The sequence below is a fragment of the Mixophyes fleayi genome, chromosome 12 (genome assembly GCF_038048845.1).
Source record: "Mixophyes fleayi isolate aMixFle1 chromosome 12, aMixFle1.hap1, whole genome shotgun sequence".
Lineage (NCBI taxonomy): Eukaryota > Metazoa > Chordata > Amphibia > Anura > Limnodynastidae > Mixophyes > Mixophyes fleayi.
The window spans coordinates 29,724,325-30,012,682 of record NC_134413.1 but is presented as its reverse complement, the minus strand read 5'-3'; the positions used below and the strand labels follow the sequence as shown (position 1 = coordinate 30,012,682).

The window sequence follows — 288,358 nt, the reverse complement described above, 5'->3', positions numbered from 1 at the left end:
GAACTTTCTCTTAAAGGGTTACAAATTAATAATTGTAGTTGATTATGCTACCAGATGCCCATAGGCGTTTCTGCTACAAACTGCCAAGGCCATACAATTACCAAAAAATAGGAAGAATTTATTAGGTCTTCTGAAGGTTAGGGTCACAGACCAAGGTACAAATTTTATCTCCTCTAGTGTAAGAAGTCCTGAGACCACTGAAAGCCTGCTTGGTTAGGATGTCCATCTACCATCCATAGACTGATGGCCTAGTCGAGCTGTTTAAACATACATTGAAGGGAACAATTAGAAAGTTTATTCAATTCCAAAGAAAACTAGAACTCCTCCTCTTTACTGTGAATGAGGTGTACCAGGCTTGGAGGCATTTTGCTATTTCAGCTGTGATATGGTAGGAAACTGTTGAAGGAGCAAGCTGTTAGAGAATAGAATGTTTTACAGTGTGTTTTGAATATGTGCACCACCTGGATTTGCTTGGTCCGTAGTATCGGTCTATCTAAGAAACAGACATGATTGGTTTTATAACCATAATACAGTACATGTTCTCATGTCTTTGCCGTGGGAGTTCTACTGCTGTTACCCATGCAGGGAAGCAAGCTGTTGGCTAAATGGCGGGGTCATTTTGAGGTCCTACATAGCATTGAAGTAGACTGAACTTTTCCACTAAGCTTTGTTTGTACACCAACTTAGCGGTGACATTAATTTTGGACCTTAGGCTACCTTAGACCTAAGTGAGAGCAAAGGGGCCCTTATGAGATGTCCCTAACCTCTGAGCAGGAGGAGTCTTTTCAGAAGTTTTGGTTGCAAAATTTGCACATGTGTTTTATGACACTTAGGGAAGAATCAATCTGATAAAGCACCAAATCATTAAACTGACAAAAGTCCTTACTTGCCAGACACCATATAGGCTGCCACATGGGAAAAAGGACGGCAAAGAGTAATGACGTTCAAGATATGCTGAGTCTGGGAGTCACTTAATAATTCATAAAGGAATGTAGTAATTCAATTGTGCCGGACTAAAATTGGATGGAAGTGATGACTTTTGCATGGACTTTTACCAAGTAAATAGTTTTTTTCGCAATTTATTCCTATCCCATGCCATGGGTGGACGAACTCTTTGATTGTCTCAGATCTGCCAAGTTTATTTCCATCCTCATTCTCGCCAAGGAATATTGGCAGGTTGAGGCGGTGGCCAAGGAGTTAAAGCACAAAACCACTTTGCCAACCACATAGGACTATACCGACTCTTAATTATGGACTCCATGACTCTTATTTTCAGCTCATGGATCAGGTACTCTGCCCTGATAAAAATAATACATCATTATGCCTTGGCAACATGGTTAATTTCCACTGGTGGGCCTATATAAATAGACTTCTTGCAGTTCTCCAGTTCCTGCTTACCACACAGGCCTTTACTGCCTGATGGGGGGGCATGGCAGGGTGGTAATATGCCAGAAGCATGGGAAAGCACTCCTTCCACACACTTATTAAGCTTATGTCCTATCTAAGACATAATGGCTTTCTTCATACTGGGCTTGCTAAGAGGCCGGAGCATACAAATTGCTTTTCTCTGTGCTGCCTTCTGCCAGTGTACAGATTGTTTGTTTATTTTGCATATAACCCCCTTCACTCCCATCCATCAACCTCCTTACTTCTGTTCCAGTGTTGATATGTTTGGTGTTCCTTCACTAATAAATCCTGATACAGTTAATGGAATGTTCATAGCACCATAGAGTATTATGTATATGGGTTTTGCAGGGAAGCAGTGACTTGTACACTCATGGGATGTTGGTGAGGAGAGGGCTGTATGTGACAGGGTCATGTCATATGAGGAGGGGAATGGAAGCTACATGCAAGTCACATACTGAGATATACACCAACAGCAAAGAGTAGTAATGTGAGTTGTCAGTCAAACTAATGCAAGAAAACTCACCTTTATATGAAACAAAATAGTCCTGGACGTATATATGCATATACATTAGTAGATGTGTCTCTTGCAGATGCCGGAGGGCAGGTACTAGATGCAATGATGACGATCAGCAGCGCTAGCTAGCCGCTTCTGTTTGGCTGATGGTGGATTGACTCCTTCCACAGATATTCATAAGTGAAACACGTCCGGCTGAACATATGCATGCCATGTACATGCTCTTTTTCATGTGTTTTTTTTGTTTTTTTTTTCTCTCTACTTTGTTTTGGGGCGCAAATGGAAGCAAATCTACATAAACTCTGTTTTTCTCTGAAAACAATTGCATGCATGAACTTTGGGGGTACACTTGCCTGAGCGATGAGTCGAGGAACGTTTACACTTTGTATAACGGGCAGCCACATTTTCCAATAAATTCAAGTGTTCTTTTAATCTTCAAAATGAAAATAAAAATAAAAAATCCATGGTGCAGTATTTCTTTAAAACCTCGAACTAAAGAAAGACATTCACAATTTTTTATTTGCTACATCATCGTAATATAACGATTCCAGTTTTTAGAGTTGTAGAATCCTTTATATATCGTTTCAAACTGTGACGCTACTCTGGTTTCTGTTGTTCTGGATTGTTAGGAATCCAGACATTACAAAGCCACCACTTCTATGCGCTTTGCAGGAAAGCGCTTTGCAGGAAAGCATCTTGCTTCATTAGGTGATATAAGGCTTTATTACTCCTTGTAGTAGTGAGATTTGTATTGTGCATGTAAGAAGAAAAGACTAGTGATCTTTACAACCGAATTCAGCACCTTCTATAGATGACTGCTTCTAACTCTGCACATTGCCACACTGTTTGTGTGAGCAACACACACTATATTTTTCTTAATTTTGGATCCCTCCTGCAAGTCAAAGTATCAAATGCATGTGACAGCGGCTGTCAAGGTGTGAGATAGGGAATGGAGACAAGTGGAGAAACCACACACCAAGAGTTAGATAGTGGAAGAAGCTGGGTTCCTCCAACTTAAACATTTCCTGCATCGTTCACATGCTTATTTACAGGTAGTTGAGAAGACACTTCATCATCATCATCGTCATCACCATTTATTTATATAGCGCCACTGATTCCGCAGCGCTGTACATAGACCTCATTCACATCAGTCCCTGCCCCATTGGAGCTTACAGTCTAAATTCCCTAACATACACACAGACACACAGAGAGAGAGAGAGAGACTAGGGTCAATTTTGATAGCAGCCAATTAACCTACTAGTATATTTTTGGAGTGTGGGAGGAAACCGGAGCACCCGGAGGAAACCCACGCAAACACGGGGAGAACATACAAACACTTTGTTAAAACCAAGGACAAAGTACAAGTTTTGTCCTCTCTTTTAACAGTCATTGTCACAACAATAGCGTGTACAGGGCCTCGGGCAAAAGAATGGACTTTGGCTATGGTGATTCAGAGGGCAGGGGAATTGTGCAGGATCCTGCAAAACAGTCTTGTAAAAAATACAGCCTACTCGTTCCTCTTTGACTGTGTGTAACTGCCTGATTTTCAGCCTTCCCTGCTTGATAGAAGTGATGTGATGATGGAAAAGCTGAAGGTATACACACTGACATGTGTTTCTACATGGTACTTTCGGTTTAAGTAATTAGTAATTCTTTGTTGCATTGCTATATTTCAGTAAAATTTAAAATAATGATAAATTGCCTTTTTACTACGCAATACGATTGGTGCTATATAAACAACTATGAGTGATGAGCTTTATGAAAGGAATTATTTGCATGCATTTAGACAGCATTGTTGACTAAGCCAATAACAGCTGTTTACTATGGAAGTATAGGAAAGAATGAGTCCCTTGTCTTGTCAAAGGTATGTTATGTAAGGCAAATTACTAGAGGCCTTGAAATGCATTAATCACAGACTATTTTTCAGTACAAATATATATATACTATAATGGACTAGTCATCGAAACCAATTTAACTGTGTGTTAGAAATGGGAAGGAAGCTTTGTAATTGTTTTTCTTATTCCTCTTCCATAGCCACAAAGGCAGGGCTCATGTCTTTTGAAATTGGTGTGCAACATTGCATTACCTTGTCAGTTCATTAGAGACCAGTGACCTTGGGTATGAGGCTTCAGCGGGACCATCCAATCAGGTGCCTTCTTCACTACACACCTCCCAGCCATGGCACGTTTATTTATTATTTATATATTTTTAAATTAAGCAGCTACTTTTAATGAGTATCCTTGTTTTAATCTGTCCAGTTCGGTCTACAACACATACTCTGGTGCATAATTGCACTTCATCAGTATGCATAGGTGACAAAAACTGGAAATATTTTTTTTATAGAAATGTTCACTGAAACAGTCTGCACAGAGAACTTATTATTATGCTTATTTATATTCAATAGTATAGGTGGAAACAGCCTCCTTACTCTACAGCCTGCTGTGCTATAGTAAAAATAAGCATAGTAGACCTGAGTCACTAAGGAAAGTGAGGCAAAAAAAGGAGTAAATGTTCCAGGACAAACAATGTTGCAATAATACAAGGGGTGCAAATTAGTTATTATTTTGCAGGTAAGCAAAATATTGGCTGTTTTTTCATCTAGTACACAAATACTTGATAGCTTTATTTTTACACTGAAATTTAAAGTTGATCTAGGACATGCCCTACCACAATTATAAATCTGTCCCCACATTTTAAAATTGCCTGCCCCTCCAATGCAACATGGTTTTGCCCAGGTGTAAAGTTACTCCTTTCTTATGCTTTGCTCTCCTTATTGACTGAGACCCAGTATCGGCAAACGTGGTAATAAAACGGTGGCACCCAAGTAGACACAGTAACTCTGCTTTAGGAAACTGGTATACTATAGTGTGTCTCAGATTTTTGTGGAAATCAGTAAATTTTCATTGTGTGATCTACAGGGCAACAAAGTTAATTTACTGTAATTGATAATCCAGTTTTTTGGCATCCATGTACTAGCAGTGAAGTAGCTGATGAATAACTGCAGATTCACACTCGGGCCACTTTAGAAGACTCCCCTCTAGCAGCTTTTCACTGATATTTGTAAATCTTCACAAGTTCAAATTCTGCTACCCGTCATGAGCCTTATACACTGATGCAGCTGGCTCCTCCCCCGCTGAACCCAAATTCTCCTCTGAAGAGCCTTTCTGCGGCAAGCTTTGATTAGGAGAAGCAGAAGCATGGGAGCCATCACTGGAGGGTCTCTGCTGGAAATTGAGTGACGGAGATTCACTGGTTCAGTGGCTGCTATTGTCAGCATCTTCAAGTTACTGTTTGTTGTGTTGGGTTACACATCCTGCAGACTAAGTCAGTCCAAAGCTTAATGGGTGCTGGATTCTCAACTTCCTTTTCCCTTTTCTCCTGGGGGTAAATGCATCAAGCTGCGAGTTTCTGTCAGATTTGAAAAGTAGAGATGTTGCCTATAGCAACCAATGAGATTCTAGCTGTCATTTTGTAGAATGTTCTAAATAAATAACTACAATCTGATTGGTTGCTATAGGTAACATCTCTACTTTTCAAACCCGCTGGAAACTTGCAGCTTGATACATTTATCCCCTGAACTTATTTTCTATCTGTACAGCCTCTCGAGCAGGTAGACGACATAACCAAGCAATGTACAAGGAGACCTCTGAGTCTGCTTATCAACTTGCGCTCTAGGACTATTTTGTTCACCAGGGATTTGAGGCCCCTCAGGAGGTCCATATTTTCCCTGCATGTCCATGCAAGGGGAAGGGAGCCGAGCACCTAGGATCTCGCACTTCATTATCCTGGACCGTTTGTAATATGAGGGTGGTGAACCCTGAAGGTGTACTGCCTAAGCAATGGTGGTGTCCGTAATGTACATCTGCTATTAATAATAGTCCATGCAATAGATCTTTTCTTTTTTTTCTTTGCATTTATTATTACCATATTGTTAATGATTATATAGGCGGGTTTAAAAGAAACAGTTTAACAGATATCAAATGTAGACGGCAAGCTTGACTGTTGAGTTTAGTGACTTGATTTTTGGTGATTTTGGTAGATAAGGAAATATTTTAAACCTAATTGTTACATCACTTGCTGGACAAACTAGTGACTAAGCCCCACATTTCCAGTTACCCATAGGACTAGCTGTAATGGTTTGCATGCAACATTGATCCAGAAACGAGTGACCTTGGAAAGCAGTACAACCCATGTTAGCAGCTGTCAGAGGGAGTCCTCAGCATTGCTGATATCAGCCGTAGAAGCTTAATTATGTGCAAGAAGCGTAGATTACTTTTAGTCAGTTATGATTTCTGCTACATGAGTTCCGTACAGAAACCTAAAAGTCAGTTCGCTAAAGGTCGTTAAAACATGAGCTAATCTAGTTATCTTTTCAAAATAGTCTGCTTCTTCTAACAATAACATGTACTTTGTATAAGAACTACTTACTTGTTCCCAACTAGCCTGGCCTCTCCCAGTGATGCAGTTCTTGTATGAATGTACCCTGCACACTACTGTCCCCATTCCACAGTACTAGGTGGAGTTAATAAAGCACACTTACGCACCATTCAAAATTTGTCTGCTCTTGCCAAAGCTGGGTACACACTACAGAAATTTTGACCAACGTTTTATGCCGAGCGATTTTACATGCGATCGGTGTTCCGAAAACGCTAAGTCCATGCACTGCATACACACTAGCCTTGTTTAGGACGATAAAGGGAAGAGCGGACGTCCCTTTAGCGGCTTTTTACAGCCATGTTGTCGTGAGCAATGACTGTAATTTCGTACTCACTGTTGTGGATCGGTCGGAAGTTTATACACACTACACAGCGGAAACGAGATTGGAATAATATTAAACGGTACGACCAACCAAATGAGGCGACAATCGTCCATTTGGGCAGACTTTCGACCATCGTGTCACTGCACACACTGACCCAACTTTTGAACGAGCGGTCGTATGTCGGCTGTTTGAGACGATTATTGGACGGAAATCGTGTAGTGTGTACCCAGCTTAAGCCATAGGAGGTCTGCTATTTGTAGAGGAGTGCATTGCTGGAAGCTGGCTAAATAGGTAATTGTATTACAAAACACTATTGTAGTGAATGTAGCCTAATTGTATACATTTACATTAGTGGTAGCATTAAAATCTGTAAGACAAACCTTATTCAATACTGTTAACACTTTAAATATGTATATTTTACTTTCCCTTTGAGATTATTCAGTACATGGAAGAAACACTATGGGCCTCCTTTAGTGTTTTACGTATTTGCGCACCAAATGTATGTATGAAAAGACACACTAAAAAATAAAGGCATATTTGTGTTTGTGTATACATGTTGAGTCTGATGTGCCCCATTATACCGTACTTTGATAGCGTTCATAGTAAATTCTGAAGTCTTATTACTTTATTTGACTCAGTATAATTATATAATGAAAGTGTAATATACTTGAGATAATATTGTCTTGGCAGTTATTAATAAAATATATAAAATGTAATTAAATACAAACTCTATATCTATTTACCTTTTTAAAAATCAAATGGGATTATTTTTTTTTACTGCAGTTGTCAAAATAGAAATATTAATACTAATAGATGTCCGTCACTTGATATACCATAGCCACGACACTAACGCTTTAGGTACTATCAGCTGGAGGATTCAATACGCTATCAGCCAATCAGAAGCTGGTAGATAGTGCTGCAGATTGTGTATCGTCCCCCAGCTAGAGGGTATGCTCCTGTTGCAATCACATAAACATGCACTAACAGTACTCTATGCTTACCTGCCACTAGTCTGCCTCAAGGAATTGAGGTACTCAATTCAGTGTACTCTACAGAAATGCATATCTGGTACACAAAAAATCGGCCCCTATGTTTTATAAGGTGATGGGAAGTTATTTGGGTAATTTAAAACATTTAATTTTAGTGAATTATACAAAATTTATTTTTTTGTTTTAAAATAAAAGCTATGATGTAGTATATGTATACTAGCCAACATTGCAGTTTTTGGCATTGAACTGGGGTTGTGGTCACCACACAGTGGAGGAGTGGTTGTGCCATGAGGGGATGTGGACTTGTTGTTATGTTGGCTTGCACACACATCCGGGGCTATGTTTCGCTTTCTAACTGTAGGGATGGGAGAGTCCCTCGGCATTGTGACTGTCCCACCTAAATAAGGACAATTGCAAGGTATGCTATATGTTAAAGCAGGCCTGTCCAACCTGCGGCCCTCCAGGTGTTGTGAAACTACAAACCCCAGCATGCTTTGCCAGTAGACAACCTGTTGATAGCTGGAAGGGCATGCTGGGACTTGTAGTTTCACAACATCTGGAGGGCCGCAGGTTGGACAGGCCTGTGTTAAAGCATTGGCAAGTAACATTTTTATTGTTTCTGCATCTAATATGACTCTTGGTCCTAAAAGGGGGCCTCACATTATAGTGGCAGAGAAATGTCAACAACAAATACCAGTATAAAGTATTCACACTGCCTAAACAGCAGACTGACTTACCTTGTGACATCAAAATCACTGAAAACAGGACAAAGTGAGCAAAGTACTATGGTCATCAGGACCACATGTGATCATTGTCAGTTGCCCATCACTGTCATATCCCCCTATTATCCTGGTCGTAATTGGGACAAATTTAACATGCTCTCACTTTGCGACAGCATGCAGACGAAAGGGAGCATGATTGCACCAAGTTATTGGGTGTGCCACGTGCCCCTGGGGGTATGCCCAGTGATAGGCCAACCCCAACCACACACCCCTTGGAGCATCCTTGAATTGCACCATCTCACCATGGTGGCTATGACATACATCCCAATGTCCTGTGAGTCGGGACAAATGTAATGTCTTGCGGAATAACAGGACCGTTCCATCACATCTGGCCTATCTTGCTGAAATTGGAACCGTGAAAAGCGTGACGGTCTTCAAAACATAGAGGCAGCCATTTTGTGAGTTGAACCAGTAATGACTATATCCGTTTTCTAGGAACTGGCATCACTGATTAATAACATCTCAACTGTATACAGTTAACAGGTACACACAGTGGTTGAAGTGGTGGTATGAAAAATGTAATGGGAATGTAATTGAATGGAATTTGATAGTTTTACAATGCAGACAGTAAGAGAAGTGGCGACATGGCATACTATTGTATACACCCCCACTTCCACCACTGGGTACACTTTAATATATCAAAAAACGTTATTTATAACACATTTGCTATTTCAGACATAATTTTATGCAGTATTGGATAAAGGGCTAAAAACATAATTTTACACATTTTCATTAATTTTACCTGATCAACATCATGGTTAATTCTTACATAAAGCATTGCTATTACATGTTTATTGATCCATTATCTTATGGGGCTTTGTTTGTGTTTATAACTATCCACTAACATGGCTATAAGAAATACCTTTTATATTCTATGGTAGCATTTGTAGTGCTGAGGTCAGCTACACAATAAATCCTTCATTTTCACCATGTTACAGTCTCTGAAGTAATTTGGGACTGTGTTATCCTAGGCTGAGCCTTGCTGGAGGCATTTAGGACATTCCTCAGTTACAGGCAACAATATATATATATATCTTTTGTCTGCTTGTTCAGATACTTTGTGTCTTCATTGTATCACACTAGTGTGTGTGTGTATTTATATATATATATATATATATATATATATATATATATATATATATATATATATATATATATATATATATATATATATGTGTGTATATGTATATATATATTTTGGTTCAAAAGTCGCAGTACACCCTTTCATTTCAAAGACTCTACAGGAAATTGGGAAACCTGAACACTCCAGTAAGGTATGGGTGACGTGGTCTATCTTTTACGGTATGTACCAAACATGGGCGCCATCTTGAAATCGGCCAATCGCCCCAATTCCTGTAGAGTTTTTGAAATAAAAGGGTGTACTGCGACTTTTGAATCACCCTGTATATATATATTTGTATTGTGTTTTTTGTGTTTCGTCTTAGTTTTTTAAAAACTTTTATTTTGGTTTGCAATTTTCAAGGTACATCAATACACAAAATGACAACCATTAGGGCTACACAAAGAAATAACCTACTTGTAGTTTGTCTTTATTTTTCATGGGTGCACAATTCTAAGAAATTGCGTGACCGTATACTGGCATTTAGGTAGAAACAGTGTATATTTATTTAGCAGTTGATAGCACATCTTGCATGCTCATGTCGTTTGTATTCTTTTCTGTGTGTTAGGGGGTTTTTATTTTATTTTTTTGTAATATTTAATTTTTTATTTAATTTTTTTTTTTTTTTTGTTATACTGAACGATTGGTGTGTTGGTCAAATTTAAAAGCCAGATGCTTGGACTGTCAGACCCCATGATCTCTTTGGGTGCGGAGATCACCTCTTTCCAGAATGGACATATTTTTGGACCCTCCCACCATAATAATAGTGGGGTCCCATTTGCGGTGCCACACCTCCAACATAAGTTGGGAACCCCTGGATACATTCTAGCAAGAAGGCTGGGGCATCTATACCATCCAGACGGTACTTTAAACTGATTATTTATTACTGCCATAATCCTGGAGTAAGCCTGAGAGAATGGAAAAATCTTGATCCATTTGTGTTCCTTAATAAGTCCCCTCAAATTCTTCTCCCATCCCTTGTGTTTGGGAATGAGCTAAAAATGTTTTCTTTTAAGGAAGTTGTAAATAATAGACACTATGGGGCTGATGCAGAGTGAGTACTGTACTAATTGATGTAGTGTGCCCTGCGTGATTTCGCGCTGAGTATGCCAAAAACACATATGCGAATGTGCGAGATTTTGCCACTTTGCCAACCCACCAACAAGTTTTCAAAAGGCCTGCTTGACCTTATTGTATGGGCACTACAAATGCTACCAGTTGGGTATAAAATGACCAGTCTACAAGCAAGCAGGCCTGGCAACCCTTCATAGGAAATAGCTAAAGCCATATAATAAGGATGTTATACGTTCATCATCATCATAAACATTCCCATTACACAAATGCAGAGGTAAAATGTAAAACAAAACTTAGTTAGAATGCCTTATATGCTGAGTGTGACATCAGATGATTACTTGGCCTTCAGGTCATTGTGTGTGCATATGAGCAGTACATCATTGTTGAACACTATGGCAGGAGCCTTATATGCCAGAATGTTCTTTTTTTTTTATTTATTTTTTTAAGCAATGTGAAGTGTTGACAGAAGTAAGTGTGGATCCAAGATGGACCGAAGAGAAAAGTTTTAATGGCTTTTATTTATACTATAAGTTGTGTATTTTGACAAGCTGTGACCCGGTTTGTGCAAATGGACCATATGTCGTTGCTTGACCCCTAAAATCAGGGCTGGACGTCGTCGGACCAGATTACTAAGGATTTAACAGAGTAATTGCCTGTTTGTCCATTAAATGAGCTGTTATATGCGTAACTTCTCAGGTTTGTATGTTGCATAGAGTGTGTATGATACACACACATATCTACTATACTGCGGTGTCATGACCACAGTACACAAATACTAATACTGAAGCTAGACTGAACTGGTGTTCTCTGTCATAGGCTGCTGTCATGTGTTCTTTCTAATGTAATTTTGTTTATGAACTGGAGCTAGTCTTCTCTTAGAGCAGAAAACTTTTTTTTCGTAAAGAAATGCCACCTTTTATTTTAAGTAATTGTGCCATTACAATGATTACTAATTTAGTGAAATGTTGACAGATCTCATTGGAATGAGATTCATTTATGCATTCAATCTGCCCAACTTCACTCATAGGTCAGTGTAAACTACTTATTTTATGCAAATGCCACAATCTCCCTCCAAACCACCTTTCTCCGCACATTGGCAGAAATCTATGTGCACCTGTCCAAACCTGAACACACAGGGCTAGATTTACTAAGCTGCGGGTTTGAAAAAGTGGGGATGTTGCCTATAGCAACCAATCAGATTCTAGCTGTCATTTATGTAGTACTTTCTACAAAATGACAGCTAGAATCTGATTGGTTGCTATAGGCAACATCCCCACTTTTTCAAACCCGCAGCTTAGTAAATCTAGACCACAGTTCCATCAGAGTGTTTTGAGCTGCACCTGTGCCTTTTTTGCATTTTGATGCCCGTTATGTTGATGCCAACACAAAAAGCTGTGCTAAATGAGTGTGGGTGTATAAAGGTGAACATAGGTCATGGCAGTCTAAATTATGTCTGCCATATTCTTGTGGAAACCTAAACCAGTCCTCTGCCCACACAAATGCTTGTCTCGAAATAGAACAAAGAGCAACCAGGGTTTACGTACACACTGATCTGTACACATGCAAATAAGCAGCTATGAAGACATCTTTGTAGCATCTTTTAAGTGATCACTGACCTTGAAATTGAGGGTCTTGTCTTTAATTATTGTGAGTTTTGTCGCCAGTCATAATTCTAGTGATCACTAATGAAGGTAATCATCTCTTTCTCTGCAGCCTCTGGGTAAATGGAAGTTTCCTATGGGAGCCAGATGATCTCCAGGGACGTGAGTTGTGCTTAGCAGCTCCAGCACCAAGTGCAATGAGCGGGGGAGTGGAGCAGCCAGATATCCTCAGTGTGGGAGTTCTGGTGAAGGAAAGATGGAAAGTGGTAAGTAAATGGTGCACTGTGCTTTCTTGTACTCCATTTGTTGTTCTATACAGTATTTAGCCACATCACATTCAGTGTTCAGTATTACAACACTACACGTCTCTAGGGAAGTAGTGTGATTTCAATGATTTGGGTATGAGCAATGAAATTCTTTTTTTTTTTTAATAAAGTTTTTAAATTGGTTTTGGGTTCCCTAAGAACCACAAATTTCAACAGCAGTGCCCTCTTATGTAAACATTACAGTGTTCTTGCGTGTAGATATCGCAATGTCCTCAATGTAACAGCACCTTTGCACTGCATTAGTTCCTTACGAACACAACAAGACTCATTTACTAACATTGCAGTTTGGTGCAATATGTGCACTTAAACCATAGGAAATTAGCAAATATTGGTTTGGTTGCTAACTTGCACTACATAGATGAAAGCTGAGTGCTTGCTATGGTTCAATTAATATTTTTTTGTTGTTGTACCTCAATGCAGTGTTGGTAAACAAGTTCTACTGTGATTACTAACCAAAAGCAGCAGGCTGATCCATGACTGACATAATGTTGGACAGGGTGTGTGGGTGAAGACTTTAGGCTTTTTAGACTAAGGGCTAGATTTACTAAGCTGCGGGTTTGAAAAAGTGGGGATGTTGCCTATAGCAACCAATCAGATTCTAGCTGTCATTTTGTAGAAAGTACTAAATTAATGAAATCTAGAATCTGGTTGCTATAGGCAACATCCCCACTTTTTCAAACCCGCAGCTTAGTAAATCTAGCCCTAAGGCTTGCTTGACCTAAAGGGGGAAAGGGGCCCTCTCTTTTTATCAAATCTTGTTTCTCTCTAACAAGCCGGTCATTTTGTATCTTAACATTACCAGCACACAAAAATATCTAACTTTTATATTTTTGTTTTGCGAGAAGAAAAAATGGACACACATTAGACAGTTACAATGTGTGAAAAAAGTATATATACAGAATCTGGTCAAAAGAAAGAAATACATGTCAATAATATGAACAATTTTTAAATGAATTCATCTTGGTAGGACCATCCACATTTATTCATAGGGGGGATTTACATTACTGGCTCCATAGTCTTCCATCATTAGATCTGATAGTAACGAGAGACATGATAAACATGAGACCTGAGTGCAAAGTGTATAGTGTTGGGTAAAAAGTGCTATATAAAGTACATAGTGAAATTGAGACCTTCTAGATGAGGGATAGCAAAGAAATATGTAGTGCAAAAATTGTAAGTAGCCATACGAGTATAATAAAACCTAAAACATCACTAAAGTACTTACAAAGCAAGTATTGTACATAGAGAGTATTAAAGTGTACCTGTCACATGGGACTGAGAAATCTAATGTACAGTTCTTAAAAAAAAAAAAAAGTCCAACCAAAACGGAAATACTCATATTGTTTGGAAATCCATATGTTAAACATTAATACAGAATATTACTTAGCTATATATAACTCTGATCCAGCAGGACCCAAGTGTCTGCCATAATTCGGTGAAGCTTTTCTAGCACATCACCATCATCATCATTTATTTATATAGTACCACTAATTCCGCAGCGCTGTACAGAGAACTCACTCACATCAGTCCCTGCCCCATTGGGGCTTACAGTCTAAATTCCCGAACACAGACACACAGACTAGGGTCAATTTGTCAGCAGCCAATTAACCTACCAGTATGTTTTTGGAGTGTGGGAGGGAACTGGAGCCCCCGGAGGAAACCCACACAAACACGAGGAGAACATACAAACTCCTCACAGATAAGGCCATGGTTGGGAATTGAACTCATGGCCCCAGTGCTGTGAGGCAGAAGTGCTAAACACGTAGCCACCGTGCTGCCCATAATCAGCAATAGGAGAGTATCCCTGGCCCACGAGGGTCTCTCCTCGCTCCCACAGGCAGCATGTTTTAGTTCATTTTAGTTTTTTCATTTTTTTTTTCCACTTTGGGAGTATTTTCTTTTCAACACCAATTTCTTGAGGAAAAATGAGTTGTAAAATGTCACCCCTACCTACCTGTGTCATAAATACTTTAGACATTACTTCAGTTAGCGTTCCTTCAGCACATGTGTACGGACAGCTGGCAGTATGATGTCAGAGGACGCTTCTCAGAGGGGCAGTGAGCATGCATCTTCCAGTTCAGAGAGTGTACAAATTTTAAATAAATCTGTAAATATATATTACTGCCCAGAAGTACTTGTTGGAGTGTAAGAAGGTGACTTTAGAAGACACCAGACGCCTTTAACATATCATAAATAAAACATTTGTTTATTTTTTGTTTCCTTAATGTACACTTGTGTGTAAGTGACTAGTGCTTTTTAAGTGAATAATAAGTAGACTTGCTTTATTTTTTGTATGTTTATTATACCCTTATCCTTTGTCTAATTATTTTTCTAGATCCACTCTAGGATCTAGCATTTTCTACACTCTCCATCTTTAGGGAGCCGGTCTTCAGTCCTCTATGTCCACCCAGCCCCCTCTTTGTGTAGCTGATATCATAGGCTTGAACTGAGTAGCGCTATGCCCAGCCCTCATCGGCAGGTTACTAACCAAACGCCATTTGGTTTCAATAGAGTAGCAGAAATAGCATTTCATGCTACTTTGATCTAAAAGCTGAATGTGGAGTGTGCATGAAAGGTAAGTGCTAGATACGCTCTACTAGAGTGTATCTGGCAATCAATTAGGCACAGCATTTGGGCTATATATGCCACACAGACCCTTTATGTCCTTTAGGGTCTACTTTAGCTCCCCATACTCTCCTTGACTTGGTGGTAAAGACGGCATCTGTTCTCTTAAACTCTGTGCTAACCTGCTTCCCAGCCTGATCATCAAACACAATCCAGATTTATTTTCCTTGCTGTAGGCTTCAAAACAAAGGAGGACATTTTTGATGGTCCTCATAGGACAATGTTGTGACCTCATCCAGAGAGCTCTAGCACAGTCCAGAGTTGTCATTTGGACACATTTCATCTGATCTAATCTCTAATATTACAGAACCACTGTATTCACTCCTACAATACAGCTCATGCTTTTCAAGTCACAGTATAATGGGATATTACTTTCTCCTCCATAAAACATACAAAAATACTGTGAGAAACTGAATTAATTAACTAAAACAAATAATGAAGTTGAGACCATTTTATGCTTTATTCATTTGCTCAATTTCCTTTCATGCTGGGGAAAGATACAATCCCTCCTCCTTCTCCTGTCAGCTGAGATTATGCAGCTGCTGTGGTTTGTGGCAGCTGTTGTTCCATTACTAGGGTTGTGTCCAGAGTTACTTTATTGTGGTACACGGTGTATACTTCTCTAATGCACTGTGTAAAAACATTGTCTACCCAACCATACGAAATGACACATTGTGTGGTATATTTGAATTGCTATATGGCTGCACAGTCCCTTTACCTAGTGTTGATTTCATGGGACAATGTAGCTAGTACATCCCCTGTGACTTGAGTCCCACACTGTACAGTCGCTTGCTTGGATAGTTAAAGGGACACTCTGCTCAAAAGAGCTTAATATCTGCAACACGTTCGTTTCATGGCATGTGAGCTGGCAGGTTTCTGCCACATGCCTCCCACCCATGGCCTAGTCGTGCCTATGTCGCATGCCTCCTACCTGTGGTCTAGTCGTGCCTCTGCCGTATGCCTCCAACCTGTGGTCTAGTCGTGCCTCTGCCGCATGCCTCCCACCCATGGCCTAGTCGTGCCTATGTCGCATGCCTCCAACCTGTGGTCTAGTCGTGCCTCTGCCACATGCCTCCAACCTGTGGTCTAGTCGTGCCTCTGCCGTATGCCTCCAACCTGTGGTCTAGTCGGGCCTCTGCCACATGCCTCCCACCCGTGGTCTTCCTATATGCTTAAGGCAGCCCTACTTACCCCTTGCCAGTTTATTTAAAATATCTTACAATGTAAATGGAAATACTGATTACTTTGTATTTAGAGTAAGAGGCATCTTTATGCCTAACCTACAGCATTTTGGAACACCCTTAATCTGTCCATTATCTAGTGCAGAATGCATTTTTTTATTTTGCCACATAGCTGCATGCATAACTCCATGCACTATCATGGTAGCTCTCCTGTTGCTCTGGCCACCTGGCAGGCACTCCTTCCACCTCTATCATAATCTGCCACTAAGTGGGATCATCTTGTCTAAAATGTGGCCAGTATTTTTATCATAAAAGCTGTCTATTTATGGAGTTCTTTACATATCACATCCAGTTTTGTGCATTGCTGAGCTGTGTTAATAGTAACTGTATCCTCCTTACTGTAGGAGAGAATAAAGTCTCCCCAGACTAGAAATCTCTGGGTTTTAGAACAAAGTTCTAATTAAAAAAACAATGTGAGAAATAAGGCATTAAATGTATGTTGTGGTTGATGGAAAAACTATGAGCGGAAGGAAGTGTTGGGGATAGAGAGAAGAGATGGGATTGAAGATGGGCTGGTAGCACATAGATGCTTATTATCTGTTATTTCTAAAGCTCTGACATATTGTGCAGCACTGTACACTGTGCGGATCATGATACAGACTTATTACATACAGTGACCTGGATCAGTAGATAAAGATGGCGCTGCCCTGCTGAACTTAGAATATAAGAGGTCTGGTAAACACTTGATACATAAGGTAGTGAGATAACGTTTTCTCAGCTGGTGAGGCTATTGTACGCTTGGAAGCAGGGCCCTCTTACCTCTCTGTCTATATGTATTACCCAGTATTGTTTTATTACTGTTTGTTCCCAATTGGAAAGCGCTGCGGAATTTGCTGGCGCTATATAAATGTTGATGATAATATTGCAGCTGCTAGTAATAAAGCAGCCATTGGTGATTGGCCAGTGGTGGGGCATCACTGTTGGAACGAGGAGAGACAGCGAAAGGTGGAGAGTTGCTGTAGAAATCTTAAAACAGTCATCTGCTAAAAAACAAATACAGATGACAATAGATATCAACTGAACAAAGTAGTGTGTGAGGCACTCCTGTCCGAGAGGGTATATCAATATAAAATCAACTTTATTGATGGTTACTTAAAAATGCGACATAGACAAATAGCTAAATCCCACCTGGATCGGTGAATTTAAAATATACAAGTGAATAGAATTGAAATATAGTGTAAAGAGAATTAAAAAATGACCCAAAAAGGGGAGCCGGTCAATGTTATCAAATAGAAAACTCGTATAGTGCCGTGGTTGTTAGTGGTAACTAGGGTCTGGTCCTCTAATTATGTAATTATAGTATGACAATTCATAGGACCATTAAGACCTATTGTAAAGTGTCTCTCCAGAAAGAGCCTTTAGGCATAGGCAATTCACTCTATAGCTAACATAGAATAATATAAATCTCGCACAGATTGAGACATGGGCGTGTATTTATATATAAAACGCTTCCATATAGTATTTATGTATCTCTCATCATGTGTAGAAAAAGGGGGGCAATACCAGATACATTATAAAAAATATATGATATTAGTAGCAAGCAGTTGATTAGTACACCATCAAAAAGGTCATTACATCATTACATATAATGAAGTACCTATAAGTGTAGATGGTTACTTCACATATATACCCAGTCTAGATGTAAATAACCGGACAATTTGATTTATGTCCTATGTTAATACACGTGCCACAGTATAATACACCTTTATTGTGAAGATAAATTCGATCTAATCTATTATACCATTATTGTTAGTATTCTCTATGTTCTAGCACTCTCTATGTTCAGACACACACACACAGACTAGGGTACATAGAGAACATAGAGAGTGTGTTCAGAGACCTCGGGTATTTCCCCTTCCTCAGTTTAACCATTCAGTTTTCTTTTTGTAGCACTTTCTATTTTATTTTTATTCCATATTAACCTTTACATCTATATTCCCATGACTACTGGCCACTGTACTAATATACATATAATACAAATAAATTAAACAAAAAACTTTTTTAGAACCAATCTGAGTACCAACTAAACTATTAGGAATTGATATAAAGCTTTTAGGTCATATAGATACATTATTTTGCCTGCTAATCCTCTTATGGAACAACTTAAAATCTTGTGGCAAGGAATGACATCCTTTAGGAACCATGTTATCCTCTTTTTACATGGGCCGATATATGATTGGCTTAGACAAACATCAATCACGGTAAACGTGAGATGATTGGAATAGGACTGAGTCTTTTATGTCCCCATCAGCCAAACGAGTAATTTCCCATGACTAAGCCTAATTGGTGAAACGTACGTCGGGCACGTGACGCATGACGTCACAGACCCGGAAATAGGGAGCCGATCAGCAGGACCTCCCGCGATTGTGTCTCGCAAATCCAGATTAATATTTCATTGCTAAATAGTAGGCAATATCTCTATAGAAGACTAACTTTAGGTTTCATATTAGGGGTAACACCAGTTTTATCGGGCATCGCCGATAATCACAACTGGTAGCGCAGGCTGTCTCATTAGGAGGTACACATCACGAGTGGGACCTTTAACAAGCAGCTCACACATATCCCTGTATATTCACACATGCCCAGAAAGTGCACTGCGTTTTATATCTTCTATACCACAAACCTTTGTTGTTGTTAGTTTGTAGGGAAGTTATTACAACCCAGCCATACATTTGGTAATACTATTACATAAAGGGACATATCTGAGGATACATCGATAGCACTCAGGTTAAGAATCACCCTGTAATGCAATCTAGTAAGAACTATTTGGAATTTTCCAATATTGGATACACACTTTGCAATACTAATGCATGAAGGGATATATTTAAGAACTAATATATCGTTAGTATTCTGGCAGATAATGACCCCATAATGCAATCTAACAATAATGGTATAATAGATTAGATCGAATTTATCTTCACAATAAAGTTGTATTATACTGTGGCACGTGTATTAACATAGGACATAAATCAAATTGTCCGGTTATTTACATCTAGACTGGGTATATATGTGAAGTAACCATCTACACTTATAGGTACTTCATTATATGTAATGATGTAATGACCTTTTTGATGGTGTACTAATCAACTGCTTGCTACTAATATCATATATTTTTTATAATGTATCTGGTATTGCCCCCCTTTTTCTACACATGATGAGAGATACATAAATACTATATGGAAGCGTTTTATATATAAATACACGCCCATGTCTCAATCTGTGCGAGATTTATATTATTCTATGTTAGCTATAGAGTGAATTGCCTATGCCTAAAGGCTCTTTCTGGAGAGACACTTTACAATAGGTCTTAATGGCCCTATGAATTGTCATACTATAATTACATAATTAGAGGACCAGACCCTAGTTACCACTAACAACCACGGCACTATACGAGTTTTCTATTTGATAACATTGACCGGCTCCCCTTTTTGGGTCATTTTTTAATTCTCTTTACACTATATTTCAATTCTATTCACTTGTATATTTTAAATTCACCGATCCAGGTGGGATTTAGCTATTTGTCTATGTCGCATTTTTAAGTGACCATCAATAAAGTTGATTTTATATTGATATACCCTCTCGGACAGGAGTGCCTCACACACTACTTTGTTCAGTTGATATCTATTGTCATCTGTATTTGTTATTTCCTAGATAATTCTAGTTATGAGAGCACCCCCTCGGATAATTTATTATAATTAAACATATCTAATTGAGGTTTGTCCAGACCTTGGAGCGGATTGGTCCATTCCCAACAGTCATCTGCTGTCAACCATGACTGTCCTCCGATATTTAGCTAAACTGAACCTCCTTCCTCTTCTGACTCTAGAGAAGGCTTTCGCTTTCTTGCTGCAGGGGGGTACTCTTGTGGCTCCGTGCCAGCTTGTGTGTAGCTGCCAGAAAGAAAGCCAGGACACCATGTTAGGCAGCTACTGTCACCAAGGCGGCAGTGGAGATCACCAAATGAGGAACCGCAATGACCATTGAACTCACTGGGTCCAGCAGTTGAACTGAGATGGTATTCAGGAGATATTTAAACAACCTTGTCCTTGGTGTGATAACACTCGGATGCCTTACCTTGTAAATTCCCACTGCCGTAAACATTTTTAACGGTTTCATATTTGTGGGAAAATGATTGTGTGGAAGGTTGCAGCCATCAGGTAGTACCAGCAGCATGCCAGGTTTACAGTAAAAAAGGCTTGGGAGAGAGCATGTGAGCCCATGCCTTGTACACATTTAGGGATGTGAAGAGGTACTTGGCCTGTTGATCTGTAGAGTTTTATATGTGCATATGGCAGATTAAAATGAGTTGTTTTCAGCAGAAATCATTTGTCTCGTTAATGAGGTGCCTAAACCCTTTTTTTTTTTTTTTAAACGCACTTCCTTTATGAAATTTATTTAATGCTAAATATAGAAAGTGGTGATTATCTAACGAGGGGGAAGACATATATTTGGTCAGCAGGGGGTAGGATGTGCTTCATTTTGGTAATTTTATTAACATGATTTGAAGAGTGTTTTTATTTTGAATTTTTTCTATGAACAAAATGTTTGTGTGCCCAGATTCTCTAGAGGGATAACAGATATGATGCACACCATAGTTAAATTGTATAGATATGTAACCTACATGTAGGCTTGGTAATAAAATGGTTTCAATTTAGATCATTATTACTAGTGTATGCTCCCCATCCTCCTCTCAATCACTGGTCAGGAGAACCACCATTGAACTGTCTAAGGACTGCATTACCCCTGGGCAGGCTGTTGCCCACCGTTCTGTGGGGGCCTGTTCTTCCACATCAAACCATGTCTTTGTAGTCCTTGCTTTGTGCACTGGGGCACAGTCATTTTGGAATAGAAAGGGTCTTCCTCAAACTGTTGCCACAAAGTTATAAGCATATCATTGTCTAAAATGACTTGGTATGCTGAAGCATTAAGATTTCCCTTCAGTGGGGATAAGGGGCTAAGGCCGAACCCTGAAAAACAACCCCATACCATTATTCCTCCATCAAACTTCACATTTGGCATAGTGAAGTCAGCAAGGTAATGTTCTTCTGGCATCCGCCAAACCCAAACTCGGCCATCTGACTGCCAAACAGAGAAGCGTGATTCGTCACTCCACAGAGCACGTTTCCACTGCTCCACAGTCCAGTGTTGGTGTGCTTTACACCACTCCATCTGACAATTGGCATTGGTATTGGTGATGTGAGGTTTGCATGCAGCTGCTCGCCATGGAAACCCATTCCATTAAGCTCCCACCGCACCGTTTTTGTGCTCACATTAATGCCAGTGGAAGTTCAGAACGCTTCAGCTATGGAATCGGCAGAGCATTGGCGACTTTTTGCACCATGCTCCTTAGCAGTCGCTCACCTCACTCTTTTTGGTTTTACGTGGTTCCGCTTCATGGCTGTGTTGCTGTTGTACCTAAACGCTTCCACTTTCTAATAATATCACTTACAGTTGACTGTGGAATATCCAGCAGGGATGAAATTTCAAGAACAGTCTTATTGCGAAGGTGGCATCCTATCTCAGTACAACACTTGAAGTCACAGAGTTCTTCAGAACGTACTATTTTGTGTCACACATGTTTGCAAATGGAGACTGCGTTGCTAGGTGCTTGATTTTATACACCTCTGGCAACGGGTCTGATTGAAACACCACGATTCAATAATTGACAGGCGTGGCCACATACTTTTTGTCCGTGTGTGTATTGTGATAGAATGGACCTTCTATGTCACCCTGTCTGTTGTGTTGCTGGGGATCGGCTGGGCTTGCCTTGCCACTGTCCCCTTTCTTTCTGCCAAATGCGCCCTCTAACCGCAGTAGGAGGGGCTTTTGCTTCTGCCACCACTAGGCTCATTCACCGGCATTTATGAACGCTTCCTGCCGGGTAACTTGTTGGTACTGGATGCAGGGTTCCAACCTCAGAACAGCCGGATAACAGATTTGATTGGTCTATTCTATAGGTCACAGGATTTACAGAAGGCAAGTAGGCGTCAAAGCAGGTTTCTTAAGCAGAGATGTTTGTTAGCTCGGGAAGTCCTAAAAAGGACAGTTACACACTAGTTTGAGGTACTAGTGATATCCATAAAGTATAGATGGAATAATACTACATGGTCAAACAGAGCTCCTTTTTTATACAAATTCTGACACAACTGCTGGCTGGGGGTAAACCAGCCCCCTTATCCGACCAGGCACCGTAGCGTCTGATACCACATCAGATGATTTAACGTGATTTAATATATATAATATAAAATAAATTCTAATATATTATAATATATATATCCATGCATATAGATTTGTTTTTTTTGACACTTGGGGTTTTGGCTAATTTTCATGTTACGCTGCAGACCGTTCTGTTTGTTTTTAGAAGCTGTAAGAGTGCAGGGTCTTGTACATTTCAGCATATCACATATAGCTAAATGCACATTTCATGGATTTCTCCAGGGTGATATCCATCGTCCGCTGTGTTTTTCTGTATTCTCTTGATTAGTGCATGCGATGCATTATGCAATCTCTTGAGTACACTGAGGCAGATGCGGCTATGGTAGTAAAAGCTCTTGTTACTCAAATTTCCAAGTAATACTATGACTAGCCCACACCTGTACTTAATACACAAATAAATGGGACATTTTCATTATCTACACATCTCTGAAGAAAAGATCCAGAAAAAATAAACTACAACATGATCAAATCTTACATAATTGTCTTCAATTCCTTTTTTGTTTTGTTTTTTTAATTTTATCCCCCACCACAAATCCTAATGTGTTGTTAAAATTATATATGCAACCTTAAATAACCAGTGTCCTAACCATAAAACTGTCAAATAAAATATACCCTTGTCTCAGTCTATAGCTCACCACCAGTTGTAAAAGAGAAAATTTCTTTATCTGCATGGACCATCTGGTTTAAAAATTGTACATAGCGTGGTCCCTTTTAATATATAGGTTGTTCATGGTAGAACTTGAGCAACAGCAATTTATATAATAGAGCGTAAATAAAAGACCATCGACAGTCTAAAAAAGGTAAATTCAGGAGCAGGGGGTCGAGAGATTGCCCATTAAGCTCAAGAACCTTTAAAGTGTAGCTAAGAGATTATAGGCCATGATTCATTAAGGAACGCAAAATAAATATGAATTGTGTTTTTTGGTGTGTGTGTGTGTTTCTTTTATTTATATTTTTTTACGCACATAAAGCGGGCATACACATGTCCATATTCAACAACATCTGAAAAAATGACTCTTGTTGAATACAGGTCCAGGTACGCTCTGCTCTGACAAACAATTAGCTAATGCATCCAATATGTATGTGAAATTTTGAGTACCAGAAGAATGCAAAAAAGCTGGTGTGTGTGTGTGGGTTTTTTTTTTTTTTTTCATTACTTTCCTTAATGAATCTGATCTCTTGTACTGTTGACGTGGCTCAAATATGCAAGTAATCCACTCTCTGTATGAAGGAGTACTGACTTCTGATTATGCAGATGCTTTAGTCATTGGCAGTCCGTGAATGTCGCAGACCTGTGCTCCGTTGGTGCAACATTGAGACACTGGGCCACTATGTTAATGGATAAATCCGCTCTCTAGAAATGCAGTGGCTTATTCACATACTTGTCCCTAACCTTTAGTTTCAGTGAAGGTTGTACATTGTAGCATTTCATCCAGCATACAGTAAGCACCTGTCCTATATTCTACTCTGACTCTGCACTAACATGCAGGGTATGCCGATTTTAAATCAATTTTATTTTAATGATGATTTAAATCACATTATTATTTTTTTAAAAATCACTGATTTAAATCACCATTAAAAAATCCAGGGTTCTAATGGTAATTGGCATACTGTGCAATATGGACCATAGTCCTTTGACCTTTGATTAGTTGCTCTAATAATAACAGGTCTGTATCTATGGCTATTGCTGACCTAATTTAATTATGACTCATGTGATACAAAGAGGCACAGGCAAGAGATAAGTCCAGACAAGAAACAGATAATTCCAGAATCCAGAGAGAATGACCAACACCACTCCACACCAGTGTTTCAAGTTCAGAGAGAGAGAACAGTTGAAAGAAATAACTTATCACTGCTAAAGCAACCCCGTTTTAATGACCTCTTGTTTAACCATGATGTTGTGTCAACAGTGACACCTATAGACTGGTGGAAAATGGACATTGGTCCATAAACCGTAGCTGGTAATGAAAATATCATGGTAGCAGTAGAGCAATTGCTAATAGCTGCAGCATCATCCGTTTCAGTAGAAAGAATATTTTCCACATTTGGTTTGGTGCAGTCAAAACTGAGAAACCACTTGGGTACTGACAAAGCTGTAAAACTTGTGTTTCTTTTTAAGGCGTTCAGTAAACTTAATGTGTAGGCGCATTCAGATTTACCAATCGGGCAAGGCAATTGCTAACTATTGTAACTTTTAACATCATTGCTGTTTCTTTCCTTTTGCAGTTTGTGTTGTGATTGGTGACACTGTCAAGTCATTTAAATTGAATATATTAAAGATGCCGTATTTTAAAAGAACTTTGTATTATTGTTTTGTTTACTTGATAATTTTTTTAAAAACTAAAAAATATTGATATAAATAAAATCTGATTAAAAAAAAAAGTGTCCCCCCCCCCCCCCCACACACACTCTGCTAACATGTGTCGTCACCCTGGCATCACTAGCAGTCATGTTTCGAAGACGCTGACATAGACAGCGTTATGTTATGAAATAACTTTGTAAGCCATGGCCCTTAATGCACTCTGGTGGATAAATTTATTATGACTGCACAAAGATATCGGCAAAATTCAATAAGGTCAGAGATGTCTGCGTGGCAGGATGTAGATGAGAATTTTAGTAGCCTGTCTCCGATAATTCGGATGGTGAGATAACGTTAACATGATCCAGCTGAGATCTGGACTGTATCGAACACCACACTGATTTGTTATATACCAAAACTGGTCCTTGTGTGTGTGTGCTCAATTTATGGCTTTCCAACATATTAAAGACCACTCGTGGTCTGCTTGTTGTTGATGGGCTCTGCTTGGCATTTGATGTCTGTAGTTGTTGTGTTATCTTGTAAAATATTCTACTTTCATCATTGTTAAAATAGAAATTAATTATCCATCAAAGGCTAACTAACTATATTCTAATCTTTTGAACTTTTCTGAGCGTTTTCTGCTTTGTTTGAACTTGGTGAATAGTAATTATTTCACTTTGTTAGTTACACCCTCCAAATATAATTTTGCTCCATCATTTTAAAATGATTTGTGTTTTCTTATGTCACTGTGTACATACTCCGAGAAAACTGATGGTGTTTATTAGAGATGTTTCGGTTTAGAAACTGGTGTCTTTGTGTTTCGGCTTTGCTACCGGTTTTGGTGAACAAACGCAAAAGTTTTTTGTATCTAGATTTAATTAAAAATTGTGAAAAATTGGTAAAATGTCATTTTGAGCTGTTTGTGCTCCTTTATTACTATTTATAGGTCTAGCAGTCATTTGCAGTCTATTTTCTAATGATCCCTTCACAACTGTCCCAATTTTCACCAATTTTGGCCAAAGTCTGCAGTGAGCTGTCTTAATTAAGGATTTTGTAACTTTGCCATCATGGCATTTGCTTTCTCTGATTCAATTAAAAAAATAAGCTACATAATGTTTATCTCCATTTCATTGCACCCCAACCTCTTTCGCATGTTCAGACTTACTATTACTATAATTAAATAACTAACCATACAGACACCAATGGTAATTTGGCAAATGGTCACACTTTCTATTTAAACAAAAATGGTGGCGTAGATAGTGAGTCATTTAACAACTACTAGCAAAACCAAACCGTGTAAGGTCAGATTGCTGTTACACCACTGGTCCCCGGATATCCTTTACAATGTTACAGCTTCCTAGTAACTGTCATAAGCTTTTAGAATCAGCAGAAGAGGTGTTCACCTATAGCAGCCGCCTTTCCCGTAGAGCTAGACGCACTCAAAGGTACTCTGATGCCCCCAGGGCTTAACTCAAGTTAGTAAAAGCTTATAAACAAGAACCGGTAGCACAGAGATGGGAGAAATGGGGCCAAGAGCACCCCCCCCCCCCCCCCCCACGCACACATTCACTCAGGAGGCAGAGGCAGCACTAATTTAATTACAGCCGCTTGTCCTGGTTACCCCGGCATCGGAGTGAGTGCACCCCTTCTAGGGGACCACCACTGCTGCATGTGTCGGGCAGGCCCCTTTACCCTGGGGTTGGATGAAGCTAACCCCGGGGCAATGTTTTTTTCTGTCCTCCTCCCACATAGATATCTAAGAGTCCCCTGGTTTGTTTCAAAATGGCAGCATTACAGCACAGATCTACCTCTTCACGGACAATGTCATCTTGAACTCCACCATTTAACATTGTGCCCCTCTCATCATTGTTTAAATGTCTACTAATGCGGCTGTGTATAGTTGTCCACTGTTGTCTTAATGAAGGACTTTGTAAATCTGCCACCGGTGCATTTTCTTTCTCCAATTCAATTAAAAAAATTACCATACTTTACGGTTCTCTTACTCCATCAAATAACAGAAATCATCATCCATCATATCTCCATCTATACATGTATTCTGTCCAAAATCTGTCCTGTTCATTTCTCGGAATGCATTGTCGAAACATGTTTTGGGCAACCAAATCTGCATTATTGTAAGTATTATACATACTTGCATGTGTGGGAAGAACGACTATTTGCCTATCTGAACTGTCTGTCTTACATAATTCCCACACGTCACTAATAGAACATATTAATATAATCTATATACATTCCATATTTATATACATGGATCTTGGGGACCACCTCCGTTGTAAGTCTCGTGCAGTCCCCTTTAACCCGGGGTTGGGCGAAGCTTACTCCGGTGGAATGATTTTTTCCTCAAGCATTTGCTAATCTAATCAATGAATTGACATATTAGTTATACAGGTTAAAAATATAGTAACACTGTAGGTAAATGGTTAACTTTAGGATATAAACAATTTATTAATGAAAGAACTGACAAAATAGCAGTTGTTTCAACACAGAGATTTGAAACCTATATAGCTGTGTCAGTGGATAAACTAACAAAGATGGTGATGGACACGCTGGATAGAGGAATGTCGCTTTCACTTCATCGATGTTTTCATCTTTCACCAGAGCAGTTGCATGTAATGTCAGCAAGTGGTAGCTTTTCTTGGGATGTTGTCACGATCTGTTCCGATGAATTTTGTGATCAGGAAAACGTCTTCACAAAGATTTTTATTGTGGGTGCTGCATGTTGAAAGCATGGAATCTCAGGGTCCCAGGAATTGTTGTTGCATTTTTGAAGTGATCATCTAGAAATATTGCGATCTCAATATGTTTTCTTGTGTTGAAAAAGTTAAATTTATTCCTCTGCCCAATCAAAAAGTTGTTGTGGTGTAAGAATCATGGGCCTGATTCATTAAGGATCTTAACTTGAGAAACTTCTTCTTTCAGTCTCCTGGACAAAACCATGTTACAATGCAAGGGGTGCAAATTAGTATTCTGTTTTGCACATAAGTTAAATACTGTCTTTCCGACTGCCTCTGCTATCTCCTCCTGGATGTCTTCACGTTTTCTCTCAACATTGCCAAAACTGAACTCATTGTTTTCCCTCCTTCTAAATCTTCTAATCATCATGAACTTTCCATCACCATTAATAACACTACCATCTCTGCTGTTCCTCAACTCCGCTGCCTGGGTGTCACCCTCAACTTCTCTCTCTCTTTTGTCCCCCACATTCAATCTCTTGCCCAATCCTGTCGCTTCCAACTATGGAATATTGCCCCCATTTGGCCCTTCCTCTCTCAGGAGGCTGCTAAAACCATCATCCAAGCTCTCATTATTTCCCGCCTCGATTACTGCAACCTTCTCCTCACCGGCCTTCCCCATTCCCATCTCGCCCTTTTTCGCTCTGTGTTTAACATGGCTACGAGACTTGCCTTTCTCTCATGCTGCTCTTCCTCTGCCTCCCCTCTCTGTCTTGCCCTTCATTGGCTCTCTTTCTCCTTCAGAATCCTCTTTTAAACTCCTCATGTCACCTACAAGGCCCTCTCACCACTGCCCCTTATATCTCTAACCTCCTCTCCAGCCACACTCCCGCCTGTTTCCTGCGTTTGGCCATTGACCGTCGCCTTTCCTCTGCACTGATCACTTCATCCCATTGCAGAATTCAAGACTTCTCCCGTGCTGCCCCCTCTTCACTGGAACAACCTCCCTCCCTCCATCCGCCTGTCCCCTAATCTTGGCTCCTTCAAATGGGCTCTCAAAACCCATCTGTTCCTTAAGGTCTACCAACCATCCACATAACCTTATTGTTCTCATCACCTCCCACTTTCCTGTCTCCTCTTGTACTTGATCCCGTCTGCTGACTCCCCTTGTGTCTGCTGTCTGTTTCCCTTCCCCTTAGTATGTAAGCTCTTATGAGCAGGGCATTCTTCCCTTCTTTCTCAATACCATTTCTTCTACTCCTACAGCACTCTACTTGCTATGCTTGGAGATATTGAAGTCTTGGCTATACTTGTTCTACTCTGTACTGGTGTACCCTTGTATACTGTCTGTACTGTATTTTTGTATTTTGTAAGGTGCTGCGGACACCTTGTGGCACCATTTAAAGAATAATGATAATACATTGTACAATGGCAGAACAGCCAAGGAAACTAGTGTCTTCAAGCTACCAAAGTTTTGTGAATTTAATATCTAATGGTGACGGCACACTGAAATGTTGTTGGTATTGCTTATTAAACTTTTAACAATAATGGCAATAGTGGTGCTATCCTTGTATAAAGGGCCATTAATGTATACAATTTAATGCTATGTTAAATAGGGAAAAAAAAGCAGTTCTGTGGTGTTACAGCACATCTCTTATTGTGTTGGGTAGTTCATGTGGATGTCTCTGTTACAGTACTATATAAATATTATTATTGGACTAAAATGTTTCCTACATACTAAATAGCTAGTATCCTAACATCAATTTATTGTGCATTTTCAAAATATAATTTATAAATATAAGTTCTAAATGATACATGATATATTGGAGAATTGGATGATAATTGTGGAAGCATCTATTTTGTGCTGAAGCTAGAATAATAACACCTATGCTTTCATTGGGAAACTGTGACACATATTGCATGGGTTGTGCTGCTTGTTCCTGGAGAACGACGGCTGTATGCTTAGGAATATTTGCTTAGTCCACAAAATTGCTGCTTCCACTTCTCTTTAAATGTTATCAACATGTCCATCTTTCTCCAAACCAAACCCGTTCAGTTTCTCGTTTTGTTTCGTATGAAGGTCCGTTTATTATAGGGTGATTGCAGAACATTGCGGTCTTAATGATGAGCTGTCCTTGCATTTAATACTCTGATGTAGAGGGAGGATCAGGTTTCATATGACAGATTTTCCAATGTGACCTTTAATAATATAACCTCTGTTCTAAAAGCTTAGCTTGCTGGTTTCCCGTGTCAGGCACGATTCTGGCTCCTGGATTCTGGTCTAATGGTTATTTATCCTAAAGGGAATGGCATCTAATCTTCTCTAATGACACCAAGTTCAGTACGAAATATCCACTTTCTTTTGCAATGATCCTTTTTCAGGAATAGTAAAAGCACGTATATAAAGATTAAAGGCTTAAGAGACACTCAGTTTAAATTTAGAGCCGCATGTATGCTCTTGCTATGCATTCCTTTCTTTCACACATGTAAAACAACATTCAGTCATAAAACCAAGTGATCTAAATTTCCAGATGATCAACCAGGTAAGATGGGTCAGAGAGCCACGTGTAGAATCTAGACAGGTTGTGCAGAAAGAGGAGTTGATTTACGAGACATTCTTATCCCGCTTATATAGCAGCAAAATATAACATTCTTTTGGCTCTGCTAAGATGTCTTTTAAAAATATGTATTTGTCATTATATTCATTCATAAACTAATTGTGCATTATGTTATAACATGTACAAGACTGTAGATGAAATTAGTCTAAATCATATTTACCAAATTTAATTTAACTCTTTATGACTGTGTAATGCCGAAGAATGAAACAAGTTAAACTTCCTTTAGTAAAGCGATTTTTATGCGATTAACTCATTTTGTCCTTTTTGGCAGTTTATATGTTATCCTCTCAAAAACACACTGCTGTCTATAGGACCTCATAAGTTTGTATTGTGCTAAAATCAGAATAGCCACTTAACTGACAGACCATTTCTATATAAACTACTAGAATGCCTGCTGAATTTGTCTTTTGCATTTTGATCTAGAACGATGGTGGCATAATGTAGGGGGCTTTTAGCATAGAGGGTAATTATCAGAGGTCAACAGAGTACCTGACAATCAAACATTTCTTTCTGATAGTGTCAGCATGTATTGAATATACTTAATAATGCCTTATGATCTGATTTCTAGCTCAGAAAAATTGGCGGTGGTGGCTTTGGGGAGATTTACGATGCTCTGGACCTGTTAACAAGAGAAAATGTGGCACTGAAAGTGGAGTCTGCCCAGCAGCCAAAGCAGGTTCTGAAGATGGAAGTGGCAGTTCTCAAGAAACTACAAGGTAAGGTCCCCTCTCTTCATAATATCACTTCCTTTGCTTTGCATCTGGTACTTTTCTATGGTACATATAAACCACAATTTGATTAACCATATGCTTGGGTAAAAAAAAATATATGGTCAGTTGTCTTTAAAATAGGCTCATCAACTCTCATTATTTTAAAAATGGAAGTTTATCATTTACCCTCACTTTTTTTTATTGCATTTATCTCTTGCACACTCATGTGTCCCCTCCTTTTGAAGTAGCGGGTGTACCTAGAATAACCTAGACAAGGGTGGCACAGTATTTGTCATTGCTGTCTTACATTTCTGGGGCCACAGGTTCAATTCCGTCCAGGGCCCTATCAGTGTGGAGTCTTATGTTTTCGCTATTTTAGCATAGGTTTCAGTCGGGTACACTGGTTTCCTGGGACGCTCCAAAAATATACTGCAAGCTTAACTGGCTGCTGGCTGATTTGACCCTAATGTGTTTCAAGATGCTAGTACAGGCTAGAGATCCACTGTAAATTTTAAATCTAGTTCTGGTTACAAGAGTAGGTTGGAAAAGCCCAACAAGGGTCTCTTTGGTTTATTTAGAACAGCTCATTGACCCAATCGCACCAAATTTGAGTATATTTGTGGGATTTATTATTTAAATATGCAAAGGTCTTCTCCACGGATGCCAGGTGCTAAGTTTTATTAAGTGATTAACTACATCCTAATCACTGCAGGGAAAATATAACTTTTTAGACTATTTATTTTTTCTGCAGTCATGGAGATTGATTCGCAACTGGAAACAGACAATGTTTGATAGGGTAGTTACTGTCTGGGTGCAGTGTTTCTAGCTATCAAATTTCAGCTGATACAGACTTCAGAATTGATATGTGAATCCACTTTCTACTTAATGTATTTTTTGTTGCTGTTATTTTTTATGGTTTTTGTTTAAAGAGGGAAATAAGTTTTATATCACAGAATCCGTACACACTACAGGTTCCTTGTACAGGGACAACTCTAACGTTTTGAGATACATCCGCCGTCCCGTGACTTGTCAGATTGTTCAATAAATACCTTCCATCCTTTTGGAATTAATTAGGTTTATTTAATGAAATTAAATAAAACCTGGTGCGCAAGACGGATGTGACCACATTGTGTGAACAAAAAGACATTTATCATTTGCATTCTCCAAAAATATTAATGCTAATATAGCCATTTCAACCTACCCTTTATTAAAGCAGGGAATGAATGGAGCCATATTGAAATATATGTGAAGCTGATCAACTCTTGGGCATTTGTTATTTTAATATAGAGCCCCATCTGAAGTCTCTATAATAGCATTAATCTTGTATTTGGCAAGTGTTAAGGAGGTACCTGCTCGTTAATGCAAATGTTTAATCCACCAATTGTGTGGCAGCAACTGAATGGCTACAAGGCTGCAGATATGGTCAAGAGGTTGTTGTGCCGATCAAACACCAGAATAAGGAAGAAAAGTGATCTAAGTGTCTTTGACAATGGAATGATTGTTTGGCCAGACATGGTGGTTTTAATAACTCAGAAGTTGCTGATCTCCTGGGATTGTCTGTAGAGTTTACAGAGAATGATGCACAAAACAAAAAACACGCAGCGGGCGGCAGTTCTGTTGGCAAAAATGCATTGTTAATGTGTGAGGTCAGAAGAGATGGCAAGACTGGTTCAAGCTGTAACTCAAACAGCAACGCCTTACAACAATGGTATGCAGAACAGTGTCTCAGAACACACAGCACTTCAGACTTTGAAGTGAATGGACTACTGCAGTAGAATACCCACTGAATATATCCACTAAGAACAGGAAAATTAGTCTACAGTGGGCACAAACTCACCAAGACCTAACTGTTGAAGATTGGAAAAAATGTCACCTGGTCTGACGAAACTCTTTTTGCTGCGAAATGCAGATGGTATGGCCAGAATTTGGCGTAAACATGAATCCATGGATCCATCTCTACCTTGTGTCAACAGTGCAGGCTGGTGGTGTAATGGTGTTGGGAATGTATTTTTTGTTTGTTTTGTTTGGCACACGTTAGGCCCCTTTAATATCAATTCAGCATTATTTAAATGCCATAGTTTACCTGAGTATTGATGCTGACCTTCTGGATCCCTTAATGGTCTTGACCCATCTTCTAATGACTACTTCCTGCTGAGTAACTCGCCATGTCATGAGCACACGTCATCTCAAGCTGGTTCCATGAACATGACAGTGAGCTCCGTGTACTCCAATGCCCACCACGGTCACCAGATCTCATTCCAATAGATCACTTTTAGGATGTGCTGGTATGAGAGTTTCGCAGCATGAATGTGCAGCTGACAAATCTGCAGCAACTGCGTGATGCTATCATGTCAACATGGACCAGAATCTCTAAGGAATGTTTTTACAGCACTTTGTTGAATCCGTGCCAGAAGGAATTTATACTGTTTTGGGAGCAAAGGGGGGTCCTACTCAGCACTAGGAAGGGGCAGCCATTAAGTGTATATCTCATGCACACTATGGGCAGCATGGTGGCTAAGTGGTTAGCACTTCTGCCTCACAGTGCTGGGGTCATGAGTTCAATTCCCAACCATGGCCTGATCTGTGAGGAGTTTGTATGTTCTCCCTGTGTTTTGTGTGGGTTTCCTCCGGGTGATCCGGTTTCCTCCCACACTCCAAAAACATACTAGTATCAAAATTGACCCTAGTCTCTCTCTCTGCATGTGTGTGTATGTTAGGGAATTTAGACTGTAAGCTCCAATGGGGCAGGGACTGATGTGAGTGAGTTCTCTGTACAGTGTTATGGAATCAGTGGCGCTATATAAATAAATGGTGATGATGAAACTATAACTTGTCTTTCAAACATTTTTAAAATAGATTATGAGGTAGCATGTGAATATTCACATTTTAGTCATTGTTTGTGCTAAAAAGAAATTATAAATGTTATAGCGTGTGTGAGTGAGTTCTAATTATTTTTAAACTAATGGATGCTTTTATGCCATTTTGGAATGTGAACTTCAGGCTCTTGTTCTCCTTGAAATGAAGATTAATTGGCAGTTTATTGATTTGTTCATGACCACAGATTCGCTTAGGTTACATTTTCATCCATTTTGTTCCAGTCTATATTTTTTTTGTTCAGTGTACAGAACAAATTTCTTTCCTTCATCCCAATAAAGAAACATTTAAATCTAAAATGTTATTTTTATTTAGCATTTAAAGGCATATTGTAATATTTACTAAAAAATCCTGTGTCTCAACCTTCCCCTTAATCAATGCCTTCTTTCAAATACATTTTCTTTTTAGTTTGAGCTTCTAAATTTGTGTGTGTATATAGCATAGTATTAATAACGACACGTATATAATTTATTTGGGCATATTGGCCATTAAACCGATTTTTAGTTAAGTGATCCATTTATAGTGAGAGCCAGCAGTCCCTTTTTCTATAGTAATAGTATTTTGAGCGGGCTAAGTTTGACAGTAATCATCATCATAATCACCATTTATTTATACTGTTGTGCAGAGGAAATGAAATGCCTCTCCTATGAAGAAAACCTTACTATTTATTTTCAATTCCAAAAAAGTAATTAAAACTTTTTATATGTATAGTTTTCAAATGGCAAACAACTTGAGCAGTATTAAATGTTATCACAAGTCGAGAGACATATTGCAGATTAGGTGGAGTTTGCCAATGGGGCTGGTAAACTGGATCACAAGAGGTCTAAACAATGTAATTGGCCAGTAAGCACATTAAGTTTGCATAATTCCATGGCCAAATTTTCAGGCCAGTTCAAACAAAATGCTGACATTCCTAATCACATTGTGAGGCATGTCTAGTATTTTTTGTAACTTTTTATTTGGTCACATTCGGACATTCAAACATAGCAACAAAGGAGAAATTAAATTCCATTCAGAGTCTGTATTTTGTATCTGTTATTAACAAAACATTGGCTTATAACATTCCAGTTTTTACCACTGATTTTAATTTAAGGGGCAGTGACAAACGAAGAAACTAAAAACAGAAAGAAAAAAAAAGGGGGGGAATGGGTGGGTTGGTGAGTTGTGGAGGATGTCAATTTATTTAAGATTGGGAGATTTTGAGCCTTGTATTAACAAAATAAAGGTGTAACTGCAATTTAAATTGTGTGTGTGTGTGTGGTAATTTTCTCCTCTTGCACTCTTTAAGGGTACTTTGGGCTTGTTCTTCTGCAAGTAACCATGGGAACCGAACTAATGTTGAGTAGTTTTCTCTGTTGTGAAGATGGCATTTAATATTTTCCTTGTGGGACATGGAAGGTGGTTTCTGTTGCTTTTTCTCCGCTGCTATTATATGTGAAAGTAGCTTGGCCAAGTGTTTATCAGCATTTTGTCGCATTAGGTCCAGGAAGTCCCAAGACTAAGTTTAAGAGGGGTATGTACAGTCTTCCAAAAATGCACTTTCACATTTGGGAGGGGGGGGGGGGGGGGTATGGCATTCCCCCCACACCCCTTTATAGTTTTATTTTAAATACATATACTGAATATATAACATCCATTATTTATTGGGCTGTATGCCAGAAGCCTTTAATTTTAGAAAATAAAGATTCTTATTAAATGGGATGCAACTATGTTTTGTTTTTTTTTTTTTTTACCTTGCAGGATGGTAACACATATAGAATGCGACATAGTATTCTACATATTTACAACCAAATAAGTTTATGAAATAGAACAATGTAAACATAATATGAAGATCATGCAATATTAGGTTGCATCTAGTCTTTTCTATACTTGTTTTTTTTTTTTATTATTTTTTTTTTTTTTTTATTCAAAGCATCCCACATAATAAATCACAATCTCCCCTATTTAGTTTTACCCTTCAAGAGTATCAAGCTGTTGAGTTTTTCATCACTCATTGTGGTTCTCTGTACATGGTTTTCAAACGTCAACTGACTGAACATCCTCTCGTTAGTTGAAACTCCATATTCTGCTGTCGGGTTTCAAATGCACAACTTGAAAACTTAATTCTAACAGTCTTTATATTTACCGGTATGTGTTAAAACTTTGCTCAGTGAATTAGCATAACATCTATACACACATCACACATTACTTCCATTTGACTCTGCATGTATTGTACATCAGGTTTCTGAGATTCAGGGGGGGGACATATTCATCCCTTTTTCTAAATGTTGTATGCTCAAATATTGTGATAAATAACTGAAGAAATGCTTTGTAGTGTTGCTTTCATAACCAGCAATTTTAATGACATTAAAATAAACACTCTAATTAATAAAAACAAAATGGACAAGCACTTGCCATATAAATGATAGAAGCAAACAGAGTGTCTGTATCAAAAGATGCTAAAAGCTCCTTTGCCAAATATGCCATTGATTGAATTAAACACTGTATGGAACGTTGTACATTTATGATTCTGGATCGATTTGTAAAAACACATATTCCTGCCCTTATAAAATGTCTAAAAATTGGCACAGTATTGTACCATCTCTGTCAACAACACACTTCGATATTTTTTTTTTTTTTTTTTTTTTTAAACCCAGCTTAGAAATTGGGAGCTTTCATCAATGTCTTTTGCTTCTTTTGACATAAGGAGAATGTTCCCAACTCCTGCACTCTATGGAAGACATTGTGGTGGGGGAGTTACCACTTACTCCTTACTCCCCCCTTAGTGGCGCTTCTGGCCAAGGCTTCTATAGTCAGTGGTGATAATGAGCATCCCTGTTTGGCTGTACTCAGTAGGTACTGGGAGTACCATTGATCATGACCCTAGGAGATGGTTGTGAGTACAGAGCTTGTATGCTCTAGCGAACATAGTCAGAGAAGTCAAAATGCTGTTATGTTCTGAGCATAAAATGCCAGGAAATTGTCACGTTTTTTTCAGCATTCAGAGGCTTAATAGTGAGAGTGTTTGCCTAAGAAGGCCTATAGGACTTTGTCTTGACTGTTATTAAGGACAAGGAGATATTTGGTGGCTTTTTGTTTTAATAATAAATGACCAGGTAAGGCCAGTGCACTTTAGTCCTCGAGCTGCTGTAGGGTGGTACACAGGATGGGTATATAGATTTTACCAGCCCAACTATATGGAGCAGGGGATCTCTGCTCTTTACTCTATGTTTTAAATCAAGATAGTGGAGCAAGGCAGGGTTTGCCAGTGAGGTTTGTCTTTCAACTCTGTTATGGGCAAAATAGCCCAAGGCTTCAAGGGTGGAAGTAGGTCGCTGGAAGAAGCAGTTATCTCTTGTCCAGGTGCATACAAATCCTTAACATCCACGTGAATAAACTGCAGATAAAATGCCGATTATAGTATAATGCTAGCACAAGCGTAATTTGCATGAACACCACTTAAAATAATAATTAAGTGCTACTTTGCATTATTAGCAGTACATTTTATGGTTTGAAGCAATGTTTGTGCACATTATTCATGAGAATACAGACTATTCATTTTTTTAGTAGCTTATAGACGTCACTAAGGCAGAAAGGCAGTTTATGTGGTCGGTCAGTATTAATAAGGATGCAGTTTATCCATTCACCAGAAAGATGACCCATTGCTGAGTCATCAAGTGATGATTCTTTGTCACCAAGAGACTTTGTACTTGCATCATGATGTTCATAGACAAACGTTATGCTGCATTGTAATAGTGAGAGATAGAGGAATCAAACTGTGTTTGAAAAACTCTGTAATCCTCTAGCTGTCCTGAAACTATTATTGATCTGCTCTCAATCATCCTGGGCATTTATTGTGCTTAACCGGATCATACACCTTAATCCCGATTCTCTGATCTGCCAGTTAAATATAGTATCGTGGTAGCTTTGTTTACATAAGGAGCTTACCAGTCATATAGAGTAACTTGCTTGGTATATAGCGTGATTTTCATGTGTTAACTGAAGAACAGGAAAACATTTTGAAATAAAAGAAACGTATGAGTTTTGCAGGAATTGCCTTACATTGTGTTGTACTAGAAACAACTCGGCCAAAGCAGTATCACACTTAACACTGCTTCTATTGTAATGTTTTTTTGCTATACACATTTTGGTTTATTCCTTTTGTTTGTTTTTTGCGTGTCGGGGATCATGTCGCTACAGTAAATTGAAAAATGAGGAGATCCTCTATTTTTCAAGCTTGTACCTGGCACCTTTTAAGGAAACGCTCCAGATATTTGTGTTTCAAGTGAACGGAGATGTGTTTTGGTTGAAACACTTCATATAGGTATAAAAAAAACAAAAATCCATCAGTCATCTGCTTTCCTCAACAACAAAACAAAATATAAAGTCATGGCTCAATTAATGTCATGCGGTAGAGGGGGGCAACGTCCATGTGGGCCCTGTGAAAGTATTTTGACATAAGGAGGTGAACAGATTTCCCCTTGTGGACTGAGCTTTTTTCCCCCACATAAATACAGTTTCCAAGTGCTATTATATTGGACATGTGATGTTTTTAATAGTTGTGCATAGCATTTCAACCCTTGTTTGGGCACGGTGTAGGACAAGTCATATTGTTGTGTGCCCAATATGATAAACCATTTACCAGGACCATCACACTCTTCTTTTTATCTTTTAGTAAGGAGCTATTAAAGTAATTTTATCGTTTTCCAATAAGCATTGTTTAAGCGATTTATTTAGCAGATGTAAAAGTTAGCAGTTCAATACATAATTATAATACAGTACAGCCGATACCAAAGCTACATACATAATGCTGCGCTCCGCTGGTACCAACTTACAGTACTTCACTCCAGAGAATGACTGAAGCCAGTGCCAGCAAAGCTGTATTATATACACTCAGTGTTAGAGTAAACAATGCAGATGATGTGGCTTGCTTCTATTGGTCCAGGCTTCAGGAAGATCTAGTGTACTGCAGGTCATAGGCCAGTTCAAACCAAAATATCCAAAGGTGGGGGTCATCTCTCCAGGGGATGTGCTCCGACTTTTCCGCCAAGAATCCAGTTTCAACTAATCTATTTGCATTTTACAGTCTGTATCACTTTAAACTTTAATTACCTAACAGCGCTAACTAGAGTATGCAATGTGCCATCTCTTCGGCGAATGAACCGGACAATTGCTGATGAATAGGGGATTAAAATGATACTAAACATGAAATGGTTCCTGCAACCTGAACCTTAAATATCACTAAAGTGTACATATAACCTTAAAATATATATAACTATAACTTAAATACCATCTGCTCATAAATCACTGGGGAATGAAACCATTATAATATGAAATATATAAAAAACTAAATGTGAGAGTGTGTGCGTGCGTATTTTACAGCGTGCTCGCGTGTTACGTGGCATACTGATCGCAATCGCACGGTAAAATAATATTAACCAATATACTTTCGTTTATCCAATTATACGACTTCGACAGAGCACAATGTGGTTCCAAGGTGTGACCGCCTGGCATCTTTCTCTAATAATGAACATTCATAATCAAGGTGGATATTGTTTCTGAAACTCTGCTACCCTTGAGCAAGCTTAAAAATAAATTGTGCCAAAGTGGTTTATGAGCAAGCTAGTTATCACCTGTGTGGATACCTAGCTGAGTTTTTCTATATTTGACCTTCATGGTAATACCATAGGTTGGTCTACAAATCGAGTCACTGGTGTTTTATGCTAATTAGTGAAGATGCCCCTCCCTCTCCTCCCCTTTCTAAATGAATCTATACATAATGATAATGACACCGAGACATACAGCAAGGGATATAATCTAGATAAAAAAGCATAACCACCATAATGCATAATGGCAGCTTTCTGAATGAGTAATGTATCTTAAATATTTTAATACTCTGTTTCTGCCTGTATTTAATTGCATGTAAAATTAGATTTTCTCCATTTTAAATATTTTACTACAAAAGGTGTGCAGAATTAATAGAAAGATAAAAATGAAGCCTCCAATATTTTAATAGTCCCCTTAAACCCATTTTAGAAAAATCATTAACTCCGGAAGAATACTATCAAATTTAGTGTCCCCAAAAATGTAAATCCCCCCCCAAACCTATGGTGATGTTTTATATATAGATGTTGAAATAATTTGGACACTTAGATCTTTGACCACTAATGGTCTCTCCTAATAATAGCTGCTATTTTTCTTTTTTTGAGATACATAGTACTAAATATTAATAAAGATGTATATGCCTAAATTGTAAGTTATGCCTGTACAGTCCTCCTGCAACTCGCTACACGTATACAAGCTCACGGTATTCTTGATTTTTCACCTCCCAGTACAGCCCCACCAGCAGCTAATTTTGCATTTTGCAGATTGGATGGTAACACCAGACAGAGAAAGAAGGGACTATTTTGCTGATGATTATTATTTGTTCTCCAGAATGACATCTGGTTAAATTGCAATTAGATTCTAAACACTCTTTACTACTAGTTTTTTTCAGATCTGCCTGACCTGTTGTCATACTCCAATATGAAAAGGAAGTTGCCTTTATCTGTTTTTAGTTTCCCCATTCATCACCATGGCACTCACCTGTTCAATAATATTACTGCCTTCTTATTTAACAGATCTGTTTTATGTTCTTAGGCTTACTCGCATAGATCCCACAACATGTGTAGCTGAATTTACACCTAAAGAAAGGATCAGTGTTACATGCTGTATGGACATCATTGACCACAATGACATTCTTTATTGATGTGTTTTGTTCCTTGATAGATTATGCTGCCTGTATGTTATGGCTAACAGGGCATGTAGAGACCTGTGCTTGAATGGTTGGAGGACAATGGTTTGCTTAAAGCTGGCCCTTACCTGTTAGAGCCGAATGCTCATCGATTAGGGTCAGATCTTGTTTCCAGTTTTTCCATACGCCTCCTATGGATTGCTCCCTTACTGGGGCTGGCTGATAGTGGTCACAAGCTGACTGCATTTGCAGCCTGTAATGATTAAAGCTAAATGGATTTTAATCATTCTTGGCCATCTTTGGTAGCCTGTTGAACCCCACACTATGTGGTTTTGTGTCAGTTTGGCCTATAAAATGCCATGTGTGGCCATCTTAAGTCTGCTTTATGCAGCTGGGGTTACTGGTTCTGCTCAGAATTGCAGAGGTCCATATTTGTTTTATCCAACTAATGATACAAGTATACTGTCGAAGTCAGCAAATTGGATAAAGTCATCTCAATTAATATCGAGCAAACTTGGTTGTCTTTGTCTGAAATTATGCGTAAAGCACGCTGCAGCGTGGAAGGGCATATCCAGCTGCAACACGTGGCAATAACAGGTTTTACACTTTTGCTCACTTTCACACGAACACACACATTTGTAATTAGTATTAATTGTAGTTGCAACACATAGTTATTTATGTCAAAATATAGCAGTATTTATGTTTAGTATTATAAGTTATATCCATATTCGTGAAATCACAGGTTCAGGTTGCAGGAACTATGTCATGTTTAATGTCCTTTTAATCCCCTATTCATCAGCAGTTGTCCGGTTCATTCACCGAAGGGATTGCATACTCTAGTTAGTGATGTTAGGGAATAAATACTTAAAAGTGATACTGACTGTAATGTGTAAATAGACTAGATTAAACTGGTTTCTGGGTGGGAAAGTCGGAGCCCATCCCCTGGAGAGATGACCCCCACCTTTTGGATATTTTGGTTTGAACTGGCCTATGACCTGCATTACACTGGACCCTCCTGAAGCCTGGACCAATAGAAGCAAGCCACATCATCTGCATTGTTTTACTGTATTCACTGACTGCATATTAGCAGGTGCTCTGGACCTAGTGACCAGTCTTCTTTGACCACCGCCTTAAGACGTGAATGACTGTTCACTGGATCCAGAGCGCCTGCGATAAGTACTTGTTTTATTTCGCATTGTTATTCTGCTACTTTTGGATATTAAATTACTTTCTGCTTTGGAAACCCAAATCGAGATTCGACAATCGTTATTGGATATCGACAAAACGTGCATAACAATACACTATTGGGATGAATTAACTGTGTGTCTGGAGAGTTGCTGTAACTTTGAACTACTGCTGGGTGGCATATTGCTGTGTCTTTTTATACTCTTAGTTACATTAAAGAGTATTGCTTTTTATAGTAATGAACTTGGGTAGCTGAAGTTGGAGCTAGAAGGGATTTAAATGGTAACTTTTATGTTCTTGGGTCTGGAAGCATTTTGCATGTAAACATTATACAGTACATTGTAAAATGATAGATTTCATGTAGACATTCAGTGGTGTCTAAACCTTTTTTATGAAATGCAATATAATTTACTTTTTATAGTTTCCCAGATTGCCTGCAGAATTGGTTATTTGTGCAATCAAGTTAATTTTGTGTCTTTAACACTGCATATTTTTGGTAAAGCCAGTAGTGTTGTATCTTGAAAACAATCTCTTTTGACTACAGGAAACTAACTCAATAGTAATTTGTAGGAGTTGTGTGACGTTGTTTATGCAAAATTTCTGTCCCATCTCTTAGTTTTAAAAAGGTCTCGTGATTGATTATTAAGATTTTCTGTGTAAGCCCGTTTCTGGAGATCTGAATGTAAAAACTCATGCACATACCTCTAAGCATCATCATCATCATCATCATCATTTATTTATATAGCGCCACTAATTCCGCAGCGCTGTACAGAGAACTCATTCACATCAGTCCCTGCCCCATTGGAGCTTACAGTCTAAATTCCCTACTATAGACACACACTCACACACAGAGACAGACAGACAGAGAGGGAGAGACTAGGGTCAATTTTTTGATTGCAGCCAATTACCCTACCAGTATGTTTTTGGAGTGTGGGAGGAAACCGGAGCACCCGGAGGAAACCCACGCAAACACAGGGAGAACATACAAACTCCACACAGATAAGGCCATGGTCGGGAATCGAACTCATGACCCCAGTGCTGTGAGGCAGACGTGCTAACCACTAGGCCACTGTGCTGCCCATGGCATAGACTAGTGATTTATCAGAAATACATTGATCAACATTCGGTGGGATAATTCTATGACATCCCTTGCACTATTTTCTTTTCATTATTGGATTGTACTAGGAATAAAAAAAAGAGTTCATCAATATTTTTATTTCTGTTGTCATTTACGTGCTAAGAAGTAAGAAATATGCAGACTATTTTTAACCTCCACCTTAGTGACTTTTTGCTCTGTCTGGCATCATATAATTATAGGAGCCATAAATCTGTTTTCCTGATGCCATAATCCCTACATAGTGTTTTAGTTTTTTTCATAGGGGTTTGGAGTGTGCCTCTTCTGCTACAAAAAAACATGGAGAAAAAAGAAATGACCTGGTCAGTAATTGTATCCACCCTACGTATTGACTGTATAGGGATGTCAAACGTAATAACCTTTAAATAGGGTTTGTGACTGTCTTACTCCATTTATCCTAGTGAACTGAACAACATGCTTTCCACATTGATTCATTGAAACCAAAAACATATGGGATGTATGGGTAATCTGGTGTACCCTTTGTTCTTTTTGTTAGGTAAAGATCATGTATGCCGCTTCATTGGATGTGGGAGAAATGATCGATTTAATTATGTCGTCATGCAATTACAGGTCAGTGTGAGCAATAAATGAAAATGTTCAACATGTTTTTTTTTTTTTTTTTTTTTGTATTATTATTATTAGCGTTAAGGTTATGGATACTTTAATGTATTACAGTACTCATCACTAGAAAATATTGAGGACATGTTATTAAAGATATACTACTTTTGGGTATGATTTTGCCAGTGACTATGGGAACAAGCTACTGTGTTCTCTCCCTGTCCGAATGTACAATACACACGCAGTCCTGGATTTGGGAAGGGCTACCTAGGCATGTGCCTAGGAGAGCAGAATTGCAGGGGGAGAAGGCAGCCACATGAACCATTATCTTACCAATCGTTTTCCTTTTCTGATTTATTTTGTTTCGCCCATGTTACCAATAGGTTTTTAATTTTCTTAAGAAAGGCTGTGTTGGGTGCACATTCCTGGAAGTATTAACCCCCCCCCCCCCCCTCTCCCCCCCCCCCCAAAAAAAAGGCATTACAATTGAAATTGCAGTAGAATACATTTTTTTTTTTTTTTATACTGATGAAGTGTGACCAGGTTGGGGCCATAAAGGTTTCTGGTAACTGGTGAAGGAGCTATCCATCCACAGGACATTAAAAACTATATACAGGCCTGCAAGCTTTCCATGTAGCATAACGCCTCATGTAAATAACTAGGACCATTATGTTAGCAGCAAGTTGTGGCATAAATAAATCCTATTTGCTTTTTTTTGTGCAAATAAAATCTGTTTTACTTGATGACCATAAATAAACACCTGTGACTAAATCTATGCACTGAGAACCAACATCCCCCATCTATCTGCTTTGCCCTCTCCCTTCCCTGTCTTATTACTAAGGTCTGAGCTTCGTTGAGTGAAAAGAAATGAAGTATTCCTGAGAATACTACAAGATAGAGGATAGACATTTAGTTTAGGCACAGTATGGATCAGTAGTAATGGACGGTGGTAATGATATTAATGGTGCTGATAACACCGACAACGACTTCATTGACAAAATATACCCGAATGTGACTTCAGCGACATTAAAAAAAAATCCAAACTTACCTCTTTAATGACAGAGAACTATCCAACTGTGTTCTCAAAGATCCCGATCAGAAGTAATAACGGCACTGCGTTTTGACGTCATTGAAAAATGGCGACCGCCATATTGGACGTTTTCATAGCGGCAATGCCAGCTGTCATGTAAGGTAAGTGTTACGGTTATGGTTAGACATCAGGTTAGGGATCGTCAGGGGGAATTGCCGCTTTAGAAACTTCTGATATGGTGGTCGCCATTTTCAATGACTTAAAAACGCAGTGTCGGTATTACTTCTGATCGGGATCTTTGCGAACACAGTCTGATAGTTCTCTTGTCATTTTAAAGAGGTAAGTCTGCATTTTTTTTTTAATGTTGCTGAAGTCATGTTCGGGTATATTTTGTCTATGAAGTCGTGGGTGTTATCAGCACTGACAATTATTAGCCCTCATGAAATGGAGACTTTCTATCTTAACCACTTTAATTATAATGTTCACTTACATTACATCAAAAGCCATTTAGAGCGTTGGTTGCTAAAAAGTATTCTCATGTCTGCTGCTTTGTGTAAATGGTATTGCTGGGTAGAACCAAACCAGTGTTTTTATGTGGCCACTGGGGGCACACTTCCAATACAGTCCTTATTAGCTCAAAAATATTATGCAGCACTTTCATCATCACCATTTATTTATATAGCGCCACTAATTCCGCAGCGCTGTACAGAGCACTCACTCACATCAGTCCCTGCCCCATTGGAGCTTACAATCTAAATTACACAAACACACATACTAGCATAAACCTACCAGTATGAATTTTGGGCTGTACTAACCATATATAATCCATATTACAGTGCAAACTAGATGAGAGAGCTGCTTTCACTCATATTTAATAGAATGATTACTTATGCAGGTAAATAAACAGTAACTGTGTGGAATATAGATGTTTAATTTATGTTTCATATATTATAATTTTGCAGTGGGATGCTACATAATGGTCTAACCAAGGCAGATAGGGATTAAGCAAACGAGGAAATAGATGATCGACTCATAAATGTATATGGTCACAATACAAATCACAGTAACATACAGTAGCAAGTTCTGTAACAATTATAAAATAAATAACTAATCTATTGTACTATAAAGTCTTCAAAAGTAACTTGTATTTAAAATTCCTATTTTTGTTATTAATCCTCAAATCAATGGACCCTTACTGTTATTAAACAGAAGACCCGAACCCCCCTTCAAAATACTAACCATGGAGCTTGTGTATGTGCTTAATTCATAATGTAAGCTGTTGGCCTTTGTTTTACAGAGATGTTTTGTATACACAGCAAAGGACTGATTACAGCACACATCACCTTTTGCTCAGGAGAGGACCTAGACATTAGTTTTAGGAGGGGCGATTTAGCATAACCATGCCCCTCCACTTTGATTGGCTGTCTCCAGTTGAACCCCCCCCCCCCCCCTCCCTGTCTGCGATTGGCCCCACCCCTTCCCATTTTCATTGGAGTCTTGAATGCAATTTAAATATAGGCTTGTGGTGCTAGGGGCCCCCCTTCCTTGGATCCAATGCTGCTTTTGCTCTTCTACAATCCTTGCATCTATCAATTGTGTGGAGTAGACATAATCCTTGAGTTTTCATAGTCATTGCAGGGTTACACCATTTTATTTTCTGATTTGTCTGTCGTTAGGACTGTTATGTGGATTAGCGTACAGTCTGTGTACCTTGCAGATTAACACTTCCCTCCTCATACTACATAATTGTGTGCGATAATACTGTATATTAAAAGACTTGGTCTTGTCTCTTCAGGGTCGAAACCTGGCAGATCTCCGCCGCAGCCAATCCAGAGGCACTTTCTCTATCAGCACCATGCTACGGCTCGGGCGTCAAATCCTAGAGTCCATTGAGAGCATCCATTCTGTGGGGTTCTTACATCGAGATATCAAACCAGTACGTACAGGAGGATAATGAGCACAATAATATTAAAATTTATATTATATTAATTTGTTCTACATCAAAGCCAGCAGGAATGAAATGGGGCCCATACAGAATAATATTGATTCACCAAAACCTCATTACTGTGTTTTCAGACATCAGTAGATCAACAGTAGAGTAAACTGAAGTTCAGTGTATGTTTTGACATTTTTCTTCTACAATGGTGATCATTAAATTTCCACAGGTTGAGCGATTATTCTTCTATATTCTTTTGGCTAACTGTAGTAGCTTCTGTTCAAACCTTGCGTCCTAAAACTCAAGAAATGTAAGCAATTAAAATAGTAGCCGCAAGGAACAATTTTCACAATATGTTTTTGCATATCAGGAATATAAGCACATTTGTAAACCGGTTTTTAGTGTACTGTACTACAGATTTTAAAACATGATCACTTTTCCACAACCGTTACAATTTAAACAATAAATAAAGCCTGATTTTCATTTCAACTATTTTTGTGATTCCATGTTATTTAGTGGTGCATGTAAGCTCTTTTTATAGTTTTTATTCAGCATCTTCCATTTTTCTTTGCCTTCTTCTAAAGTCAAACTTTGCAATGGGTCGTTTCCCCAGTACGTGTCGGAAATGTTTTATGCTGGACTTTGGGCTGGCGAGGCAGTTTACAAACTCCTGTGGAGACGTGCGGCCGGTAAGTACATAGTACCTGCAACCTAAACTGATCCTTTGTAAAATGCCATCACTTTATTGTTGCTCTAACAGATATTGTGTCAAAATATATAATGCAGTTATGTACATTCACAGAATTCCATTCGGGCACCCCAGTCCCTGCCCCAGTGGAGCTTACATTCTAATTTCTCTAGCGCAAGTGCGCTACACTGGTGCAAATTCATCTAAAAGCTACTTAATTTACTCCAATCTCTGAACTATGGGACCACATGAGAAAGCTGAGGAACCCTTATAAACACAGGCAGAACATACAAACTCCACACACATGGCACATAGGTTCAGTGTTGTACCTAAGGCCCCAGCGATGTGATGCAACAAGGCTTCCAATTTACCATTATAACTGCTTAAATGTAACCATACAGCAATGAAACGGTTAATATCGGATAGCAAAATTGGTAGCAAAATACACCTTGTTTGTTTTTATATGTGTATTGTTATGAAATAAATTTGGAAATGTGTTGCTCAGTTAAAGTATCCCACCCCCTCATTTATAAGACTCTTAATTAGTATTTTGGAAGCCTAAAACCAGCTGGTAATGACTTGGGCTATTTGTTTGTTAGCTTTATGTGACTCCCTGATTAATAATGAATGGTACAGATTTCATACGCCAAAAATAGCAGGTGTGCTGAGCTAGCTAAATGAGATGCCTGCTATCAGAGGACTCACTCCAGCAATAACAAACATCAATTACCTTGTTCTGAAATATCTCAGGGTTATAGTGTGTGGGTGTGTGTGTGTGTGTGTGTGTGTGTGTGTGTGTGTCTTTAGGCAACAAAGGCCTCATAATCAAATTTCTCTTATTTTGAGAAGAGAATGGAGAATTTGATTTGTTGTAGAACAGATTTGCATCAGATGCTGGCAGTGCCTTAACTGGATTTGCATTCAGGCACCTGTCTTCAGCGGCTAGGTCACTAATGATCTGAAAATGAGATTGTAGAGAAATGCGGAGAACAGTGGGGGCATGCAAAGTTCTGCTCTACTCTCCCTTCAACACTGACTTGTTAAATGAAGTTGAAAATGACTAATTCAATTAGCCTTCTAGTTTAATTTCAATCTTAATGGATTCAGCTTGGAAATGAAGCATTGAATCTTGGCTGTGTAAGTTAACATCATGGTGCACTGCAGTGTTTATAGCCATTATATTGTTATTTTAGAACAAACTTGCTGGAAATGGCTGTATGCTTAAATTCATACTGATCGTCCCATTCAGTCATAATCTGGGCAGATTGGTAAATTCTGTCACCCGAAAATTGCATCTGTTGTGTCAGTCAACTAGAAACATTTTGATTACAAATAGATAAATGCACTACCCAGTATGAAGAGAACTTCAGCGTGCTGCTTGGGGCCGACGGCAACCCCCTCATCATCTATATTCTAAACAAATTCCCAGCGCACAGCTGTACAATCCATTGGTGTCCGCGGACTAGTGATGCCCTCAAATGTAGTCTAATATCCACGGCAATCTATTATCCGCAGTAATGATTTTATTGCCATAACGTTGCCATAAATAGGCATGCTAATAAAAAATGACATCATGCAGATGCCATGGTTAAAATAGGATCGATTAATATGTTCATACACCGATCTGGAACTCTGTCTGTAACCAAACAAAAAACAAGAATGAATAATCAGACCTATGTTCAGACATATAAATTGCACATCGAAACCCTGCCAATGTATTGGAAATGGATTTACCTAATCAACGTATCACAAATCTCACATCAGATCCCACATATGGAGTACGTATTATATTTCCTGCCTACAGTCTGTCAGTAATAAGGAAACGTGTGAGCTGTGAATAGAGCTAACCAAGCAATATATGCTGATTGTATGCTTGCAACTGAGCAGTGTAACAATAGGGGATACACTGTTGAAAATAACAAGACCATATAGTAATGGTTCTAGTCATCTATATGAGACTTGAATGTGCACTGTACCTCCTGTAAGTTTGGTGCAGTAATATCCGCAGCCTTGTCCGTGATGATATAAATCATAAGGTTAGGCTACAGTCTGTCCCTCAATCTCCGGATGTATTTTATGGTAGAGAACCATGTGTCATGAGGATTAATCCAAAAAAAAGTACTTAGTCCAACTGTGGCCACAGTCTCTATGTATGTCCTAAAAAGCAATCTCTGAGAATAGCATATAGTTCAAATAAATCCACCAATCAGAGCGCGGTGTCTTATGGTAGTCTGTCAAGATAAAATTACCAACGCATTTCATCTCTCTTCGGGGAAATCCATTGCCAGGGTTCGGATGTGCAATTTATATGCCTGAACATAGGTCTGATTATTCATTCTTGTTTTTTGTTTGGTTACAGACGGAGTGTTCCAGATCTGTGTATGGCACCCTTCTGCTCCACGGGAGGATTCTGTCCTCCCTGAGCTCTCCTTAGGACACCTGCGTTACGGTTTGACAGGTTTACCGCCCCAGTCAAACTCCCCACCTATCCATCCTATTTTAACCATGGTATCTGCATGATGTAATATTTTTTTTTTTATTAACATGCCTGTTTATGGCAACATTTATTTATTAATAAAATCATTATTGCTGACAATAGATTGTTGTGGATATTAGACTACATTTGAGGGCATCACTAGTCCACAGACAGCATTGGATTGCTCAGCTGTGTGCTGGGAATTATTTGTTTAGAATTAGAAACATTTAGCTCTACTGATTCCTTTATTCAAACCATTTGCCAATTGGTCAAGTGGGGATCGTTCTTCCAGGTATGAGGAATGGGAGAGTTAAGAAAAGCGTGGAAAACATGATATTTGTTAGGCGTGGGAATGGTGGTTTTGTCCATCTCTGAAGAGCCATCGGGTCCAAATTGTAGTAAATAGATCTGTCTTGTCATGGAGATGGTGTGATATTTTTGTTCCATGCATGTGACATACCAGATGCGGTTTTTGACTGCTGAAAGGGATGGAAGATCTGCCCATTTCCAATGGGATGAAATGTCCAATTTGACTGCTGCTAGTATGTGTTAGTCAGTTTTATGGAGTGTTTAGATAAGATTTGGGGAGGATAAGAGAGGAGAGAGATCCACGGATGATTAGGGATCAAGGCTTTCATCATAGAGTTAAGAAATCTGTGGATCTTGTCCCAGAACGAGAAAATCTTGGGCCTTGGGGCAGGTCCACCATATGTGGTAAAAAGTTTCCCTGTGGCTGCATCGCCTCCAGCACGGTGGGTCAGCTGTGATGACTGTTTGTTCAGCTTATCAGGGGTATAATACCACTGATAGTACACTTTTTTTTAATATGAATTTTTCTTGATCAGTCTAGAAGTTGAGGTGCATGATTAATCTGTCCTTGATCTCTTGCCAGGCCTCCTCCTTGGGCAGGAGGTGAAGATCCAATTTCTGTTCAGATTCATGTCGGCAGTGGAGTTCTGATGTTGACACTATACACATGTTGTTGTAAGTTGAGGAAATCATGCCCCACCCGAGGGCGGTATGTAAGCATATAGTTTTGAAATGGGAAAGTGTGCAAAAAACAGGGGGTGCAGTGAGTGGGCAAAATGCCTGACCTGGAAATATTCAAAGTCTTAGGTTCGGCTGAAGTTTTTGTTGGATAACCTCTAACTGTGGGCAGGGAGCTATACAGTTAATACCCATGTGGGACCATCGCTCCAAGAACCCATTTTGGATGACCTGGAGTGAAGTGGGGGTTGTTCGATATGGGGGCAGAATAGATGGCAGATGAGAGGTTAAATTTTTATATGAATGTGTTACACACTTCTTCGTACATATCTGAGGATAAATAACGGGCTAAGGTTTATATGTCTGCAAAGTATAGGGAAGTCTAGATAGGGAGGAGAGGGATGCGAGGACTAATGACTTTGTTTCTATGTCTACCCAAGCGATTATACCACCTGGCAATCTGTGCCAGGTCCGTGGCCCACTACTAATATTTTGTATCTGGAACCCTCTGCCTCTCTGCCAGGATTGATTTCTTAAGGATCAATTGTTCGATTCTTGGTGGTTTCCTATTTAAAATTTTAGAGAAATACTTTTGTACCTTGGCAAACATTGATTATGGGACTGCTTTCAGGAAAGTCTGGTAATACATCAATTTGGGAGAATGTTCATTTTGGGGGCTATAATACTACCCAGCCATGATATTATCAAGGGTTTTCCAAAAGGAGATTTATTTTATAATTCTACTTCGCAGTGGTGGGAAGTTCTTGTGGTAGAGCGTTTCATAGGATCCCAAGGTATTTTATCTTTTTGGGAAGAGATAAAGTGAGCGATTGTGGAGCGCCAGGGCTTCTGATTTCGAGAAGTTTATCTTCTATCCCGAGACAACACCCACCACAAAGAAAAAAAAAAATCTACACAGGCAAACTTTTCCTTAATTAATCTTTAATCCCCCCCCCTCCCCCTCATTGATCATAAATAGCTCCTTCATAATAATGTGAAACTGTTTTTTATAACACTGTTCTGATATAGAACAAAAAGCTCAAATGTTAAAGCGGTGTCTGTCAGCTTGCTGTGACATACTGCCTCTGGCCTTGTGTCTGAATTCACAACTGCAGTCTGCACAGGACATTTGTTACCTTTAAAACTGCAGAGTGATCACACAAGATTTGATTTTGATTTGAAGCAATGACTGCTTTCTCTGAGGGGTAGAACAGACTGCGTGCTAAACAGATATTACTTAATGTAAAAACAAACCATTATTTCATAGATAAGCTTCTATATAGAAATATCCACAAGTGGCCTTATTTGCGTTTTAAGGACAAATTGCAGAGAATGATTTATTCACTCACATTGTGTGTGTAAGAGTGGAGCTCAAGTCTAAATTCTCACACACACACACAGGTCAAATCATCTAAAGCCGATGAGCCTGGAGGAAACGCATGCGAACCCAAAGAATACACACACATTCCACACAGTTTATTTGTTATGACCATGACAAAATATAGGTTACCTTTACTATTTTATGTAGCATATTTATTTCCTGCCCATCATTCGAACATAACTGCTGCCGTCAGTGACTTTCTCCAGATGTCTTCTCTGTGTTTCAAAGCCTCAGCCTTTTTCTAGCTGACATGGGGTCTCTACATGAAGAAACATTTTCTGAGTGTTCATTATCTACTCCTACAAATGAACAAATTGTTGTGTATAAATGGATTTCTAATACTCAATGAACAAACATTTGTTTGTTCACCTATCTTTAAACTATGCCTATCACTGGATAGGTACTACTTACTTAACTTGCTATAAAATGTATTAACATTTGCTGCTTAATGATAGGGGATGTTTCTTCCTGGTCATTTTTCTTTTACTTACTGGAGATATTATATTTATATATCATTTCTTAAATAGCTACAATATTAATACCAGAATGGAGAAATGGCCAATATGCATATTGGCAAACTTGGTGTGATTTGGAAGTGCATTACATAAGGCAGTGTGTTGATGTCTGTTCCATTTATCACTTCTTTTTTTTTTTTTTTAATTATTCTTTAATTATAAACTAATGTGCCAAGCAACTGTAGTTTTCAGTTCAGGCTTAATTACTGACTGTGCCAAGCCGGTTAAATCAGTCTACACTGCTCTCATGAGATACAACTCTGAGACTTCATCAAGAGGAATGTTTTACCTGTATGGAGGCTATTTGGAAGATGTGGGTGGCAGGAGGCTGAGTGGTCATGCTTTTATACATGATTGTGAGCGTTTTGGTCTAACAGGTATTCATGGTTATGCACAGAGGTATCCAAAACCCACAGTTGTGGGCATATTGTGAGAAAATTCTGAGTTCTGGGCAGGATGCATGTGATTTGTGGTGGGCTTGGATTAAGGAGGCGGATTCGGGACCTAAAGTGGCCTCATGTAGACATGACTAAACAACTGTAGGTGGGGCCAACACCTTAGCCCATAGCCACAATGGTGGTAAACCGGGCCAATGCCTGACATGGCAATAAGAGAACTGGTATTGTGGTTGTACAAATATCGCCGCAATATTTGTTAGGCTTCCCCATGCAAAAACAATCTTTTCACGGGCGGTAACCACCAGCGAGAGCAGCGTTTTCTCTGGGGGTAACCCATTTGAAGCAAAGAACAGCCCCATTGATTTATTAAATGGCCTTTTGCCCCTTTGTGCATGCAAGCAAAGTTTACTATTGAGATAATCTGCAAAAAGTATTAAAATCAGAAAATTGCCTACCATCCTCTAGGCTCAATTATGTGACGTTGGACATGATTGTGCTTCTGTTTGGTGCAACAGGTTCTGCCTGATGCATCAACTTCAGCAGAAGAGGAGGTGGAAAAGGTGTGAAAACCGGAGAAGTGGAGGAGAGGCGGTCGCAGGGGGACATATGCACAACTGGAGTCTGCCTGTGTAAATGGCCATGTGCTGCCTTAGGCAACATTCCGTGCAGGGTCCAGCCTACAGAGATGCTGGCCCAAATAACTAAATTTGGGACACAACCAGCTTGTCCATGACCCCATAAATCTTATGGGGTGGTCATTGGCCTACCAGGAAAACTCCTGGTAACGTTTATGGCCAGTCCGTCCCTGGTTTTGATGTACTGCAGGTTTTATTCTGTTGTTGTTGTTGTTGTTGTTGTTGTTTTGTGACCTGAACATCTCTAACATACACTTTTAGCCCGTCAAATCAAAGTAATTGTGCACATTTTCTTATATTTGACTGCATAAACAATAAGTGTACATATCCGCTTTGCGTTTAAAGACTTTGCAGGTATTGCAAAAAATAGAAGCATCTTTTCTGATTTGCATAAAGCTGATGCATTCAGGGATTTCTTTTTTACCACAGTCAGCTGCCGGGACATCACTGCAGCTCTTAAACATACGACATACGGGACAGAGCACTGATGCTTGATCTATATTAATGAAAACATCACCTGCTAGGAGAAGTAATGCAAATTGACAGTTTTAATAAATATATATTTATAGATCAGCATTTCTGGGTTTTTCTTAGTCTGTGCTTCTTTTTTTTAAATGAAATAAATTTTAGGTACAGACAATACTGTATTAGAGGGAAACACAAATATGCATGTGAATGTGCTGAATGTAGTCTGTGAGTAGATATATAAACCCAGTGATGACGGGTAAGGTGGTTGACTCAACTTTAAATCTATACAGTCTCACAGTTCCTCCCGTGTATCTTTGTAGGTACAGTCTGAAAGGTGATATTCTCCAAGAACACTGTATGTTTAAGGTATCCAACAACTGGGTGGGTATCTCCGTGGTTTAACATATGTATGGGGCTAAGGGGATGCAGTGACGTGAATCTGTCGACAGACTGTCGTCACAAAAATGGCAACAGTCGGTCGTCAACAGATTCAGTGTGTTCATGTAGTTAAAATGGCGACATCGTGACTGTTGACAGATGGCAATGTCCACTGTCACAATGTCGACATTCAAACGGCAGTACATTAATAACAGTTACTACATAAAATCTAAAAACATACACAAACACACCTAATTACAAACTGCGCATACTAGCTCTTGACAGAAAGAGCTCCCGCCGCGCAATGAAAGATCTAGCGATTGTAATTCTATTTGTTTTTATGGGGGGAGGACACTTTATCACTTTTTTTGTGCTAACTCTTTCGTTCCGGCTGGTCCTGTTGACCGTTGCAATTTCTCTATTTTAACCATGTCCACACACTGAATCTTTGGACAGTCTGACTGTCGCCGTTTTCGTGACGACAGTCTGACTGTCGACAGATTCAGCGTCTCTAGATCGTACCCAACCCTGGATAAGATATATATTTAGCTCAGTCTATTACAGGTATGTTTGGTAAGGGTGCACTTATATGTCAACATAGAGAGGGGTGAAATGCTGCATTGGTTTCTCATACCAAACATCCTCTTGCTGGAAGTCCTCTCTGTTCACTCGCCATTCACCAAGATAAGAAGTCTCCCTCTTTCATCTTGGACTAGCTTGACGCCTACGCCGTCTTTCCTCTCCCGCTCCGCAACTCCTCTCTCTCCTGCTGCTAACCCCGAACCTCTCTCCTACTGGTGCAAATTCATTGCCCCCTACCACTTCCCTGCACCTCTTCTTTTGCGCAAACTCTTCTGCCTATGGTGAATGGGCTGTCAGGAAATGGAAATGCAATCCTCTCCCGTTACCTGTTGCGTCGCCGGCAATGGGACGGGCACTACATAAATATGGAGCTAGCTTTTACATCTCTGTTGAACTCTCCCAAAGTTCAGTTGAGGCCAGAAATTGATTAACTGTCCGCTACCTTGTGAAGCTTTTTTTTTTCCTTCCAATTTATTTTAAAAAGGTTTTCTTTTGTTTTTAACACTCGGTTTACTGAATACTTTAATTATTTGCTGGTAACATCTAGAGTCCACAAATGCTTTACCATCGGTACACCTGCATTGCATAGGATGTATGTGAATCCACTACCACTGTTTTGTGATACCTTATTATATCTCCTATTGTTTCTTACTAGTATTGTGCTTGGTATCTCATGTGACATAACCAATATATTCTGATGAGTAGTGTTATTTCCTATCTTAGCCTCGTGCTGTAGCTGGATTTCGTGGAACTGTAAGGTACGCTTCTGTCAACGCGCACAGGAACAGGGTGAGCATAAGAATATATTCCGTAGTTATCCTGATATTAGAAGCGCTCAACTATCCTATTTGTTTTTAACAAACCTAAAACTGGGAGATAAAATGGGGCCCCACGGTGACCTTTATTATACACGTTCTAGTTTTCATTCAGATGGGAAAAGCTGCATGTTCATTTGTTACTTTCAAACATCTGATAACACTGAAAACGTTGTTACATGGATTGGAATATTATATGGATTAGAATGTTATAAGTCTCTGTATTTTTATAAGTATATATATTTAGAGAACACTTGTTGGTCTCCCCAAGAATATTTTGGACATAAATTGAATGTGATCTTTCACCATCTACTCTTATTTTCTGGGATTTAGAATAGAAGTTAATATTTCTTGAAAGGAGTATTTAAAATGCAATTAAATTCTAATAAAGTTCAGTGAACCTGCTATAATTATTAACTTTTACTTCTATAGCGCCAACATATTACACAATTGGGGTTGTAGTGTACCAAAGCTAGTCTAGACAGTGCGCATTTATTGTACCTGCTCTGCAGCTATGCATCCCTGGAAATGTTATAACAATGTGGCAAGAATTTGCTTGGAGAATTCAACGGTGATGTCATTGCTGAAGAGTGAACTATAGGACTACATTTAAGTCTTAAAACAAGGATATTTAGCAAAATCCTATGTAATTTGTTTTTCAAGAACCTTTTAGTAGAAAAGCTGCAAAATAAAAGCCAGGTCTAATTTTTAAAACCTATATAATAACATAACAATGCATTTTTCCACCACATCATCTAGGATCATAAGTATTTGAAATTCTGAGAATTTTATAATTACAATTTCTTCTTGCTTTGTAAATCTGTTACTTCCAAATGCAGAAATTGTTGTTTTTAATATGATTGCACTGCCCCCCCCCCCAAAAAAAAATGTCCGTAACTAAGGATATTTGAACGAATTTAGAGTTTTTGTGGTCGCTAAATTCAAAAATTCAAGTAATTATTTAATTTTTTTTAATATGTAAGAGTAGACAGAAGTAACTTTGTATTCTCCAGTCCCTCATACACTTCCTATCTGTGTAGGAGATGGGCCGACATGATGATCTGTGGTCCCTGTTCTATATGCTGGTTGAGTTTGTAGTTGGACAGCTTCCATGGAGGAAGATAAAAGATAAGGTAAACATGTTTTGCTTCTTGTCTTATTTAAGACATTTGGGGAAATAGTATTAAGTGTTCACTCCTATTGCAGTACATGCTGGTTGTGGCTTTATACAGTGGTTTGCTGGTACTAGCTCACATACAGATCCTGTCCACTAGGTCACTGACAATGCCCACCTGGTTCACAACTTTCCTCTTCCCCTTGATTTCTTTTTCACATTTACTTTTTATATAAGCAGATACAAATGGCAACATTGGCCGACTACAGGGTTTATCGTATGGCTAAAGAGACATGCCAAATTATAATGTCACATTTTACATCATTGATTTGAGTGATATCCGTCCCCTGTGGCTAGGGGGCATTTTAGGGCTTGTGCACATGGGCTTTAGTAATCACATATTTTCTCTGTTCAATTGTTGATAGGTGAATGGAGGAGAGGCAGGCACTCATGCCCGGGTGTGCAAGGGGGATGTCAGAGCTCACACTGGGGAAAATAAAACTAAAACTTTTGTAACATATGAATTGTTTTGCGTTGATGGGTGGGGGGGGGGGTGTATTTGCGGTGGCAGAGGGCTGATGTATAATAATTTTTCTGGTAGAAGCTCGTGTGTAATCATTTTTTGGGTACACTGGCTGGTTTTATAATTAGGTTTGCAGCCACTTGCTGGGTGTGCCATTAATTTATGGGGTACAGGCTGCTATGTAACTTTTTTTTTTTTTGTATGGCATATAATAATTTTGTTAGGTAGGCACTGGCTGGTGTGTTATTTTGGTAGGGTGGCATGAGCTGGATTGCATTTATGCTTTGAGGGACAAAGGCTGCGTATAATCATTTTGCAGGGGCTTGAGCTGGTGTAATTTTGCAGGACATTGCCTGCATTGTATACAGTTTTGAACACAGTCTGTATAATATGCTGCTCTTTTGGGCTTTATAATATAGGTAACATTTTATATTTTATTTATTTACTTAGCTTTTAGCTTATTATGCATATACCTACCAATTATTTATTGGCCCCTAGTTTTTTATTCTGGTTTTTAACTTGTAGATCAATATATCCAGGCCTGGTCTAACTACTTGTTTTGTCTCGATTTGTAGGAACAAGTTGGTTCCATTAAGGAACGATATGAACATCGCCTTATGCTGAAACATCTTCCCCCAGAGTTCCATGTGTTCCTTGAACACATTAGTGGCTTGGACTACGTCACAAAACCAGATTATCCGGTATGTATATTGTATGCATTGGTAAGAAAAATTATATTAAATATAGGTCAAACACCTGATTGTCTAAAAATGAATGAACCCTTCAAAAATCTATCTCGCATTCACAATTTAACATCCCGCCACCACAAAGATATTTCATTCAAGAGCTGAAACTGTCTTATTCCAAAATGTAATCACAAGCTAGTTTAATCATATGTGCAGTAAACCAAACAATTCCCTGTTTAAATGCAACATTATAAAAACCAAACCTTTCTTGCATATGAATATTTTAAGAACACAAAGTTAGAACATTATTGAATAGGATTTAATATGACAAAAAAGTCGCTATGCTTATTGAAAAAACATAGCTACAAATCTAACATACAAAATATAAATACAAAATGTTTCTTAAATTAAAACTGAAATAAAACACAGAAAGAAAAGAGGTACACTGATGTACTCTTTTATGTAATCACCCGCCTGAAGAAAGGCTATCAGGCTGGGACAATTTCTCAGTAGCAGACTGATCCCCCAAAAACCGGATAATTTCCCAAATCATTTCACTACTTTTTTTTAAAAAACTTTTCCTCTCTGCTCCTCCTCCTCTCCACCCACCTCACATGTGACCTCACTGAAAGAGGTGTGCTGGTATGCTAATCCGTTTTACATTCAATTTATTGCCCTATTTTTCGAGAACTGTTCTAGTAATGGGTTCTTGAAAGTATACGGAACTCCTAAGACTATACTGTACTTGAAGTGAGGAAATAGTGCATCTGATCAAATAGCCAAGGTAACCTGACGGAAGGCAGGCCTCTGAAGCATTTCTGTGTCCTTCATGAAAATACATTCACCTCTTTGCTTACACAGTTATTTGCTGGAAACCATATTGACTAAAGTAAATTCAGATATTAGAATAGATCATGACAACATTAACATTATTTTCAGAATTATCCTGATTAGGCTAGAAACATGATGGTATTGTAGACATATGTTTGCAGCTCTCATGTTTGTATGATTAACACATTTCCAGTTGACCGATAGATCAGACAAAGTCGCAACCAAATGAAAGCAAGGTTACTATTCTCAGCAGGGGACCAAAGCAATGTCCTAATCATCTAAGCCAGAGATAAAGGTGTATCTAACCTCCAGACTTTTCTATGTTTAGTCCCCGTAAATGTGAACTTTATGGACAATTAGAATCTATGTGTTATAATAAAATGATTAAATAAAAAGGTATGATTGTTGAAGAAAATGAGGATACTCCCATTTTTACAATATTTTTTGTTAAAAATGTAATCCTACTTAAGCCATGTAGGCATTTTATCAGATGTGGCATCTTTTAACTACTGAGGTTATAGATTATATGATTATTTCACCTCCGCTGAAACGTATAACAAAATGCATTAAAATCAAGCTTTCTGTGCAGAGTATCTTATTCTTATGACAATATTTTTACTGATGGTACAAAAGTCAACATGTTTTATGGTATATATTTCCCTTTAAGCAGCTCAGCTTTCCAGCACATCTTGTGAGCTTTCTTCTCCTGATCACTTAGTCTGCGATACTTGGCTGATACAAGAATGCTTTAAGCATTTGAGGAAATCTCATTTCTATCCCGTTTTCCTCCACTATAAATTCATCCTTTCATCTTCCAGCACTGCCCTTTCAATTTCCAAACAAACATTCTTCAAATCTCTATTTCCACCCAGTCTTCTAACTGACGTCGCCTCTTTGCCACCTTCTACTCGCTTCTCTGCCCACTTGCACCACCTCCTCCTTCCTTCCTCAGAGCCCATGATTTTGCCAACTATTTCAAAGACAAAATTGACACCATTCGATAAGATATTTCCTCATGCCAAATTCCACACTCTACCCACCTTTACCTACAATCCCCAATCCACCCTTAATTCATTATCTCCAGTAACTGAAGACGAAGTCTTTGCACTCCTCTTATCTCACCCTACAACCTGTTCACTCGACCCTATTCCCTTTTAACTACTCCACTCCCTCTCCTCCACTGCATGCCCACCTCTAACTCGCCTCTTCAACATATCTTTCTCCACTGGCACATATCCATCTTCCTTTAAACATGTGCTCATCTTGCCTATTCTAAAGAAACCATCTCTCGATCCAGCCGCTCTCCCCAACTACCGCCCCATTTCTCTCCTCCCCTTTGCCTCCAAACTACTTGAGCGATTAATGTACAAACGCCTGTCTCACTTTCTCTCCTCTCATTCCATTCTCGACGCTCTGTAATCAGGCTTCCGCCCCCAACATTCCCATAAATCTGCACTCACAAAGGTGAGCAATGATCGACTTACTGCAAAATCTAATGGTAATTTCATCATACTCCGTATCAAAAGCAGCAAAGATGTCCAGGAGAATGTTGATCACCCACTTCTACACACCCTTCACTCCATTGGCCTTCGTTACACAGTTCTTCCCTGCTTCAATTCCTACCTATTGAACTGCTCCTATAGTGTTTCTACTTCTGGCACATCCTCCCCTCCACGCCCACTATCTATTGGGGTCCCACAAGGCTCTGTTCTTGGCCCTTTACTTTTTACATTGTACGCCTCTTCTCTTGGGACACTAATTCGCATATTTGGCCTCCAATATCGCCTCTACGCCGATGACACCCAAATCTATATCACTTCCCCTGACCTCTCTCCTTCTGTACTATCTCGTGTAACCAACTGTCTTTCTGCTATATCCACATGGATGTCCCAACACTACCTAAAGCTCAACATGTCCAAAACGGAGCTTATTATTTTCCCTTCTGCCAGATTCACCACTCCCTCAATGTCAATAACACCACAATTTCCTCAGTGTCCCAAGCCCACTGTCTCCGTGTCACACTTGACTCCGTCCTCTGCTTTATTCCTCACATCCAGACTCTCTCCCAGTCCTGTCGACTCCACCTTAAAAACATTGCCAGAATACGCCCTTTTCTTACTCAACATGCTACCAAAACTCTTATCCATTCTCTCAAAATCTCCCATCTTGACTATTGCAACCTCCTGTTATCTGGAATTCCTGACACCCATATATCCACACTTCAATCCATCCTAAATGCTGCTGTAAGACTGATCTTCCTCACCGCTCCACTTTGAATTTGATTCTGGAGGACACAGGGACCAATTGTAGGGATTTTCAAATTACTCACCCTTGCCTACAAGACCCTCCACAACACTACCCCTGCATACATCTAAAATCTTATATCAAAATTATGTTTCTTCCGCCCTCTTAGATCTACCTCTGACCTGCGCCTTGTCTGGTCTCTGGTAACCACCTCTCACTCCCGCCTACAAGACTTCTCCCGTGCTGCTCCCCACTTAGGGACTTACCCACAGCCATCAAATCTTTAGATGCTCTTTGAAAACTCATCTTATTTTTTATTTTTTTTAAATTTTTTTTTAGAGATGAGCTTATTCGCGATAACACTATTCACACTAATGCACCCTCACAACTATCCCAATCGTCGCTCTGAAACACATGTACTACTCTTGTTTCAGCTGTGCCCTCTTCCAATTAGAATATAAGCTCTCTAATGAGCAGGGTCCTTCATACCCTTTGTTTTCATGCCTGCTTTTATTTTGTCTACCTTGTATGTCCCTGTTTTATGAATCTACTGTTTTTCCTACTGTGCGGTGCTGCGGAGCGTGTCAAGTGCATAAAGGCTTCATTCAGTTGATCTTGCAGCACACCCGTAAATTATTTATGTATTTTACTTTTGCACTAATGTATTCCAAAAATAAAAAAAATCTATAAAACCCATTAAGCCAAAGAAATGCAAACTGTATATTCTGCATATTTTATTATGTTTAACAGCGCAACATTGAATTTTTGCCTGTAACAATGTGACATCTGTAGTCTTCTAGTCCTCTCGACATTCTAGATAACTCTATAATTGAAGTTATAATTGTAAAAGACAAAATAGTGAAAGACAAGGTTACATAACAGCTATAGGCACCCTGCTTCAAAATATATAGTAATTATCTACCTATTACAAAAATAATTTCCCACAACCTACTACCTGGCTGTAACCATTCAGAACTTACAGCAGATCTCCCTTACTGCATCTTTACTCTTGGAGAAGCAGTCCTGTTGCCAGGGGCAACCCAGAGAAGACATTCTGCACAGGTTAAACCCTCTCTATGGTGTTACCAGTCACATGATGCAGGTTGGCCAAACACAATTCATATAGTCAGCAACACAGTCTCTGGTTTTAGGGTACAACAAGAGACATGGCAAGCAGGCACAAGGAGGGGACAGATGCTGTAACTACCAGCTGCAGTGAAGTGCGTTCTAGTGCAGAAACTATACTTCTGTTAAGTAATGTGGACATTTTTAAAACAGTCGGGTATTTTCTTTGCCATTTTTCACCCTTATTTAGTTTGCCTTTTTTTCTTTCTCTGCAGCTTCTTGTATCTGTTTTTGACAACAGCATGAAGACCTATGGAGTGGTGGAAAGCGACCCCTTTGACTGGGAGAAGAGTGGCATGGATGGCTCAATAACTACCACAACCACATCAACTACCCCTCAGCTTCACACTCGCTTGACTCCTGCTGCTATTGGGTATGCATGGAGACTGGTTACCAGAAACCTAACGTTTCCACAAGTGGTTTCTTACCTTAAAACAAAATTAAAATTTTGCCAGCTTAACTATCTACTATCATTTTATGTGATTCCATTCTCAGTTTTGTCTATCACAAAATTATTTTCATACCCAGTGAAAGAATACAGGAAAGATGGAGTTGTGTGACTTGCCAGGGCTGAGGGATGCTGTTACTCTGCAGCCATGAGAAATTGATACCTTTTTAATGAAATAGAAGAATCATGTTAAGCACTTTTTGTCAAAAGCGTTGACAGCCAAGGAGAAATTTTGGGGTCATTACAGTCAGACAGTTACATTTTGTGGACAGTGAGCAGGTTAAAAGTATACTGCTTTATCAATCTGTTAATCCCAGATGTTAGATCTGAAGTGGTTTACCCTTTTCCGGTATATTAACACTAAGGTTTGGCTGTTGTAACTGTCCATCATACAAGTCTCCTCAGTGAGCTTCAGTGAATGTGGGAGTGAGGTTAGATGTGCTGACTGTCCATTATGGCAATTTTATAAAAAACATGAGATTGAATATCAAACATGGTTTGTCTAAAGGAAAAACAATAGAAACGGCTGTACTGGGACTAGGAGTCATGTAGCTCATTCAGTCACTGAATAACAGTGACACAGAGAGACTTTTATAGATCACAGTTCAAATCTATTGCTGTCAGGTGACCTTGGATAAGTTGTTTTATATTCCTGTATCCTGCCACTATATTAGTCTGCGAGTGCGATTTGGAAGACCAAACATGACATGACTGCAAGAATGGCTTAAGAATTAAATGAAAAGAAATATAGCTAATTTGTCCATTAATGGCACACAGGATTGACAAGCCTGTGCTATATCTTCAGACACTGGCTTGAAATGCCTTTGGGAAATAAAATATTTAACCTGCCACAAAAAAAGGGGTTTGGACACCCCCTACCCCCCATCCGGCAGAAAGGCATATGGCACATGGTTAGGCATTGTTTAGTTCTTGAGTCTTGTGTTTAAGGCCTCCTATACACACAGGCATTTTATGAAAACATTTTAACAATTGTACTCAAAGCTCATTAGATGCACTTTCACAGCGGTAGTCAAAAAGAATAGAGTGATATAGACCATTACACTCACTTGCTGACAGGTATTCACTTCTTGCCAATTTTGACATTGCGTGTAGTGTATAGAACCATTGGAGCTCTGTAAAAGGAAATGTAGTTGTGTGATCGTTTATTAAGTACATAGTACACTATGCTGCAGGGAAGCTTTGAGGTCTGTTGATGAATGTGCGTCTAACACTTATTAAAGTGTAGACAAAGTACAAGATTATTTTTTTTGTTTTTCATGATTAGAAATATTAATCCATCTTCAACTTGCCTTTTTAATGCCCCTTTCTCTCTCACAACTTAATTTAAAGCTGTTTGGGTTTTTCTTATAAGAAAAAATTATATTTTTATTTTTTTCTGTTCAGCATTGCGAACGCCACACCCATCCCTGGAGAATTGCAGCGTGAGAACACAGATGAAGTCTTTCCCGATGAACATCTCAGCGATGGGGATAATGGAATACCAATGATGGTTTCCCCAGAGAAGATTCCAGGGTCACCTAGTCATCAACGTCCTCAGGAGAAGGATGTTTGGGAGGAGATGGATGCCAACAGGAATAAAATTAAAATGGGACTGTGCAAGGTATCCAGACATTAGGAGATGCTATCTAAAAAGAATTTGATGCACGTTGGAGTTTAAAAATAATGAGCCAAGAACATGGCTTGTTTACATAAATAAAAACTTATTTGCCATAATTTTAGAAATATCCATTTACCAGAAAAAGTAAGAGGTGATTTCTTGGCTTTTCTAGCAGATAGGTAATCTAACGTGTCAAAATCACTCAAGTGTTTCTGTTATTACATGGCTGGTCAAACCGTGGCCCATCATACCTTGCCAACTAGCCGACTGGCTATCTGTTGCTAAGCATGCTGGAGCTTGTAGTTTCACAACACGTGTAGAGCCACAGGCTGGCAATGCCTGTGTTATTGTATATCCATAAAGGGTACAACTCACGCCTTTAAAATTCACTTGACTCTTTTTAAGGGAAAACAAATTGGTCAAAATGATTATCCATGACCTATACTCATTATACTACTGTCGAGTGATATAAATATGGGAATAAGCCATACCTGTTAACTATAATCAACTATTTTATACTCTGAATAAAATTATTCAAACAGTGTAGTTTATTTTATTTAAAAATTAGACTTCTTTAGTTTCTTCAAGTATTTTGTACTGATAATCCGCTTTACTATGTTAACTTTGCAGAGCCATAGTATAGATCATTTATTTTTTACCACTAACTTCTAGGGATTTCTTTTGGGACTTTTAATCTCTTGTCTGAAATATTGATGCAAATGTAACTTTTAGATAAACCGTTATTTTGAAATGCACATAGAGGGAGTTTTCTTAACTTGACCAGGAACGTGGAGAAGTATAGGAGTATAAGTAGCTGGAGCGATGGCTTCTCTCCTGCACATGGTATCAGACAATAATTTTAAGCTAATAAAAGAAAAATGTTTAACAGAGGGAATGAGCTATATTAACTAATGTAAAATTAACTAAGGTTCTGGTGGCTTGTGTAAAGTATTGGCACTGTATTCTGCTGTGTAATATAATTGACAAATGAAATAAAGTTCAGTGTAAATGTTTAGGCTATTGGATGGGCTGGTGCTTAGGGCTTCAGGCTTATGTGCCTGATGCTCCAATTATGTAAATCCAGCCTTGATTGTGAGTCACAGATACAAATAATTTGCCAGATTACATTCACCAGAAGCCACTGGGAACTTTGTATGGTGATGGTGATTTTACACGATCTGCAATGTATAGTATCTGTAAGTAGAAGATTTTTGCTGCTATTGTTCCCCATGTTATTTGTTATAGAAACTCTCTGAGTAAGAGATAACATCCAGACTTTGGGGTGGACTTTTTTGGATTGATACATGGCTACATGTGTTGTCTTGTTCTTAGGCTGCCACAGAGGAAGAACATAGTAATGGCCATGCAAATGGTCTACACAATGTTCCAAGTCTTGGTTCTCCTGTGAGGGTTCGTTCAGAGATCACCCAACTGGATCGTGATGTCCCCCTTCTACGCAAGTTACGCACCATACATAGCTTCGAGCTGGAGAAGCGACTGGCATTGGAATCAAAACCTGATGCTGACAAATTTTTAGAGAACTGGTAAGGACTTATTTGCTTTAGTTTTCCACTTGGTCTTTCCTTAAGAGTTGTTGTTGGCAGTACAAACCTAAAGATGAAAAATATGGTAAATTGAAGAAGGAAGACTAAATGAATGTGGCTAGGACTGATCTATACATGATTTATATTTTATGTTCTACCTAGCCAACCTATGCCGTGTTTTGGAATGATTTCTACATTGTGTCCCTAATGGTTCTGTTCCTGTATAAATTACTGCGTGTGTATGTATACAATTATATGTTGGTGTTTTATGGTTTTAATATGCTTATTTTATTTTTTTGTCTTTTTAAAGTATTGAAAAAAATCAGAAGGATCCAAACTTGAAAGAAGTACCAGTTGTTGATGGTTCTTCACCTTCTCCCTCTCGAACCCGAAAGACCATTGTTGCTCCTACCACCGCCCATGCTGACCATGCCTGGAATTATGATGAGGAGTATATCCCAGAGGGTTCTAAGCCAGGGTCAGCTAGCTCCCCAGAAAACTTAGATGGTGTTGTTAGCAACGGGTTTGTAGCTGTGAATTTGAGCTCCTACCGACAGGAAGTTGATTCTAAAGAATGGGTCATTGTGGACAAAGAACGAGATTTGAACGATTTTGGGTCAAATGGAAATCTCGGTCAGAAGGGGACAGGAAGTCCATCAGAAGAGGAGCCAGAGGTGCTTCAGGTGCTGGAGGGGTCTCCTCTAGAAGGTCCACCTAAACTGGGCTCATGGACAGACAATGATGTTTATAAGAAATCTGATGCAGGGCTTGGACTTGATATCATGGTTTCTTCAGGCCCTAGTGTTGATAAACTGGATCCTATGTCAGGAGCTGCTGGCCAGCTGCTTCCAGCAACACCTACAAGTCCAATGGAAGCTCAAGCAGAAGGAGCGATCACTCCGGTAAGGAAAGTTTGTTCTATTTTTTTGTTGAGCACATTTATTGTCTTGGAATCACGTGTTACAGTGCAGAGTTTCCCTTTCCAGGTTTCAAATCTATTGACCTATTCTTTTGAATGATGCTACTTGATTTTGGTCAGTTAACCTGTAAAACATGACTTTTGTACGAACATTCTAGCTGCATTTTTTTTTTTTTTTTATTAACCATGAACTTAGCTATTTTTGCTCTGTACCCTATCATCACAAAATGGTCCTTTTAGATCTCAAAAACAACATCTTTGTTTTGACATATACATGCATGCATACATACATACATACATACATACATACATACATACAGCCAGCAACACCTCAACATTGAAGAGAGCGAGTTGCTTAATTATAACTCCCATGATGCTTAGTCTGCAACTATTGGAGCAGACTTAGATTCTCTGTCCCTGATGATTAATGCATAAATGACACGGTTCACTTGTCTTCCATACAGAATGCTAGATTACTGCATTTAACAGACATTGCTTCCTTTTCCCCTGAATTTGAACACAAATTAAAATTTCCTGCTGCATTATCACTTGCAGATAGAGCAGTTGGTCAGTACAAATGGAGTCAGGTGAAACTCTCTAGTAGCCAACAACCGTTAGGGGCAAAATCAATTAGTCTTGATGTGTCTACGAAACAGTCAGCGGAGACATCGCCTCGATGTCCTGACTTAAATCACTGCTTATATTTCCTCGCGTCCCATAGAGATGTGCAGAAAAATGAGTGGCAAATTCCTTACCGTAATAGACACCAATATGTGATGTTTGGCAGCACCTCACACTGAATTGAGTCTGCCCCTTAGAGGTATGTTCTAGATACCTATTAGGCCAACACAAATTTTACCAAATGTTAGTCCGTTATCTCAGAAATAATTTGTGGCATGCAATGCATGATGCAGAAAACTATTGGTTGGGTTAGTCTGTCACATACCAACAGTGCGCACCACATTTGCCCAGCATGTACTGACAGTACCAATTACATTTACATAGCAGTGTTCAGCATGTAACCAACATATTTAAGCACCTGAGCCTAACATGAACATGCAGTGCCCAATGTATTTACCCAGTCCTGCCTAACACGTATCGACTGTTACCGACAAGTTTTACTGCCTGTGCCACAGATTCGCTGGGACTCCTTTCTTAAATCCTTCACTGGTTCTACTTTCTAAAACTGTTGGCAACCACTTTTAGTGGTTGCTATAATCTGTGCATAACCCCCTCTGCTATCCAGACTGCTAGATACAAGTACTGCTTGGAGAACCAGGAACTGTAGCTTAATAGATGCAATAGTGCAGCCACATTCAATAGATGCCAGTAGAACTCCAGAGGGTGATTTGAAGGGATCTGGCATTGTGGAATCCTCGAACCCTAGATCCTTATTATAGCAACCCCTACTCTACTTACCAGAGTTTAGTTTTTAGATGACATGAAGACCACTATTTGTTCAGACTTGAAACCTACCCTACCACCTACAGGCAATTTTTTAAAACGTTCTGTTTTTTCTAAACTTAAATTACAGTAAACTTTTTGTGATTTCACCGTTAACTCTAAAATTATACTCTGAAAATACATTGCCAATTGGTATTGCTTTTGTAACCATCGTAACAGTTTCGTTTAACTTATATGTATATATAGTTCTCTATAGAAAGTCAACAATGCATACAGATGTATGTGGGTGTCTGGAACCTGATACTCCACCCCATATTCTCTAGATCAGAAATGCTAAATTATTATTTTTCTTTCATTTAGAAATCAATTTTATGCATTTTTAGCACAACAGAAGCTCTTACATGAACTTTTCTGTGCAGGGCATTGTGATTTTCAGAGCAGGGCACATTTTCTTGCTGTGTAAATGATCAATTCTCATGTTACAACCAAAGTAAAACATAGATGCACTACTTTCAGGTCAATTTCATAAATGTACCTCTACTTTCACAATACCCAGTGCTCGATTCTCTCCTCTGTTTTCTGCCTCTATATGTTTATTTTGTATGTTGTTTATATTCTGCAACTGTAAAGTGTATGAAGTTCTTTAGTTAGGGAAAAGCACTGTATAAATAAAATTATTATTATTCTATCATAAATAAGGCTGTTTAATGAAAATGTGTAATTCCTGTATTACCCCCTCCCCCGGCGTGCACACCCATGGCCTCTTCCCTAACCACTTTACTTAAGAGAGTGACTGATGACTCGGGACATAACTGCCTTTCATTTTAAAGTAAAATTACAATGTTTTTGTGTTTTGATTTAGGGGTTTCACAACCCCCAGTTTTGGTAGTGCACATGCAGGGTGGTGACACAGTGGATGCCATGTAGCTGCTGTGTTTTCCTTAGAATATCTCTATTTTAAGGCTGGAGAAATTGTGGTTGTGATTGCACCTATAAGAGGGTGGGTGGGGTGTGTAACATTTTGTTTGCAATGTATTAGCCATTTGGGCTCAGATATTTTGAGCCGCTGCCTCTGTTACATTGACATTTTTCAGTACTTTGAGTTGCATGGAAAATATTGTTATAATTAGGATCTTTTTCTAATGTATATTTAAAGATTCACCATACATTAATCTTGTATAACTGCATTTGCTTTTAAGTAAACGCATAAAACCCTGCTTCCATGGCTGATCTGGTGGATCTTGGCAGTCACCAACATTTATTTTATTTTGTTTCCCCCCCATCATGGCATATTCACAGCTTGGTGCTTCTCCCATCCCGTTTTCCTCTACCTCAAGACCTCCTAGCAATCTTATGCGCTTCGCAAGTCCCTTAACATCCCATTCAAGCCGCTCAGAGTCTGCACACAAGAAAGAGATTGGCCTCCCCAAGAGTCAGTCAGCTGAGAGCTACTCTTCCTCCTCCCGTTCAGCTGGCCGCAGGAAGCTGCCAGTCACGCCACATAATGGCACCAAGTACCCCACTGTAATTCGAATATCAAAGTCCCAGGTGAATAAACGAATATGTTTGTAAGTCACCCGTCACGTGGCTATCCGTGTCAAAATGATTGTGTCCTCATTATGAATTGTGCAATCTGTTTGTCTCTTAAATAAGTAAAAAGCCAACCCATCTTCATCTGCCAGATATGAATTTATTCTGTCCAATCCTGGCTCTCCCACCATCCCACACATGGTCTAGAGAATAGGTAAAATATAGTTACGGGGGTTATTTTCTCTGGAATTCTGAAAGACCCACAAAAATTTCAGGAGTAAGAAAGTTCTTGGGGCCACTGGTAAATGTTATTAACTAACTATTTAAATTACAAGATTATGTTGGAAAAAATTGCTGATGACTAGCAGAAATCTAGGGAATAAGATGGATTTAGTCCAATTTACATGCAGGTCAGAAAAACATCCAGATTCACTAACATATTATATTAATCTAGCCAATAAGTTCTGCCAGGAAGAGGAGCAAATTATCATATAATGCTATATTTTCAACATGATCCTTCGCCCATATACCCACCAATACATGGTTATCCTCTAATTACTACTGCAGTGGAAGCAGACAGCGGGCACTACTGTCTGAACACATGCTTGAGGCTCGAAATATACAAGGTGTACCAGTGAGTGAATTGCAAGAACCTAAGTTATATCTTCTCATTAGCTCCCACAGATAATTCCATTCTACTGGTACCTGCATTATCATGACACACTTTTATATTATTAATCATTGTACATTTTGGGATAAACCCTGACAGATCTAAATAATTTGCCTTCCCCAGCAATATGCTACCCCTGATTTAATAAAATTATTGCTAGAATTTAAACATCCATGTTCAAACATGAAGTAAGACCATAAGATTCAGAGCCCAGGATCATTCTCTCTTCTTCTAGTACTAGAATTCTTGCACCCTCTGAGATTTAGGAAGTGCCCCCTCCTAATGTGCCTCAAGATACAGGCGTAATAGACTCTGCAAGTCCCTAAAAGTGTTACAATAAATCCTCTGGTTTGGTTGGTCTACTCATTTGGGAAGAAAGAGATGACTATCACCACCTCCTCCTCAGTAATGTTTGCCTCCTAGATGCCCTATGAGAATCCCATCAGTCATGTCGGGGGTATGGTAGCAAAGTACACATTACAGCCCTTATAATATAGCCCAAACCTGTCATTATTGGCTCTAGGGTTAGATTAGACAGTTAGTTGCCCTATTGCCCTGCATATCTACATATATGGGATAGTTGTGACTACTGCATTTTGTTTTAGTAAGGGGAATAAGCAATTCTGTCTGGTCCTTTTCACCATGTTTAAAATATGCCTTATAAAACAGCCCTTCTTCATCACTAGGAACATTAGGTAATATGCTCTTTTGAATTGCATCCATTCAATATAAACTGACTGCAGTTTGTGGACTATACACTTACTGACTGCCCTGCCAGTTCTGATGTCTCCTGTTCTGCATTTCTGTAATGAAATGAGAGAAGTGAAATAAATGAGCCCTTTATATTGATTAATACTTTCAACACATCCCCCCTCACTCACTCCATGTGGTGGCGATGTGCCATTTTGTGCAAACAAATGTTTTGCAATCATACTTTACCTTCTTAATGAGCTCTCGAGTTAGGAGCAAACCCAAATTTGCAGCACCTGGACAAGCTGTGTTGCGATGCAATGAGTGCACATATATTTATATTTTGCTTGCAGAGCTAGGATGCGCCCCTCCACTTGAAATCTGTCTCCACATTTTAAATTTGCCTCCCCTACAACGCAACATGGTTTTGACAAAGAGAATAAGATTGTACTTTTTTGTTGGGTTGACTTAGTCTTAATGAGGCCTTATATGTGGCTGATCTCTGGGTATGTAAAAGAAGCCCAGCGTAGTGGAGTGATCACAAATACCTCCTGGCAGGAATTTCGGTCACCAGAGATGGCTACATTGTTTGGGAGACCAAATAAATCCATCCATTCTTGTTCGTGATCTGTGTGTGGCAGATTGACCAGAATAAGCCTCGGGTGCAGGGGTGTCCAAATATCCACCAAATTGTGCATTGCATCCTGAATTGTCTCTCCAAGTCTGTCAAGTTTTGCCCTGATGTCTTTTCACAGAGAGGGCCGCTCACACCATACCTTTTTGTTTCTCTTTCCTGCCATTGGGGGACACTGCGAGACATTGGGGTATAGTAGTGGGCTCAGGAGTCTTGTCACTTTAACTGCTAGATCTTTGAACTCCTCCCCCTACTATGCCCCTCCTCTCCTGTGAGATTGTCAGTTTTTCTAAAGTGACTGGGAGCAACGGTCACTAGGGTATAGGCTCCTCCCTATACTCGGTTAGTTTTTAGCTAATACATGTTTTTAGTTTTTATTCCCTATTAGGTGCGGCGCCGGACTCTAGATTAAGACCCAGGTGAGTGAACAAGATTTTACTCTGCTCACTCCGGGTCCCGCACAGGTAAGAGAAGCAGTTATGGCTCCCTTAATCAGCACCTCTGCCGGCATTCCCAATAGTATTTATAAATAGGGGGACAGCGTGGTAGCATATTTATTAAAAGGGGACAGTAAAAAGGGTCCCAGCAAACCGCAGCCACAGTCCCGTTAACGGTCAAAGGAGTGAAGCTGCAACAGCCTCTCCTCCTTAACTGCCATTTTCGTCGGCAAGCCTCGCTCGCACAACCTAGGCAACGAGCATTTTAAGTCAGCGCTCACACTCCTCGGAGGTGAGAAAGTGCTGTACTAATAAGCACACGCTCCTGGGCACTGTAATTAAGCGTGTGCCTAGCATACAAGGTGGCCATAATAACGTTACACAGTATATGCGGAACGGCGGGCAGCAGACGGGGAGGAGGAGGAGTTTTAACAACATCTCTCCTAAGATTCATCACGTGGCGCCAATTTACCTTGGACAACAAGCGGAGACAGCGCTGACTGAATCCTCTGCTCTGCCTCTCCTCTACCATTTTATATGCTGCCTGCTTTACTTACAGGCTTATAACAGTATAATTTTTCTGAAGGGAGAGTGATTATATTGTTTATATTTGTATTTTCTCTCTCAGTATCTTTTCTCAGACAGTGCTGAAAGATATATAGGGAGGGTGCACTTATTATATAGGACTACCTGGTACAGAGACTTGGTAGACTCCTATCTAAATAGCCATCGATTATATATATTTCTTTAATACAGAGTTTATTACCTTGTATTACTTTTGAAAGAGGGACAATGGCTGAGAAGGGGACTGCTAAAAGCAAGGGTCACTCTGTGGCTTCTGTGATGTATTATACCTGTGCCAAATGTAAGACAAAGCTTTCTGTTAGACACACAGACCGGGACGCCCTCTGCGCAGCCTGTACTGCTGACACGCAGGCGCGGAACAGCTCAGCCCAGGAGGTGTCTGCAACAGTGGAGGAAGCGCCTTGGCTACAATCTTTTTCATCTGCTGTGGAAAGACTAACTAGCATCATGCTGCGGGTTACTGAGGTACTTGATAACACTACTCCAATCACCCTTACAAGCGGTCAGTCTGACGAGAACACAGCCTCACACTCTGAAACAGCCCTCAAAGAGAATAGATTATTATCTATTACTCACAAGGGAAAAAGGATTATTTCTGATACGGTTCAGAACCTAGATCAGAAATCAGAGGAAGGGGAATTAGAGTTAGACCTTGAAGGTGAAGGCTATCATGATTCAGATTCAGCCGCTTCACAGAGTGTAGACAGTCTCATTTTAGGCATCAGACATACCTTAGGTTTTCCTGAACCTGAACCCTCAGCTCCCGCAGGGGTTTCCCTGTTTAAAAGAACCAAAATTCAGCTAGCAACATTCCCTCATTCTCCAGAAATGTTGGAAATAATTTCGGAGGCTTGGCAGAAACCAAATAAACCGTTTATGATGCCGGGCAGATTCAAATATCTTTACCCCTTACCCTCAGAAGACGCAGTTAAATGGGAATCTTTACCTAGGGTAGACACCCCAATAGTGCGTCTAGCTTCATCTTCTGCCATTCTTGTTCAGGAACGTATAGCCCTTAAGGATCACACTGATAAGAAGTGTGACTTAGCGCTCCGCTCAGCATACACGGCTATTGGCAGTTTATTTAGACCAAATATGGCCGTGGCTTGGGCTAATAAGGCTGTTCAGCTATGGACTGAGGCGTTGATTAAGGGTCTTAGGAATAACACTCCTCATTCAGAACTCTTAAATTTAGCAGAGCATGTTCTAGAGACGTCTGACTATGTAGCGAATGCAGCTATGGATGCTGTATCTGTAAATGCTAAGGCCTCTGCTCTTATTGTTGCGGCTCGTCATAGCCGTTGGTTAAGGACGTGGTCGGTAGATGCCGATTCCAAGAGAGCATTAGAAAATTTACCATTTGATGGTATAACCCTTATTGGTGCAGAACTGGAGAAGGTTATTCTCAAAACTACAGGGGGTAAGAGCACTGCTCTTCCTATGGTGAACAATAGACCCCGTCAGGGTAGATTTTGGTCCTTTCGGAGTTTTGCCCGAGGTGGAGGAGTCCCGTGTAGAGGCCAATACATGGCTGCTAGAGCAGTGCTGGCTAACCTGTGACACTCCAGGTGTTGTGAAACTACAAGCCCCAGCATGCTTTGCCAGTAGATAACTATCTGATAGCTGGCAAAGCATGCTGGGACTTGTAGTTTCACAACACCTGGAGTGTCACAGGTTAGCCATCACTGTGCTAGAGGATCATCTAAGAGAGGCAGAGGAGCAGCTAGGCGAGGATCTGTTCGCCCAGCAGACAAAAATTCCGCGTGACAAGACTCCTCGGGGGAGACACAGGTGGGAGCACGTCTTCTTCAGTTCAGAGATCAATGGTGGGCGTCCACATCAGATCTCTGGACTTGTGGAACAGTGTCCCGAGGCTACGTCATAGACCTAGCCCATCCCCCCAGTCACAGATTTTTCATCACCCCCTCCCCAATTGTCCCCTTAAGAGTAGAGCGCTTCAGGGAGCCATTCTAAAACTCCTGGCTACACAGGTTATAGTACAGGTCCCTCTTCTGGAAAGGGGACAAGATTTTTACTCAAACCTCTTCCTAGTTCCAAAACCAGACACCTCCTTGAGACCCATTCTAACTCTTCAGGTGCTAAACAGGCAATTGAGGATTCAGAAGTTGCGTATGGAATCCCTTCGTTCGGTGATTGCAGGTATAGAGGAAGGGGAAATCCTTGCATCAAAAGACCTCAAGGATGCCTACCTACATGTCCCAATATGGGAGGGTCATCAGTGTCTTCTACGCTTTGCGGTAGGAGTGGAACACTTTCAATTCAGGGCTCTCCCCTTCGGTCTAGCTACTGCACCCAGAGTTTTCACCAAAATTATGAAATTCATGACAGGTCTCTTACGTCAGAAGGGACTAACCATAGTTCCCTATCTCGACAACCTTCTCTTGAAGGCTCCATCAGCTGCTCTCCTAACTCAGCACATAGAGACCTCCATGCATTTTCTTTAAAGTCACGGTTGGGTATTGAACATACCGAAATCTTCACTAGTCTCAGCACAACAGATGCGTTTCCTGGGCCTAGTGTTAAGTACTCGGTCTCAAAGGATTTTTTCTTCCGGACCAGAAGGTTCTGGCTCTGCGGAAAAAGACCAGAGCCCTCCTTGTGAAAAGGAGGGTCTCTATCCTAAATTGTATGAAGCTTCTGGGGACAATGGTCTCGGTATTCGAGGCAGTCCCATTTGCGCAGTTTCATTCCCGTCCTCCTCAAGCAGAGATCCTGCACAAGTGGTCAGGATCTCGGAAGCATTTAGACAGGCAGATCATTCGCCTGTCCACTCCCACGAGGCTATCCCTTGTCTGGTGGACATCCAGGACAAACTTGGAATGGGGCCAATCCCTTCAAACTTGGTCTTGGACTCTCGCGAGTCTGTCAGGGTGTGTGGGGGGGGGGGGGGGGTGACAGGACACCTGAGACTTCAGGGCTTTTGCTCCTCTCAGAAAGCCTCTCTTCCTATAAATATACTGGAGCTCAGAGCAGTATACAATACGCTGATAGGAGCCCAGAATTTCCTAAGGGGAAGACCTCTACAAGTACAGTCAGACAATGCCACCACGGTGGCGTACATAAATCACCAGGGCGGTACTCGCAGCTCTGCAGCCATGCGAGAGGCGGTACGCATAATGAAATGGTCGGAACATAATCTTCCGAGGATTTCAGCCATCCACATTCCAGGCGTTCAGAATTGGGAGGCAGACTTCCTCAGCAGGCATACCTTTCATCCGGGGGAATGGGCCCTAAACAGACAGGTATTTTCTCTGCTGGTGGATCACTGGGGAAGGCCGGACATCGATCTGATGGCGTCAGACTGAACCATCAGGTCACACGGTACGGCTCAGGAGCTCGAGACCCAGAGGCGGAACTAATAGATGCCATGACCTCCCCATGGAAATTTCGGATAATGTACATATTCCCTCCGATCCCCATGATAGCTCGGGTCTTAAAGAAGCTAAAAAGAGAGCGCGTTCCCGCTATTCTAATAGCCCCGTATTGGCCACGAAGAGCGTGGTTCTCAGACCACCTAGGGCTGTCGGCAGTTCCTCCATTCCGTCTACCTTTGCGGCCAGATCTTCTGGTTCAAGGTCCATTCCTTTACCAAGGTTTAAATCATCTAATTTTGACGGCGTGGCTATTGAAACCCTAATACTTAAAACTAGAGGGTTTTCTCAGCAGGGAATAGCTACCATGATCAAGGTCAGAAAGCCTACTTCGTCATCCATTTATTACAGAGTTTGGAAGACTTATATCCTGTGGTGTGAGGCGAAAGGGTTTCAGACTTCAAGATTTAGACTTTCTCGCTTGCTTGATTTTTTTCATGAGGGTCTACAGAAAGGTCTACGTCTAGGATCCCTCAAAGGTTTTTTTTTTTAATTCCAACGGAAGATTGCAGACCTTGCTGACATTAAGACGTTTTTACAAGGGGTTCTGCATATTCAGCCCCCGTTTTGTCATCCAGTAGAGCCTTGTGACCTCAACCTAGTTCTCGGAGCTCTCTCCAGACCTCCGATTGAACCTTTACATTCCATAGATTTTAGGGGCTCTTTGCTGTGATCCCCCTTTTCTTATTTTCCATTCTGACAGGGCGGTACTTTGTACAAAACCCTCTTTCTGCCCACAACTGGTATCTAGATTCCACTTGAACCAAGAAATCGTGGTTCCGGCATTCCGGTCAAAAAGAGACTCCCAGGTGGAGTCCTTACAGTGTATGGATGTCGTCCAATCACTTCAGTGTTATATAGACCGCTCGGCGCCGGTTAGAAAGACTAGAGACCTGTTTGTTCTCTATGACGCCCATAAAAGGGGTTGGCCAGCCTCAAAGCAATCAATTGCCCGTTGGATTACTTCTACAATTCGAGAGGCCTATATAGCAGCCTCGCAGTCTGTTCCTAAGGATTTAAAGGCAGATTCTACCAGGGTAGTAGGCGCCTCCTGGGCGGCTAGACACGGTGTATCGGCAGAGCAGTTGTGCAGAGCGGCGACGTGGTCTTCTGTCCACACTTTAACCAGGTTCTACAGATTGCAGGGCTTCACATCGGCCGATGGAAGATTTGGCCACAGAATTATGCGCGCAGCTGGTCCAGAACAATCCCTCCCTTGAGGAAGCTTTGGTGTATCCCCAATGTCTCGCAGTGTCCCCCAATGGCAGGAAAGAGAAAATAAGATTTTTACTCACTGTAAAATCCATTTTTTTTGACTCCATTGGGGGACACTGCGCACCCTCCCTTGCTCTGTATATAGTTGTGTGTGTGAAAACTATTGTTAGGTGTTTCTATAATTTAAAAACCTTTCAGGTTGCATCGCCTCCTTTCCACTCACGCTTGGTTATTCAAAACTGACGATCTGACAGGAGAGGAGGGGCATAGTAGGGGAGGAGTTCAAAGATCTATCAGTTAAAGTGACAAGACTCCTGAGCCCACTACTATACCCCAATGTCTCGCAGTGTCCCCCAATGGAGTCAGAGAAATGGATTTTACGGTGAGTAAAAATCTTATTTTTCGGCTGCCGCTGTAAAACAGAGGAACCCACAAGAAAAAAATGGGTTCATGTAGCAGCCCCCTGGCTATGTGGCACAGAATTTAAGTGTCCTTTCCCTGACATCTACTTTTGTGTAACTAACTTTTAATTTCCCAATGTATACTGGCAGGATAAAAATAAGGAAAGTTTTAATTTGCTAGGTCACTGAAAAGCAACACTTCAAACAATATTTGGTGGCTGTCAAGATTTTATAACAAAGCTTATTAGGACTGCAATGTATATGGAATGCCAAATGTAGTCTTTGATTCAATATACGAGCATTACAAGAATGCACATGTGTTTTATAATAGGTACACTATAGGTAGAATTTTTTAGGAGAAAAAAAAAAAGTCCGTCCATTGAATAGGTGGTAATTACAGCTACGGAAAGGGTTAAATCGACTGCGTTTCTGGAATAAAGCTACAATATATGATTTCAAACAATTAAAAGTAACTACATGGTTGCTGCTAGATTTTAAATAGCTTAATTCTGGGGTGGAAAAATCTGACCCTTCTCTCCTGATTTAAATATTCAATCATATTTGGTATGTAATCTAAATGGAATACCTTAGAATTCCTTAATAAGAAGTCAACAAAGTTCTTTAAAATTTGGGAACTTTCGTATTCCTTTAAATGAAATGCATTGCAGGCCCTAAGGTGAAGCTGATCCTGATCATAGCTCCCTCTTCCTCACCCAATACTGTCCTTCCATAATAGTACCCTGCTCTTTTTAACTATGGCTCGGATGCAACCATTTTTTATTTATTTTTTGATGTTTTTGTTTCTTCCTTGTCTTTAGAATGTTGCATGCATTTTCAAATGTTATTTCTTTGTCCAATTTATTTCAGCTGTCATCACAACTTGTATATTTTTGTTTTGCATGGCAAATAAAAAAAAGGATTTAAGAAGAAAAAAAAAAAAGATTATGTACAAAAGGGATGGGTTGTTTTTGTTAAGACTGTAAAATTTAATACATATAATTTAATTGCCTTCATTTTTGTGGTTTAACTCTCTACATGTAGATGACCATTCCTCGGCCTTCTGTGACATCAACACAGTCTGCTTCAGAGAGCTTCCAATGTGGACCAAATTTCGAAAAGCAATTTCGTCAGTCCCATGTCTTGGAGATGATGTTGTCACCAGAGAATCCACCTGGATTAGAAGATGCTATTGGAACTTGTACAAGCAAAGCAAACCTAGCTCTAGATTTAGATAAAACTATTCAAGAGAAGGCTTGTGTGAAATCTCTAGTCTCTGGCAATACAAATTTGGTTAATGAGTGTGACCAAATTCTGAATGAGAGAAAATGTGTGGAGACTCCAGTAAAATCTTATTCAAACTCTCTGCTTGGTTTCCTTGAGGGCAAGGTGGAGCAAAACAAAGGGTTCCATCCACATGGACCTTCTCCTGAGCAGTGCAATCCCTCTGAGGGTATAGTGTCTGATATTTATCATGCCGGTCAGACCAGGACTTTCTGCTCTGTGCCAAATGACCACGATGATCTTCCAGTAATGGAACCAGAAGCAGGTTCAGATCAACAAAAGGTTAATTCTATGGCAGCACCTATAGGGAGTTCACTTGAGGAATTTCAGCAAAACGGTTTCCATGAAGAGAACATAGTCACTGCTAATGGCTTTTCTGTCCACCAGACAAACATGTCCATGTTACTTGATCAAGAAAGTGATAAAGATCAAAGGAATTTAAACAATGGAGAGAAATTTCATGTAACTGATGGTTTTCACCAGTTTATAAAGGATCACACAAAGTCCTCTCATCCTACCAGACACAGTAGAATTCCTGTATTGGCCCAGGAGGTTGACTCTGCATCAGAATCGTCTTCTCCCATCTCGGCAAAAGAAAAACTTCTCTTGAAAAAAGCTCATCAAACAGATCTTGCCAGGCTCTTAATTGAAAAGCGACAGATAAAGTCATTTCTTGGTGACCTCTCAAGTGCCTCTGACAAGTCTGTGGAAGACAAGAACTCTCCCCCAGCTGTACGTTTATCTGAGGAAGAGGTTTTATTCATTCCTAGAACAGTCTCAGATTCTAATGTCAAACAGTCTGATGATGAAACTGTGACATCTCAAAGCCATCAGTCCAGAAAAAGCAAGATCCCTCGTCCTGTTTCTTGGACCAGTAGTGATCAGAACAGCAGTGCTCCTTCAACTCCATTCCTGCCCAGGCCACCACCTGGGAAACCACCAATACGACCTGGGGTGGAAGCGCGGTAAGAAAAATGATGCAGGGATGTTTTTATATTCAGTATTGTACCATAAAGAATTAGTAAAAATAGAATTTAAATGACATGCTCTTTTATCTACAACTACTGTCTGTAACATAGAAAATGTAATCTAGCTGTTATTTAGCCCATACTGCAGTAATCGCAGTAAAAACAATAGTGTAGTCCAATACCTGCGGATTCCCCTCTTTATTACCAAAATCATCCACATGAAAGTGCTTTAGTGTAGATCATACTTACCCACTTTTGAAGGCAGCTGTCCGGGAGGGGGTACGTCGAAGGGGCGTGGCCGCTCGTGGTGCACCGTTAGGCTACACCCCTGTCGATATTATGTAATTTCGACCAATCGTAGCAGGGGGCGGGGCCCACGATGCTGTGTTTAGCCCCGCCCCCACCCTTCTTCTACAATGGAGACAACTGGAACCGGGATTTTTGCCTGCTCTCTTGGGAGTCGGGGAGAACTCGCAAAAATTCGGGAGTCTCCCGGACATTCCAGGAGAGTAGGCAACTTTGGTGTAGATTTCATTGGTTTATTACAACACAGCTACCAGTTAAAATATATCATATAAAACATACCAGTCTCATCTTTTCAGACAAATCTAAATTTTATGCAGGAAATCCAAAAATTGTTTTAATTTACATACTTTACATACTTTTGTGTATGGCAAAGTAGAGTTTATAGATATGTTATTGGATACCACAGAGGTTTTAACAATTAAGACAGTTAAGACATTGGTTAACAGCAATAGTTGCCTGGAATTCTCCAGCTGACTTTTAAACAGTCAGAAAAATAAAATTACTTTCTGAATTCACTTGTCTAAAGAGAACGTTTACTAATGAGACTATTAATAAACAATTCTCTCTATTAACCGTTTTAAAGAACATGATTATTTTACAAATTATAGATCAGAGTTTGTAGAGAGCAAATAATCTTTAAAGAAGCACATTTTTATTATTGGGTTACAATTCTAACTTTTCTAAGAGATAAAATGCTAAATAATATATTTTTGTCCTTTTCATAACTGTACAATGCTGCAGAAACTAATATACAGAGAATTGGTTGAATGATACACACCCCTCAGTCCTGATTGTGATTGTCTGCAAGGGGAGTCATGTTTCACTGAACAGCTTTCTTTATTTTTATTTAAATCTAGTGCGCCTATCGCCAAGCCACCATGATGGAATATATCTGCTGGCACACTATTCAGCTTTACAAAAAACCCACAGTAGCCTTTATTGAAATTCTTCCATCCCAAACAATTAATTGAAATAGTATTGGAAAGCTTCTGCTTTGTGTTTTAATAAAAGCTGTTAAAAAAAAATAATCAAATCTACACTACAAAGTGCCTACTCCTCTTTGCTACAGGTGTACTAAGTTCATGGATGAATCTGTTGGGGTGTGTGTGTGTATGTATATATTTATGAATGTATGTGTGAAGAAAACAGGAAGAAAAGGATGGCACCTTCAGGTGTAGAAATCACGTGAGATAAATAATATACAATAATGCAATAAGTATTATCAGGTAGAACAGATAACCCAAAGGATGTGATTCTTAATGATGCCACCAAAGGTCACCAGACGTGCAGTTCATATATTTGTATGCCAGATAAATGTGAATTCCCATGAATACAGCAGAAGTCCCAACATACATCAGTGTGGACAAGTAATGGTACAATGTACGATGTGGTAAAACACAACACATCTATTGCCTGAAACTCCAATAATACATGCGTACCAGAGAAAAGATAATAAACAGCTTATCTGTATACCCGCTCCTTGGTCATTTGCATGACCGCTCCACCGTTTTTACAGTATCTTGTCCGCTCAACAGATAGATGAAAAATACCATATGGTGTAGTATTTTACAGACAATGATTTAATCGGCATAAAATGTAAAAATGTACTCTCACAATAGACATAATAAAAATGAGCTTATCTGTATTGCATAAATGCAGGTTCACTGGTCAGATGTTAAGTCCCCAGTAGGTGCATAAAGATGTTCCCCAAAGTCTCCGCACAAAAGTGCAATGTAGGAATAGAATCTCTATATAACTCATAAAATGGGCAGTGTAACCTTAAATACAGCTGATAATGAAATGGTCTCAACGCGTTTCGTTTCACTAGAGAAACCTCCTGATGAGAAATTTGATAATTATACATGGTGTTGATTGGCAGATAGCTGAATATTATAATGTTTGTATTCTTGTTTTAATTGTATTATCTTTTTTTTTTTTTTCTTGTAGCATACGCCGGTACAAGGTTTTGGGGAGTGGAAACTCTGACTCAGACCTTCTTTCCCGCCTTGCTCAAATTATTCAGAATGGATCCCAAAAGCCACGCAGTTCCTCCCAGTCCAAAAGCCCTGGTTCCCCTCACAGCCCCAAAACACCACCCAAAAGTCCAGTTGTTCCTCGACGCAGCCCAAGTGCTTCCCCACGCAGCTCATCTTTACCCCGAACCAATAGCTCTTCATCTTCAAGAGCTGGACGTCCCCATCACCACGATCCCAAATGCTCATCTCCGTATGTAGGCCGCAGCAAGTCGCCACCCAGCCTATCTGGTTCTTCTTCTTCTAGAAGGTCCTGTCAACAGGATCATTGCTGCAGTAAACAAAGTAAGAACACATGCAAAGGACCATGTGGCGGTCACCACTCCACAGGCAGCAAAACCAGCCGTGGAAAGCCGCCTGTTCGAGAGGGGAAACTATCTAGTAAACTGAGCAGATAGTAACCAGGCTTTGCCTTCTCTGCAGCTGTGGACTTATCCATCCTCTTGTAATGCATGTTGTGTATGTCATTGTATATTTCAGATGAAAATCCAAATCAGTGTTTGTTTTTATGTTCAAAATAGACATGAAAGTTATGTCTTTGTGATGAGTGGTATGGTTAAGAGACTCAGTATCTCTTTTGATCTTTGGCAATGGGAGTGTAAGCAGACAAGAGGTTTGTGGAGTTCTAACCAAGTTCATTGGTTGAGGGTCTGCACTGTGTATCTAGCAGAGACAGCAGTTCATTTGATCATGCAGAAACTGAAAAGGAATTCTAACATTCAGAATATTTGCATCACAGGAAATTATGTATACATCCAAATTCATCGGTAGCTTCTGAAAACCAAGTGTTTGATTTGGTAAATATGCCACACAAGCAGGGATAGAGGCCATCTGACTCTCGACCAGTTCTTCAACTAAAGTTCTGATCTTCATAGATGGTTAAACACTTCCTGAATTGCCACGGATAGTATAGCTCTAATCCAGATGTCGCACAGCTGTATGTGTCTCTTATTTTTCACCTGGATGAAAGTTGCATTTAGATTGAGTTTTCCATTATTTCCTACTCCATAGGCATTTGATCACTTGAGAATAGTTGCCAATTACCACAGTGTTTTTCTTCTCATCCCATTAGCAAAGCAGCTTGTCAAGATCTGGGGTTTATTTCCTGACATGGTTTAGTGAACATGAATATGCTATATCCCAAAGCACGGTCAGATTTCTGGCGCTGTTTAGAAAAGGAGATTATACCGGTTGCTATGGGTTACTGCACCCTTCTTCACACTGCACCCTTCACACTGCACCATGTTGTAAAACGAGTCCTAATTATGGAGTCGGTCATTTAACGTTGGGTGTCAGGTAAACTCTGCTTTGTTTTGTAATAATTAAAAACTACAGTTGTCTAAACTAATTAGAAACAAAGCTCCCCACAAGACTTGTAATTGTAGTAATGAGTTTGAATGCTGACGGTACGTCGCACCATTATGATATACCTCTTAACATTTGTTAAGAAAAAAACCATTGGACAAGATAAGCCCAGGCACATCCTCCACTACCTACCCCCATTTTGATGAATTCAGGCCTGGAGAGGTCTCTCCCCTTTGGGTTCTGAAAACATCCCTAAATTACAACACACCTCTCAGTAGCCCTCTTGCAGCTATGATACAGTTTCTAAACAAAAATGCGCAAACTGGGGTTTATTAACATGTAAATGTGCATTTATCTATTGCAGCGAACAGAGAAAAGAACAGATACAAGCTTTGCTTGTTATCGCACATTTACACCTACCATATGTTGTTAAATACCTCCCACTGGTTGTTAGTGCTACTGAAAAGAGCGTTTTTAGCATTCCTTATTTTGGCTTTGCAGTTGTATCTTTTAAATCTGCTTGTATCTTTTTATTATTTATTTTGTTTAAGATGGTTACTGGTTGACCATTGTGGTAGCTATGGCGCCACACCTTATGTTTCACCTTTTAGGACGATATTAAATTGGTGACAATGTGGCGGGCAGACATCGTGCTGCGCACATTGCCATAATTACGGTACCAATCTCTGCTCATTTTTCATCGCACAGAAAAAACGAGCAGACATTCCAGCCATAACATCGGGGCGAGGTGTCTCTGCTGACGTCCCGGAGACACCGCACACCGATGTGAATCTCCCCCCTTCGTGTTTTTAGGTTTCAAACTGAAGCGTTGGCTTTCATACGTATTCATCATGAAAAGAAATACAATCTTGGCACACTAATAGAATCAAACATTTAATGTTATAGCTGCTTAAATTTAAACTAAAGACTTAAAACATGCAACAAATTACAATGCTCTCACTTTAGAACACCCCTCATAACACAATCTTTGCTTACCTCTAGATGTATAAAGGTCCAGTAAAATGTATACCATTATATATCATCTACGTGTTGTTTTATGCTATAAAGCGGAAACATGATCACATTTTTAATTTACTTTATTCATAGGAACTGTGTAATAAGGTGAACTGATGGGAGCATAAATTAGCGTCCAGTGGTTATCAATGTGCAGCCTCAATGGAGGCAGTGATGGTCACCAAAGATCATTAAAGTGTAAGATTCTCTGTAAACAACCCTTTGCTTACAAATTCCTTTTCAACTAAGTTATAGTATTTTGTTTTTTAAATGTTTTGGATTATTTTATGACCCCTCTGTGCAATCAGGTATAGTCAGCCTTTTCTAGGAAAATCTGAAGGTTAATGACCCGCTGTACATCTAGTCTTTCTGTATAGGTTGTAGTGACCCAGGAATCACATTAAAGCTTTTGGTACCCTAGGAAGCACCAATCTAAGCAAGCCAAGCATCTGCAGTGGATGCATCGAGGCTGATTGTAAAACTGTGAAGTGATTGCCCAAAAACCTGAGCAGGCTCGGGACACAATGAGAGGTGATGGATCATTTCATCAATATCTACAGGACAGATACTTTACATGTACCTTTGTGTAGTCCTACATTTCCACGGATGTATAAGCAATGATGTGCATGACGATCTAAACTATTGTCTGCTCCATGCTCTGCAAAATTCCTTGTGGCTTTTTGCTACCAGAAAGAAGCAAACTTAGGACAGATAGGATTATATAAGGGAAATAATTTTGTTCTAGAATTCCTTTTCCTTCTGTGTTCTTCTGCTGTAGCCCCAAGCCTTTAACCTCTGCTGTGCTGGAGGAGCCTTGCAGTTGTTAACAAAGGTGACTTAAATTGTATGGGGTTTTATAGCTATCCTATCCTGAAGAAGCTGCAACCTTATTCCTCACCCTGTTTCTTTGTATTATATTGTACAGTAGGTTCTGTCCTTATAATTGCATGTCCTTAATAGTAAATTATATCGTATATAAATATTTATAAATATATATATATAAAATATATATATATATATACATTTAAAGACATATCACATACTTCTTCTACATGTGTAGACTGCAGACAGTAACGCCGCCTTTAATTTTGTTTGTGTGCCTGAAAATGTTTTGGCCTTTCAACTCCACGTATGTGCAAATAATTTACCAGCATGGCTCATTTTATATCGGATATTGCCTCTAAAATGGTTCTAGCAACTACATTGCGCATATTAAGGGTCGGCAAGGTATAACTCAACCAGATTTGTTAATATGCAGATGTTTTGGTTTTTTTGTTTTTCTATATTTTTATTTAATTGTATTTATAGGTTATTTAAATGCTTCCTGAATAGAATGTCCTCTGTCACAGTGTTCTTAAAGGAATTGTTACATGTATAAATGAAACCATTTCTATAAGGGTTTTTTCCATCTTATATGTATTTTACCTTTTAGAGAGTGCCTTATTTTAATGTACGTGGCAAGCCATGCCTACCTTGTAATAGAGATCCATCAGTGACTACTAGCACTGGATTCTGCATTTCTGCCAGGTCCCGGCTGCAACCTCTTGTGCTTAAGGTTTAATAGAGGTTACAGGCTTTGGCTTCCCTGGGCTTCCATGGCCTCTATATGGGCTATACTATAATGTGCAATAATCAAGTAGTACATTATAATCTGCATAGCTGCTGGGGGAAGTCAGACTCTGAGGACTACTGTAAAAGGAGTAATGAAGATAGTTCAGCCATACTTCATTAATAAACATGATTTAGCATGGACTTATCACTAATATTAAAATAACATACTCTCAGGAGGGGGTGCATTGAGGGGAAACTAAATTTGAGCTGGAGAAACCCTTTAAGTTTGTTATAAAGCCAATCTGTGTGTCTGTTATATTATAAATGTGTACGTTTGCTGCAACAACTAGACAAAGGTTTCCATTATGAAGAAGCATTCCCAGGATTGTCAGGATTTTGGTATATTGTAGAGAAAACTAATTTACCCTTTTTCACAAACTAACGTTTACTATGATTTTTATTTCTCATCTAGAGGGTGCTTTGAAGCTAATGTCATAGTCCGCAATATTGAAAGCTGCCTGAAAAAAGTTACTGTGTGACATTGAATCTGGTGATTCTTGCTTTTTGCACATCACAAGTGAAAATGCGGAGAAGCAGTGATTATATTTAAAATAACAGTTAATGTAGTAAATAAAATAACAGAGCTTGTTGTCGTACAGCCCCACTTGAAACATGGACTCCACCAGGGAGCCAGTTATCTTGGATGTAAGTGGTGGTCTGGCACTGCTGACAAAGTCCCCTCTTCCCTGCCAGCTATTTGTCATTATAAATGGGGGGGGGGGGGGCACGTGGACACGTGAGGAGCAGGAAGGGGTTCATCCTCTGTAAAGGAGCGTCTGCTCTCGAGAAATGAAAAGGTGAGTCGTCCGTGTTTCAAGTGGCGCCCAAAATAGCTTCCAATTTGCTAATATATTGTACATCTCAATTGAAAATATATGGGCACAAAATTTGGGCTTTGTACAAATGTAATAAAAATAACCTAATAAGACAATGTTGTGTAATTAAATGAACACAATCCAATGATCTGTGAAATGAAAGCATAATGTTAAACTTATGATAAAAAAAAACAAAACCTCATGTTGAGTGACATTCTGTGGACATAAACATGATTTCTGAAGACTTTCAGTGCCTGGCTGACTTTGTGCAGGTCTACAGATGAATGTTCCTCTTAAATGTAATGAAATGTGAATAAAGTTCCAATAGCTCAGTATTGCAGCCAATGCTCTTTGTTTTGTTAAGAAGTATACTTCACTTATTTATCCATTTAAAAATCTATATATTTAAACCTGCAGATTGCATCTGCCATTTCTTAAACTAAACTTTGCTTAATAACTTCCTCCTATACAAAATACATTTGCTGAATATAATTGTGCAGATAGAAATGGGTGTTTGGGACAAGTTATAACGTGATAAGGTTACCTTTACTTTCAGGAACAATGTTTCCTAATTCCATTCTTTTTTTCCTAACAGCTTGTTTCTTTAACACTGCTGGCTGGTGCAGATGCATTGTTCTTCAGGCAGTGTGAAACTTTTTTATATTCTGACTTATCATCTATTTTTTTAATTCATTTAATTTTTTTTTGTACACAAGGATTATTAAGGGTTATTTTTTTAATTCCTTACTTTCCTTTTCTGTGCAACACTTGTCAAAACGTTTTTTAGTCATCCAGCAATGGAAAAGTTTAAAATGCACTTTTATTGTTAAGGTAACAAAATAGTTTGCAAACTGTGATAGATGAGTTTTTTGTAATTCCTGCTGTATTATATTTATTTAGTTCATTTTTGGTAATTTTTAGCTGTTGTGCAGCAATTTGAGCTTGTAATGTATCGCTTTGCATGTAACCCACATGTACGATGTCTTGCAATGCATTACAAGCAGGAGGGAGCAGATTCCACTGTCTGACATACGTTTTGTATGTAATAAAGTTAAGCTTGTCCTTATGTAATCCAATGCGATTATTTCATTTGACGCTTGTAAACGAGAGTTTACGTTCAGGCACTTGGGGAAAGCCGTGCCATCTATTCAGGTACATGCTTCTTTTGTTTTGTTTTTCCAGAACATGTAAAAATTAAATAAAGAAACAAAAACTCAAACAAATCGTGTTTGCTTATATATTCATGGAAATGTGAAAATGTATCCTATGAATGTTGATCATTTAATATGTTTGTTATTTTACATCTTCCGTATGTCATGATGATAAGACACATCCACAATAGTCTTATTAAAATGGCATTTAAGTTGCAGGTTTTATTATGTAGGCAACCAAATGGACTTGCCGATATGTTCCATATTGACATGACCTGCACATAGGTGTAATGTTGCCATTAATGCAAACCACCTGACTGAGTGACCTTTTCCATTGCTTCCTTAAAACCTATCTGTGTGGAGTTTGTATGTTCTCCCTGTGTATGCATTGGTTTCCACCCACCTTTATTAGTATGGGTGATGTAAGCAACTATTGATTTTTTATAGCAACATTTTTTTTTTTATTAATTTTTGTATATACAAACACACAAACTGACAATGAATTAAACAAAGTCTGAGTAGGACAAGTAAGGGGAAAAACGAAAAGAAAAAAAACATACAAATATTTCCCCAAAAGTTCTCTAGACAGCTGCAAGAAAGATGATGTTATACCCAAGTAGATACGCTTTTCCCAGTACACAAGGGAGAACCGTTAAGAACCCTTTCCTTCCTTGTTTTGTTTTATATTCTGTGTACTGGAAGCATTACTTATGTAGTGACAGTAACCGCCATCTCTACTCCACCCACCAAACACTTGTTGGACCTAACTAATGTTGGGGAGTCCGTCTGATAGTCTTGGATTTTGTAGCACACTCAAAGCATGTGAATAAAACGGATAGCAGTCTTGTTTCAGGGACAGAGCACCTCACAATCAATATTCACATAAACGTTTATGTCCTCTCCCATTTTTAGAAGCTGGTGCCCACCATGGTTGCCTATTATCTACAACTTTAATAACGACCAGAGTCTGAGGCAAGCTAGTGATTGTTGGCAAGCTCTCCAGTCCATCAACTTCGAACTACAGCATATACTGAGCAAATTGCAACCCTATCGCGTGGCAGATCTGGAAGAACCTAAATCTTGTCAATTTTAATTTCTGTTGTAGAAACTCACTTGCAGAAACTTTCCTGATTATGGCTGTAGTTAGTGCTGAAAAAATGGAGGCAAAATAATCATGCAAAGTTTTTTTTGAAGATGGTCAAAAAGTAAGATGGAAAAAAATAGTACTTTTTTTTTTTTTTTTTTTTTTTCCCCTTTTTTAATTTATTTAATTTCCCTTTTTTCTTTTTTTAGCTATTTTCAGTCCTGACTATAAACAATGAGAGTCCCTATATATTGGGTCATACATTCATGTGTTTTTAAGTTGAGAGCTAACTTACCAAGAGGTGCCCCTGGAACCTCCAAATGGCAATACAGGACCAGCATTCCTCATCAGCTACTGATGCCAAACCCTGCCCTCAAACAACCATACAGAAATTGTAGTAGCTCAATCAATTTATAGATTCACAGCAGGTGCTTGGAAGGTACCCTGAGCAGAAGACATGGGCTTACTAAAGCCTAAGGGAAAGAGGCCAGTTGTACAAACACATATTCATCGTTTATTTACAAGGTGCCACAGAAGTCCACAGTGCTGGACAACTGGTGAGGGTATTGTTAGATGGAATGGGCAATGCTAAGACAATAGGAGCTAGTGAGATGTGTGGAGATAGGACACCTAGAGGGAGTAGTATTGGGTAAATTAGTTTAGGTTATGGTAAAGTGGTGGGTTTTGAGTAAGCACTTGAAAGATTGAGGGCTATGGGAAAGTCTGGTCTGGTGGTGTAAGTAGTTAGAGGGAAGCATCAGAGAAGAACTATTTGAGATGGAAGTGGTTATCAGAGAGCAGGCCAGAGGAAAATCAAAGAGGCCATGAGGAAGTAAGTATGATGGGAAGGTGTTGGTGCTTTGGGGATGAGTAAATTGGAATCTAGAGTTTATGGGGTGCCAGTAAAGGGAATTGCAGAGCAGCACATGTGGAATGGCAAGAGAGAAAGATTAGTCTTGCCAAAGTATTTAGGATGGATTGACGGGTGAGGGGAGGGCCAAATAAGAGGAGGTTGCAGTAGACTAGGTGAGCAGTAATGAGAGAATCAATAATGGTTTTAATGATGATCTGCGTGAGAAAGGAGTATATTCTGTCAATGTTTCAAAGGCAGAATGAAGATTGATGCGTTGAGTAAAATGTCATGGATGACACCAAGGCAGTTGGCATCTGGGTACTGGTGAAAGCATGATGATGTGAGAGGTGAGGGAGACTAGAGGGGAGGTAGTGACACTGGAAAGAGAGAAGATGATGAGCTCTGTTTTGGGCATCTTAAACTTTAAATAGTATTGAGACATCCAAGTGGAGAGGCAGTTGGACAGGCTAAATAAAGAGGAGAGTGGTCAGGGGATTAGAGAAAGATATGGATGTCATCTGCATAAAGGTGGTAGTGGAGTATGAAGGAGCATATTAGTTAACCAACAAAAGAGATAATCAGAAGGCCAAGAGCAGAGCATGAGAGCAGAAGCCCCACAGATAGAGAGAATGGAGGAGTGTGTGTGCCAGTATTAGACACTGAAATAAGAAAGGTAGGAGGTGGAGCAAGAGAGAGTAGTGCCCCAAATGAAAAGAGTCCAAAGACAAACAACAGTAAGGTGCTACAAACATAATATATTACATTACTATTATTAATAAAATAAAAATAAACATTTAATAGCAGGAAATAACTAAATTGTCAATGTTGGTTACCTGAAAAACAAGCACTACACTAGTTATATTTTTGTGTATAACCTACTACAGTTGCTGCAAGTACCTTCTCCTTTTTGTGGAAAGGGGCTCAATTTAAAATTGCTCTTCTGTAATTCTGATTTATAACTAGATTCTACTTGCTAACAAACTGTCTACACATGTGGATATAAAGGGGTAGTTGGAACACATCACTAATTTAATATGCATAGTCTAAGTTACCTCTGTATTCCTCATCAGGAAAATCATTAACAAGAGCAGAAATGAATCACTATCGACACATGTCAAATCTGGAACCCACAAGTCTGTAAGAGAACGGGCTACGCCCATTGTTCCATACAGGCCACGCCCTCGATCCTTTACACGTGTCTGTAACCCCGCCCCCACCCCCTAGTGCACCGCCCTCTTCGTGACGTGACGATTGCTAGCGGTTGGCGCGCAGGTCAAGGAATGGCGGCGGTGCTGGAGCTGCTGCTGCAGGAGCGGGCCACTGTGGACGAGGTGCTGCGCTGGGTGACCAGCACAACGCAGGTATAGCGCCCATCATCAGTCCCTGCCCCGTCCCCACCAGCGGGGGCCGCTGTCCTGTCCTCCAGCTAGCTCACCATAAGGCAATGAGACGCCTTAATAAACAGCAGTGTTCACATGTATTCCTGATTATCCTGGTGTATGTGTTCTTACATGGGAAAGCGCCATTGTGTAATGTGACCCAGTGAGGCTGCTGTGTAACTACAAGTACCAGCATGCTTTGATTGCCCTAACAGCTCATATGGGCCAATATAGGTTCACACTAATCAGCCCCATGGCATCATGCTGATCAGTGTCTCTTACCTAGCTATACATCCATCAGTCTCTCATCTAGTAAATAAATGTCTCCTCATCTGTATGATATGATCTACTGTTATGGTTTCTCACCTAGTCACATAATAGTATTATGTTGTAATAAACAGATATAAGTAAGCTAAAAAAACAACTCTTCACTGACTCTTATTTTTTTTTTAATTCAATATGTTTGTATATAGTTTACAATTGATAACATTCATTAGTTGCAGATGCATGTACACATCACTAGTATGTTGACATAATATTCAAGTCAGTATTGATTAGTAGTCAGAGCTGCAAGAAATTTGGAAAATTAGGATTATCGGAATATTTTGGTTTTCAATGCATAATTTAAATTAAGATTTTTCTGTAACACATTTTTCTGTAGCTTTGTATCTCACATAAGTGTTTGTATACAGAGTATAGTGCAAAGGGCTGTGCAGCCTCTGTGCTCTTAACTCTCTCAGCACCACTGGTTTCTGCCTTTGAGTCATTTTCAATGGGAATAACTGTTTATCTTGCATTCTGCTTAAATCAAGTTTACATTTTGTTTCTGGGGCAAATTGTACTTCTTATTTGGAGCATATTGCGATAAATATCCTGTTTATTTTTTTAAAAGTTGGATAATACAGTGTAAAATTTTCCCTCCCCTATGGAAACTAAGTTGATGATAACACAAAAATTTCTGGGGGAGATAGAAGGGGGACATCACTTCCCATGAATATAGTATTATGTATCGATTGCTCTGCAGGAGCGATATAATGTCTGGGAACTACTAGTAAAGGTTTCTGGTTATTACAGAGGCCCTGTTATCTGTTTGTGACAGCAGCATCACAGTAACTACTTTTACATGAATAGGTTAATTATTAGAGTAGAAACTAAACGAAACTGAGAACACATTGTAACAATAAATGATAAAGATCTATTCATACATGTGAAAATAATGGATCACAGTTTTTATAGCTATGATCTTGCTCAAAGTGGCTGGTGCTATGTTGTATGGGCAGAGATCAAAGACAATTGTTTAATACTGAAAATACTCTAATTCCTTTGCTGCTGAGCCTATTTTGGCTTGTCACATTCCAAAATCAGTATCGGTAATATGTATTTATCTTTTTTTCCAGAAGGTTTTGAGGTTTCATAAAATACCATTCATTTGTTTATAACTCCTGTCACAAAAATGTATCCAAAATGGCCAGAAAAGTTGTTATTGTTTTTTTGTTTTTTAATTGAAATTGCATGAAAGTGAACTCAAAGCAAAGTATTTTTTCCCCTCAATGCCACCTAGAAACCCTGTGGTTTTCGTCTTGCCCAACAATCCACCTTTCCAAAACATTAAAAAAGCATGCTGTTGCACATAGTTTTCCATAATAAAATCTTCACTTGAAAGTGATGCTTTTCTGCACGGTCTTGAATGAAATGCATAATGTGGGAAAAATATAGGTAAACCAACAAAACATACCATTTTGAAAACTGCAACCTACAGCATCAACTGAGGGTACCACAGAGTTTATTGAAGGTGTCTGTCTGGTGATCACCAAACAATAGCTACTATATCATTTGAAAGAAAGAAGTCCCCTCTTTCAAATTAGGGTATCCCTGAGTTTATTGAAGACCCTCCCCATAAATGGGAATTAACTGTGGGGGATATGAAAGTATGCTTTTAGCTTTTTTGAACCCTCTGTGCTAAGGACGTGTCCCACTTGTCCTTAGTGCAGAAGCAGTTAAACATTGTAAGTTGTTATATTTTATATAAACATCAATTTAATGAAGAAGCCTGATTGCTCCTGAGAGAGCCGCCATCACTGGACCCCTGAACACTGATTAGCATGAAAATACCAGATCACTTCTGGCTTTTAAAAGGCAGGCCCATTTAGTTGTATGGGAAAGCTGAATCTGCTACCTCATGCAAGGTGTTTCTTACAAATCCATGCTGATGTGGATCTGACACTAACTGTTATTTTGATTACTATTATATTTCCTCTTGTGTTGGATTTTGTGATAACATTTGGGAAACCACTTGATATCGGCTGACTCGTTAAGGTGTCCCCTGGTTAACAATAAAAGTGAGTAATGTTTTAACAGAAGACAAGCTTACTGTTTTTTTCTGTCCTTATAACACCATCTTCAGTGAAATACACACACACAAAATATGAAACGTAAAAACAAAATATGAACAGTATTCTAAAATGTGAGCATATGAAAATAAATATAACAGTATTTAGGAGGGTATAGCTGTCATTTACATTTTGTGGATACAAGTTTGCAAAAGTCAGGTTTTTTTCACTTTCTGTGTAAAAACTACCCCTTTTGTCATTGTAACTTTACTTTTGTTGTTTGAAAGGGAAAAAAATAACATTACATAAAAAAGTGCATCTTCTTGACAATAGGTCTATTGAAAAACACATTCTGACAATACTTCCATCACACAGCTCTATTGCCTACAGTTTATCACACTGGTATACATATGTGATGTAATTTGCATATGTATTTGGTGTTCTATAATGCTATTTTAAATTTTTGTTTTAATTATTTTATTGTACCGTGTATTGGTTATTTGATTGACTGCAAAAACACAACAAGTTTTGAATATAAAGTAGAAGCTGCAAGAGAATTTAGAATTCCAAATGACTGACTCCTGTGTTGAAAGCTTGCAGAGTTCTTTTAAAGCTGTACTTCCCGCATGAGGACAATAAGAATGAACATATGTGTGTATATATGTGCATATATATATATATATATATATATATATATATATATATATATATATATATATATCTACTATATAAATGCCTAGTGGCGTGTGTGGAAAAAAAAAAAACAAGCTGCAGCGCCACCTACTGGGCAGAGTTATACACTGATCTATATATTTCTTGAAGGAGAAGTGACAGTTGGGAGTGGTTGGTGGTTGCCGGGGGTGACAGTGGGGAGTTTTTAACACCTTAAGTAGCTTGATGAAGGATGAGGTGATGGAGAAAAATGATGAGGTGGTGACATGTGGACAAAACCACGTTAAAAAAGGGCGCTTGCGTCGGGAAGTAATGCTCTTCCCCTGAGGAGGCCTGGGCTAGGCCCAAATGCATGACAGGAACCTTTTTAACACCTTAAGTAGCTTGATTTGACTAGAATGCATGAGTATCATGCACGGGTTAACGTGTGTGTGTGTGTGTGTGTGTATATATATATATATATATATATATATATATATATATATATATATATATATATATATATATATATATATATATAATGTGTGTGTGTGTGTGTGTTTTTACTCTTTCTTAGCGTTGCATTCTAAATGAATTGCACACAAAGTTAAACTGCATTGAGAATTAAATAGGCCTAGGGACAATTATTTATCCCTATAGTAACATAAACAGGTAGCAGTGGAAAACGGAAAATTGACAAAAAACAAGTAAATTTGAGCACAGTCCGACTTACTCTGTATCTGTTCTCTTGTTCATGGCTGCCAGTGGAAATGAGAGATTTGTGTTACCATAGGAATCAATGATACTTTGTTCTGTTTAATTCTAAAGAAGCGTCCAGCTTTGCATCACTTGCATATGCCCCAGGTTTACGACGTGTATACTTATGTCCCACAATAGCATACAGAAAGCTTAGGGATGTGACTTGAGAGTCTTGATAGTAAATGCACGAGTCTCATTACTGAAGTTGTACACAACATAATAATCTAATGAAGTGTCATAGACATAAGAGCAAACAGTACCTTGACCTGAGGAAGTTGCCTGTTCCATGTAAAATACAGTTAAATACAAACATATGTTGCTTTATCATTGAATGAAATGGGAATCTTCTTTCTTACCGCAGTAAACATGGAATTATCAATGAAGTATGTGAATAGACGGATGTTATTTCATATAATATTAAAGCCACACTAATGGTTTGAGGGTTCAATCTGCAGTTAACTAGTCAAAAGCGGCTAGTTAGTGCTGCTCATCATCATTGAGTTTCAGTGCTCCAACACTACAGCACCCGCAGGAGATAAACCTTCTGTGACGATGATGATGATAGGTATACTTGCATCCAGGTCTACCTTGTTCCCAATGACATGAACACACCATTACCGTACTCTGCCTACAATAGACTGTCCCTTCCATTCTGCCTCCAGTTATGTGTGTAGGATGTAACAAAATCTGCACATAGAAGTATTGGTTATTGGGTGTCCATGCACAGTACAGAAACATAAATGTTGCAAATAAACAGATGTACATCCAGTGTCTGTATAACACTCTTAGGGGCATATTCAGTTGTCGGTGGAAACGCCGGAAATCTCGTGCTCCGCGCACTATTACCGTTGTTACGGTAATAGTGCACGTAAATACCGTTATTGCGGTAGTTTTCTCGCTGGGTTTCAGCTCGCGGCTCAGGGAGCTACGAGCTGAAATCCAGCTTACTATTACCGTAATAACGGTAATCGTTTTAACGCCGCGGGGACTTCAAAGAATTGAATATGCCCCTTATGTTTCCTTGTAATTGAATTGCTGACTCATATATGCTATGTAATCCATTCCCTTTAACTGAAAATGATACTGACAATAAGTCTTTCTTTCAGTTACAATTACTGAGGCCTTAACATAGCGGTAGCCAGCATGTTGAAGAATGGGGGCAGCTGACGTCACAGTGCAGGGAGGTCATACGCCATACCCGGAGGAGGTAGTTGCACTGTGCTCTCCCTCCTTCCTCTGTGCTGCCCCTTTGAAGGTGCACCCCTCCAGCTATTTCACTATGCCCCTTACTGTCTTAACAGGCAGCTTGACGAAAGTATGATAAAGATAAAACAAGCCCATGTGTAAAGTTCAAAACTTCTGTAGATGTAATCAAACTTTGCAATTTCCTTTTAATAGTGTTGAATGTTAATACAAAAATAAAATACTCATGAAAAGAAGCTTTTGTATTTGCAACCAATTATTTCACACAAAAGGTAAATGTTAGTCTAACACTGAAACCCCAATACATAGTATTTACAGTACACAACTCCAAAATGTAAATCTTTACATATAAACCATGATGGTAAAATACATTGCTCACTGTTGGGACAAAGTTGTGACAAAAATGGACCCTGCTGTGTTCGTGTCATAGGGACTTTGACCCGTTCGTTACAGGGATTTAAGGACTTGCTTGAATGATGAAATGTTCTCTGTATAGTGCTGCATAATTAATCTGATGGAACTATGTAGATAAAGGTCAGTAATAACCTCTTTAATCAGTGGAGTTATTTCATACCTATGTGGCCATGTGTAAATAGTCATGTATATACACAGTGCTTATAGATCGACAAGTTGAATAAATAGTTTAGGTATATTTTCAGACCATAGGTGTCCATAGGACAAGATATGGAGGATTGTTGTAAAAAAATTGGTATAGGTGATCAGGGTATAAGGGCTTTGGTACTTTTTCAGACTTGTTGAAAAAAAAATAAAAACTTAATTTTTTTTATTAATAGGAGAATCCTGTTAATTCCAGCCTTGCCTCGCTTTTCTTGCTTCGGAAAGACTTTGCTCCCTTTCTGCTCAACTTTCTACGAGAGCAGACCAGTCAGATTTTGAGTAATGGGCCTTCTACTCCAGCAAAAACACCAAACTCCAAGGCTGTTTCAAAAACCATTAATACTGGCAACCAAAGAACAATACCCGAGAAGAGATCCAGCAACTCGCCTGGACAGAGGGGCAGCCGAATTCAGCTTTTTGCTCCATCCTCCAATTGCTCATATGCGTCAGAGAATTCCGTTCTGACTTCCACCTCCACATCCAGCGATTCCCCTCTCAGGTCAAACTTGACAAACTGTTCAGGTAGAACATTTTTAACTAGTCCAAATTCAAGTTGCAGTCCTTCCACTTACCACAGTGAAAAGCGATCGGCACAGAAATCAAATCTTGGGAATTTTATAGTGTTCACTCCAGAAGTTCAAACGCCGAGGCGAGGACGGAAAAAGAACAATTCTAATCGGCACGTTTCCAAAGATCTGAGCAGAAGATCCGTTGAGGAAGATTTGCAAGGAGAAAACACTCAATGGAGTGCAAACAAGAGGAAGCAAGTGTTTAATATTAGCAGCTCTCCTACTACTCACCAGTTAAATCTTAACAACTTGGAAGAATTTCCTCCTATGGGTGCGTCCTGTGAATCTGCAAGGTATGGAAATCTTACTTTCTGTCGTAGATTTTGTAGTACGGTTACCAAAGAGTAAAAGTTCACATTTTTTAGTTGGCAGTAAAGGGCTCATCTTCTATCCTTTTTTTTTTTAAAAAAAAAAATTGAATTCCCTATATGCTCTTGGTAGATGTTGTCTCATTTTTATTCCATTCTTCTCTCGCATGTCTCAGCTGAGCAGTACTTGCTTTTGCTCACTGTTGTTAATAAGAATGGGCAAGATGTCAGTGAATAAATGAGTGCAGGGCAGTTAACTGCATGTGTCCAGTAATTGACTGATGATGGTGCTGCATGTGGTTAGAAACTGACTCCTAAGAAATAATAAGGCAAGTTACAGGTTTCAACTTGGAATTATTTAACGCATGTGCACGAAGATAGGTAGATTTTACTTTAAATACTTTCTACTATACTTGAATAAAAGTATCTTTTCTTCCACATCCATGGCTGCTTTTATTGATATTGTTACTCTGAATTACTAGGCTATTCTTTCATTTGTAAATGTTGCACACAGTGTTACTGGAAACGTAGGTAGGTATTTCTGGATTATTAGTAAATTCTTTTGTTTTGATTTTTTTTTTTTTTTTTTTTTTGCAGCAAATCAAAACCTTCCCGAAGGATCAATCCTACTCCAATCAATGACGTACATTCCAAGACTCGGCTATGTTTCACCTCCACTCCCATCAGCCCATCTAAGATTGGCCTCAATCATACAGGGATAGATGTGTTCACCAGTGTTCAGGAAGGTGTCTGCACTCCTTACACCGGAAGCTTGCGTGAGGAGAGGGAGATATTGCGCAAAGAAAGGTACTGTTGTTTTACGTACAGCATGTGTACTTGCCATGTTTTCCTGTGTATTTTCAGTTAAACACCCCATAATGAAAACACTGTTTCTCCTTCATCCATGGGGAACCCCGGGGTATAGTGTGTGGTGATTGAAGCTTATGCACTTTACAGGCAAAAGCTGAAGCCGCTTCTATTACCCACATTGACTGCTCCAGAACCTCACACTTTTTTAATGCCCGCCAGAGATGGGCACTTTCTATGACTGCCATATGCAGCCAATGAACTTTTTCTTATGTTTAATTTTATGTTTACTATTTCCTAGTAGAAACTACGGCGCACCGTAATTTTGTAGGAACCGCATTTCGTAGGCTCCGCATGTTCCTATCTAGGAGGAAACAGTCTTTAATGCATCTATTGCACCTTTTTCTAATTGGAGAATGGTGTTGTCTCCTCTCCCTCTTGTTCTGTACCCCTTGTTTCTGTTCTTTGAGGCTTTGTTAGAAAAATTCTGAGGTTTTCAGGCAGCCTATGGGGGTGGGGGCGGGGGGGGGGGTATAGAGGGGGGAGGAGCCTGAATTTGTCACCGCACACCCCAGTGTTCCAGAGAAAATTACAAAAATCCCATTATCACTGAACTGTAAAGTTTTTAGCAGTTCCAGCAACTGTACATGTATTTTTACTTATTTTCCTTTTGAAAGCAACATTATTATGTTCTGAAGCTGCTCTAGCATGTTGTCGCATTTTGTTTTGGTGTGTTTGCATTGTTTATTGTATTGTATTTCCTCCTTTATACAGATTAGTTTACTTTACATATTTATGATTTTGTAGAACCAAATTGTTGCAGCAAACCTCATCTCCAGTAGTGTTGGATCCTATCACTCCCACTAAACAAAGCTACAACCGAAACTCTAGTTCTTCTTCAGATATGATGACGACCTGCGCTGACCCTGACAAAGTTTCTGGAAGGAAACAGCTGGAGGTCCTTGCTGAGCTTTATTCAGCCTGCATCACAGGTAAGTTTCCTTTCATATCTGTACTACTTAGTTCCAAATAATTATATAAAGGCTTTATTTTTGGTTGGAGTCCCTATATGTACATCAGTCCTTGTGTTCTTTAGGGAGCTCACCAGCCTACCTCTCCATGTGTTAGTTACAAATGTATTTCTTTATACCCAATATGTTTACAAAGGTGTCGTTATACTCACAGCTTTTATTAACAGGCATATCCACCATGATTGTTTCAAATACTTCTAAATTTATGCAGTATTTACACAGCTTTTATTTTTATACTCTTTTTCTAATATGGCCTTTTAATTTGTAGATCTATTTAACCTTTTCCCATATGTGGTTAAATCATTTTATTTGGCCTGAGATCTGAACAAAAGGATCTCTGCCCAATTTAACCACACATGGTGACCGGTACGGTAGGCTGAAGACCAAATGCTCACCGTTGCCTTATGGTTATTGGTTATCTTTTTGGCCTCTGCGTTGTTCTACTTCATTTATCCTGCCAGCAAGCCATCAACATACTGTATAGTAGCTGGTTAAAATGGGTTTAAATACTGAAAACATTTTAAAAAATGTTGTAATTTTATAAATGGACCTACATTACCACTTAGATAAACATGTTTGACATCTGAGTTAGGTCCCACTCAGTCTTGTATTCAGATTTATGGCACTACATCTTGGAAGTAATGGTGTTCCATTGGTGGACAGGCCCCTTTTTAGGGTGTTTCCATGTTAAAAACTTTACTAGATCACCTACCTTTCCAATAATACTACTTTGGTCAGGTGTCCCTCCTCTGGGACCCTCCACCGTTTACTATTTTAGGAGGGTTTTGGAACTGACTTATAGCCTAGACCTTTGCTGATCACCTTTTGCTCTCCTCTCTCCATAGGAGAATATGTTGGACACAGCAGATGTAAAGCTGTAAATTAGAGTTGTTGTGTTGGACCTTTCCTGCTACCAGGAAGGGTGAGCAGTTCCAAAGGTGATCAACAGAAGTTCCAGCTATATGTGCTTTTTGGGGCCTTAATAAATGGCGTAAATGTGAGGTCCCAGAGTAGGGGGCCCGACTAAAGTACTATAAATGGGATGTAAAGTGGAAACCTCTTCACTATATTTTGTGTAACTACATAGACAGATATCTAATAATTTATAATTGAGTGAGTTATGGACCAGATACGAGTTTCCTTCCTTCATTGCAGAAAATCTGGTGCCAAATATTTTTCTGGAGTTCTTCTTTGTCTTGCAATTGCTCACATCCAGGGGACCGGCTGGCACTGATGATAAGGACCGTGAGCTAGAGAGCACCAGAGGAGTTAAAGGTGAATTGCATCTTTGCCTGAGTAAAGCGCTGGGAATGTATTGGAATGTGGGGAAGGTTGTGAATACTGTGAGGTTGTATTCCTGCTCTACAGTATCCTGTTTTGTAGGGATTGGGCTTTTTGGTCAGATGCTTAAATATATTTATATTTTTTTCTGTAATAGCATGGGAAGAACAACTTGCTAAAATTTAGCTTCTATGTCTGTGAAAGCTCAATAAATGATTTCCAGTTGTTAGTTCTGTAACTGCTTCATGACATGGGGTATTCTGTGTTTTTGTGACCAGACCACATTTCAAATTTTGTCTGTGTAGGTTAAATTAAGAATAATTTTATTTTCTTTTTTTCTTCTGAGAGAGATATAGCTTAAATTTGGTAGGATATAGAGGTAAAAGAGGATTTTTGTACTTACGTTAAAGCCGTTTCTCTGATTCCGTCTTGGGGACACTGCTTACCATGGGTTGTGGAGGGGAGCATGGGAGTTGGCACCTAGCTAGTTAACTTTAGCACTGCTGACAGACCCCCTCCCCTCTACAATCCCCCTGCCTCTTCCTCTTCAGTTAATTAAAAAGCCCCAAGGACAAAAGGCCAATCAACCAAGAGCACACAGAGGAAACGCAGAAGCGAGAGATCGCAGTGTCCCCCAGACGGAATCAGAGAAACGGATTTAACGTAAGTACAAAAATCCTCTTTTCTCTTTCATCCAGTCTGGGGGACACTGCTTACCATGGGGACGTTCTAAAGCAGCCCCCTAAGGGTGGGACCGCTCTGAAAGCCCCGCTCGTAGAGCACTACAAGCAAAATTTGTATCCGCGGATGCGAATACATTAAACTGATAGAATTTGGTAAAGGTGTGGACAGAAGACCAGGTAGCCGCACTGCAAAGCTGGTCCGCAGAAGCCCCATTTCTCGCTGCCCACGACGCCCCTACCGATCTGGTGGAATGGGCCGTAAGTCTCTCTGGCACAGGACGGTTAGCCCTTATGTAAGCCTGCTTAATGGTTGCCGGAATCCATATTGCAATGGACTGTTTTGAGGCTGGCCAGCCTCTTTTGTTAGAATCATAAAGAACAAACAGAGAATCTGTACATCTAACCTGAGAAATTCTTTTGACATAAATGCGGAGAGCCCTAACCACGTCTAACTTTTCCATGGACTACTGATCAGAATGAGAAGACGATGAAAAGACCGGAACCACAATTTCCTGGTTCAAATGGAAAGCCGAAACTACTTTTGGAACAAAAGAAGGGAGAGTTCTTAATACCGCTCTGTCCTCGTGAAAAAACAGATATGGTTTCCGGCAAGACAGAGCTCCCAATTCTGAAACCCTACGTGCAGATGCAATCGCTAAAAGAAAGACGACCTTCCAGGTCAGACAACTAAAATCTGCCGCAAGTAATGGCTCAAAGGGGGGCCCTTTAAGCATCTCCAGTACCAGGTTAAGATCCCATGGTGCTGTAGGCGGAACATAGGGAGGCTGAATATGTAAGACTCCCTGAAGAAAAGTCTTGATGTCTGGCAAGTCCGCTAACTTCAGGTGAAAGAAAACGGAAAGCGCTGATACCTGAACTCTTAAGGAACCTAACCGGAGCCCTGCTTCCAGCCCATCCTGAAGAAAAGCCAATAAGCGAGGGAGACGAAAAGAAGACGTGTGACAGGACTTATTTTCGCACCATCTGATATAGGCTCGCCAAATACGATGATAGATGCGAGCCAAAACTGGTTTTCGAGCTCGCAGCATAGTGTTCACTACACTGGGGGAGAAAGCCCTAGCCTTCCAGAGGCTGGCTTCAACAGCCATGCCGTTAAACTGAGCTGAGGTAAGTTCTGGTGACGAAAGGGACCTTGTAGAAGAAGGTCGTCTCGCGACGGAAGACGATATCCTTGTCCTACCGCCATGGAGATTATGTCCGCGTACCACACTCGACGCGGCCATGAGGGAGCTATTAAAATTACCGGCAGACCGCCTTGCCTCACTCGTCTGAGTACTCGAGGAAGCATGGGAATCGTGGGAAACAGATACCCCAACCTGAAATCCCATGACATGGTCATCACGTCCACCGCTACCGCTAAGGGGTCTCTTGCCCTTGCGCAAAACCTGTGAACCTTGTCGTTGTGTCTGGAGGCCATGAGATTTATATCCGGCAGACCCTACCTCTGAACTAGAGACTGAAATACTTTCGGATGGAGGGACCACTCCCCCGGCATCATCGCATTGCGTCTGAGGTAATCGGCCTCCCAAATCTGAGCTGCATTGCAGCTGCAATCCTGGTTCCTCCCAGTCTGTTGACATATGCCACAGCCGTGGCATTGTCGGATTGAACTCTGACTGAGTGGTCCTGAAGGAGAGTCTGGGCCCCCCGAAGAGCTAAAAGAATTGCCTTCAACTCCAATGTGTTGATTGATAAGGCTGATTCCTGATCTGACCAAAGCCTCTGGAGCCGGAGGTGCAGGACTACCGCCCCCCAACCTCTCAGGCTGGCGTCTGTTGTGGCTATGATCCATGACCATGGAGCAAAAGACCTGCCCACCGACATGTGATCCTGATTCAGCCACCACTGAAGCGATTCTCCTGCCCCCGGAGACAGCGAGATACTCTGGAGATCCAAACGTAGGTGGGATCGTGACCATTTTGTCAACGATCCCACTGGAAGCATCGAGAATGAGCCCGACCGAAGGGGATCGTCTCGAAGGAGGCCACCATCTTTCCAAGCAGTCGCATGCACAAATGAATTGAGGGACTGGGAGAGGACAAGACCTGAGATGTTATACTCCGAATTGAACTGATCTTCTCCGCAGGCAGTACACCTTCTGCTGACTGGTGTCCATGATGAGTCCTAGGAAGACCATGCGTTGGCACGGGACTACCTGGGATTTATTTAAGTTTATCAGCCACCCATGGCTCTTGAGAACCGCTGATGAGCAGATCGTCTAAATAAGGCACGACCTGAACTCCCTTTAAGTTAAGTGAAGACACGCTGCCATCACCGACATGATGTTCGTGAAGACCCTTGGAGCTGTGGAAAGGGCGAAGGGAAGAGCCCGAAACTGATAGTGGGAGGCCCCCACTGAGAATCTTAGGAGAGACTGATGATCGCTCCAAATGGGAACGTGGAGGTATGCGTCCTTTATGTCTATGGAAGCCATAAACTGATCTTTCTCTAAGCCGTTTATTACCGACCTCATGGACTCCATCCGAAATTTGTCCACTCGTAAGTGCACATTGAGGTTCTTTAGGTTTAATATGGGTCGAAAGGACCTATCCAGTTTTTTGACCAGAAAAAGATTTGAATAAAATCCCTTTCCTTTCTGGATGTCTGGGACCCTGCAAATGACTATTTGCGAAAGAAGAGAGGCCTGTATTGCCTGTCTTCTTTGTGGATCTCGGGGTAGCGGGGTTACAGAGAAACAATGTGGTACCGGACCAAGCAGGTCTATCATGTACCCCCTTGATATAATGCCCCGAATCCAAGGGTCTTGGGATGAAGCTGCCCACTGTTCCTGAAAAAGAGACAGACGTCCCCCCACTGGCGCCACCTCCAGGAGAATAGAGTGTGGCAGTCAGGACGCAGGCTTCTCCTGAGTCATGGAGTCCTGGCGCCTAGCTGCAAACAAGGACCTGCCTCTGACAGAGGAGCCTCGAGCATTCGGTTGTCTACCTTTAAATGACTGTCCCCTAGGCAAGGAGGTCCCCCGAAAGGGCTGACGAAAAGAGCTAAACCGTGGGGCCCCTACCTGAGAGTACCGGCAAAGTAGTGCTTCCCCCCCCCCCGTTGCCTGGGAAATCATAGTATCATCATCATCATCATCATCATTTATTTATATAGCGCCACTAATTCCGCAGCGCTGTACAGAGAACTCATTCACATCAGTCCCTGCCCCATTGGAGCTTACAGTCTAAATTCCCTAATATATACACACACTCACACAAAGACAGACAGAGAGGGAGACAGACAGAGACTAGGGTCAATTTTTGATTGCAGCCAATTAACCTACCAGTATGTTTTTGGAGTGTGGGAGGAAACCGGAGCACCCGGAGGAAACCCACACAAACACAGGGAGAACATACAAACTCCACACAGATAAGGCCATGGTCGGGAATCGAACTCATGACCCCAGTGCTGTGAGGCAGACGTGCTAACCACTAGGCCACTGTGCTGCTGTATAGTATATAATTCCAGGCCGAACAAACCTGCTGCTGAAAAGGGAATGGTTTCAATGGATTTTTTAGATTCTGAATCCCCCTCCCAGGATTTCAGCCATAACGTTCTCCTTGCTGAAATTGACGCAGCTTGAATAGAGGAGGACACAGACGCTGTGCTCTGAGCCTCCTCATAAAGGTACCCCAATGCCTCTTTCAAATGTAAAGCTAGGGGAAGTAATTCTGAGTCCTGTAAGGCCTCTGCCAGTTGTTCGGCCCATGTTTCCATGGCTTTAGCAACCTAAGCTGAAGCAAATGTGGGTCTAAAGGAAGAACCCACTGCTACAAATATAGATTTTAACTGAGATTCCACTCTGCGGTCAGTGGCATCTTGCAGAGTTGCTGAGCCCGGGACTGGTAGGAGAGTATGTCGGACCAAACAGGCTACTGGAGTATCTACTTTAGGGATTCCCTTCCAGCGAGCCACGTCCTCCTTCTGCAATGGATACAGGGAAGAGAACCTCCTTGGAACAGAGAACTTTTTATCAGGCTGTTTCCAGGCTCCCTCTGCAATATCTCTGAGTTCTACAGAAGGGGGAAACCAGATAACCTTCCTTTTGGCCTTCTTAAAAAGACTTCTGTCTCTAGGACTAGGATCCTCCATTTCTGGGAGGTCCAACGCCTGTCTCACTGCTAAAAACAAATCCTCAATAAACTGATATCTAGTGTTTTCTTCCTGTTCCAAAGGTTGAACCTGGTCAGGATCAAAATTTGTTTCCCTTTCCTCTTCTGAAAAACCCTCAGAATCCGAAAGAACCATATGAGGATTAGCCGCTTTCTTTTAGCAGGTGGCAAGTCTGGGGATTCAAGTAACTGTCTAAACCCTTATAAATGCTGAGGGCCATGCAGGTTCTGTCAGATCAGGTGGCTGATCCGTTACTAAAGAGGAAGGTCCTGCTATAGCCGTTTCAGTAGAAACTGTGGAAGCCCCAAAGCTGTAACAGCATTATTCCGCACTGCAGTGACTGCCACACTTGTCAGTAACTGAGTAGATTGGGAGATAATCTGTGCTAAAGAGGAAACCGACTGTGTCAGGGAAGCCACCCAGGCCGGTTCCTCCGTCAGAGGGGCTGGAATGTGCTGGATTTGCGCAGAGGGGACCCCTCCTTCGCAGTCAGAGCAGAGCGCCAACTGGTCCTTCTGCACACATGGTAATTTAACCTTACATCTAGAACATGTAAAATATTTAGCCAAAGGGCCTTTTCCTTTATCTGTCATTTTCACAAAGGAAAGGCACACCAAACACACATATTTGAGGTTATAGAGATTGAGAGAGACAGTGAAGAAAACAAGTAATCAACTAATCTAAAATAAAAGTTGTACTTGTATTTTTGTGAAACAACAATGTGATAGATTTGGCAAGTAGGAGAACCACAATATAACCCCTACTAGTCCACTTTGTAATCAGACCAAATACAGTAAATGGTTAAATAAATCAGATACTTAGCCCACAGGCCAAACAGGGGAGAAGTCGAACTGCAGTGTCCTGGTGCCTGCTCGCACTGATATGTCTCCTTTCCTGGCCTTCTCCTGGCGCCAGAAGACCGGGCTAGTCCAATTGTGCAGGAGAGCAGGGGAGCTTCTATGTCTTAGCTTCCCCCCCCCCCCCCCCCCTCCGATAATGCTGTCCCCCTGTTTCTTTTTTCACTGGATTCCGTTACAAAAAGAAAAGGGTATGCGGCAGAGTAGTGGAGACCTCAAAGAGTCTCGCATGTCACCTAACCCAAACTGTGTTATCTCATGGCAGGCCTACACCAAACTAGAATGTGTGTAGACGTTGAAGTAAATTTTGTAGGCATGATATCACCTTATGCCCTGTTCTGTTGTGATCCCAAAGACTGACTCACTCAAATCTTTTTTGTCTGAGTAGATCTACATTCAGTGGCCTGACATCCACTTTTTATTCCCTGTTACTTAAATACGACCAACTTTATAAGTAAACCCATGGTCACATATTAGAGAAAAGTTTCATATGCCCGCGATTCAAAGGAAATACTAATAAACTCTCTTTTTGGTGGTACTTGGTCTGAACCCGACTGCGAGTCGCATTCCTGAAATGTTGTTCTGAAGGCTCTCTGACCCACATATGGTAAAACTGTCATAAGATAGAGAATTTCTGCCATGAAGTCTGCACATTAATCACCACGATCTCAGGTGCCATCGAACCCCTATTTATTATCTCCTCCACCCAATCCAATCAGGTGTCCTAAAATGTACATTGAAGCTTATGAGCCATTTTCTCATATGGTGTCTATCTATCTATATATATATATATATATATATATATATATATATATATATATATATATATATATGTTAACCCGTGCATGATACTCATGCATTCTAGTCAAATCAAGCTACTTAAGGTGTTAAAAAGGTTCTTGTCATGCATTTGGGCCATAGCCCAGGCCTCCTCAGGGGAAGAGCGTTACTTCGCGACGTAAGCGCCCTTTTTTAACGTGGTTTTGTCCACATGTCACCACCTCATCATTCTTCTCCATCACCTCATCCTTTATTTTCATCGCCATGTCTATCCAGCCACAATGATCTCTCTCAGTGGTCCTGAGTATCACACTCCTCTCACACTGTCACCCCCGGCAACCACCAACCACTCCCCACTGTCACACTCCCCAAGTACATCTTATCGTTCCATTTCATTTTTCTAAAACCAAAATAAAATCTCGTTCAACAATGGAACAATATCATTCCAATTCTGCAGTGAGTACGCACACATAACCAGCAGTGTTCATAGATCTCTATGGAGTGTGCAGAGTTATGATCTTTTCAGCAGATGGTTATAACAAGCACGGACCTGAAGATAAATCGTGTAAAACGTGTTTAGTGGGTACGCATGAATCGGCATGCTGATCGGGACCTTCTTTTATTTGTTTCCTTTTTTCGTTTATAAAATCAGTAAGAGGCCGATTCAATTGATCTGGTAATATTTAGCACTGTGGTTAAAATAAAATAAAAATCTGCTCTGCATTTACTCTGAAGCCGTGGCCGGTTTCATGTTCTAAATTTAATTCAATTTCAAAACTATAAATGCCTCCCCCGTGCGTGAGTCATAGGTGAATGCGAATGTTATGGGAGGAGAGGGGAGGGCTTAACGCGCCCATGTTGAAGCTATAACAAAAATCTCCGGCAAAATCAAACTGTCAGCTCCGGGCTTTCTGGTGTTTCCCTTGTGACTCCATCGGATCTATGAGTATTTAGCAAATTTTTGCAGTGAAAATTTCAATTGCATTACATTACACTACCCATTTTTATTATATGGTAATTACACTACAGTAATTTCCACTTATATTCATACCAAAGTTCCTCAAAACACATTACTACAAACATATATACATAATAGGGTGGATCTGTAATCTTTAGAAAAAATATTTACATGCTTTATAATGCTTTCTTTTTTGTGTGGTGTTTTGTAATTTTTATTAAAAAAAAAAAATCAGATTTTTAATACATACTTTTTTTATTTCATTACTTTTTGGGGGTTTTACAATTTTTTTACCCGGTCAAGAGAGGTGCGAGATAAAACTGCCTATTTGACAGTTTACATCGCCGAGTTAAAATACAATTGCATAGCCCCCTTTAGCTTTAGCCTATACCTTAACATGAGGCTCCAACCCGCAGCGAAATGCTACTTTCAGGAAAAAACCCAGAATTTTAGATTTGCAATTGAATTGCAAGGAACATCATCGCGCTCCAAAATGACACAAAATAGCGTTACAATCGTCAATTGAATCGGCCCATAAGAATATCGTATTGGGAGAAATTCTGTATATTGAGTACCCAGTCTTAAAAATTGAAGTTGCTAAAATAAAGTCCTGCATATTGTAATGGAATCATCATTAAATTAATCTTTTAGTGATTTTCAGTAATGCAGTATTGTAGTGGAACATAACAGAGCTCACATAATATAAAACTTGCATTAGGCAGTATATGTAACTTACCCTCATACCCACTCTTGTTAATTAAATGCGTTTTACTAGCGTGTTTTAGGGTGTAAATCATTGTTTCTATTGTTACCACACCGACAACCACTGTCACTGTAGTGTTTGACACTGCTGCAGTAGCATGTTGTATGTTGTTCGGTTTTCATTGTAGAAGCCACCGAAGAAGCTCCTAGTGTTCTTTAAATGCTAAGAATAATGCTAGTAACAAATAATTTTGGGGTTCACATGCATTTTGTTAGCATTTTTATATACTTTACATACTGGAAACTGAACTCCAGTGGTTATCTGGCCTTAGTCTTCTGTGACTATATCATTTCCACTCCTGGTTATCTTTGTATTACTTGTTTGACATAATGTATGTGCTCCCTTATTTTGCAGATGCTGTGGAGCGGCAATACTTTCAAAGTGTTCACAACTGTGTCTTTTTTGCTGTTTTGGTCCTCGACTTCCAGTTTACGTATGTTTCTTTTGATTTTTATGTGTCCTAAATAAATGCTCATTCTCCATAATGTATGTTAGTGTACAGAAGTGTCGCTTAGGGGGAAATTCTGTTAGCCGTGAGGTGCTGTAGTGTCTCTGGAATTAGTCCGTGGAGAAATATTGCCTCAATTTTCTCCACAAATCTCTGCTCATCTGTCCACGCGTCCCATAGAGATGCAAAGAGAAAATGAGCAGAGATTTTGTACAGTATTGGCCAGGATTTAAGTGAAATTTGGCGACAGCTCGCGGCTAATGGAGTACTCCCTTAAAGCGGAATCCTGTTGTCTTGTTGCTTCCTTCAGATTTCTGAAGATTGTTATATTGTATAGACTAAGTGCTCCTCATGTGTGCAGACATTGTTGTTTAAAGTGTGCGTGTAATATCAGATTAGATTTGTGATCCGAAAAAGTAAAAATGCAGTGATGGTTGGCACAAGAAACTGAAGTAGCATCACTGCTGGGGTTTCCTCACATGGGCTATGGATTTGCCACCACCCAAATAACATCAGTCCAATAGCAGTCCTGTGGTTGGACCGCAATTGCGATGGAAGAAAGGGGCTAGTGGAGATTGGTACAACTTGTGCAAAGTAACAGAACCGCTACAGTAAATGAACTAGCTGCTCTGTAAAACAGTGGCGTCAAAAGACTTATCGGAATGCTCAACTCGTTGTACGTTATTATGCATAGGAGTTTGGCATTTTATGAACCCAGCAAGTTTCATTCTTCAGCGTAAAGGTGGTGGAATTGAAGATTTCTATGTAACGTTGCATAGAAAAATCGGGATTCATTAGAGTGGATAAAAATATGGTGAAATCCACATTAGTTCTTGTATCCATCCTGCTGGTAACTGTCATTATTTGGGATATGTTTTGTGGCACAAAGATGGTTCCTTGATAGAAGTATGGCAAGATTTTCATGTTGTATAATATGTGGACAATATGACTTATCAAGTGCCCCTCTTGATGACAGCACTGTACACATCTGGAAATGTGTTTTTATTTTTAGGTAGGAACCTTGGAAATTTCTGCAGTTGGTTCTAGGAACACAGCAGTGAGGTCATGTTAATGCACCTTTTAGAGTCTATGTCTGATTAATTTAGAATGTTCTGAAGACAAATGGGGGAGCAAATCCATCGTTCTTGATGGACCTCCGGTGCTTCCAAGATACACTTCTCTGTATGTTCCTTTCTCTCCCTCTTCGCACTAGAGGTGATATGATTGTGGACTCTTGCACAGATGTATACAGATCTTATACTGTACACTGTGGCATTGACCTTGTCTCACATTTGTGCATGAGCTGACCCTTGTTGGAGGTTTTGGGGAGTCTGGTGTGAAGACATATGCATTGCTAGAAGCGGCCTGGCTGCTGTGGTATCATTTAAGTCATTTTCTTACAGCAGCCTATATATGGTTAATAAAGGGATAAGCAGAGTAATGCACAATTCAGAAGCAAGTCGGTCAAATCTAGGAGTCAAAAATATCACAAAATATAGTCTTAATAATGTGATCTTTATTCAGAAAAAATCTTTCTAAACTCTACTGCAAAATGATAGATTAAATCTACTGATTGGAATCATTTTCTTTAGCCAATGATTCTGCCATATTTGCAAATATATCTTTAAAATAATTTAATTAAAATATAATTTTTTAAAAATAGCACAGTTCAGGTTAACATTTCATCATACTGAGAACATATCAACATTTTTTTACTGACCAAAAGTCTGTCTTAAATAGATGTTTCCACTATATTGTTTATTTGCAAACTGATACAAAAGCTGCCACAGTGTTCCACCGCGCTGGATAGTGGGGAAAACAAAGCATGGTATGTAGTTTTGGAAGCAAGGAGGTTAATCATTTTGCTTCTGCAATCTAGATAATGTGAATGAGGAAAAATGATATATTTCCACAAAGCAAATACATTTATGGTTTTGTGGTCAAAGCCTGAATTCTTTTTCTTGATGTTGAAGATTTGAATTTTTAGGAATTTAGGTCCCCTCTAACATACTTCATTCAACAGCACTGTCAAATGTCCGTTTCTAAAAATATGGTAGTAATTGTATTTTTTGTGTCTGTTACATCTTGCAGTGTTATCTCTCTGTTGGATAAAAGCACATTGAAGCTCCTTGCAGAAAATGAACGTGTTGGTGCATTTTCTCCCATCTTGCAGGAGCGACTCCTAGAAGCTCACCGGACCAGCATAGGCAAGGTAAATAATACATGTTGTGATGCCCTTAATACTCTTTGAATATATGGGTGACTTGTTTATTGTACTTTGTGGACGCACCAGTCGCATATAAACTTTCCCATGGGTAGATCATAGTAGAAACCAGTGACCATAACACTAAACATGTACCATTTGTTAATGTGTGTGTATATGTATATATATATATATATATATATATATATATATATATATATATATATATATACATACACACTTTTTTTTTTACTTTTTTTTTTTATTGGTGATACACTGTATTACCCTTTGTTACCCTGATTTGATTTAAAGCAAAGTGCACATATTGGAGCACTGTGCTCGGTAGTGCTGACATTGCTAATTCATGCGTTGTGTTCCAATGGTTCCAGCTGTATTTGCTCCATACAGTTTATTACACTCCTGTGGTGAGAATGTTGAAATTGGGTAGGAGACAAGACTCTAGCTGCCCCAGATGTGGTGCGGTTCCAGTTGATTTTTGGCACCTCCTTTGGTTTTATCTGGGGGTTGGGCGGTTCTGGATGGAGGTATGGGTGTGCATCTAGTCGAAAGGGATTGGGATTCTCTTAGTGTCCCTGAGGATATGCCTCTTTGGGCTCTCTCAATCTTTTCTTGGGCAGAGCTTTGGCCCAGTATGTAATATATTTACTGTCCTTGGACAAGGTTATTAAAGCTAGAAAGTGGATGGCTTCTTAGGACACCACTTTTGGGGGATTGGGTTGCCCTAGTGAATGCACGGTGTGCCATGAACGCCATATTCACACGGCTAGGCATTCCATGCTACAGTATTAAAAGGTTTGGTCCCGGTGGATTGCGTCATGATATAGGTTTTACCGTCTCTATACGAGGATTCGGACTATGATCCCCCTAGGTGCCTGGTCCGGTGCTTATGTGCAGTCAATGTTTCCAGATGTGATACATGGTGGTGCTATTATGTGTATTGTGATTAAATTTACACCCAGTGGTTGATTGTTTTCATGCTTTCAATGATGTGTTTGTTTGCCTCAACACTGTCATATGTTTTATGTTACTGTATTGCTGTAATTTGGGAATGTGGTTTATCCTTGTGGGGTTCTGTTTAATTTAATTTTGTAATGTTTAATCTTGAAAAATTCAATAAAAAAAAGATTTGTTAAAAAAAATGCGCCACGGGCACATGGTGGGAAATAGCGTGAGCAATCTATTGGTACCAAACGGTGTCTGCTGTACTCCGGAGTCCTCAGCAAAAGTTACCCTGTGCTGCAGCCTGCTTCCACAGTCACCCCAGCAAACAACCTCCAGACTTTACTGTTTGCGATCATTTATCAGTCCAGCCTCCTCGGATAAGACGGTGGTGCTGGCCTAGAAGGAATGAATCCTGCTCTCCCATGATCATCCCTCCTCCTATGGTTTGCTCCTTCTGTAGCTAGGATAGAATTTTGGTATATGGTTTTCTTCCACTTTGAATTTCATCATGCACCTTTTGATGAAGCTTTATGGCCAGGCTGCAGAATCCTGTCCTGGCAATTAGGCTCCATGGGGAATGTCTTGTACGAGTTTGTAGTGGACCCTTACTTGACTGAAGAGGAAGGCAAAATTAGGTAACCTGGAATCCAAGTCTATGACAGTGATTGTTTCCATTAACTCGCATTCAGGGCTCCCAAGATTAGGTGCCTCAATGGTTTGGCGACATTTTTCCTATATATAGACCCTTCATTTTTATGACTGTCCTATGGCCTCTTTCAGACATTGCGTCATCAAAAACACTTTGGACAAGATTTTGTAACGTCGTCTTAAGAGCTTATTTTCCACAACCAGTTTGTCTCTTAGGGCAGCTTTTGCAGTTACTTGGGTGGTGAAGAAAACCTTTTAAATGAGCAGAGCAAGTTCTAGAGGAGATGCAAAATGTCACACCTTGTAACAGGTGCAGCTTCCCTCTAATATCTTGGATGAGTCATCCAACACAGTGGGCATGACCCTTGATTCCACCATGTTATCAGCCAGATCTTTGACCAGTTCAGACTGCCCTGACAGATGACCCAGTTGGCTACCTTTTTCTGCAAAGGTGGTTTCTGGGCTGGATCCTTCTGCAGTGAAAATAGAGACACATTTTTGAAGTCTCACCCTAGCTGCCAGTGGTTCTAGACTTCCAGAAGAGTGGCCCAAAGACCTCTTCCAATAGTCATCCAGCCAAGGAGATGAGAGCCAGGGATGACTATTTGGCCAATCCGCATTATCAATTGGAAATAGTTGATATCCTTTTTAAGCTTCCCCTGAATAATTTCTTCCTCTCGCGTATTCCCAGACCTAAGGGTATATTTACTAAACTCTGGGTTCTTGCAGATTCTGTCATTTTATAGGCTGTACTAAAGAAATAACTAGAATCTGATTGGTTGCTATAGGCAACATTTCCATTTTTTAAAACCGCAGTTTAGTAAATATACCCGCTGGAGTACAGTGATTTATGCCATTCAACAATGCAAAGGCTTCTGGATGCAGTCGCCATCTGCTCTGTCTTGGATTACCCTTTGGATGTTCATCAAACCGGATGGTTATTCCATCCCTGTTGGATCCAGAGTTTCTCAAAAAATACCTTCCTTTAGAGTGGTTCCAGGTGGAGTCATTTTGGACGGTGATACAGACCATCAGAGATAGGTAGGTTCTAGTATGACTGTTTATAAAATGCCAATCTTGGAGGACACTCCTGCTCTTTCTCCACATTGCACCAGGAAGTGAGTGTAGTTCAAAGTTTTGGATGCCCCTTTGGTCTGTCATCATCTAGCTTGTGTTTATCTTGGTCTTGTTAGTCCTATGTCTGGATGATATTCTAGGAAGGCCCAATCCAGGATGCTTGGTAATTCATAATTTCCATTTTACCATGATGCTAGTGTAGTCCCACAGCTGTACTATAAACAGCCACAAAACATTTCAAAACCTTGCTTTAGAGAGTGTTACCCAGGGCAGAAGTCACTCTCTCCAAATGTTTCCACTTCTTACCATTTCACTTATTATCATCCCGTTCTTCATGGCTGTGGTCTTGATTCTAGTAGCAATTCCACATGTACCCTATTCAGACTACTTTTTACGATCATGGAATAAGTCTCTTGGACACCTCAAGACTTTCATCTGACTCTTTCACATCTAGGTTGCCTCGCTGTGGTTTTGGATGAGTTTTTTACATCTTAAATAGGATACCCTACCTGACACTGGAAAATGGTGCCCCCAGATTGAGCAAAATATCTCAGATCCTGCAGTAGGCAGAGCATTTTGTTCCATCCATTTTCCTTATTCTCTGTTGCCCTAGATTACCCTAGTAGGCAGATCTGATTGGTCTCTCAGTCAATCAGCTTTCCCCTCTGTCGAACATCTCAAGGTCTCTCCAGTCTCCAGTGCTTCATGGAGACAACTTTAAAAGCATGCCCTTGAAGCACAGATTGTTGCCGACTCCGATATTGAGAATTTGGTGTACGTGCAGAAGCCACATTCTCATGTCTGTCTAAGGGTTTGGAAGTGGTTCATATGTCTTGTTTGCTTCTTTTTCCTACAAGGAGAACCAGGACTTGGTTTTGGGTTTTCTCAAGGTGCAGGTCTCTACCCTTTTGTTATTCAGTGCCAGCTGGTCCTGATATTAAAGCACTTTACAAGGAGCAGGCATTGTATGCCTACCCTTCCATTCTTCAGTTTCTCAGAGTAGAGTTTTCTCATGTGGAAGGTGTTTTTTTTTTCCCCACTAGCTTTCTCAGCTACGCATGTTTCAGAGCTGGTGGCATTTTCCATGCCTTATCTTTTTCTGAAAATAAGGTGGTCCTTTTGCATTTACGCAAAAGTTCATGAACTTGTTTTTCCAACCCAGGAGTTTTGTGCCATTCTTGTGTTAAAAATCTCTGTACTTTTAGTTTTATCTGATAAAGGACCCTTTCAGTTTGCGTGGTGAATTTCCCATTTACCTACATTTTATTGATTTGGGTGGAATTATTTGAGGTTATTTGAGTAGATCATTTGACTGGCACTGTGGCTTGCAGTTTTTTTTTTTTATTAAAGACAACAACCTTGTTTATTTGAATAACAATATCATTCTCTATGTTTTACAGGTATCTATTCTGCTCCCATCAACCCTCCATTCTGTGTCTTTCCAACCAGAGACTGATAACCGTTCCAACTTTCCAAGTGATCGGGCATTTCACATTTTTAAAAAGCAGAGGTAGGCTGGTGTGTGTCTTAAATATCAGTCTAATGTATACTAAGTGTCTTTCTCCTATTCTTCCGGTTTCTATCACGTTGTGTGAATATGCTGTTATGTACTTAGAAGATGTAAAGAGATTCATATCAAGCTAACTGGCTTATACTAGGCGTTTTATCCTTTTGTCCACATAAATTGACTATTCTGTATATGTTCCAGGGATATTTTCTATGAACTGTTACGTGAGTGGGAAGATTACCATGAAAAGGCAGACTGGGATTTTGAGCGCTGCCTGGGCAATAAGATCAGGTATGTCCTGCTTCTTTGTACATTACTTACTCCACAAGCACAGTTGCAATTTCTGACCTAAACCTCCATGGGGGCAAATATTAAAGGACCAATTCAATTCACCATGACATCCTATTGGAGCCTCTTGCAAGTAAAAATCAGTGAAGTTTTGGTTATACCCCGAGTCGTGTGCAGCCACTCCAATGGAACCTCGCTGTTAATTGAAATCCCCCCTAATAGGCCTATGTAAGAACTATTTTGTGTAAGTGATACTTTGATGGCTAACTGGGTGTAGTCTCCATATTTTATAAATGTTTCACAAAGTATCTGTGTTACTCTTGCTGATTTTAACTGCAACAGTTCTGTCATCTCTTCTGCTGCTTAAGGCTGTGTCCTTGTGGCCTTTTTTTTCTTCTGCCTGTAAAAATATTAGCAGTTTTTGTGTGTGCTTTTCTTTAGATATGAATGAAGGAGTGTATTGTGAGCATATCTGTGCTAAAGTGTTTCAAATTCAAATGTGTGTGGGGGGAATAATTTATTTTTTAACAAGCTATGGCAGGTTTATTTAAAGAATTACTGTAGTTTTTGTCATTGGAGATTATTATTTTATTATTATTATCTTTGACTTATAAGGCGCCACAAAGGGTCCGCAGCGCCGTACAGTACATATACAGAAAAATGGATGGTAGATTATATATATATATATATATATATATATATAAATATATATGTGTGTGTGTGTGTGTGTGTGTGTGTTTTTGTGAGCATATTTATACAAATTATACACTTTTTCCCCCCTTGTAATTGTTGGTGCATGTAAAGCAGTTGTTAATTTTTATCCCAGGTTTGAAGGTCTCTTTGTGTGCCCTCGCTCCTTGTAGGGGGAACAAAAGTGATCATTATTGACCCAGTTAAACAGATTAAATTATCTGTGTGTGATTAAAGGTATTCTCAGAACATGATCTGTTGTGGGTATTTGAGGACCTGAGTTCAGAAACCCTGGTCTAGAATAGTAATGATAAAAGAAATAATATGTTTTTACCTGTAACTTACAGCTGAACATTGAATTTTACATAATTTTACTCTAAATAAAACAAAAGAATCCACAAAACGGTGCAAGCATTTTATTAAAAAAGTGGTGTAACCTCCCACACTCCAAAAACATACTGGTAGGTTAATTGGCTGCTATCAAAATTGACCCTAGTCTCTCCCTCCCTCTCTGTCTGTCTGTCTGTGTGTGAGTGTGTGTCTATATTAGGGAATTTAGACTAAGCCCCAATGGAGCAGGGACTGATGTGAATGAGTTCTCTGTACAGCGCTGCGGAATTAGTGGCGCTATATAAATAAATGATGATGATCTTACAGGGTTAATTTTCTAGTGTAGTCTGTGTCTGCCATTGTTTCCTCCTTATCTATCATGTCTGAGAAGTGGAGTTATTCCAAATCTAAGTCTGAGTACACACTATAAAAAAATCTCTCCCGATGCGATATCCTTAATGATTTTACCAACGACTAAAAGAAAAGAAAAAGTCCCGATCAGCAGCCGATTCATGTGCACACACTAAACACATTTTACACGGTTTACTTTCAGATCTGTGCTCTTTATCTGTCATAACAATCAGCTAAAAAGATTGTGACTCTGCACACTCCATAGAGATCTATGGATGCTGCTGGCCGTGAGTGCATACACACCGCAGAACTGGAACAACATTGTTGAATGAGATTTTTAGTCTGGTTTAAAATCAAATGAAACGATACGATGAGCTTTGGAACAATAATTGTTCATCATTGCAACATACACACTACTGCGACATTGGGCTGAACGGTCGTTTATTGTCTGATTGGCCCGATAATCGTCTGAAAACTCTGTAGTGTGTAAGTCTGGAGGTGTCTCATCGGTCATACCTGTGTGCCAAGCTTCATGCTCGTATGCTTTATGCGCAGCATGCGAGGCTGGAAGCCCTCTGTCAATCGCATAGGTGGTTTCTTCCACTATAAGGAGGATCTTTGAGAATACTTCAGGGGCTAAACCCCTGAAGCGGCAAACTTACGCCAGTGCTGGAGATGAACTGGTTGTGAGTATTCCTCTCAGGAGGTAGTGGAAGAGTTAGACTTTGAGGATTCCCTTGTGTCTCGATGAGGACTGTACATGACAGTCCTGGGTTGAAGATTTGCAGCAGACAATAAACACCCAGGACAGGGAGGAGTCAGCTGACCCTGACAATACAGTATTTAAGAGGAAGGATGAGCACATGCTTTATTTTCCTTTGTCTCCACAGTTGGATAATGTGCTCTGTGAAGCATGGGCTTAACCTGAACAGACATTTTCTAGTAACCCGCAGGTTGCTGTCCCTTTACCCTCTGCGAAAGTGGTAACAGATAAATTGGAAAATCCACCTAAATTGTATGCCCCTATAGCCCATCTGTCCAAGGCCGCCATTATTCTGATCTGGAATGCTGCAACTCTTAAGGACAGTACAGATAGGAACATAGAAGCCATTCTTCAATTTATGTATCAGCTGTGGCTTCTCTTAGGCCCATTTTAGCTTTTCCTCAGGTGAATAAGGTTGTGAAAACTGGTATACGCAACTGCTGGAGGGTTTGCAGAATTAGTAGTAGTTGGTTGAGCACATCTGAGAGGAGTCTTGAGTATTTGGGGGACTTGGCTTTGGGTGTCGGTCTCATTGTGATTAGAATCTTGGTTTCAGTAGATTCAGTCTAAGAAGATTCTGGAGTCCTTGCCCTTTTCTGCTAATGTCTTATTCGGTCCAGAACTGGATAAGATCATTACTAAGGAGATGGACTTGAAGAGTTCATTCCTGATGGTAAGTTTTCGTAAGGCACAGGGTTCTCAGTTTTGGTCTTTTCGTGCCACTGGTATCAAGAAAGCGTTCCTCTGCCTATCGTAAAGGAAAGTATAGCGGAAAACAAGCCTGGTCAGCTAGGAAACAGACGGTCAAACACTGACATGGTTTGTTTTGTATCATGAGTAGTCAGTCCACCATACAGCTGTGGGGAGAGCCCATCTGCTTCTCTTCTGGATTCAGAGGTTTGTTTCTACTTGGCTATTCAAACATTTCTTCAGGCCCCCTGATGAAAATGCCTAGTTGAAGGCGGAAAAATGCGTCAGTTGACGCCGGCATAACAGTGGTATTGTTAACTTACAGCATTGTTCGTGGAAGCACAATTTGTGTGAAGTTATTGTGATTCGACAATTTCCAGCCCTTAGCAGGATTGTTAAATGAGACACCGGAATAACATTTCAAGGAACAGCTAGTGAGTCCATGTAACGTGGATAAGGATTGCAAGCATCTTTGATACAGAGACTTGGTTTTATTATTATCTACCTAAAAGGATCTCTTGAGGCTTTTTTAGAAGCCACCTACACTTGTGAACTGCTATATACATAGTCTCAATCAGGACTGTCCTGTGGTATATTATAGAAACAATTCCCTCTTTACATACTGGGAATATTGGATTCATTTATGTATGCCATATCAATGGACACTGCTTCCTAAGGACAATATTCTGCTTGAAATGTATTCCTTTCTGTTATGCTGAGCATGATGATTAGATTATATATGAATATTAGGGATTATTTTTAATACATTGTCTTAATAAATTATATAATTTATTATCATTGCTTTTACATGCACATGCAGCTTGCACACCTGGGCTTGACAGAATTTAGTTACCACACTGATTGAGAAAGGTTGCCAACACCTGATCAACAACTTGCTAATTGATATCACTTTTGCCTCTCAGAGCTGTCATTAGAGGGAAAGGGACCTGTGACCTCCTCCAAGAGAGATGCTTCCCCCCCCCTCCTTTCCTCCCTGCTCCCTATCCAGAGGCTGATTTATCTGGGTCTGCTGTTGGACACTCGACAGAGGGCATCTCTCTGGGAGACCAGATAAATACCTTACAAGGAATGATGATGGGGCTCTTATATGGACATCAGTTCTGTTCTGCATGTAAGGTTCTTGGAAATATGGTCTTCACTTTAAAGAACGTATAATCTTCATGAGTCCATTCAAGGGCGTTCCAAATCGAACTCCTCTCGAAATGGACAAGTCTCACTTTTATCTGAACACACAACAGATGTCTCCGAACGCGTTACTCACTCCTCTGGTGGTTGACCAAGACAGTCGTGGTACACAGATATTCTCAGGATGTTGATGGGTCGATTGTGGCATCTTCCACATAGTAAGATTCTGCTAATAAAGGGAACGTTTTACCTTCAGAGCTTAGTGCGACAGGCTTTAATGGTGTGGCAGTTGAAGCTATGATTCTTAGGAAAATGTTCACTGACAGGGTAATAGTTAACATTCTCAGGATCACAAAACTTTTTTTGGGAAAAACTTTGTAAGTTCCATAAGACCTATGTTTCTTTGTGTAAGAATAAGAAGTTTACAGTTGGCCTGTCTCCTACTGTTCCTACGGGATGGTTAGGATAATGATTTGAAACGGAGTTTGCTCAAAGTTCAAATATCTGTGCTCTGTTTTATTCCTAGCGCTCTTACAAGAGGTACAGACCTTTTCACAGGGCAATGACGCATTAGAGACAACCATTCAGTCCTCCTGTAGTCCCTTGGGACTTGTATTTAGTGTTGAAGGCATTACACTGGATTTGGTGGATGTTAGGTTTCTCACATGGAAGACTGCTTAACTTCTGACCATTTCCACTGCCCGGAGGGGGCTGGAGCTGAGGGCTCTGTCTGCCAAAAACCAGGGTCACTCAGGACTTAATCTCCTGCAACCTGAGAGGAAATCTGGAAGAATTTTTTTTTCCGGAAGGGTATCATTTGTGCGCTCTCCCATCAAATGTATGGGGGGAAATTTTATTGATTGTTTCTTCATTGCAGCAAAGCTCTGAGGGCTTGTGGGTGTTAGCCTGGTGGGAACCTGGGATTGTGTATAAGACAATAACATTTCTGTGTTCATATTTCCTTTCAGGGCTATGATGTCCAACCTATCTGTGGCCTCTAATCACAGTCATTTTGCTAGACTGTTTCAGAAGCAGCTTCTTCAGGTAATGAATACCGTGTTCACTGTCTGTTGTGTCTTTGAATGCTGCGTTTCTCTTTGCGGATTGCCTGTTCTCCATTTTTGGTTAGATTATTGTGTCCTGCTGCCTCAAATTAATTCTTGCCTTCAGACCATTATGGTATTTATGTGAAAATGGGCATAGTTCTGTTTTGACGCATATATTTTATTTGCTTAGTAGGTGGAGTTTTTCATGAGCTGCAACACCATAAAACACTAGCTGTATGTATTGCTAGATCCATTTTTCCTCTTTGATGTGCCAAAGAAAAGTAACACTCACGCTGGAGTTAGTTTCAAATGCTACGTCAGTGTTCTCACCTGGATCTTTTTCTCGGGGGCTCCACCCGCTGTTTTTACTTGGCACCCGGATCTTGGAGCCCAACAGGGTCCTATTATAATAGAATAAACCATTGTTTCTCCTATTGGAACAGGCACCATGTGAGCACTACAGCCAGCAGTGTGTGTTACACCACTGACCACCAGTCTGACCAGTCCTGGCAGGTGTGGGCAATGACCTCCAAAACTTTTCAATATTATTGCAAAGAATTGCGCTGGCTCCACCCGGCTACAACTTGATGCCACCCGACTGGCAAAATTTTCTGGGGAGAACACTGTGGGGTATATTTACTAAACTGCGGGTTTGAAAAAGTGGAGATGTTGCCTACAGCAACCAATCAGATTCTAGCTGTCATTTTGTAGAGTGCACTAAATAGATGACAGCTAGAATCTGATTGGTTGCTATAGGCAACATCTCCACTTTTTCAAACCCGCAGCTTAGTAAATCTAGCCCTGTATGTTTATATATAATTTATTCATCCATACTTGAGGAGACACCTAAACAACTAGTAAATGTGGTCTTCAAAATTTTGTTCCATTCTACTTTTCATACCCACACGTTTCGGATTCAGAGGTGAATTGTCTTGCTGCAAAGAACCTGGTTATTATTGTGTCAATGTATTCACGGAATATCTTTTACAATTGTACATGATATGCTAAACAACCATTAACCCCTAAACAAGGCCTGTTGTTTTAAAATAAAACTTGTCCATTATTTGTAGCGAGTGGATTCCTAACACAATTTGCTTACGTCAGGTCTTGCTAAAGTGCCAAAAAATAAAACTGTTGTAACTTAATTTAAGCCATCAATGTCTGCCTTTATTTTGGTCTATTTTCAGATGTGTAAGGGGCCGAGTGGAGGGATGGGAGGTGTTGGTGATAACCCAGACCAGGATGTGCTCAACATGCTTGGCTCTGACAACCTCAACAGGCTGAAGCGATTACAGGAGAGATTTGTGGCCCCTCAGAGTGTTGGCGGTCCCTGTCCTCCGCCTTCATTTCCTGGGTTCCAGGAATTCTTCAGAGACTTCATACTCAGTGCAGGAAAGTGAGTACTTGGAATGGGACAGCCCTTTGTCTTGATGTGTTCTCTCACCTTTGTTCTTTCCTGTTCTTGCATCAATACTAATTTTTGCTATCCTCTTTATGAATTTGTTTTTCCTACTCCGTGTAGTCTTAGATGAAACACATTTATGGTGAAGATCTTTTCTTTTTTCGTTTTCTCTGATATTATTTACATAAAACTGACATTCCTAGCCAAATTGCTTATAACTTTAACTATTGGAAGCTGCTAAACCCATTGCTTGCAAGACTATGGATTATTCTTCAACCGAAGCATATACATTTTTGTCTTGCAATCACATGTTTATATGCCCATTGTGTGACCTCAGAGTTAAATGTCAGTGTTTTCTAAGAGCTGTCATAACACAGGTAATTAGTGGCCTTTAATTTACAGTGCATTTATCTTTAGAAGGCCCATGCATTTTCAAAGCGTCTAGTACTTTGAGTCTATTTCTCTATTTAATGACTAGCCGTCCCGGGTGATGGATAACTTTGTGTTGGGTGGACTTCAATGAGTAAAGATAAAAAGCTTACCATCCACACTTAATCTCCCAAGGTCTCTGAGGGCGTCTAATGGTCCCACCCCACACGCCAGGCTCCTCTTCCTGCATGACTTGTCTTAAAATGGTCCAATCAAGAAGTGGAGAGTTAAATTTAGCATAAGACTTACAGCGCAGGGGACCCCAGTGGATGTGGCAAATGGAGTGTGGAAAGGAAGTTAAAAGTGTTTTATTGCACCAAACTACACTCAAAATATTTTTTTACTGGGTCTCTCTCTTCTGGAATTTCTTCTGTTGCTGAACTAAGCCAGAGTACTGCTTTTAAGACCAGGCTGAGGAGAGAACTATTGACCGTTTTGACGCAACCTGTCCTAGAGATTGTCTCTAAGGTTGGGAAGTATTGAGTAAATTCAGCATCTGATTGGAGAGGAACCACCACCAGTCAGTTAGTTGCTAGATTCACTACTCTTGAAAATCCTAACTGGTCTTCACCAGATTCTCTCCTCTGGTCACTCCGGCGACTCATGCAAAGTATTTGGTGGAAGATAGTGTATTCATTAAAGATGTTTGTGTTCTCCAAAAGTAGACAACTCCTTATTTCAATTATGGAAGCTTTGGTTAACATTTTTCATGAATAAGATCTCTGAAAAGCCTTGGTGGGCCATTAGTTGGGCAGTTGATTGGTATAGTAAGGTTCTATTTCTCGATGTCACTTTTTGACCTCTGTTTCATTTGCCGATGCAGTTATCAGTTTAATCAGCATCTAGTGGACAGTCTATGCCAGGAAATACAAGAGCTAGATGCTATTTCCATTGTGGAACACGAGGCAACAGTTGGGGAATTGGATATGGAGGAACAGGTAAGATGCTGTTTTAATTAATAATTAAGGTTTTAAAAAATATTTTCTTTTTTGCACAAGAGAAGTGAGTGGAAAGAGGGAAAGCATATATAAGAGAATAATGGAAGGGTAGATGTTATAGACTTGATGGGGGACGTTTTAGAAACCAGCAACTACTAAAACATGCAGACAGGGCTGTATAAAAATGCAAAACTCAGCTGTTCCCATATGCCTTTAAAATATTACAGTATATACATATGCAATGTATGTGTCTGTGTGTGAGACAAATACTTTGCATGTCTAGCAAGTGATACCTCATATGCATGCCTATATTTCATCAGCATATTTTGTTTTTTTGTTTTGTTTTTAATGTCACTGCCATTTGTGGTGTTGAATACCACTCTTTATACTACAAGAATGAAAAACCAGGAAAGCAATAGTATTTCAATTAGAAATATGTCTCACCTTGCATCTTACTGGTTACATCAGGTTAAATGGTCAATAGACTATAAAAGGACCTGTTGTGATTTATTTGACAGTATATTAGTTATTTTAAAGTGAAACTTTCAGTGCTGTTTGTTCTAATATGTTCAAATCAAACATTCACAGACAAAAATCGGCATAAAAAAACTCTTATCCCGTTCTGATAAATTCAATTTATTGACGTTGTCTAATGTTTCAAAACTTGTTTCAGAATGAAAAAATACGCTTTGCTTCAATTCTGTTAACTCTCAGACTCCTGGCAAAGTTTTTGGGGTTTGTGACGTTCTTGCCGTATAGAGCTACAGAATCTCTCACTGGTGAATTGCAAGAATCTGCAGTTGCCTTACGGAACCAGGTAAAATTTAGTATTATTCACCTATTGGAAAAATGGTCTTCCCTATTACTTTCACTCTCCTTGTACACTTTCCTCCTCTTTCTACAACCCTTTCATTCCTCCTTTCTCTCTCTGTTTCCTCTGTATCACTATTTTTCTTTCTCTGTCACATTAAGTACTACTCCTGGATGTTTTCATGTCTTTCTAGACTCGCCCCATGTTAGACGTGTTGCGGTTGCTCAGGCGCTCCATACAGGACCATCGCACAGTGCTGACTGTTCCATGGGCAGTAGAGTATCTGTCATTGGTGGATTGTGTCGCCCCCTACCTTGATTATTACAGGAAGGTTTTCTGCCTATTGCTGCATCTCTACAGGTGAAAAAAACAATGATATTCTCACCGATTCAAATTAAAAGGACAATATTGTGAGGCAAGGTAACCCTTGGAATTGGTGATCCCTAGGTAACTGTGCAGTCTACTAGCGCCAGAAACACAGTCAAGATGTATTGTCTGCAACCGTTTTAAAACAGATGAAAAATCCTATTGTCAACAAGCTCAGACTGATGCATTAAATTGCGGCATTTTAATAGCCACCATTGGGTAGAAAATAAAGTTTTTTTTAGAAATTCCTTGCATGTAGAAGTGGTAATAATAGTTCTTTAAAAGGTATACACTATTCCTGAGGGAGCCTGTTTCATGACTGCTTAAGAAAGTATAGTGACTGATACTTCTGCCTAGGAAGGCTGCATTACCTTTTCTGCACTGATATTGTACTCTGTTTCGGCCCTGTCTTGGTGGTGTCAGGAACAGGCGAATGATTGGTTTCTGCTTGTTATTTATGTTCTCAGATATAAGCTGATCCTGAGTGAGGAGAAAGAGATGGGTTTATTAAACAAACTACTGCTTCTAAGTGTTCTGGGCTGGCTTTTCCAGGTATTTCCTGCTGCTCCTTATTATGTTTATAAATCTTTTTCCATTACTTGCAGATAGTGATTATTGAAGTTTCTCATGTTATATGGTTATTTTATAAAGGTGCCAGCAGTGCCAGAAGATATGTTTTTCAACAGTGAAGCTGTCCGGGAAGTGCTTTCGGTCAGTGCAGTGGTAGCAACACAGGCACTGGTAAGTGTGTCTTTTCATACTAGTTTGTTTTGTGCTATGCTGCATTTATTTACTTTTAATAGATCAGCTTGTATCGTCCCTGAGAAGGTGGTGGGTTTCTTTAGCTCACAGACTCTTATCAATTTTAGCCCTGAATCGATTAAAGCAGGCCTGTCCAACCTGCGGCCCTCCAGGTGTTGTGAAACTACAAGCCCCAGCATGCTTTGCCAGTAGACAACCTGTTGATAGCTGGAAGGGCATGCTGGGACTTGTAGTTTCACAAACATCTGGGGGGCCGCAGGTTGGACAGGCCTGGATTAAAGAGAGCATGGTAAGTGAGCTTTTTTTAAAAAAAGACGCAGGGCAGAGTGGATCTCTCTTCAGGGGAGTACTGACTAGAAGTCACTAATCCCGTCAGAGCAGTCCAGGATTGTGCCTGTGTGGCCGTTGAAGAATTTCTTTGTGGACCTGCTAAAAGCATGAATACATTGAGCTTAGTCCATACCACGTAGTACTGAAAAGGGTTACGCAGCAGTCGGGATTTCGCATTGAAGTGACTGATAGATGCTGGTGAGGTATAGGAAAGTGCAGTTTGCAATGTGGTGAACCCTCTGGTATTGATTGTTTGCTATGATTTTGTGAACTGTGTGTTTTTATGGAATTTTTTTTATATCAATTATTTGCATCAGTGATTTATTTAACCCTTTGTCGAGGTACCATGAAGCCCATTGCTGACCTACGGGTAGGCCAGTTGAATGGCTGGGCAGACAGGTTAAAAATTACCCCAGGATCCTCACATCTTAGTTCAGATTTCAGGATGGTACAGGAACAGAGATGTGGAGAAGGGATCTGTGGATCCGCAAGTTTCCAGGTTGCATTCCCTATATACTCTTAGAGGTTCCAGGACATTTAATATGGGCTAGCAACTAGCAGGAGAGCTGGGATAACGGCATCTCCTGTGCATTCAGCTGATTCTCTCTCGGCAATGCCTGAGTCTGGAAAGGTCTGGCACCTAACATAGCTTTTGGACTTCTTTTTCTGTTGTATCTATCTTGACAGAGTACAAAGGTGAAAGCCCCAGTACCTTGAGCTCTTCTTTCTGAGAATCGGCACGGGCTACGTTCCTAATTCAGTCTCTAACATTTCAAGATGTATGAGTGCCTAGAGTTTCCTCTTTCACCAAAACATAAGTGTACCGCTTCCCTACAGAGTAGGCTCCTGGAAAATGTATCTGATAAGTTTACGTTGACCCCCTTCCGCAAGGTATGAGGAAAAGAAACTAGACACGACAATGAAGATGGGGCCCAAGATAATTCAGCAGCTCTATTAGAATCCGGCAAGTCATCACAGCAACTCATTCGGTCGAACGTCTCATGAAGGCTTTACTTTCAGCCTTGAACATTAAGTAGTTCCAAGATTTCTGGTCTAAAACCGTGCCCGCTTTTTAGAAACAATGCCATGTCCCAGGTGTTCCTTTTAAAGGCCTGATCCAATGAGTTGCAGGTTCGTTGTCTTCAGCTTACTATCTTAGTCACACAGCTGCTTTATAAACAGCACTGACATTGTCTACGTGTTGTTTTTCTTGGGTCTCCTTTTCTTTCTTCAGTGTCTTGGAGTGTGTTCTTTACTCAGATAAAATTTTGATATCCAGGAGCATCTTTTACACTTCTGAAAAGCCTGCACATTAACATCCAGTAGTGGTGGGAACCATTTGTACAATTCCATATGTGCTCCTTTCACACTGTGCACTTTTGCATTCTAGTAACAGGTCCATTGGGCACCTGAAAAGTCCCAGGCGACAAACTGACAGGGTGGTTTCAGCCCTGAGGTGGTGGATAGTTCACACTCATCTGATGGAGAGACCTTTTGTCCCGGAATGGCAGTTTGTCACTATGTACAATAGTATCGTGTGAAGGAAGATTGATTTTCTCCATCACCACACCCAGTGTAGTGGTCTGCTCAGGTGTCCCATTTTACTGATCAATGTCCTGGAACGCAGCACTGTCTGTCTGCACCTGCTCATCACTCCTCAAAGGCTGGACAGGTATGGTACAGATGGACAATATCAGTACAGTGACTTATCTGAACCATCGGTGGTGCAGTCATAGACCCTGGGCCGAGAGGGCCCATTCTTGCACATTCTTCATTGGGCAGTTCTTGTAAACCATTCTGGCATTGGACAACTGGGAGGAAGATTTCCTTAGTTATCAACGCCAGGCGAATGGTCCCTGCATTCTGATATTTTTCAGTGCCTTGTACATGTGGTTTTCTAAAACAGAGCAGTTGGGGTCGCTGCTATATCACAAATTAACCCCTTATTGCTGTGCAACATATTTGGACCTGGAGCATGTGTCTCACTAATGTGCTGATGGTTCCATGGCTGATCCACTTCTTATGACTTTTATCTTGGATTCTGTGGAAAGTCACACTAGTAGGGGTGTAGGCGTTGTTGTACTGGTGGTTCCGTGGCTATTTCACTTCTGATTCTTACCCTTGACTCTGCTTATATCTTGGATTCTATGGAAAGTCACAGAAGTAGAAGTGTAGGCGTTGTTCATTTGCAGACTGTTCTGATATGCATATCAGGTTGCTTGGTAGACCAATCAACCTGGGTGTCTCATTCTTTGGCCAGATCGTCTCTTTCATTGCCCCCTCTTTCGAAAGCGTCATTCAGAACTGGCTTTAATGACATGTTAGTCTGTGACTGTGATTCAGCAAGTGTGAGGACTGTAGGGGCTGCATGTGATACCTGTAGGGAGGGAATAAAGGCATGCAGCAGTCAGAGTTAGATTGTGCCTTCTGGGGGCTCTATCAACTAAGTAGCCGTGTGATACTTCTGTCATACGGATGTGGGAAGATTGTGCTGTCAAATTATCCTCTATGAAACACAGTTCATACCCCCAACTGGTTAAAAATGTGTTTAAAAATCCACTTTAGAGGGAAAAAATAGTTGTATGGGAGGAGGAAGAGATTCTGAAATCATGTCAAATCAATGCTCACTTATTGGTGTGCGTTTTACTTACAAATGAGAAATGTTAATGATCATACATTGTCAGTGGTTGAATTAATCAGGTACGGTTAACGTATTAAACTTCAGTAATGGTTACTGAATGGCAATGTTGTTATTATTGATTTGTAAGGCAGCACAGGGCTTTGCAGCGCATGACCATAGGGAAACCAGACAGACATAAAACAGGGACATCCATACAGACATGAAAACAAGGGTAGGGAGGACACTGCTCATAAGACTGGTTACATCATAATCTATCATTTTAACCACTATTTGTGGAGTATAAGAAGGCAACCACTCAATAAGAAAATATTTTACTTTTTGTTTCCCCCTTGCTTTAGGATTGTGTGCCTTTGGTGGATCAACAACTTCTATACAGCTGTTGTCCTTACATTGGTAAGTCATTGTATTTAAACATTCTGGTTCTAAACCATTTTATAGATAATTCAGAAAAGAGGCAATCACCCTCTTATGTTTTTCCATCTGTATATAATGTAGGGTTATTATTCTCTAATGCAATTTTCTCAACAGCACCATGGGTTAGAGACCATCCAACTGGGATTAATAAACGTATATATCCTCATCCTTTGACAGCTATATACCTAGGCATTATGCAATGGCCTGTTATGTTGGCCCTTTGAGTTTAATTAGCAGGCACAATCACCATTGAACAAAAAGACAGTTGTCAGCGCTTATCTTTTACACTGCATATCTGTGTGTATCTAGCAAAATGAAAACATGAGGTATTCGTTTATATTTTGATCAAAACATTTAAGCCTGCATCCCAATGTCAAGGGCACCTTATTATATGCAGGTCCTACACTGACCTATATGCTTTAAACACCATTAAAATGCAGTTAAAGTTAGATGCACTCACCTTCCAGGTAGAGGGGTTTACATCTAGCAAGGGCGGGCTTGTGTGAGCCCTTGACGCTACAATCACCATTGAGGTCACATGCTTTTGCAGCAATTGTATTTGTTTAGTGTCATAGCCTACTACTTTACCAGAGCCTATTTTTCTTGCCCTTGAGCTGTGATGCCTCATCCACTTAGCTGCTCCCTGATGCTTTTGTTTCCCTTTGGTGCCGTTCTAATCCCAGCTGCACTGTTGTGCGGAAACAATTTTAGAATGCAGCCACAATGTCTCATTATATCCCAGTCTTACTTCAGTAGGTATTGGTATAATTGCCCCTTCTTCTAAACAGTTTCTTCCGGCCCCACTTGGTTTTCTTCACCGGCAGACAGCTTCCACCATGTTGATGTGTTGAATCCTACCCAGCTATCATCTTGCACTATCAGTATTTAAATGGTCGTCTAATGTGGGGGCTATAAGCCTTATGATTGCCACTTAAATTGGTTTGCCCTATTGCTGTGGCACTTGTCTGTTTCTTTTCCTCCCTCTCTTTCATGCCATGATTTTGTTTCCAACTTTATACCTACAGGTTTTATTTTATTTCATGCTCAAGCTCTATTTTGTTTTTTTCTGGTGTCACCATGTCTTCCTCACAGACCCACTCTGCTCTGGTTTTCCGCATCTTGTCTGCAGTCCTCTGTTTCTCAGGCTCAGAGTTCAGTGTGACATCAGATCTCTTGATGTAATGAGCTAGTGTAGAATAGTTTCTTATTACAGTCCTTGTGAGGCAATATCAGCCTCTTACCCCACAGTTGTATGGTCTTTAACTTGAGTGCAAACACTGATGCTGAGGATGTAAGGTGACATTTGACTCAGAAAGCTATTCTTTTGGGTAAACTTTGTAGCTATGACAATTTCCTGTGTTAACAGTACTATGGTGCCTTGGGTTTTTGAATTGAGTATTTTCTATGTACCGCCCAGCTCCTTGGAGCTAAACCTTCAAGCATGATTCTGATAGGGCTTCCTGTGTATGACTTAATGTCCCCTTTCTAAAGGGGAGTCCAGCTGGAGCTGTTGTGTATATATTTTAGTGAAACGTGTAGTTTGGGGAAGGAGGCTCCGGCCATAGATAGCATCCAAGGAGACAATGATTTCTAAGGTTTGTGCCTCTGCCTTTTAATCTCGCAGTGAATTCTACCCAGCTTCTGAGCATTTCCTGGATGACACTATGGGTGTGTTTGCACCTTTTAACTTAGTCTGTAACTCAAATGTTTGCAATTTGCAGGAGAACTGCGGAAGTTGCTAATCTCTTTTGTGGCTGGTTGTGGCGCAAAGAACGGTGGTTTTTTAAGAAAAATCACTCCCACTGCTGCAGAGCCCCTGATGCCAAAACCCACTTTATCACAGAAAAAGCTTCAGGTAAAATGGCTTGTTCTGTTGTATGTTGTCTTAACAAACATTCCATGCCCCAGCATGTTTCACAATTCATCATAAAGATTGTAATCTAGCGAGCAGGGCCCTCTTACCCTCACTGTATTACCCAGTATTGTTTTATTACTGTTTGTTCCTTATTGTAAAGCGTTACAGAATATGCTGGGTCTATATAAAGTAACGTTGATGATAAAAATTAATTTCATAATTAAACCTGTAAGATATATTCACACATTAATCCTTGATGTTTCAGTTACTATTATTCTATGACCGCTCTGATGATGGCTCCATTATCTACTTCTATGTAGTCTAACAAAGTTTGTGTAATGCGTCATAAAATACAAGCCTAGCAAAATTGTCCAGGTATTTTGGACTGCGGAACATTATTTAACCCTTACTTTATGTAGTGCAGAGCCGCCAGCATGTTTTGTACACTTATTATAAACTACATGGAATAACTGGTGTAGTTTGGATCAGTGCCCGAATTTGGCAAAGGCTTTTTATCTGGATTGTTTCCACAGGCCGAGCTGGAACAAGCGTTCTTCCATAACCAGCCTCCCTCCCTACGCAGAACAGTGGAATTTGTGGCTGAACGGATCGGATCCAACTGTGTCAAGCACATAAAGTGAGTGATTGTAGTATGGTATAGCTTGCAAAACTATAGGTAGCTCTATTCTTTATACTATTGGTCAGTCAGGTACCATGACTATATATAGGCCAAAGACGCAGTGACTATGTATAGGCTAAAGACCTGGGACAATGTCAGGAACTATGGGGCAGATATGGTGTTTGTGTGGCATATAAAGCTGTGGAATGAGGTATTGTACTATGGCTGTGTCTCTCTAGTACCTGGGGAGTGTGGTGATGACATTGCAGGATGAAATATTACAATCGGTGCTTGTTAACTGCAGGGCTACTCTGGTGGCAGATCTTGTGAGAAGAGCAGAGGTCGTCCTGCAGGATAAGGTGACACAGGACAGTGCAAGCCACAGGAAGCTGCTGGACAGTGTATGTGTCAAGCTCTGCGAGGATGGACGGCAGGCTCTGCAGGAAGCACAAGAGTAAGCTAGTGTCATACATGGTCAGACCGATTCCTATTGTACCTGACATATTTCAAGGCAAAGTGTAAAACAATAGAAAATCAGCAAATGTATGAAATATCTCCTGACTTTAGTAATGTAGATGTTTTAGATGACACTTCTTTTACATAGCGCTCGGTGCCTCTGCATTCTGCACTATCCTTGCTCACAGGTGCCATCAGTGTTTGTGATGTGAGGAAAGCAGAGCCCTGGAATAAGGGTAATGCAGAATGCCGGTCATCCCTCAGTGACCTTGCATATGACAAACTGCGTGCTTGTTTGTGTACTTACATAGTGATCAGAATGTTGCATGGAAAACATCGAAGACAGAAGTTTGTAAATAATAATAATAAACTGCCTGAACAACCACGTCTCTCAAGTTAATAAAAAAAATACATTTTGAGTATCAAATCCACTTGTTTGGCAGGCACTAAAAATTAGTGTCATCTAATATTTGACAGGTTTTTAGTAATAATAATTTTCACACCTGAGATGCGAGTTTGTTGCACCCTCCTCCCCGTGCTGATGTTTGTTCTGTTACACAGCCATAAATGGGCCTAGTCGGATGTTACTATAGTATGCTGTACCCCACAGCATTTCCTCATGTCGTGTATGTAGTGCAGTTTACACCACCGTTCTCCACCTGCCCTAGAGCGTCTGTCCATGAGTTGTGTTTCAGGCATATTGCTAGTGTTGGGCATATGTACATAAAGGGTATGTTTACACACAATAGGTTCTCTATAACGGCATCCACAGAGAGATCAGCGTGGCAGTGATGGAGTTGACATGGAAAGTCTGACTAACCTGTGGTATGTGAGATTTAGGATTAGGGGATTAATTGAGTAACTGTATAAATGTAGTATATCAAGTGGTCAAAGTTCAAATTATAGTTGTTTGGGAGTAATCAAATTTTCCTATTCCTCTATATCTAGATACTGCAAGAAGGCAGCTCCAGAGGCTGTCCGAGTCCTGTTACCGGAGGAGATATCTTCATGTGTGGGTAGATTTTGTAATATTTATATACATATCAGTTATGGGTAGGTCCAGTTCTCATTATTTATTGGGGGAATTCTGTGTTATTGCTGGATATTATTTTTTTCACATCCAGAAAACGTTTCCCCGCCTGCTCTGTTCACCTATTTCCCCCCCTCTAAAAATGAACTGTTGCCTCACATTTAAATTCGTGCTCCTTAAATAATTGCACTGCAAATGTCATAGTGATCAGCTCATTGCGTCATGTGCTGTTCACCTCTACAGATTGTAATTATACATGTTTGTGAATGTTCCCAATGTTCCTCTAAAAAAAAACTGAGGGTCAGTGGTCAGGATAGAGGTCTCCAAACAGTGCCAGGAGAGAGGGGACAGGATACCATGGTATTGGCTACAGAGGATTCCTGCTTGAGAGGGGGTCAGGGGGAGAATGGGAGAGAGGGGGAGGGGTGGAGGCAGTATCTCAGGGAACAGAGAATAAGTTGCCAGGTGAAGGTTGGGAGTGAGAACTTGGTAAAGCAGAGAGTTTGGAAGGTTGCTGAATACTTTCTGGCAATAAGATTTTGGCCAAAAAATGCCTGGAAAACCCTTAGTAGGGGGTTTTCGGATGAAACCAGAATTCTTAATTATAGTGAATTGTCTGTCTTTTCTTTATGATATTATTCTCTGTGTGTCATCTAAAAGTGGCATCAGGCTAGATAGAGGGTTAGTAATGCCACTATGACATATCTATCAGAGACTGTTTGTTTATTACTGGGCATACACTCTCGCTCCTCTGCAGCAGGCTGTTACTACCAAACAACCAGGCAGACTTACTGTGTAGAAAGACACAGTGTGGGTCGGGTGATTCATACACAGGGACAGTGATGTCACAGCAGCCCAGTCTCAGATCTTTTACATGTATCTATAAAATGCTCTTTTCATACTAGGTCCTGAGTAGCGCTGAAGACATTGCAGTATCTCTGGCGACTGAGAAGGCCAGCACATGGCTGAATTCCAACATTTCTGGTAACTCAATCACTATTCAGATGCATCTTCATGCAGTATTGTCAGTATTGTAATATTATTTTATCCATCGCAGCATTAATCAAAAGGGAAGTGACAGCCACTTTCACTCGCATGGTGAAGTCACAGAGCGTGGTGTCATCCGTGAACTGTGAGGATGTGAGAAAAGGATGCCGGAAAGGTTGTGAGCACAAAGTAACGCTCCCCTCCAGACTCATCACAGAAATAAAGGTAGGTGTCTGCGATTAGTGAAGTCTAGGTACCTGGTTCACCAGACATTCCACCAAGCATGAGAACTATATACAGTAGCTTTATTCTATAAATCTATGCATCACAATACCCCACAACACAGGGAAACTCTCTACATTTAATGTGAAGCATTTCATATCTGAAATAGAGGCTTGGTTAAGTTCCTGGGGGAGTTTCATTCTTTCCTAGGAGCAAACCTTTTCCACCTGCTCATTTCTCTGTTACTATATATTCTACAATTACTACCACTTCAATTCAGCATTTAGCTTTTTCATGTAAAATGGTAAGTGACAATGCATGGGCTGTCGCTGCAGCAGCTGAGTGGGGATGTTCTCTTTACAAATGTAAGAGACTGTAGTAGTGTATCACTGAGAGGCTCCTCCACACACGCAAATGTAAAAATAGATGAAATGTTCGCAACATGTCACTATGTGCTATAGTGTCCATACCAAGAACTAGGTGCGGAGACTGGGTCCTTCTCTTTTCCAACAAAATATCAACATAACTTTATTGTACAACAGTAAATAATAAAATTAATACAGACAGTAAGTTTACATGAAAAAGTGGAGACGTTTCCTATAGCAACCAATCAGATTCTAGTTATTTATTTAGTACATTCTACAAAGTGTCTGCTAGAATCTGATTGGTTGCTATAGGCAACATCTTTTTTTTTTTTTTTTTTTTAACCCAAGGTTTAGTAAATATTCCCCCAGGAGAGCAGCCCAGCTCGTGCTTACATTCTATAGGAGTAGGGGAGCAGAGAGTGGGGCATGTTGTAAATTTTAGGCTATGTTTTTCTACCATGTCCATAAGGCAAAATGGGAAGAGAAAGTTGAATGCTGACATTTTTCCTTTGTTTTTATCTATATATTTTAAATCTGATACATTTTTATTTGGTTTTTACAGACAGACAAAAACAAAGAAACAAACAACACATCAAAGTTTACAGATAGCATAAGAACCACACTTGCTTTCCCTCACCCACATACCAAAGGGATATACAGTAACACCTCAAAAAAGTAATATATCCGGTAGCATTCTGTGAGGGTCACACATTGAATGTGATGACCTGCTTCATGTTTTCTGATGTCAAAAAAGTAACCGTACAGTACATCAGTATAGCCTTGATAAAGCTAAAGTTAATGGTAAAGTTAAGGTTAAAGCTAGAATGCACGTGGCTCTCTCCCCATGCTAAGAGTGATCGAGTCTGAGAGATGGAAATCCTCCAATCAGGCTCTATATCTCGAACTAAACCAGTGTGACCGAATCTTGCTCTTGGCCTTACGATATGTATACATGTATTTCTGGTGTTGCAAGGTCTCAATAACAAGAGCTCTTCAGCACATTTTCCCTGTTTTCCTACCTTATAAACCTTGTTTATAAATCCTGAATTTTGCTATATATTGTAGTATATGGTACACATTTCTGGTGGTGTGCAGAAGCTGCCTATACCACAGCGTTGTATTGAATTGTACATGTTTTTGGTAGGATGTCCTGAGTATCGCAGTGGGGCCGCGTGATGAAGAGGAGGGAGTGCAGAGTATACAGCTTAAGAGGTTTCTTGAGCGTCTCTCTGAAACTCTAAATTGCAGGAATGTAAGTATTGTATTGTGTGGCACTGTCAATGTTGGTGAATTAATATGGACCCTTAGGGCTAGATTTACAAAGCTGCGGGTTTGAAAAAGTGGGGCTGTTGCCTATAGCAACCAATCAGATTCTAGCTTTCATTTATTTAGTACCTTCTACAAAATGACAGCTAGAATCTGATTGGTTGCTATAGGCAACATCCCCACTTTTTCAAACCCGCAGCTTAGTAAATCTAGCCCTTAGTGATTAAGGGTCAGGCTCAAAATAATTGTAACGATAGTGGAATGTGTGTTTAATTTATTCAAAAAGAAAGTGAATACTTAAATTACTATTTAATGTTATTTTGTCAGAAATTTGTGTTAAAATATGAGTTTCAGCGTATTTGTAATCCAATATATGCAAACATATATCTTGCACACAAATATGTATACATTTGTTTTTGCATTATTACAGTATATTACCCCTTCAGCAGAACATCACCTTGCAAAGTGTACTGTGGAGCTGGCTTCTCTTTTGGGTAAGGGTGAGGCAGTATCTGGACATGGCCCGTCCATAAATCCCATGTACATGGACTTTGCCCTAAACTGAATGTTGTTCAATCTGCAGTGTCTGACCGAGTCCCATTGCTGGATTTCACTACTGTACATGAAGAGCAGATCAGGAAGAGGGAGGAAATAAGACACCTTCTAACAACATTGCTTGTAGTCTGGGAGAAAGACTTCAGGGTTCCAGTCCCCGTACAGCTAATGTTTAGTCACAAGAATATTGCTTATATTACAGATGTTCGGACACATGAGGTGAGATTAATTGGTTAGAGTGATGTATGTTAGAGAGAGAAGTGGAGTGAATGACACAGGCTCATACACGTGAGTGTAAGCAGTGCTGCTCCTTGCGTTCCTGTGAACACTCAGTGTGAGGTGAGCAGTTGTAGTGTTTCATCACCTGGTTTATCAAAGGCCAAATAACACAATCAACATTGTAGTCCTCACTAGTAAGGTGTGATTGACCTAGGGTGACAGCATCTTGCTGTTGTCATTCTCCTGCTCATCCGCTGTGACCACAGATGTGACCAGGGCAGGGATGGAACAACCAAGCAGGAAGCACATAGATATTTAGTAGGTGGAGCACAGAGTAACCTGGGGCACATATCAAATTGATGCTTCCAAATGTACCTCAATATGAGATGAAGATCATACAATAAATGAAGTGAAAAGGTGTCAACAAATGTATATACCATATACACTTTATTTTCATTCAGGTATAACCCGGCAAAGTACATGGCATTTATACATAGCTGTGTTTTTACGTTGTACTCTTGTCAGACATGTAAGCTGATCTGTGTATATGGCACTGAACACATGTAGGTCAGTGGAGGATTGTCTTGGCCTGCAGTGAGATGGGAATGTAATAGAGGTTTGTTCTGCGTTACAGTGGGAACTGTTTGCGTTTATACTCCGACGCCTGGTTGGCATGGGTCTTATACGGCACAAGGAGATTGAGGATCATATATGCAGGCTTCAAGAGTATAACTGGACATCGGTATGTATTCCTACTGCCTGGAGATTGTTGTAAGTGGACAAAGATGATATCTGTTTATTTAATGAATGTTATAAAATGTCAATTGTTTCGTTTTTTAATTAGTGTTTACTCAGGGTTACTTTTTAAGGGGGGTGGGGAGCTAATCATTGGAGTGGTTCTGATGTTGGTTTGCTTTTGTCGTGTTGACAGACCCCAGAACACCCATTGCTGTGAAATAATCAGTCTGTATATCGGAGCGCAGATGTAAACATGAGGACTTTTGAATAAAATATTTTTCTTTCTCAATAGAATTTGTTGGTGGACCTGGAACGACTAGTGCTTGGATCTGAAACCCTGAGAGAAGCAGACGAGCTCCAGGACCCTGCGTGCATCCTTGTGCCGCAGACAGCGACTGGCATTATAGTTCCAAGCTAGTACCTGGGGCACCAACCATGCGTGTCGCTCTGTATTATCTGCTGCTAACTGCTGCTTCCTAAGGACAAGAAACTTGTCAGCAAACGTTCACCATACACTGCTAAAGCACAGGATACCTAGAGCCATGAGCCTAGGACTTAGAGAACTTATATTTGTGGATTATTGTTTCTTATTTCAGTTCCTTATGAGGCCATAGTGGTTCATTTTTGTATATAATACATCAAGCAGTGATTAGAATGGACCAGTATCATAATAGGGAGGCAGCCAATGTGTCTGCTGAGCCAAAGTTCATGAGAACGCTCCTAATGAATTGATGGCTAAATAGTTCAGGCCACAGAATGGCTGCTGTTGTAGGAGACATGTCCACTTTTAGCCTTTTTACACCCTGTTGAAACTAATACAAAATATGTGGGGTATGAAATAATTCATAAGTATTTTAGAGAAACGTTGCAGAAAACAGCACTTTAATTTTATGAAATTATATTAAATCACAACTTCGAATCTAATTGGTGTTTCTAATTTTAGGTGTTGGGAGGGCACATTCTAATTTCATTTTAAGCTATTGACACTATTAAATTGATCGTAATTTTATACTGTTATCAGTTCACCATGAACTGTGTTTTTTATGTAAATTACCTGACCACTTCTTGTCTTATAGAAAAGTGATGACTTACCTGGGGGAATTCAATTAGTGATGTTCCCTCCACTATCATGGATACAGCATGCTAGCACGCAACACGTTTCATACAATATCAGTGGCAAAACCTATCAGCATTTTAAGGGGGGTATTCAATTGTTAGCGTTAACGGAAAAAAAAAAACGGGCGCTCAAAAAATCTTAGCGTTAATACGGTAATTACTCGCGGAATTTCAGCTCGCAGCTCCCTGAGTAAACTACCGTATTAACGCTTTTCTCGCGCAATATTACCGTATAAACGGTAATATTTTTTGAGCGCTCGTTTTTTTCCGTTAACGCTAACAATTGAATACCCCCCATAGATAAAGATTTTTAGTTTTGTAATGACTTTTAAAATGTTGGCTTTGAGTATCATTAAGCAATAAATTCTTGCTGTGCTTTCTAACGGACGGTCATTCAGGAGGAGAAAGAATGTAAATGGATAAATTCTTTTTCACCAACATGTCTGCTGGGGAATTCTAAGGACTAAAAGTGCACAGGCTATAGATATTAGGCTGCAAACCTATTTACCTCCATAGGAATCAATGTCTACTAATGTTCTGTATTTTAAGTTCACTGCTGCACCCTGCTGGTGATGAAAAGAGTAACACAATGTAAAGTATTTACTCACAAATTCAACTCTCTTGAGATTATTCCTGTAATTGTGGACACCATATGAAGGACTGTGAAAGTTGAGTAAAAAAGTTAGTCACAAAATTCAATCAACCAAAAATAAATGAGAAAATATATTTGTGTCTTATTCACTCAAAGGGTGTGGATTCCACTTCCTAGCTTCAGCAAACTTAAATCAGTTAACTAAATATTCCAGATGCCAGTCTAGTGGCTCATAGCATGGGTGGTGATAGGACATGTCTGCCTTCAACTAGGGTTACCCCACGTACTAGTGGGGGTAACTGGGATCTCCGATTGCTTTTTTTTCACACACACACAGACCTGATGTACAGAACTGGCTGCAGGTACTCACAATACCCCCCAACGCGTAACTTATGCAGTGTGTTCACTGAGATGTAACTTTTGACCCTGTGGTAGCAGCAGCCAGTTCTACAACCAGGTCTTCCTGTGTGGGTGTCCGATGGTGTAGGAGAATGTGGCCCAAGGGGGAGAGAAGCCAGTTTTACAGGTACACAATGATCTTGGTAGAAGACATGCTCTTCAATGTAAGTAAGCCTTTTGACATGATGAATTTTTTTGGGCACCAACAAATAGTTTCCAGGCACTGAATGGGAGTGTTAAGAAATGTATTTTCTTTTGTTCTAGTGTAATCTTAAAATCATATTCTATATGTTCTATAATCTGTTTAATATAACTCAAATCTAAACTCAATGTAAATGCTTAATATAATTTTTTTTTCTTCCTAAAGTTTCCTCGGACAGATGTACACATTGGCTGCGTAATGATGACTTAGGCTTCAGGTAGAAATGTGTGGCTGGCTATGATTATTGATTGTATGAATTAAGTGTTAGGTATTTTAGAACATACATTTCAATGCACTTCTATCTTGGTGGGAAAAAAAAAGACCATGGAGACCAAATGAAATTTAAATATTTGTATTTTTCATTCTGATAAATGTATATATTACAAATGTGAATTCAAGGCAAGCCTATACTTGTATATAAATAATTTAGATTGTAAACGTATAAAACTGTATACATTTATATAAAAATAAACCTTTCACTGTACAGAATTTCTATCGCAAGTATCCACTTGTCAAGTCATTCATTTTTATAATTTATGAAAAACAAACTATACATCTTGTTTTAGACAAGATTAAGACATTTCAGTTGACTTTTTTTTGTAACAAACCAGATTTTCTGTCAAAAAAATAAGTTTAAAGTGCACCTGTTATGGATACATGGTGAAGGCAGCCATTTTGTGAGCTATTCCTCTTGGAAATGCAGCCACAGGATCATGTCATATACATAATACCAACACATAACTGGCTAATGGACAAATCTCCAGCAACTTACTGGATACACAACATAATAATCCTGGAAGATCTGTAATCAACCAATAGTAATATTTTTCATCATGGGAAAACAGGACAGATTAATACTTTTAGAACTATTGTTAATAGCTGTAACATTCATAACAAATATTTAAACGAAAATAGGCTGCGTTTTCATTAATATAACTCCCGCCATAGCTGCCTGCATAACATGTAGGTGAGCAGACAACTTAAAAGAAACAAAAAAGACGACTAGATCGTATATTGTAAAATACATGTCCTTTTTCTTGTATAATAAAACCACAATTTTTTTTATCTTCCTCTCACTCCTTTCGTTGAATATCGAAGGATTAATTGTACTGATGTATAAATACAAACCAATTAAATTTACCGTTTAGATATTGTATTTTTTGGTGCAGCAGACTATCGCTCTAAAATGAACTTTCTAAAATGTACAATGCTAAAGTTAGGACAATTTCCCACCATACATAACCTCTCCCTGATTGTCCTTCATACAAACATTTCAGGTCTTGTCTGATAGGAACCAACTGCTATCAGAGGACTTAATGTTGTTTTGGAAATATACTGCTTATCAGTGGCTGGTCTGCGGAGTTATGCCATACCACCACTTCTCCTACTGCCTTCATTGTAAACCTATCATATGCCATTCCCTTATTTCCCCATTACATTTTTCATACCGACACTTCTAAATTTCCAATTCAACCACAGCTGCTTATACACTACCATGAGGAATAATCACTGAAACAATTTCATAATGTTCTGGATAAACACTTGCAGTGCATGTGTCCAGAACATTTGTAATTTGCTGTTTACCAATATTTGCAGACAACAATTAACTGACAGAAGGAAGAATAAATACTGTGTAACTTTATCATGCAGAAAATCATTACTAAAGAAAAACCTGTGGACATAAAGTATACTGTAATAGGATACATTGTGATGTTACCAGTTTATAATCTACAGTTCTTGGACATAACTAGAAACAGTGATGGATATGGAGGTGTCCCATTCCTTGTAGGTGAATTACGGTTCTTGGGGGGGTTAAACATGCAAAAGATACATTGTATAGTTGTTTCTTAGATCCACACTGTAGCAGAGTGTATTTAGCATCTATATTTAATACAAATTCTCCATATACTCAGGGAGGTCATATCCATCTTCTGGTGACAGCCAGAGTAGCTTGCAATTACCCCTGCAGTCAGGTTTTTCTGGGAATCTGCATTAAATGTTGGTACTAGATCAGTGTTTCCCAAACCCAGTCCTCGGGGAGCCCTAACAGTGGATGTTTTCCATATCTCCTTACTGGACCACAGGTGTAGTCATTACTGACTGACACATTTTGGAAGATCCACAGGTGGTACTAATGATCTCATTTGTGACTTGGAGAACCTGCACGGTTAGGGGTCCCTGAGGACTGGATTTGGGAAACACTGCACTAGATATACACAGCTAGATTGTGAAGTGATGGGTGTATAGGTCAAAATTGCATTGATTTTTGGACTATCAACCGTGAAAGGCATTTTAGAAACCTTTAGGAAATTGTTTACAAGCAAAATTATTATATATATAGAACAGTTTGTTTTTTTTCAATCAACTGCTGTATCATATCCATAAGTGATCATTCATAGACAAGTACTTATGGTAAAATGTCATCTAATTCAATATCATATTAAGTACCGCATAAAATAGTTTATAAAGACATGCTATAGTAAAGTTTGTAGATTAGTTGTGATTTATCCACAAACATTTTTACTATAAATTCATCGGCACCTTCCCACCTCATTACGCTTCAAAAGTAGTTTTGCTGTAAGCCAGGCTTTAAATGTTGACAAAATACCATTGTCTTGAATTGTTGGTCATGCAGAAAACATGAACTAATTTCACTAAATCATGTGCAAGATCAGGTTTTGAAAAACCTTTTAAGTGCATTCACAGCAAAACCACATATATAATGGATTGATTGTCTTATAAGCATGACATATATATATAGCTGCCAGATCCTGCCTTATTGCGCATTGTAACAGATCCCTTCTCTGACAGTGAAAGTGATACTAGGATTAGGTTACAATTCCTGTAGTGCAGATCACAAAGTGCCTCCAGTATTATACAAGGTTACCTAGAAAGAAAACTGGCCAGGCTTGCAATCACCAGAGGCTGCCGCTTGCTAACCACGCTCAGTAACCGGGAAGGGATGGCTGGGGCTCCGAGGTCCACCTGGAATAAAGAGCAGTATATAACTTTAATTCTGAATAGATGAAGGTTATAATCCGGCAATTATATTTACTACTTACTATAAAATCTGTTTTAAGGATTGCTTACACACTATATTTAACAAGTAGGTATTATATGAATAGACATACTGTGGTGAATGGAATGTAATCCCATTATAGAATGTGTAGGTTCTGTATTTTGAAAGGTTCGAAGAGGCAACTAGTTTAGCTGGTTCTCTATTCTGTATGCACTTATAAAAATACAGAAATTGCTGCTTAAAGTAATTTCCTGCTATGTACTATGTGGTTTATTTCTATTAATTTTGATATCTATTTCCCAGTCATCAATCTGGGGACACTGCTACTATGGGGTTAGCACTTAAATTAAACTGAAACTAGCAGGGGTGACAGAAGTCAGCAGCAGTTTAGTTAACTATTTAAGTGCCCAAGGAGTTGGGCTTTTTCTAATTGAGCTGCAGTGCTTTGGCACAGTATTTAGATAGGTTTAGTTCCTTTTTTAGTTTTACACTCTGCAGTAATAAGTGTAGGAGCGGATGCAGGTGCTGCGTGCAGCACTTTTATACATTCATTTAGTGGTCCGTGTTACAAACAGATGAAGACAAGACTGAACACCTCTTCTGCCCATATAGACAGGCTTTCAGGCTTGTGCTTAGAGTGACAGCAGCTGCTTGCTGCGGAGCTGTCACAGATGCTATCTCCGGAACCAACACTGCATAGAGCGCAGAGTTAGGCGTATTGCTGGACATGTTGGGAGACAGTGGTCCTCAATCTTCGCCACCAGGGCCTGTGGTCAAGCAGGGAGGTTTCGATTTCGATAAAGGCGATCCCTCCTGGCACTTCAGGGGTCGCAATTTCTTCTCAGAGGGAAGCCGACTCGGATTCAGTCGGACAATGCCACTGCAGTGGCATACATAAACCTCCAGTGCAGTACAAGAAGCACAGGCACAATGGCAGTGGAGAACGAGATTTTGGCTTTGACAGAGATGTCTAGCGATATCTGCGGTGTTTATTCCCAGGGTGGAAAATTGGGAAGTAGATTATCTCAGCAGGAATGGGATCCTCCCAGGAGAATGGTCACTACATCCTCAAGTATTTCAGGATCCAGATCTATGTCTGTGAGGCCCCATCTTTCGACTAATGACTTCACGTCACAATCACTGTGTACCTGGGTTTTACGCAGGGTCCAGGGATCCTTTGGCAGCAGCGGTGGACGTAATGACCATGAATCGTGAATTTCAGTTGGGATATCTGTTTCCTCCTATTCTCATGATTCAGCAAGTGCTTCGGTGGGTTAAACTGGGGGCCGTCCAGTAATACTACTGGCGCCCAACTGGCCCAGGATGGTTTGGTACACTAACATGCTTCTGCTTGCTGACGGAATGAGTTGGCAGATTCCTTTCAGATCTGACCTTCTGGGTCGGGGACCGTTTCAACAACCAGACTTAGTTTGGCTAGCTTTAAGAGCATGGCTGTTGAGGGAGGCATATGGTGGACCAAGAGGTTCTCCTCCAGTGTAGTAGTGAGTCTGTGTAGTGCAGACCTTGATGGAAAGCCGACCTTGGCACGCATTTACCATAGAGTATGGCAGGCCTATGTCAATTGGTGCGAGCATCATTCTTGCCAAACGACATCTTTTCGTCTATCCCGTTTATTGGCTTTCCTCCAGGACGGTTTGGATGTCTCAGTTCTCTGAAGGTTCAGGTCTCAGTGTTATTGGTGTTTTTTCAACGCCACCTGGCTATTCTTCCGGAGGTACAGACTTTCCTTCAGGGAGTGTTGCACGTTCAGCCTCCTTATGTTCCGACTCTAGCTCCTTGTGATCTCCATTTAGTCCTAAGGTTTCTTTAGGAATCACCTTTTGAGCCACTGGATTTGGCTGAGTTATAATCTTTGACGTGGAAGGTGGTGTTTGTGTTCAAGCTAATTTCTGCACGCAGACTGTCAGAGCTTGGGGCCTTATCCTTGTAGGGTCTCCTACCTTATTTTCCATGTCTTCAGGGACTTCCTTATCCTCGTACTTATGTAAACAGGACCTCTTCTTTTTGCAAGATGAACTCTTTGTTTTGTATAACTCGCATAATAAGGGCCAGCCGTTATTAGCATCCAAGAAGACTATTGTCCGCTGTATTACATCTATGATTCGACAGGCTTATGTGTGTTCTAGCAGACCGGTACTGGAGAGACTGGCTGCTCATTCCACATGTTCGGTAGGGGCATCTTGGGCTGCACGTCACGGTGTTCGGCGGATCAGCTGTGCAGGGCTACCTGGTCCGCCGTTCACACCTTTAACAAATTTTACCAGTTTAATGTTTTTGCCTCCTCGGATGCTTCCTCAGGCTGCAGTGTTTTGCGTGCAGGGGTTTCCGAGTAATCCCTCCCTTAGGTGCTACTTTAGAGGATCCACATGGTAGCAGTGTCCCCTGGATTGAATGACTGAGAAAAGAGGATTTTGGTACTTACGTCAAACCTCTTTCTCTGAATCCATCTGGGGGACACTGCGTTTTGTCCTTTTTGCTCTTTTGCTGGATGTTTGTTTGGTTCCTTCCTTAGGGCTTTTGTATTATAATGAAGATAGCAGGGGGTTGTAAAGGGGAGGAGTCAGCAGCAGTTTAGTTAGTTAACTATTTAAGTGCCAACTCCATGCGCCCTCATACAACCATGGTAGCAGTGTCCCCCAGATGGATTCAGAGAAAGAGATTTGATGTAAGTACCAAAGTACTCTCTTGCTTCTTATTTGGGGGGACACTGTTTAACCACGGGATATAGAGGGTGTTGGTGCTTGGAGTAAGCACTAATTGTGACTATAAACGTGTTTGAAATCAGCTCCTCCTCATAAAACTATACATTTCCCCTGATCCTAATTATCCAATGAACATTTCTGAGCTTATAGTGCCTCGTCTTATGTTGGTTGTTGTTGGCATTCTGTGTATGCGTCTTTTGTTTTAAACAGATAGTAAATGGGTGCAAGATACAAACTCTCAAAGGTATTAAACAACCAGATTGCCTTACCAAATGAAAGGTTTTATATATATATTTAATTTAGTAAGGAAATCTAGTGCTGCTCTTGTCCTGTTCGTTTCTCTTGGAGTTTAATTAGAGATTACAGAATCTCCTTTGTCTCCTTGTCTATGATGTGCAACAAACTTCTGTGAAGATAGGAATAAGTCTATGCGGGATGTGTTTTTTCTCTATTTGGAGGGTGGTATCCTAGAAATTTTAATAATTACACTCATGAGAAACTGGGACTCATTACTGTTCTGTGCCTGTATGTTGTGATTGTTAAAGAACAGGAAATTACACTCTACTTTATTCAGCATGTTCATTTATGCATTTAAACTGCGAAGAGTAGAGGACGTCTGGATAAATGCGACAAACTATTGAAGTTGCAGCTTATTGAAATGCCACATTCCCAGCCCAGTATCATTGTAAGATTCTGGGGTCTACTGTCCACATGCAGTTAAGTAATGGATTTGGTAATTAATAGGAATGGGAGTGGTATGAGTGTGTATGGTTTGTTCAATGGTTTTGCTTTCTATCCTATAATTTGGTTGTAAAATAATATGTATTTGTGCTGTCCACATGCGGACAGTGTTAAACCACAGGTCATATGCATGGAGTCCACTGGTTTTCTATTTCCCAGGGCTTAGCTCTTAGCTGTTACCAAGTGAATAGCAGACATATAGACACAGGGTCTGCAGTACTTTCAGATCACTTTTCATGCTATCCAGAACAGTGCGAGAGAATACTTGGAAAGTGCTCATCTTAACAAAACCTAACTTATTTTTTTTTATTTTATATGCCTTTTAAACTTGTCTCTCGGTTTTGTTTATATTTATTATGCCCCCTCGGCTGCTCCAATTTTGTTTTCCAGTCATCTGTTGTTTGCTCTGCTCACTTCACTCTCCTTAGCTCACCTGGTGCTTTCCCTGGTCACTGCTCCACCTGTTGTTTACTTACCTCTTCTGCCTCTTACACATTCCTCTGGGACCCCTAACAGTGCAGGTTTTCCAGGTCACAAGTGAAATAATTATACCACATGTGTATCTTTCAAAATGTGTCAGTCAGTACTGAATACACCTGTGCTCAAACAGAGCGATGTGGAAAACATGCTCTGTTAGGGGAAACACTGCTCTAGCTCCTGCTATCTAATCCGCTGTGCTCCTGCTTTGCAGCCTATTTCTCATTGGAGGTGATTTCCCTGCCCCGATCATCTTCAGCCAACTGGTGAGTAGTGTTCTCCAATCGCTGAGTCATACAGTGTGTGAGATCCTAATGCACTGCACCATACGGCCCAGTGTGCACTAACTGTATACTACACTGCTACAAAGAATCTGTGCCTACCTGCACTAGATCCCCAAGAGTCTGTGTCCTGATCTGGCCTGGACAGGGAAGGGCTGAAGTGGAATCTAGTTATATCTACTAGCGATAATTCCGCCCAGTACACCTTATCACTAGTTTTTAGGTTATTTACATTCTTTGCATGTTTTGCTTTGCTGTCTCCCTCTTTCTGAAACACAGCCCAACATTCTGTACAGTGGTAGGTGTAGTTCCTACCTGCACCATATAAATGACTCTGGTCACTGTCTCTCCACTGATGGTATCAGCTTGTAGGATCCAGGCACTAGGCAGGAGTTCTCCTCGCACAGTATCTTTAGTAGGACGTGGCATAGACTCATTATACAGAGACTGGAAGGACAAGCTGCAACACGTGTCCTGTGCAAAAGAAAAACACATTCTCATGTAACAACTTACTCTCTGCTTGTCACAAGTGTAAGCTCTGTACACCAGGATCTCTGTCATATATCCCCAGGTGTACATCAGCCAGATTAAAGTAACCACAAGTAACCATTTAATATAAGTAATAAGAACCTTATACAGTTCATCATTTATATGAAATTGAGGGACTACACTGAGGGGGATGCAATGAGCCGTGAAGGTTCTTGTAACCTTGTGGCGCTGGTTATTAGTACAGCACCATCAATTACAGTAATGAAAATTTCTCTTGTGTTCACACCTCTACAACATGAGAAAATACAGAGGACGATGCTACAGCTACACTTTGCCGCTAACAGAATCGTCCCCTATATGAAACAAGCAATTATTACATGGGTTCTGTGATTACAATTCACTGGATCTAATTCACAATCCATCCTTGCACAATTTTCATTCTCACCGTTCATCTAATGTGATGACCTATACTTGCTGATGATTGTTCCAAATTACTTTACTAGCCATATTATATGTATCGAGTCTTGCAGCAATACAGGAACAGTGTAACCCTACAAGCAGAGATTCCACATCATGGAAACTTACTTGTGTCAGAGCTGCATAATTCAGACCAGAATCTTGGAACTAGACCCCAGACATTCAGTATAAAGCACCCATAGAACAGATGAGCAGTATTTGTCACTATAAATATGATATAATATAAAAGTCTGCTTATTGGTATCTCTGGAACAGTCTGGAAATGTTATATGTAACTTGGCCAAAGCTGATACAAAATGATTCTACTAAATTTGTGATTACCTCCTTTGACTCCACAGTGATGCAACAGAAATCCCTGGGCTGCTTCAGGTAACAAAGTGACATATCAGTCATCACATGGACTAATAGGAGGGGGGAAAAAAGACATTATCAACATTATAATACACAGTCAGAATTTTTGGAATTGTACTGTACAAGTATTTTACACCTTTAAATATTTAAATAAATGATTATACTGAAATACATATTAAAGTTACTTAATGTCATAATCAATGCTATGGTTATTAGTTGAGAGATAGTCTATTAACCCTTTGCATCCTATGGACAAGTTTGATTAGTCCTCTGGTTAAGAAAACCCACCGTGATCTGTGTCTTTGGTCACGCTGCTGGAGGAAAGGAATCTTTCATCCACTAGAGACGTGTGTGCTCATTCCCGTGTGCACAGAGTCCATTAAGGTCTATGGGAAATGCCAGGGATAAGGGGAGGCTACTTGTAGAGCCTCTATCTCCCTGGCACATAGAAGGCTGGGAGTACCCTTGTTTGAAAAGAGGGAAGTCCTCTATTTTTTTTATAATCTGCTGCCCGTTTTTGATCAACAGGCAATAAATAAATATGTGTTTAGACCAAAAAATTACTAGTACAGGGTTGAGAAAAGTCACAACGGCAGATCTGGTCCTCACGCACTAACAACAGGTCAAGTTTTGAGGATTTCCGTCAGTGAAAACCATTCCTATAATTGCTGATCCAGCAAAATAAATTAATTTGCCTAGCTTTGATTAAGATATTCCTTACAGTATGACCTGCTGAAGGGACGGAAGGTGGGAAACCATAGTCTACTCTATGGGCAAGGCACCGTGCTGCTATATTACACTAGTTTTTCAGTGGCAGGGATTACCCCAACAGGCACTTCGCCACGCCAACGGTGTGGGGCAGTGCCTGTTGTGATGAGCATCAACAACCAGTGTAGATCACACTGCCAAACTCTTTGGGATTTTCGGTGGTTGTCACAGAGATGACAAAACACAGAATTCTACTTCTGCTTTGGTGCGTCATTCTTCCAATTCACTGGTTTCCCCAGAAAACATGCGGCGCTGTTATTGATGTCTTCATTTGTGAACTTCCGATTTGCACGATTAAGAAGCTCACAGGAGACTGGCATCCACCATAAGACTGCCAGTGTAAGTCAGGGATGTGGGCACAAGAATAGACCAGTGTGTTGCTGGACAAGTAGCCTTCAGGGGGATCTGCCATGCAGGTAATGCTGCACTGACCATAAGGAGAACCCTATATGGTATCATATCTTCACGAACTTCACCCAAAACTAAATTTTTTTTAGGTACAATTATTCTTTAATAGACTAAACGGTGACTTATGGACCAAGTCATTATTACTTCTATTTATAGGCCTTTATATTTGCTTGGTTTCAGGTTAGCAGTAATCTAGGTTTTAGTATGAAAGTGAAAAGACTAAAGATATAGTTAATTAATCCATAAAAATGAAAAAAGATGAAGGAATGTCCGTTGCTTACAGATTTTGTTTGAAATGAACACACCCCCATTCTGGTAATAGAAAATAACTTTTAAATCCAAATTTTTAAAAGTGGAATTATGTTTTTAAATAAATCTCCACTCTACTGAAAATGTAATTTTGAATGGAATTTATTGTTCCAGATTTCTACTTGTCTGGGTTCAGGCAGGACCCTGATCTTTAGGAGTCCAGCAAAACTCTCCTTGCTGTTGCTAAAACAAAGCCTTCTTCAAACAGAGGAATGGAGCAGAGCATTGCTGGATGGATACAGACATTGGGGAGACGTGACGGATTGGCAGAATTTTCACTTTTAGGTGGAGGCATCTTTTAAATTGACAATAATAATATGATTGGCGATGGTTGTTATCAAGCTTTCCATTCCCTAGTAGGTAACAATAAAAAAAAAATTTGCTAAGTTTCTTAGCAGCACAGTGAGTTAACTGTTTTGCATAGGTATGTAACAATGTGCCCGCCAACTTCTTTTGCAGTAAATTGTTAAAGGAGTGTGAGGTTTGACAACTGCATCTCCAGTTCACAAGCAGACAGTATACTTGATACTGTCCACAAGCAGGCAGCAGAAAAGTAATCATCAATTAGGAAATATAGGTTTTTAACATCATTTTACAAGACTTATTAAATAACCAGTAAGTTTACTCCCAGACCCGGAAGTGGAACATCATAGCGAGCCCAATATGCTAAATAGCACTGGATGGCGATATACAGGGGGGAGGCTGGTGCTGAACAGACTCCACTGTGCTTACTGTCTGTTCCAGTGGCACAGATGGGGCAGAGTCTATCCAGCAGCATCCTCCCTCTCGTACGTCAGACCTTCCTACTGCTAGGGAGAGCTGGCAAAGTTAGTAAGGGGCCAGTGAATAAGCAACAGCGCTGCCCTCATATGTGATTTTACGTACTTGGCATACTTCAATGTGGTCTTAAGTCTTTTTTTCCAATAAACAAATACCCCATGCCCATCCTGGTGATAGGTCCACCCAGCTGCACACATTACATCAACAAGTACAATATGGCCTATAGAATGTAAACAAGACGGGGGATGTTAATCTCTGAATATCACTTACCCAGCTGAATGCTGCTGCTCACTCTCTGATGTACAGAACCTGTGAGGATGGACGGGTCGTAGAGCTGCCTTGTATTAATGTCTTTCACCATACACCAGACATCTTGCAGAGGCCTCTTAATGACTCCTGCACCAATAAATCCATGCTGTGTGGGTGAGGAGAAGGCCTTAGAATACACTAATATATCCTTCGCTGTAGTCTGGTATCTGCAATAGAGAGAAACAGGACAGTAATCCCATGTTATTGCTGAAAGTGAGAGAGATCAGGTGCAGTAAGAACTGGAGGAGAGTGTGTTGGAGAGAGCTGCTGACATTATTAAGGAGCGTTCCCAGCCTCATTTCACCACTTCATCAGAGCCCAGGAGAAGCTCCATCCTGGGACTTTTAAATTTGTCAAACAGTCCTGGCTGAAAGTTGCTGAGCAGTGTGACCACGTGGACCAATAGGATGCTGCAAGCAAGGAGCTTGTCATTTCCTGCTGGTCCTCCGCACACACCCATTATCAGCGCTCATCTTAGAAGGGGAATCCAGCAGCAATCACATGGCTAACCAGGAGCGCGGCTTTAAATAACTGAAAGGGGCACAAATACATAACATTGCTCCAGGTCATCGTGTAACCTCATTACGCCTCTACATCTGTTTATGAAGCACACAGAGATCACATGGGAAGAAGCTGCTCAGAGAAAGTTGTGATTATACAGAATCCATCATACTCCTACATTTATCATAGCAGCTAGTAATGTAGATTCAGATAAGAGGGATACAATAAAGACAGCGATGACCACAACAATGTATTGGAACTTACATCCACCCAGCTGCTGCTTGTCGATTATAGAGATTATTTATGTCACAGGAACAAGCAGCCATTACCTGAAACAAAGAGATCCGTAAATTATCTGTGAGAATAAAATAAACACACAAGTTGTAAGCACAGGCTGCTAATCTACAGTAAATGTATTCCTGCTGCAGTAACACCTGTTATCATTGATGTGGTGTGAGGGCACAGTCTACATAGGGCTCGTGCATGCGGCATACGCTTGTTCATCTCTGATCACAGGTTAATGCTCAGTGCATCATCATATATGGTGATATCACTTCCCCAGAGTGAGGAACAGGTAATGTATCCATTATTTATCATCTACCATGAACCCTCCGATTTCTGGCCAGAGTTAATATACATTTTCTGTTACATTACACAATGTTGCTGTGTGATGGTTACAGAGAATATCTACAAGTGACTACTTCATCTCTTTTGAAATACTTTCAGAGTACCCATTTTTTAAAGACAAATATGACTTTCTTTTAGTAACATACTGAAAATAGTATTTATTGTAAGGGCTTTAAACAGTAAATCCATTATTCTTTCCATAGTTACGTTCATGCATTTATTACAGGTGTATAAAGTGACCAAAATATTCCTCATATTCTATGTATATAGATACCAGACTGGATGTGACGTCACCAGAATGCCTCGTGTGATGTCACACGTACACACTCATCTACCTCCACAATGCCTTGTGTGACGTCACACGTACACACTCATCTACCTCCACAATGACTTGTTTGACGTCACACGTACACACTCATCTACCTCCACAATGCCTTGTGTGACGTCACACATACACACTCATCTACCTCCACAATGCCTTGTGTGATGTCACACGTACACACTCATCTACCTCCACAATGCCTTGTATGACGTCACACGTACACACTCATCTACCTCCACAATGACTTGTGTGACGTCACACTCATCTACCTCCACAATGACTTGTGTGACGTCACACTCATCTACCTCCACAATGCCTTGTGTGACGTCACACTCATCTACCTCCACAATGCCTTGTGTGACGTCACACGTACACACTCATCTACCTCCACAATGACTTGTGTGACGTCACACGTACACACTCATCTACCTCCACAATGCCTTGTGTGACGTCACGCGTACACACTCATCTACCTCCACAATGACTTGTGTGACGTCACACGTACACACTCATCTACCTCCACAATGACTTGTGTGACGTCACACGTACACACTCATCTACCTCCACAATGCCTTGTGTGACGTCACACGTACACACTCATCTACCTCCACAATGCCTTGTGTGACGTCACACGTACACACTCATCTACCTCCACAATGCCTTGTGTGCCGTCACACGTACACACTCATCTACCTCCACAATGCCTTGTATGACGTCACATGTACACACTCATCTACCTCCACAATGCCTCGTGTGACGTCACATGTACACACTCATCTACCTCCACAATGCCTTGTGTGACGTCACATGTACACACTCATCTACCTCCACAATGCCTTGTATGACGTCACATGTACACACTCATCTACCTCCACAATGCCTTGTTTGACGTCACACGTACACACTCATCTACCTCCACAATGCCTTGTGTGACGTCACATGTACACACTCATCTACCTCCACAATGCCTTGTATGACGTCACACTCATCTACCTCCACAATGACTTGTGTGACGTCACATGTACACACTCATCTACCACCACAATGACTTGTGTGACGTCACACGTACACACTCATCTACCTCCACAATGCCTTGTGTGACGTCACACTCATCTACCTCCACAATGCCTTGTGTGACGTCACATGTACACACTCATCTACCTCCACAATGCCTTGTGTGACGTCACATGTACACACTCATCTACCTCCACAATGCCTTGTGTGACGTCACATGTACACACTCATCTACCTCCACAATGCCTTGTGTGACGTCACACGTACACACTCATCTACCTCCACAATGCCTTGTGTGACGTCACACGTACACACTCATCTACCTCCACAATGCCTTGTGTGACGTCACATGTACACACTCATCTACCTCCACAATGCCTTGTAAAAAGCAGTCAGTCAAAATGTATTTTAGAGTAACCCACATGCTGGAAATGTAACTGATAAAGAAACCCCACATGTGCTCAGCAATCTATACAAGCACCGAAAATATTACATTTACCATAGCAAAGAATTGTGAGACAGTGAAGTAAAAGCTACATGGCAGGTAGGAAGGCCAGGTACAATATTCACCAAGAGGTTATGGTGTTTGCATGTACACATTGTTTGTTTTATATTCTGTAATTCATACATTTCCTCAAAAGCAAACATATACAGTCATTCATAACTGGCAAACAACTGGCATATGAACCATTGCCATTTGGAATATCGAACAAAACAACAAACACATCCATTGTTCTTTCATATTTTACTTTTTCCTATGCCAGACAAATGTTTTACTACAGCACAGGTAAGACATGGAGCAGGTCAGTTGTGGGATTACACCGTGTTTCAACTGACTCCTCTGACTCTTACAAGTACACATAGTACATAGATATTTTGTATATCATGGAAGACTAGGGCTATGGCGGGACAGATTCCAGATAATATTATGTTACATCCTTCCGCTGGAAGTACTATATACTTTATTACATGATCTGAAGCGATGAATGAAGTGGTTGAAAAGTATATTGTTCAAGGAAAAGTCTTGTCTTCAAATCACTGAAACCAATAATCTAGGACTATCTCTGTTTCATCAGATATTAGTCAATATGTGGATTAGATGACGTTTTCCTGAACAGATATCACGAAAGAGCAGGTTGTAAAGTTACTACCTTCCCATCTCACAAAATAATGTTTTTATTTCAGTAACCTTTAAATTAAGCATATGCCACTATGTTGTATTGTTTACTTACAAAGTACGATAGAAAGCCAGTGTATTGTACACATGGAGCTCACCTCAGCCATTGCGCTGGCCTGGATCTTGGTGACGAGCCCCTGATACGAAACAGGAGGAGACTGGAGGAGGGAAACATGCAGGAGGGAGTAAGGACCTGCCTTGTCTGGGGAGGTCTCCTCAGCAGGTGTATGGAGAACTTTTGGAGAGCCTTAAAAAAAAAAAAAAAAAAAAAGATTTAGATACATTTAATCATCTTATCACATAACCCAACAATGTTTTAAAAGTAAATGACACTCCCCAGAGAGGCATTAAAGCTCTACAGGACTGCAGGCAATGTAAGAGTTGTGAATATAGTGTACTGAAAAATAGCTGTGCAATCTCATATACAAGCCCTGGATTTATATTTTCACCTCTCTAAGACACAAAATGTCACAGTCTGTAGTAGCGCTATATGACAGTAGTCTATAATACCATTCATCTAGTGGAGTAGCTGCCACTGACTGTTATTAGCTGTAGAGCGCTATTAGACATTGTTATTCTATAATACCATAGCTGTAGAGCGCTATTAGACATTGTTATTCTATAATACCATAGCCTGTAGAGCGCTATATGAAATTGTTATTCTATAATATCATAGCTGTAGAGCGCTATATGACATTGTTATTCTATAATACCATAGCTGTAGAGCGCTATATGACATTGTTATTCTATAATACCATAGCTATAGAGCGCTATATGACATTGTTATTCTATAATATCATAGCTATAGAGCGCTATATGACATTGTTATTCTATAATATCATAGCTGTAGAGCGCTATATGACATTGTTATTCTATAATACCATAGCTATAGAGCGCTATATGACATTGTTATTCTATAATATCATAGCTGTAGAGCGCTATATGACATTGTTATTCTATAATATAGCTGTAGAGCGCTATATGACATTGTTATTCTATAATATCATAGCTGTAGAGCGCTATATGAAATTGTTATTCTATAATATCATAGCTGTAGAGCGCTATATGAAATTGTTATTCTATAATATCATAGCTGTAGAGCGCTATATGACATTGTTATTCTATAATACCATAGCTGTAGAGCGCTATATGACATTGTTATTCTATAATACCATAGCTGTAGAGCGCTATATGACATTGTTATTCTATAATACCATAGCTGTAGAGCGCTATATGACATTGTTATTCTATAATATCATAGCTGTAGAGCGCTATATGACATTGTTATTCTATAATACCATAGCCTGTTGAGCGCTATATGACATTGTTATTCTATAATATCATAGCTGTAGAGCGCTATATGACATTGTTATTCTATAATACCATAGCTATAGAGCGCTATATGACATTGTTATTCTATAATATCATAGCTGTAGAGCGCTATATGACATTGTTATTCTATAATACCATAGCTATAGAGCGCTATATGACATTGTTATTCTATAATATCATAGCTGTAGAGCGCTATATGACATTGTTATTCTATAATACCATAGCTGTAGAGCGCTATATGACATTGTTATTCTATAATACCATAGCTATAGAGCGCTATATGACATTGTTATTCTATAATATAGCTGTAGAGCGCTATATGACATTGTTATTCTATAATACCATAGCTATAGAGCGCTATATGACATTGTTATTCTATAATACCATAGCTATAGAGCGCTATATGACATTGTTATTCTATAATACCATAGCCTGTAGAGCGCTATATGAAATTGTTATTCTATAATATCATAGCTGTAGAGCGCTATATGACATTGTTATTCTATAATACCATAGCTGTAGAGCGCTATATGACATTGTTATTCTATAATACCATAGCTATAGAGCGCTATATGACATTGTTATTCTATAATACCATAGCTATAGAGCGCTATATAACATTGTTATTCTATAATACCATAGCTATAGAGCGCTATATGACATTGTTATTCTATAATATCATAGCTGTAGAGCGCTATATGACATTGTTATTCTATAATACCATAGCTGTAGAGCGCTATATGACATTGTTATTCTATAATACCATAGCTATAGAGCGCTATATGACATTGTTATTCTATAATATAGCTGTAGAGCGCTATATGACATTGTTATTCTATAATACCATAGCTATAGAGCGCTATATGACATTGTTATTCTATAATACCATAGCTATAGAGCGCTATATGACATTGTTATTCTATAATACCATAGCCTGTAGAGCGCTATATGAAATTGTTATTCTATAATATCATAGCTGTAGAGCGCTATATGACATTGTTATTCTATAATACCATAGCTGTAGAGCGCTATATGACATTGTTATTCTATAATACCATAGCTATAGAGCGCTATATGACATTGTTATTCTATAATATAGCTGTAGAGCGCTATATGACATTGTTATTCTATAATACCATAGCTATAGAGCGCTATATGACATTGTTATTCTATAATATCATAGCTGTAGAGCGCTATATGACATTGTTATTCTATAATATAGCTGTAGAGCGCTATATGACATTGTTATTCTATAATATAGCTGTAGAGCGCTATTAGACATTGTTATTCTATAATATCATAGCCTGTAGAGCGCTATATGAAATTGTTATTCTATAATATCATAGCTGTAGAGCACTATATGACATTGTTATTCTATAATACCATAGCTGTAGAGCGCTATATGACATTGTTATTCTATAATACCATAGCTATAGAGCGCTATATGACATTGTTATTCTATAATATCATAGCTATAGAGCGCTATATGACATTGTTATTCTATAATATCATAGCTGTAGAGCGCTATATGACATTGTTATTCTATAATACCATAGCTATAGAGCGCTATATGACATTGTTATTCTATAATACCATAGCTATAGAGCGCTATATGACATTGTTATTCTATACCATTCATCGTGTGAAGGAATTGTATGCAGAGCGCTATATGACAATATGAAACTTAGAAAAATTTAGTCTCATACATAGTTCTATTTTTCACTACATGAATCCGTACATTGACAATGGGAGATTTTAGGACACATACCTGGCACTGCAGCAACCTGGGAAGGGGCAGAAAGGTGACAGTTCCTCACTGCAGGTCGGCCTCTTCCAGATCTCAGCTGCGGATCCACACTTCTTGGCAAAGTCTTTTAAATGCACATTAAAAACCACTTCCATCATTGTAAGAAATTGCAAGGCATTTAAAGTGCACCTATCAGCTACACACAGTGGAGGCAGACATTTTGTGGGCTGTACCATAACTTATGAGAATGATTTCACTAGGAACCAGTAACAGTGAGGCCCAAATTGATGTTACTGGTTCTTAGTGAATTGATTGGCTACATTCTCATGTATGTCTCAGTGAAAAAATGACTGCCACCATTATGAGTAAGTTGTGGTTCCACTATATGAAACAAGAAAAAACTAAACAGGTCTTCAGTTACATAAAAATACATATTCCAATATGGATTGACACATTGAAATTTTTTTAAAAAATACTACATTGTATAATCTGAAACTAGAGATATCTTTTATTTATATATACACATACACACACAGACAAAGTGTACTGCATGGAGTGTCCATCCTGCATAAGAAGCAGCCATTTTATGGTCGGACAAAATATTCATCATGATGCAATGTAGTGACATAACTGGGCTACTAATCATCATCAGATATTTATATAGTACCACTATTTCCACAGTGCTGTACAGAGAACTCACTTACATAAGAGCTTACAGTCTAAATTCCCTAACACACACACACACACACAGACCGAGAGAAACTAAGGGAAATTTGTTAGCAGTCAATTAACCTAGCAGTGTGTTTTTGGAGTGTGGTAGGAAACTGGAGCACCCGGAGGAAACCCACGCAAAAACGGGGAGAATATACAAACTCCACACAGATAAGGCCATGGTTGGGAATCAAACTCATGACCCCAGTGCTGTGAGGCAGAAGCACTAACCACTGAGCCACCGTGCTGCCCAATCATACAGAGGAAATAAACTACCGCACAGATAATACTCACATTTGTCTCCTGGCTGCCCAACTTGCTGCACCTGCCAAGTGTGGCTGTCATGCCACTATTATACCCAGACGTGGGTCCCGAGGACAGGCTGAGACTGGAACTGGTGAATAAAGTGCTTGTGCTTACAAGTGTCTTCATTTTTGTATCCTCCTCAAATAGAATAAATCATATTATTATTATTATTATTATTATTATTATTATTTATTATGTTCTATTTATAAGGCACCACAAAAGGTATGCAGCGCCATACATGGCATATACAGAATGCAAAGATCCATAACACATTACATGATCCATGAAAAACAAAATACAAATACCAGGCATACTGAATAAACAAATAATAATATACAGGTGACATAGTAATGCAGATCAAATAATTTAAGGGACACTGAGTGAGAGTGATGGTAATGACCAGGGTGAAGTAGGTCAGACCAAGAGGTACAGAGGGTGATGGAATAGGAGAAGGGGAACACAAGGAAAGAGGGCCTTGCTCGAGGAAGCTTACATCCTAAAGGAAAGGGGAAGACTCATAAAAGGGTGGTATTGATTGGAGGAGTGGGGGTGAAAGTCGAGACAAGGGAGTTAGGAGGAAGGTGGATAGGCTTGAATAAAGAAATGATTCCTAAGGGCACTCTTGAAGACTTTGAGGGTAGAGGCACCTAAGCTAACCTCCATAGCTGAGGAGCAACCCGGACAAAGTCCTGGAGGCGGGAGTGGGAAAAAGTGATCAGTGAAGTAGTGAGGGGGAAGAGTGGAGGGGGCGGCGCGGAGTGCAGGTAAAGATGAGGTTGTAAATATGTGTGTGGGGTGGGTAGAATTTATTGAGAGCTGTGAAGAAGTTGAGATGACAAGTCTAAAATTTAATTATTTACTTAGGCCAGAGGGAGCCAATGTCGGGACTGGCAGAAAGGGACGTCAGAGATAGAGTAGCTAGAGAGAAATAAAAGTTGGGTAGCAGCATTGAGGACAGACTTAAGAGAGACAATGTGGGAGTTCGGTAGGAAAGAGAGGAGGAGGTTACAGTAATCAAGCCAAGAGATTACAAGGGAGTGAATAAGAGTTTTGCAGGCTTCCGTAGTAAGAAAATGCCCTATTTTGGATATAATTTGGAGATGGAAGTTGCAGGATTTTGAGAGGAACAGAATGGCAAGGTTTTCAAGGAGAGAGAGAGAGGAGTCAAGGATGACCTCTAGGCATCGGACTTGAAGGGACAGAAAGGAGAGTAGTGTTATTAACAAAAGGAGAAGGGGGGGTGAGGGAGCCCTGAAATGGGGGAAGATGATTAGTTCATTTTTGGAAATACTGAGTTTAAGAAAGCACTGGGACAACTAAGATGAAATGGCTGAGAGACAGCAGGAGACACGAGACATAAGGGAAGGAGAGAGGTCAGGGGATGAAAGATAGATTTAGATATGATCAGCATAGAGGTGGTACTGAAGGCCAAAGGAGCGGACGAGGTCACCAAGGGAGGGGGTGCAGAGGGAGAAGAACAAGGGGCCAAGAACGGAACCTTGGGGAATTGTAACAGGTAACGGAAGAGGGGGGATGTGGAGTCATGTGTACTGAGAAGGAGCAGTTAGTGAGGTAAGTAGAAAACCAGGAGAGGACAGTGTTACAGAGGCCTATAGATTTGAGTTTGCAAAAGGAGGGAGGTCAAACAGGATAAGAAGGGAGTAGTGTACTTTAGATTTAGCGAAGAGGTGGTCATTAGTGATCTTAGTGAGGGTCGTTTCACTGGAAAGGAGGGAGCGAAAACTGGATAGGAATGGGTCAAGGAGGGAGTGAGAAGAAAGGAGGCGAGATGGTTGTAGACAACCTGTTCAAGAAGTTTGGAGGCAAAAAGGAGGGACGGAGATAGGACAGGCTTTTGAGTATGGGAAGAGAGAGAGGTGGAGGTGAAGATTCCAGAGAAGAGGAATTAGTTCAGGAGGTGGGCAAGGTGGGAGTAGGCCTCAAGAGAGAGGAAATGGAGGAGATGGGAGAGGATGGGGTCAAGTGGGCAGGTGGAGGGGGAGAGAAAGGTGCAGACTTCATCTGCAGATACCGGAGTGAGGGAAGAGAAAGAAGGTGGGCTAGAAAGTGGAGGTGACAGTGGGGAGCAGTGGATGGAGGTTGCATCCACAGAGGAGGGGGTGAGGAGTGACAAAGTGGATAAGGAAGGGGGAGAGGGTAGGGCAAGAAGGGACTGATAGGAGGAGATGTCATGACATATTAACTTAATTTTGGAGGTGAAGTGGGTAGCAAAGTCCATTGCAGAGAGTAATGAGGGGAGTAGGGGTGGGGAAAGTAGAGAATTGAAGGTGGCAAAAAAAAATGACAGTGGTTGGAGGATTGTGAGGAAAGGAGAGCCTTCAAGTAGGATTGTTTAGAGAGTGATAGGGCAGAACTGTAAAAGGCAAGTATGAACTTGAAGTGCGTGACTTTCTCCAGAGCCGTTCAGCACAATGGGAGCCATTTTGAAGATGTAGGGTAAGTTTGGAGTGCCACTGTTGAGGCGGGGACCGATGATACTTCATGGTGACAGCACTGGCAACAGAGCAAGTGCAGTGGTAAGGGTGTCATTATAGAAGGGCGAGGAGTGAGACCAGGTGGGAGGACAACGTGGTAGGATCAATAGTTTCAAGGTTACGCCTGGTGAGAGTGTTTTTAGGGGATGGGGAAGGTTAGGGGTGAAGAGCTGCTAAAAGAGAGGAGATGGTGGTCAGAAGGAGGGAAAGGTGAATTGTTGAAGATGGATACAGTACAAAGGTGGGAAAAGACCAAGGGAGTGGCCATTGCAGTGGGAGGGAGAGAAGGTCCATTGAGAGAGACCAAGGAAGGAGGAGAGGGAGAGAAGTCTGGAAGCAACCAGGGTCTGAGGGATTGTCGATAAGTATATTAGTCCCCCAAGATGAGGGAAGGCAGAGTAGAGAAAGTGAGGGAGTCTGGTGGCGAAGTAATCAAGGAAATGAGAAACGGGACCAGGAGGACAGTAAATAACGACAACACTGAGGTGGACTGGGTGGAAGAGGTGGATGGAGTGTACCTCAAAGGAGGAGAAAGAGAGGGATGGTTCATGGGGGGGGGAACCAGGGCTAAAGTGAGAGGGGATTAGGTGGAGATAGGGGCAGTGATATAGATCAGGGGCAGAGAAGCAGAGGAGGGAAGAGAGGAGAAGGAAAGGGAAGGAAGAGAGGTGAGAACACAGGAAGGTTGGACAAGAGAAATATAGGGATAGAGGGAGAGGACAGAAGAGAGAGAGGAGCAAGTCATGATAATGCTAAACATAAGCGTTAAATAGAGAACTGAAAGTAAGACAGAAAAAAAGGACTGCGAGAGGTTAGGAGTGAGGTGAGGTAATGGTGATGAAGGAAAAAGTGAGTGAAGGGGGAGACTGCAGAGGTCGCAGGAGAGAAAAGTGGAAGAAAACAGGTAATAGGATCAGCAAGGGAATGGATAGTAGTTAGGACAGTAGAGACGAGGGATGGATGAGTAAAACACAGTTAGATTTCACAAAGATATCTGGCAGGAGTGGAGAGGGACTATAAAACATTAGGTAAAATGGAAGGTGTTGTGAGGTTGTTGTGTATGATCACTGGGAGAAGAAGAGCTGGGGAGCCAGTTAGAGAGTTGGGGTAAGTGGAGCAGCAAGGAGGGAGTACAAGCAACAGCAAGTCATAATAAAATGCAGCTGTAAGAAACAAGGTTGAGAAACAGCAGAGAGTGTGCAGACAGGTGGAGGATAACAGTACATATAGACACACATATACTAATTGTGCTTGTTCCATGTGTATGGCGTTTTACAAATATGATAATAGTTACATATGGACATTTCACATCAGATTACAATCATACATTCTCACAGCGTGATTTGCCTATAAATGACTGCCTTGTGGTTTATACCACAGTAGGGTGTTGTTTTTAAGACTCACCTTCGGTAGACTGCTCTGCTGCAGCCGTCTCTTCTCCAGCTCTGCCCTTTCTCGCAGCTTGTCCCTTGCTCTGGCAATTTCCATTTTGGCCTCTTCTCGAGCCTTCTGATAATCTTTCAGCATCACGTCAATCTCCGAAGGACACTGGGCTGACCTTTTCTTTGGTTCATGAATTCTAGAAATTAAACAATAGCATTGGACCTGGTGCCCTCAGCATGTGAGCATGCAACGGATAACGGGGTGGTGTAAAAAAGTGATTTCAAAACAGAAAACTTAATTTTTTCTTTTTGCAAGTGGAGTTATGAATGGTAATGTAATCTATACAGGAGAGCGATTTTCTACATTAAATTATGTACACAATATATTATAGTTTGGCTTAACTATTTTTTAAGGATTTTGCTTGTCCTAGATAAAGGATGGATTATCGGCCCTATGTGCGACAACTGAAACCAGATATTTATTAACCTGGTATTATCCACCATGTCTTTCCTCAGCTGCTGCAGGTACTCTCTGCGACGACTGGGCAAGTCCGACTCTCTCAGCGAGGTCAGCGAGGCTTGTGAGAGACTCAGTTGTTTCTGCGGACTGAGGCTGCGGCTCCTTCTAAATCTCTGCAGTCGCTCTTCTCTTTCCTTGCGCAAATTTTCGATTACTTGCAAGTGTCTGAATAGGGAGAAATAAATGGTTTTCCTTTTAGGAGATGCAGCCTCTCAACCTCCCGAGATCTGCTTTCAAGCATCATATTATATTTGTCAAATACTTTAAATGACACAACCAGTAAATGTCAAAACTGTAAATTATTATGTTGAGGTTTGGTAATGAAGCAGAGCTAGGCAATAAGCTGTTCTCCATCTGTTTTGGAACTATATGCATAGTAAAGTCCCAATATGCCCTGGCAGCTTCCTGCCGGTAGGGTACACTGGAATTTTTATTTTGGAGACCCTCAGGTTGATTGCACCAGGCAACCAAATTTTACATCATTCATAGGGGTGGGGGGAAAAAAAGACAATAAGTGGACTTAAATTGGTAATAGTGTTAGATGTAAAAACAATAGTGATAAGAGTTCATCATACTCTCATACATTTTATCAACACAAAAGTAAAAGTAAACTGGATAATAAGTAGTGATCATTTTTTTGTAGAATTAGAATGTGGGTAACATGTTTCACCATTTTTCAATACAGTTTATCACCACTTATTGCCTTCCCACAAATAATCTAGCCAACTAATACCGCTTTCATACTGCCGCCCCGGCAATATCCCGGGTTTTTCAAGCCGGGTTTTTGCCGGGGCTCGGAGCGTTCCAGCTCAGAAACACCATTCATACTGCACCTCGGACCCGGGAATTTCCCAGGTTGACCCCATTCATACTGCACAAGTCTGTGCCCTGGCAATTTGTGGGAGTCATCACCAGAGCAGTTTTCATTGGCTGAAAAATGGTGATGTCATTGAAAGGTGACTGGTTTTTTTTTTTCTTCCACGGGCTCCCACCGATGACATCATCCTCCAGAGACAGGCAGACAGCCAATCAGCTTGTTTTCTGTGCAACCCAGGTTGAAAAACCCGGGTTGCACCATTCATAGTGCAGGCAACCCGGGTCCGACCCAGGAATTACCCCTCGATAAATCCCGGGTTGAAGACCCGGGTTTTTAGACCCGGGATTTATCGAGGGGTAATTCCCGGGTTGCACAGAAAACAAGCCGATTGGCTGTCTGCATGTCTCTGGAGGATGATGTCATCGGTGGGAGCCCGTGGAAGAAAAAAAAAAACAGTCACCTTTCAATCACATCACCGTTTTTCAGCCAATGAAAACTGCTCTGGTGATGACTCCCACAAATTGCCAGGGCACAGACTTGTGCAGTATGAATGGGGTCAACCCGGGAAATTCCCGGGTCCGAGGTGCAGTATGAATGGTGTTTCTGAGCTGGGACGCTCCGAGCCCCGGCAAAAACCCGGCTTGAAAAACCCGGGATATTGCCGGGGCGGCAGTATGAAAGCGGTATAAGTAGCTGATGGCTGCTATCAAAAGATGCTACAAAATATTAATAAATTAATTAAAAAAGGCCTTCTAATACAGAGGAGCGTACACACCTACTGGTATTAATGTTTACTCAGTCTAGCAGCTGTCCATATACTAACCCAGAGAGTAACCATGTGCAATGATTTCTATCCATAACTGCTTTGCTTGGTTAATACCATAGCTGGGCTAGGATGGATTTAGTTCATTTTAATGATTAGCAAGAAGACACATTTAATTGAGATTCTAATGACTATTATTTAAGCCCAAATAACCTACAAAGTGATTTTAACCCTACCTTTCATATAGCTGTTTCTTTATGGAGACTGTATCTTGCCCGTCCGTCTTTCTGGTCTGAATAACCCTCAGAAGAGCGTCCGTTTCTCCAATGCCATAGCTGAGCTTGGCTTCTGCAAGCTGCACAGTCAGAGGCTGTGGATTCCGCTCTAAGTGTATCCCAGACATGACCTCCGCACGTTCTCTCTGCAGCCTCTCAATCTCCCGACACCTACTTTCCAGCACCTCCTGAGATGCTTCTATCTCAGTACAATTATCCCTTATATTCAGATCGCCCATGCTTCTTAACAGTTGTACACTATTGGGTGTACTACACTGAACTCCAGACCAGTTGCTGAATTTATTGTGGAGCGGCAGATCCTGCAGTGTATAATTTTGTGGTTTGTGATTTATTCTGAAGGTGGGCTCTTGACCTAAAAGAATGTCTGTATTACAGTCACTTTCTACAACCGATAAGCCATCTTCTTGCAAGTGCAAGTCAAAACCACTTATTTGTGAAGGTAAATAAGGATAGTTTCTGTTTTTTAAATATGAACTGTTTGAAGTTATAGTAAAACTGCCATTATTACTAAGTTCTTTTCTTGGACCTTGTGGAAGGACTTGGCCATTTTTGTTTGGCATAGGCTGTAACATTTGAGAGAGGTTTTCAAGAGATTGTGGGCTTTCCCATGGGGGCAAAGTAGCAAACGTCTTATCAGATATTTTTTCAGACTGAGTGGAAGTGAAATAGTTCAGCTCCTTAGGTCTTTTTCCCACACCTGACATCTCCGAGTTGCTACTGGAGTGGTTGTTAAACGTCAAGTGTTCATCTCGCAGAATGCAACCTTCACTCGTAAATTTCGGGACTTTATGCGTTGCAGTTCTTTTTCTAGAGGATTCTTTGAGCGAGTTGCTACGCAGAGCCTCAAATTCATTTTTCACATTGGACTTACTGTAAGAACTGAAACATTCACTGTCGGTTTCTGTTTGTGAACCATTAATTTGTGTATTGCGGATCCCTCGCTCTCTCCTTTTTCTGGGACAAAGAGTTTTACCAAGATTTGGACTATTTAATGGATTCTCAGGTACAAGTTTATTGAGAGATTTCCGACTTGCACTCAGTGTTAGAATCGGTGATGAGGCTCTATCGACCATTGTGGTGTTACTTCGGCGGGTGGTTTGGTACCTTGGGGTATGAACAACGCTGGATGAAGAACTGATTATCACAGCAAGAGAAGGATCTTCTGTGTCCTTATTCACACTAGATAAAACTGGAGATTTTCTTGATAAGGAAAGTGGGAGAGATATAGATGACATGTCTTGCAAGTCATTTAAGAATGGGGTGGATGCTCGCACTTTTGGTGATGGAGACAAACCATGTTCTGATTGTTTGCTAGACACAAATGCGTGCAGGTTTGGTAGGCTCTGTGTCTTTGGTGCTTTGTAGCCATTTTGTTCTGCTGATAAACAAGTGTTTTGGGGAATTTGAGTCAAAGAATCTGTTCCCACTACTTTAACAAAAACATTTATTCCTGAAGCATTTACGAAACTGTTATGCTCGGTGTCAGGATTTTGTGCTTTGTTCTTTATTGTTGTTTGTGAATCTGTCTGTATACCCCGGTCTACAGAGGTCTGAGTGTATGAATCTCTGACTTGTCTTTTCAGAATCAACTCTGCGGGGTCTTTGTGCATCTTGGAGACGTCAAAGTAGACATTTTGAGAATGAGGTTGGGAAAGATTTCCCAGCAACTCAGAAGTCTCTTGCAGTAGCTGGGATAAATGTAAAGACATGTTCTGCACACTTGACCAAGATGCTGGCCTCTGGTCCACATTATTTCTCCTCATCTGCCTCGAAGATGACTCCTCTGTGTAACTTCTCTGGTGTTTAGTGACTTTTCGGTGCTTCTGCTTAATTTGGGTTTCCTCCTGTGCACAAGATACTCTTTGGTCCGTTTCATTACAAGTCTCCGACTCTGAAGTGTACAGAATCATTATTTCATCCAAATTAGAATCATTTTCAAATTTTGTCTGCAACTCACATGGCCCAACAAACTCTGCTCCACTACATGCAGCAGCAGTGTCATCCGACAGAAGATCCTGAGAACTGTCCAATGAATATGGCCCTGAACCATTTCCTTCAAAACTGCTTATAGTGCTGGAACCTGTTCTAGCATTTGCATAGGAGCTAAGATGAGAATGAAAAGGAGAATTATGAGCATTGAGCCCTTCATCAACACTGGAGCACCTCATTAATTTATCAACCTCTGCTCGGAATTTAGTACAAGATACATCACTTGCACTGTTGCATGCACTGTTCCTCCACCCAGGCTTAAGAGTCTTTTCTTGCTGCCAAGTGTGAACAAAGGGATTAATGTCACTTGAGGAGAAATGAAGGCCTTCAGCATTCTCTACTAATTCTACAGCTAATTTATTTGCTTGAGGTGACGATTCACTAAATAAACTGCTTAGTATATTAGTTGGTGCTCTGTTTGGCAAACAGGCTCTGCCTTCCACTTCAAAATTGTCCTTTATTTTAGCGTTGTGCTGTGGATTCACATTAGGGTTTGATGCCTGGTTACTATCACATAGACAGTCATGTTTTTTTATGTTGAACTCCGTTACAGTATGAGGTGCATATGTCTTCGACTCCATCTTTGAATAATGTTCATTACACAAAGACCTTCTTCCATAATTTAATTTATGTGGCAAAGTTTCAGCACCGGGATTGGCAGGTGATTTATTAGTGGAAGATTCTGTTAAATGCAACTCAGTTGTAGCCATGGGGGTAAATAAACTGGGGAGTATGGTGCAATGAGCTTTAGTACACATAAGGCTTGAGGATCTTTTTCCTTTTAAATGTGCAGGACAAGGAATGTCATCAGCTGCTTGCTTATGGATACCAACAGGGGAGTCTGATGCACATTCTTTCCGCATTGATGGGGTATTCACAGATATATCCTCCAAACCACTGAAGTTCCTTGAAACCAAATATCTGGATGTCTCTGTGTCTTGCTCAGGTGATTTGTCCAGGTCTGAACAACATTCTCCACAGGGAACTATAGTCCTCAAGTTCTTGTCTTCAATGTCTCCCGCCGCTACAGATTGATCATTTTGTTGTATACCATAAGTCACTGTGCTACTTACTGTGCTGGTGTCAAACACATTAGTAAATGGAGGTGGATTTTTGTCAGTTAACAGTTCCAATTCACATTTATTTTTATTTATTATAAAATCGGAGACCTCACTTGTGGCGCCCATGTTGTGTTCTAAATGTACCTCATCAACAGATAGATCATCTTGAGATGGTCTTCGACAAGATGGCTCATAATCTGTAGACATTTCAGCAACTAGGTTAGCTCCACAATATGCCCTACCTGCAAACAAAACTTCATTTGATTCTGTACCTGCACAAATGTTTCTTAATATACCCTTATCTTCAGTTGGTTGAAATTGACAGTTCTTGAGAGGATCAATTACTGCCTCCTGCAATTCGCCAGATACGCAGCACTGAGAGGTATCGATTGATGTAGCATTTGGCAAATTATTTGTATTTTTTAAAACAGAATAGTCTACTTCAGATCTACAGAGATCAGGTTTTGGTGAATAGACTATACTAGTTGTGTCTGTTATGTTTTCTACTTTATTCATTGCCGAAGCACTTTCACATTTCTCTTTTCTGTTTATATATTGTTGGTTCTGTTTTTGTTGTGCTAACAAAATGTCTTGTGCTTTGTTGTTACCACAGTTGTGTTGCTCACCGGCCTCCTCATGTCTGCTTTGAAAGTAGTTGCATTTACCAGTAACACTTTCAGAACAGATGGCGCCATCCAGCTCTGTAGCAGAATATTTCACTTGTTGGGAGACATCTTGCAGTTCGGGTATTACCACATTAGTTGCAGAAGACATACTAGAATCTGTTACCACACTCTGATTGCCAGCTATACAGTCTCCTGTCCCATACAAAATACCAAGTTCTGATTGTTCATTTTGTCCGTTAAAAAACAATCTTCCTGTTTTACATTTCAGAATTCTGGAACATTGCATTGTATCATTCTCCTTACAGTCACCATCTGCATGTGCGTCATATTCTTGAAATTTGTTCAAACCAGTTTGTTTAGGAAGGAATATGGTTTCTGAACTCTCTTGATATTCAGAATGTGTACTTAAATAAACATTTTCAGACTTGGATTGACAAAATAGTTTGTTTTGCATTATGGCTTCATAATATGGAATAGGCAGACACGTACCACTAATATCTTCTGTTACATGGTGATCGGCACTGTCGTACATCTCTTGCTGGTTGCTATTTACATCAGGATATGAAACGTCAGCAGAGCTAACTTGCTCTTTATTACCGTCAGTATAAGGACCCGAGAAATGTTTCTGATGATTGCTATTGGTCAGGGAGGATGCAGAATCTTTAATGTTGCTGATGTCCTTTTCAGATTTAATTTCTGAACCATCTTGATTGTCATTAGTATTCTCAAACATTTTATTTTTAATAGGTATCTCTTCATTTATCTGAGATGGGTCTTCTGTTTTAGACACAATATTTTCCTCCATTAGTTCTTTCAATAGCTGAGGAATCTTATTGGTGTGAATTTGACCGTTGGCGTCCTCACAATGACTGCTACTACACAATAGTGGATCCCTGGCTGCTGCAACATTGATTGTAGAGGAGTTGCAGTGTTGGTCAAGTTCACTAATGTGTGTACTTAATGCACTTTGTGTTCGATCTGTCTGTCTTGCTCCATGTGAAACTGATGTTTCATCAGAATGTGTTTTGGGAAGATTCTCTGTATTATATTTGTTTTCATCATTAGCATATTCAGGGCTCAGAAATGTTTTATTTGTATTCCGAATATGAGGCAATCCTTTAGCTTTATGAATAAAACAAGTGGTTCCGGGTGAGTAAGACTCTGACCTTTGGTCACTGTTGATCTGTACTCTATTATCTGGTAATGTAGTTTTCTCTTTTGCCACTTTACTGGACACATTACAGGGTGTAACACAGACAATATCACTTACACTAGACAGATGATCTATGGTATCTTCAGAAGAACCGACTGTAGAACTCTTTTTATGATCAAGGCTTTTTATATATGGAATAAAGCGAGTTCTATCATTAACTTCAGGTTGTGTCCTAAAATTTGGGTTAAGACAAATCTTCACTGTATCAGCTGCCACATCCTCTGGGATGTGTGAAGTATTGGTGGCAACAAGTTCAAAGGACTCGTTGGCAACCTCAGGCTTATGATCAGGTTTAACGGGATTCCACAGAATGTTACCATTTGTTGTACTAAACTGTTGGTCTTCATCATTTTGTTTAAATGTAAGATTGTTATATGATGCTGACACAGTATGATCAATCACCGAGTGTGAACTTGTCAGTGTTTGTTCAAGGTTCCTTGTATAGTTGTCAGTGAGAATAGGTACTGAAGAACTGTAGATGCCATCCATAGTTGTTTCTTGTGATGTTTGGAAGGGTGAATGGTATGATGGACATGACTGAACCTGGGTGTCCGAGTCCTCATTACTCTGGTCAGACTCACAATCATACCTTCTAGAAACTGACAAGGTATCTGTGACATTGCTGTGATGAGAAGCTGGGAAAGATGTAATGGGAAGCTTTCCTTTTTGTTGGGTAACGGAATTGTACTCGATTGGTGAGACAACATCAACGTCTTCACTCTGATCAGTAAACACAACAAGGCATTTGTCTTCCACTGTGGATGACTGTTTGTTTATCACACTTACTGCATTATCAGTATTCTCAGCCCCTGCAATTTTGCCACTGGTATGTCTCTCGATGGAGCCAGCTCCATTATCATGTTTGAAGACACCGTTTGTGTCCAATACCGGACATGGCTCCGCTTCAGCTTTGCAATCTTTATTGGCATTTATATCCAGCTCTACCGTAGCCACTTGTATTTGTGATAACAATTTAGTGGATTTAAAGTCACAATTAATTTTTTGATCATCTGCTTTCAATGGACTCGTCATTCCAATTAATTTTGGAGAGATTGGTTCACTATCTAGAGCCTCTGGCACTAAATGTTCAGATGTAATAAATTGTGGGCAAGGGAAAGTGAGAGATTGGTTTTGGTTCTTTAAATTCTGAAGCTGATTACATGCAGACATTGCTATAGTAACATTTTTATTTTGATCAAAGTTTTTTGCAGTAGTTACACTATGGTAGTGTATATTTTCATTTTCCTTAGTCAATGACAAAACAACACTAGCTCCACAGTTTTCTTTTGGCTCACGAAGGCAAATGTCAGACAACATCTCACTAGAGCAGAGTTGATGGTAAACCTCATTAGCATTTCTTAAAGATATTGAGCTTGTTGGCTTGTTTGTATACGTAACATTTAATTGTGTGGAAATAATGTTTTCACTTTCTGTTTTTTCCTTTGTCTCCTGGCTTTCCATCCTACAGGATACATCTTTCCCGCATGCTATCTGCAGTTCTACAGAGGTGTTCTTCTCTGATGCAGAAGTTGTCTTCTCACACTTCCTCAGGTCTAACGAGGACTCTAGGCTACTAATGGAATTACTCTTGCCATCACAATTGGATTCCAAATCCGAGGCTACAATTCCATTGTCAATGGCCATGTCACGTCTCTCTTGTTCTTCATTACTGATTTGATTTTCTGAACAGGTTTTCACAGTGGAGCTTGTGTTATCTAATGGCTTATCCTTAATCGAAGGATTAGGTGCAGTACTAGAAAATATATCAATGTCTTCCAGTTTTTCAGAAACTGGTGAGGTAGCGGTTTGTTCTGGGATGTGGTTGGGAATCACTCTGTTATCACTAGTCTTACTTTCACTTTCTTCAACATTACACAGTTGTATTTGTTTCTCACATAGTTTTGTATCTTGAGTGGCTTGAGTGTTTAAAGCTTTTAGTATATCTGGAAATGTTTGAGGTTCGATTTTGACAACATTGTCTTTAGTGATTAATTCCTTCATCTCATCTTCTCTAAATGGAGAATCGTATTTTGGAGCACAGTTTAGAGAAATAACAAGAGGCGTAATATTCCCATGTAGAGTATTCCCGGTTGGTTTTGGACTGCAGTTGTGAAGAGTAAAAGAGTTGTCGTGGATTTGTTGAGATTTTCCACCACAAACATTTGAAAGTGTTTCAGGACAGATCTTTATTTCTTCAGCTAAAGAGACATCACTGTAATCAGAGACAGACCAATCATTCATCTTCAGGTAAAATGAGCCACTTCTGTCCAAGTTAGTATTTTCTCCTGCTGTTGCAACATCTAAAACTTTCTGATCTTCTCCATTCAAGACCAAACATCTGGGGCTTTGAAGCTTCCAGAAGATCTCTGCTGGCAGTTCTTCAGAAGAATCCCCTTCAGGAACTTCTTCAGTATCAGCCAAACTATCAAGAGAAAAGCTTTTTGAGAATCCAGTGGTGACTGATCCAGTTGTAAGTAAGGGATAAGATTTTTGATCACCCATCAACGATTTAGAAGGGCTAGATGATGTCACAATAGTCTTGTATTTGTTAAATCTTCTCTTATTGGGTCTCTCTTTTCGGTTGTCTCTCTCCACTAGGGAATCTTCAGACAATTGGCTATCTTCACTGTCTGAATCCTTATGGCCTGGAGTATTTCTTTGTCTCCCTACTTCTTCCTGCTTCAGCTGTTCAGTTAAGACACTAGCATATGCAGAAGAAAGAGAATCTACAGAATAGAAGCTTTCACTATCTGACAACTCACTATTGTCATCCTCCTTCCAGTTTTCCAATGTCTGAAAGTTCATTTTCTGGAGTCCCATATTGAGTCTTTCTGTGCTCATCCACCTCCGATCACTTGTATGTCTATCTACACGACCATTGTTTAATTTGCAAATGTTGTCAACAGATGATGAGATCTTACTCGTTCCCCCAGCCATTTTCTTTTGAGCACTTGGCATGGAGGAAGCCGTGTTTCGTGTCGCTGTTTTGACCGTTACCAATGATTCTCCAGAAGATGCCTTTCCTTGACCAAGTGATCTTTGAGTGGATTTCTGTGTTGGGGATTTACCTCCTTCAATCTTTAGGGGCAGTCTGCTCCTTTCCCGCACTGTGCTCTTTTTAGAGTCCCCAACAGTCATTGGAGAAGGACTTTTCAATGTTTTTAACTTTGTGTCCTTGGTTCCTGTATTTACAGTTGCCCGTACAGTTCTCTTCTTTGGAGGTTCGGCAGTGCTGTTGCTGGAAGACCCTTTAGATCTACCACCAGCTTTGTCCATTTTTTGTCGTGTTTTGCTCATCTGTGGTTCACTTGGCAAAAGAGTAACACCGGTATTGATTTGTTTTGTATGAGAGTCAAAGCTTTGCTTCTCAGCAACTTGTGAACCTGCAGTACCTATAATAGATGGATCACTATCACACTGCCCATAGTTGCCATAATTACAAGAGGTTTTGAGAAGACAATCTATGGACACACTTCGTACAGGTCTGCAATCTTTTCGGATCTTTGAGTTGTGTACCAGTTCAGATTTACATTTTCTTTTCAGAAGAGCACTGAAAAGACAGGGATGACACAAAGTAACTAACTTTCTAACGATAACATAAAACAAATACTAATAAATATACTAGAAGCTGTTTTATAGTCCTTTAGTTCTTCAACAAGCATTTTAGCAGTTCATGATTTTATATTATATGCTACTGGGTATTATATTAATGTAAATTAGGCCCGATTTACAGGTAAAGTTTATTTTATATTTCTTTCCATACACATTTACTGAAAACCTGATTTCTCTACATATTTGATAAAAAAAATATCATGTATAAATAGAATAATGTCACTCAGAAGCCAAACCATATTGCTAACAGTAGAATCCAGGTATGGGATCTATTATTCAAAATGCTTGGTACTGGGTTTTCAAGATAAAGGATTAGTCCATAATTTTAAGCACCATGCCTAAAATAGAATAAACTACATTTAAAAATGACCGGTCTTTCCACACACTGCAGGATACATGGCATTACCAAACTGCGGCAATCAGTGGCTTAAATACCGGGGCAGCAGTTGTTGGCTCACCCTCATATGATCACAAAATGAATTCTGGCTATCACAACAACTTGCATACAGCTGGAAAGGTGAAGTCTTTACATTACAAAGCTGTGGGACAAGGGTAATGTTGTTTGCAGCCGTTTTACCATACTGAGGGCTTTCCTAAAATTTAAATTGGAAAACACTGATCCTCGTGTGACATTAAGATTGCCCTGTCCATAAAAGTCCAATTCACTTTTTAGATGGCAAATGCAGTTAAACAACCATAGGATCCTATTCCCATTGTTTCTGCTAATCACAGAGCAGTAGGAGACTGCCAATCTGTAACTCAGAATAATTATTTTCTTGGAATACAAACACTGTAACCTTCCAGGAAAAATTGGGGTTCTACAAATCTGTGTCACTGCCACGTGGCTGAGTGACAAAGGTAAAACATGTTAATATTTCTGACTATATTGTATAGCATCAGTTATTCTGGAAAATAACTTATTAATTCAGTGGGAAATACAGATATAAGGAAAACAATACCGGGGGCCAATAGCTACCTGTAAGTAAGAGGTGTCTGTAAAGTCCAAGGCAATGAGCATCTCCTGTAGTATGAGAATCCAGAAGGCGAGGACCTACTCCTGTGAAGCGCTGTGGGACAAACCAAAGGCTCTTTAACCTTCGGAACATGAAGAGGCGCTGGCTTCACGGTGTCATCGCTAAGCAAACACGCTGCCTGCAGCTGCTGGAGAGTTTTCTTGGCTTCTAAGAGTTTTTGCTTCTTGGCAATTCGCTCTAGCTGAAACCTAACCCTTTTCCTCCTAATGTTCCGCTCAGCCCTTCGTAGGGAGCATTTACGCAGCAGCTCAAGCTGAACCAACTTCCTCCTATCGTGCTCCTCAGGCGACGGCCAGGCGTCCGTTTGTACAGAGTTCTGAACCTCGGCTTCCACGTAAGTCTTAGGCTCAGTTTGAGATGCTGTTTCTCGTCTCTGTTCACAGACAGCAGTCAGACGCTGCTTCTCTTTTTCAAGCCACTGCTGGTCTGAGAAGACATAAAATACACCTGAAAGTGAACGTAGGAAAAACCTTGCAGAACGCACACAAAAAGTTAAGAAAAAGAATTAAACAATGTAAAATGCTCAAATTTGGGTGGGCATATACAGCCAGAGAGTAAATCTCCCTCATCCCTGCAACATCAGGTCCATGCAAAGATTGGATCCACCAACACTCTCCCATGATCGCCATTCTCTGATCACCTGGATTTATAACCGTCAGCAGCAACTGGTTAAAAGTTTGGTTAATAGCACTTCAAGTTCTTTTAATATTCATGATGGTCAGTAAATACAGTACAAAATATTTATTTAGGCAGTCCTATTTCGTTACCTCAACATATCCATCCTGTTCAGTTTTTATCCTTACTGTTCCTCCCCTTCACTGTAGAATATTCAATATGGTAGGAAAGTATTTTGGAATTATTCTTGGAATACTCATAACAAGCGTGTAATGCGCAATATCTGACAGGTGACAGCATCCAACGCTAATGTTGTTTATTCTGAACAAGCTGGCTTCTGTACAACCTTATTAGTGTTTGCCTTTCTGGTGAGATGAATTGTGTAAAAGAACACAACGCAACTACACCATTTGATGGGATTAATCTTTTAAGATGAATTGTGCAAAAGGAAAACTAAACATTTCTCTTTGTTGTGTTAGTAATTGTTGCACTAAAAAGCAATGAAAAAAAATTAACTGTGCAGCAGAGCATATAGGAAACAATGAGAGCAATATCTATTACATTAATCTCGTAACTATCGTCTGTGTAAACGAGCTCTTATAGAGGGAAGCGGGGAGGAAAGATTACGTTATAGTTTTAACCAGTGGTCGAAGTGGAAATTTCGAAGTGGAGGTATGAAAAATGTAAGTGAATGAAATGTGATGGTACAATGAAGGCAGTAAGAGAAGAGGCAGTATAGCATATCACTGTATACACTCCCACTTCCACCACTGGTTTTACCTGCATTACCAACAATAGCCCACTTTCAGTTGAACTTAATGTGATATGATTAAAAGATGAAAAAAAAAATAAACAGTTACTAAAGTGACAGGACGCCAATATGTGAATTTACCAACAGGGTTTCGGTCAAAATTTAGAACCCTTTTGCTACAGCTACACATCCCAATTCACCATCGCTCCATGGTCCAAATCTCCACCACTTCCCATACACCATTTTTCTTAAAGCAATAAATGTATTCTAGCAGTATTTAACTGGTAATTGTTTTTTTTTGCTGATAGACATGCAAGTGTGACTGCCGCTCTATGTCCAGGTCTTTATCGTGTTTCCACAACCCTGGGCATAAGCTTAGGTAGATTAGTAAAAGTTGCTGAATATTTGACAAAAGACTCATCCTGCCATCTTTTCTTATTCTGATGTCCGAGTATAATATCAATAGTAATTTTTTTTGATGACCTAATTTGGACACTGCAATACTCATTGAAATATTTATACTACCAGGAAATAGCTGTATTGTGAATAATTTTAATGACGTAGTGCTTTCATTAATAGGGAGGGAATTTGCTGTCATGTGGTGCTACGGACTATATCCGTACTAGAAAAACGTATATAATACTTACTCTCTTGAATCTGCTGATTAATTAGAGATTGTTCATTCTCCAGCTCCGTTTCCCCCTTCACTTGTGCTGCCTGGATCTGCCTCTTCAAGTCCTCCACATACTGCTGCTGTTCATCCGCTTGCAGTTGATAAGAGGCTTGCAGGTCTTTCAGCCTTTGCTGGTATTCCTCAGACAGAGGCTCTGTATTTCTATTAAAGGAGCATTAGGAGATGTGTCAGTAAACAGTGAGAATGGCTGGTAAATAAATGTGAAATGCCACAAGGAGGGGTATCTTCAGGTACTAAGAGATGCTACATTTCAAATGGTTGTGTTGCGGCTTAAAGTTGCACTCCCAGGTAGGCTGAAACGCTAGTTAGAGTGCAGTCGTTTTCTCCGCTGTTTGTCTCACCGCTGTGGTTGAAAACCGGAGCTGTGTGATGCCTCGCAGGTGGCGAGAGTGGCAGGACCAATCAGAAGCTGCAGTCATGGAGGCTGTGGCTTTTGATTGGCTTTCCTGCTCACTCATCCTTCCTGCAGACATTTTACAGTGGTGAACTTAAATGTTCTGCCATGTATGTGGTAATGCAGCTTTAAACTTCATGCTGGCCTGTTGGTCCGCAAACTAGCTCTCCATAGCAAAAGGCACATATGAGGAGTGCCACCAATCTCTACAAACATTCCCATGAAAATAGGAGATCACCAAAACTGTCCACACAAATTGGAATCATAATATTTAAAAATTAAAATATGAAAATATGCAAAACAGCTCCCATGTGAACCATTTTGTAATTCTGCAGAAAATATACTGTATGTTCTTAATTTCACAGTTACTCCTTGAAGTGACGATCATCTGAACTCACTGAATCATATATGAACTCATTGACTGCTATTGACATCCATAATTAAAGCAATATAGGAGATCTGGTTACAAATTAGGCATCTCTTTTCAGTAGAACAGAAATTCTGATTAATATTGATTTTATCAGAACATTTTCAGAGCTCATCGATTATAAGCAATGACATCACAACTCATTGTTTATACATTACTTACAGACACTTATAAATAGATTAGCTTTACCAAGTATAAATCAGGGATAATTCACTCTAACTGCCCAGTTGTTGTTAGACTACATCATCTATAATGCTGGGCAGTCACCAACATGGTGGGACAAAGGCCACATACAAACCTTTGACATCAGGAAGAACTGGGCTAAACAATTTATCATTGGTTACATTTGAAATACTGTGATATATAATAGTATAAATGGTTATTTATTATCTAAGTCACTTGTCCTCATGTAGCCAACACAGGGATTAGATGTAGAGCCGTGTTTCTCAACTCCAGTCCTCACGCAGCCATAACAGCTCATGTTTTGAGGATCTCTGTCTGTGAAACAGACAGGATAATTACTGACCCAGCCAAGTAGACTAAGTCACCTGAGCATGGTTAAAGAAATCCTGAAAACATCAGCTGTTGGGGGTGCATGAGGACTGGAGTTAAGAAACTCTGATCTTGAGTTTCTATAAAGTTATTCAGTGAACACAACCAACCATTAAGCTACACACTCATTTGAGTCTAGAAGCTCTGATTTAGGAAATGCTTTACTATCACCCGTGGAAGCTTTATAACTGAAGTGCAGCTTTGCAATACGTTAATGAATGTTTCGCAGAACTCCCCTGAAATGAGGTCATGTTACCTATGCTTCACTAATCATTGTTTTCCTATTGTCAATATGGGCATAGCCTTAAGGGAAAGGAAGACACACCACTCCTCATCAGGTGGAATTAATGTGCTACTCTCTTTAGCAGGAGTTTGTTTGGAAACACAAAACAAATTTACTGCAATCAGCATATTGCAATCACCGACTACTGGTGCTGCTCTTCCAAACCCTCTCACCCTTAGGCTGTGGCCATTCTTCAAAAGGTACCATAATCACGAGTCAAATTTATTGTTTCTCTGTCAAACTTTACATTGATGATAACCAGGGCCTGATCAACCACTAGGCTGACCAGGCTGCAGCCTGGGGCGCTGGGTCCCGGGGGGCGCTGCCCTGTGGGTATTTTTTGTAAAAAAAAAAAAAAAAATTTTAAAACAATTTTTTTTTTTTTATTTTTTTTTTTTCTTCATTCATTTTTTTTTCCGGGGTGGGGGAGGGGGGGGGTCGCCGCGGGGGGGTGGAGGGCTCGACATTCAAAAGCAATGGTGGTCAGTGGTTAGCAACACACAGCCAATCGCCAGGCTGCCTGTTGCTGTGCAGCAGACAGGAAGCAGGACGTCTTCACTTCCTATCTGCTGATCTGAGGAGAGGAGCGACGCTGGCACAACTACAGGTAATTGAAGGGGGGAACTGCCCTGCATATCTATAGGGAGGGAGGGGGGGAACTGCCCTGCATATCTATAGGGAGGGGGGGAGAACTGCCCTGCATATCTATAGGGAGGGGGGAACTGCCCTGCATATCTATAGGGAGGGGGGGGGAACTGCCCTGCATATCTATAGGGAGGGGTGGGACTGCCCTGCATATCTATAGGGAGGGGGGGAACTGCCCTGCATATCTATAGGGAGGGGGGGGGGAACTGCTCTGCATATCTATAGGGAGGGGGGGGGGGGGAACTGCCCTGCATATCTATAGGGAGGGGGGGGGGGAACTGCCCTGCATATCTATAGGGAGGGGGGGGGGGGGAACTGCCCTGCATATCTATAGGGAGGGGGGGGGGGAACTGCCCTGCATATCTATAGGGAGGGGGGGGGGGGACTGCCCTGCATATCTATAGGGAGGGGGGGGAACTGCCCTGCATATCTATAGGGAGGGGGGGGGAACTGCCCTGCATAAAAATACAGCAGCTTTGGGGGGCAGAATCTCATGATTGTGTGGTGGTCACATGGGTGGTCTCAGCAATCACTAGAATACTAAATATTAGTGAGATGGGGCTGGTAGAGGTTTGTATTTGATTGACAACAAATATTCAGATATTGCTTATATATGCCTGTCCAATGGGGTACTTTTAGCTGGCCATAATGGAGTGTTTTGTTTTAACTAAAGGGCCTAATCATTCAGGGTTTGCATTATAATACATTTTTGCATTTTCAAAACAGGACGCCAACTTTCCAGAAGCCAACGAGAGGATAACAAAGTTGCAAGAGAGAAGAGCAAGAACAGGTAAGAGACAATGGCACAATCTGTCTAAATTTGAATGCTGGAGAATACACCTGAACATTCATATTCAGGAGTGTTCCTATACACCTGTATATTCGGAGGAGGAGGGGGGGGGGGGGGGGCGCTGCGGCTGTATTAGCCTAGGGCGGCCAGGACCCTTAATCAGGCCCTGATGATAACGGCTACCTGGGACAAATGCAATATTATGTCTATGATGTTTAATGAAACAGGTACATGAATGACCTTGAATATTATCAATGAGATTGGGTGCTCCAGGAAATTAAGTGTTTTATAAAGAATGGAAGTTGATGCAATAAAAACAAACAAACAAAACACACTGGTACAGTCTGCTGATATTGTGCTACAGGATTTGTATTCCTCTGTGAATGCAGGAGACTCGTGGATAAATGAAGCAGAGTCAGCACGGACCACTCCTGACAAATAGAGAAAAGGGCTTGCAGGCTTACTCTGGCTATTATCCCTGCATTATTTCACATTAGTGAGCTTCCAAGAAGATGTACTAAGGCTTTCAATACCAATTCATGTAGTACAAATGGGAATTGGGAATGAAAGTCACTGGTGCATTAATATACAATTTTTAAACACAATGAAACAAAACACAAGGAGAAAGCACAGATTTTTTACTGGTGGGACTTCATTGTACCCTTCCATCAAATAATGAAATTCCAGGAAAACAAAATGCCAGAAATTATATATAAAGCAAACATACTCCAGGATCAGACCCTGTCTAACACTGGATGCAACGAAGACCAACATCCACTCCCTTGTCATCTCTCGTCTGGACTACTGTAACCTTCTCCTGTCTGGCATTCCTTCCTCCCGCTTCTCAACTCCAATACATCATCAACACTGCTGATAGTCTTCCATTTCTTTCCCGCCACTCTACAACCCCTCTCCGTCAGTAGCTACACTGGTTTCCTTCCTGATAAAGAATCCAGTTCAAACTTCTTACCCTCACTTATAAGTCCACATTCAATGCTTCCCCAACATCTCCAGCCTCAACTACCTCCACACTTTATCCCGCCGTCTCCATTCTGCCAACCGTCACCTCTACTCCTCACTCATTACCTCCCCCACTGCCGCCTCCAAGACTTCTTCTGTGCTGCTCCCCTCCTCTAGAACTCACTCCCTCTCTCCCAATCAGGCTCTCCACTTCTCTCCAAGGCTTCAAACAGGTTCTCAAACCCATTTCTTCATCAAAGCCTACCAAGCTCTCCTCCTAACACACTCCTACTTCCCCCTTCATACTGTCCAATTCCTTCTGTGTCACCCCAATTTGTCTGCCTCTCCCTTCTAGATTGTAAGCTCTCAGGAGAAGGGTCCTGTCCTTTTGTGTCCTCCTCCTTTCATTACCTATGCACACTGCTCTCTACCCTCCTCAACTCAACCAGTGGCTCTGATCCTGTTTGCCGCACACATTCTCCAGAGTACATGCACAGAATGTGACAATTTGTTCTCAATTTTGTCCCCCACCTCTCATGAGTCTTTCCTCAAGTCATAGTGAGAGCCTATGGCCCGCCTAGCACCGCATTGCTGCTAGCTCGATTATTCGTTTGCTGCGTATTTTACAGTTTTGACTATATGGTAGTGTACTGTTTTTGTCTTTATTGTAATGTCCTGGTTTGCCATACACTGTTTTATTGTATGCTCACTGTACGGCACTGCGGACCCTTTGTGGCGCCTTATTAATAAAAGATAATTATATATATGCTAAAAACACCCCTTCAATGCTGTGTGCAACTGCAACTGGTAGGTGCTGTGCTATAGGGGCACCCATTAGCAGGACATATATCCCAAGTGTCCTGACATTGGGACAAAGGTCATGCGCAGGATGGTCCGCTCAAAATTGGACTATTCTGTCTAAATTGGGAGTTATGAATTACACGTAATGCATGGGAGTGGACAATAAGGAAATTTTATAAGGTTTTTATTTAAAAATGATTTAACAATGTTAAATGTATAGCATGTACTTCAGGATTAAGCCTCTATACGCCAGTGACCCCCAATTGGATGACAGAGAAGTTTTATTTTTAGGGTTATAGGGTTATTACACAGAAAAAAAAAAAACATTGGTTACATAGCGATAGAGATGTTACAAAGTATTATCCCAAGTTTTACCATTTAACCACTGGGGGCACTGTTCTGCTGGAGTCTATGAATAGTATTCTAGTATAGCTTGGCAGAGAAATCAATATGGCTGCTCCCAGGTATATTCGACTGTTCAGAAAAATGTAAACAATATCTCATGTCTGCATACTTAACCATCCTTTTTATACCCTTTTCAGTATAAAATAAATGAAAAAAATAAATAAAAATATTAAAATATCTCTAAGCTGTAATGGGCTTTATTTGATATTACGATGCTGGGTTTCACAGTAATATGGTATCAATACAGGATAACTGGATGGAAATGCAGGTCTACAGATGACTTAAAGCGGTTCCCCTGCAGTCTGGAGGTTGATATATTAGTGGTGTACAATTATGCCGCACTAGATAAGCATTGGACAGCCAGCAAGGTCAGCAGACCAGTTTTACAAACTCTGCTTTTACTGACTGGGACCTACCAGGCTGATGTCTATCAAAGAGGTTTATATTGTGCTATACATAAAATGTATGAACAAAGTTATATGTGAATAGATAAAGAAGGGTACAGAGAATCATGTGGTAACATACATTACAGCTGAAAGGACGGTTTATTCACCCATGTCAGCAACTTGGGATGGACAGAAATATGGCAGAGTGCTGTAAGCAACTTCTTAATTCTAAATAAACAGGGCTATTCTGGCACTAAAGGAAAGACTATATTGGACAGTGCCTTATCTTTACATTGACATAACTCACATAATAAAAAGTACAGGTACACCTAAGGTTAGTGACAATAAATACATACAGAACACGAAGAATAGATGCAATTTATTATTAACGTTAATTTATACAGCACCAATATACACTACAGCACTTTACAATGGGTAACAAAACTGGGTATTAAGAAATAGTCAAAGAGGTCCCTGCTCACAAGCGTATAACCTATACTTCTACATAAATACAGAAAGAATATTGATTGGAACCTCAAAAATATGCATAGTCCAGAGAAACGCTTTAAGAAATATTTACAGTGGGTACCTCAGTTTGTCTTGATTCAGCAGAAAAATATTTATAGTACTAAGATATGCTTTTAAATCAGCATATTTTTAGCAATCTAGTCTTAACCAGATACCAGCACTGAATCCTTATTTACCGAGAAACAGATCGTGGGGAGAAAACATCACAGCAAACTTTCCAAACAGCCTTTTTTAGGGAATGATGCTGCATTTTAATGGCTGGAGAGGCAGAAACATTCATCTTACCTTGTCCTGTGTTAGGCAACCTCCACGTTTGCACAGAGAGAGAGAAATCAAAATGTCATAGATTTGCTTTTCAGCTTTGCAAGAAACAAAACCCTTAGATGCTTATGTAGAGGAAATGTCTCCATACAAACATTCTGCAAGCCTCACACTGACAGCTAGGCTCCTCCCACTGTCCCTGAGGCCCGCCCAGGCTGGTGCAGTCTATTCTACAGCATAATGCAGCTCTCTGTTCCTACAGCAGTCCAGGTACAAAGCAGTAAGACTGGGACTTAGAACGGCAGAGGGAATGCATTCTGCAGTTATAGAATCACATAACTATACCACCATCCTAAACACATGTAATGTAACAGAATGTTATTCTCATGTTGTCATAAAAGATGCAGAAATCTTTAAATCACAGTGTCTATTTTCTCATAATTTAGGCCCCTGAGGGCATCAGGTGGCATCTATGTTGCGATACGTGCTGAAATACGTGCTTAGAACGGTTTTACCCAGGGCCAGTGCTTCCAATAGGCCTTGAGATGATGGGTGCTTTGTGACATGGCGAGTTACCTTACTGGAAGTAGCCATTAGTATGTGGGTAACGCCTTCGATGATATTTATACTACTTTAAAAATAAACAAAGAAAAGAGAGAAAACCAAAAAACACCCACCAGTGGGTATGGGACCATAAAGAGCTATATTGACCAACTGGAAACTAGACAGCCCTGTCCTTAAGCATTGGTTGAATTATTGCTTTCTGAGCAAATTTACAGAAACAATTATGTGCTGCGCAGCATTTGGTTCGAATCAGAAATGTTATAAAGTCTAAGCACTTCTTCATACATAAGCCTTTGGTGTTCAAGTGTTCTCAATAAAAACACATATTATTGTGTTTAGCAGCACTGTATTTAGTTGAGTGAATGGATTAGAATTGCTGCAGGGTTGGAAACAGAGCAATGCAACATAACAATGTCAAACACACAGACTTTTTTTGCATCATGCAGTTATCATGTACCCAGAATGCATGAAATCCAGGAAAAGCACCACAGTAACAAAAACATTGTTCAATGTTTTCAATCAATTACTAAAGTACGCAAATTAGCATTTTTATGAATCTTGAGAGAGCTGTAGCAGAAGATGATATTTGTTTTGCAAGTCATCAGAACAAGCATTGTATATGTCTATTGGTAGGAGATGCTCAATGTACCTCGTATTTAAGGTGAGAGAGTTCCCATTAGAAGAAGAGGAGAAATCTGCAGACAGGTCCAGCCAGTCCAGGGAACAGTCACTTACAAAGGAAGCCTGACTGTCCTACAGGGATAACAACCAGTGTTAGTGGTCATATACAGGCTATACATACATTCATGCTTGTGAGATGAATCACCTTAAATAATGTTTAGAAGCAGTGGTTGTCATTTCTCTGATGGTCAAAATACTGACACTTATCCTGCCGACACCAAAATGCCGATATGTAAAATGTCCCCGACATGGATAAAATACAGACTTTGCTATCGCAGACAGTGAAAATGCAGACAGTCACAATACTAACATTAAAAAGGGCAATGCCAGCAGTAAATAGTGTTAAAAATAAATAAATGTAAAACACAAAAAGCGTGCCCCCCTCTCCCCAATCACATTAACCGTAGTGATTGCTGGGCACTAGCAGTGCTAGGGTTAATGTAACTGGGGGGGGGGGGCGGGGGGCACTTTTTTTTTTACACTGTTTACTGCCGGGACCTGCTGGCATTGTCATTTTAATGTCCGCATTATGACTGTCAGCATTTTCACTGTCAGCAATCACGTCGGTATTTTATGCATGTCAGGAACATTTACATACCGGCATTTAGCCCGTCGGTAGGATAAGTGTCGGTATTGGGACAGTCGGAATTTCATACCCAACCCTTTACAAGACACAATAGATGCCGTTCATGTAATTAATCCACTGGGTGACATCATAATAAGCGATTTAGTGACGTCACCATAAATTAAATCAATGAATGGCAATACTGGTGACATCAATGCTGAATTTGCAATGGATGACATAACAAATGATACCATAAAGGATTGGAACCTCATAAAGGGGATAATTATAGATAACATCATAGTAGAGGATACTGCAATGAATGGCTGTTAATATTACAGTTCTCAAAACACTTGTTGACATCACAAAGTTAAACGACATTGCTGATGAAGTCATCACATCAGGTGACAACTAATGGCATCATCATTAATCAGAATAACTAAATGGGTGGCATCATCAGATAATTTATGGTCGGCATGCCAATGGAAGACTCACCAATGACATAACAATAAGTAACATCCCCTGTAAAATCATGATTACAATGCGTGGGAGACATTACTGATGACATCATAAAAAACTTCACTGGTGACACAATCATACCAGATAACATAAGTGAAGTCACCAAATATAACAGATAACATCACAATCGCAATACAGACATTGCATCAACACTTCTATCAACAACTATGACATCATAATGTGTGATGTCAGAGATAACAAACACAGCAGGAGACATCACCAAAAACATAACTGCAAAGTCTATCACTCGTGACATCACTGATGACATCAAAGATGTCATACTTACAATGCCATTACCAGAAAAGAAAACATAACACCAGCTTATATTATGGACGGTGACCACGGGACGTGTCACACAATAAATCACACTCAGTGAAAATACTGATGACATCATAGTGGGTAACGTCAACATATTTGGTGACATAATCATGGCTACTACAGTCAATGACAAAGAGTAGTTAATACGATCACTAAAGACATACCACACTGGATGACATCACACCAGTTTACACAACAACTTAACGGGTCAAATCGGCAAGTGGAATAACACTGGGAGACACCGCCAATCACATAATCACAATGTGAGACTTCACCAAAGATATAGTAACACAATTAATACCCTGGGTGATATGACAGCACAGTGGAAAATATCATCGCCCCCATGACATCACAAAGCATATAACCACAGGGGATGACATCATTACACAGAGCAACATAACTGATGACATAATACTACATAACATCCCCAATACCATAAGAATGGGTTTCTCAGTGACCTAATCAGAAAGAGTAATATCACCAATACTGTATAATCATAATGACAAATTAATGATAGCAGGAGGTATCACAATAACGGACATCAGCGGTAAAGAATCACTCCAGCCCAGGTATCATAACACCAGGTAACAGCATTTGTTGATTGGGGATATCTGTGAAATGGGGCAGGATTCTTATAAATGAACATACTTTCACACAATGCTGTACACATAGGCAGGATTTCCCTGGAGACCAAGTAACTCGTTCAATGTTACAAGAAGTGGACACATGGGGTTCAGTAGTCTCCAGCAAGTATCTCAGTATCCATCAGTAAATGTTATTAACAAACGTGGAAACCATAGTGCAGGCTTGGCTAACCTGTGGCACTCCAGGTGTTGTGAAACTACAAGCCCCAGCATGCTCTGCCAATATATAGCAGCTTATTGCTGGAAGGGTATGCTGGGACTTGTAGTTTCACAACACCTGGAGTGCCACAGGTTAGCCAAACCTGTATAGGGTCTTGCAGAGCTTGTCTTTGTGCACAGATGTGCCAGGTTCTCAGCTATGCACATACACAGGAAGCATGCAAACATCCCCGTTTTAGGAACTGCCCCTGGAAAAATTATTCTGCACCCACTTTTGTGTCATTGCAGATCTGAGGGGACATGCACATGGGAGAAAGAGTTGACAAGGCCATTAAGGTTCCTGCTACTAACATCTTAGGCCCACCATATTCATTAATTAAATACTGCTCAGTTTACGTCCTAAATTAATCAGGAGAGAGAGACAACACCATGGACTGTCTGTATTGCGTGTCACTTTTGTTTGTTGTTGTTTTTTACATTTATACAAATACACCTAGAACAGTACTTCGGTGTATAAAGTGGAGGGTGAATAAGGTGGTTCATTGAAAGTATTGTTCAACTAACATCAGCGTTTCAGCATCTGAGGGAATGGCAAGAACAAGTTCTTAAGCAGTAAGGACATTTACTTTACACTGGGGGGGTACAACTTTTGTATATGCCCCTTAATGCCTCTAGCACTCATTGATTCAAGCTGGTTTAAATATTGATCCAAGTGAGTGACTAAGGATGTGTGATGGATTTTCATAGAAATATGACAGTGTGCAGTGAACAGTCCCTGAATGATTTTTTTTTTTTAGTAGACACAGCTGCTCTGACATTTCCAGGTTAGTTTCACTGTAAAATGATTTAAATAAAGGTTTGACAAGGGGTAAAGCAAGTTTAATGAATAACAGATCACAGTCAAATAGATAAAGAGATTATGTAAGATTCTGGGAACTTTTAATGAGTAAATATAACAAGATGCCTCTAGTATCTTTAGTGACCTTTTGATATATAACAAATGCATAGAAAGCTAGTACAGTGATACAGACCTGGGGGTAAATGTATCAAGCTGAGAGCTTTCCAGCGGGTTTGAAAAACCAATCAGATTCTAGCTATCATTTATTTAGTACATTCTAGAAAATGACAGCTAGAATGTGATTGGTTGCTATAGGCAACATCTCCACTTTTCAAACCCGCCGAAAAACTCTCAGCTTGATACATTTACCCCCAGGGGTTCTCAAACTGTTTTTTATCATGTACCATGTTATGAAATTAAATACCCCATGATGTGTGTAAATTCATTTGAAAGTACCCACTACGGTGTGCAAATATCCATAATGAAACCTCAAGCCTTTAAAATGTTTAAACACACCCCTCCTTAGTTGTGTACAGAATGTCTTTTTTTAACCAATATACTAAATGGCTATTTAGAATTCAATGCAGTACCCCCTACATTTGTCTGAAGTACCTCTTTGGGTACATATGCCACATTTAGAGAAACCTTGTCATAAATATTAGATGCAATGTTATTTCTCATGCAAAAGAGAGTTTCTCAAACTCACCGATCTCATTTGCCTAAGAACAGCAGCCTCCGCTGGGTGGTTAAATCGAAATCTATGAAACTTTCCTAAAACGACGACGTCTCCTGGAAAAGAAAAGAAAGTGTATGTGTAGAATGTATATTGTGTTCATATTTATTAGTGTGTAGAAACATTGCTATAATCCGTCCACAGCTTCTTCCAGGTGCATATAGGAAGTTGTGTCGCCTGTAGTGCTACTTCAAGGCATAATAGCCCATGATACTTTTAATTATATATACACGTTATGTACCACTTAGTACAGTGTTGGGCAACTTGTGTTTTTCCAACTGTTGTGGAGCTACAAGTCCCTGCATACCCTGCCAGCCACTGGCATTATTGAGCCCTCGGAGACCCACAGTTTGCCTAGTGTAAATAAAATGGCATTAGAAACAACCAAGGCAATGCAGGTGTAGTACTTTCACACAGGGCACCGGACTCTAAAGGTAGCTTGTAATATTTTTATATTACACATGAAAGCCTGCTGAATGCCCATATAGCAGTGTGATACCTCCCTCCCACCGCCTGTCTCCTTGAACAATACTTACATCTTCAACGCTGACCGGCTGTAGGGGAGTAATGTGTGAATATCAATGTCTATCTGTGTGTCAGTGTCAATTTCAGGATGTCTATATGGTATATAAGTCCCAGTCTGTGTCACCTCAAGGTTCCTGTGACCTCACACTTTTATATGGTTTCAAAACTGCTTGTAGACATGTAATAGGAGGTGCTTATCCCATATAAAATCCACGGAATATGGATGTGACATCCTTTACAATAGATACAGGTTTCTTACGTTATAAATATTGATGGGACGACATAACTAAATACTGGTTTTTATACCTATATTAACGTATCTGATATACTGTAAGTTTATTTCCCTCTTCTAAAAGTTCCACTTTATTTATAGACAGGTTGAGTAATAAAGTCAGCATTAATAACCTTCCCAAATGTATACTGTTTTTCATTTTTCTACCAATGAAGTAACGGAATACTCATGTTAGGACTCTACACAGAACAACCTGTTTGTATAAACAGTCTTGTTAAATTATTGGCTAAATATACTTACAAAAATATAGATTTGAAAAGAAACTAACTGGATAAAAGGAAACAGACAAAAATAAACACTGGCTAAATAAACACTGGCTAATTGTGCACATACGTGAGGGGAAAACATGATAGGTGTGAATGAGCCATAAAACTGCCTATGTACTTTTAACAAATTAATCAACCCATGAAAAAAACACATTACAGCCAATAAGCCAGTGGTGTTGCATGGTAATGCGGTGTTTAAAATCTAAGAATGTAGCATGCCCCATTTCTCATGCGTTAACAGTACAATAGATTGTATCGCTAAAGAGCGTGTTAGTTCTCATGCATTTTAACTCACATTCCAAGCATACATGTGTGAGTGAGCCTTCAATATGCCTGTGAGTCACTGGTTTCATGCACTGTTTAATGCTGTTCCATGTGAGGTTATGTAACCAGTTACTTATACTTAATACATTTCAGTTTTGATACTTTTGCATTAAATCATCATTGCTTTATGTTCATGAAAGTTGATTCTGTGGCCAATAAAAATATTAAAACTATGTTTGCATACATTATTTTTAGCGGCTAACTAAATATATTACAAAATTTAGATTTTCTTTCTTTCATAAATGTAGGAATGGCAGAGGTAAGAAAATTGCAGTATCTATGACATATCTATTTCTAGATAGCAATAATCAAGCTACAGTAACTCTTGGTAATGCACAGCAGTGAAACTGGAGCTGCTTATGAGACGAAGGTGTAGATTTATCAAACCTAAAATGTAAAAGTAGTGGTGTTGCCCTTAGCAACCAATCAGATTATAGCTATCATTTTCTAGAGTATTCCAACAAGAAAACTGGAATTTTTAAAAAAATATTTATACACACACCACACAGATATTATATGCATCTATAAAAGCTAGGTATAGCCACAGATTTATGTTATACAAAATTGCAATGGTAGTGCCCCTTTAATAAATGTGGTAAATAGCTTTTTCTTTAAATATGTTCTCCCTCCCACTTACTTGGCAATAGATGTCACACTTGGCAGCAATTAGGCTAGTAGTATTCCTGGAGTGCACAGTAAGCTGAGGTTAATAAGGAATGTCTGTACAAATCGCTGCTCTGAGTTACATATTCTGAGATAATGTAGGGGGAGCCCTGGACAGTAAGCTCTACAGCAACAGCCTTGTGTCATTATCATCAAATACAACATTTAAAGGAAATATTGTTATTTTTTTCAATTGCTTCCATTTTTATTTTCATTCAGACATGCAGAGATTAAGAAGAAACGGTGCATTAAGTATCTATCCTTATAACGGTTTCTGATAATGAACTGATCACGACACAACTGTGTGATGACGACATCAATCTCTGAGATCATTGAAATGCAGCTTCCAGTAGATATTACATATATACACACACACATACATATATACATATATATATATATATATATACACATACACACACACACACACAAGTTAACCCGTGCATGATACTCATGCATTCTAGTCAAATCAAGCTACTTAAGGTGTTAAAAAGGTTCTTGTCATGCATTTGGGGCTAGGCCAGGCCTCCTCAGGGGAAGAGCGTTACTTCCCGACGCAAGCGCCCTTTTTTAACGTGGTTTTGTCCACATGTCACCACCTCATCATTTTTCTCCATCACCTCATCCTTCATCTTTATCGCCACATCTATCCAGATGTCTCTCCAGACACAGGGATCTCTCTCAGCGGTCCTGAGTATCACACTCCTCTCACTCTGTCACCCCCGGCAATCACCAACCACTCCCCACTGTCACCCCCGGCAACCACCAACCACTCTGTCACTTCTCCTTCAAGAAATACATATATATTTTTTCAAAATCTTTACAAACACTTTTAACAATTAACAAATTAAATTAACAAATTAAAAACATCTTAGTATACCAAATTTCAGCCCTGAGTTTTTTTTTCCACACACTCTAAGAATATACATACACATACATACACACATTTTATATATATATATATATATATATATATATATATATATATATATATATATATACATACACACGCACACACCCCTAGAGCAGGTTCACAATAGAGTCCAATTGCTACATGTGATCACTCAGCTACAAATAACAATTCCAGGAATGCAATGTAGACTAATGTGATACTCACATAGCATAGAAACAATAAATAACCAATCCCTGCATCATATCTGAAGAAAGGAATTTAGTACATATAAAAACCACAAATTACTGACCCACCTTGTGATAAACGACAGACTTCTTTGACTTCCTGACCATTAACCGTGCAGAGCGCTCCGGGGACGGATCTCAGTTCTACAACCCCACAGTTGTTGGTGATGACACAGTGATCTTGTTCAATGCACTCACCCTGCAACACTGACATCATCAAGACACCGTGAGGACAGCAAACGTTTCAATCAGCAAAGTCATCAAACATGTACTTTTATTATGGGAGGTACTGCAGTCTGTTCTGAACTATATATGAAGCCAGATTAAGGGGGTAATCCATCTAAAATGTACTTTATATTCCCACATCTTTTTTATACTACTTCCTTATAATATTAGGTTAATTGGACCTTATTCTGTTTAAATTGTAAACTCCAATGGGGTTGGGACTGATTATTATAATCCTTTATTTATAGGGTGACACATGAGGACCACAGCGCCATACAGAGGGCAAATAAGGCAGTACATGGTATACCCACACAATACAGTACACAAATAACACTACAACTCTCAACACAGCTACTGGGGTGCAAGGGGTATATTCAGCACCGGCTGAATCCTGTGCCCATTAGTGTGGGCGCTACTAACAGGTTTAAAGCCACTGAAAGAGGTGCAGAGACAATGAAGAAGTGGGGTCAATGGGCAGAGAGCCCAAGGAGAAGGTGCACAGTGTAGCTGGTAAGCAAAAGTTATAGGTAATAAGAACAGGAGGGAAAAGGGCCCAGCTCACTAGAGCTTACAATCTAAAGGGAAAGGGGAAGGCAAAGGATTAACACATGGGGGTGAGCCAATGTAAGGGTATCTGAGGGCAAGAAGCAAAAGAGGGAGAGATGAAGGATGAAAGAGAGTGAAGTATATACATGGTGAAATGGTTAAGTGGAGGACTGGTAGACTTTTATAAACAGGTGGGTTTTCAATCACCGTTTGAAGGTATACAGGCTAGCGGTAGTCTGATAGATCAGTGTACTACATACATACAGGCTGATGACAATACAGCACCAATATCATATCACACAATGCTGTACAGAGAATATATAAACAGTAAATCAATATAACTGCTATACAATGCTCTACACTGCTCCTAAGTCCTGGCTGCAAAGTTTCACAGAGTTCCTGTGTTCTAGCTTATAATGTGTTATGTTGCCATAGCAAATCATAGACCGTTATAGGCAGTGAGTGGAACGTCAGTCGCTGAGAACTCAGTGGAAGGCTGTGACCTTACATCCTCGGCTTAAAGAAGTAGCAGTCAGCAACGGTTTCTAGTTATAATGTAAGTAGTTATAGTGCTGCTAATATTAAAATAAAGTAACATAAAATATAAGTAGTATGGAAAGGTTTCCATGAGAAGCTTTTCAGAATCTACTATCTGTGGTACCCACACATCGCTGAACGGTGGCTAAGTGGTTAGCACTTCTGCATCACAGCGCTGGGGTTATGAGTTCAATTCCCGACCATGGCCTTATCTGTGTGGAGTTTGTATGTTCTCCCCGTGTTTGCGTGGGTTTCCTCCGGGTGCTCCGGTTTCCGCCCACACTCCAAAAACATACTAGTAGGTTAATTGGCTGCTATCAACATTGACCCTAGTCTCTGTGTGTGTGTATGTTAGGGAATTTAGACTGTAAGCTCCAATGGGGCCAGGACTGAGGTGAATGAGTTCTCTGTACAGCGCTGCAGAATCAGTGGCGCTATATAAATGGTGATGATGATGATGATGATGATTTATCTAAGATGCTCCATTTACATTAACTTCAATCATTGCTGCCTAGACAATTGCTTCACATTCTCTGAGAATTCTGCTAAATATTCAATAAACTCCTTAATATTTGGCTTACTACTGACTGTAGTAGATATGGAACGTCTCCCAAACATTTGTTGGACATACTTTTCATCCTGTCCCTTCAAGTTCATCCCAGAAAACCTCTGATGGCGGAAGTGGATACTAAGAACTCCTTACTTTTGATGAGACATTGGAGTTTTTTTCAATACTATGTAGATGGATAGGTTTTATAAAGTGCTTCGCTATAGTATCTTGCTGTATCGCTAAATACTGGCCAAGAAGTCCCTTCGCTGACCGCACAATACTGCTCTGAATAATACTACCATAACACTCCTTTGCCACACTGGTTTCACAAAATCACAATACATTTGTGTTACAGGTTGTACTTGACCTATTTACAAGGTTGGCTTTTCACCAGCAACCAATTATTTATGTCCCCTCAAACTGGCCTCTCAGAAGATAACACCAAGACTGAGAGTAACCGGAAACTAAAAATGTTTTTATTGTGGTGATGAAAAGTTACTGCTAATACAATTCTAACACCATTACAGATCCTCCACTATACTGTACTGTTAGGAGTACAGACACAGGTTTAATACTCTCAATATCTCACTTCAGCAAAAGTTTTCCTATTATGGAAAAGTTCAAACTTGGTCTCATCTTTAATATAAACTAAAAAAACAAAACATTTCCCTGTCTTCTGGAATTCAGTTCATTTCGTATTTGGGTACAGGTCTTGGTGGATGTGAAGCAGCTAACCACTCCCTATAAATTCAAACACACCTTGTAAAACACAAACCCAGCTACTTCTAGAGCTGGCTGTAAATTTCCAATACTGTTTTAAATCTATTTTCATATCATGTCTGCAAGATTGATCTTCAGGTAATCTGAGGTTGACCTGAGCAAGGACAGTTTCTATTTTGTCCAACACCATATATTGTTCTGTCCACAACAAACCCCTTTGATAGGTGGTTACGTCTCACAATGACAGGTCATATTTCCATAGGCGATAGCGCCCGAGAACTTTTTACTATTACATTACTTACATGACACAGTCTCCAGTACATTGTTTGATGTTCACCTGTACACCATTATAATAAACCTATGAGGGTCACCCGGCGTTGTACGCTCCCCATTTGTAATGTGTACCAGTTTTTAAACATTAGCAAATTATTTGATAAATAGATCAAAAATGCTAACGAGAAAATTAGATTTGTTGCTCTGTCGCGCTGTCGTTATGTTGTGTTGTGGCGAGGTTTCCATCCAGCAGTCAAACAATTGTTTACAACTAAAAAATTATGTTTTCAATATTTGGCGCTCTGTCGAATTGTCGCTCTGCTGTGCAATAGGTTACCTTTTTGATACTAAATAACTATGTAAGACTTTGCAGCTTTCCCTAGGGGATAAGCATACCCAAAACAGGTTGTCCTACAAATAATTATCCAGTGTCTTTTTCTTTTATATGAAATTGTAAATTTACAATAATTAAGTATAATAAAATCAGCGGTATCCTAAACACCAAGAATAAAATCAATATACTTGAGGAATGAATAAAAATCATCAGATGAACACTGCTTCAAAAGACCAATTGAAATAAATGAGTGATATTTATTAGAAGTTCTTTAAAGTTATGTTAACCTAGGTGTGTTCCATCATCTCAGTACACAAAATAGACTAACAAATGGATTCCACGATACATCCATGTTATTTTTCATCAAGAATAACCATCCATTGCAAATATCCACATTGAAATTAATGGGCACTGTAAAGACTACACTATTGTTGAAATTGAACAGATCTAAACCTATTTTTGGGGTACATTTGCCCTTTAAGTTTGAGAGGTGCTGGTTAACGGAACAGGCTAAAACACTGTCACACACAGAGGAATTAATATTGTTAGATGGAATATGATAAACATAAAACATCCTGCTTTGCTTACCTATATCATGATCGCCTCTACCAATGTCCGTTGTTCCTTCCTAGACAATCACATACAAATCAAGCAGTCAGTGATGATGGAACCAAGAGATTAGCTGACAGATTTGCACCTCAAATGCAGACAACTCAGTAAGCACAGCTCAGCTAGAACACCAGAGCCTTTGTCTCCACACACATACAACGCAAAGCAATCTATTTTACCTTCTCGGAATAGGAAGACATCAGAGTCTAATGAATGCAAATCAGAGAGGACTAGAAAAGCATCTACGGCCAAGGGGAGAGAAAATAGAGACAGGCACACACACACACACAGCCACAGAGACAGGCACACACACACATACAGAGACAGGTGCACGCACACATACACAGCCACACACACTCAGCCACACACACATACAGCCACAGAGTCAGGCGCACATACACACACACAGAGACAGAGACAGACACACTCACAGACAGAGACAGAGACACACACACACACACAGAGAGACAGAGACAGGTACACACACACACACACACACACACACACACACACACAGAGACAGGTACACACACACACAGACACACACAGACAGAGACAGGCACACGCACATAGAGACAGGCACACACACACACGCAGACAGGCACACACACACACATAGAGAGAGACAGAGACAGGCACACACACACAGAGACAGACAGGGACAGGCACACACATACACATAGAGAGACAGAGACAGGCACACACACACACACACACACAGAGTCAGAGACAGGCACACATACACACACACACACAGAGACAGGCACACATACACACACACACACACACACACACAGAGACAGGCACACATACACACACACACACACACACACACACACACAGAGACAGGCACACATACACACACACACACACACACACACACACAGACAGACAGAGACAGGCACACATACACACACACAGAGACAGACAGAGACAGGCACACATACACACACACACACACACACACACACAGAGACAGACAGAGACAGGCACACACACACACACACACACACACACACACACACACAGAGACAGACAGAGACAGGCACACATACACACACACAGAGACAGACAGAGACAGGCACACACACACACACACACACACACACAGGCACACACACAGAGACAGACAGAGACAGGCACACACAGAGGCAGACAGAGACAGGCACACACAGAGACAGACAGACACACACACACACAGAGACAGACACACACATAGAGAGACAGAGACAGGCACACACACACACACACAGAGACAGGCACACATACACACACAGAGACAGACAGAGACAGGCACACACACACACACACACACACAGAGACAGACAGAGACAGAGACAGGCGCACACACACACACACACACACACACACACACACACACACAGAGACAGAGACAGGCACACACACATAGAAAAACAGTGAGACGGCCACAAACAGAGATAGAGAAACAGATATAGATCATACTTGCCAAATTATGGCAAGTATGATCCGGGAGCCTGCCGGGGAAGGTGGGCAGGGTTCCGAAAATCGCATCATTTTTGCCCCGCCCCCGTGATGTAATGATGCAAATTCCCGGTGAATCGCGGCGTTTTGGACCTAATTCTGCCCACTTCCCTAGGAAGGACACTCCGCAATGAGCTTTGGTACATTCTGATGTTCTGCCTTTTCATCTCTTACAAGAACTAGTTCTTCTTCCTCCTCCTTTGTTCTCAACCTGTTGCTAATCTATTTGCTACAGTGGGAGCCATCTCTGGAATCCCTCTTAACCAATTCTATTTAAAAAAAAAATGAGTATGGACAGTTTCATTTGCTATCACAGTGCTCCTGCATCAGTTTGATGGGAGTCTCACATCACCACTCAGTGCTACTGACAGGATTCAGCTCAATGACTTCCATCCTACATCCACCCCCCTTCCTCATGTCATGACACTGCCTCTATTGCATCCTGTCCTCTCTTACTCAATCACACTTACTCAAACACAAGTCTAAAGGTTACTGTTGTCCACAAGATCATTTGAAATACTCTGCACTGCTATGAACATGCCAAGGCTCTGATTGGCTGCTGGTTGCTCTATTCTTACCTACTGCTGAACCAGAGACAACAGGATGAGGAGGAGTTAAATATAGATAACACAAAGTGATGTGATCCTAGTAAAACTAGGATCAGGTTTTATAACGTGGGACGACATGGCCTGCCTTCATATGATATGGTTATACTGCCATGTTTCCACTTTCTGGATTATAATCCACTGAACAACTCTAATATCCCACCATAGTCACTAGAGGTATATATATTCCATTCTATCTTCTACTTTGTCCTTCTCTGTGCCAGACATACTGTTTGTGTCTGGACAACATTTCCAATCAGCCAATCACTTCTCCGTTGCTGAATCTACATATTAGACTTAGATATTAGAATATTGTGTATGTTGGCCATGGGTGTGCATGTATAAATATGCCAAATATGTATCAACACAAACTGGAACACACCCTAAGATGATAAATCACCACTCCGGTGCTGAGAATGTCATCGTCCATCGCAATAAGATGGGGCAAACTGGAGTCTATGGTCACTCTGGTTTTGCCTTTGTTGATATCTACGTTGTATTGCTCGGCTGCGGCTGCTTTATCGGTCCACTTGTCTGTCCAATCTTTGGTTAGTTGCTCAATCTGTAAACACATCAGAAAAAAAAAAGGTCACGGCTCCAGGAGACTGGCAATATAATTTGGCAAAAACAACACATTCATCTGACATCTAGTTTTCATTACTGACCATGTCTAAGAAACAAAAAAAAGATCTATTTAACATTGAGGAAGATTCAGACATAAGCACTTCTGCCTTACAGCACTGAGGTCATGAGTTCAATTCCCGACCATGACCTTATCTGTGTGGAGTTTGTATGTTCTCCCTGTGTTTGCCTGGGTTTCCTCCGGGTGCTCCGGTTTCCTTCCACACTCCAAAAACATACTGGTAGGTTAATTGGCTGATAACAAATTTACCCTGTGTGTGTTAGGGAATTTAGATTGTAAGCTCCAATGGGGCAGGGACTGATGTGAGTGAGTTCTCTGTACAGCGTTGCGGAATTAGTAGCGCTATATAAACAAATGGTGATGATGCTGATGATGCCAGAGAATGATCAGTGATTGATCATATAAGTTATCGGGCATGGCTGTAAAAATGGCAATTAGACAGACCACTATGGGCCTGCGTGCAGTCACCTTACAAGTGTCTGACAGGCCCCATGTGATCCAGCTGCTCAGACTTAAATCCAAATGGCTGTATCAATTTAACTGGCCAAATGTAAAAGGGACCTGGTCATCTGTTTGGGCAAAACAGCAGCATCCTGACCCGTGTGTTGTACTGAATCTTTATCTGCTGGTTACGCTGTCCCCTGTCCCTACTGCTGACAGCTTGTTCTGATGAGAGCATCCTGCCATCTAGTGGTGATATCATCCATCACACAGGTTAAAACAAAAATGTTCAAGCACACCAAAAAAACAAAATACACAACATTTTCAGTATTGAAAAAGTTTCAAAGACATTAAAAAATAACAAAGATAATCAAGAATATAATATGTAAATATTGACATTGATTTTTTTTGGACCAAGCTTTTCTTAACAGTCAGCGTTACTGAACCACTTCTAACAGCATCAATAGAAGGTACAAATTTTACCAAATGTTATAAAATCTTTGATTTCAATACAATATTAAACAACACAGCAAGTACTACCTATATAATGCCAAAATGGCTCCATTCTTATACACCAACCTTTAATTCATTCTGTAGCACCAGCTCTGTTAGGTTTCCATCTCGTTCTTCACCAAATGAAGGGCTGATAGTTCTCTGCATAGACTAAGTATGAGAAAACAGCTGACATTAAATATATGCATTACAGGCAGCGTATAAAACATCTCTGTATAAAAGTAACACTGATGAAGTAAATCTAAGTTATAACATGGAAACAGGAGGGATTTAGAATCACTGATCCACTTTTATCCTGGAACTTATACCAAGATTCCTGGATGCGCTGAGCAAGATAAGCCAAAAACAAACAGATGTTAATACATACCATTTCAAAGTTTCTTAACATGGCTTTTAATCTGTTGATTTCCTCTCTTAACTCTCGGATCAGTTTAACATTAGCATCCTGGAGAAAGAAATTGGGAAATAAATATCCAACTGTTTTCTAATAGTATTTGAGTAATCTTTTGTCATAAAAAGTAAAAGAACAAAACTCATAGCACTGTTAGGTGATTGACATTGTAATACATGTAAAAAAAAAAAACACCATAGTTCAGGTCTAATAAGATTACATAAGATGTACTCTGTACAAGTTTAGGACATATGCCTTTTTGGTTGACTTATGGCTGTAAATCTTCTCTTGAGGATACATTACCTTTGGAATGGGATATCACCAGAATTCTTAATAATTATACTTTTGTATCAATGTTTGTAGAATGGAGGAACCGATTAAAACAACTTTAAACAAGTTAAAATGGATCTACCCTGTGTTACCTAATGCATGGTGTATTAAATGTATATCTATCTATCTAAAAATGTTATAGATCCATTCTTCAAGACTTTCTCTCACACACGATCACATTGCTTCAAACACAATGGTCACATTCTACAGTTCTATTTTAAACACAGGCACAAAATAATTTGTATTCCAATATATTTCTCCATGGACCAGTGAAACAATGATGGGACTGATCTTACAATAACCATAAAAAGAAAGAACAGAGAGTACTTCTAACCCAAGTTTTTTTTTATTCTATTTACAAACGTTAGGAAGAGTGATATTTACCTCATTGACTCGGGGTTTATTGATGATGTTTTTGGCATTTGAGGCATATCGCAAGGTGCTCATGGTCTCATTGTAGCTGCTGCTTGCCGGAGACACCGCTGGAATAACAGGGAGATGAGTGTAATGTGCCATAAATACAGATGGCAGCAATTATTGTAGATATCACTGTGAAAAGTAACTGCACCTACATTTCTGTTCACACCTTATAAACCTTTGGGTTAATATTCAATTAATATTTTTTTATTAGTTAATTCTATCCATTTTAACAGTGTGAATATTACTAAATTAAGATTAAATTAAATATGGCAATTGATTTAGTTTCAATGTATTTTTTGCCCCCTAGATTATCTTAAAAAGCCAAACAAAGTGACAACTGTATTACAAAGGAATGTCAAAAGTAACATAAGTAAAACAAAATGTTGCATTGGCAGTGGGCTGAGATATATATATAGTGCTCCCTCTTTACATATATCACGTATATGTGCCGATTTATTGTGTCTAAGGCTAGCCACATATGCTAAGATTCAGAGTACAATATACCCATAGCGATACTGGTCGGAGGCCGACTGAATATCATTTAAATCCTGGGTGGCTTTCACTAATTTTGGCTATTTTTGGTGGCCTGTGTAGCCCCACACACAGAGCAGTTTCAGCCAAGTTTGATACAAATCAAACAATGTGGCCATTGAAATGACCACATATCACATTAAATGTCGGTTCTTTAATCAATATTATTCAAAGCTACAATGAGTGCACTGTTCAGAGTTTATATTCATTTTACATTGCTATTAAAATTAATTCTCTGATTTGGTCAAGGGGGAAAACTTTCAATGATACCATCAATTTGGGAAGCAGCAGCCTGTAGACATGAAGAGGAACCTTACTGGCAATCATAATTGTTTTTGAGTTGCCTCCAAGACTGTCCTTTAAAAGCCAGGTCAGGATGGAGTCTCTGTAGGGCACGAATGGCTGGCGCTTTGATCCGCTCCCGCAGCTTCCAGACGGGCTGCCTGGGATACCGCTGTCCCCGTCACTGACCATGCTATTGATACTTTGGCAGCTACTGGTCATTTGGGAATTCTGAGCTACAATTAAAGGAAAATAAATATCTTCATGTTAACGACACAAGTCAAGACACAAACAGAGAAAAAAATTAGATTTATGAGACAGGTCCATGACTGCATCAAACACCATAGATTGCTCTCAGACCAATGATACGATGTATCATAGGAATTACAGTAGGAAGATGTGTAAAACTTACAGCTTGTCTAGTGTGTTGCAGTTACTGTTATGCAAATAAAAATCACATTGTTTGATTTACTTTCAATTCAGCAAAGACTTGTCATAAGACTTTTCTTCCAATTCTGCAAAACTTCGGCATTTCATCATAAATCCATGAAAATTACACACAACAAACAACCATGTCTCTCTGTTAATCCTCTGATATCTGTTGTCTATAGAACTCCACGTTTCATGTTACCCCATCTGACCCAATATTTCCAGACAGTCTTGGTTTATGGAAAATCTGTAACAAAGACCTCACTTGTCACAAGCTCAACCACTCTGCTCTGCCCTTCACCTCTCCTCCCCTCTCATAACCTCCTCCCACTCACATCCCCAAAACTTCTTCTGCGCTGCTCCTCACCTACAGAACTCCTTACCTCGCCCTACCAGACTCTCCCTGAACCCCCTCCTAAACCCTACTGTACACTCCTGGTGGTAGTCACGTTTGCGACCACGATAATCCCGACTGCAGTTACAGGGACTGTAAAAATCTGAATGCTGTAATTGCAAGATGTAGTGTATTCCGACTTCCTGATAGACTGACTCTGAAGATTTCCGGCACTACAACATAGCGTCACTCACATCGACGTCACGTTCAAACGCAACTGTTCCATTTATGCTATTAAGGGGGCAATGCGAGAACCCGGCAGGTGTGTAATACGTTCTACAAAATCCTGGACATCAGACACCCGCCGGGTTCTCGTATTGCCCCCTTAATAACATAAATGAAACAATCGCGATTGAAAGTGACGTCAATGTGAGCAACTCTATGTTGCAGTGCCGGAAATCTTCAGAGCCAGTTTTTTAGCAGATCGGAATGGCAGATTTCGGATTTGTACAGTAGCTGCAACTGCAGTCGGGATTATCCTCTTAGCAAAATTCTACCACACCCGTCCACTCCATCTACGACATTATACTTGTGTCCCTACTGTCTCTCCTCATCCCCTCCTTCTAGAATGTAACTCTCACAGGCAGGGTTCTCTCTAGATTATTTCCCATGTTCGTCCACTGTCTGTCTAAAATCGTACAAACCTTATCAGGTCTTTTGTTGAAATTTGTGAATGCTATGTGGTTTGTTCATGTACACACACTGAATTTGTGCCCACGTTATTATGCTTCTGCTCATGCCTACTGTACTCATGTATGTAATGATTGTATGATGATTATCCGGCGCTATTGAATCTGTGGTGGCCTAAGTGGTCATAAGATCATGAAACTGTTTAAATCCCATGTCACACTTTATAGGGAGCAGGCAAATCTTCACTGAAGTGAAGTGAACAAGTTTTATGGGGTAGATTTATCAAACCTTCTAAAAAGTGGAGGTAACCAATCAGATTATAGCTATCACTCTTCTTGCACATTCTAGAAAATCAGAGCTAGAATCTGGTTACTATAGACCACTTTTCCTTTTTGAAGGTTTGATAAATATACCCTTATCCCTCATACTTATGAAACAGAATACTGGGATATCTGACACCCAGATTAGACACATAGAAGTATCCATTGTTCTGCTTAAAGTAAAAGTCATAGTGGCCATCTTTCCTTTTAAATCACTAGAATTCCTGATGAATCTGTCTCCTCACTCTCATATACTATTTGTAGCAGAAAGGTGACAAATATAAAAGCATGACATATAGGTAAACTTTTAGTGTACTAGTCATTTTTGGACAGAACTACTTAATAAAACTGAACAGTTATATCCGTGAAACATTTTATTTTTAAATGGAACTACCCATTTAATGAAGTTTTACTCGTGCAAGACAGATCAAGCACGTACCTAAGGCAGAGATGACAATCCCCAGTGTCACTAAGGACCGGTTGATGTTTGACCCTTCAGTGAGACGGTCTTTGCAGTAATTTGGAGAAGCTCTTTCACTAAAAACACAGACACTGAACATAAACAACCACTTCTAAAAAGACAAGTAACATCAGCAGAATAGAGAGTCATACTCACCTGCCTGCCAAATCAACCAAGTTAATTTTGCTGGTCACTTCTGAAGGTAAATTGTCTTCTAACATAGCCTGTATCAAAGAACGGAATCTTGGTTAATCTATAGGGGTTTTTTTAGAGGGATTCCACATTTCTTTCTTTTTTTAGGGTCCATTTAACTAGGGCCAGAGCACCTTTTAATCAGCACTTTTAATTTCCCGATGACTATGTGTCCTGAGTTTTAAAGTGAGTGGGGGTAGAACAGCCTATAATAACCAGTTACATTATCAGAATGTTCACACCAGCAGAAAAGGAGTGTGGTAATTATGTGGGAGGCAGTGACCTGTTCACTTATGTGACTGGGCAAGTAAGGGCAGGGGCGGTGTTATGAAGTGTGCACCAGGGAGGGGGGTGGAGGCAAGAGGGAAGTCACAGACTGAGAGTTACATAGTGTATGAAGCATGGTTCTCGAACAGAGCAAAGTAATGACCAAAAGCTCCTGTCAAACTGACGCTACCTTTGTACACAAAGTTCATACATCGAACTAGTTCTAACAGTCCCTTGCTTGTTTTTCCATCAGTCTGGTATCTATATGTGGATAAAAGGCCCAGTCTAATAACCATTAGAATATATTACATAGTGCTGTAAAGGAGAAGAATTTACCTGTGTGTACTGTATGGTAAAGATAGCATGAGACCGACTGCTAGCATCATGGACATGAGTGGCTGCTGTTATCCTTTAGGGTGAGACAAGACAGTGACTTCAAAGGCCAAGTACCATCCTGATCATACAATGTTTAAACATGACCCATCACAGTCTTATTTACAGATTATAGACCCTCTCTGTAGTGGTGAAAGGTACCAGAATTACCTGTTTTCCATCCCTTCTTCTAGGAGAGCCATAACTTGTTCATAATCAGTAACTACATGCTGCGACAATCCTATTTTATAGAAGGAAAAACAGAAAACGGATTATTTTGCATAGAAAATGCCCATGTGCGTTATATAAGTAATGCTGAATACATAGAAAGAGCAGAACAGCTACTAACAAGGGAACTTTGGCGTTTCATTACATGAAACAGAGATGATGCATTCGACCAAAAAAGACCAAAACAAATACTGCTAATATACAGACGACATCTGCAGTGATGCTTCTTTAACAGAATAAAGTAATTAGTGTTGAGCTGGGATCCTTCCTGGCTCTAAGAGTTCATGTGAGGTTAGATCAGGGCTCTATGCCAAGGTATTTCCCCACTAGGGGCCAGTAATAATCACCATTATAGACTGTGCTGCACTTCTGTATAAATTAACTGTCTTGAAACCTCATAGTTTTCACCTAAAGCACCAAGTGAGGGACTTTATATATAGAAAGTTATGCAGTTTTACATGCAAAATAAAAGTTGTCAACTTCTCTAGGCTAAAAACAGGGGTAGGTTCAGTTCCTCCACAAGTGATTTACAAATTTCTCTGTAACCAAAATGGTATAGGTATTCTACAAAACATATCCAGCAAATATTGTAGTATGTATCCTGCTCTGAAAGGTCACACAAGTCATGTGTCTGCAGAGGAAAGAAGTGCTAGTGGTCCAACAGCTTCTTTTCCTATTCTAAACAGTAATTCAGTTCTACAACAGAAAATTACAGGCACCTGTATTAACACAAAATTATAACTTTACATAACACCCCTTAAATTGTTGTCTGCTCAAAGTAAAAAGAATAACCTGCCTGCTGGAAAAAGCCACTCTCAGACTCTAGCTGCTATCATAGCGAGTATTGGTTGTTTATATAATGGAACATTATCTCCAACACACGCTTCAATTCTTCTCTGTTTTGTCCCCGTGGCTTGACCATCATGGCCCCTCTTGCCCTATTGCTATGGGGTTTGACCTTAACAAGCGTCAGTGCCCTGAGATCAGGCCCCCTGAAATACACTATTAAATATTTCTTGCCATCGATGTATACTTCTGCAAGTCTTCGGTAGAACCTTTATTATTTACATGATGTGGCATATAGACTGACTGCACTTGAATCACTAATGTTTACATCTGCACTACAGCATCATCCACTGATTAACTTTAGCCTCTGCATATTCTGATATGTACCTATGTAAAACACGGTTAATGCTTTGTAACCAATTTCTGCATTACGGATTTCACTGTTTTCCTCCCCCTTCCCTAATGCTCATTTCTATATCTCCTCCCCCAATTTTCTTGTCCTACAATAAACAGATTTTTCAAATATAAAAAAATAACATAGTATGCACATAAAAATGTGCTATTCTATGCATATCACAAATAATTCAGTGGTTTGTAAATGTAATTAGAGTACATATAGAGATGATTTTCTGTAGGGTCATTCAGCATTTACAACATGGCACCAGTGTACAGAAATGTTGAAAGCCAACATTTTTTAAAGTGACCCAGTTCCTCTTAGACCAGAAATTCTGTTTGAGTACATATTTAATTCTTTGAAAATGCCCCCATTTAGTGTGATAAATTAGAATGAACAGTTTGGAGACATTTATGGAAAATCATCATCATCATGACAAGTTTGCATGGCATTGCAGTACACATGGACATTTCATAGTGTTTATCATGTGAAGATAGAAGAGACATCAGGGAATCATTGATCTTTATGCTGGATGGAGTGTCTATACAAGTGTTAGGCAGCATGTGTGGGGGAATGGATGGAAAATACAATGGTACACACAACAACATTGTTTGCGTCCACCCCAGGCAGTTGCTCAAACTTCTGAAAGTTATCTGCACTGATTTCCATGCAAGAGAACCCACCATGGAAGAAATGTATCATGCATCATTCACACAATGATGCAAGTTCTCTGCTCATCCTACACTGTTCACTTTTTTGATCACATTTTTATCACATTGTGTCAGTGCAGCAAATCCAGGAGCACAAACAATCTATAAAGTTATTGGGGGACATTTCATACTTGCCAACTCTCCCGAAATTCGGGTCAGTCTCCCGGACTCCCGCGAGAGCTGGCATTTCTCCCGCATCCCGAAATTCCGTTGTTACAATTACGTGATTCACGAGAAGCGAGTCATTTTGGCCCTGCCCCCCGCAAAAAAACCTCATTTTACTTGTGGGGGCGGGACCAAAATGACACAATTCGAGGCACCCCGCCCCCTCCCACCCATTAGTCACGCCCCTCTCCCGGACGTTGCCTACTGAAAGTAGTCAAGTATGGGACATTTATGATAACTGGAGCCAAAGAAAATAACTGTGTTTCCAATAGCAGCCAGGTTGTTGCCAGATTATGTTGCTCTCTCGTGTGGTTTAGAAAATGAATGCAATCTGATTGGTTGCTATGGGCAACACCAACATTTTATTTTGTACAAATGGTCATAAATGTCCTACACTGTGTTTCTGAAATCCACATGGCGTTTTATAGTGTCAGTGGGAAAGTTTGCATTGCTCTATTTTTGTTAACTATTATCTAATTGCCTTGAGGAAGTGTCCACCTCATACAAACATTTCTATTCAGCTGACCCCGTTTTCATGCTGTCATATGCTAAATGCGTAATGTCACAGTAACGATGTTTATTTCCAAAGAGACAAATGTAAGAGAACAGATACACTTTCTTTCCATGAAATATGAGGAGGAGCAGTGATAAGTAGAATCCAACATAAACTTCGCTGTGTCATTCACCTTTAAAACAAATTAATCATGGAGTCCTTCAGCATCAAGTTAATAACACATAAATAAAACAAACATTAAGAAGAATATAGGAAAGCTTATATGGGTATGACTCAAACACTAACAGTAGTGATTTAATATGAGGCAACAGCATTGGGCAGCACGGTGGCTCAGTGGTTAGCCTGTGTTTGCCTGTGTTTCCTCCTAACGCTCCGGTTTCCTCCCACACTCCAAAAACATACTAGTAGGTTAATTGGCTGCTGACAAAATTAACCCTAGTCTATGTGAGTGTTAGGGAATTGAGACTGTAAGCTCCAATGGGGCAGGAACTGATGTGAGTGACCAAAAATATTCTCTCTACAGTGTAATTGGTGGCGCTATATAAATAAATGGTGATTATGATGGGGACCAGTGGTCTGAGTTTGAGAGGCGGGAAGATGAAGGGTATATAGGGGAGAGTGTTGTGACAATCCATGTGCCTGACTAAATAAACTTGTCAGGCAGTGCATGGGTTGGCTCAGCTTGTGACACAGCCAGTCTGCCTGTCTCGCCTGTTACAGTGGCTGGGTGCTCTGTATTGCTTCCAGTTACCAAATAAATCTTGGTAGTAGATTACCATGTCTGGTGTAACCAGATTTACATTTAGCAGCAACAGAATTCACATTTGTTACATAATAAACAATAATATATATTGTGGTTTAAGTCTAGCACAGAACAATGGAACATTTTAAACAATGCATCACTGTAGGAGAAGTGATTTATACCTTGTACATAAGGGCCTTTTTCTGGATGTTCCCGCACCCGCAAAGTGTATGGCTTCTTCTGGTCAGAGTGGTGCAGCAAGTCCCGGACACGTTCATTATAAATTTCGAGAAAGCTTAAACAAAAATATATTAAAATTATTACAACAAATATAATGTATTTCTGTCTAATGACTTTACTGTATTGAACTATCTTAAAACAACTTTTCTGAGAAGTCCAAGAGGTAAATTTATGAAGCTGCGGATATGAAAAAGTGGAGATGTTGCCTATAACAACCAATCAGATACTAGTTATCATTTATTTAGTACATTCTACAAAATGACAGCTAGAATCTGATTGGTTGTTATGGGAAACATCTCCACTTTTTCCATACCCGCAGTTTGATAAATTTACCCCCAAATGTCCAAAAAAAGCTTCCTTATATTGAATTATACAGTTTATCACCTTTGAGCCAGATGATTGGTTTGTATATGCTCTCCATGGACTTTTACTAAATATGTTTTATTCATCTTTCTAACTCCCTGTAGGCCTTTATATTATAAAGGTAAAGTTGTTTATATTTGGCACCCTTGGATTTGACACACAACTACTCTGCTGACACAACTGTAATTAATGTACACAGCACAGATGATCTGTGTTTTATCCAGGGGCACACAGTAAACAACCTCACCTGGATCACAAATTCCGTGGTGAAAAAGCCTGAATGAATACAGAAAAATTAAGTAATGCATTTGGTAAAGATTACCTGAGAACATGCCCAATACATTGTAGTTGTCTGAAAGTGAAGACTTGTCTTAATGTATGAGTGACCGCTACAAAATTGCATAGTAATCAACAGCCATCCCCAGTCAATCAGTACATACATAGCTCCACACTACTAATAAATATAGCTTCTGGTAAACTCATGTCATACCTAAATTGTCTTATGATCGTCACAAATATTGAAATAATCTATATATTCTTTAAACTATCATCATTGTTTGTCAGTCACACTATTCAGTCAATCGTCATGGCAGAGACAGAAAGTAAAAAAGCACAACAGAAAAAAATATTTCCACTAAGAAAAATGAAGAGAAAGCTATTTGCCTCAACGGTCCGTTTATCAGTGTTAAATAAAGGTTCAAATACAAGACTTAATCTGGCCACAATTAATTTAGATTAAATTGGCTTGAAATAGCAAGATATGTAGGGCTCCAATGACAACGATAGACATGTAAAACTATTAAATTCTATCTGGATTTCAATTATTCCCATACAAAAATAAAGCGAGTTGATGACCACTATCACTGTGTGTGAGCAGGCACTGGCTCCTTGAGATCCAGCAGGTATGTACAGCCGTCAAATACTCAGCTGTATTGAAGATGTCCGCTCGCCAAAACCAAACACAGATTCAGACATTCGGAGATCAGGCTGAAAATCCAGATCTTATGTATGTGGCTAACTTACATCTGGCTAGAAATGAGCCAATACTGCTGCTCAATAGCTGAGCATCGCTGTCTAGGCTGCCGCCCATGTGGGTGACCAAACTGGACAAGATCTGACATCCGGGCAACCAGGCTGAGAGTCTGGATCACTTCTGGACTACATGGAGTTCAGAAGGTGACCATGGTCACTGGTAGATTGCAGCCATATTCCGACTTGATTAATTGACATACACATAGTGATCCAGCTATTACCATGAGATAATTCTGGATGAGATATTGCAGAGTGTATGGTAAGCTTAAAAGACAGACCACCTAACAGTGATTTCTAGTTATAAATCGAACCTCACCTCACTTCAATCCGGCATGAGGACGGAGTGCCTGGAGAATCATCATTATAGGAGAACAGACCCTGTAAATCACAGACATGAGAACGCATCATTGTAAAAATAGAAGTTTAAGCACCTTTAGTCCACACCTTTCATTTTCAGTGTTAAGTAAGTTAAGTACAATCTTCATCCAATAAGGCAGAAAACCCCAGGATGGTCACAATAGCTTCCTATGGACATATGTACATTATGTGTCTGTAGAGGTTAAACCTATTGGTGTCTCATTACAACAGCATTATTATAAGTTCCCAAATGTCACCCTACAGACCACACATGTGACAAAGTAATTACTGAAATCCTGAAATTACCAAAACACAGATAATGAATGAAAACTTCCCATCACTAGCGAGATAACTAAACATGTGCTGTGGTTATAATAGTTTGCTATATTTTTAATCTCACAAGGAAACAACATTTCTAATAAGTTGACGTCTAACCTTATTTTAAAACCAACATATTATTCTCAATGGACAAAAGGTGACAAGCTTGCTTGGTGAAGAACATAAAAATAGGACATACCTCACAAATTCGGGGTGTTAATCCAATTGATGTCTATTTAGAAAACATAAGAAAAAATGAATGGAACAATAATATGGAAAATAGCTGTGACTTGTATCATCTATATTTCTCTATGGTTAATAAACTACATGCAAGAGTGAAGTAATCAGTAAATATAGTTATGCCCGAGCCTAGATGATGGAGCTAGTGGTAAAGGAATGTGCTTGGCAAAAGAAGTGGACTTACTGTGCCACGCTGCCCTCCATGTACTATACAACAATCACTTGCTGTGCCACGCTGCCCTCCATGTACTATACAACAATCACTTACTGTGCCACGCTGCCCTCCATGTACTATACAACAATCAAAACAGGCCTAGTAAAGTGGTTGGCACGAGTTCTTGGCTGATGGTACAAGACTTCATCGTTACCAGGCTTCCCCAGAATGTTCCCCTGCCTTAGGCCTCTATGTTAGATTTTTCATACATTTCATTTGATTTAGGATGTTAAATTTGTTCATTATGCATTGTGAATACTATTGTGTACTCCCCCCACTATGTACCCACCCCCTCCTTTGTCTGTCTTTTTGATGTTTCTTTTCCCTATTTTGATATCTGTATCCCTTTATTTGAAAAATTTTAATAAAAACTTTTGATGAAGAAAAAACAAAACAAAAAACGGCCTAGTAATGGCACTAAACGCTCTATATTCGGCTACTGGATCAAAGCAGCTAAACCAGATATCATAATATTAAAAAGTGCAACATAGTGTAAAAAACATAGACTGTCCAAATGACTAATAATTAACTTGAGTTCTTTTCCCAGCAGGCTTTACTCCAAGTAATCCATGATATATGAAAACTCAAAAAAGAAAAAAAAACATCAACAAATGTACATAGTGAAGTTCTGTAATAAAATGAGAATTGAAAAATCAAAAATAATATATTATCGCACTCAAGTGATGTGAATGAAAATCAGGCTTTTCACAAAATCTGTTGTGATGCATTTCCATTGGTCTCTTCACAGTGGTAAATGCTTAAAGGGATTCTGTTGATAAATTAAGCTGTTGCCGAGTCCATTTTGGAACAAGGTGTGAAAAAAAGTCTCTAGAAGATGCTGGTTCCTGGTCAAGGTATGGTTGTGAGCACACAACTATCTTGTGGTTATGGTGATACTGGATCAAAAGGACTCTATGACCTGTGAACAAACATCTTCACATGGATTATTTGGAGTAAAGCCTGCTGGGAACAGAACTCAAGTTAATTATTAGTCATTTGGACATTACATTGTATATCTTGTTACAATATGTTGCACTTTTTAATATTATGATATTGAAGGTCCTCTTCGAGGTGGTACCGCTACCCGTCACAGCTTAGTAAATGTTTCCGGGTGTCTTGGGATCTTGCTAGAGGTGTGGTTTCGTGGCCGGGCACTCCCCTGCATGTTTGGTGGGACTGCCCGGTGCGGACCCCCTTCTGGAACCAGGTCTGCCAGTTCTCAAGAAAAATCCTAGGGGGTCCGGTACCGGATGGCCCTGAGTACTGGTTATTGAATATTTCTGAAGTCTCGATATCCCAATATACTATTCAGGCATTTGAGCAACGCAGCATTGGCTGTAATTCCAGTCAATTGGAGGTCAACCACCCCCCTCCCTCCCCCAGTATGGCAGAATGGTTTAGGTGACTTGACCTTTACATAGCTATGGATGAACTCTCGATTTCGAGCCCAAAGCGATTTTCGGAGTTCACGGCAATGTGGCTCCAGTGGCTGGAATTCAAGGAGACACATTCCTATAGGACAGTCATGACACGTACCTAATCTCAGCTCATTTTCCAGGAGCATTCGGACTGGGCTTGGTGGGCAAGATGGCAACCCCCACCAAACCACCATACCCCTCTTCACGAACAGGGAGCATCTAGCAACTCCTGGAAATCCCTGAAGACCCCCCCCAATATCTCTTCCCTCCTCTCCTCTTCTCTACCTTTCCGTTGCTTCCTATCTTTCTCTGGCTCCTTTACTCTTATTCTTATAATGATATAAGATAAAAATTGTGAGGTTGATTCCTAAACCTTTTTTTGCAACTGATAGTTTTAAATCTACTGGTAACATTGGCTTGTTATCAACTCAATAAAGAAAGATTACAAAAAAATACAAAAAATTATGATATTGGGTGTATAGTTTAATCCAGGATCCGAATGTAGAGTGATTAGAGCCATTACTAGGCCTTTTTTTGATTCTTGTACTTGTATACTTAAGGAAGGGTGATTGATTAGCTTCTACTAGGGCAGCTTTTCACTGTGCTGAGTGCCTGAGGATACAAATTTTTCGTGACTTGTTCATTATACAACACAACACAAGCTTGGTCACTATAATTTACATATACAATGCTGCTCCTAAATGAATGGCTGTACATGACCTAACCAAGCATTTCATTTAAAGAACGATTTCTACCATCCAATACGCCTTCAATCCTGGTCCATGTCTGTTAAAATATGAAAAAGGTACAAAGGTACAGAAATGGAACCTATAACACTTAATATGCCCATCATGAGACATTCCCCATTAGTAGAAGTGACCTCAATATTTTTTACATACAAATACTTTTGAACTAAAACTTAAATGGATGAATTGATAAAGTCACGTAAAACATTTCTTAGGTAAATTTCATATCTCTTAAAACAATTTTTAAATCACTCACTGGAGTACCCATCATTGTGTATGTTTTCCCTGAGCCAGTCTGTCCATAGGCAAACAGACACACGTTGTAGCCCTTAATTGCCTCTGAAAGAACGGTGGTACCAAGGTCTTGAAATACCTGAAGTCCAAGAGAACAAAAAAGAACACAATTTAGGAATCGTTCTTTCTGATGATTATTTTCAGAGTTTTATGCCATTGTAGTATAAAGCCTGTAAGACTGGCAGATCATATTTTAAGACCACAGGCCAAGAAATGGATGGGTGTGTATTACATGCAGATTTACGTTATCGTGTGCAAAGTGCCTCCATTGTAGCACCTTGGGGGACATTTAGAAAAAGTGGTGCAAAACAAACTATTGTTGTTATGCTTAGAAACCGGTATTCATCAGGAACCTTTACCCACCAGTGAAGGAAAGTTCAACATGTAATGGGCCGGTAAATTCAAAATTCCAATTCCTGCTATATGGAAACCCATCCTGAAACACTCTCAACTGTGCATATTTTTATAAAACAATAATTGTTAAAAATAAATTGACATTGTATATAAATCTTGTTGTCTTAGACTCCTGAATCAGTGTTACATGACAAGAAATCTGGGGTGCAAAAAAGGAATCTACCAGAAAATTAAGTATAACTGTAACCACATTCGGGGGTACTTTTATCAAGCTGCGGGTTTGGAAAAGTGGAGATGTTGCCTATAGCAACCAATCAAATTCTAGCTGTCATTTTGCAGAATGTACTAAATAAATAACATGCATTCATATAGATTTGTATAAAACAACTCTTATTTCAGGAGCAGTTGTCCCTTAAGAGTGAATAATATACTGTATATACAAGTTTTTTGCAGCATAGATCATTGTGACTATGATGGGTGGTTCCTATAAAACTCCAAGAAACTCCAGTCAACAGGGGATAAGACAAAGCCTGTTCTTTCTCTGTCAAGCTGTGCAACAAAAGGGTGGATTGGTTTAACTTTAGATCTGTGTACACAAGCAATATTTATTTATTTAATCTTTGTTTCTTGCTGTAAGAACGCACCCATTTAATAAATATTATCCGGTCGACTTTACGCTATTATTCTCACATTCTATTTCAACTAAACACTAAGGGCTAGATTTACTAAGCTGCGGGTTTGAAAAAGTGGGGATGTTGCCTTTAGCAACCAATCAGATTCTAGCTGTCATTTTGTAGAAAGTACTAAATAAATGACAGCTAGAATCTGATTGGTTGCTATAGGCAACATCCCCACTTTTTCAAACCCGCAGCTTAGTAAATCTAGCCCTAAGAATCTACTTTGTTTTGAGTCTAATTTATCTACATCCAAATCTACCCATCTACCGAATTTTATCTTTTCACAGTAATTCAGTCACCAGAGGTACTGTTTAATTGCAATATAAGGGCCCTGTACACAAGCTCGTTAAAAAATGCCTGTTAAAACCGGTATTCATGCCGCCATATTGAAGACCGAAGTCTCCAAGATCCCTCTACCAAATTAGATTATACTGAATGTTATTGCACATGCATAGGGGAGTAATCCTATGTTTAAATCCTTTATTTTAACTGGTCCTTGGAAAACGTGGCAACACAAAAGAGCCAAGAGCTTGTTTTTAACAATGACAACAGATTTTATATATTTTTTTCTTAATATTTTTTGATTATTGATTATAGACTCTGTAATTGTTATATTATAAATATGTTAATTGTATGAAATTATTTTTACTTGCCCTCCTTTTCTATATGGCCTCCATGTGATAATTGGGGGACCGGGAGATTCTTGTGCAGAAGGGGGGAATTTCTTGTAGCAGGTGACAAAACCTGATTCCATGTACAAAGCCACATATAATGTAGTCTTAGTGGAGTTTATAGTGATTTATACAGACAATCTGTCCGGTCAGTCAGGATTGACCTCAAATTAACCCAGGATATAAACAAATCTAAGTTAAAGTAGAATGGGGGGAAGAACATCTTGCAAATGTAAATATTTACAAAACAAACTTAGAATAACACATTACTAGCTCAAAGTATACAATATTCCCTAATTGCACAATAGAAGTCATGAAAAGAAACATATTGCAGAAAAATCAAGGGTAAATTGAATGCGGAAATAAAAAAAATATGCAATAAAGATCCAAAGTCTCAGAAATTACCTATGCTCCCATAACCGCATTTCAGTTTGATGAACGCAACTGTTAGAAAAAAAATTCTATAGAAGAAAGAAAAAAATGGGAAAACCATCCAACAGCACAGCACTGATAGGAAAGGAACGACAGCAGTGTTTGCCAGCATGGTCCCAGGAAGTCATAGGATGCATTATACCGTCGGCAAAGAACTGCATCACCCTATGGTATCCACCAGGCACACAGCACAAGCCAGTTCAAGGATACAGGTAAATGCAGCCAACCACTGAGGTAGGACTTGGTAAGTGTGCATCAAGGCTCCCCCTATACTTTGCTAGAACAGTAATGGTGGCCACCTATCCTGGTGACTCCAGGAAAATCCATATCCCCCATAATAAAACAGCAGTGGCAGGAAAGCAGTAAGATAGAGAAGGGAAGATTATGATGCATAGTGGTGCTATACAGCCTTTCATGCTTCCAGTCATATACTGCACTGTCACCAGCTTCATCTGCAGGCGATGACATGTGTTTGTTTTGAAGAAGGAAAGTTATGTTAAAGAACTGATGAGTTCCCTAGATAAACAGTAGTACACTAAGCTGGTTATGTAGAATGCAGCCCAGCCATGAGGATTTCACGTATGTGTATGAAGACTGAGGAACCGGAGTCAATATTAGTACAACAGGTACTATAAGCTGATTGTTACAACCAAGGCATGTTTGATGTAACATCGTCTCTAAGTAACAAGAAAGAGAACTATAGTAAACAAGAATAAAGAAGAATTCACCAATAACAATGTAAAAAAATGCATATAATCTCCTTCATGACAGAATTTATCACAGTATTTAAATCTATGTACCATTGTCTATACCATACTGATCATACTAGATAAACAATCAATCCAACGCTAAGTGCCTGCATATGTAGGAGTAATAAGGCTGAGTGCACACATCATAAAAATAGTTACCACATGAAGCAAACGTGTCCAAAAACAGCCATGCTGTGGTTTAGCTGTACATGATTAAGCTCCTCTCCTGGGATGGATCAATATTGAAGTTGCAGTGTGACCCCACAGACTGAATGCTGGTATGAAGAATATTTACATTTATTTCAATATTCATAAATGTGTGGCTGAATGCTCCCCGTGAACCTATCAACTGAGTTTGTGCTGCTGACAATCCCCACAGAAGTCCGTATACCTTGGTACTTCTCATACAGGGCTGTCAGACACTGGTGGGCCCCTATGCATATACAGGGCCGTCAGACATTAGTGGGCCCCTATGCATATACAGGGCCGTCAGACATTGGTGGGCCCCCATTACATATACAGGACCGTCAGACATTGGTGGGCCCCCATTACATATACAGGACCGTCAGACATTGGTGGGCCCCCATTACATATACAGGGCCGTCAGATATTAGTGGGCCCCTATGCATATACAGGGCCATTAGACATTAGTGGGCCCCTATACTTATTTGTGAGTTATAAGGGGTAACTTGTATATTGTCTCAAGACAAAACCCCCACAGACTTAATTGTACACATCATATTTGTATATTAGTCCAGTAGGGTGATTTGTTCTTGTGCATTCCATGTTCCAGTTTGGATAATAGGGGTTCTGGTGAGATCTTAGGACATGGATACCACATCAGGGGCCACATGAAAGCTCTTTCAAGGCTTCTCTTGCTATTTAAATGGTGGCCTCCTTCTCTTGACATGCCATTCGCAAATGCCTCGTTACCTGACCTATTCTCTTACCTTGTTTCCCCACACTGGTTTCTTTTTTGCAGTTAAATATAATAGGGTTTTTTTAATTAAATTTCTTTCTTTTTACTTTAGGTGCGCATTAGGCTACAATTGCCCTAGCTTAGCCTGAAACAATCTTGCAATTCCTAGCACATTTTGAAAAAAAATGTGTTCTTGTTTGAGAAGAAAACCAATTTCTACAACAATTGCATGAAGCAATGTTTTGGAAACCTCCCAAGTTACTATTTCAACCATCAGATGACCAACATTATCAGCAAGTGGCACCTTTTAAGATAGGTAAACAATGAGTGCTGACAGCTGATCCTACAGATTAAAACTTGCTGCCCCTTCGAATATTATTTTTCTAAACTATTCACCAAACATAATAGGCCAATATATACCACCTGGGGTCATCTCACTTCCAAATTTAGAAACATTGTAAGAGAAATAGAAAAAACAAGCGAAAAACAACTCTATTGTTTCTAGATGTAGTAGAATTCTCTATTATTTAAAAGCACAGCTTTATTTATAATTCATAAAAATATTGTCTTAGGTGGTAGGACCTTTCTTGCTGCTATGTACACTGTAAATTGAAGAAATATAAGGACTACATTTTTATTAACAAACATACACACATATTATAATACACACACACATATATATATATATATATATATATATATATATATATATTATAAAGAAGTTTGTTTGTTGGCAAATATCTTCCACAGCTCTCACAGACGTGTAAAGCTACCAAATCTTACCTAGTTATTTAGTGTTGAAAAAGTAACCTATTAGACCACATAGCGACAAGGCGCCAATGTGACAGAGCGACAAATATTGAAAACATAATTTTTGGGTTGTACACAATTGTTTGACTGCTGAAAGGAAACCTCGCCACAACACGACATAACGACAAAGTAACAAATATCATTATATAAATAGCATTTTTGGTTTATTTACCAAATAATTTGCTAATATCTAAAAATTAGCTACACATTACAAATCAGACACGCACAACGCGGGGGTAACCCTGCTAGTGTATATATATATGTGTGTGTATATATATATATATATATATATATATATATATATATATATATATATATATATATATATATATATATATATATACACACACACACACATATACGCACACATATGTACACATGTATATACACACATACACTGTATACACTGTAGTGTGCCACAGAAGTACAATTCATCGTGACATTTAAATTTGTTGCCATATTAGCAGTCGGAGCAGAGAGCTGCCACGTGCTTGTCTGACACCTCCCCATACACAGCGGGAAGTCTAAGCCTGAAACAGGAAATGTAGAAACAATGTAATATAAAAATACATTCCCCCGAGAGGATTTCCCTGTATGCGTGTTATAGGATTTTAAATAGAAGCTAAAAATGAGTTGCTGGCCAGTCCCCCATATCTGTTTTTGGCTCGTTTCCCTCTACCGACTGTATTTCTATTGGTCTTTCATTAATCCCTGTATTCGATTAAATCTGAGTCCAGCCAAGGCTTTAGGTCATCAGGTAGACACAGCTCTATGGACGGATCATTGTTCCTGGATGTAAAAGCAGAGGTCCGGTGACTTATCGCTGTGTGTGTTTGGTTATCAGCAAATCTAATGGAGCACTATAGGATCCTGCTATTAGGTCTGAACTGCAGTTTTCCAAAATAAAGACCAACTGCAGCACCTAAAAGGGATCTAAGAAAAAAAACCAACACATTTTATTTAGCCGAAAGACCTGGGCTAGTTTGTTTTCAGAGATATGTGTTCATATATTCATATTTTATGCCACGCAAAACATATTAACAGAAAATTTACAGAAAAGGCTATTTTTGGGCTAGTTATTGATAAAATGGAAATATTACACTGCACTGAAACTATGGGGCACATTTATCAATGTTCTCAAAAAGTGAAGAATAGTTTTCAATCCTTATCGCTTTAATAAGGATTGAACTATTTCTCAAATTTATGAAGAATGGAACACAGAAACAGCAGTTCCCATAAACTGCTGTTTCGGTGATAAAAAAAAATACTTACCACGACCTCTTCGTAATGCGCTCTGCTATTCGGAGCAGAGCTGACAGCACTGAAATTTTTCAATTATGATAATGTACGCCAGCTTCAGCTGGCATACATTAGCATAACTAGTTACCGAAAAACACTTTTTTTCGGAACTTGTTAGATTGCGGTAGGCAGCAGTCACCATTCTATTGGATGGTGACTGCTCCTAAAAACGAAACAGAATGCAAAACAGCAGATATCCACGATATCTGTTGCGATGGATCATTCATAAATCTGCGGGACACTACAAGTGTTGAAGTTACGGTAAGTGTGTGAATGTTTAATAGCACTATTTGTTAAATATGCCCCTTAGAACATAAATAAATCTAAAACTCCATCTATTTAAAGGAAGTAAATATATGCTACCAGTCATTCAAAATTGTTAAGCCAACATACAAATTTCCCGGCAGAAGAAGAAAAAAACCTATAAAGGAAATGAGAAAGAGGAATATCTGCCTCTCCTGCAGTTGTGTCACCCTAGGCACACGGCCACACATTTAGGCATGGTTACAACACCTTTTCTACCTCTGCGCCAGCTATATTATATGTCCCCCATTGTTGGGCAACTCTTCTCGTGAGCACCAGTGATTAACTCAATTAAAACAGCGGATTCCACAAAGGACAATATGAGAATAGGAAAGTTGTCTACTAACCGCAATTTCAAGGATTGCAGAACAAATCACTATATAATAAAAGTCAAGCAGCCACTTTCTAGCAACCGTTGATACATACTCCTCCAAGCAGGCTACCTTAGTGGCTTGCATTGCTTGTTTCCCATCTATCCGTCATGTTATCTCTGCTATTCTTTTTAAATAATATAACTACAATTATTGCTTTGCTCGACCTTGACTGCTAGAAAATTTCTTGAGTGGCCACAAAAAAAAAAAAAAGAATACATTTTTGCCAATTGTGGGACTGCCTTGGCATTTTCTAAGCAATAAAATAACAGTTAGACCTAAAAATACATGTAGCTTTATATCAAAAGAGCTTGCAGTACTATACTGAACCAAAGTTATGCAAGCTAACCATTTTTCCATATGGAAATTATTTTCATGTATGCAACCCAACTTCCTGTGTCAAAGGGAGTGACTTGGAGTCTAATTTCTAAAAGAGAGAACAATGGCTAAAGCTCCGTTAATGGCAAACGTGCTAAGCTCTGTAATCATCATAATTAATTAATATAGCGCCATAAATTCCACCGCACTGTACAGGGAATATATGTCATTCACATCAGTCCCTGCCCCACTCAAGCTTACAGTCTAAATTCGCTAACAAAAATACACACACATTAGTGTTAATTTTGTCAGCAGCCAATTAACCTGTTTTTGGAGTGTGGGAGGAAACCGAAGGACCTGGAGGAAACCCACACAAACACGGGGAGAACATACAAACTCCTCACAGATAAGGTTGGTTCAGGAACCAAACTCCGCACCCAGCGTTGTGATGAAGAAGTGCTAACCACTGAGCCACCGTGCTGCCACAGGTCACACATGCTCTTTAAGGTTTATAATTATGAATGATAACAAGGAGCTTATGAATGGATCAAATTTAATTATGTTTGGTAGCCATAAGCGAAAACAAAAAACCTCCATGATTTCATAGCTTTTCTTGATTTGCTAATCACGTGTGATTTAGTATATATTTGTGGCTATTTTATTATAAAACAGCAAGACTCTTTATACACTAAATTAGAAAAATAAAATAGGAACATTTAAAGAGCTGCTTGGTCACAAGAAAGATGTGTGATAAACTTAAATAATATAAATTTAATCTCATCCATAAATCATGAGGACAATCAATATTCAAAAGGCAGCACAAGTCTTTATGCTAATGTCCTCTAGAAAGGATCCATAGTCTGGGGGTCCAGGAGGCAAAAGATTTAATTGCTGACACATGCGTCATTTGTTTTCTCAAATACAGAAAGTCATTGTGTCCTACACATTAGTGGTGTAATAAAGACAGAACGTAGGAGCCGGCAGCACAATCAAAGCATTATGTATGAGAATATGAGAAATGGAAGCTGTGAATGATGAAAGGACAAAGAAGGGGTTCTTAAGTTCTATTAACCAACACCTCCAAATTAGTATTAAAACATAGAAATATCCTGGAATATTGAGCAGTAAGAGGGAAAAAAAAGTATTTATTTGGTAGTAATTTGTAAAACATAACATCAAATTTACTATGCCCATAAAGCTGAGTTTTGAAAAGAGGTACAGAGGGAGGTGAATACTCTGTATATATTATATAATCACTGACATTCTGATCTCCTACTAAAAGGTATATGGTTCTATAATACATGCATCACTAATTCAATGAGCCCATACAGATAATCAACCATTATTTATTTGTAAAAACAAAAATCTTTTAGTAAGCAGTTACATTTGATGATTACTCGACCATACAGTACACATGCTTCCATGTTTATGTGACTATTATCATACTTTATTTATAAAGCACCAGCCTTGTAAGCCACACTGTAGAAGGAGATCATGTATAGCACACATACAATGACCCTAATGGGCTCATACACACAGACGTTGAAAAACAACCCCATTAAAAGCATAGGCGCTACGGAATTTGCTGGCGCTATATAAATAAATGTTGATGATGATGATGATAGGCAACATCTTGTACTTTGTCCTCTCTTTTAACAGACCATTAGAAACATGTTCTCCACAGTACATGTGCAAGTCCATTCACTAACATTATTTGTTCCACTATCGGTGTTTAAGAACAGGCTTTAAGAACATGCACTCAGTACTCAAAATAATTGCCTGTGTGTATAAGTCCTAAAACACAACAAATCATACGAAATGCTATTTAAAAGGTCACAAAACCAAAGTAGAGATTCTGTATTTTACATTTGATAATGAACCAATCTCTTCTGGGTGGTCAATTAGATGGTTCCACCAAACATATCTGTTGGTCTTACCCAACCATAACACACTACTGGTGCACGATTTCATCATTGATTGAGATAGCCCAGTATACACCTTCCTGCTAGGAGATAAGTCAGTAGAATTTTGTAATGTTCTGCATAGATCTGTACAGTGGATATATTTTTCTAAAAGAATAAATATAACAATCAGATGGAAGAGGCCTTTGGTATCGATGACATACCTTAGTTAAGATGAAAGTTCAAAACATGATGTATGAAAAAGTTAATGCTCTGCTTAATGATTCTATGCATATGGGACCCAAGGATCAACCTTAGCAACATGCACTGTTTGGTTTCCATAAATCACTTCAAAGCTAGCGGTAAAACACACAGATAATTTATGCGACATGTAATTAAAGCCAGAGTATGGTAACCCATGCCTTTCAAATTTAACAGAAGAGAGGGGTAAAATATTTATTTAATATGACTATCAAAGCCTTTAGTAATAGTACCAGCTCATTCGCTCATGTAAAACTTCTATTGTTTAGTTACAAAAATCATGAGCAATGTTTGTGGAAATTGCTTTATTTTGCGTAATAATTCTATATGGTTTCTTTCAAAGAACATAAAAGTTTTGGAAAAAAACTGTTGAACTTTGAAGAAATTGCTGAATACAAAGAATGTGTTGGAGCCAATCAGGAAACACTCTGAGACGTGAAATGAAACAAAGTATAAAAGCCGCCACAGGGGCCCAAATGTCCTCAGGGGTTGTCCAGCCAGACATTGTTCTATATATCTGATCCCAGGAGGCTTTCTCTGTACACACAACACATACCCAGAACATTAAACCAGGGAACCTGTCCCCACCTCTCTATATAACTCTTTCTGTAATAGCTACTCCCTCTTTTCCTTTATACTAGCATAGCTTACTCTATAGGAGCACGCAACTGTCCTAGTTCAGCTTCCTGCTTTGCAACAACAGTGGCGGTACTACACTAATTCCACCCTTCTCTTTCCAAATAGCTTCAATACTGTACACCCATAGGTCCATATTCTGCAATTATAGGTGCCCCATCTACCATTGTAATATCCCCCCTGAAAACTGTAGAAGGTTGATCCTGGTAAATTCTCTGATCCCACTTCCCATGCCCTTTATTCTCCAATATCCAGCACCACCTACTGCGTGATATTTGTAGTCTAGTACAAATATGCTACATAAGTTCCAGCGTTGTATGCGTTTAGAATGGTGGGGCAAGTAAGAAGAGCTTATAGAGAGAATTAGACTAAAGAAAGTGAGAGATACCCAAGTGAGTATGTGGAGAGAATGCATGTCTGGATATGCAGCATGCAGTAGGGGGGAAAGCATGGTGCACAAATGCATATGGGGAAGAATGCATGTGTGTATAAGTGCCAGCACCCTACACAGCACTACTACCGGTCACAATAGAAACACCCACACAACTACCTCACAAAATGCTTGTATTATCATACACCAAGCTGCCTCACGGAAATAATATCTTACTCTACTGCACTCTCACTATATAAAAAAATTTACAATACCACTTTAGGAAATTCTTACATTAATCTGAACTGTCCCCCTATGTTCATTGGTGTATACCACATATTTCTACATAAAGATCACCCGTGAACACCCAACACAAAACACTATCCAACTAAATATCAATTTAAACGATTTAACTTCCCCTACCATTGTGGTCCATTAGTAATCTGCAACACATGTACAATGATAACAGAGTGTTCCTTTCCAATAACTATTTATGTACTTACAACTGTTTAATTCTTTAAATCTCAACCTTCTACTGGAAAACAACCAAGTCACCTTTTCCAGTATATAATAAAAATACAAACATTAATATATGAAGGAGCATATTATAGGGCTGCGCACTTTACAATGCATTACACAAAATTCTGGATAATGTAAGATGCAGCTGTTAATTTGAATGTCTAATTAGTCAATGAGAATGATGTTAGACTCAGCAATGTCACTTCACTCTCAGCTGTGCTTTTAAAATAAGCATTGGCAGAGTATAATGGTAGGAATCAGTTGAATAGACCATTTTACTACGATAGTGGAAAATGGGAGAGGAAAGCACCAAGGACTAACATAGCCAAGTCTAGTGTCTTGCCAAGTACATATGTTAATGAACTAACTGATAACATGTCACTATAGAATCCATGGTGAAGGGTGCAAACAGATTCCTATTCAAATTAAATACATGGTGTTTTTGGCTGTCAAATTGAATAGTTAATAGATAAAATAGAATCTTGAGATTGGGCTGTTCTCTGCAGGAAGACGGGAAAAAAGGGACACACAAGATAAGGTCATATTCTGCTACATGTAACATTTGTCAAACAAAAAAAGCTGGTAGCAATTATTCCTCATGATTAATTTTAGAATACGAATATAATGTCCTACATATATGGTTGACAAAGGAAGTTTTGGTGGATTATAATTTGAGCTGCCTCACCATGCCAGTATGTTTTATCAGCCAGTTCCATATACTATTATACACATTATGGTTAGGACCACTGGTGCCATTAAGAGCAGATGTAAATATCGAAGGTGCAGAGCTTATATACTTGTTACAAAAAAATCTTTATAAGGGAACATATGCAAATAATTTACTTTTTGCTGTCCGTTTGCTGGACAGTGAGGGAAATCTCTTATTTCATTACTTAATTACAGATGATTTATTTATACAGCGTGAGCGGCAACTGACTGGTTACCGATCTGTAAACAATACGGTCGCCATAAGTACCGAGAGCAGCAGCCATTTTCTCATAGCTGAAATCCTATAGGCCGCAGTGTAATAATTCCAGAGCGTTCTGCAGATGATAAGACTGAAAAGAGGACAGATGATTGCCACGAGCAAACAGCCCCCCAGCTCCTCCGAAAATCGAACCTCCTCTGCAATCACCAGCCAAACAGTCAGTCAACCAATGCTCCCTTGACGCGTTTCGTCCGTAACAACTTTCTCAAAAGGGTTTAAATGGAAGCTGAACGGACTCTGTGTATGCCTTGACAAAGATCCCAGAGGCGGGGTTGAAACGCGTCGGTTAAACACAGATCCGCCCACTTGGCAGCAGTGTTACACAAGCCGGAGGAGAGAGGACTGTCTAGCGGAGATTGGCCGGGAGTTATTCAATCTACACGCTGACTCTTCACTTAAGTCCGGCGTGATTTTAGATATCAATCAGTGGATCAATTTCACTGTGTAAGTGATTCATCTCATTTTTTCACTCACCTTACACATGTGGTGTTTTAAGTAACCGTTAGTTTATACACGGTGAAGTTGATATACGTTTCTTTGGATATGGGATTTAGGAAGAGTGGTTTTTGTTAGTTGAAATACTAATTTGATATCCATTTATTCTCTTTTTTCTAATCTCCACAGACCGCAATATTTGGAGAGTTTGTAAAAGACAAAATTAAGTCCTTCCATATGACATCTGCTTCTTGATATCATCTGTAAAGAAGATTGCATAATTGGACCTATAAGAAGCGTTTGATTTATGTGGACATTTTATGGACTTTTTGATTCTGTGGTGAACTTGTTATATGCGCCTATATACCTTTATTGTATTATTTGAAATAATTTACTGTCTAAAGAAATAAACCTAGTGTTTTAAAAATATAAAAAAGCAAAAAAAACCTTCAGACCACAACATGAAAATGCACAAACAACAACTATGACTATTGCTGAAGCCAAGAAAGTGATGTTATCGCTGTGAAATTCAGGCCATTTAAAGAGCTATTGTACAGAGCAGCTGTGTAGAGAAGTTTGTCAGTTTCTTTCCCTTTCTCAAACATGCTCCACATTTTAAGCAGGGCTCTTCCTATTCTTTATCACATTAATTATACTCTAAAATTTTAGCCCAGTGGGAAAGACTACTCAGCAACCTATTAGGAAAAACATGCAGGTGACCCAGCCAAAGGTGGTCCACTCTAGGACCGGCCCGGGATGGCCCCCAGCCCAGCCCAGCCAGCCCCCACTCTCCACACATGCTCAAGAAATATTGCTGTTGCAGGTCTTTTAGAAAAACAAACTTGACACTGGGATTTTTAGATTTTATTGTTGCCATTTTCCAAAAATAACCATTGAATAAATACCCAGATAGCAGCAAATGATTAACACTGCAAGAATAAAACTTAAACATACGCTGAGCTCTATGGATAAATCGATAAAATATCAAAAAGGTATTAAAGGGGTTTTGAGAGAGTGCTTCAAAGATTATAAATTTGGGGGGGAAGGGGGGGGGCTGGGATTGTCAGGTGGGGTCTGGAGATCCATAAGTGAAGAGCAGCAAAAGAAAAGTCCTGGAGATAGGAGTGAGGGATGGATATGAGAGAGGAGAGGAGGTGTAGTTCAGAGCCAGATAGAAGAGGGTGAGAGGGAGAGTATCTTGTGATGAGGTCAGAGATGTACGAAGGAGAGGAGTTGTTGGGGTGAGAAGCTTCCATTGAATTCTGGAGGAAAAGGAGAGCAAGAGCAGGCATCAGCAAAGTGGTGGATGTGGAGAGAAAATTTGTTTGACTCCAGCATCTGGGACGGACTGTAGAGAGGAGGTTAGGTGAGAAGAAGGCCATATAGTAGATGCAGGAGATAATGAGATAATGGAAAAGGGTTTTGGTAATGCCCTGAGAAAGACGTATTCTCGCAATGTTTTGAAAGCGACAGTGATGAGTGGAGTGAAGCTGAGGAACAGTCAAGGATTACAACTGGGCTTTTTTCATATCTGCTTCTTGGAGCACAGTAGGAGAACTGTACCAAATATTAAAAAAAACAAAACTAAAAAAAAACAACTTTATTTGTTAAGTGCTGAATAATAAGTTGGCGATAGATATTTGTGTATAATATAAGTATATATATATTATATATATATATATTATATATATATATATATATATATATATATATATATATATATATATATATATATATATATATATATATATATATATACACATACACACACACACACACACACACACACATACACAAGCTTGTGAGGGGAAGAATCAGACTAATCAAGTTTTAGTGCAAGCAACACCTGGAGACCTAGTGCTGTATTCATTAAGAAGATTTTTAATATACGAAGCAGTGTTCAGATGAACTTCGGTGTAGTTACACTTGCAATGACTTGTTATTGAAAGTTGCTAGTGAAGCGCACTATAAAAGCTGTTTTTTATATTTAGCATATTATATACATACACATATAGTTCCCATACCTTGACACTGACAGCACTGAAGAGGTTTGACATTCTATTTACATTTCCTATACTGCTTTATGTGGCTAAATATATATATATATAAAAAAGTGGCTAAGAGTCTGGCTAGAGTGTTTGTTTATGGGATGGCTGACAGGAAGCCTGCTGCGTACAGGAAAGCATCAGAGATAAAGGTGCGATCATGAGGAGAGATATACACAGATCCTTCTAGATCCTGGAACTGTTACAAGTACATTTCCAATATTTTTAGCAGATCTTTTATATAAAAACAAAAAAACCTTTAGTTTCAGAAATAACAAGAAGAAAAGATGTGCAACAATTAAAAAACACACACACACACACACACACACACACACACACAACAAGATTGACACAAAATAACAAATCTGTTTATTGCTGTAGTTCCTAAGTAAGTGAAAAGAACCTTCAATAGAACACATAAAACAAGCGTATTGCTGCCCATATGCAGAGCCGCACGCATTTCAAGATGCGGCCGCCTTTGTATCATTGGCATCTGGATTATGACAAGTCATGACTCGGCCATTGGTAGAACCCCACTTGCCTCCCTTTCCTGCCTCTCCAGGCACAGGTGTGTGTAAGTGCCAGATATGCCAGAGTTTGCATAGGCACAAATGTGTGCGCCCACTTTCTGGGCATGCATATGTCCCACTAGCCTCAGCCCCATTATCTTTAGCACCCTAAGCCCCATCCCATTCACTAGAGACACCTTTTATACAGAACATTTTGTAGCTTCATCAGTTGAATTACTGAGTGCAATAGAATGCCTCTGTTATACACAACCTTTCATCCTCTCCTGTCCTTAGGCACAGGCCAACGGAGCCAAATGCTTAACCTGATCCTGACGTATAGCAAGAGTAGTTTTTGTCCTGCTACTTTCATCATTCTCAGCCACTTAACTGGTCATGTTCTGGATAATGGGTGGTCTAGTCCAGCAAAGGATGAGAGTTACCTGCCCCAGCTGGAAGCTACAATATTATACAACAGAAATGATGGTTTCAGTGAGGAAATAAAGAATCCTCTAGCAACTAAACCTTTCAACCTTTAGCAAAGCAGATGTGTCAAGACACAACTAAACAAAGGATGTCTTTCACCAAGGAATGTTTACAAGTTGTATAATGTAACTTAAGCATACTTGCAAAGCTCATTGTTTCTTACATGTCCACTTGTTATCCTTGTTTAAACAATGATTATATGTTTCCACTGTTCTCTTCTCATATACCAAATCAAACACATAGCAATCATTTAGCAGTCTGGACTTTCATGGGGTAGTTGAGCCACAGTGTGGGACGTCACACAACAAGCCTCAGCTTGCCTTGTTCCTGTACAAAGTGGTATCGGTCAAATCGCCCTTTGTAATCTGCATTGCAGTTCTACAAATAAGGATAGAAGTGATTTTATCCTAAAGTAAACAGACAGCTTCGCTGAAAAACAAATCTCTGGCACGAAGAGTGTGTTGTAAATAACTTATTTCCAGACGGGGTTCGTACAGGATTCAAAGCAGCGCAAAACTCCTACCGTGTAGAGCACAGCAGGGATTGTACAGGAAAACTCAGGTATACATGCAACAAATAAATTATTTTTAAATACCTAAGGAAAAAACACATAGCATAAAATCTGTAAGTGAAAAGGCACAGTAAGAGCAGTTATTACAACACATCTAAAACATAAACCTTACTTACAAATATTAACATAATATTATAATAGTATATAATAATGAAGAATAACAAACTGCTGGTCCAAGAGATCTTGTAGTGTAATACTGCATGCAGAAACCACAAATTACACAAATATTGATAGTATTTAAATATGTAACGATGTTTATTAATAGTTCTGTTAGAATAAAGTCAATATTAAATTCATCAAAACATAGGCAAAATAATTCTCTCCCTATATATTTTATATATCCATATATCTCGCAATCCATATATCTCCAAATACATAGCAGCACAGTGGCTTAGTGGTTAGCACTTCTGCCCCACAGCACTGGGGTCATGGGTTCGATTCCCAACCATGGCCTTATCTGTGCGGAGTTTGTATGTTTTCCCTGTGTTTGCTTGGGTTTCCTCCGGGTGCTCCGGTTTCCTCCCAAAATCCAAAAACATACTAGTTAGTAAATTGTCTGCTATCAAATTGCCCTTAGTCTCTCTGTCTATGTGTGTGTATGTTAGGGAATTTACACTGTAAGCTCCAATGGGGCAGGGACTGACGTGAAAGAGTTCTCTGTACAGTGCTGCGGAATTAGTGGCGCTATATAAATAGCTGATTATGATGATGATATCCATATGAATGGACACAAAGTCAAAAGAACAAATTATACAGCCATACACAGGAAGAAAAACAGTAATGGTAACTACTTAGCAGCTGTGCTCTGCAAACGTATGTTTAGATTGGTGAACTTGCCTCTACAATTTATATAATCAAATTAAGAGGTTAACTTACCACTTCCTGAGATGCATGTTTTGGATCCTCCGGATCTACAGACCAATAACAATAATCAAAGCCAAACTCCAGCAGCCGCTCTCTGGTGTCCCCACATCCATCTGATTTGTAGTCCAGCTGAAAACAGAACACGCACAATGAGAGTCATCTATTTTGAGGAACCAGTTGTATTTCAAACTAAAAAAACACATGGAAACGACCTAGTATTGTGGAATGCCAACATGACATCTGTGGGGGGTTGGGCAGGTGTGCAAAAGTTTGAACCGGATGATGGGAGGATTCAAGTGTATTGGTGATAAGCCTTGTTTTAGACACACAAGTGCATATAGTTCCTGGACTAGTGGGAGAGTTCACAGCCCAATTCTCCCCGCACTTGAATTTTCCAAAACCTCCAAGGTAGTCTTGTCCCTATAGATATAATAATGTAATATATTTTTCACTTTCCAAGTACTGATCAAATAGAATACAGAGTTTCAAACACACAAAAGAGACACATGTAATGAAGACCGACACAATCTCCCCTTCCACCCATAATTAATGTAAATTATAGAGGAGGCTAAATGAGCAGTATTTTAGGAGAAATACATAAAAGTATAAATTAATGAGGGCTGTTGTCCTAAAGTTTTGAAGTTTTGACTTTGGCTGTTTTACGGTTTCCACCATGAGCATTGTCAGGTGTATCCATCGACCTACCAAGGGTGTATCTGCTACTCGACACTACACAGCCAAAGCACACATGTGCTGTTACAGTGGTCACCAGCCGCTTACTGCAGAAGCAAACTCTGAGACTGACACAGTGTGGGGAGTAGGGACAGGAGCATAGCTGGTACTGAGATATATTGCACCACCTACAGTCTACAAATTAGCACCCTCCTCTTTTATAAATCAGCATTTGTTCTAGAGATGGGCGGGCTCGGTTCCCCGAGAACCGAACCCACCCGAACTTCGCCTATCCGAGTACCGAGCCAGGCTCGGTACTCTCCCGCCCATTCAGATTCTAAATCGAGGCAAAACGTCATCGTGACATAGTCGGATCTCAGAGCTCGGTTCTTGCGATATTTGAAATGCATAAATACCCGCCTACACAGCAATCCATCACCATTTGACAGAGGGAGAGAGCAGGGTTAGGTCACAGGCTGTATTAGAGCAGGGACAGAGCAATAATTGTACACCTAATTCTTTCTATTATTATTTCAATTCTGATACCAATTCTATTAGTAATTGTTAGAGCAGGAAGAGAGGAGGATAGAGGAGGCATTTTTTTCAATATTTTGCACTACAAGTGCTTTGGGGTGTCCCATATTCCCCAGTGTGAAACAATAATTTTTCTGGCTGCAAAAAGTCATATTTAGCAGCAGTATCTATTGAATATTTTGCACTACAAGTGGTTTGGGCTCATTAAAATGGATTCAAAGCAGTCCACATATGAGCAGAATCAGCAAGCAGGTGCTGGCACCAGTCCTGATGGTAGTCTTACCTGTACGTCATCTGGTAAAGCCTATGTAAAAGTACATAGTCTTTTTAAATCAGGGAAAAAAACACACCCGAAAAAAATAAGTATACTTATAAGTGTAAGTTTAGGGTACAATCTACCCCCAAATAGGAAAGGGACTTGGGGCATTTCTATATCAGGTACAGTCTTAAAAGGCTGCTGTTTTGGCAATTTCTCAATAAGGGTAGGGTGTCATACACAGACTGACCCCAAACTGGCTTTGTCCATTTCAATTTATATTGTACAGTCTCTAACGGCTGAATTTTTTACTACTTTCTACAAGTGGAGGGGGGCCTATACAGACAGAAACCAAACTGCCTTTGTCCATTTCTTTATATATTTAACTATAAGTGTAGGGTGTAATATACACCCAAAGACGATGGCTGCATTGCCAATAGGCATAGATGGAGAGGAAGACAATCAGGTTTGTGTGTAGAATTAATGACGGCCTACCAGGAATTAAATTGTTTTTTTCATAATTTATTAGCTTTACAATTACCTTACTTATCCAAGAAACAGGTGGAGCACTAAATTAGGTTATTTTAGGCCCAAAAAAATAGATTTTTAAACAAAATTGCAAAACAAAACCAAAACCAAAACACGCAAGGGTGGTTTTGCCAAAACCAAAACCCAAAGGTAATCCAGATCCAAAACCTAAACACGGGGTCAGTGACCATCTCTAATTTGTTCACACCTACAAACTGGGGGACAATGTGCATGCCTAGCTCCCCTAATCCTCACCACAGGGACATGTTCACCTGTATCCAGCTCCCCAAGTAAAACACTACTGGTAACCAAGTAGCCAAAATCATTTTCCCATAAACCATACCACCCAAGATTTGCGAATCACAATTCAAGACAGGTTGCATCAACTAGAAGGGGGCATGGTCACGCTAAAAGAACCCTTCTCCTCCTCCAAATACAACCTATTGCTTAGTGGGACATACCTCCAAGCTCGCCCTGAATTGGGACAAAAGTCCATTTACGTGGGACAGCTGGACATTTCCCTCAAATCAGAATTGTACCTTATGCGAAACACTTGTTAGGAGGTATGTCTATATATCAATTTGGTACCACTAACTACTTTGATGTTTGAATTTTCCAACTATTGACGAAAATAGCTGTTCACCTTATTAGTTTGGTATGGGCTGGTGGGCTGTCCAGAGGGAAGAGCTCCACAAGACATCCTTCAATTGCTAGGTGGTGAACAAGCGAGCTTGTAGGCGGAACGCCTTTGAAGTATTGCACACCAACACCAATTCTACCGACCTTGTATCATATGTAATGGTGAGGGGGCACCTTTGTTTTAAGCTTAGTGATTGGTATATAACGCTATCAATAGAGGCCCCCCCCCCCCCCCTCAGCATTGGAGGACCTTCCACACTATTCCCTGGCAGTTCCATCTGCTACTCCACACTTACTTCATGTACTTATCTGTTACAAGATCAATGCTCCTGCTTAGAGTTCCATCATCCCCGCTAACTGCAGTGGTATCAGAGCTTAGGGGGGACAGCAGACTATTTGGGAAGCTCCTGGCATTTCCCTAGGATACCATCACAATTAGTGGTGATGATAAAACAGGAAGCTGACACACTGCTCCTCTAATGGAGAAGAATCTGATTTCCATGCGAGTGGAGCACCAGTGGTAGGAGGGGGACTTGTCAAAGTGCTGGAGGGGAGTGTTTAAGGTTCCCGAATGCTGCAGGAGGATAAGATTTAGGACATTTTCAGTTAAAACAGACAATGAGAATCCCTAAATTCTTGTGTTTAACATAAGACACTCCTGCAAAAAGCTGCCAGTATCCAATTATTGCAGCTACCAACTGAAAAATCCATTTGACAATATTGTTTTATTTCCAGACAAATTGTTCTTGGGCACAGATCCAGCTACTAATCAACTATGCATGAAATACATAGAATTCGGTCAGTAAAATGCGGGAGGACAGAGTATATGTGACATACTCTTACGCCCATGATTTTAACCATTCGTTTTGCTTGCAAAAATACACAATACACTATTAGACGTTAATAAAACCTAAAAAAACAACATGTCTTAAAACAGTAGAAACAAGTTTCCATCTTGTGCATTTGCACCTACCCTCGACCACCCGCAAGTGATATGGCTTTGACAGATGTATATGCATCTGTGTGCAGCTGCATCTGTTTGCAATTGCACAAATACAACCTTACAGGACTTGGTCTACATTACAATATTCCTTCCCTCCACCGCCAGAATCAGACAAATCTCCATAGGCGCACAAACACGCGGACACTTTTCTGGCCATGCACAGAGCAATTTGACGTAAATTTGGTGTCGCTAACTGTCATAGGCATCGCTTTGCATCAGCTCCTTATTGTCCAAGTGATTCTTGGATGAATTTTATAGCACAAGTTTAAATAATGTGATATATATGTGTACTATATTGAGGTTTCCTGTGCCAAATTTGATTTCAATGTATGGTAGCAAAGACTTGTAAAATGGGAATAGAACATCACAACCTATGTTACATATTTCATGCAAAGCAGTGTATAATGACATGGAAATCACCAGACTGACTATGTTATCTAGATTAAGTATATAATGGGTAGTATTTAAGGTTATTTTCTCCTGTGGAGTATTTTCTTATGCGTGGCTATTATTACCTAGCTCAATATCCAGTATTGATTGATTCTTATATTAAAGATTACATACAAATGTGCAAAACCTATAATATACTTTATACAAATAGATTACATACCTTGCTTCAATTTGCATTATAAAAGATACAGCACATAGCTTTATTAATGAAGTGCATTGTCACCTTTCACTCTGCTTATGCTGGCTGAAAATGACACATTGGAATTAGAGAAACCCAAAACTAAACACTGTTTTTTACTTTAACCACAATACTAAGCATCCCTCGCCTCGGCTGGCATGCCATTGAATAAAGAAAGCAGTGGATTGTCAGATTGCAATTCTTTTGATTTTGGTGGTAAGTCATACAGCCCTTCACATTAACTAGGGGTTAGGACTCTACTCCCATTTCATAGAGGCCATGCAGTGCACACTATCCTTTGAAAGACAGTCCTGAGGTAGGAGCACCCTATGCTGCACTTCTCAGGCACCCTCAAGTCCTCCTTCATTCTAGGTGGGCAGGTGATGAGCAGGATGGCAGAAGGACCACCTCTGAATCATTACACACACCCTCCATACTTACCAAGTTCCGCCGGTCCTGGAAAGAAGAGAAAGGTTACCTCCCCTCTCCTGTGCTCCCTCATGCTGTCAGTCACCGCACTTGCTCCTACAGTGATTGGTTGGTGACAAGGGTTTTGATGAGGGACAGAGAAGAGACCCTATATCTGCCGTCTCCAAGATGGTGTCATCTGAGATGAGATTCTCACTTCATGGGGGGACTTTCGCTGCAACCCACAAATGTAGGCACAGACTGATTTTACAAGGTGTTTCCAAAGACCATGATGTGGGTCTGCACCTTGACAAGCGGCAGGTGGACAAGCATACTTGCACACATAATGTACCATTCTGCCCATGTGGATCCTTTGTTGACTTTCCTCACCATCTAGTTCACAGAAACTTACTTCCAGTTTTAATGCCACAATCACCGAAATGCAAATTTAGAGGAACTATCCAAGATTTCTTCCACGTCAAAACTTATTGTTGCTCTTTGGAAATGTAACTAAATTCAAGAAATGTGAATTGATCACAACAATAACCGTTTGTCACATCATTAGAGTTAAGTAAACCACCCTTTGATAATATGGCTTAATATTTTTTTCTTATAATGAATTAGGTATAAAATAAATATATGCATATAGTATTTTACAAGCTATTAGGGGTTTAATTGACAGTTCTATCTTCAACGAATATCTATAATAAATCTAATATTTACCTAGTCATGGGCAAAAATTTTGAGAATGACACAAATAAAAGGTTTTCACAACGTTTGCTACTTCAGTGATTTTACACTTTTTTTGTCAGATGTTGCTATGGTATACTGAAGTAACATTACAAGCATTTCATAAGTGTGAAAGGCTTTTATTGACAAATACATTAAGTTTATGCAAAGAGTCAATATTTGCAGTGTTGACCCTTCTTTTTGAAGACCTCTGCAATTAGCCCTGGCATGCTGTCAATCAGCTTCTGGGCCACATACTGACTGATGACCGCCCAATTCTTGCCTAATCAATGCTTGGAGTTTGTCAGAATTTGTGGGTTTTTGTTTGCTCACTCGCCTGTTGAGGACCACAAGTTCTCAATGGGATTAAGGTCTGGAGAGTTTCCTGGTTATGGACCCAAAATTTCGTTGTCCATCCAACCATCCAAGAAAAGTTTGGTGACAAATGATGCATTTTCCAGCATGATGGAGCACCTTGCCATAAAGCAAAAGCGTTAACTAAGTTGCAAAGGGATCAAAACATGCTTTCCTGGTGCGGGATGGACAGCCTGCATTGATATCACAGCTCTGTATGCCAACATTGTGGCAGAGAACTACATATACCACAATGCACTGAGGTACATGTGACATCATAACCAAGCTGCCTGCAGCACGGTTGGATCAGCTGCTTGCACTGACATAACAGTAGCAAAACATGTAACAAAAAATGGAATTTGAAGTGGAAGAAGGGGTGGGCCAAACAGTCAACATTACTCCACAGCCGGTATCTTTCCTTCTAAACTCACAGGATGCAGTGATAATGACTGTATTTACATATAATAGATTTAATGGAAACAACTGATTTGGAATTGCAAATGCAATCTGTATTTTGAAGGACATTTCTAAGAAAATCTTTACTTTTTCAAATGTGAAAAAATGACCCTCACTTTCCGCCCTTTGGAGACATCACCATTTTATGATGGAGAACTGAATTCTGAACCTGCAGCCTCCCCAGCACTCACTGGGTTACATTTCCTAAAGTATTAAAATATGTTAAAATGTTATCCAGATGTTCCCATTGCACATCTGCTTTGTTGTCTTTATTACTGCGATATGAGCAATACAGACCACTTATTTCAGCTCAAGAGCCCTTCACTAAAGTTGTGGTTTACCACCATAATCGATCATATTTCTTTGTAATATTCTGGAGAGATCCCACACAGCCCAAGAACTACAGTCTGTGGAGACCCCTGAAAAACAAAGCGCAAGCTAACCTAGACTTAGGACAACCATAAAATGCACTTCTTCTCTTAAGTCTACAGGGAAATCCGCCCTGAAATTTGCAGTAAATTCCTATTGCTTGCGGACTATGTTCACCTACATATCTGTGGTTACAGATTATGTTTGTCCAAATATTCTACTGATGCATTGTGTGGACAAGGCTTTACCTACCGTGACATGTACAGCCTCTGGTCACAAACAAAAACAACTACAGGTCAAAGTGAGGTCACAGGGAACATTCTACATTCTTTGTACATAGCGCATTCATTCTACACAGCGCCGTAACTAGAAATTTTAGCACCTGGCGCAAGAAAGAAAACAAACACATTTGCCCTCGAGTTTAACCAAATCAACCTAAAATTTATATTTGCCCCCTTCAGCTTTGCACCTTGGGTGGATGCCCCTCTCATACAGCCCGTGGGCAGCACAGTGGCTCAGTGGTTAACACTTCTGCCTCATATCACCAGGGTCATGAGTTCAATTCCCGACCATGGCTGTATCTGTGAGGAGTTCGTATGTTCTCTCCGTGTTTGCGTGGGTTTCCTCCGGGTGCTCCGGTTTCCTCCCACACTCCAAAAACATACAGGTAGGTTAATTGGTTGCTAACAAAATTGACCCTAGTCTGTGTGTCTGTGTGTTATGGAATTTAGACTGTAAGCCCCAATGGGGCAGGGACTGATGTGAGTGAGTTCTATGTGCAGAGCTGTGGAATTAGTGGTGCTATATAAATAAATGGTGATGATGATGATGATAATAATAATAATAATAAATAGTTATGGCTCTGGTTCTACATATTGTGATCACATTATAAATATAATTTATAATTAAAAATAAAAGTATAATAATTTCTGTAATATTTGTTACACCAGACCATCTTCTGGTATTAAGAAGGGACAATGATCATAGCTCCTCCCTAATAGAATATCTTTGCGGGAATAACTGAACATATTGAGAAATAAAATAATAATTCGTAAAGACCATGCTGCACATGATGTACGAACCAGCTGCTGAATTATATTATTACTCAGGTCTGCTGGATAAAGGGCTCAGACAGAAAAACTACGAGGCAGAAAATCTACTGCTCAGATTTCAAGGCAAGGTCCCAGAAGCCAGAAATTCCACATGCCAACTAGAGAGGCCACTGGCCCCTTCACTGCTAAAACAATGGGAGATCAAATATACCAAGGTAACATGTTACACATTCCAGCATCTTGCTGAACTGGCGGCAGCTCCCCTGTGTCACTAAAGAGGTTATCTTTTTGGATATATAACAATACATTCTACGTGCAGGTACACAACTGCAATATATTTTTGGCTACTAGACAACGGTCACAAATTTATATTTCAAAGATAAAATGTAACATTCAAACTGAATTGTGCCATTTATTTTACATACAAGTGTACTGTAATTGTCTTTCAAAGTCAAGTCCCCAGACAATATACATTATCCTATGTTGCCGTTGAGAACTAGAGAGGTCTTTATTTTACTGTGTTGCTGGGTTTCAAGTCTCAAAGCAAGTGTATGGGGGGGGTTCTGGACTCTAAATCGAATCTTCTTACTAAAGACAGCTAGGGACACCCACATTCCGATACCTAATCACAGGCCTCAACAGAGCATTTCCTCTCAGAATCACAGACAGGTCACAGACAGGTATACGACGTTAGATGAATGAAGGTAATTATGTCATTTATGAAATACACACAGTCACACAAAACACATTTTAGCGGCACTAAGATAAGCATTTTTTGCGCCAATCCACTTATGTATGCACTCGACAGACAAATGGGTGCATTCTCCTAATCTACTTTTTTAAGCGCATCCATGCAGAAGTCATAGATCACAGTTTCAGGCATTTGATAATAGAAATGCACAGGTCGTCAAAAGTAAACACATCATTTAAAAGCCCTGATTACTATCAGCTTTGGGCCACCACCTTCAATTTAAAACAGTTTTTCCATTTTGGTACTAAAATAAATATTGTTCTATGGAGGAGAATATGGTGGTCAGCACGGTGGCTTAGTGGGTAGCCCTTCTACCTCACAGCACTAGGGTCATAAGTTCAAATCCCGACCATGGCCTTATCTGTGTGGAGTTTGTATGTTCTCCCGTGTTTGCGTGGGTTTCCTCCGGGTGCTCCGGTTTCCTCCCACACTCCAAAAACATACTAGTAGGTTAATTGGCTGCTATCAAAATTGACCATAGTCTCTGTGTACATTAGGGAATTTAGATTGTAAGCTCCAAAGGGGCAGGGACTGATGTGAATGTGTTCTCTGTACAGCTCTGGGAATCAGTGGTGCTATATAAATAAATGATGATGATGATGATAAATATGTTTATTTTTAGACAGAAACTTTAGGTCATGAGGCAAACTTAATACATTTGTCATTTATAAGGAACAGGTTACAATTAAGTGTAATATTGCAGAACTTTCATGTACATAACAGTTAATACATAGTTAAACATACAAATAGTTAATGCATATTATTACAGCATATTAGAAACAGGAGCACTCATCATAAAATACTGACCTCAATCCTACTTTGAACTGGGATAGTTTGGTTTCTTTCATGTGTTCTGGGGGAATGTTGTTTCATATGTTTACAGAATGGGCCTCTAGTGTCGTAGTGTCATATATTGGTTAGTGGTCATTGATTTGGGGGCAATTTCAAGTTTCCAGCGATAAGCCTTTTAATTATTTTGAATATATATATTGAGGTTTTTTGTTTACTCACATAGATAAACTGTTTCAATTTAGGTATTTTATACAGTGGTGAGTATTGTGGCTACTATTCAGTAAAAAAATCTTTCAAGACGTATCATACACAAAGCCAGTGTTACAATTCTAGCGGATACAATGGATTCTCTTTCACCAACTTGAATTAACGCTGGCAGTAATAGAAGAGCAGAGTCTAACGAACCCCAAGTTTTCACCAGGGCCTCCCACAAGGAGGTTTGGTCACTGTTGCTGGTGGGTTCAAAGATCGCGGCCCTCTGTACTGCCTCCAGGGGTGATGAGGTGGTGTCAACAGCAAGAGGGGTCTGGTCAACGTAGCCGGGACTGGAATACAAGTGGACAGCACGGTACCAAATCAGAAAACGGAAGGAGTGTCAGAACAAGCCGGGTCAGCAACAATCAGGAGCTTAAACAGTACAGTGGGTGACAAATTGCTTAAGCCATGGTGAGGAATCATCAGGCTAGTTTGAAGTGGCAGATGCTTCATGATATCTGATGCACACCAAATGACTGTAGAGATTCTGTGCATAAACGTCATCAATAATTTACCAGAGGGATAAATTATGCAAACATTTCACAGGCCTGACATAAGTACATCATGAAAGATTTAAGTTGATAAAATGGTTTTGTTTACTATAGGAGGGAATTAGGAAGGAGGATCTGATGTGATTTCGCTCCTGATTACACAACGGCTTAGGAGGAGCTGTGTGCACACACGGAGACCAGTGCTGCTGCTACCATCCTGTACTGGGTACAATATAGAGCGTAGGGAGGCACAGATACAGGAGGTGGAAATATGGCCAACAACTCTTTACTATTCTCCTTATGTTTTCAGAGAACATTTCCATTTAACTCTATACAGGCAATACCTGTAATGTGCTCTCTCAGACTTTAATGCATTAGCACTGGCTAACCTAGGGTGCAGATTCGATTGGGCGCCCCAGTTTTATCATGAAACCCCACAAGAGAATGATGGACTCCATAGTGCGATATCCAGTTTGCAGCTCATCGATTAGTCTTACTAGGCAGATGCTTACACTAGCCGACTGATAGAAACCCCAAGGCGAGATCATGGATTGGCCAGTGGTTAGGGCAGGTGATAAATATTCAGAGTCAAACTATATTGACTAATGTCAGGGTCAACATCAAACAATCAAGGTCCAAAGATCAAGCAGGACCAAAAACCAAGAGTCAGACACACAGGAATAGACTTATTACTAGTAAACCAAGAGACAGTCAAAGTAACCTTTAAAATAGATCATGTCACTAGCTGTGTGCCTAAACGTGTCTCACATGCCACAGGTGCCCACATATAAGTGACAATCAGGCACACACCTACAAAAGGCTGCACCAGTATGGGTGCCCATGAGAGCCGTGGTGTCCAAGAGGTCAGCCTCTATGGCAATGTGATCGCAAACAAAGACATCCATAACTTTAAGTAAAGACACAAGACCATGTGTGACAAGGAGATAGCTGTGTTAATAGCATGTTGCGACTATTAAACTGAGGAAGTACACTTAGGGCTAGATTTACTAAGCTGCGGGTTTGAAAAAGTGGGGATGTTGCCTATAGCAACCAATCAGATTCTAGCTGTCATTTTGTAGAAGGTACTAAATAAATGAAAGCTAGAATCTGATTGGTTGCTATAGGCAACATCACCACTTTTTCAAACCCGCAGCTTAGTAAATCTAGCCCTTAGAGTGCACTAGTAGAAAGCTGGTTAGACATTTTACATTAGAGTGTTGGTGCTCATTGTTCAGTTCAGGCCAGTTATGTCTGTGTGTAATCACTTTTGAATTGCACATGTATATTTTTCAGGTGTTAAGAAGTAACAGCCAATGGAGCCTTGCTCAAAACACGTAATAGTGTTATCTGCATCCTCCGCAATTTAACAAAAGAGCACAGAGCTCTACAGAGCCATCATCCTGAGGCAACACTGAGAGAATGTCAGGATGCTCCACACAGGGTAACACTGAATCAGTGTTTGAATGCAACATGCAGCAAACATGGAGCCGGTCTCGTCTCATTGAAAGTATCATTTCAAAAAGATAAAACGGCAGCTCACATTTTCTTTCAATTAATACTCTTTACACATCATATATGACTGCTTACTCAGGTGTAATTGAAGCTGTGCTAAGCATACTTGAATACATAAATCACAGTCAGATGAGTAAACCCGCAAATGACATCATACATAGGGACATAACACTTCATCTCTGGACACTACAGCAAAAGTGAAGGACACAGTCCACCCACCAGAAGCCATCATTCAGCTCTTCTGAGCAATAGGGGGACCAACGTATATGCAGTAAAGCCCCATTTGGGCTGTCAGTTCCGGGAACAGGGCTTCATTGCACATGGGCGCCCCCGCGTATTTTCAGTAAAGCAGAGCGGGGAACCTCGGCGTGAGATGGAGCGCACTGCTGGGATCCTTCCCCTCTAGGCCCCATATCTACTGCATCCCTTGTAAAGGCGGTAGCTCTGTCACAGATTATACCGACAAAACAGCCACATTTCATGAAATGAAATTACAGCATTGATTACACGGCTGTTAAAATTAGCTACAACAACTTTTCAAAGACAAGACACCTCATAGGAAACCATTTAAATACTTGGGATCTTTCCTTTAAACAATTTATTTTTGTCCAACCCCCATATCATCCCCCCCAAAAAGGAAATAAAACTACCTATTAAACTAAAATCTTAAAAGAAACTTTTAAAACGTAATATTTCATTTGTGCCATTAAGGTACTCTGCATCAATTTACTGATCCACCTTACTTCAATTTGTAACGATCGTCTTCTCTTTTTACCACCTCTGATGGGTTTTAATTACTTTCTGTACAAACCGATACCTTAGTTGCAAGCTCAAATGAAAAATGTTATTACGCAGCACTTTAGAAAATGTTTTGATCACCCACATTAGTCCCTGCCCCAGTGGAGGTTACAGTCTAAATTCTCCAACACACTCAAACAGGTCAATTTTGTCCAGATAGTTTTGTAATTGGACTGCTTCCTGCTGAATGTGACATTTTTTGCATACAAATCCTAAAAGTACTATTTGTTTTCATAGAATACAATTGATTTAAAATAAATAGTTTTAATCTGGCATCGGTTATATAATGTTCAGCAGAATAAAACGTGGTAGGGTGTGCATACATGTCCACCTTGCACATTGGGTGTATACTAACTTGCCGGCCCTTGGAATCACCGCTGTAAAATCAGTGTCCAGCCTTGCAGATAAACCAGAATAGGACTATGGTTGAAACACACTAAAAACCTCACGACCCTTTCATTAATTTTAGCTTTAATGTTAGTTTTCTAAATACTACTCTGACTAGCCACATTTCTGCCTTACATGAATCATGATAGTGAGGGGGCACGGAGACCGTCTCTCTCTCTATAACATGTCACATGTGTTTCAAGCTTTATGACATTGGTCATTGTGCGTCCGGAAATGCTAATTTTCCACAGAAGGCGCAAAATACGCTGCAGCAAAATAATAGGTATGGTCCTAATGTCCAACAACTCACTTTGGCACCCCCCCAGATAATGCCATCTTCGCCCACAAAACAAAAAGATTCCCTTTAAAACTGAGTGCAATTGCGCAAAAGTAGACACAAAGGGGTATATTAACTAATCTACGGGTTTGAAAAAGTGGAGATGTTGCCTATAGCAACCAATCAGATTCTAGCTCTCATTTTGTAGAGTGCACTAAATAAATAACAGCTAGAATCTGATTGGTTGCTATAGGCAACATCTCCACTTTTTCAAACCCGCAGTTTAGTAAATCTAGCCCAAAGAGTCACAAAAGAAAATTTGCACTCTAGTTTTCCCACTTTTGCAGTTCAAGAATGTCCTTTAATGAGGTGGATAACCTCGGTATCAACTCAGTGCTTGCAGAGTAACTGAGAAGATGATCTGCAAGAGATTCCACGAGACACGGAAAAGGGTGGGTCTCTGAAGACGAAAGCCCACATCTGTTTATGATTTTGCATTATCTCGTGGGAACTAACAACTTGCAGACTGCTCTGCAGAGAAAAAGGCTAAATCAATGGGAAAATGTATTACTGGAAATAACCTAGGATTAGTTTCAATGGGTAACTTATCCTGCCACATTTTATAAGCTTATATGAACTGGACAGCAAAATATAATTACATAATTATGCGCACAATACATTCCCTCTGTGAATATTTGCATTTTAAGTGGTCACAGTAAAGATACATTTTGAAAGTGTAAATGTGCTTAATATTCCTCCTTGTATAGAAAAACAGGTGCACGTCCACATTCGGTTGTTTGGAACTGGCATTGGAAATTCATCTTTGCCCAGTGCCAACTATTGCGAGATTGTGGATTTAACTGGAAAGGTGTAAGAGTGAAATGTTAAGTCAAATACTAGATACCACTCCTTTTAGACCACCTCCTTCATTAAATTTAAAGGTTTCCATCTTCTCTTTAAATGCTTCTCAGTTTATCCTTGTTTAGGTCTTAAATTGATAATGGGAATGAGGGCGACACTGGCACGGTCTTTATAACCCAAGTCTCTTGTGCGTGTTTGAAATACCAGAACCTGAACGAACCTGACCCCAATACACGCTATCAGAGAGAGTGTAGCCAGCAAGGAATTGTACATAGTATAGAGGTTTTATTATGCACAGTTAACCCTCTCACAAAAGAAATAAAAAGTGCACCAAAGGTCCATCAGGACTTTCCTTCTGTGAGAAGTTATCTCCACTCCCACTCATTCAGACTTATGCATTTGGCCAAATTCCTGCTGCCAAGTGTAAACTGGCATGGATTTTACCTGCATATGTTCAAGGGTTCAATGACTGACATGGCAGATCAGGTTACATATAAACTGAACACGTTAAAAGAAACCCTTATTCCTAAACTTTGTTCACATGTAGAAGGCCCCTTTGTACATCCCTTCGCCTTATGTACTACCAACTTTAAAATGTCTCCCGGGCCGCTCGTTGTAACAGGCATTCTGATAGGAGAAGGTAGCCTTAATGTAATGGTGACAGCCTCAGTGGAGGAATCCCCTCCTGTCTGCTACACTGGGGAACAATGAGAGTCAGTGAGAGGGATGTCCAAAAGGTGGTAATAGGGATCCAATGAAGCAGGGCTGTAACTAGGGCTGTGCGACAGGGGCGATCGCCCAGGACACAGCGCTGAAGGGGGGCGCAATTTAGGAATATTTTAGGTTAATTTGGTTAAAGTTGAGGGCTAGGGGGACGGCATTTGTCTTTCTCGCCCCAGGCGCTAGAATTCTAAGTTACGGCCCTGCAATGAGGGAATCATAATCCCTACGGTTAAGTGAACCCTGCACAAGCAAAAGCATCAATGTAAACTTATATTTGAGTAATTATAATAAATGTGGCAGGAGGCGAGTTGGGTTGTGATGTAGAATGCATAGCGGGAATACAATTGGCCGCGACGTGCCTCTGGGACAGTCTGCAGAGAAAACACTGCGTCATAGTTTATACTAAAATCTCTGCTCATTTTCCCTCACGTCCCATAGATATGCGATCGAAAACAACAGAGACACTGTGCCGTAATTGGCCGGCAATGTCAGCAGATGGACATCAAGGCGATGTCCGGCGGAACCTTGCAGCCAACTGAATCCCGTCCACTTAGAGTAGACAGGTTCAATTCAAACTGTAGATGTTATATTTGTCACAATCACATCCAGTTTAGACAAAAGATCATACTCAGGAATGAAGAAATGACGTAACTGCTGTAGATAGAAATATCTTTGTCATTCTCAGAAAAATAATGTAGAATTATGTGTTTTACTCAGCAAGGAAATATGGAACTCACAGTATAATTGTATGTAGGGCTATGAGAAAAAATAAAACAGGAAAAGAGGGTCATACCTTTAGGTTTCTAATTCTCACTATCTTCTCATCGACAGTCAGTGCGATTCTTGCGTCTTCTGTGTTCTCTCTGAAAGAAAGAGGAAACATTTCAGAATTTAGTACAGAGCAGCAGTATGCCAAGATCCTTGGTAATCACTACCCGTAACTAAACAAATATTTAAGCAAACCTGGGAATCTTTGAAGTTATGTTTATTCTACAATTTTATGTTTTCGAATAGATAGGACACTTCATGAGGATGTACATGGTGTTTAGTGCTGGTACGCTGTATGAAGGTAGATGCAGTTTTCTGGCATAATCATTGCACAGTGCTCTGTTGCTCATGCTAGCAGATTGCATTTTGAGAAGATAAAAACCCAGAAAAGTGTTACTGGGATTCACAGAAGCCTCTATAAAAGTATTTCTGGAGTATAAAGCTTAAATTTACGAAAAGTGCAGATTCACAATGCTTTATTGCGCACAGTTACGCCTATTTTCAAGATGCAGACCCATTGCCTGAAAAATGTACATCATGGAAACAGTAAATACATCACATCAAAGTACAACCTTGACTACCTTAGGACCTTACATTTCGTAAAAGTAAAGGCATGTTCTTCACTTAAAATCACGGTCAGTTTAGCCTCATTAATGCATTGTTGTAGCCTTTATTTTTAAAATATTTTATTTATTTTTTAGATTGAATGAAGATCACCTAGAAAATGTCTTTTCCTGACGAAATGAAACTGGAAAGTGCACAATGCGCCCCATTACAAGTATAGTAATGAGACCTGATCTCTGGCACCTCAGATGCCTCACAGCGCTGGGGTCACAAGTTCAATTCCCGACCATGGCCTTATCTGTGAGGAGTTTGTATCTTCTCCCTGTGTTTGCCTGGGTTTCCTCTGGGTGCTCCGGTTTCCTCCCACACTCCAAAAACATACTAGTAGGTTAATTGGCTGCTATCAAAATTGACCCTAGTCTCTCTCTCTCTGTCTGTCCGACTGTGTGTGTATGTTAGGGAATTTAGACTGTAAGCTCCAATGGGGCAGGGACTGATGTGAATGCATTCTCTGTACAGCGCCCCCTCCCCACACACACACACAAAACGAGATACGCCCCTGTAAATGCACTCCCCCCCCCCCCCCCCCACCAGTTTCTCTCATTTAAGTAATAATCACATCCTATAAAACAAAATATCATGTTTTCACTTCATTGCAATAATAGGTGCATTTAAGGTGGTTCTTCTATTCTCGATTAAGCACATAAGAGAAATGGATAGCCAAAGTTTTATGATGTCCGAGCCAAAACACTATATTATACTGGAGCCTTCCTGTCTTTGTGTACAGCTACCTACAATCACTGTATTATATATTACATTGTTATTGCTTATCTGTGTCTAAGAAAGTGAGTCTGACAGATGTCAGATATGGATAAAGTCGCTGACTCTGAACATGCCTTGGCTTGCATTGTGCATAACAGTAATCATTTTGAACTGAATATTGAATGTGGGGGATACTTTTTCTGAAAAATTATACTTCCTGTTCATTATGTTTGGTCCTGGGAAGCACTGTTGATAACATAGGACCTCATGAACAGTTGGACAGCATAAATTGCGTTTAATATTTTACTTAGTATTTTGAGCGGCACGTAACTGCGTACAATTTCATAAGATACACCCAAATTATATCCTACGTTACAAGTGAATGACATACTTGCCAAATCTCCCAGAATGTCCAGGAGACTTCTGAAATCCGGAGTCTCCCATAACTAAATGTTGGCATTGCAAGTATGGTGTATGATTCGCTGCAAGCCTGAAAGGTCATAAAAAAAATTTGTAAAGAAAATGCCCCCCACCCCCTCCCCCATTCCACCTCCCAGGAAAAACTTAACCAGCTCTACTGCTGTCAGCCTAGACATGGGGTACACCCAAATTCGCAAGTACCAGCTCAAGGCTCTGCCAGCCCAGGTTGGTGGCACTAAAGCAGGGAAAACCTGCAAAAAAATAGACACATTCATATGAACACAAAATTGTGTATTCCACATGCATTTTTTGTTCATATATATTTTCAAACGCATTTTATTAATTCACAGAATACTGCACTGGATAACAATCATCAGTTGATGGAGCTCACATAAATTCCTGGCAATCACTTACCATCCCAATGTATTTGGCACAGATATAATAGTCACAGTTTTGATAATGATCTTCAAGCTAACCTTCTCCAGAGAGGTCCTAGGCGCCGCAAAGGAGCCTAGCGGTGGCAGCTGAATTCTCCTGCAACTATTGCGCATCTGCCATTTGCCACCAGGCCGGGTGGTGAATTAAGCCCATACAGTCACAATAGCTTTACCATTAAATATAAGGAGAAAATTAATTTCACCCCATACGTAAAATTATAAATAAATTTTGCCCCCTTAATCAATAAAGGATAGTGCCTCCTCTTATGTTCTGAATGGCAATCAAGCTTAGACAGCGTGCAGCTTGTGCAATCCCACCTCCCACAACCACCTCTTTTTTTCTGGCAGTTTTTCCCTGAAGTTTTTCCAGCAGTTTGTCAAACTGCAGCTTCATAAATATGACAGTTTGTATTCTTACGTAAAAACATCGGAATGATGATTTGTATTGTGGAAGTTTACATAACTTTGTTTTCCTGGCGGTCTTCAAGCGGTTTTGCCTTCAGTGAATCTGTTTTGAAACCCAAAAAAAGAACCCGGCAGTATTTACGAAACTGCTCTTTAGTGAATCTAGTCCTTAGAGGCGTTCACTGTTGATTCAAAAACCTATTCTACATAACATTAGTCCATTTACACAATAAATGTTTTGTTATATTAATAATAACATGATTTTTAACACCAGTGGGTAAAGTACATTATACATTAAGATACAATATATAGATCACTTTAGCATGTTGTGGTAGGATTATGTGAAATATAAAAATGAAAATCACATTTTCTCACACTTTAATGGCCAGTCCAAGCATCTCTCTAATCTTAATAAAAAGAGCCTTAGTTAATAAAGCAACAACGTCCAAGTTTTTTTTTTTGCAGGTTGGGTCAAATATATGCATTTGTATTAGACTTTATCAGAGAATGTGTGGTATAATAGATCACAAACTCTCTCATGAATGACAGGACACGAAAAGTCATGGAGAGCTGCCAGCTGAACAGTAATAGAACCAACTTGATAAAACTGGTTTCTCACATCTACTCCTCTAAGACAGTAAACATCAAGTGTAATGTACATTTGTACGTTCTGTTCGTTTGTGAGTCAAAAAGCCTGAAAAAGTATTAGGAAAGAGAAAAAACAAAAAGACAACAGCCTTAGATTAAACTTACATAAAAAATTTGAAAAAGAAAATGAAAAGTTTGGCAAGTCCTCGGCAGTCAGTGACAGTGAGGGTAAATAGGGACTGAAATACTTTGTTATTTCTGTTGGAATTCATCCAGAGAAACATCTGGTCACAGTGCTTGAAAACACTGGTATTTCCGGAGACGTAACGGTCACAGAGCTTTCAGTTCAGCTGTGCTCAGACTTCTAGTGATCGTAGAACACTTACCAAACATTGCTGGTTTGTAATCCAGCATTTCTTGAAACTGCTGATTTCTTATATGCAGATTTTGAATCTTTGTTCCACCCAATACAGTGCTAATAAAAGGTTTTACATGGAAAGAGAGTTTGTGTTACCAAAGACTTACAATGACATTTAAGAAGAGGTTATCTTATTGCCTAGTTTAAAGAAGAACTTTATTCAAACGGTTTTCTTTTTTAACTCCAATGGTGTTCTACAGAAGATCTATAGTCTACAATCCTTGTTTATGGAATACATACTAATTACTTCATAAATAAGCTTTTATTTTTCTGGGTTTTTAACATGTAATATTTTTTAACTCACTTACCTCTTGGTGCCTAGACTTCATATCTAGCCCTGAGAATTTTACAGAAGTTGTGGTTGATTGCAATTATTCAAACCAGTGATAAGTATATACTACAACTATTCAGTTTTTAGAATATTTTCAATCTTACAATTTTCAAATGTAAGAAGCGCGGATTTTACAGGAGATGTGATGAAAATTATTGTCCAGAGTTTTTATAGTTGGTGGAGTATAAGATAAATATTTCTTGCAGGGAGAGGGTGAGAGTCCTGTAGTTATAACATTTTGGGTGGGGAGTGGTAGGGGCATAATAATAAAATAACAATATACTACACTGAACACATAGCCTTGTGTAACGGAAATATTAAGCCTCCTTGCACCCTGTTTCTCAGACGTGTGTACAACATTCCCCCCACCTGCCCCAGATGAAGGTTTACCTATACGTTTAGCCCCCCTTTTGTTGGTTTTTTACTCCTTGTTGTATTAAAAAATCCTTCAATAAAAATGATTATAATTTCATTGGTGCTTTGGTTTAAAAAGCGATTATCTACTTTCAGAAAAAAAACAACACAATTTTCCCTCTGCCCAGAACAGCTGTATGGAAGAAGTTCTATTGAATACTGTTGTATATGGATGTAATGTACTCTCACGCAGTATTATATGCGTACTGAATTTTGGTAACAGGGACGTTTACAAGTAGGAGTCCCCCCTTACTTATTTGCTGTACGAAAGGGCTCTGTTTGTTTGATTTTTGTTTTTAAAGGCATTGCTGTTTTAAAACAGCCTTTTTAAGATAAGATCCAACAGAAGCATTGAAGGGCATGGGGATAAGTACCATCTTCGGCTTACATAGTATCAAACTACACATGTAAAACAATAGTGAGTTTATTTAATAACATAGAACTATGTGCACAGGTGTGCTGTAATTCACAGTAAGAGGCACCTCTTTATTTTCTAAACAGCCATCAGAATATAGCAGCTTAAGACTGCACTATACACTGTTGTGCATATTGTGGAATTGCCCCTCATTATTATGGTTGTTCCCACTAATGAAGCTCATTTACTAGCACTTAATATTGCATTACTGCTATAAGAGTGCATATGATGCGGATTATAATAAAAAGAAAACTATAAATGCACTGACAGTAAATGTCCCATATTATATATTATTTCATTCAATTGGCAATACCACACTATGTGACCTATGGACTCTAATGCAGAGACATTGACCAACACAAAAAAACAGCAGTGACGGAGAAGATTGGAACACACAGCTGCTAAGATAAAGTTTTAACACATCTATCAGAATAGCTATTAATGTGACTTGCTTTTTGACTTCAGCTTAATTTAGTAACTGTAGTCATACATAAACATGCTGAAATGGTTTTGTTTTGTAACTTTTCAATCTACCCTACAAAAAGAAAATGCCTCTCTGGTTTTGATTATCCCATTACTGCTCTCCAATGGCGGAACACTATCCACAGGGTTAACAGACTGGTACTGGTAATCAGAGGGGTTCGCTTTCCCTGATCTACAACTGTTCAGTCCAGCTAATTTATATTAATTGGTGGCTGTTCCCAGAGCTCGCCAACATGGCTCTAGTTGGACCCTACAATTGCTGCATTCTCTGAGGTCCTGTGCTTTATATAGAAATGGGAGTTCCTTATTTAAATAACGCATAACAACTCATGCTACTCTCAGTGCAAATCTACCACTGTATTCATCTAACCCCCTTCACCCAATGCTCCTCTATGGATCAACTCTGGTACTACAATCTTTTCCCGATTTCTTGTACTAGGCCAAACTTTGGGTTAAATATGTAATGCATTTATTCCAGAATTCCCTATTAATCACTTTGCAATATTGTCCTCGCGGTATAGAATCCATCCCCCACACTATGTAGATACATGTCTATACTTGGTCTCTCTTCCCATACACTCTCACATACTGTAAACCTTTCTTTTTTTCAACCATTCTTTGCTACAGCTGTGCTCTGATCTCAGAAAATTATGGTTCTGATGTGGTTTCCTCGGTGGTCTCAGTTTTGCCACCTCTAGACGTACCATAGGGCTACTTACCGAGAGAGGTGGAGAATCATTTCCAGACAAGGGCAGGGATAATTCTGTTTTGTATATTAATGATTTACGCACAGAAAGAAAGAGTGTACTCCACTTACGAGATCATTTTGGATCATACTGGTTAAAGCATCCCTTCCGATATACCAACTTTTTCAAAATAAAGACCAAAAAGGGACTGGCATTTAATTCGTCCTTAAAATGGACACATTGCCCTTATGATATTTGCTATTACATCTCCTCTAGAAGAAGTTGGATTCTGGCCATTGAAAATTTACCATTCTGTTCAGCAGCTTCAAAAACATGTCTGATGTTGGATACTTTGTCATTGATCATGAATTATCAATATGACCCGAATCATGGCAAAATATAAGGAATGCATCCAAAAGCTGCAGCAAACGCACTGAACCTTTGTCAGTTGTGTGTAATTAGAAAATAATTCTGTATGCTACTTTAAAAAGGAGCTTTGTGATCGAACAGACTCCCGTTACACCAAGTGCAAGAAATTACATAGAGAAGACCCACCTACTTCAAATAGACTATACCCAGTGACCGGCTGCACCAAATCAGTATTAGGACACCAAAAGAGACTGTCTTTGTCAGTAGTGTACGTTTTTTATGGACAGATTTGTTAATAAAAGGTAACATTTTATTAAGATATAATGTCCTGTTTTTGAATTTTTAGGAGTGTTTTTAGACATTTTAATCTACACTTATCGTTAGCGATAGGGTGTCGATTACACGGTGGAAGCAGCCATTGTGTTCAATATTTTTAGAGAATACAATTATCAATTTATTATGAGCCATTACTGCAAAGGTCAGGGAACTTTTTTACCTTTTACCCCAAAATATATTTAGATACGCCGACGTTGATTTGAAAGGAAGGAAATCATATATTATTAATTATTGGAATTCAACATTTTACTGAATCTATTCAAAATTTCACTGAAAGCTACAACTTCAAACTTCAGGTTTTGGAGAAATGATATTTCTTAATTTTTGATACGAGAGCATCAATATTGGGGCATTTTGATGTCAGAACAATTTGGATACAGTCTTCAGTGTCCAATCGATTTCTCTGCTTTGTTTTTATGTTTGTTAGAGTGGAAAATCCTTGTTCGCAAAGGTAGGATGTTGCAAAAGGCAGCAATATTTTCACTACCTCCTCATGTGCAATTTTGAATGTCTTTGCAGCTGTTGATATCCAAAAATATGACAGATCTGCTTTGTTTTCAAATGCAATACGTGCTTCATTATTGCATCGAAGCTCAAGAAGTGCCTCTGCCAACCCCTGAGGCTCTTCTGGTACAACAGCAATTTCACATTTAAAGAGGTCTACAATCCAACTGACAGCATTACCCCCAGGGATTTCATTTTTACCCCATATGGGGTAATTTACCCCTGTTCCCTGACCACTGCATTACTGTATCTAGGGAATTCATACTCTGCATTGTCATGAAAAATATTTCAGTCCACAAAAATAGCTGCCTCCACTGTATGTAGGTGACAGACAATCATTATATACTGAAGTTAGCATTGAAGCTAGATGTTTTATTAAAATAATTTAAATTGTAGATGAACCATGATTAATGAGCAGTAGCCCTCACTAATCATGGACCTTCTACAATTGTGATTATGTTATATTATTGCGTGTGTCCTTAAGCCAAACTAAGTAGCGATCAGATCAGAGATGTTGAAATATAGAATTTGTGTCTATTACAATGTCAGCAAAATACAATCGTATAAACCATCAGAAATAACATCCACTGGTAAGGCCACTTCAGTATAGTCTTAAGACTTTAAAATTGTAATTGTGCCATACTTGTCTATGCGCCCAGAAGGTTAGTGAGACTCCCAAATTTCAGAGATCCCAGGTCCATTCTCTCTTTCTTGAAAAGAGGGTGGGACCTTCATGATGCGTTTCACGTCCTCAAGCAGCCACCAGGCAGGTCCTGATGATGCAAGTTGCTTCATCATGACCCGCCACTTGATTTGCGATAACACAATCACTACATTGTGCCACAGATGTGGGGCCACCCCCACTCCAGTCCTTTGGACCTCTCCCCTGCAGGATCTCCCGAAAGGTAGAAAAGTATGAATTGTAGTCATATACAATGGACATACATCACACCTGAAAAAGTCAGTAAATGCATATACAAACATGCTTGTAAGAGCTTTTGTTCAACCTCTCAATATCCATGCAGGTTCCCTTCTTCAAAATAAAAGGCCTGCGTGCGGACCCAAGTCCTGCAGCTTCCACTAGCTGCTCAATCTTAATAATATCTTCCTCTTGCAAGGTGATGCCTGATCCACGTTCCTAGAAGAATTTCATGACTATTACAGATAAACACCTTTGCCTATAATCCACTTCACAACTGCTATCACGCCATTGTTTCCAATGTTACCATTTATATTCTCCCAGTCGTCCTCTGTGATCTCCAGCAAGATTTATACTTCATCTTATAAAAGTGTTAATTTCTCCATACAGAGCCCCATCTATGGAACGATCTTCAACCATAAAAATGTTTAAACATTCCATGATGACCCATCCTTTCAAATAAGCCTATCCTTCTCATCCTGGTAGTATACTAAAACCAGTTAATGACCGGGTCTTCCTACTTTGTGACCAGACCAAATTTCATTTTTTGTGATGCATCGATTCAAATAGGAATAGGAATAACGTTTAATTTCTCAGTACATGCAAGTTAATTTTATATATTATTTTCAAAACAGATATGTGCTATCAAAAGAAAGCCCTAGAAATAAATATTTTTATGGACGTTACTCAAAGAAAGATATAGCTTGTTTATATAACAAGGTGTTCCAAGATTATTTTCACAGTTGGTTTCATGTAACTACCAGAACCTCAGATATACACCCCAAAATACTTTGTGCTTAATCCGAGTAGCTGTGCGTACCTGTTTGTGGCTGAATGAGAGAACAATACCTTCTGGAAGAACAACCCCTATGCCCAACATATCCTGTCTTGGCTTTGCTTCATAGATGATGTACTCTTTAATTGGACAGGCCCTAAGAGCGAGCTGGAACTATTCCTAGGCTACATCAACCAAAATTACCTAAATCTGCATTTTACAGTCAACAACAGTGTTCAGATGGTTCAATTCCTTGACCTAGGAATCTACATCGAAAACAACCAAATTGAAACGAAAACATTGTTTAAAGATCCAAAAAATCTCAAAAGGTCAATTTACTAGGCTACGGCGGAACTGTTCAAGGCCTGAACGGTATAATTCACAAGCCAACATAGTTAGAGACCGTTTCCTAGAGAGAAGTTATCACTAAGATTTTGTAGAACAGGCATTTAATGCTGTTAAAAACACAGATAGGGAAAACCTCCTTATAAAAAAGACAAACAACCAGAACCCATCCAAATTCAGTCGTGACTCTAGAAAAATAGAACATTGGAAAGCGCTTCTAGGGGATGGCAACCTAAAGGACATTCTCCCAGAGAAACCTAGGTTCACTTACACCACAGCAAATACAACTTGTGAACAGTACTATTCCCCTTCAAAAACGTACCTCCGAGAAGCACATGGCTTAAGGAACTGGAGAAAGGATTCTACCATTGAAACAGATGTCTAGCATGCAAAGTAGGCCGCATCCATAACACCAAGGGGTATATTTACTAAACTGCGGGTTTGAAAAAGTGGAGATGTTGCCTATAGCAACAAATCAGATTCTAGCTGTCATTTTGTAGAATGTACTAAAAAAACCAAAAAAAACCCGACCTCTAGAATCTGATTGGTTGCTATAGGCAACAGCTCCACTTTTTCAAACCCGCAGTTTAGTAAATCTAGCCCCAAATCTGTTACCTCCTTCACATCTAACACCACTGGGGAGGAATATACTATTGATAAGACTGACTTGTGACACTGTAGGGGTCATTCACCTACTGTAATGCCCCTGCGGTTTACAGTACATTGGTAGAACCATTAGGAAACCTAGTATAAGGATATCAAAACACCAAAGAAACATCAGGAAGGGCTTTAAGAAGCACAGCGGGTCAGAACATTTTGCCACCCACCACGCACAGGATCCCTCTCTACTCAACTTTATGGGCATTAGAAAAGGTGACAAGCCATGGAGGGGGGTGGGGGGGGGGGTGTCGATTACATAAAGCTTATCTCCCAGGAAGAATCTAAATGAATTTTCGTCATGAAGACTCTAGCACCGGATGGTCTCAATATTGACTTTGTTTCCTATATAACCTCCTTACAAATGTTTGATATAGTTTTTTAAACACTTTATAACTACTGGCCAACCTCCCCCCGCAATACAGGGGACGTATTCAGGTGCCTCTGCTTTTTGATGCTGCACTATTTTCACAACATTTCATAGCTGCCAAAGTCTGAAATATACTAGTATGAACAACAGACGAGGCACACTTGTGCCTTTGAAGTACTCACCAAATCTTATACATGTCACAAAACTGCTTTAGAAGTACACTCTGAATCCACTTGGTCCCATATTTTTACTAAATAGCATTGCTTTAATTTTGGAATTGTAAAACAATTACTTTGTGTTAACATCGATTTATGTGTATACTATGTATAAATATGGACTTTGGGCACGTCTCATAGGCCACAATAACTGTCAATCATCCAACTAACTGAATGGATGGGCTTGTACTGACAGTTCATACAGTTAATGGGACTAATGATCTTTATATTGAATGGTGGATCTTATACCATCATCATCATCATCAATTTATATAGCGCCAACATATTCCATATTCCGTACCGCTTTACAATTGGGGACAAACACAGTAAACTAATAAACAAACTGGGTTTACTGTGTTTGTACCCAATTGTAAAGCGCTACGAAATATGGAATATGTTGGCGCTATATAAATTTATGATGATGATGATGGTATAAGATCCACCATCCAATATAAAGATCATTAGTCCCATTAACTGTTTGAACTGTCAGTCACAGCTGGAACCTATAGGAAGCCTTTTTTTAACCAACCAATCACAGAGGAGTATTGTAAAACGGAGCCTTTATAACCTTTCATCACCCTCACAGACCATCTATATCCCTGAGGAAGCCTGACGGCGAAACGCGTTGCTATTTATATGACACACCTGCTCACCGATCCTTGTCTGTACTCTAGTATCGAAGCCTAACGAAGGAAAAGCATTATCAACTAATAGCCACATGCGCAGTTCAGATAAAGTCGCGGCCTAGGCCCACTCCGTTACCTTGACTACTACTTTGTCATTCATCACTGCGGCGGTACAGACACAAGGGACTTTGGAAGGAGAAAACCTACACAGGGTAAGTTTCTGCCTGACTAAGCATCCCGGCACCGCACCACACAGATTTAATTTACCTGCTTTTGACCCTAACATGTGGGCGGACAAAAGAGTCTGTGAGATTGATTATTTCTCTGCTCTCCACCAACAGTGATCTCACATTTTGGACTTACATACCTACCCTATGTGACCATGGAATACACATCAATTGTTTGGTCTATACCCAGAGACTGAGATATTGTGGCTTAGGTGATCTACTACCTGGCAGTATTTGGAGTCACCCTCTATACTTGACTCCACCACCATACTGAAGCTTGATCCTATTCAGACTGACACTGCTGTGTATATACCTTTGCTAGAAGATTGTGACACCCTGGCATACGCAACATATTTGGTACTAACCCAAAACTGTGATATTGGACTACTTATGAGTCATTTGTTTTTACTGTTTATTGTGCCTATGATTATGACACATGATATGGCTTGCTACTGACAAACAGGTATCATATTTCCTTAATAGGTTGCAACCTTTATTTATTTACAACCTTATGTGTACTAGCAATAAACGTACATATTTTGAATTTATTGTATCAACATCTCATATATTGTTTACTGATTACTACTGCACCAAGGGGACTATTCTTTTATTCATTCCCATTTATCTAAGGGTTGGAACTTCCCTTTAATCTTATCTGTCCCCCAAGGTAGTAATCTTTGTTTCACACCACATATATAGGGAGCGTGGACCCCCATCCCACTTTTTCCTCGAACCCCATTATTATTTCAGTCTATGTTACCTAAGGTGAAATATCAGTACAGACCTTTTTCTTCTAGAAAAAAAAATACAACTCAAACAAACACAAGGTGTGACAGGACCAGGCCATGCTGCCAAGATAACATCTCCCACTGCCCGTCAATTTGCAGGGTTACATGGACTGTCACCACAAGACCAGTTCTTAAATTTTGCACGGCAAACAGGGGGAGGGCTTATTGCGGACACAAGTGGGAGTAAGAAGGAAGGGACAGGAAGTGAGGGACAGCTGAAAGCCTGACACGTACAAAAACGTGGAAGAGGATAAGATTCGGATGGACTGGGTGTAATGTAAGATCTGGAGATGGATTACCCATTGTCTACCACAGGACTGGCCCAGATATTGTGGCAGGGACACTGGTGATCCACTGACCTATTGTTTAAAGCAGGGGCAGATCCAGAAGTTAATTGTACCGGGGGCGATTTAGGGGGGGCGATTTAGCCCCGCCCCCTTGTTGACACCTAAGGCTGCTGACGGCTGCACACTATGTGCAGATCCGTTCAGCAGAGAGAGTTAGGGAGAGAGTCCTGCCCGGCTGCTCCGATTGTGTCAATCAGAGCAGCCGGGCAGGACTCTCTCCCTAACTCTCTCTGCTGAACGGATCTGCACATAGTGTGCAGCCGCCGGCAGCAAGCCCCTGCTAGGGGGGGCGATCGCCCCTATCGCCCCCCCCCTGGATCCGCCACTGGTTTAAAGTGTGGAGCCTTATGCTCGGTTGTGTTTCTGCAGAAAAAGTAAAGATAACATTGTATCTTTTGTTCTCCTACTTACCTGTGTGATTCCTGAACCTAAGATGGCAGGATAACCTAGTGAACTTAAGTTCTAAAAACCCGGTATCCTCACACACTGATTACCAGTTCCTGCTACAGTCACAGAGTTAATCAAACACTTACTGAACTGTCAGGCTAAACCAGTTATCCAAGCACAGTGTGACTTTAAGCAATAAATACAAAACCACCAAAAATGTATATATTTGCAGAGTTGCAGCTATAAAAGGACAAATTGTGACACTTAACAGTATGCTGGAAGCAATAAAAAAAAAAAAATTCCACTTAATAACAAGCTGGGAAGACATTATAAAATCTACATGTGTAACACTTACAATGCAAGACAAGAGCAGATCCAAATCCTCTTTGGAAGGGCCGTGCACTGGCATTTGGGCAGGGAGGCCTAGATTTACCCTTACTTGGCCAACTCTTCCGGAATGTCCGGGAGACTCCCGAAATCTGGGTCGGACTCCCGGGAGAGCAGGCAATTCTCCCGCATCTGGCAAATACCTGGCCAAAATAATGCGATTCGCCGTGAATTGCATCATTTTGGCCAAAATGACGGGATTGGCCATGCCCCGCCCCCTACTGCCCTCTAGTCACATCCCCTGTCCGGGATCTCCCGGACTTCAGTGCTTAAAAGTAGACAAGTATGGATTTATGAGCTGACAGAAAAAGAGTTCAATTTACACAAGGTGCAGAAGTTTGCACTAGCCGATGGGAGGATTTAGGCAAAGTAATGGTAAAAGTGCGCATTAGGCACATCTTGTTCCTTCTAGACCCACTTAGGCCACATATTACCGATATTACCCAATAAAAGCCAAAGTTTAAAACATAGAAAAGTGCAATACATAATAAGGACAGTCCCAGCATACCCTCACTCATGATTGATTGATTTAAGCCACAAATTAAGCTAAACCAAGCAGTATTTGAGCGGAAAAACAAACATTTTAATTAATGACAGAGGAAGTTCTAAAGTGGTAGGAGGTTGGACTGCAGGTGTTTCCACCTCTCTACACACGTAGGTGTATTCCTAACTTGTGAAAGTGTCTTCCAAGAGCAGAGAGTAGGCACACAGCTTGATGTGTGCAGGGTGGGCCACCTAAGCACATAGTTGCATAAAGAAAGCATTTCTACTACATATAGGTGACCAAATGCAGAGTACTAAGACAGTTCATGCACATGCCCACAAAATAGAGCTCATATTCAGATCTGCCAGATTCTGGCACTTACGGCAGCTTGCACTTAAAGAGGTGGGTTGGGAAAGAAGGGGCAGACTAACATAGGTCTGATACAGTAAGGGCGTGTTCACGCAATTGTGAACAGATGCAGACTGGTACTCATATGCGCTCGAGAATGCTGTATTATTTGCGGGTGTTCAAGAGCCGGTGCAAATGACGTTTGTCCTCACTAGCAAACAGCTTGTGATTGGCTATTTGCGATTGTACCACTAATGCTGACAGGTGCTTTCTTCATTGTTCGTGCATATATTATTTCTGTGCATGTTTCAGCAATTTTTTTTACGTGAAACTAGGAATTGTGACTCCTGTATTAAAGAGTTTTGGTAAGTCTCATTAATGCTTTTTAGGGAATGCGTTTGTTGCAAACAAAATAAATGGATAAAAACAAGGGCGCAAGTGGGGAGTAAGTGTATGTGATGTATGGCTGCTGTAAACCAGGAATATATGCTACTGGCGCCAACCTGCAAGCATCTGCAACTTCCACCTGCAAATTGAGGCACAACAGCAGCGCTGCATCAGCCCCAGGTTAGCTTCGTAAATAAACTCCATAGAATTGTGATAGCGCAATTGGCACTTGCAGAACGAAACTTGCACTGGTGTGTTTAAGTTGAATTATAGTTCACTTGCTCTTTGCAAGTAAAATAAAAAACACAATGGGGCTTATTTCCTAGTCTACTCTGGTGAAATATGTATTGTTTTGGGGGCTGACCGGACTTTTTGGTTGAATAGTTGTGTAATAGAAATTGCACAAATGTGCTACAATTATAGCAAACAACCACCTTATTGTTTTTATTTGTTATCTAAGAACCTGGGGTTCCTCACCCTATTTTAAGATGTAACCCTGTGCGTTATCAAGTATCACTCAAAGGGGGAGATTCAATTCTAAAAAAAATAATGCAGGGTGCACATTATTACGGTTAGTACGTAATTTCAATGAGGATTACCACTATTACGGTAATCGTGCGCGGAAAAAACGTTAATACGGTAATTTACTCGCTGGATTAAAAGGTAATAGTTTTTCCTTGGCGCGGAAAACTAACAATTGAATATGCCCCAGGGAATTTAATCTCCCCCAAAAGGATCTCGACAGCTACTCTGTGCCTTCTCTGATGTAGAGAACCACTAGGGAGCATTTTACAGTATTTACAAAATAAGCATTAAAAATAATTCTTATACACCGACAGTAAAAGTTACTTTTTGCCCTTTTTATTGTCAGATTTCAGAAGTATGAGAAACATTTGTTTGAAAGCGTGATACCATGTACCTAGTTTGTGCGTGCAAAGTTCTACACCCACACTGCTGCCATAGCAACATACAACAAACACCCTTTAACAAAGAGCACAAGGAGTTAAAACAACCATCAGAAGACAATAAGGAACACAGCTTCCTTAGCTTGTCGCACTGAGAAAAGCATAGTCAGAGACAGTAAATTTTCCAAATGTGATGTGAAATGTTTTTAAACTTTTAAAAGAACAAATATATATACAAAGATCAACCACAACATCAAAACCACTGACAAGTGAAGTGAATAACAACGATAACTTTATTACAATGACACCTGTCAATGGTGGGATATATTAGGCAGCAAGTGAACAATCAGCTCTTGAAATTGATGTGTTGGAAGCAGGAAAAACGGGCAAGCTTGAGCAACTTTGACAAGGGCCAAATTGTGATGGCTAGTCGACTGGGTCAGAGCATCTACAAAACGGCAGGTCTTGTGGGGTGTTCTCAGTACGCAATAGTTAATACCTACCAAAAGTGATCCAAGGAAGGACAGAAGGTGAACCGGTGACCAAGGCTTATTGATGCAAGTGGGGAGGAAGGTTAGCCCATCTGGTCCAATCCTACAAAAGAGCTACTGTAGCACAAATTGCTGAAAAAGCTAATGCTGACTATGATAGAAAGGTGTCAGAACACACAATACAGCACAGCTTGCTGCGTAGCTGCAGGTCGGTCAGAGTGCCCATGCTGACCCCCTCCATGGCCGATAGCGCCTACAATGGCAACATGAACGCCAGAACTGGACCATGCAGCAATTGAAGGAGGTAGCCTGGTTTGATGAATCACGTTTTCTTTTACATAATGTGGAAGGCAAAGTGTGTATGTGTCGTTTACCTGGGTAAGAGAAGGCACCATGATGCCCTATGGGAAGAGGGCCAGCAGCGGAGGCAATGTTCCACTGGGAAACCTTGGGTACTGACATTCATGTGAATGTTACTTTGACTCATACCTCCTACCTAAACATTGTTGCAGACCAAGTATACACCCCTTCATGGTTATTCTCTGATAACAGTAGTCTCTTTCAGCAGGAAAATGCCCCCTGCCACATTGCAAAAATTGTTCAGGAATGGTTTGATGAACATGACAGAGTTCAAGGTGTAGGCTTGGCCTCCAAATTCCCCAGATCTCAATCCCATCGAACATCTGTGGGATGTGCTGGAAAAACAAATCTGAGCCATGGTGGCTCCACCTCACAGCTTACAGGACTTAAAAGGATCTGCTGCTAACGTCTTGGTGCCAGATACCACAGGACAGCTTCAGAGGGCTTGTGGAGCCCATGCCGCGACGGGTCAGAGTTGTTGAGGTGGCACCCGGTCCCAATACCGGATTTTAAAATGTTGGGAGGTATGCGAACACATTTATGATGTGGCCTCTGTGTTCTTGTGCTGTTACTGGCTATCAACATGGACATTCGCAGCTGATGAGCTCCCCACTATTACATGAATGCACGCTGTGTGCCTTAGATGTGAAAATGGTTTGTGAGACAGAGTCATATCTAAAAATGACGCTGCACTAGGCACGATTATGAATAAATACATCATAAGTGATAAACTTTTAAATTAATATTACAGGGAAATATAGACTATTTATGCACATAAACTATAATTAAAGTAATCAATTCAGGCAAGTAGTTTTAACATACTGTGTCTGGTTTGAAGATGCCCGAGTTAAAGACCACTCCCTCTCCCTGACATGCTGATAACAGACATCATTACTCCTTAGAGACTGTTTACATGGCAACTGAAGACCATCAATACACCATAATAATTCAAGTAAGGCAGCTGTCTGAACTTAAAACTAAACTGCCAACACCGTTGTATCTATTCACTGCTAAAGACATACACCAAGGAAATATCTCTAGCATAAATAGATATAACTACCATCAGAGATTGTATTTGATGTGCCTCAAAACACCAGCATTTATTGGTAACAGAGAGAGTAGAGACAGATAGATAAGACCGTTCCTCAAAAGATACATGGTGCTGCTCAGTCATGCATCCTGTGTCCTGCATAATACTGCACAGATCCACGATGAGAAGAAGCTTTTCACATTCCTCAAATTGTGAAACTAAGCCAAAATTACATAAACTAAGGGCTCATTCTCCCCTGCATAGAAAACCCCCAACAGATTTACCCTCACAGCACTGGGTTCAGGAGTTCGACAACCAAGGTTTTATCTGTGTGGAGTTTGTATGTTCTCCCCGTGTTTGCGTGGGTTTCCTCCGGGTGCTCCAGTTTCCTCCCACACTCCAAAAACATACTGGTAGGTTAATTGGCTGCTATCACATTGCCCCTAGTCGGTGTGTGTGTGTGTCTGTGTGTGTGTGTGTGTTAAGGAATTTAGACTGTAAACTCCAATGGGGCAGGGACTGATGTGACAAATATTCTCTGTACAGCGCTGCGGAATTAATGGCACTATATAAATAAGTGATGATGAATACAGTAACATGTAGCTAACATAATAAATAGCACAATACAGCATTCCATATACAGTGTGCAATGCAAACAGGAATATACAGAGAAGACGTACCGACTGGAGACAAAGGATAGAGATGATCATGGATACTGTATGTGTGCGCTCTGTATTGTTGTATCCTTGCTGTACGGCGCTTTGTAATCAGTGGCTCCTTATGTTTTTCTTTTTACAATAATAAACACTATGGTTATAATACTGAATAAAGATATTTATATATAAATATTATATAAAATACACTATCTGGTTTAGCTGGATAAACTTTACAACATTGGATACATATAAAAGTTACTTTATTCAGCTCTAACCATCTCTGTTAACAGAAGCACAGGAATTCCCATCCCCCTCATTCCCATCCCTCCTTTCCCTTGTCACTCTTTTTTCGTTTCTCCGTCATATGTTTTGTTTTTTACAAAATTAACGATAAACTTGAAATGTTCATCTTACAATATTCTGTGACTGTTTTATCTGAGACTTATCGACTTCAATAAAAAAAAAAAGTTTACATTTAACAAAAGAAAAACAATAAAACGGCCCGGAACCATTGTGACTTGTCCTGAGATTCAAACAATCACCCTCTGAGTTCACCAGTCATGTCAGATCTTGTGAAACTTGAGCCCGCTATAAAACGTCTCATACCAAATATCTTTGCCTATTCTGGAAGTTCTTAGTGTAGGATAGTTATAGACCTCATTGTGGAACTTCCTTATTCCAAAAGGTTCAATACTATTCTTATAGTTGTAGACAGGTTCTGAAAAATGGCACACTTTATTCCTAAAGTGTACATGTACTGCTACGGAAACTGTTTTCATTTCAAGGAAATTGTAAGACTAAACGGACTTTCTTATGAGATCACAGACACTGAAATACAATTCTCTTAAAGATTTTGGAAATTTCTATACAATTCTTTAAAAATGAGACAATCTATGACAAAGGCAACCAAACATTAGAACAGTATATCCACTGTATCTCTCTTGCGTTCTTTCTACTTCCTCTGGCAGAATTTGCATACAACAATGCTCAACATTCATCTCTGATCAGACTCACTTACAAGTTAATTATGGTTTCTCCTATATCATTCCAAATATTTTGAAAGAAGCCTTTTCGCCTGCAACTCTTGACTATGTCACCTCTCATATATCCAAAGAACAACATCTCTGATACCCCATTACCCAAACATAGGAAAGGTGTAAAAAAAAATAAAAAAAAATCAGACCAAAAACAAGGCAATAACCAAATTTAAATTGAGAGACAAACTTTGGCTTTCTACCTCTTATCTGGGGCTGCAATGTCCATCAAAAAAGCTAAGACCTTCAGTTCATCGTTGTAAAAGAAGTTAATTGTGTTATGGAATTTAGTCTGCAAGTTCCAATGGGGCAGGGACTGATGTGAATGACAAATATTCTCTATACAGTGCTGCGGAATTGGTGGCGCTATATAAATGGATGATGATGATGATTACGACATTCTCCTATTTTCTAAATTTAGTCTGTCATGCTGAACTTGTGAAACTTATGGCTCAGGACCATTTTGCTGTATGAAAGCCAAAGCCAAGTATCATAGATAATTAATTTAAGGTGGAAGTAATCCATCATCATCATCATCATCATCATCTATTTATATAGTGCCACTGATTCCACAGCGCTGCACAGAGAACTCACTCACATCAGTCCCTGCCCCACTGGAGCTTACAGTCTAAATTCCCTAACACACATACACACAAACAGACAGACAGAGACAGACTAGGGTCAATTTTGATAGCAGCCAATTAACATACTAGTATGTTTTTGGAGTGTGGGAGGAAACCGGAGCACCCGGAGGAAACCCACACAAACACGGGAAGAACATACAAACTCCACACAGATAAGTCCATGGTCGGGAATTGAACTCATGACCCCAGTGCTGTGAGGCAGAAGTGCTAACCACTTAGCCACCGTGCTGCCCACAGATGCAGAAAAACCCATTATTATTATCGTAGATTTGTAAGGTGACAGTGCTCTGCAGCACCATACAGTAGGGAAAACAGTAAATATATAAAACAGGAACATACAAGGTAGACAAAATAAATGCAAACATGAAAACAAAGGGTATGAAGGACCCTGCTTATTAGAGAGCTTACATTCTAAATTGAAGATGGCACAGCTGAAACAAGAGGAGCAAATGTGGTTCAGAGTGGAGATTGGGACAGTGACGAAAGTGCATTAGTGTGAATAGTGTTATCAGGGATAAGGTCACCTCTAAAAAAAAAAAAAGAGAAAAGATTTCAAAGAGCGTCTAAAGATTTGAAGGCTGTGGGAAAGTCTGAATGAGCGTGGTAGGGAATTGCATAAGTGGGGAGCAGCACGGGAGAAGTCTTGTAGGCAGGAGTGAGAGATGGTTACCATAGACAAGGCACAGGTCAGAGGTAGATCTAAGAGAATGGGAGGGAGAGTATTTTGATATGAGATTTGAGATGTATGCAGGGGTAGTGTTGTTGAGGGCTTTGTAGGTAAGAGTGAGTAATTTGCATTTAGGATGAATTGAAGTGTGGCTATATGGCTGTCAGGAATGCCAAATAGTAGGAGGTTGATTAAAAAATGGAAAAGAGTTTTGGCAGCATGTTGAGTAAGAATCTGGCAATGTTTTTAAGGTGGAGTCGACAGGACTGAGAGAGAGTCTAGATGTAAGCAATAAAGCAGAGGGCAGAGTCAAGTGTGACACCAAAACAAGGGGCTTGGGAGACTGAGGAAATTGTGGTGTTATTGACAGTGAGGGAGATTTGAGGGAGTGGTGAATCTGGCAGGAGGGAAAATAATAAGCTCTGTTTTGGACATGTTGAGCTTTAGGTAGTGTTGGGACATCCATGTGGATATAGCAGAAAGACAGTTGGTAACACAAGACAGTACAGAAGGAGAGTGGTAAGGGGAAGAGATATAGATTTGGGTGTCATCAGCATAGAGGTGGTATTGGAGGCCGAATGAGCGAATTAGTGCCCCAAGAGAAGAGGTGTATAATGGAAAAGTAAAGGCCCAAGAACAGAGCCCAATAGATAGTGGTAGGGAAGGATGTGCCAGAGGTAGAATCACTAAAGAAGCGGTTTGATAGGTAGGAAGTGAACCAGGAAAGAACTGTGTCATGAAGGCCAATGGAGTAAAGAGTGTGTAGGAGAAGAGGGTGATCAACAGTGTCAAAAGCTAAAGAGAGGTTCAGGAAAATGAGTATGGAGAAATGACCCTTAAACTTTCCAGCAAATAGATCATTGATCACTTTTGTGAAAGCAGTTTCGAGAATGGAATGAGAGGAGACAAAGTGAGACAGGCATGTGTACAGTAATGGCCAAAAGATTTGAGAATGACACAAGTATTGGTTTTCACAAAGTTTGCTGCTTCAGTGTTTTTAGACCTTTTTGTCAGATGTTGCTATTGTATACTGAAGTAAAGTTACAAGCATTTCATAAGTGTCAAAGGCTTTCATTGACAATCACATTAAGTTTATGCAAAAAGTCAATATTTGCAGTGTCGACTCTTCTTTTTGAAGACCTCTGCAATTCACCCTGGCATGCTGTCAATCAACTTCTGGGCCACATACTGACTGATGGCCACCCATTCTTGCCTAATCAATGCTTGGGGCTAGATTTACTAAACTGCGGGTTTGAAAATGTGGAAATGTTGCCTATAGCAACCAATTAGATTCTAGCTGTCATTTATTTAGTTCATTCTGCAAAATGACAGCTACAATCTGATTGGTTGCTATAGGCATCATCTTCACTTTTCAAACCTGCAGGTTAGTAAATATACCCCTTGGAGTTTGTTTGTCCACCTGCCTCTTGAGGATTGACCACAAGTTCTCAATGGGATTAAGGTCTGGGGAGTTACCTGGCCATGGACCCAAAATTTTGATGTTTTTCCAGATGCCTCAAACAATCTGAAAGAGGAATCATCAGAGAAAATTACTTAATCCCAGGCTTCAGCAGTCCAAACCTGTACCTTTTGCAGAATATCAGTCTTTCCCTGATGTTTTTCCTGGAGAGAAGTGGCTTCTTTGCTGGCCTTCTTGATACCAGGCCATCCTCCAAAAGTTTTCGCCTCACTATGCGTGCAGATGCACTCACACCTGCCTGCTGCCATTCCTGAGCAAGCTCTGAAATGTGGTGTCCCGCTCCCGCTGCTGACTTAACTTTAGAAGACCATCCTGGAGCTTGCTGGACATTATTGGGCACCCTGAAGCCTTCTTCACAACTATTTATCCTCACTCCTTGAAGTTCCTGATGATCCGATAAATGGTTGATTTAGGTGCAATCTTACTAGCAGCAATATCCTTGACTGTGAAGCCCTCTGTGTGCAAAGCAATGATGACTGCACATGTTTCCTTGAAGATAACTATGGTTAACAGAGGTAGAACAATGATTTCAAGCACCACCCTCCTTTTAAAGCTTCCAGTGTTAGTCTAACTCAATCAGCATGACAGAGTGATCTCCAGCCTTGTCCTAGTCAACACTCTCACCTGTGTTAACGAGAGAATCACTGACCTAATGTCATCTGGATCTTTTGTGGCAGTGCTGAAATACAGTGGAAATTTTGTTTTTGGGATAAAATTCATTGTCATGGCAAAGGGGGACTTTGAAATTAATTGCAATTCATCTAATCACTCTTCATGACATTCTGGAGTATATGCAAATTGCCATCATAAAAACTGAGGCAGCAGACTATGTGAAAAATAATATTTGTGTCTTTCTCAAAACTTCTGGCCATAACTGTACACTAAACGCTCAAGTAGTTTGGAGGCAAAGGGGAGAAGAGAAATTGGGCGGTAGTTGGAGAGAGAGGCTGGATCGAGAGATGGTTTCTTTAGAATTGGTGAGATGAGCGCATGTTTAAAGGAGGATGCAAATGTGCCAGTGGAGAGAGACAGGTTGAAGGAGTGAGATACATGTGGGCATGCAGGGGAAGGGAGGGAGCGGAGAAGTTGGGAGGGAATAGGGTCGAGTGGATAGGTTGTAGGGTGAGATGATGAGTTGAGTGCAGAGACTTTGTCTTCAGTTACTGGAGAGAATGAAAGAATGGTGGATTGGGGAATGTAGGTAAAGGTGGGTGGAGTGACTGGTATTTGGCATGAGGAAATAACTTGTCGAATGGTGTTGATTTTGACTTTGAAATAGGCGGCAAAATCATAGGCTGTGAGGGAGGAAGGGGGAGGTGCAGGTGGGCAGAGAAGCGAGTTGAAGGTGGCAAAGAGGCGACGTGGGTTAATAGACTGGGTGGATATTAGAGATTTGAAGAATGTTTGTTTGTCAATTGAAAGGACAGTGCTGTAAGATGGACGGATGAATTTATAGTGGGGTAAATCGGGTTAGGAAAGATATGCATGCGCCCAGGCACACATGGATGCCACAGTCCCTAATTAAGCATCCCAGTTTGAGCCACACATTGCTGGAAGATATTCTAGGCCAGTTCCGATTGCTCGAGACAGTCTCCTGTGTTCTAATGCTCGGCCATGATATTATTGTTTGATCTACCTGTGAACCAGCTTATGCCCCTATGCTGCCTGCCCTGACTGGATTGGACGGACTACTTATATGACAATCCTGCACATACCTTACACTTTCAGGTATTCCTGTGATTAAGAGAGGTGCACTGGAACTTATCTCCTCATCCACAAGTATGTGACAAGTATTTCAAGTGAACAAAAATTAGTAAAAGTACATAGATTTGAGTTAATTCCTTCTCACTACAGCATAATGATAAGGAAGTATCAAAGAGCAAATGTATAGTCAAAACTATAAAAGCTCTTCAATTACATTTCTATTATATTTAATTTAAGACATTTAATAAGCACAGTGGTTAGCATCGTGCTTCCAGGTGTTAGGACCTTGGATTTGAGTCTGACTACAGTGCCATCTATATACAGATGTATGTTCTCCCTGTGCTCACGTGGGTTTCCGTCTACAGTCCAATGTTATCTTGTCTTTGTCAGTTTTCTTACAGTTTGATAGTCTCATTGACAATAAAATATCCATTGAAAACAAGATTTAAACACAAGTTATACATACTGTTACCATGACAGATACATTTAAGATATTTATATTATTGCAGAAAACATAAATAAAATTGTCTTCTCAAATATGTGAGTACATTAAAGCCATTTATACAGTATAATGAATTGAAAAAAAGAAACATGCATTCAGATTACTGCAAAAAGCTGTTTACAGTAGGTGCCTCCTTCTTGAATTTCCCAAACAGCTTTAAGCACCCTACAGTCTCATGCCGCTACTAAACTGAGCTGCTCTCACATAGCAAATTAAAACCCAGATGAAGGGAATTGGGAATAAAACAGGAAGTGGATTTTAAGGAAGTATGTCTCATGCTCTGATTTAACTACTGCTGGGACCTTGTGCTACAGGAAGAGAAAGAGACATCTTAAAATTGAACAAAAGAAAATAAATGAATCTGGAATATATATATATATATATATATATATATATATATATATATAATTTGTTCACATTTCACATTCTATTACAATTAGCTTCTCACTATTCAAAAATAGAAATGACACACTGATGGGAAGTCTGGTTCGAATTCTAGTGTCAACTCTGTGCGGGTCTGGAAAATGTACTTAATTCCTGTGACCCTAGCACAAAATATAGACTGTATGTGTGATTAAGAAACAGACACCGCAAATAGTCTTGTGAACTCTGCATACATATAAACGTTACCATTTTACTTCTCTGCACATAGGGCTTGTAGGACCACTTATGAGGTAAGTAACTGGCACACAAAGGTAACTAATATTACCTGAACAGGGTAATGTGATTAATAGTTATCAGATTATCAGTTATCCGCTCTCAACTAAAGTATGAAAAAAGTAGACCTCCACACTATGCACAAGATACTGTATCTGCACTAACAAATCTTAATGAAAAAATGCACAGTTACGCATTACAGTTCATTCAACATCTGTCTTATATGAACAACTGTCAGACCCACAGGAGAAAACAGTCAGATGCCAAATCTCTTGCACCATGTGACCCACTGCCATCCCTATTAAGAAATAGCACAAACACATCTTTTGTTTCCAACTGACAACTTGTAAGCCTTATTTAAACTGTCTCTAATCATACAGACTAAGTGTATTATGAGGGAAAATAGCAAAGTACAAAAGCAGCTGTTCTATGTGTTACATAAATGGGCACAGTGTAAGCAATACACACATTGCTGCAATAAATGATGCACATGTAGTACCCTATTGCATGCAATGTATAAATGCTAAACTTGCATTAATCTGTAGTATGCAGTGTACATATAGGGATCTATTAATTATTTGATTATTCAGCTGCAGTAACAATCAGTATGTATCACTGTGATTCACAATGCAGTACTGTTGCAATTTACCATGCCAGTGCCACTAAATTTTTGTTTTCCGGCAGCATTAGGATTTGTGTACACGCATTGCGCTTTCATCCCAGGGAGGGATCCAGTGTAGTCGGAGAGTCTTCAGCTGGATCCCATTGAAAAAGACAGATTGTTACTTTGTTGTAAAAAACAAAGCTTCATAAATTGCCTAATGCTGCTGTCCCTATAAGTGACTATGGGGACAGCGGTAAATATGCTGGAATTTTGGCTATTCACCATTTCTGAAGTAGACCCTAAAGTATGTGTAGATGACAATGTGTCTAGTTTCTAAAGACAGCCCCAGGTTTGGGGGATTTGTCTCTAGAATTCTCTCTCACAATTCACTAACTGCACAATAAAATCTCTCTTTTCTCCTCATGTTAGATGTAGTGTTCACCATCTATTATTATTCTCTTAGGTTTTACAGTTAATATTTATTGAAAAGTGGCATTTAAAATACCTCCAAAAAGTGCACTATTATTATCATCTTATGACTTCATGGGCATTGTAGTGCTCCAAGGTCCGCTGAGACAGTACAACTGGTGACCTGAGCAGCAGCAAAGTGTCACTGGGACTTATTTTGCAATGTTGGCATCTATAAGCATGAAGCTCAGTTATCATACACATGACAGGTAAGTACAACCTATGGATGTACTTCGGCTGCTGCTATCACTTACCTCTTGCTGAGAGGTCGCACCCGCAGAGCTACCCTGACGTTGGCCATTCCTACAAATAGAGCTCCTCATGTCATGTCCCAGACTCCAGCTCCCGGTAAGTCCCCGCAGTGCATGAGGAGGATGTCCCCGGCTCCCCAGTGCTGCTACAGCCCCGGGCTGGAAGTATGTAAGCGGGGAGTGATCCTCCACACAGCGCAGGGACTGGGGGGCGTGACTCATTACAATAACAGTCCGTAGCATGGGCGATCCGGAGGCAGTCTCCGCTTTCCGAGGCTCCACCTTCGCCCCCTCTATTGTGTGTTTTGGTTTATCCTAGCCCATTAGGAAGCTAGCAAGTTCTCCGAGAAGCAGGGGCGTGCCTAGCTGTCACCATGAGGGAAGATGAATGGTGTGTAACTACTTGTAACTAAGTGCTACCTATTAGCGTCCTCTTCTGTGTTGTGTCAACCGTAACCTCTTTATCTTAGTTATAGTTTACAGAAAGACACACGACACCTTTAGTTACATAGCATTAGGTTTGTGATTTTGTGTAACATATGTGCCACAGTATCCTGAGACAATTCACAGCTTAATATTATTGTCATCTTGTATTTCCTCTTTATGCTTTAGTGGCTGTAATCTGAGCAGGTTTGGTTAAGTGACAGAGGTGCTGTTTTAAGACAAATTAATTCAATCAGCCTACAACATTGCCAGTGGAGAATAAGTGAGATATAGTGGTGGAACTACCAGAACAGTCCAAACTAAAAGTCCAAACAGGGCTTCACTGTGCATTTACCAGCCCCAGTGCATAGCCTTCATGGAGCATGAATGGGCCACTGGGAGAATGCATTTGTAGGTGCCAATGAAACAGTGTCTGTGTATTATGTGGCTAGTTGTATACCAGCGTAACCTATGGCTCTCCAGCTGTTTTGGAACTACATGTATTGTAGTTCAACACTGAAGAATCAGAGGCACTGATAGCAATATTCAGCTGCCCCAGAGATACTGGCCAAAAGCGAGAAGGGTTAACATACCGCTTTGCCAGGCCAGTCTTTAAGCTGGCTTGACATATTTGGTCTTACATATCCACTACAGTTGGAAAAAATGTTTAAAAATAAATACAATTTATTTTAAAAAATACATAAAAATATATAAAAAGCATTATAAATTCAAGGAATAAGGCAAATTACTACATGATTTTAATATGTTATCTGTTACCAGAATATATATTTGGGCAGTACAAATACCATCATAATACTTGTGCATTTTGCATAGGGAAGCCTTCGCTGGCAAAAGCCAGTTAATCTTACAACCACCAGGGTTATTGCTGGCGATACGGCAAAAATAATTAAAATCAGAAGATCGTGCATACCTTCAGCTTCATCTACATCGCTTCTGATCAGCAACCAGTAGGACTTCATGTATTTCGGCAGAAAAGGAGAAGGAATGCAAGTCGCTGAAGAGGGAAGAACTGGAATAAGGGTCAGTAGAAGGTGCAGGGCAAGAGGAAAAGTGGGTGATGCGGGCAAAAGATAGTAGAAGGTGGGGGATAGATATGATTAGGAGTAAAGGTAGACACACAAAGGGGGAGAAAGAAAGGACAGGCATCCACAGTACCTGAGACAAAGACACGCAAACAGAAAGTGGGCAAAGGGAGACAGATGAGGAGAGAGAGCTAAACATAAACTGTGACCGGATGAGCTTACTTTGCCACGCAGTCTGTTGGGGGGGAAGAGGTAAGGGGATGTTCTTCTCACACAATTTATCTGGGTTTCTTTCTCACCGTCAGTAACCGACTGTTACTGGTGTCACCTTGCCACAAGACACTCGCTGATTGCGAATGCCAACTGCACAGTTGTAGGAAAATCTCCCTGCCACCACTAGGCTCTTTCACAATGCCTAGAACTATTTAATTCTGGGTAGCTGGCATAGCTGCTGCAGTTCCTCTTTGCTGTGGGCTGGCTGGTACCTCCTGACTGCTTACTATGGATCAGGACTGGATAGTGGATAAAGCGTTGACACAGAGATGCTGGATTTCAACACAGGGTAGCCAGGGAACAGATTAGAGTGTAAGCTCTTATCTGTTGGTCACAAGATACAGCAGGCAAGAGCTATCAGGCAGAATCTTCAAGCAGTGATGTTTATTGCTCAAGATCCTGACAAGTACCTTTACACACTTGTTAGAGGTACTAGTGATCAAACAGAAGTACAGAGGGTATACTACATTGCATGGTCAAAGAGTGTGCTTTATATACTGTTTCTGACACACATGTTGGCAGGGGGTAACTGAGCTCACTGATCCTAGCTGGCACCACAAAGTCTGAGATATTACATTCAATATTTAGCATCAGGATTTAATATATATTCTACACTTGAATTTAGCGCAATTTAAACTTAACAAAATGCACATCAATCTGTGATTTTGTACATTACTTGCCGTTACTTTATTCATGTAGTTCAACTATATTTTTAACAGTACAAGATACACAAGATAACAAGGTAACGACCGCATGCTGTGTATTCAGACTAAAAAGATGTGTTGGTTACTCACATGAAAATACTTAATTAGCATGCGCTTTCCTTTCTTCCTTACTTACAAAAATAAATTTCCTCCAAAATAGGCCTACTGTATCAGAAAGCAATACATTTCCAATACAAAAGTCAATACATTTGCAATGATATACATTGGCACACCGCGCCACTAATTGAAATAAATGTATACAATATGTTATTTTTAAGTGATCCAGCCACAATACAAAATTAGAGACAGAAACATAAAGAAGGGGAAAATAGGCACACACACACAAAGAGAAAATACAGATGCACACACTGACAAACACACAAAAGGGGGGCAGAGACACACATAGGGGAGTTAAGTACAGTGGCGGATCCAGGGGGGTGCGATCGGGGCGATCGCCTCCCCTAGCAGACACTTGCTGCCGACGGCTGCACAGTATGTGCAGGTCCGTCCAGCCGTGACAGGCAGGGACAGTGTGCTGCCCGGCTGCTCTGACTGTGTTTAAAACACAATCAGAGCAGCCGGGCAGCACACTGTCCCTGCCTGTCACGGCTGGACGGACCTGCACATACTGTGCAGCCGTCGGCAGCCTAAGATGTTAGAAAGGGGCGGGGCCTAAATCCCCCCCCCTAAATCGCCCCGGGTACAGCATTTTTCTAGATCCGCCCCTGGTTAGGTACACATACAAAATTGGAGACAGAGGAAAGCACAAAGGAGGACAGAGAGACAGGGGGTGATACAGACATACACACTGGGGGGTTGGCTGGGGAGAAAGGAATGTAGACAGCAAACAATGAGGGAAGAAGGTGGAGAAGCAGAGGTGCTCAGGATCCCAGTACCCGGTGGTGAAGTAGCAGAGGTCAGGGGCTCACTGTGGACAAGAAGAGGCTGCCCCACTTGGGTAAAGAGTGGCCGTATGCTGCTTGTCCTCAAGAATAGGGTCTGCAAATGATGCAGACGAATCATTTCTGTACCGGCCTGGTGCTCTTTTACTAGGGAGCAGAAAAAAACTGCAGATGGCCACCAGGCAAATTGCCCCTCCTAGCTACTACGTCCCTGAGAATACATTAGGGTTTTGTACCATGATGACCTTAAGAGGGCAGCACAGACAAATTAGCAATTGGTAGTAAAAAAAAAGACATAGATACATACACATTTCTTTCCATGGCAGGTTTGACTCCACAGTCTTCCCGTACAAGTTTAACAGGACTCTGAGCCCCACATATCATTGCTCATTTCACTCCACTTAATGACACTGCACCTAACACATGCAACTCACTGATAAAACATGCCTGTCCACAGTCCATATTCACTAGACAGTCCTGATTTCCAGGACCAATAGGACGTGTCTTGCCAGAAAAGATGTGACCTCATTTGAAGTAGCCATTGAGGTGACCATGGATTGGAGGGTTGGGGGCATGAGTGGCCATTTTGTATGTAAAACATTTTTCTGAAACGTTGAACTATATTATACAATCATCCAAGTGGAGAAGTCACTTCTTCCTACAAGATGTGTTCACTCATCTAATGAAATATGTAGGTACCGTCTTCCATCTCAAAATGTACATTTTCCTATAATGTAGTGTTCTGTTATATTTAACAATCAGATATTAATATAATTTTAAAATAGTTCAGAGTAATGTCTTGTTACATACAGTATATTAGAGAGAAAACTACATGTAATGTCAAATAGCCTCATTTTGGTGTCTTCCAGATGGATCGTCATTCACAGGAGAGTATTTACGCTAAATTAAGTTGTATGGTGTGTCCAAGCCAGCCTATGTAAACTTATGGTCTTTAAATTTTTTAGCGTTGACTTGGTCAGAGTCCCTTATATGTGTGCCTAGAAGTTTGTCTTCTGACCAGGCCTATAAGGAGTTGAGGACCATGTGTGGCTTAAAAAATACAAAAAGCAAGAAGCACTTTTGGTAAGAAGACCTATTAGAAACTTTTACTGAGATGGTCTGTTTCCTCTGTTCCTATGCACATACACTCCTTTTTTATTCATACTTTGCTACAAAATTTGAGACCAACCTTAGAATATTTATCTTCTATTTGGTTGGGGTGTCCACTGGTGCAAGAACTCTAAAATAAAGTTTTAAAATAAAGTACCTTTTTTGAGGTACAAGACAGTCTTCTATTGGAAAACCCTTGAGTGTCAGACCCATTATATCATAATGCAAATTTTATCTCCCGGTATATGAATATCCATGTGACCCCCACTATGTATTTGCCATTGCCAGCAGCGGGAAAAGGAACTACACCTCCCAGCATCCATTGTGGGCGTGAGAGGATGTCACATGTGTGGAGTTCACCTCCCTGGCATGCAAGAAGAATAGGGGACACGCATTGAATAAGTGGTGCAAAGGTACAAGATATATAAAAGAGAAGTTCTCGTGCGGGCTGGGGAGGAGCATGGTTTTGTGCCGGCGAGCCAGGCAGAGTGCACCACAGCAGAATGGTGATTGGTGTTGGGAGAGAGGGCACCGGGGGAAGAACAAACCATAGCACGGAAGCAGGTGCTGTCGAGAACGGGCAGAGAGGGAGCCTAAGATTGAATACTACAATGTAAACCCCAGAAGAGAGAGTGGACACCAAGATGTAGATGCTGGGCTGCCATTACATCCTCTGGTGGAAGAGCCCACATTCCCACAAGAGTGGGTGAAGATTCGGGTGGAGGCACTGTGTCATCGAGAGAGCTGAGATGCATACATGCACATCAGATATCACTAACACCCCTCTCAGAGCCGGAGTGAGGGGGTGTTACCTATAGAAATCAAGGGAAGAGACACAAGTATAGTCAAATACAGGCCAAAGATCAGGTTCAATATAATTAAACAAGTCAAATGTCAGAAATTTAGGATAACTGGAATAAGAGGAAGGCGTTCTTAAGATTAAACCATCTAGTATTTGCTACTCTAAGTGCCATATAATAAGTGATCAAATCTGGAAGACCTAAGAAAACTTATGTATTAAATTTAATAGATATCGCTATGCATGGGGACCCAGCTACCCACACAAACCTAGAAACTTTTTACTGCAGGCTATTTATATCTTGCAAGGTGATTGATATTGGCAAGTATCTGAGCAGATAAAAAAATTGGGCACTTTCTATACTTCAGAACATGGTTCTCTTTATATAGCTAAGAAACAAATGAGGAAATCTGAATCCCCAAAAATTCAATGGAGGATAGTAATCTAAAGAGGAAACATGCATGGAGACTGGCAGCCACTTCAGTGAGAAGAGGAATATTTAGATGATTAGTCTCAGTCACATGTTATATAACCCAGATGAAGAGCACAATCAAGAGGGAAAAGTTAGTAAATTAGGTAGGGAAACATTTGGGTTACAGATGATAATCATAAGACCATGTGTCTCTGGAAGCAGCTGAAGAGGAATCTTTGGTTTTTCTCCTCTTGTCCTTAGATCTGGAGTGACAGACTGAAGAACAGCATTGCAAGATGGTCCAGGAAGTGAATCTGCGGGGTTATGACACCAACCGGGAACAACAGGAACTGCAAGAGAATTAGGGCATTATTTAGATTCACAATATATGTAGGTAAATTATAAGTTGAAGGGGATACCACTTCAGTATTTAATTTGTTTGCCAGTAAGGAAAGAGTGGGTAAGCATTGCTTTGGCCATATCAGATAAGAGCTGTATCTGGAAGCCATTAGATCCTCGTAAAGGTTTGTATCTGATGGCGTAGAGGAAGTTCTTTTTCTTTTTTTTTTTAAACAACATCAGAGTAGAAATATTACTGACCATTAAGGAAGAAGTAAATATACATTCATTGCATAGAAGGACAAAAAGAAGTTACAAGCCTGAAGGCAAACTTAAGAATCACTGTTAATATACATCATACTTACCAACTTTCTTCAGCTCTCTTCCGGGGGCCAGCCAGTGGAGGTGGGCGTGAGGGGGGCGGGGCGGCCAAAATCGCATCATTTTGTCAGTCGCGTCATTCACCGGGAATCGCGGCGTTTGGGATCTAATTCTGCCCACTTCACTAGGAAGTGGGTACTTCCTAGTGAAGTGGGCAGAATTCGGGAGAGTGCCACACTCACCCGGGAGTCCGGGAGACTCGCAAAATGCGGGAGTCTCCCGGACATTCCAGGAGAGTTGGCAAGTATGATATACATTGTTTGAAAAGGAGGTTTTAGACTCACAGGTTTTGAGGAATGAGATAAGTGAATATTTTATGATACTAGTTATCAGTTTTATCTTTTAGATATGTCAGTACCCCCCCCCCCCCCTCCTCTAGCTCTGCCATTGTTGGAAGAGTTAAGCTTTTTCAGCTATCAAATAAGTAGCTGTACTCAGGATGTGTCTAGCAAGTCTATTGAGATGTTTTGGAATATCAGGTGATAGAGAAAGAAGCACCAGTCCTGGACGTTGTAGGATATATTTTTTCATTCTAGGCTTCTTGTCCATCCATATAAACGACAAGATCTGTTGCTGAAGGAGGATAAGATTCCACTTTTTGAAACCCGCAGTTTACTAAATATACCCATAAGGGGTAAATTTATCAAGCTGCGAGTTTCCGCAGGTTTGAAAAGTGGAGATGTTGCCTATAGCAACCAATCAGATTCTAGCTATCATTTTGTAGAATGTACTAAATCAATGATAACTACAATCTGATTGGTTGCTATAGGCAACATCTCCTATTCTCAAATTCACCGGAAACTCGCACCTTGATAAATTTACCCCTAAGCCTCCATCTTCCAGCTTGTGGGCTGGAATTCAGTGGCCAAGATAGATGATAATGTATGTGTATATAACTCTGTCTGGGGCTCCTGTATGACACAACAGGCTCACCATGATTTAGTGCCCTTGTTTTTGAAACTTGTAACAGTGTTTTATTTATTATTTATTATTAACTTCTTAAGTGAGTTTGACCTCTCTTTTTGTATTGCTTTTTTGTATTGTCAGAATTTCATCTCAGAACTTGGTCACCGTTACTAAAACTGAAAAACTCAATAAAAACATAACAACCACCAAAAGAGTAATCATTTTAATAATCACATGCTTAAGACTCATTTGCAGATAACCAAGCATCAACTTCCAAATTACAGTAGCTAAATATACGCAGTGTGAGCTTTATGCTATTTTTTATTTCATAGTGCCCTCTTGTGACAAATGTTATAAAAGCAACCTAAATAGTTTGGGCGAAGTGGTTTAAAAGAAGACTAAGGGCTAGATTTACTAAACTGCGGGTTTGAAAAAGTGGAGATGTTGCCTATAGCAACCAATCAGATTCTAGATTTCATTTATTTAGTGCATTCTACAAAACGACAGCTAAAATCTGATTGGTTGCTATAGGCAACATCTCTACTTTATCAAACCTGCAGTTTAACAAATATACCCCAAAATGTCATTTACTGTAAATAAATGACAATACTAATAAATCTAAAATACTGCTTTACAGCAGCAAAGATATAAGTATATAATTAATAGATGTTAAAATATATAAGAAAAAAGCTCTCCAACCCTGTTATGAAATAAACTGTCCCTTTACCTTTAGGGATCATTAGGTTTAAACAAATTAAAATTAAACAAGTAATTTTCATTACTATTATAAGCAGTGGGTTATAAATTATATTAAAGAGATTATTTTTATATGAAATTTGAGATGTATGAAGGGGTGGTGTTGTCAAGGGCTTTGAAGGTAAGGGTTAATAATTTGAATTGAATTCTGGAGGACACAGGGAGCCAATGTAGGGATTTGCAAAGTGGACAGTCCATCCAATTCACCCTGAATGGGTGAATTTATTTTAATAAATGGTATCACCTCACGGTTTATTACCATTTATTAAAATGAATTTGCCCATTCGGTCTCTAGTACCACCTCTACGCTGACGACACCCAAATCTATTTATGTATTTATTTTATACATATGGGAAATGGTGCAGGTTGAGGCCATGAATGTATGAATTTGTAAGGTTAAGGCCATCAACATGTATTAATTTGTCAGGACAGAGTGTGTATGGTTGGCCATGCTTCACGGGGCATGTCACACTCCCCTACCCTAATAACACCACTTCAGTGCCATTTTCCCTGATACGTGCAGCATTATAATGGCATCATTCAGATAAACATATCTCCCAACTGTCCCTGAATCAGGAAAAAAGTCCTGATAACCTTGGTCGGCAGGTGTAAAAGAGGCTTGTAGCAAGGCATATAGGATTTAATAACTATTATCATTAATTAACCACTCACAAAGTCAGTTTCCAGTGTACTTAGAAATACTGTTCTTTTTCTGCTCTGAATTAATTCTTGGCATTAAAATATGTATCACTATAGACTATTCACATGCAGACATGCATCTTATACACGCAGGGCTGTAACCAGACCATGGGAGCCCCATTTATACAGGGAGTACCACTGCCAAAGGGCCTCACACTCAGCTTAGAAAGGGCAGCACCATCCGCTTATGTTCCCTGACGCTACCTACTGGATGCAGGGGATCCTGGCTCCTGCATGCATTGTGGAGGTGACGCTCCATTGCTGTCAGTGAAGAGCAGATGAGTGGAGCCGAGAGGAACCCTAAGTTAAGTAAAATATCGCAGGGGTGAGCTGTGGTAATGAATTGTTGGGAAAGAAAACATCCTAAATATTGTCTTCATATAGAAGCTTATACATATATACTGTGAATGATCCAAAATTACCGTATTTCCCCATGTATAAGGCGCTCCCATGTATAAGACGCACCTTACTTTTGGCCCCAAAATTTGGAAAAAAAATATTGCGGTAGCTGTCAAAAAAGGCAGGGAGAGTGTAATGGCCGGCTGCTCTGATAGTGATCACAGAGCAGCCGGGCAGCACACTCTCCCTGCAATCGCTGCCACTGTGCCTCTGTCCCCCTCCTCCTGGATCCCCGCTGACACTCTCTGCCTGTCCTTGCCTGCTGGATCCCCGCTGACACTCTGCCTTCTGCATCCCCGCTGACACGCTGCCTGTCCCCGCCTGCTGGATCGCGCTGACACTCTGCCTTCTGCATCCCCGCTGCCTGTCCCCGCCTGCTGGATCGCACTGACACTCTGCTTTCTGCATCCCCGCTGCCTGTCCCCGCCTGCTGGATCGCACTGACACTCTGCCTTCTGCATCCCCGCTGCCTGTCCCCGCCTGCTGGATCGCGCTGACACGCTGCCTGTCCCCCTCCTACTGGATCACCCCCCCACTCCGCTGCCCCTGTAACGCTACCCCTGTATCGCTACCCCTGTATAAGACGCACCCAGGTTTTGGACCCAAACTTTTTGGGAAAAAGGTGCGTCTTATACATGGGGAAATACGGTAAGTTTTTTAGTGATTCAGCAGGTTATTAGCTCATTAATCCTAGAACTTGCTCTCTAATAGTTACAGTGATCTATTTCCATGACCCCTAGCTCCATATCCACCAAGCTCTCCTCAGTTCCAGTTCTAGTTTCCAGCAATGACCAAGCTGGCTCCAAAGGAAAAGCATTGAATGCTTATAAATGAAAATATTACTGAACTTCTTCTGACAGTATTAACAATGTTTGTGATAAGTGTGGAGCAATGGAGAATAGACCTTGAAAAGAACTTGAGTGAATTCAGATGCAGCATCAATGAGATTTAGCATTGTGAAAGGTTTTGTTCTCTAATATAATGCTGTTGTCCAGCTAGATTCACGTTATGTTATCAAATTACTGTTTGTGTTTTGGTAAGCTAGAGGACCTGACCGATTGGTGTTGCTACTTCTAAGTGGCGGGCAACAGAATCAGTATCCACTTTGGCCATTGACGGAGGAGGGCAACTTATGAGCTGGCTGTTCACCACACAGGCCGGCATCTTTGGGGCCTATTATTGTTGTTGGAAGATAAATGAATAAATAAATAAATTATTTTGGAATGACGTTATATGATATTTGCCTGCATTAGTCTGTTCTGACTACAACCAGAATGCTTAAGAATGCAGTACACATACCACAAACCAGTCTTCCCGCACTTGTTCTATCTGCTGGTACTATGCAGGTAGGAGTAAGAGAATGATACAGAGCTCGAACCTTGGCATTAACATATGTGTCTCTTGCTTCTTTTTTTTTTTTTTTTTTCATTTTTCCACTAGAATTCTTTAACTCACAATAATTATTTTCCCATAATGAAGACTCCTGGTGGACTTAAGCGGGAATAGTTTCCACTGTTTTATCTTATTTGAGGCTTTAAAAGTAAGTATGGGACATCCCCTATGTTAGTCCTTTGTGTGCCGGGGGGCCCGTTTCCCACTCTACCCTTCTCTGTTCCCGCAACTAACATACATTGTTGTACCTTTTTTTTCTTCTTTCAGTTATGTATATTTTTCATTTTTACTATTGCCAGATATTTCAAGCAATTGATGTTTACTATCTAGCATTGCTTACACTAGTTATGCTCGCTTGGTGTCTTCAGTTGGTTTATTTTGTACATCATCATCATTATCATCATCTTTTATTTATATAGCGCCAGCAGATTCCGTAGCTCTTTATAATTGGGAACAAATATTAATAAAACAGTACTGGATAATACATACATAAAGGCTCACATGGTTACAATCTATGGGGAAAAAATGTCTATTATCCTGGTCTTTGGAAATTGTGTTTTGCTTTTTACACTGTCTTTGAAAATATGAGATAAAATTCTTAACAAAAAATATAAGTATGGGGCCGATTTTATGGCATGCCCTAACTTCGGGTCATAGGGGTGTCTTAGTTTTTTGTTTCAATAGTATGGAGCACTAAGTTAAGCAGAATTTTTGTACTACTCATAAGTGGAACATAGTAATGCCAAGAGTAGTGGTCTCACTACATTTTATTATGTGGAGTAAAACTACGCTTCTTAATATTTTAAGGGTTATTTCTATCCAAAGAGGCATTTTATCTGTAATTCAACATAAACCTGGGCAATGCAAATGTGTGGGGACTGAGCCTGGAGGATTGAGATTTATATATACACACACTAAGGTTTTTGTTAATTATATTGGCACCAGTGGACACAGAGTTGAGAAGGATGAGCTTTGCAGGGACAAGCTGTCGGAGTGCTGGAATCCAGTGTTGATCCTGGCTGTGCCTGCTCCAGATGGGACTGGATTACTGCCAGGATCCTGTCTACTTATTTCACCCCAGACTCCACCTGCATGCTGCTCACCGCTTAAATGCTTCCACCAACCTCTTAAATAGATGGTGGGCAGCAGAGTGACAGGCGCACTCTGACTTTGGAGAGCAAGACACCTTGGTCAGAAGTAACATTGAGTAACTGATTATCTTGTTACAATGGCACATGGCAAGGGCTGGGATATATTAGACAGAAAGTGAACAGTCAGTTCTTTAAGTTGATGTGTTGGAAGCAGAAAAAATGGGCAACTGTGAGGATCTGAGCGACTTTAACAAGAGCCAAATTGTGATAGACAACTGGAGCATCTTCAAGACGGCAGGTCTTAACTCATTCAGAAAACTACAGTTTCCAAGAGTTGCTTTGGGAAGTTCAATGCAAATTGCAATGGCCATTTTGGGGTGGACAAACTGCAAACTACAGCCTCTGGCTGCTCGGTAAAGACCCAGACTGCACTAGAAACATGCATAGACAGTTAGACACTGCAGCAAGTTGCAAATGTATGCGAAAAATGGGCATTTAGGTGCCTGAATGTACTAGAAGGCTTCAGGAAATTATTAGGGGAAAAAGGAAGGAGCCAAAAATGGACTGCTAGAGACTAGTGGGTGTGGGCATAGCTGATGACTGTGACTTATATTGTGTGACTGCTGGCTGGGATAATGTAGGATCTTCCCACAAAGAGCCACTGAACTGTTTTCGTATGAAGCCACATCAATTTATGGTTTATTTTGCTTTGCTATGTTCAAGTTATTTCAGTGAAACATTAAACTGTGTTATTAAAACCTCTGACCAGGACTGTAATATTGCTATTGAGAGGTTATGCTGCTGTCTGAAGGGAGAATTTACTCCAGCCAAATCTGCTGCATTTAAAGTTATCTGCAAGCTCACACAGTGTGTAAGGGACATAGAGAGAAATCATTTGTCACAAGAGTTTGTCTATATTGCATCAGAAGTTTGATTCTGTTATGAAACTGGCTAAAATGTTTGCTGTTGAGAGAATTGCAAGTTGTTTAACTCTGTAGTTCCTGGGACAGATCAATTACTGATTACACCTTGTACAAGTAAATAAGTTTCATGTGTCCAGCGGAAAATGCACTTCTGTCTATTGTGAAGTGACCCTAATCTACAGTCATTTCTGCTAAAGCATCTAACCTGAACAAGTTGGATTAATCCTTTTTGGATCTCTACTGATTGTGTGATAAGTGGTGGATAATTGCACTAAAAGTCTATCGTAATTGATTTGTCTACATAATCTGCTGCAGCAGCATTTAGTGTAATGGTCTAATGAACTCGTTAGCAACCGGTTGTCTCCTAAAATATTTGTTAATATTATTGTAGATTTGCAAGACACCACAGTGCTCTGCAGCGCTCTACAGTGGGGAAAACAGTACATACATAAAACAGGGACAAACAAGCCAGACAAAATAAATGCAGACATGAAAACAAAAGGTATGAAGGAATCTGCTCATTAGAGAACTTACATTCTAAGTGGAAGAGGGCAACAGCTGAAACGAGGAACGAGTGTGGCTTAAAGTGGAGATTGGAACAGATGTGAGGGTGTATTGGTGTGAATAGTGTTATCGGGGATAAGGTCACTTCTAAAAAAGAGATGGGTTTTCAAAGAGTGTTTAAAGATTTGAAAGCTGTAGGAAAGTCTGGTTGAGCATGATAGGGAATTCCATAAGTGGGGAGCAGCACAGGAGAAGTCCCGCAGGCGCAAGTGAGAGGTGGTTACCAGAGACAAGACAAGACGCAGGTCAGAGGTAGATCTATTTTGAAATGAGATTTGAGATGTATGCAGGGGTAGTGTTGTTGAGGGCTTTGTAGGTAAGGGTTAGGAATTTCAATTTGATTCTGGAAGAAACGGAGCCAGTGTAAGAATTTGCAGAGTGGTGCAGCAGATGTGGAGCGGTGAGAGAGGAAGATGAGTATTGCAGCAGCATTTAGGATGGATTGAAGTGTGGATATATGTTTGTCAGGAATGTCAGATTGCAGGAGGTTACAATAGTTAAGACAAGAGATGATGGGAGAATACATACGAGTTTTAGTAGCATGTTGAGTAAGAAAAGGGCATATTCTGGCAATATTTTTAAGGTGGAGTTGACAGGACTGGGAGAGAGTCTGAATGTGAGGAATAAAGCAGAGGGTGGAGTCAAGAATGACACCATGGCAGCGTAGGCCTGGTCTGATGAGTCTAATTTTATTTTACATCATATGTACGGCTTGGTAAATGTGCATCATTTACCTGGGGAAGAGATGGAACCAGGATGCACTATGGCGGTGGAACCAGGATGGACTATGCCGGGGGAGGCAGTGTGATGCTCTGAGAAATGTTCTGCAGGCAAACCTTGGGTCCTGGCATTCATGTGGATGTTACATTGTTGCAGTCCAAGTACACACCCCTTCATGGCAATGATATTCCCTGATGGCAGTGGCCCCTTTCTGCAGGGTAATGGTTAAGGGAACATGACAAGGAGTTCAAGATGTTCACTTGGCCTCCAAATTCCCCAGATCTCAATCTGTTAGAGCATCTGTGGGATGTGCTGGAAAAACAAGTCTGAGCCACTTACAGGACTTAAAGGCTATGTGCTAATGTCTTGGTGCTAGATACAGGACACCTTCAGAGGGCTTGTGGAGTCCGTTTCTCGACGGGTCAGATCTATATATAACATTTTTATCTCATACCTAACAATTTTGTGTTATTTTTACTGGGAATGAGCTGGGATGTGCTTCCAGATTCTCGGCCATGATACTTTTTACTGGATTCCTGACATACACCACTCACAATTCTAACCAGGAACTGCCTGTATTAATAAACCTGGCGCAAGGTTTAATGGGGCAGGGACTGATGTGAATGACAAATATTCTCTGTACAGCGCTGTGCATTTGGTGACGAATTGGTACCGGATTACAGTAAAATGAATTTATTGGGCTGCCCACTTCAGCTTGTGCTGGCACCCAGATAAGGTTAAATATGCCAGTGTTTGCTTTTTTCGCTGCTAGATGAAATGTCTCAACCATACAATGATGCATGATTCTGATCTGGAGGAACGCCAAGATTTTGTAAGGCATTAGGGATGCCTGTATATGCATTAACACAATCTCTGGTCAGGAGGATGTCACATTACACTGACTTCCTCTTTTTTTTGTGCAGTTTGCCATGCCGACAGTTCTACACACTGCATTATGATTTATTAGTACCTCTTTCTGAGTCCACGCTGAATTACTCCATACTGAGGGGGGGGGGGGGGGTGGTTTTCAGGTTCCTCATGCAGCTAAAGCCACTTTAAGTTTTGACACCTATCATTTCATAATCCGGGTAGAGAGCAGCGAGTGTGGCTCCTTCCCCGGTTCCTCTGCATCTCTGCTTTCTGTCCCAGGACACATAAGATCGTCAGTTAGGTGAGGGAAAGGCACTAAATAAGACTCCTGGGGGCGTATTCAATTGTCAGCGTTAACGCTGCAAAACGAGCGCTGGAAAAATATTACCGTTTATACGGTAATTACTCGCTCAATTTCAGCTCGCAGCTCCCTGAGCAGCGAGCTGAAATTGAGCGAGTAAATTACCGTATGAACGGTAATTACGCGCAATATTACCATATAAACGGTAATATTTTTCGAGCGCACGTTTTGCAACGTTAACGCTGACAATTGAATACGCCATACGGTCAGGCATAAAGACCTCACTAGCAGCAATTCAGGTCTTGATCATTATACACGGAGAGGTCCTGGGACTGGAGGAGAGGACAGACTGAATAGTGTAGTTAACATAAAAACCCCCAAATATATATTTTTATATATATATATATATATATATATATATATATATTCACTTACATTTTCCATACCACCCCTTCTAAATTTTCACTTCGACCACTGTCAGTAAATATAAAAATGGTTGGCAAACGTTCTCATGTTGAGTGCCTTGGTCATAAAGTCAACATTGTGACCATATTACCTCTCCCAAGACCATCAGAACATGTCAAAATAAAAATACATAAGGGGAGATTATAGTAGGAAAAAATACGTGCAATGTGTTTCCGGAATGGCCGCGGAAACACCTTGCACTTTTTTTTTTTTTGTGAAATCTCCACTGATTTTTGTTCGCGCCCCATAGAGGTGCAACTAATAATCAGCATATATTTTTACTCTACTAACTGTAGAAATACGCAGCCGCAATGTTCCTGAAAACATCCACTGCTAATTGAATTTCCTCTACAGAATAAATTATTGAAAGATAGAACCAAGAACCGGTGAGTCCAATTTACTTTGTAACATATCTACAGTGTATCTGCAAGTAACATAATAATACTAAATATTGCCACTAGCTGTCAGTATAACCTCAGTGTGATCATAACTGTATCCCGAGTGTATTTGAAATGAATTAAAAGAAATGTCAGCAAAGCTTAATAAGAACACAAATATATTGTTGTATAATTGTAAGCAAAAATCCTCAGAAACTAAATATTTCCTTGCTCGGATAAGTCATGGGTCACAGAACTTCGATTCCTGCACATTTCAAGATGACAGAAGGCTTTCCTGCATAGGTAAAGGGCTGTGACTATCCCTATGGAGGGTTGTACAAATGCACACAATCACTGAATACCGGGTGCCAGTACTTTCTCTTGTACAGCATTAACTTTTGATAACAAGCAGAAAATTTCAGCTATACCTCTAGCTATACTCTTTTCATGAATCATCAGCCAGAATCTGTGCAGCAGAGCACTTGGACATGAATACTCTATCTAGGAGAGGCTTGTCACGGCAGTGTGGAGTGACATGGTAATAATCTTGAACGAAGAACTCAGAGTATCCTGTCTTGAAACAAAATGTTTCTTACTGGCTTACATCCAGGGGTATCGCTACCATTAGGCGAACCTAGGCAGGCGCCAATGGTTAGTGGGTGCCTAACACACTGAATGATTGTGATTTTAATGACCCTGCGGTTGCCCCCACTTTGAGCACTGGACGCTGATATGAAGGAGAAGCAGCCAGCAGCTTGTTACAAGTGAATAATAGCATTTTTGTATATGGCACTACTGATCCCAGCAGGGCCTGTCAGCCATAAATGCGTTGTTAAGCTGGCGCTTGTAGAACTACAAGTGCCAAGCTATTTGTTCCTAGATGGAGAGCCCAAATTCTTTTGGGGGGCTTGATTCCTCTAGGGATTTATAAGTGTAAGATGCAGCTGGGTTTGTGTATGTATTTTTGTGTGTTTGCGTAGAACTGAAATGCGCATTTTGTGCAAGAAAAAGTACCTCCAATTCTACATGGTCCTTATTATGTCTTGGATGAACTCTGTCTTACAGTGGACACTGTAGTGAAAGTTATTGCTGTATTCGATGACTAGTGATGTCAGAATGCAATAAAGGTTAGGATATGTTTCACCGTTGATTAAACAAATAATCACACCATTCATATTATATTTTAACGAAGACGAATACCAATATATCTGCAATCTCCTCACAGAGGGCCTGAATTGGACACAATCGCCGTCAAAAACATAGACATAAACTGCGTCTGATTTGGGTAGTGTGTCGGACGCATCTGGTTATGAGTTTAGGTGTTCATCAAACAGCATACGTGCCAGGTTCATGTCATCATCGGTCAGACTCAGTCGCAGTTACGTGAACACGTCCCTACTGTACTGGCCTACACCCCTTCTCTCCCCCTGTCAACCTATCTAAACATAAAGAGTCATAAATGTAAGATGTAAGTGACTTGTGCTTTTTGTGCTCATGTCCAAGCCATGTATTTTACACCTAAAACAAAGACACATCCCACTCTACATCAGGCCCTGAATTCATGCTGATTATTTTAGATCCAGAGGAAGAAACTACTCCTTAGTAGCACAGAGCAGACAAAGGACATGGACAATTGTTAGCAACAGATAATTCAAAACACTTTACAGACATTTTAAAATTAGAAGATGTATTTATTAGAGAAAAAAATCTTATAAGCTGTTAATAAAACTGCTGCACATACCTCAGCCAACTGTCAGTGTTTAGTTTCCTGTCTTTTAACAACATTAAAACACATACTGTACAATAGTTATCACAATAGGCATATGAAATATCATTTGTGCTGGAACTGTTGATTGGGCTATCCCCCCGTTGGAAAACATATCCACTTGTTGACTTGCAAAACACTGGAGCCTGTTTAAAATTGCATGACCCTCCTGACTGTATTTCAATCTCTTTGGCAAGGCTTACTCAAATGCCTATAGAGAATTCTCTTTGCGGCTGCAATATGTGGAATCGTATTTATTGCCAGGTACAACAATGCTCCCACTGCTTATCTGTACTTCTTGTTTTTAAATAGAAGATCATCTTCTCCTTCCACCTCCAGGCAGGCTGTATCGTTTTGTTGGTACACC

At 40.0% G+C, this 288,358-nt stretch overlaps 3 protein-coding genes across 5 annotated transcripts in view; 2 read left to right on the top strand and 1 right to left on the bottom strand.

The window, feature by feature from the left end:
* The window catches only part of TTBK2 (tau tubulin kinase 2), a 92,537-nt gene extending 4,247 nt beyond the window's left edge, over nt 1-88,290 (top strand). The window contains exons 2-16 of one of the 3 annotated variants that reach the window (XM_075192687.1): nt 12,359-12,512; nt 30,830-30,977; nt 43,374-43,447; nt 46,261-46,401; nt 46,986-47,090; nt 55,633-55,698; nt 56,765-56,857; nt 57,937-58,062; nt 62,463-62,620; nt 64,100-64,316; nt 65,646-65,857; nt 66,168-66,759; nt 69,480-69,728; nt 78,776-79,980; nt 82,237-88,290. In XM_075192687.1, coding sequence (XP_075048788.1) covers nt 12,444-12,512; nt 30,830-30,977; nt 43,374-43,447; nt 46,261-46,401; nt 46,986-47,090; nt 55,633-55,698; nt 56,765-56,857; nt 57,937-58,062; nt 62,463-62,620; nt 64,100-64,316; nt 65,646-65,857; nt 66,168-66,759; nt 69,480-69,728; nt 78,776-79,980; nt 82,237-82,720 — 3,939 coding nt within the window. In that variant the 5' untranslated portion in view covers nt 12,359-12,443 and the 3' untranslated portion in view covers nt 82,721-88,290. The remainder of the gene's footprint in view (nt 1-12,358; nt 12,513-30,829; nt 30,978-43,373; nt 43,448-46,260; nt 46,402-46,985; nt 47,091-55,632; nt 55,699-56,764; nt 56,858-57,936; nt 58,063-62,462; nt 62,621-64,099; nt 64,317-65,645; nt 65,858-66,167; nt 66,760-69,479; nt 69,729-78,775; nt 79,981-82,236) is intronic. The other 2 variants (XM_075192688.1, XM_075192689.1) reach the window with 2 other exon arrangements.
* Nucleotides 88,291-91,409: 3,119 nt separating this feature from the next.
* Nucleotides 91,410-140,619, top strand: CDAN1 (codanin 1). The gene is made up of 28 exons (XM_075193275.1): nt 91,410-91,516; nt 97,272-97,957; nt 98,570-98,779; nt 99,587-99,771; nt 100,966-101,085; nt 109,621-109,699; nt 111,806-111,926; nt 116,006-116,115; nt 116,314-116,403; nt 121,339-121,414; nt 122,604-122,812; nt 124,071-124,185; nt 124,859-125,002; nt 125,190-125,356; nt 125,830-125,914; nt 126,014-126,103; nt 129,434-129,488; nt 131,231-131,364; nt 131,898-132,001; nt 132,288-132,437; nt 133,388-133,451; nt 134,375-134,453; nt 134,527-134,681; nt 136,188-136,295; nt 136,740-136,803; nt 136,893-137,083; nt 137,718-137,825; nt 138,114-140,619. Exons 1-28 carry the CDS (start codon nt 91,436-91,438, stop codon nt 138,237-138,239), a joined length of 3,906 nt encoding a protein of 1,301 aa, XP_075049376.1. The 5' UTR covers nt 91,410-91,435; the 3' UTR covers nt 138,240-140,619.
* Nucleotides 140,620-140,735: 116 nt separating this feature from the next.
* Nucleotides 140,736-270,562, bottom strand: STARD9 (StAR related lipid transfer domain containing 9). The gene is made up of 33 exons (XM_075193276.1): nt 270,381-270,562; nt 244,556-244,625; nt 229,300-229,416; nt 212,765-212,881; nt 210,090-210,122; nt 209,532-209,593; nt 207,763-207,875; nt 204,213-204,282; nt 204,006-204,078; nt 203,367-203,434; nt 203,190-203,287; nt 201,013-201,213; nt 200,129-200,226; nt 199,391-199,468; nt 199,090-199,173; nt 197,809-197,988; nt 195,298-195,337; nt 191,594-191,731; nt 188,291-188,373; nt 184,513-184,616; nt 176,821-177,008; nt 174,750-175,233; nt 165,213-173,711; nt 163,364-163,561; nt 162,899-163,073; nt 158,988-159,137; nt 158,004-158,106; nt 155,002-155,150; nt 152,028-152,092; nt 151,224-151,429; nt 148,659-148,738; nt 147,687-147,845; nt 140,736-143,115 (listed from the first exon to the last, which is right to left on the bottom strand). Exons 1-33 carry the CDS (start codon nt 270,425-270,427, stop codon nt 143,014-143,016), a joined length of 12,432 nt encoding a protein of 4,143 aa, XP_075049377.1. The 5' UTR covers nt 270,428-270,562; the 3' UTR covers nt 140,736-143,013.
* Nucleotides 270,563-288,358: the final 17,796 nt, after the last annotated feature.

What these genes read in the sequence shown, in the direction of transcription:
- STARD9 (XM_075193276.1), bottom strand. Translation starts at nt 270,427, where the DNA reads ATGGCCAACGTCAGGGTAGCTCTGCGGGTGCGACCTCTCAGCAAGAG. An exon ending in TGCTACAGAATGAATTAAAG is followed by an intron (nt 197,989 to 199,089) that starts GTTGGTGTATAA and finishes ATGTGTTTACAG; the next exon opens with ATTGAGCAACTAACCAAAGA. An exon ending in GACATGGTGGATAATACCAG is followed by an intron (nt 163,074 to 163,363) that starts GTTAATAAATAT and finishes TTTAATTTCTAG; the next exon opens with AATTCATGAACCAAAGAAAA.
- CDAN1 (XM_075193275.1), top strand. Translation starts at nt 91,436, where the DNA reads ATGGCGGCGGTGCTGGAGCTGCTGCTGCAGGAGCGGGCCACTGTGGAC. An exon ending in CAGCTGTTGTCCTTACATTG is followed by an intron (nt 129,489 to 131,230) that starts GTAAGTCATTGT and finishes TGCAATTTGCAG; the next exon opens with GAGAACTGCGGAAGTTGCTA. An exon ending in CAGATGTTCGGACACATGAG is followed by an intron (nt 137,084 to 137,717) that starts GTGAGATTAATT and finishes TCTGCGTTACAG; the next exon opens with TGGGAACTGTTTGCGTTTAT.